Genomic DNA, 208,297 nt, shown 5'->3' with positions numbered 1-208,297 from the left:
TATCAGTTAGCTTTAGCTAAAATATCATTAATTTGGTAATTTCCTACCCAGTTTAAAGTTTTCACCACCGCTCTACAACTTCAAACTGAGGCCTGAATACCTGAGTCTCCTAAAAAACTTTTTACCCAACTACTAGTCATCGCTGTAGTAGCTGGCTTAGTGGAGCCTTTAGTTGCTAAGAATAGATTACTAAAATTTCCTCTGGTTTGCTGTGTCATATTCACTAGATTGCGTAGCCAGAATACTGTATCGATGTATTAGTCAGGAGCAGCCACGAATGTCCAACTAGACTGTTGGTGTGAAGATGAATTAGTTTTCGACCCAAATATGGGTAATTTAAAAAAGGTGCAGGCTTTGCCAAGGAAATGGATTTCAGTATGTGTTTCACTATCGGACTCGAAGCTATTTTTATATCCGATATAGTTTCACAAACGGACGCTATAACAGACTTATGAACTAGAATGGTCCGGTAGGAGAGACCATGAGATAAATACAGATAATCGAGAAATCTAGCTACATTTGCTAATTCGGGTACACGAGAATTAATACTATTTTCTTGACAAAACCTTACTCCTTATTCTAAAAATGAGCCAAGCTTTCAGGTGTAGATTGCTGACTTGGCCTGGCGGTAGCATTATCAGTGTCCACCAGACTGATGCTCAGTTCTCTGAGCTTCACGAGTAGTTTGAGGGCAGGTGATTTCAGGTCTGGCCTCCAAAAGGGCTTCTTGCACTTGGGTACCACTAGTATGTACCGACTTGAGGTTGAGTTGAGGTGGTCCAGCACTCTGGATATCAGACTGAGCGGCGGATACGGCCATGCTAGTCAGTAATGCCAAGATCTGCTGAACGCGTTGTAGAGGCAGGCGTTCGAGTTTTGCTTTGATGGGTGGACGAGCTCACAGCCCACCTGGTATTAAGTGGTCACTAGAGCCCATAGAAGTCTAGAACGTAAATGCGCCAACCAGCTTGAGATATAACATCTAAGGTCTCAGGTATAGTTACAACGGCTGCCCCACTCTTCAAACCGAAATGCACCACTGCTTCACGGCAAAATACCTACTCGCGCGGACTCACGAGAGGTCCTACCGCGAGTTTCAATAAGTCTTGAGTAACATAGTTTGTTATCCATGAGCGGTCCGAGACGCGAACAAGTCTATGTCTGGTGTTTCCCACAGGTTGAATAGCCTAGTGGTTGCTTTTTCTATGAGATAACACTCCGAGCCGCCGCGATTGCGTAAGAGGTGGCCGGCTTCGGTGTTGTACAGTCCCGGCGGTAAGTGGTGAGGGATAAGTACAACTTTGAGGTGGTCTATTAAAGTTAGCAATTTTCCAGTCAGATCTAGCAATTATCGTGACCGGGCTCCTCCCTCGTTCTTTATGTAGGAAAATACTGTTACAAGGGCTCCCCACTGAATGTCCGACGCGTCGGTGATGACGTGGTTCGTGGCCATTCTCTGTGGATGAATCGGTATCCTCTGACTGACTTTCTCTAACCACCAATCCAGCTCTGTACGTACCTCGTCCGAATACTGCTTTGGTAAATGAGGATACCTCCTGAGTTTGTTGCTGTGATACTGCAAGGACTCGGCATAGCAACTTTCCCCGTTGGGTGATGAAAGTCGCAAAGTTGAGATATCCTAAGAGGCTTTGCGCCTGCTTTAGGTTCCAACTGCCAGCAGCAAATCGCACGAGCAAATTCTTGGGCAGGAACTTTGTGTTGGATTTGGTGTCCCATAAGATTCCCAGAAAGTCTATCAAGCTCGTCGGTGTCATAACCGGTCGTTTATATGGGTGGAGGAGTTCACAGCCCACCTGGTGTTAAGTAGTTACTGGAGCCCATAGACATCTACAGCGTAAATGATGCCACCCACCTTGAGATAGTTACTTGAGATTCCAACACGTCTTTTGCTCTTGTAGGCAGACGAGCGTACGGCCGACCTGAAAGTGAGAAGTTACCGTCGCCCATGGACTTCAGCAACGCCAGGGGCAGAGCCAAGCCACTGCCTATTGCTTAATTCTCTCCACAAGCCTCGTTTAAAGAAGGACAGATCATAGCGGTCGGAAAACACCGTGGAGAGAGCTCATTCCATAGCCAGATGGTGCGTGGCAAAAAATACCTCTGGAAACGCACTGTCAATGAACGCAGCGGTTCCAGATAATATGGATGAACTCTGCTCCGATGGCGGAAGGCGTTCTGCCCTGGTGTACAAGCAGATAACCACTAATCGCAGACCCTTCTGGCGAAGTATTTCGGCTATTCAGTTTGTCACTGAAGCAAAAATCCATCCGCGGTGGTGCAGCTAAGCCGAATGGCAGACATGTCATTTGAAGTAGACGACCCTGATAACTGATCCCGAGAAACCTTCTCAATCTGTTGTAAAACTTAGGGACTCGATGATGGAAAAGGTGAAAATGACTTTCATGTACTTGTTCAATGCCTTGAGGTTGAAAATTGTTCGATTCTTTCATTAGTCTTGGGAAGTATGAAAAGAGGAAATATGAAAGACGGTGTCGGGGGTGCGGGTTCTAAAACTCTATTGAATTAAATTTTGTTTAAAGGTATTTGAAAACCTGTTATTAATTTCAATATTACGTTTGGTGGATCGAGTCCAGGTGCTTCGATATAGTCCTAGACATCCGCCTGAAAATGCTGTTGGTAATTTATTTTTATTTCCCGATTTTCGTTCCTCTTTGTACTTGTTCCCCCCTCCCCCCGTTTTTCTTGCTTAGGAATTATTTGGATAGCATCGCTCAGAATATCTGTTTTCGGCCTCTTTAGATATATTGGAATGTGGCCTAGCTCGACATGGCTTTGCATTGGCAGTACAAGCCGAGGGTTCCGGCGATGTGGGCCGGATGCGAGTAGCAGATGGTGCCGTTTTGTAATTTATCAATACCACCAATCTTCTGTATATATGCCAATAATAAGTTGGGGTTAAACATATAATCACAAGATATTTTCTCTAAACGTTCCTGATATATCTATCCTTTAATTTCATTAAGAGGTACGACATCGTATAACCTCGGCTCGCTTACCGTAAATTATTTGAAGAATATCGTTAGAAACTTTTATAACCGAAATAGTTACCAAATAGCGGTTTCAACTTTTCGTAAATGGCGGAAGTATTAAGCTGAACATCCGCTGAATTTGACCAGTCGGCAAGGTTTGTATGGCAGTATAACGCATTCGTTCTGTGCCAAGATAGCATTAGATAACGCAGCAAAACAACATTGCATTTTTTTTTTTTTTTTTTTTAACCTCTGAATAGCGCACCGCGTTCCAAGTCGGCTAGTCAAATCTTTGCATATCTGGTTATTTTATAGAAACGCTCAAATTTCAAAACCTACCCGCTTCTGGTAACGGACAGTCTGGTGGTGGACGTAAATCGTCGTTGTCTAATTTCGATTAGAAGTTGAAACCAGATCAGACATTATTATTATAAGATGTTGGTATTTGTAAGTGTAAAGGCGGGACCACTGGTGCACGGCCAGCAATAGCATGATTCGAAGTTAAAATATTATTCACATGACTCACCCATTATTGCGATAGTAAGTCAAACCTTTTATTCAGATCTCGCAACCTGTCACGCTTTCGAAGTTTTCTTGCTGGTCCCTCGTTATATTTTCCGACGAACCCGAAGAAATATCCGAAGAAATCGAAGAACTATCCTCACTTAAATTTTACTTTGAAAAGGCGCGATAACCTCGTCACTCATTGTAGAGCCTTGGAAGTTTCACGAAACGGAAGATAATCATAACACTTGTTTGAAACAAACTTTCTACTTCAAATCTCGAAAGTTGCTTATTCTTAAAATATTAACGACTGCACGTGGGAAAAAACGACGCAACAATGACAAATATGGCGGCTTGTCTTTGCTTGTTGGTTCGGTTCCAGACGTTATAGAGGGCGCTGTAGGCGGGACTTAGGAAACGGAAGTAGTCAAATTTAGCGACCTGCAGTGGAAATCATACGATGTACTCTCATAATGGACTTCGGACGTCAAACGGAACACATAATATACTATAAACTCACAAAAGTTTCATTTTTACCCCTCAAAATTTCATTTTACCCAATTTGGGGTAATTTACCCCGGTTCCCCGACCGCTGTTTTATTTATTTATTTTTTTATAACTTCATATACTGGAAAATATAAAAGGCAGACTTAATGCCATAGGCATTCTCTAACAGTCTACCTTAAGGGAGTGCAGAGATGAACCTTAGTTTTAAAGATACGTATCACCATTTAATTGTAATATTTCACTACAACCATCATACTTTTACCTTCAATAGTGTAGTTATTCGTTGATGTGTGTGCTTTAGTTTAATATATTATTATGTTGGTATGACTGCACTTCATTTTTATTTTTATGGCGCCCTGAGAATTTTTTGAGAAACTCTCCACTGCGGCTACCGGTTGGTGTAACGGTTACCGTTACAGAAGAACCTCACTTTGTGAGGCCCGTTCCACATACGCATAGAGACGAACGGGCTATGAAGATGGGTTAAATAAGAGTTCGTAGCGTCTCTCGGACCTGTGCCAGCAGCGCGGCGACGTGGCTCTGCGCGGCGGCGGCACCGCATAACGCGGCGGTATCGCACAACGCGGCGGCAGCGCGGCGAAGCGCGGCGGCACACGGCGCAGCGAGGGCCAGCGCGCGCGACACAGACAGACACGCCTCGAGTCCGTTCAGCTCGGTGTGGTCCACGCGCCACTCCTCCGTCGTGACCTCCTGCACATCGAGGGCTTGTATCTGACGCGCCTCCTGCACCCGGGTTTTGCTGGTGGTAGGACCTCTTGTGAGTCCGCGCGGGTAGGTACCACCACCCTGCCTATTTCTGCCGTGAAGCAGTAATGCGTTTCGGTTTGAAGAGCGGAGCAGCCGTTGTACTATTAAAAGTGCGATCTTACAACTCATGCCTCAAGGTGGGTAGCGGCATTTACGTTGTAGATGGTAACCACTTAACACCTGGTGGGCTGTGAGCTCGTCCACCCATCTAAGCAATAAAAAAAAAACTCGAGGCGGGGCGGTCCCACGACGTGAAGGTAACGGTTCTCGCAGCAAATGCAAATTTCTCTTGACAATTCACAATTCGTATTTGACAAACGAAATTCGACCTTAACGACTGATACCTTAAGATCTAGATTCAGAGAACTACGCTAGCGTGAGGCCACGGCCCCGGCGTTCGGTTTGAAGTGGACTGCGGGGTGTTGGGGGAAGGGGCGGGCAGGGGTCCGTAGTTGCTCTTGTTTAGCACTTTCCTCGGACGTGGGCTTCAGTTTCTGCTTTTTAGCGCCAATTTTATATCACCAGATTATATTATCTATATATATAAAATGAATTGCTGTTCGTTAGTCTCGTTAAAACTCGAGAACGGTTGGACCGATTTGGCTAATTTTGGTCTTGAATTATTTGTGGAAGTCCAGAGAAGGTTTAAAAGGTGGATAAATATGAAAATGCTCGGAATTAGATAAGTTTTTCCTTTGATGTGTCCCCCGTCGGACGGATTCCTTTTGTTTGTTTTAAGTTTATTTTATACAAAAGCTTAGGTCTTTTATTTATCGATTGGTTCACTACGAAGTCTGCCGGGTTAGCTATTAATACATAATAATGCCTTCAAAAGACTGAATTGAATTATATTCTTAACTATATAAAAGACGTAATAGAAAAGCGAATTTAAGCTTAAGTCATTAAGGTCGAAATTCAATCGTTGGGCGGACACGGATATCGGTAAATAAGTAAATGTCAATTTCACCTCGCACTCATGGGGTTCGAGCAGGTCGAAATGCAGCGGGTTGTCGGAGAGGGTCCGCAGGAGAGGCCGGGTGCGGACGGATCCCCCGGAGGACGCGGCGGCGGGGGCGGCCCCCGTGTCCGCGGGGACCTGGCGGCGCACGCACCGCCGGCTCTGCGTGAGAACATCACTGGTGGTAAGACCTCTTGTGAGTCCGCGCGGGTAGGTACCATCATCCCGCCTATTTTTACCGTAAAGCAGAAGGGTGGGGCAGCCGTTGTAACTATACTGAGACCTTAGAACTTATATCTCAAGGTGGGTGGTGCATTTACGTTGGAGATGTCTATGGGCTCCAGTAACCGCTTAACACCAGGCGGGCTGTGAGCTCGTCCACCCAAATGAGCAATAACAAAAGGTATATTTGATGGGATAGACCGCGTGGCTCCGAGTGGACGAGTGCTCTGACAGCGACATCACACCTATTGTTTACTTGGGAAGTGGTCTGATGAGTTACACAAGAATTATGACGTCACCGTCCACTACCACGTTGTTACCAGCTTCCTAGACGGCTCTTATTAAACGGACTGGGGCTGGGGGACCGAGGAAGGTCAGATGACAATTAGATGCTATTGTTTGTGATTATTTAAAACAATTTTTTTTTGACCATTGTTTAAATGTTTGGGCGAGCTCACAGCCCACCTGGTGTTAAGTGGTTACTAGATACCCATAGACATCCACAACGTTAATGTGCCACCCGCCTTGAAATATAAGCTCTAAGGTCTCAGTATAGTTACAACGGCTGCTTTACCCTTCAAACGGCAGAAATAGGCAGGGCGGTGGTGGTACCTACCCGCGCTGACTCACAAGACGTCCTACCACAAGTAAGAAAAACGAGGAATTTTAATAATAGTAAAATCGATTTCTGAAATTGCTCATTCGGTGATGGTATCGTGACCAGCTCGCGTGGGGCAACCAGTAGACCCCCACGAGTGAGTACCACACACCAGTCCGTTACCACCGCGAACCACTTCTGCGTTGGAAGAAGACATCGACCCTGCAAATAGCGGACAGACACTCACCCATTTCGGTTTTATCGGAAGTTCGTATCTTTTTTCGGGGTCCATCAGATTCGACAGAGCTTTCTCGTCGAAAAGCGTCACGTAAGCTTTGGGCTGCTTCCAGCGGCACAAGGCCGCCGTCAAGCACTTGTAGGCGGCCACGTAGAACGCTCTGGAAATAAATAGCTTCGTGAAGTCGTCGTGGCCTGAAGGATAAGTCGTCCGGTGCATTCGTGTGTAGCGATGCACCGATGTTCGAATCCCACAAGCGGGTAGCAGTTTTTCTAATGAAATACGTACTCAACAAATGCTCACGATTGACTTCCACGGTGAAGGAATAACATCGTGTAATAAAAATGAAACCCGCAAAATCATCATTTGCGTAATTACTGGTGGTAGGACCTCTTGTGAGTCCACACGGGTACGTACCACCACCCTGCCTATTTCTGCCGTGAAGCAGTAATGCGTTTCGGTTTGAAGGGTGGGGCAGCCGTTATAACCATACTGAGAACTTAGAACTTATATCTCAAAGTGAGTGGCGCGTTTACGTTGTAGATGTCTATGGGCTCCAGTAACCACTTAACACCAGGTGGGCTATGAGCTCGTCTACCCAACTAAGCAATGACAAAAAAAAAACGAATGAGTGAGGTGATATTGAATTGGTGCGCCCCCCGGTCCCCCACCTGCACGCCCCTCTCAGCCCGCCCCCGGCCCCCTCGGGACACGTCACGGCGTCCCTGAGCGTGACACACAGCTTGCACGCACGTCGCACCAGCATCCAGGACTCTGGGCTTGCCATGCGGCTGTGGAGTACCGAGCTGGACGCCTCCAGTGACTGCCGGGGTAGCTGGAAACGGTACGAGTGATCAGAAGTTGGGTCGTCCGGGCCTGTTGGGTACGACGTGTTCTTTCCAATGTGGTCGTGTGTTATTACATATTTTTTGTCACTTTAAAAAAAAAACAGGCTCTATTCTTAGGAGGATTGTTTTATTAGTCGAAGGGATGTTATGTGTTGGATTGTTTTAGAAGAACACTTTTATTTACTATTGATTTCTCCACTGTTTAATGGATGTTATTATACATATAAACCTTCCTCTTCAATTACTCTATCTATTAAAAAAAACCGCATCAAAATCCGTTGCGTAGTTTTAAAGATTTAAGCATACGTAGGGACAGAGAAAGCGACTTTGTTTTATACTATGTAGTGATAAGAAGACATGTTTTTATATTGTAGTGGTCCCGCAATAGTCGAAATTCAACTATAATTAATTGAAACTATAAGTTTGAACATTAATATGGTTCTATTGTCGAAGACTATTATACTTCTATAATCACAGATTTCACCAAGAATACCTACACTTCAATTCACATAAATAAATAATATTAAATACAAACAATCTTAATCTATTTTCAGAGTGGGAAATTTCATACACCTCCGTCCGCGCAATTTTCGTAAAAAGGGCTACACAGTTTTTGCTTCACGTATTAATATATAGATTTCCGTAGTTACTGGGGATAGCACACGTTGTGAGCCTACACTGGTAGGTACTACCACCCTACTTATTTCTACCGCAAAGCAGTAATGCGTTCTGTTTTGAAGGGTGGGGAATTTGTTATAGAATTTAAGACTGAGACCTGTAGTCTCAAAGTAACATTAGCGTTGCGATGTCCATGGGCCACAGCGACCGGGCTGCGAGTTCATCTGTCTATGAAATAAAAATGTCGATATTCCATCTCAAATAGACAAGTATCTCGCGACACCAACCCCCCTCCCCCCCAACCGTCCCCACCGTCCACCGAAGCTCACCTTCTCAAAAGCCACCGCCAGCACGCTCAAAGCTCTCGTGTAGTTGACGACGCCCTGTTCGTACGCTAATGCGTTGCTCGCCGCCCGACCGGTCATTAACATGTCAATTAACATGTTAACTTTGTTCGACAGGAATTCTTCCAGACGTTTGGCGGGAGTGTGTCTGTTAACAAAACAACCGATCGATCGATTACATCGGTGTGAGCACATCATGGCCTCTCTGATGGTGAGTGGATATCATCTGCCAGGGTCTAAGCGCTACTTATCGCTGTCGATTAGGAGCAGGTTATATGTTAGAGAGAGGGAGGAACGGAGACAGGGAGAAAGAGGGAGAGGGTGGAAGAGAGGGAGGGAGAGAGACAGGGAAAAAGAGAGGGAGGGACAGAAGGAGGGAGGGTGACAGGGAGAAAGAGGCAGAGGGCGGGAGAGAGAGAGAGGGAGACATGGAGAAAGACGAGGGGCATACGAGCAGACAAGAGGCATAATGTGACGCGGCGGTCATAATCTACTTCAATGCTATAAAAAGTCAAATTATCGCTCAAATACGCACAATCAAACTCAAATAGGCAGTTCTTATTTCAAAGACGCCGGTAGCTGTACCCACCGCAGCAGAGGCACGAGCATCCTCTCGCAGACGCCCGTCGACAGCCCCGTCCACGTCCACGCGTATATTGTTTCGTGCACAGTGACGTCACGGTGCTTGGCGACGGCCGCCATGCACGAGTCGATGGCCTCGTCCCACCAGCCCTTAGTGTCGTCGCCTGTCGCGAAACCGAATGTCGTGAGTCAGTTCTGATGACTGCGGCCCCCATCAAATTTAAAAGTATATCTTTTGAATATAATAATAATAATAATAATTTATTTATTTCTCTCTTAAACGGCCGTCTGGTGTAGTGGTAAGTGACATGGTCACTACACAAGAGGGTCGCGGGTTCGAATCCCGCCAAGGAAAGATATTTGTATGATAAATATAATAATGCCTTTTCCAGGGTTATGGATGTATATTAAATATACGTATGTGTATAATAAAAATCTTACATTTATTTCCGTTATCTGGTACCTGTAACACAAGTTCTTTTCGAACTTACCACGGGACCAGTTAACGTGGCGTGATTAAAAAAAAAAGGTATAGTACAAATACAAATGGAAATCAACCTTATAATTTATTTTGTTAAGTTATTTTGTTTGAAATTAGCTTTTGAAAGAGCTGAAGTCTGTACTAGGTTCAAAGACCTGTATTACTGATCTCCAGGCTCCCCTCCTCCTTCTTAAGATAGATTATATAGATAGAATATGCAAATTAAATTCGAAAATATCAATTTTAATTATTGCGTATTGTAATTGTGCATTGCAATTGTAATTTTTTATAATTCAATATATAATTATGTATTTCATTGTTTTTATTGTTGTTATTGTAGTTATTAATTTAAGCTCTGACAGTGCTTGGTCGGTCTGATGCTGGTGAGCACGTCCCTCCGCAGATGCCGGCGGAAGATCAGCGCCGCAGTACCGATTGTCTCGGTACTGTTAGGCATTGCTAAGCCGGTAACCGTTTTCAAGCCTTGTTATTTTTCTTTTAATATTTGTTGTAAATTTATGTTTGGAATAAATGTTTAATATTATTATTATCTCGGGCCGGGTTCGTGGAGTGACAGGCACGTGTACCGGCAGCTAGAGCGGCGACGGTCCGCAGCAGGGTGGGGTCGCCGCAGTGCGCCGCCCCCAGCAGCGCCCGCAGCGCCGGCCCCCGCCCCCGCGCCGCCTCCCGCAGCCGGGGACCCACCACGCCAGAGAAACTGCTATAGGCGGCGCTGCGCACACATATCGCACATTTACTGGTGGTAGGACCTCTTGTGAGTCCGCACGGGTAGGTACCACTGCTTATTTAAGCAGTAATGCGTTTCGGTTTGGAGGGTGGGGCAGCCGTTCTAACTATACTGAGACCTTAAACTTATGTCTCAAGGTGGGTGGCGCATTTACGTTGTAGATGTCTATGGGCTCCAGTAACCACTTAACACCAGGTGGGCTGTGAGCTCGTCCACCCATACAAGAAATAAAAAAATTAAAAAACACAAATTGTAATGAGGCACATTGAGAAATGGATGAGTCGTGAGCGACCTTCAAGTGTGAACAAGCGTTCAATATTAGAAACTAGCTTTTGCCCGCGATTTCGTCCGCGTGGATATAATTCACAAATAATGCTTTATTTTAGAACAAATTTGGTCAGCATAAAAAACGTTATAGTGAGCCAACCTTAACATATTATAGACATATGCTGTCGCGGACTTTTTTTAGACTTTTATCTGTCATAAATTATTTTAGCGAAACTTTAACCGTTTCCGCAGCGCACGCAGCGGAAGCTCTCAAGAAAGAAAATAACCCCATTTTGCAACATTCTATATTGGTGCTCCGTTTGTATTGGTCTTAGCGTAATGTTATATAGCCTATAGCCTTCCTCGATAAATGGGCTATCTAACATTGAAACATTTTTTCAAATCGGCCCTGTAGTTCCTGCGATTGCCGCGTTCAAACAAACAAACTCTTCAGCTTTATAATATTAGTTTAGATAAGCACAGTGGCTAGCCTCTTTAGAAACATCTTCTTTTTCTTCACCTTATCCCACTAGGTGGGGTCGGCAGAGCTAATTTTTCTCTTCCATTCTCCTCTATCAGCCGTCATCTCAACACTCACTCCTCTCTCTTTCATTTCGTCACTCACACACTCCATCCATGTCTTCTTCGGTCGACCTCTTCCCCCTCTACCTTGCACTACCGTCTCCATACATCTCCTAGTCACATGCGTCTCCTTTCTACGCGTCACATGTCCATACCACGCTAACCGTCCACTAACAGTAAAGAATGGAAATGGACAACCTAAAAAAAACCCTCACCTATATTCCTCGCCGGCGGGCAAGGCTCCGACGAGACATATCCTCTGAGTGATCTCCCCCTCCATCAGGGTTTTGACTCCCCACGCGACGGGGGGCGAGGTGGGAGGCGGGGGGACGGGGAAGCGAGACAGACTGACAAGCAGCGCTTGCTTCTTGCTAAACTCAGTCTGCTGTTCGTATACAGGCCACAGCTGACAAACAAAAACAAAACTTACTGGTGTACTATACTGGTGGTAGGACCTCTTGTGAGTTCGCGCGGGTAGGTACCACCGCCCTGCCTATTCCTGCTGTGAAGCAGTAATGTGCAAATAATGCAGAAGCAGTTTGAAGGGTGGGGCAGCCGTTGAAACAATACTGAGACCTTAGAACTCATATTTCAAGGTGGGTGTCGCATTTACATTGTAGATGTCTATAGGCTCGAGTAACCACTTAACAACAGGTGGGCTGTGAACTCGTGCACCCATTAAAGCAAAAAAAAACCAACCTATGTCTATATGTAAATTAAACCATAATCCAAACGAAACAAAAACCGTACGAATTGAAATAATTTCCAAATAAACTGGTGGGAATTTACCGAGGTTACGGTGGAAATATTCGGAAGAGCCCGAGAAGCGACCTCAAGCTCTTGAACAGTATGATTGAGACTTCGACCTCAGGCATCATGATGAGCACTTAGCATCAAAAGGTCACAAGCTATCGCCTATCTATTACAACAACACAGAAGCTCCTAGCTGAGACGGAAAATGTCTGCTTTCTCACTCACCCCATCGACCAGATTTAGCACGTCCCCACGCCATCTCTCAGGACATCTCATCCTGACGTAACAATCCACTACGTCATCCAACAGGGAATACGCACTTGTGACGTCACCGTCTAATAACACAGACGGCGACTTCACCAGGAATCCGAAAAATACCTTAACATGTCTCCTACAGAGGTCCCTCCCATCACCTCCCGATATCAATCTCTTTATATCATCACGACTTGAAGCTTTAAGAGACGCAGACAGAGCGCTGCTAATGTATTCCAAATCGGATTTCTTTGGCGTCACCTTCATAATCGAATCTGGCCATGTTTTTATTAAATCACTCCTCAATTCGAAAACCATCAACATTATATTTAGTGATTTTATCACGGCCTTATGTTCGTCCAGCAGTTTATTTTCTTCTAAACTGGTAGTTATCTCATTTATTGGCAACACTGAGAACCAAACGTCGAAGGCGTTTGTCAATAACGGCGGTAATTCCCCTAATAGGTCTTTGTAAGTCTGCAGGCAATTCACTATCGACCTATTGACCGTTATTATAAGGTTCGGTTTTAATTTCTCCACCAATCCGGCCAATAGTTCTACCGATTTCTGAAAGTGTAGAGATATATTATGGGTATATATTAGTTGTTTGTTTGTTCACTGCTTCGATGGACAGTAATAAAAGGTGAAGGACTGTATGTTATATTATATTAGTTTATTTTACTGAGATATTAACAATGACAATGCGGGCGCTGGACCTCTCGTTACGCATTATAATTTGCATAATTACTGGTGGTAGGACTTCTTGTGAGTCCGCGCGAGTAGGTACCGTCGCCCTGCCTATCTCTGCCGTGAAGCAGTATGCGTTTCGGTTTTCAAGGTGGGACAGTCGTTGTATTGTAGAACTGGGACTTAGAACTGAGGTCTCAAGGTGGCGGTTTCCCTAAGCCACTTGACAACAGGTGGACAGTCATTACGTTTTATCTTGTTTGAAGGGTGGGGCAGCCGTTGTAACTATACTTGAGACCTTAAACTTTTATATCTCAAGGTTGGTGGCGCATTTACCTTGTAGTTGTTTTTGGGCTACTGTAACCACTTAACACCAGGTGGGCTATGAGCTCGTCCACCCAACTAAGCAATAAAAAAAAATCTTAATCAATAATCCCTTGTAGGCGAATGATACCCTGCCCCACTTTTTACTAAAACTGTCTAGTAAGTAAGCTAAGCGGGGCAGGGTGTCATCCCCCTACAGCCTTATCAATCAATAAAATAGCATAAAAAAAACGAATGGACTGTTCTGGGGCAGTAGTGTCATAGGTATTGTTAAGGGATTGCTAATTGCATCAGAGCTTACATGCTCCTGACTTCGTCGGATCTAGCCGACTGGCTTTTAGCACCATCATATACCAACTATACATAAAAGAATAAACGTGGTAATAAGGCATTCCATTTCCCTTACCTCCCTCCTGATCTCCATGTAGGTTCCAGCGAAGTCCGTCAGGACACGGAGGGTGGCCGCGACTGAGAACGGGTCCTCCAAATCCTCCACCTCCAGATCCAGTAGACCGTTCCCCTCCAGCAGCCTCAAATCGAAATCGGACTCAAAACGAAAAGCCGATTTCAATTCGCACAGCAACACCATCTTCCTGGCAACACTGGCCGCATCGATCCCAAGAAAAATGGCGGAGTCTAATTTTTTTTCACTGGCAACGACTTTGATGAAGTCGACCGCTGTCCTGACAGTTGTCTCGTGGCGCGCGAAGTCTACGTCAGACTTGGGGTGGGTGAGGTGGCGCATCATCTCCTGGATCATGCCAACGGTAGTGGCGGGATCGTACATAGCCGCCGCCCGTACAAAAGCGTGCGTGGCCGCTAGCAGCGCTGGGCCTCCCCCCACAGCCCCGCACATGCCCGGCAGCAGGGCGGGTAGCGCGGCCCGCAATGGGGCATGCGTGGGGTCCGCGGCCCGCAACACCGCTAGCGAGACGTCCAGCCCGGCCTGTCGCGTCAGCGCTGAAAACAAATTGTAGGTACTCTTTTTTATTGCTTAGATAGGTGGACGAGCTTACAGCCCACCTGGTGTTAAGTGGTCACTGGAGACCCATAGACATCTACAAAGTAAATGCGCCACCCACCTTTGAAATACAAGGTCTCAGTACAACGGCTGCTCCGCCCTTGAAACGGAAACGCATTACTGCTCCACGGCAGAAATAGGCGGGGCGGTTGTATCAAGAAGTCCTACAACCAGTAATTACGCAAATTATAATTTTGCGGGTTTGATTTTTATTACACGATGTTATTCCTTCATCGTGGAAGTCAATCGTGAACATTTGTTAAGTACGTGTTTCATTAGAAAAATTGGTACCCGCCTGCGGGATTGGAGCACCGGTGCATTGCTATATACGAATGCACCGGACGTCTTATCCTTTAGGCCGCGACGACTTTAAAATTTTTATTCAATTTATTTATCCCCCCCCCCCCCCCCCCACGCGCTATGAAATAGCTTACCGTTCTTATCCCGCAGCATCAGTAAGGCCTGAGCGGCTACGGGCTCCACGGCCTGCTGGTGGCGAGGGTCCGACAAGAGTCTCTCCAGGACGTCAGACAGCAGACCTCTGACCCCCGGAGACCTCTCGCAGGCGATGTACTGCGAAACACCATCATGTAAGACACTCGTAGAAGAGGGAGGTTTTCAGGGTCCTAGTGTGAAATACTAGTCCTAGAAGAAGAAGTGTGACGCTTTATTATTAGAAAGTACTTGTTAAAAAAAACGCGGATATAACTTACGGGCAGCAGCTCAACGGTAACGTTGGACAGTTTCAGAGCTTGCAACACTGGCAGCGCGTCCGCGGCGGCGCTGGCAACACTGGCGTGACACCACGCCGCGCACACGCGACACGCGCGCTCCGCCTGCCGCACCGGGTCTGCAACGTGCCACACGCGCGGTTGAGCTCGCGGACACCTGACCCCCCCCCGATGGGGTATAGACGTTCTACTGGTGGTAGGACCTCTTGTGAGTCCGCGCGGGTGGGTACCGCCACCCTGCCTATTTCTGTCATGAAGCAGTAAAGCGTTTCGGTTTGAAGGGTGGGGCAGCCGTTGTAACTATACTTGAGACATTAGAACTTGTATCTCAAGGTGGGTGGCGCATTTAAGTTGTGAATGTCTATGGGCTCCAGTAACCACTTAACACCAGGTGGGCTGTGAGCTCGTCCACTAATCTAAGCAATAAAAAAAAAACGTTTACGTCTTAATGTAAACGGTGACGGACGTGACAATTAAATACTCACTACCGGCGCAGATGACGGTAAGTAGCGTTCGCAGTATATCCGGATCGCCGCTTCTGATCGCGTGCTCCAACATCTCGTCCAGCTTGATCTGAAATAGAATCTAACTGAAGCGCCATCTAGTGGGCAGCGGGAGAATTGAGTTGGAGCATCAGCGCCTTCCGAGATAGAAGATATGCAGATGCACTACTAAATCAATCAGCTAAACAGTTTGTAGAGCTGCTGGTGGTTGGAGAAGTTTGTCGAGAAGCAGTAACGCGTTCGGTTTGAAGAAGGAGAGAGCACTAATAATTTACATGTGGTATGGTATGTATTATTGCTTAGATGGGTGGACGAGCTCACAGCCCACCTATTGTTATAGTGGTTACTGGAGCCCATAGACATCTACAATGTAAATGCGCCACCCACCTTGAGATATAAGTTCTAAGGTCTCAGTATAGTCACAACGGCTGCCCCGCCCTTCAAACCGAAACGCGTCATCTTACGTATCATTATTAATGTACGTAAAGTTGGGCTCGAAGGAACAACTTTACCTTATACGTGACACCTTCGTCCAAATACTTGAGGTCGAGCGTGAGGTTGTCCTTCAAGAGGACAGAACTGGCCTCAGACGCGCTCGATTCAGACACATTACCGAATTTACCTGAAAAAGGCAATTAGAACTTTAAAGTATATTAATGATGAAAATATGATTACCGACAAAATCTGTAAATGTACTTTTCTATGGTCTTTGATCAAGGCTTGGACGTGTCCTCATATCTGATCCGGACCACTGGGATGTCTTGACGGATCCTCCGAATCCCCTCCGGTGTTTTAGGTTCTTCAAGCACCGGTCATCATCCTCGTCGAATTTGGCAGCGAGCGAACTAACCCCCAGACACAGCCCACTGAGTTTCTCGCCGGATCTTCTCAGTGGGTCGCGATTTCGATCCTGTGGTAGATTCAGCGAAGCACTGCTCTTGCTAGGGCTAGTGTTGGCAAACTCTCTCAGGTTGAGCCCGTGAGCTCACCTCCCATCAGAGCGTGGCTGTAATAGCCCCATACTCTACAAGCCCTACGTGTATTTACCTAGAAAGAAGAATATCTCCCGCTTAAGGTTCCTGGCTTCTTTCCCGGTCAAGTCTTTGCGGTTGTATAGGTCCTCGATGCCCGCTATTACCTGGATCCAAAGATACATACGTCACATCTGGGTCACGAGAAAAGAAGGAGGGGTCTGGAGGGTAAAGCGACATCTGACGTTTAGTTTAGAAAATGTAGATTTTTTAAATTTTCAGTGTAATTTTAATTCAAGCTCGGATAATAAGTTCGGTTGTTTTATTAATACGCTTTTATTAGCTTCAGACGTATGTATGTTTGTATGTAAGGGAATCTTTGAACATGATTTTGAGCCGCTTCAAAACGTCGGATTAACTCGAAATTTGGTATATTTATTAAGGACCGATGACAATTCAATATTAAAAAAAAAATGAAATTCAACTAAAAATTGAGAAATAAATAATAGTTAAAAAAAACTAACAATATACGCTTTTATAGAAAATCCAACTAAAAAATAGAAAATAAATTTTGATAAATTTGAATTAAAAATAATTAAGTAAAAATGATTTTTTTTTTTTAATCTTGGGGTGCTTGGTTTCAGTAGTTATAAATATTTTATGAACAGATATGAGTAGAAGGGTTATTTTGATAATATCCTTTGTTGTTCCATTTTTTAGTTGGTTTTTCTATAAAAGCGTATTTTGTTAGTTTTTCTAGAGTATTATTTATTGTTCTGCCACATGTTGTTACGCGGTCCTTGTCAAGTTTTTTTTATGAGAGCTTTTTCCCTGGGATGCCTCCCCGCGCGACCGTTGGATTGAGCCTACTGTTGAGTCGAACGTAGCCTCCCAGTAAATGCAGTGGACTCTAGCATCCATGACGTCACTATCCCGCCTGGACTTATCCATCGAGTCCACAACCAGTGGCCGCAAGCGAGACGGCGGATTTTATACTGTCCTCACTCCAACATGTTAGGTAAATATTTCTATTTTTTTATAGTGTGGCAACCCATGCCTTGCGATGCGAATGTTGCCAGTTTAAATAGATTTTCGTTAATTTATAAATCGTTTGTTGAATGGAAAGCGAAATGAAGCGAAGTTATCTTGGTAATAACAGTTCAATGGTGCGTAACCGTTGGTGCAGTTACGTGAATTTCGACTTTAAGCCGTTAGAGATAAGACACAATATTGAATACTTAGCACCGAGTAATTTTACCACGCTAACACACTTACCTTCGAAGTTTCTTTGCTGTTCAAAAGATCAATGTCTTTCATCAACAGATGCTGACATTTCTTCAAAGCGGTCAAGTAACTATCCACTTCCACGTCGGATCTCGAGAAGATGATCTGAAAATGTATTATAAGCTTCACGAGGGGACGCACAGGCTTCGATTGTAGCGTTAAGTCGGTACGAGCAACGCCATCTGTTGTCGAACAGCAGAAACCGATATAAAAAAATCACTACATAGTACAAACAAAGTCGCTTTCTCTGTCCTTATATCTGTCTGTCCCTATGTATGCTTAAACCTTTAAAACTACGCAACGGATTTTGATGCGGTTTTTTTAATAGATAGAGTAATTGAAGAGGAAGGTTTGTATGTATAATAACATCCATTAAATAGTGGAAAAATCAATAATAAATTACAGTTTCCGAAGCGAAGCCAGGGCGGGTCGCTAGTGTAATACTATGTGGAACACTCTAGAAGTGTTCATGAGCTTAGTGAGAATTTTTTAACTTCAGCTACTGGTGGAAGCCCCTCTTGTGAGTCCACACGGTTAGGTACCACCGCCCTGTCGATTTCTGCCGTGAAGCAGTAACGCGCTACGGTTTGAAGGGCGGGGCAGCCGTTGTACGTATATTGAGACCTTAGAACTTTGTCTCAAAGTGGGTGGCGCATTTACGTTGGAGATGTCTATAGGCTCCAGTAACCACTTACCATCAAGTGGGTCGAGAGCTCGTTCACCTATATAAGCTATAAAAAAAGCTTCCCTTCGTTTGCCGCTAGGGGCGCTGTTCCAACTCCATACAAATTTGAGTTAGCTTTTACGCTATCGAGAACAGATGGCGTTACACTTCTTCAACGTTCCCGATAGTACTAGTTGCTTTGGTATTCGTTTCTGCTCTTTGACGGCAGATGGCGTTATACGTGCTGGCATAATATCAGAAACCAATAAACATTACATGAACTAAATAAAAAAAACTAATCGAAGTATGAATTTACTTTGTACTTTGTGAGCGAGTGTGAGTATCTATGAGTGTGAGTATGTGTGAGTGTGAGTATGTGTGAGTGTGAGTATGTGTGCGTGTGAGTATGTGTGAGTGTGAGTATGTGTGAGTGTGAGTATATATAAGTGTGTGTGTATGGGTGCGAGTGTGTATGAGTGTGAGTGAGTGAGCGCGTGTGTGAGTGTAAGCGTGTGTGTGTGAGCGTGTGTGTGTGAGCGTGTGTGTGTGAGCGTGTGTGTGCTTTTCTATTGATGTACCTGTAGGGATGTCAATATGTTTCGCACGTCTCCAAGGTCGTCCGGAGACTGTATAAACGCCAAACAGCATTCGCAAAGCAGGGCCTCGTCCGCGCAACTGTCCAAGGACAGCATCTGCAAGGTGACGCACGCGGTTCAAATCTGACGAAGTATTCGTGATCTCGTGACCTCCCTGAGCCCCCCAAAGTCTGGTAGTTCCTGAGCGCTATGGTTTATCAGTCAATAGATTCCGGCTGATCCGTGATCCCATGTCATCACTCAAACACCGCTTTTCTTTTAGTAGTTTTGTTGTGCCAAACCTTGATCTGATGACGTGACGCATGCTCAATTGTCATCATCAATCATCGTCCCTGATATCAGCCTTCCTCGCAGCATACCAAGCTATCAACACATTCAGTCTCCTAACCTCACTTGCACCAGACATCCCAAGGTACTTCTCACACTTGCTTACCTCATAGTCTAGATCCAGGCCGGCGGCGTGGCGGAGCAGGTGTCTGCCGGCCGCCACGGTGCAGGCCTGGGGCTGGCAGCGCCGCATGGTCTCACGCAGCAGCGGGAGGGCGGCTGCGCACGCGTCCCGGGTGTAGCCCTCGGGGGACTGGAAGCTCAGCACCAAGGAGACCAGCTTGAAGAGGAACTGGAGTTGCTCTGGTAGACTCTGAAGAAAGAACATATTAGTTTCCCGTTAACATACAAAAGATTTCAACTATCCCGCTGCCTACCATCAGCGAGACGATAATAACAATAATAGCAACAAGACCGAAATGGACCTCATGCATGCGACAGAAATAGACAAAATGATCTCAATACGCTAATCAACAACTCTTCGAATAAAACCAAGGTCCAAAGGAGTCCTCTGCCCTGATCAGGAGTGTCCCGGCCATACATGGCGCCACCTTTCCCGGAACACAAGGTCCGTCTCAATTGTATTTTGGGAGATTTAACGACAAAGGCAAGATCTTCCACCGAGCGGGTGTTATTGCTCGGTAGACCAATGGTCCGAATGTTGTTTTTTTTTTTTTTTTTCCTACCTAAGCTGATAGCCTTGAGAGGCTATGTCAGCGTAACCCTAACTTTAGTAGGTGAGCTCACGGGGCTCAAACCTGACGATGTTGCTAACACGAACCCTAGCAAGAGTCGTGCTTCGCAGAATCTACCACCGGATCGGAAACGCGACCCACTGAGAAGATCCGGCGAGAAACTCAGTGGGCTGTGTCTGAGAGTTAATTTACTCGTCGAGCCCTTCGTCGCAAGCGACGGGTTCGACGAGAACGGTGACCGGTGCTTGAGGTACCTAAAAGCACCGTTAGTGGATCGGGAGGATCCGAAATGACGTGTTTTGGGCGACGTCGACTGCTTTCCATTCTGTCCGCAGGATCGGGAATGTAGTTACCGGCGGCAACGATGAGAGGGTTCTCGTGTCGTGCCGCTTTATCGAAGTGGCGCATGGACGCCGACTGCAGATACTTACTGATGGACTCTAAGTCCAGGTCGTCATGGAGGTCGACATTCCTGACGAACCACGGGGCTCCGACGGCTATCCTGCAAAAACGGGATTGGATTATTTGAAATGATTTTAAGTGTATGCGGGCCGCGTGAGCGAACACTACACTTGCATAGGTCATGACGGGGCGTATGCAAGTTTTGTAGAGTGTCACCTTATTTCTAAGGGACATTTTACTTCGCCTACATATCATCGGGTAGAGACGTCCTAGAATGAAGGCGGCACGGTCGCGTACCGTCTTAATGTGGGAGCGGAATGTCATCCTACTGTCGAGGGTGACGCCTAAGTATTTGACCTTCGGGGCCCACGGTATGGGCTGGTCGAACATCGTGATTGGGCGAACGGCGGGGTGTCCGATTGTTGTTGTTCGGAACTTGTATATATGCAAGTTTATCTTGAAAATGTCGTAAGCGAGATTCAGGTATCTGTCAATTATCTTGCGTTGTATGATGGCTACCCGCCACAGTATCGTAAAGTGTACACGACGGGTCACCTTGAGAAGGCTATGGGCCCCGGTGACTACCTACTCCAGGATGAGCCATGACCCCGTCCACCAGTCTACGCAGTAAGCGAAGACTAACCTCGCTATAATCATCCAGAAACGTCTCAACCACCCACAGAACATAGTCCATGAAGTCGTTGAATACGTGTCTGCTGCCTTCCACCGCCCTCGGGTCCTGTCCGTCGGAGTCGAGCAGCTGTCTCCAGAGCGGCAAGTACCGGTCAAAGCTGGCGCCGTCCACACATGATTCCGTTATCAGCAGATTTATTGAGGCCTGTAAAATGATACTTGCTTAGAGCAAAACGAAACCATCTTGCTCCTGGCCTGGTGGCTGTCTCCACTCCGACAAAGCTCTCTCCATCCTGGACTACACTGGACTAACTATACTGAGACCTTAGAACTTATATCTCAAGCTGGGTGGTGCATTTACGTTTGTAGTTGTCTATGGGCTCCAATAACAACTCAATACCAGGTGGGCTGCGAACCCGTTTGCCCATGTAAGCAATAAAAAAAAAATAACGTGGCTAATTCATCCTCACGGTTCTGACCGAATCATCAATCCAGGTTACTCTGTGTCTCCATTTGTACATTTCCAATGTCCCGCTCCCGCTGACCACTCACCACTAGTTAACCACGACCAGAGCTAGGAGAAGCAGGGTTCCCTCAGGGTGAGAAACAATTTCAGAGCCGATAGAACCAAGCTGGAGTTACAATTTGTTTATCTCTTCCAGTTTTCCTTGTATGCCGACCTGATGGTGGTTAGATAAGTGGTTATCGTCGCCCATGGACGTCAGGCAATGCCAGGGTAAGAGCCAAGCCACTGCCCACCGCTGAGTATTCTTCGCAAGCCTTATTTGGAGAAGGATTGTTACTGGTGGTAGGACTTCTTGTGAGTCCACGCGGGTAGGCATCACCACCCTGCTTATTTCAGCCGTAAAGTTTCGGTTTGAAGGTACTGAGACCTTACAACATATGTCTCAAGATGGGTGGCGCATTTACGTTGGAGATGACTATGGGCTATAGTAAGTACTTTACACCAGGTGTGGGCTGTAAGTTCGTCCACCCATCTAAGCTATAAAAAAAGAAGGACATGTTATATCGGCCAGGAAACACCGTGGAGGCTGTGGTAGAGGGGAGTTAATCTAAAGTCAGATGGTACTGGGAACGCACTATCTACCTTCCTGATCTGGTCCGGAGCACGCGCGAGAGGGTAGACGATAATTTCCTTAATCTTCTTAGCTGGAAGACTGTGGAAGTTCAGGATGGCGGCCTGCAGAAGCCGGTCGCTGTTCGGCAGCGCGGCGTCGATGCAGTACGAGACCTGGGACCAGGGTCTTCAGTCATAAACCGCGCCAATAAAGAAACGAATCTAAAATGGCGGCGGCGTTCGTGCGCTCTCACTCTAAGCTATTGCTGCCTTTTTTTAAAGGGATTTCGTGACCTGGTAACTAAGACATTTAAGTCATCTGTTATTTTAATTTATATTCATATTTTTATGAAAAATGATATTATGGAGTTAAATGAAATGAAATGAGATGATATGGGATGAAATATAATCCTTTGGAGGATCCCCAGAAATTACGTCCAGCGGCTTTGTTGTATTTTCCCACATTTGTGCACTTTCACAGAGATTAAACAGCAGTTAATAATCCACCGTTATTACACGTTTAAACATGAAGAAACACTAAATAGACAAAATAAAACAAATGACACAAATTCACTCCTCCCGTTCCCGCCAAAAAAAAATCTTAGTACATTGAGATGGCGCTCCTTACTCTACCGTCCCTAACGTAAAATAACTTATTAGAATTGTCAAAAACAATATAAATTAATACAACAATAACAATAAAACTAAAACAATAACAATAAATATAAAAAATTCCAAATTAAACAGTAAAAGTACATAATATTCATTACTAAATATATAGCGTGTGGATGCACCGTACGATGAATACGTTGTAGGCCTGATGGGCGAGACGTCCGGTGTACCAGTCATTAGAGGGGACCATGTTTTCAAATTCCTCATCAACATTCCTTTTTTTGATAAAACTGTCAATTTTGCGTGATATTCGTGACTGGTGTATCTGGATGGTGAGGCCCCACAGCACGCAGCGCTGTTGAGACTGCGACCTCATGTCTCAATGGATGGCGGCGTCTATGAGTCCCGGTAAGCACTCGACTCGACATCAGTAAAATATTGTTAATGTGTGGGTAGGTTATCGCCGCTTATGAGAAGAACTACTAGACTTTTTGGCGGGAACGCGAGGAGTGAAGTTGTGTGATTTGTTTTATTTTGTCTATTTAGTGTTTCTTCAGGTTTAAATGTGTAGTAACTGTGGTTTATTAACTGATTAATATCTGTGAAAGTGCACAAATGTGGGAAAATGAAACAAAGCCGCTGGACGTAACTTCTCGGGATCCTCCAAAAAGTCCACTGAAAAATTTTTAGTAAATTACCACCATTTTACTAAGATTATATTTCATCCCATATCATCTCATTTCATTTAATTTCATCCCAGTTGATTAATGTCTCAAATTAATCATTTTCATGTCATTTCACTCCATATTATCATTTTTCATAAAAATAAGAATATAAATTAAAATAAGACATGAATTAAAGGTCTGAGTTACCAGGTCATAAAATCACTTAAAAAAAAAGAAAAAGTACTAAACAGTTGCCAACATCTCGTGAGCACCGCTAATGATTCCAAATTTAAATATATAATAGTTTAAAAAAACTAAGCGTATTTTGTTCATTTTTTTTAAACTATTATTTAGTTCTCAATTTTTAGTTGAATTTCAAATATATTTTTTTAATATTAAATTGTCATCGGTCCTTAAAAGTATACCAAATTTCGAGTTAATCCGACGTTTTGAAGGGGGTCAAAATCATGTTCAAAGATTCCGTTACAAACATACACACGTCTGAAGCTAATAAAAGCGTATTAAAAATAGCTTCGGACCCTGTCATTGTCATTGCCTGATTCGTGACCAGACCGCGTCACTAAACCGGACCGACCTGCGAAGCGACGTGGTCCCCGGCCCTCAGGCTGCACTCCACCTGCAGCACATCCTCGTGCTGGATGGGAGCCGCGCCCCCGAGCAACGTGTAGACGCTCCAGACGCGGAGCGCCACGTACCGGGTCTCTGGGACGTGCAGACGCGGCGCCACCTCCGCTTGCAGAACGTTCTGGAATACAGTTCTCTTGCAATGTGCGGCCGGCCGGTGTCCCTACTTACCTTGACTTCCTGCTGAATCTCCTCAGTGGTACAGACACAATTTATTGGTGGTAGGACTAGTTACAACGGCTGTCCCACCCTTCAACCCGAAACGCATTACTGCTTCACGACAGAAATATGCAGGGTGGTGGTACCTACCCGCGCGGACTCACAAGAGGTCCTACCACCAGTCTAAAAAGGCATTTCAATTTAACATTATTATTTATTTTCATTATTATTAGGGAGTCCAATGCTCATATAAATATTATCCTATCCATTAAGCACTTGTATTTTCTACATGGACACCAAGTTTCAAGTCAATCGGATGCATGGTACAGTAGTTATAACGGAACCTCTGTAAAAACCACTGTAGATTTATATATTAGTATAGATTTTTCTGCCCCTTAGCGGACAGCGGGATTTCGAAACTTCCACCACGACATACACTGACCTCGATTCTCTTTAAATCATCCTTCATCAGTTCGAAGATCAGTCTGTAGACTTTTAATACTGCGTCAGTCCCGGTCGGAACGTGGGCCCACAGCTTCATCCTTAGCGTTGGGTCTTCGGCGAGCGATTCCAGGAAGAGGTCCGTGTGCTCTTCCAATATGGCCAGGACCACTGTTCAAAACTTTCATGTTACGTCTTCAGATCTCACTAGACGATGACCGGTGTTTTTTTTTTGATAAATTGTATTTTTTAGAAATTATATTTAAATAAGAATTACATCTTTATATGAATACGTGAAGCAAAAACTTTGTATCCCTTTTTACGAAAATTGCGCGGACGGAGGAGTATGAATTTTTCCACACTTATAGAGAATATAGAGAAGAAGTGCACAATGCTAATATTTTTTTAAAACAATACATAAAAGATACATTAAATCAATAAAGAAAACATTACACACACTACCATGTATTTGACACACACACATATACTCTTTGTTTATTGTCAAAATTTTGTTATTGCTTAAAGTCTGTAGTCAAATTGAGAATAGGTTAGTATTTTTATCTTTAATATTACGAGCCTTTGTCTATAGTGTAAATCTTGGCGAAATCTGTAACATTAGGACCATAATAATGTCCAAACTTATAAATTCAATTAATTATAGTCGAATTTCGACTACTGCGGGACTACTAGTATTGATAAAATGATGAAATATTTCAAGATCGTTTAGGCATTTTTAAGTGAACTAAGTGAAGTCAAAAAGATACAAACACTCATTGGCTTCGGGTTGCTTAACAACGATATCTTGTTGTGTCTTTAAAGCAGTTAGTTGCTCTCAATTAAGAAATATAGTATTACTAGCTGACCCGGCAAACGTTGTTTTGCCATATATGCGCCATCTATTGATTACTTACTCAACCCAGTCGAAAGGTATCGACATCTGTTAGAATCATTTGGAGTTAACAGATAATTGTGACTGTCAAATAATAACAGACAAATAATTAGCAATAAATTAAAATTGCGACTATAATTTGAGATTTAAACTATCCTATCTCTCAAGTTGGATCGAACTGCACATGGTGTGCGAATTTTATTATAATCGGTTAAGTGGTTTAGGAGTTCATTGAGGACAAACATTGTGACACGAGATTTATATATATAGTATTATTATTCGCCAATAGATGTCGGGAAGAGTCATAAAGTTGATTATCGATAAAGTTGATTAGTCGTATCAACTCGACGCTAGCATGGTGAGTTTGGCTGAAGATGGTGACTGCAGATTTGGCATAGCGGATAGAAGACATGCATCAGATATTGAAGATGAGATCCTTTCATCAAAACTGCTGTTGGTGGTCAAAACCAGGTGACTGTGAGCTCGTTCATCCATCATTCTCCTGCCCTTCTCCCAGTCACTTGGGGTCGGCGCAACATGTTTTCTCCTTCCATACTCCTCTATCATACACCATTTCTTCGCTCACTCCCCTCTTAAACATATCGTCTTTCACGCAATCCATCCATTTCTTCTTAGGTCTACCTCTTCCTCTATATCCTTCCACGCTCATGGTTAACATTCTCTTACCAACCTCATTTTCATTCCGTCTCATCACATGTCCATACCATCCCAAACGCGCACTCGTCAGCTTCTCTGTCAGAGGTGCCACTCTCAGACTTCCTCTAACATATTCATTCCGTATTCTATCCATTCTCGTTACTCCACACATCCATCGCAACATTCGCATCTCTGCTACATGCAATCGCCTTTCCACCTATCTACATCCACACACACACACACACACACACACTGAAGGTAACACTAACACTAACACAGGTAACCACTTAGCACCAGGCGAACCTTGAGTTCCTCCACTCATCTAAGAAATAAAAAAATAATAAAAAAAAGCAGACGTCCATAAAGAACGGCGACAACTTACCATTAGGTGGGCCGTATGCTCGTCTGCCTATATAGACAATACTTAGTTACGAGTAGGTGAACATGCCCTGTTGATAATTATGTAATGTATTCATGAATAAGACCCTATTGGCTTTTCTCACCTTGAGATATAAGTTCTGAGCTCTCAAGTATAGTTACAACGGCTGCCCCATCCTTCAAACCGAAACGCATTACTGCTTCACGGCAGGAATAGGCAGTGTGGTGGTACCTAGCCGCGCGGACTCACAAGAGGTCCTACCACCAGTAAAGGCTTCTGTAGTACTATGAAATGCCTATCTTCAAACGTGGTCTGCAGAGTCCTCAGGATCAGAAGGCAGCTCCTGCTCCAGACAGGTCCATGAAACCGTTTACTTTTTCATGACTTTCCCACCGCCAGCGGGAAACGTGTCCCATTACCACAAATCCTAAAGAAATCCACACACAGCCACTAACCTTCCTTGCACTTGGTCATGTCCAGATATCCGACCAGATCCTGGTAAAACTGGGCCAGTTCAACCATCGGTAGCTGGCTCCCGTAGTATTTGAATAGACCCAGGATACCTTGAAGGTATGCTGAGGTTACCGTGTCCTGGAATACGCAATTATACTCTATTGTACTACTAATATCTTTTACTGGTGGTAGGACCTCTTGAGAGTCGCACGGGTAGGTACCACCACCCCGCCTATTTCTGCCGTGAAACAGTAATGCGTTTCGGTTTGAAGGGTGGGGCAGCCGTTGTAACTATACTTGAGACCTTAGAACTTATGTCTCAAGGTGGGTGGCGCATTTACGTCGTAGATGTTTAAGGGCTCCAGTAACCACTTAACACCAGGTGGGTTGTGAGCTCGTCCACCCATCTAAGCAATCAATAAATAAAACATTGAAAAAAATATAGGGTAGTTCGCAAAATATTCAAATATTGACGTATTGAATGAAGTATTTGAAATGCGGGAATATAAGAAGAATATAATATATTGTATGTTGTGTGTGTGTGTTTTTTTCCTACCAATTCGCTGGTAGCCTATGTGGCGGGTAGCCATCATACAACACAAGATATTTGACAGATGCCTGAATCTCGCTTACGACATTTTCAAGATAAGCTTGCATATATACAAGTTCCGAACACCTACATTCGAACCGTCGGTCTACCGAGCAAATATCACCCGCTCGGTGGAAGATTTTCCCTTTCGTCGTTCAGCCTCCCAAAGCCTAAGTATTATTCCGTGTAGCTGGAAGGGTAGGTGAGCTCACGGGCTCGACCTGAGAGAATTTGCTAACACTAGCCCCTAGCTAGAGCAGTGCTTCGCAGAATCTACCACCGGATCGGAAACGCGACCCACTGAGAAGATCCGGCGACAAACTCAGTGGGTGTGTGTGTGTGCGTGAGTCTATGTACTGTTACTTACAGTCTTTTTATTGTTCTCAAGTAAATTAAGAAACAAGCGCCATATTTTGTTGTATTCATTCGAAAGGTATGCTGGATGGTATTCGCACAGCGTACCTGCAATTAATGATATACCTATAGTTTCATGCTAAAAAAATTTGTATATATAATTTTTGTTTTAATTCTTTGATCAGGGATTCCAATAATATTTTGGGCAAAAGGCTGTTTCACCAAAAAGGTTTCATCTAGTTCTTTGAAGTAATAACTTCTTTTAGGGTAAACCGCTTCGTTACGTAACGCGTTAGGGTGCCAATCTATCTAGCGTCCCTTTCGGCAGCGGTGCTGAGAACGCATGTAACTCCCAACTATTTATGTATCTTTTTCAATTTATGTCACAATTTTTCTTACATTATAAGCTTTTCTCAAGATAAACAATTTCACTGAAATGCGAATGTCATTATTTGACATGCGATATTTTAAATCTTGCACTGCATTAAAATTTGCATGTCAAATAATGACAAAGCATATACGCTCCTTTGAACTTATGTAATAACTCATTATCACTATGCTTAGCGAATAAATGATTTCTTTCTTTTTTTCTTTCAATATTAAATAGTTCAATTTAGATTAGTTTAAGTTATCACTTAAGTCTGTGGTCCCGAGATGCAGTTTTTTTTTCAATATAAAATAAATAGCAATTTAAATGGTTTTACAGTTCATAAATATCTCATCAAAAAATTTAATAAAATTAATTGTACAAATAATTTAGTAAGTTTCAGGTGTGATTAATAATTATTAATACAAATTAAGTTAAAGTACTTTAATAGGCAAATATATAAAAACAAGTATTTAAAAAAATATATTAAGTACACTTAACAAAAATTAGTCTAATAGGTAACAGGTAACTATTGCACCGCCGAGTCAATCATGAATGTATGGACCTGGTGTACTTGAATATACATATTTCATGCCGGTTAATTTCTGAACTTACCAATCAGCATGGCTAAAGGAGCTCTGCAAATGCTTGCAGATTCCAGTTCAGCTATGAACTTCTCAGCCTGCCCGGCCACCACCGGAGACATCTTGCATAACGCCCGCATACAGTTTATTGCATTGGTACGGATCATGGCATCGTACTGCATCAGACAGACCTGTTAAGATAAATATGATGAAGGAAAATTAAAATCAACAACGTTAAATTGGAGAAAATCATCCATTTTTTTAAGCTATTGCATAGATTTTATCGCGGGCCTTGAGCGCGGCTTGAGAGCGGAATCATGAAATTCCGTAACGAAAAAAACCTTCCACCCCTCACTACGCCTACTATGTAGCTCGCGTTCAACACATTCACACGTTGCGCTTGTGTAGTGTTTAAAGTAAGAAGTCTAAACACCGATCTATATACTATCAAAATATGTGATATAATTTCGTGGGTAACACGATAGCGCGATTCAGCTTTTGCGTCAAGTGCCATCTATCGGCGACAAACAGAATTGTAATATAGAAAATTATATCACACTAGCGGACCCGGCGAGCTTTGTTCCGCCACACTGTTTGTTTCAAACACATCAACCGGTCAACTTCAAAATTTAACCATAGAACGTTTAGCTGTCAGTTGCGTTTTGTTATTCCATATCAGTTGCGTTTTGTTATACCACGTTTTATGTCACGTCCCACGGGAATGTGAGGAATGTATCCTATGTCCTTCTCCTGGTTCTAAGCTACCTCCTCACCAATTTTCAGCCAAATCAGTTCAGCCGTTCTTGAGTTATAAATGGTGTAACTAACACGACTTTCTTTTATATATATAGATTACAATGCGTTGGGCGTGCCATTTTCTATCGCTTAGTCGAAGAATTTTATTACTACTCCTACTACTCATTCAGTGATTGGAGTGGCATTAAAAATAAACTAGCTAAACCGTTGATTCTGGGCGAATGAGAGTTAGAACTAGCATCCAAAGGCGTCTCTATCCCACGTAGCGCCCTCTAGTGAGTGCGCGGTCAAAATGGAATATACACAATGTAGCAGATTCATTGAAAGTTAGCCCACTGAGTTCCTCGCCGGATCTTATTTTATTGTTGTTTTAAAATTAAATTGTTATTGTCGATTTATAATTGCATAAGTTGATAAAAAATGCTATATAATAATATATGCAATAGCTTTACCGCGGCAGTCTCCGAGTGCCACACGTTTTTTTTTATCTATACTAATATATAAATCTACAGTGGCTTTTACGGATGTTCCGTTATAACTACTGAACCATTCATACGATTGACTTGAAACTTGGTATCCATGTAGAAAATACATGTACTTAATGGATAGGCTAATATTTATATGACTGTTGGACTCCCTACACCAGTTGCGGGGGCGTTAATGATGATAATCTTTGTGGGGGTGAGAAATATTAATGTTAATTTTAAATGCCCAGCGAAGCGGACGGGTACAGCTAGTTGCTTATATGGGTGGAAGAGCTCACAGACCACCTGGTGTTAAGCGGTTACTGGAGCCCATAGACATCTACAACCATGCGCCACCCCCTTTGAGATGTGGGTTCTAAGGTCTCAGTATAGTTACAACGACTGCCCCGCCCTTCAAACCGAAACGCATTACTGCTTCACGGCAAAAACAGGCAGGGCGGTGGTACCTACCCGCGCGGACTCACAAGACGTCCTACCACCATTTACAGTTATTATACAGACAGACATGCATACAGACTGATTCAGTGTACCCTAGGCAGTACCCCTCTGACTGTTGCGCTGAGGGTCATAGGTTCGATTCCCACATCAGGCAATAATACGTGGCACGAACAGGTTTGTTTGTTAATTAAAAAAAAGTATATCAACTGTGGAATGCTCTGCCGGATGCAGTGAGAAGTACTCCAACTTTTGGAGTGGGTGGCGCATTTACGGTGTAGATGTCTATGGGCTCCAGTAACCACTTAACACCAGGTGGGCTGTGAGCTCGTCCATCCACGTAAGCAATAAAAAAAAATGCTTAAAAAGAATGGTGAAGGAACACTACTTATCTGCTTAGTGCTGTTTGTTTGCATCATTATCATTTATCATTTCCATACTGTTGATTTATTATGTGTATGTAAGTATATTAGTATGTATTGTATGTAAGTATATATATATTGGTATATAAATCAGTTAGTTATATATTTCATATTATATGTAAACGGTATATATCTGTTTATTGTATGTATATATTTTCAAGAATTTCTGTAAATGAAACGGTTGTTTGGAAGAGATCTCTTTTAGCGATTAGACTGCCTATCGTACAAATGTATCTGCTTTTTGACCGATTTTTTAATGTACATTGTGTTTTGGCGTGCAATCAAGTTTATTCTCTCTCTCTCTATATAACTAGTCAGGTCATAAGTATTGTCACACAGTAAAAACTTTTCTTTTAGAATGCTGGCCTCAAAAAAGTTTATTGATTTCGAATTTCGAATTGTTCATGAAAATAAAAATGTATATATACTTTTAGAATTTTACTCATTTTTAAATATGGAGTGGACGCTTAAAGAAGACCGTGTTGCAGTTATTGCGTTGCATCGTTGCGGTTACGCGCCAATTCAATTTTTTAACATACTGAAAAATTTGAATATAACCAAAAGATTCGTTTATCGTACCATCAAACGATACAATGAAGACTCTAGTGTAGATGACAGGTCAAGAAGTGGTCGCCCTCGGTCTGTTAGGATTCCAGCAGTGATAAAAGCTGTGAAGGCGTGAATTCAAAGAAATCCCAAACGTAAGCAGAAACTGTTGGCCCTTCAGATGGGGTTAAGCAGAACCACGGTGAAAAGGGTGTTAAATGAAGACTTAGGGCTTCGGGCATATCGAAGAATAACAGGACATCGTTTGAATGCTCGTCTAATGGACCTGAGACTGAAGAGATGTCGCGCTTTGTTGAAGCGGTACGCGGGAAAAAAATATCGGTAATTCTTTTTTCGGATGAAAAAATTTTTACCGTAGAAGAGAGCTACAACAAACAAAATGATAAGGTGTACGCACACAGTAGTGAAGAAGCGAGCAACCGTATTCCGCGTGTCCAACGAGGTCATTTTCCATCCTCGTTCATGGTATGGTTGGGAGTTTCTTATTGGGGCTTAACAGAGGTACATTTTTGTGAGAAAGGTGTAAAAACGAATGCAGTTGTGTATCAAAATACAGTCCTGACGAACCTTGTGGAACCTGTTTTTCATACCATGTTCAATAACAGGCACTGGGTATTCCAACAAGATTCGGCGCCAGCTCATAGAGCGAAGAGCACACAAGACTGGCTGGCGGCGCGTGAAATCGACTTCATCCGGCACGAAGACTGGCCCTCCTCCAGTCCAGATTTGAATCCGTTAGATTACAAGATATGGCAACACTTGGAGGAAAAGGCGTGCTCAAAGCCTCATCCCAATTTGGAGTCACTCAAGACATCCTTGATTAAGGCAGCCGCCGATATTGACATGGACCTCGTTCGTGCTGCGATAGACGACTGGCCGCGCAGATTGAAGGCCTGTATTCAAAATCACGGAGGTCATTTTGAATAAACTTTAGTGTCATAATGTTTTGTTATTTATGTTTGAATCTATGTTTTGTTAAGTTCATTTTGGTATATGAATGGTTACATAATGAATAAACTTGTTTCAATTATTTTACATTGAACATGTGACAGAATTTATGACCTGACTAGGTATATATAATATCTATGTCAGTCTCTGGTATCCATAGCACCAATCAGGGAGCCTGTGAGTTATTGCCAGTTATTTATTATTTATTTATTTTACTTATACATTCAACTGACGTTGAGTACATCCTGGAATAGATGGTCTCCAAAGTCTTCACACTTGGGCAGCACCTCTGCCAACAGTTTGAAGCTAGCCACAATGCAGCTCCTCCAAGATTCATCCTGCTCTGAGCACACGATCTTCAGCAAACACACTGGCTCACATAGGAGCGTTTGAACTATCCATTCTGATGACAAAATTGAAAAGAAATCAAGACATTATTATTTTGTGATTTTTAGTGATGGCAGATATACAACTTGGAACGTCTGATGGTCACTGGAAAAGTAGAAGGAAAATGTCCTAGAGGCCAGAGCTCCAAACGTTGGTCTGACCAGATCTTTGAGCAAACCAGCGGACCACTTAGCACTGCACTACACCAGGCAAATGACCGGAACCGATGGAGGCTGGCAGTCGACAAGCTGAAACGGAGTCACGATCCTCAGCAATGAGGGAGCGATGGAGAAGAAGAAGAAGAAGAAGAAGAAGAAGAAGAAGATAGATGATGGAATCATCCGTTTTGAATAATTTTTATTGCAATAGACAAACAGACAGATGAGCTATAAGCTTATACACCTATGTATGCAACAAAAATAACATTTTAAACTAATCATACTTATGAAGACTTTTACCGTTATAATATCTTAGTACATTGTGCATTTGTTTATTATTCTTGTATGTAACTGAATTTTCATGAGGTTTTCTTCAATTTTAGTCAATTTTGTGTGTTTAAGCATCATATAAGAATCCATCGATCCCTTACTGCAATAAACGTTTATGAATTGGCTCACTAACTGATATAAATAGTTAAGGACTGGTATGATCTTGAAGAACTATAGCCAAAAAATTTTTTAGTTATTCTTTTTACCAATTTCAAAACCGGCCAAATCTTCTTTAAACACCGCCTCAGCTGTCTGCAGAGCCTTCCGGAACCCATTTGCTGATTTTGAGTATTCTTGAACTAATAATTCCCACTGATCCATTATACCTAAGGACAAATACTTCTGTGATGCAAATGGTAGTAAACTTTTATTCTTTATATGAACAAATATTTTACTTGAGGCATGGAGTCCTGTGAGCCTGCACCACCCTGCCTATTTTTGGCTGTAAAGCGGTAATGTGTTTTGTTTAATAATGACTTGGACAGCCGTTGTACTGTAAAAATTGTGACTTGGAACTCATAGGTGGGTAGTGGCATTTGCATTAATGTTATCTATGAGCTCTGGTACCTAATTAACCAATAATAAGCCAAAAACCGAAGCTATAAAGATGGCCTAGGACAGAAAGAGATGGAAAGACATCGTGCATCAGGTGATCAGCGCTTCAAGCTACACACAACCTTCAGCAATAGAGACCGATTAAGGAGTGAACCACTTAACACTAGGTGGACAATGAGGTGCTCCACTGGCCTAAGCAATAAAAAAACAAGTCACAGCCTGCCTTTTGTCAAGTGGTTTCCATTGCGGCAACACAATTTTAATTTCACATTTGAAATATCAGACTTATTTCCTTTGTAAATGCAATGACATTGTTGGGATTCTATAAATATGAATGCTTAGCAGCAGAAATTGGTGGTATAGTGGTACCTTGTGTGGGTCCGTCATTCTATTTAATCACTACATAGTATAGAACAAAGTCGCTTTTTCTGTCTATCCCTATATATGCTCAAATCTTTAAAACTATGCAACAGATTTTGATGGCGTTTTTTTTAATAGATAGAGATAGAGTGATTGAAGAGGAAGATTTATATGTATAATAACATCCATTAAATAGTGGATAAATCAATAATAAAGTACAGTTTCCGAAGCGAAGCGAGGGCGGGTCGCTAGTTTGATTTTATTTTATGAAAATTTTCATGTTTGCTACTATGGACCATATTATGCTTGTCTGTATACCGGGGCAATAAAAATAAATATAAATTAAAACAAAATTGTATTTGATAAATAAATGATAATAAAATTGTAATTTTAAACGTTTTGAGTCAGTTTATTTTTACGCCGTCACAGAAGTCAAAATAAACAGAAAATATTTTTAAAATTAACTGTATTCTCTTATCACCTTTAGTATTATTATGTAGCTAGATTATTGTGGTTTTAATCAAAAGAGTTCCGGAAATATGTAAGGAGATATTTTTAAAATATACATACTATATTTGTATTCACCATCAGTTCAAGTTGTTTGTATTAAAAACAGGGATTTTCGTCACTGCTTGGAACTTTTACACAGTTTAAATGACAGATAAATCTATTGAGTTTGATTATTGCAATCAACAGCTACTTTTATAAGTTTAATGTCGCCTCAAATTTGAAAATTATCAATATAACAACAAACATGTTTAAACTTGTTTATTATAATTTGACATTGACAGCACAGCTGACAAAAATTATCCAATGAATTTACGAGAAGATATGGCTCTTCCAGTACATAAAGACTTTTATCTCTACAGTATTCATATTTTGTTTGTGGAGTTAAATATAATTGCGACGTTGAATGCTACAATTAACTATAGCATTCATTTTGAGAATCGAGTAAAACAAAATAATACATTTGAGGCTTTATATTAATGACATTCATGCTAGCTAAACATTCAACCTTTTTTTTATGAAATGCTTGAGCTATCCGGCACAAGATGGCAGTATTTTTTTTTGTACTTTTTTCATATATACTAAGCAGTCAAACAACTATGCCCACGTCCTTACGGATCCATCAGATCCAATAACCTTTGCATTAGATGCCTTCAGCTCTAATACTAGGGGCAGGCTTAGGGACCCCGGTAACCGTACTCGTCGAACTCGACAAAGAGGTCGACGTGCAACCTAACCCATGCATCAGCCCGCTGAGTTTCTCGCCGGATCTTCTCAGCGGGTCGCGATTCCGATCCGGTAGTAGATTCATTCGGGAAACAATTGCTCTTGAGTTGTTAGGTCTCCTGTCGGAGGCGCTCGGGCAGTTGTTAGCAAATCCCACCCCTCTTGGCTGAGCCTTTGCTCGCCCACCTGTCCTGGTGAAACTGGAAAGGCCTTCGGGCCACCAGTAAACTTTCAATCATAAAAAAAAAAAAAAACAACTATGCTAAACAGTTTCATTTGACGTGCTTAATCTTTTAATCTCAATTGTATTGAACAAATCGATGAACCGATCAGCTCAATTGCGGAAAACCATCTCAAAAACATTACGATGTTGTGAGGAACGCGATGGACTGGTTTCGATTATTGTGTTTTAAGACCATCCCATGAAGAATTGGATGCGAATGTTGCGTACTGATGACACTGGTACGTATAAATACTTCAGAAATGCGCATGGCGATGGTCTACTAACACCTAGCCTAAAATATACAGTACTGCCCGTACTTACAACTATTTTTTAATTTAATGGTTTTCAATTGACGACTTTATATAATTCCTTCAACGCGGTAGTCAATCGCGAACGACATATGACATGAACGCACCGTTTGCTACAACTTTGTTCTGATACTTTTTATGTCCTTTGAAAAGCAAGCACATGAATCAATAGATGGTCCATGGTCGCCGATGTTGGAGAACATCAGCAAAGTCATAGGCAAAACGAAGCTTATCGCTTAGAAGTTTATAGACGTCGCATCGTTTCATTCAAGAAGACATATTATCGTGGCGTTTGAAACGTGCCAGCGTTCGAAGTTATTACGCGACGACTATTGCATTATCTGTGGGCTTTGATAGCCACTTTTTACTAGTGTTACGCACTGGAGTTCGGGATAAATAAAAATTATACCGGAGTACTATTTAAAACCGCGTTCAACACTTAAAACACTCAACAAATACTTTAAAACTCTCAATTCGCTTTAGGTGATCCGTTCGCTGTTTCGGTTCGAGTAGTTCCGATTACTAGCTGCTGCGTGTCATCACTGCAACGCTTTTATAGCCGATACCACATCCCTAGAATTATCGAGAATATTCCACACATCTTTAGTATTGTGTTTCCGCTATCTGACAATAAATGGCGTTGTACTTCTCGAGCGTTCTAGGTCCTTTGATATTCATTCGACTATTCCGCGATAGATGGCGTTACTCTTACCGGCGTAACAATAGCAACTGCGGTCGCGTGTTCTCGTGTAGAAAACAAAAAAAACCTATTAAACACAAATTATATTTTTATGTAAACTAGATAAATCATACTGCGTTTTCGTCATTATTAATACCAGTTTTATCCAAGATTACGATTACTATGGACTCCGATCACCACTTCGGACCATTTTGCACTTAAAATCATTCATCCGCTTAAGCAATAAAACAAACTAAAGGTGTACTACCTATTTTTTCGAATTATCATCAAAATCTGAACTGTGTTCAAAATTTTAAAATTGATGATATTGAAATGGTTTAATATATATTTTTTAATAATATTAGGTGTTAAACGAAAATCGCACGGTGCGTTCATTAGCGGTCCCCTCTCCAAACTCAACATTGATATTGCGAGCTGTTTCTGCAGCGTTAGTTCCGCGTCGGAACTGTTATTCAAAAATCACTCAAATTTTCGAAGTATCCGCCTTTCTTGTCTAAGCTGAATAAAAAAAAAACTGAAAGTGGATAATCGAATGTTACACGTTTTTAAAAAGAAGAACTTCATAGGTACCATGACATGGGGTAAATTGGGATCCTGGGGTAAATTGGGACAAACCTGCGGAAGATTCTCAAAGTGCCTGTAGCACGGAATCTACCTAATTTTGTTTATGTTAATATTTATCAATGTATAGAAGAAAAACCAAGTTAACTATGGAAGTACTAAATATGAGTTAAGTTGGTCCCAAAAATTCGTCAAATTAAATTGAAAATAGTGGTTGAAAAGTGCGTTTTAAAACAGCTTAAATAACTTTTAAAAAAAGTAATATTATCGTTGTTTTTTCAATAAGATCACAGTTTATATAAGTTTTTAATACACCTGGAAATACTACAACAAACGGTAAGTTGCAATATTCTTATTTTAAATACAATATTTCGGCAAATTAAAAAATGGATATTTTTTCCTTTCTTTTTGGGGAAAATTGGGACGTATGTGGGGTAATTTGGAACGAGACTGGAAAAATTAGGGACGAGAAAACACAAAATTGGAACGCCAAAAGACAAAATAGGGATGGCTTGTTAGGGTTGTCACTGATATCTTATAATAGATTTTTTAGCCTATACTATCACTCAATTGCGTGATGTAAAGAAGGTTAATGTGTTTATCAGTTAGTTTATGTAAGTACTATAGGTAAATGAAAAGTATATATATAATTACATTTTTTCGCGACATTTACCTTGTAATATCTGCCCGGTCGTATGTCCTTTATAGCAATAAAATAAAATTAAAAATTAAAAAGAACTCAAACGAATTAAAACTTTTGTTATTTCAGAATCTATTCACGCGTCGAATCATGATTTTTTTAACATTCACAACGCACAGACAAATAAAAACAGGCCTCAGATTTTAAATGTAACATTAATTAAAAATCCGAGATATCTAGGTTCCAATTATGAGTGAGTGAATTAATTGAGTTTAGTTATTTAGCTTAGAAAGAATTTCTTTTATTTTTGTTATTATAGGCAGTAATCAGATAAATCTGCTTTTTTATCTTATTCACCTGATATCTTACTCTTGCTCAAAGATTATTTTGAAAATGTTGATTAAATAATTATATTATTGCATTTCCAGTCCTTTTGTTTTCTATTTTTTAATCTATTTTATGATTTTGTTTCAGAGTTGTGATTTAGGAAATTAAATAATAATTTTCTAAAATATAACATGCACATACTTTTTTTGATCATTGTATTGTTGATTATCATTCACGTCACATCGCTTCGGAATAGAAACCAGCTTAATTTACACTATGTTGTGTATTATGCTTAAATTATGGATTGTATTCATCATTTCGGTCCATATAAATAACTAGCGACCCGCCCTCGCTTCGCTTCGGAAACATTAAAACACACATGAAACTACAAAAATAAAATAAAAAAAAATTAAAAAAAAGTAGCCTATGTTCATCAGGGACAATGTCGGCTTCTAATGGAAAAATAATTTTTCAAATCGGTCCAGTAGTTTCGGAGCCTATTCGAAACAAACAAACAAACAAACCTTTCCTCTTTATAATATTATTATAGTATAGATAGTATGGCACCTACCTACCTACCTATATATCGCAGTACCGCGAACTGACAACCCTTACAAATATCCCAATTTAACCCTTACCCGTGTCAATTTACCCCGAATGCGGGGTAAATTGGGATGGCCATTATTTTTCCGATTATTTCTTTAAATTGAATAATTAAAATAATGTAACGGTTTTTATCACCTAGGTACGTTCAAGACTCAACTTATTTTTTTGGTTGAGCAGTGACTATTTAATTGGAACTATGTTAAAATTCAATCTGAAGTTCGATTTTGTCCCTATTTACCCCATTTTACGGTACCATTTGAAAAAAGTTTCACTCAAAAATCTCAAACCATGAAGGTTCTATGTTAATTCTAACCTATTATAATAAAACGGCAATTTCATACTTTAACCTCTATTATTTCAATGATTCTAGGTAGGTAAGCATGCATGGACGTATGGACAGGTTTCTGAAATAAGTTTTTTATTTTTTTATTTCTTAGATGGGTGGACGAGCTCACAGCCCACCTGGTGTTAAGTGGTTACTGGAGCTCATAGACATCCACAACGTAAATGCACCGCCCACCTTGATATATAAGTTCTAAGGTCTCAAGTAAATTACAACGGCTGCCCCACCCTTCAAACCGAAACGCATTACTGCTTCACGGCAGAAATAGGCAGGGTGGTGGTACCCACCCGTGCGGACTCACAAGAGGTCCTACCACCAGTAATTACGCAAATTAAAATTTTTTCGGGTTTGATTTTTTTATTACACGATGTTATTCCTTCACCGTGGAACTCAATCGTGAACATTTGTTGAGTACGTATTTAATTATAAAAATTGGTACCCGCCTGAGATTCGGACACCGGGTGCATCGCTCAACACGAGTGCACCGGACGTCTTATTCCTTAGGCCACGACGACGATTTTAATTTTATTTCATTAAAGATGTAGTCGAAGTGAATTAAAAATGCATATTAATGTCGCTTCACCTAGAAAAAGCTTTGAGGTAGCACACATAAAAACAGTCTAATTAAGAACTCTCTCGTTTTTTAAAGACGGTTAAAAAAACGCTGCGTGCAATAGACAGATTCTCGGCTCTCTAGGAGTGATTGATCGGAAAAAGTGGAAGTGGGCCGGCCACATATGCCGTCGCACTGATAATCGGTGGGGCACAAAAGTACTGGAATGGAGACCTCGTACTGGACGTCGTACCGTGGGCAGACTGCCAACGAAGTGGAACGATGACCTGGTCAAAGTAGTTAGTAGGGATTGGATGAGAAAGGCAAGAGACCGAAGAGAATGGTGTGCATTCGAGGAGACCTACGCTCAGCATTGGGATGACACTAGTTGAAGACGAAGAGGAAGAAGAAGGAGTCAAAGTCACGTTTGCAGGTCAGACTTTGATGTGATGGGGACAAGGTACATTTCGTGAGGCCTTCTTCTTCTTTCCCAACATGCATTGGGTAACTTGACAGTTACTATTCCATGCATTGTTCGCTATAAATTCCCTTTGTTTTGTCGCAATCATCTCGAAAATGGCCGATGTAAGTAACGTACAGCCAGCAGTAAATTTTTATTAGTATTTTTCGTCAGCAACGTTTGACGTTCGTTATATTTGCTTCCATTTTATTTTTCATCACGTTCACAGCATATTATCATTAATATTAAATGACGTAATTTGTGCGAATCACAATTACCGCCACCTGCAAAACAAAAATGGATATCTTTTTGACATAACTAACGTTTTATCGTCCATTTTGTTTTTATATTTCACAAGATGGCGTGTCATTCGTCACGGCCGTTTTCGCGCCATTCCGGCCGACGCGGAGCCAATAAAATTTGAATAATATTCCTTTGCGTTTGACAGTGATGTAGTGTCAGTCATTTGTGAAAATATTGCGTGAAAAATAGGCACTTTATAAATGTATTTTGGTTGACGTTTTGCAATATTAAACTCTAAGTTAATATTTTGTTTAATGAATTCAGAGCAAGCAAGTCACGTGGATAGGAAAGGTTTGATTGACAGAGTGATTAAATTTGTATTGGGTACATAATTGATGCATCTTTAGAATTTCAGTCGTGTTTACTGTAATTTGATACAAGTAAGTGATTCTAGTGAAGACATGTTTGAAGTCGTCGTCGCCTAAACCGTGGATTAAACTCTTTCTGTGTCGGTGTTCAAATCGCGCAGAGAGATATCAATTATTGAAATTTTTTCTTTTTTGTCTCATCGTTGGTTGGTACCCTAAAGGGTTATTCTAGCTACGCGCAGAAAGGTAGGTGCGCTCACGGGCTTAACCTGAGAGAGTTTGCTGACACTACTGATACACTGACTTTGGTAGGCAGCGGCTTGGCTCTGCCCCTGGCATTGCTGAAGTCCTTGGGCGACGGTAACCACTCACCATCAGGTGGGCCGTATGCTCGTATGCCTACAAGGGCAATAAAAAAAAAAACAAAATAGTAAGAGCTTCGCTGAATCAACCACCGGTGACCCGCTAAGAAGATTGTTTTACTGGTGGTATGACCTCTAGTGAGTCCGCGCGGGTAGGTACCAATCACCGCCCTGCCTATTTCTGCCGTGAAGCAGTAATGCGTTTCGGTTTGAAAGGCGGCGCAGCCGTTGTAACTATACTTGAGACTTTAGAACTTATATCTCAAGGTGGGTGGCGCATTTACGTCGTAGATGTTTATGGGCTCCAGTAACCACTTAACATTAGGTGGGCTGTGAGCTCGTCCAAACAACTAAGCAATAAAAAAAAATGTACCTGCTATCTCTTGCAGGTATTAAAGGCAGGACATTGCTAGCTAGCTTACTATTGCAATGAGTAAACGTAATGAGTCACTGTCATCGTCGAAGACATACACTAAGTAAATGTGACGTTCACTAAATTACATCATTTAAGTACATAATTATGTTATTAGAAGCTTTCTCGTATCTATATATTAATACGTGAAGCAAAAACTTTGTATCCCTTTTTACGAAAATTGCGCGGACGGAGGAGTATGAAATTTTCCACACTTATAGAGAATATAGAGAAGAAGTGCACAATGATAATATTTTGTTTAAATAATGCATAAAAGATACATTAAATAAATAAAGAAAACATTACACACACTACAGACCATGTATTTGACGCACACACGCAAGCATACTAGTTATTTTCAAACTTTTGTTCTTGACGTCTGTTGTCAAATTGAGATAGATTAAATATTGTTTGTCTTTGTTAATATTTTTTATAGTGTAGTCTTGGCGAAATTTGTGATTATAGAAGTATAAAATACAATCATAATAGTGTACAAACTTACAATTCCAATTAATTATAGTCGAATTTCGACTACTGTGGGACCTCTAGTAATTTTTAATAACACCAACTGACATTAGAGCTCATTCACTCGACAAAGTTATAAAAGAATATAATATATGAAAATATTCCTGTAATGTTTTATTGTAATAACTAGCGACCCGCCCTCGCTTCGCTTCGGAAACATTAAATTTTATTACTGATAGCTGAGTCCCGCGATGTTACCCGCGGTTATTGTCGTACCGCGGGTGATTCCGCGGGGTGAAGCTAGTCTAAAATAAGGCTAAGTTACTCCTTATATCATCAGCTACCTATTAGTGAAAGTCTCGTCAAAATTGGTTCAGTCGTTCCAGAGATTCGCCGGAACAAACAAACAGACAGACAGACAAAAATTTAAAATAATGTTATTTTGGTGTAGGTATGTACCGTATATATATTCATATGCATATTGTAAAATTCGTTATGTAAAAGCGGTTATTTCAATATTACAAACAGACACACTAATTTTATTTATATGTATAGATTAACGATTATACGTACATACAATAATTACATAGATAATAAACGCCCAGACAAAGAGCAAACAAATCTGTTTATCACACGAATGTTTGCTCGATACGAGAATCGAACCCACGACCCTTGGCGCAATAATCAGTGGCGCTTATTACTGCATCAGCGAATCAGTCAAGTGTAAACGCTTTTTTTCCCTACCTAAGCTGATTGTCTAGAGACCATATCAGACCATATCAGCTTAACCATAACTAGTAGGTGAGCTCACGTGGCTCAAACCTGACAATGTTGCTAACAGAACCCTAGCAAGAGCCGTGCTACCTACCACCGGATCGGAAACGCGACCCACTGAGAAGATCCGGCGAGAAACTCAGTGGGCTGTGTCTATGGGTTAATTTACTCGTCGAACGAACGATGACCGGTGCTTGGGGTACATGAAAGCACCGTTAATGGATCGGGAGGATCCGTAATAACGTGTTTAGGGCGACGTCGACTGTTTACCATTTGGTCCGCATCGCCTATGTAGTTTCTGGCAGCCACGATGAGAGGATTCTCATGTCGTGCCGCTTTATCGAAGTGGGTGTAAACGCACGCGGTTGGCGATGCAACGTGCTCTATCACCCAACATGAGACCGAGCATTGAGGCCTCTATTGTACCTATAGCAATCTGTAAACTTTCTTTAGAACTATATTGTATGAATTATCTTTAGAACTTATTTATTTTGAACTATATGTATTATTTTTTTTGTATTTCGCGACTTGAAGTTTTTTGTTTTTTATATAGCCTAGATAGGTCACGATAGGACGAGCTCACGGCTCACCTGGTGTTAAGTTGTTACTGGAGCCCATATACATCTCCAACTTAAATGCCGCCATCCACCTTGAGACATGAGTTATAAGGCCTCAGTCTTAACAGTACAACGGCTGCCCCACCCTTCAAACCGCCGGTCATTGTTCTCTTCGAACCCGTCGCTTGCGACGAAGGACTCAACGAGTAAATTAACCCACAGACAACCGAAACGCATTACTGCTTCACGGCAGAAATAGGCGGGGTGGTGGTCTGCGGAGGGACTTCGGTTTCCTCTGTATTTTGTACCGTATGTTCCATGGGGAGTGCTCTGAGGAATTGTTCGAGATGATACCGTCATCTCGTTTTTACCATCGCACCGCCCGCCACCGGAGTAGAGTTCATCCATACTACCTGGAGCCGCTGCGGTCATCCAAAGTGCGTTTCCAGAGATCTTTTTTGCCACGTACCATCCGGCTATGGAATGAGCTCCCCTCCACGGTGTTTCCCGAGCGCTATGACATGTCCTTCTTGAAACGAGGCTTGTGGAGAGTATTAAGCGGTAGGCAGCGGCTTGGCTCTGCTCCTGGCATTGCTGAAGTCCATGGGCGACGGTAACCACTCACCATCAGGTGGGCCGTATGCTCGTCTGCCTACAAGGGCAATAAAAATAAAATAAAAACCTACCCGTGCGGTACAAGACTTCCTACCACCAGTGAATACGTAATATATTTCAATAAAATTGATGGGTTGACAATAGAAAAAGCTAGATTAAGCCCTAGTAGTTGTAATTTCGTTTTTTCATAATTTAAGTTTAACAATTCCAACTTTTTTCAATTGCGCTAAACGTATAGATGAACTTACGGCCTCTCTGATGTTAAGTCGTGATTATCGCCGCCCACCTTGACACAGACGGATCTTTCAAGACCTCTTCCACTAGACGGGTATTGGAAGTAATCGTCAAATTCTGACGACTACTCAATAAAGCTTTTGAGAAGAAGGTATATATTTCCTGTCTGCCCTACAACAAGCTGTCGTGAAGATCGATATAACTAGTTTATTAGCCGGCTTGCCGTGTCCCTGTGTGCGTATTCCCTTACGTGTAAAATGACGCCCTGTGAAAGCTTCGGCCGGGTGTGTGTGAATACAGGTATTGTCCGGTGTTGTAGGTTATAAAAAATCCCAGGATTCATTGGAATTTCGATATTTGAAAGATAAAATGATAAATAGTCAAAGATCGGGCCAGCTTTGTCGTTGATTTTATGACCGGATCAGATATGGTATTTTTGTGCCTATGTCTTGTGCGAAAAATACAGAGGCCATTTAAATGTGGCTTTGGAACTTCGCAGCGTATGGCCATGGTAGGTCAGTTAGGTAGATTGACCAAATCAGGCCTGTAACGGCACGCAATGGACTGTTCAGATCAGGGTTGCTACGGATCGGCCTGCACATGAGCACCAGATGCGCAGTGGGCAGGAGGAGTAGTGCTGGATTATGAAACTCGCCACTGATCAGATCATGGATACGACCACTCTGCCAAGAGGCCGACGGTTTAACGGCCGTCTGGTGTAGTGGTAAGTTACATGGTCACTACACAAGGGGGTCGCGGGTTCGAATCCCGCCAAGGGAAGATATTTGTATGATAAATATAAATGGATTAATATAATAATATAATAAAAATCTTACATTTATTTCCGTTATCTGGTACCTGTAACACAAGTTCTTTACGAACTTAGCACGGGACCAGTTAACGTGGCGTGACTGTTAGTAAATATTTATTTATATTTAAAAAAAAAAAAGAGTGTACAGGATTGCTTTAGCTATGCTCCTGGTTTTGTCGATGTCCCTGGATAATAGTGACAACCAACCGTAATTTGAGCTGCATTCGATAACGAAACGAGAATAGTAGGTTACATACTAACAGAGCTTTGGGAGTAGCTTTATGCTTCCGGCAATATCAACCCTGAATCTTACAAGACTGTTTTTCCTCAATTACAGTATATTCATTCAATTCAAGCGCCGATTGCTCGTTGACTAATGACTAGTGGCAATTGTTAATGACATGATAATTAGAATTTGATTACAAAACAGTTTTATTCATCAATCAGGTTTTTTGTCACAGATTTAATTATAGGAACTACCTCAAATTACTATTCAAGTATTTCCTTTGTTATTTTAAGTCTTAGATGTGGTCATAACCTTAGAAATTAGTTTATACGGATAAGTCTAATAGTAGCACTTGTGACCGAGAAAATTAATAATGGAAGGTTTTCATGGTACGGGCGTGAAATTGCATAAGCGAAGTAAGGATGATTATGTGACCAAAAAGACCTTGGATGTGAAAAGAGACGGTAATGCGAGAAGGCTACATCCTAAAAGGTCTTGGATAGGCTGTGTGAACGAGGGTGAGTTAAGGGTGTGATGCAGAGTTGGCGTATGATAAGCCTGAATAAGTTATAGGAATAGCACATGCTGCACCGCCTTTTCATAGTGAAGAAGAAGATTGGTTCAAAAGCGTCAGTTTTGATTTGGACTTACAGAAATCAACACATCCCTCCCTTTGAAACACGATATCGAAGCCCGATTGTATGACTTTCCATCTCTTCGACCACGTCATGACCAGTAATAGATTTATTAGATTATGTGGTAATATCGTGTACGATCTCTCAGGTTTAGCCTATGAGCTCACCTACCCGTCCAGGCTTAGCCGGAATAGCGAGAATAAAACCACATTCTTGGTGAATAGCTGCCTAAATATAATTGTGAATATGTTAACAATTGACTCCATCGCGTCGTTGTCGGTTCCAATACCAGAGGAGAAAGGCTAAAGATTGCATGGACTTGACCTTCCCAAGCGTAAAAAGTTAACATCAAGCACCAGGCGGCGGTGAAATGTCCCGACTTCTGCCAAGAATGCAGATAGGGCTAATATACTACCAGCCCCAAGGACTTAAATACCTTTGAAATAAGTGGAATCGCCAGCCCGCAATGACCAGCTTGTCGTTTTAATACCAACAATGTTAATGTGAATACATATTAACAATACCAGTTGCCTCGCAGTTTTCATTTCCGAGTTTGACGTCCATTGAAAATAGGGAGACTGTTTGGGGAATTTGAAAATTCTAGTCTCACAACACTTGCCCAAATAGCGCGGGGCAAAACAGAATTCTTCGGTCAGGTCACATCAGTACGCGTTATTCCGTTGCATTGAGAGCACGTCGTTTCGATCGTGATTGTTGATCATTAAAATTGTTCGTACAAAACATTCGCTTCGGTCGTGTGTTATTTGTGTACTGTGCATAATAAATATTCGCAGTGTATCATTTCAAATAGTTCATCCTGAAGGTAAGTTACGTATTGTATTACTACGACCAGGTCGACAATAATATACTATTCTTCACACCTGTGTGTTTTCACTTAAAAACGTATTTAACATTGTCTATTTTTGTTTATTTAAACCATTTTCTACGTGAACTCTTGATGTATGTTATGTTTTAAGCGTTCAAAAGACAATGGATTCTGTAATTTTGTAAGCATTCGTAGTGAAGGGCGCGTGTAGCCCGCATAATCCGGTATATAACTCGCTTTTGTAGTCATATAACTACTGGCGGTTATAACATTACCAAACATACCTTTATTAACAATAGGGAACGCAGTTTGCACGCTATTTCGATTACTTTCCTGGAACACGATAATCTTCTTTTTTTTCACCTTATCCCACTAACTGGGGTCGGCACAGCAAATTTTTCTTTTCTATCATCCGTCAGCTCAACACTCACTCCTCTCTCTCTGATATCGTCATTCACACACTCCACCCATGTCTTCTTCGGTCGACCTCTTCCCCCTTTACTTAACATCAGGTGGGCCGAGAGCTCGTCCACCTGACTGAGCAGTAAAAAAAATCTCCCTGCTTTTATTAGCCAATCTAATGAACGATTAAAAAATCATTATCATTTGTTCGAGGTTTTTAGCCGGTTAGTAGGCATACCTAAGTCGTCGTGGCCTAAGGGATAAGACGTCCGGTGCCTATGTAGCGATGCATCGGTGTTCGAATCCCGCAGGCTGGTACCAATTTTTCTAATGTAATACGTACTTAACAAATTTTCACGATTGACTTCCACGGTGAAGGAATAACATCGTGTGATAAAAATCAAATCCGCAAAATTATAATTTGCGTAATTACTGGTGGTAGGATCTCTTGTGAGTCCGCGCGGGTAGGTACCACCACCCTGCCTATTTCTGCCGTGAAGCAGTAATGCGTTTCGGTTTGAAGGGCGGGGTAGCCGTTGTAACTATACTTGAGACCTTAGAACTTATATCTCAAGGTGGGTGGCGGCACTTACGTTGTAGATGTCTATGGGCTCCGGCTAACCGCTTAACACCAGGTCGGCTGTGAGCTCGTCCACCCGACTGAGCAATGAAAATAAATCTCGCTGCTTTTATTAGCCAATCTAATGAACGATTAAAAAATCATTATCATTTGTTCGAGATTTTTAGCAGGTTATTAGGCGTATCTAATATATCTAATTATAGTTTGATCATCGCTCATTGACACGTTAGAAAAATGTCCTGAAATCTTCGACAATTACGCTCGAAGTTTTAGTTGTATAGATACATAGATACTGAACGAGCTAATAAAATTGTTTTAAAAAGCACAAAGGGCAGTCTTTTCGGCTAAAAAGATCTCTTCCAGACCGATAGAGCGAAAATAAGAACCGAGCGAGAGAGAGCTTAGTTGACTTGGCTTGAAGTTATTATATTATACTAGTGGTGGCCCAGTAGTCGAAACTCGACTATATTTTTTATTTTAAATTATAAGTTTGAACATTATTATGGTTCTATTGTCAAAGACTTTACTTCTATAATCACAGATTTCGCTAAGGCTATTGTACTATAGACAAATAAAGAAAAACAATATTGATATATTCTCAACTTGACCATAGACTTTAACAATAAACAAAATAGTAGGTATCTGTGTGCGTATTAAATACATGGTTGTATGTGTAATGTTTTCTCTATTGGTTTAATGTATTATTATGAATTATTTAAAAAAAAAAAATTAGCATTATGCACTCCTTCTCTATATTCTCTATAAGTGTGGAAAATTTCACACTCCTCCATCCGCGCAATTTTCGTAAAAAGAGGTACAAAGTTTTTGCTTCACGTATTAATATATAGATTACTAGCGACCCGCCTTCGCTTCGCTTCGAGAACTGTCATTTATTATTGATCTTATTGAATGATCTTTTATACAAATCTGGTACTGACAGTAACAAACACAATAATAAAAGAACTTAACAAAGCAATACATCTAAACTTTCCTCTTCTTATGTTTTGGCGATAATGACAATAATGAAATTTAAACAAAATATGCTGTTACGGGCTTTTTTCTAGGACTATTTAAGATAAACATTTCCATTTTACATTATTACTGGTGGTAGGACCTCTTGTGAGTCCGCGTGGGTACGTACACCACCCTGCCTATTTCTGCCGTGAAGCAGTAATGCGTTTCGGTTTGAAGGGCGGGGCAGCCGTTGTAACTATACTGAAACCTTAGACCTCATACCTCAAGGTGGGTAGCGCATTTACGTTGTAGATGTCTATGGGCTCTAGTAACCACTTAACACCAGGTGGGCTGTGAGCTCGTCCACCCATCTAAGCAATAAAAAAAAGACGACCACTCCGCCAGGAGTGTACGACTGAGCAGAAAAAAAATTCGAATATAGCCACCGGTAATCGAACCGCGAATTGATTTGTAAGTTTTCCTACCATTCCTTCTCAAATATTAACCCTTCCCTCAAAAAAAAATGTATTGTTAAACGTGGGAATATCAATATTACGTTCGTTAATCAAACACGGATAACATATTTATTGATAACGCGTATATATTTTATCGTTTTTACAAGTTTCTGGCCGTGAAATTAATAATAACTAGAGGTCCCGCAGTAGTCGAAATTCGACTATAATTAATTGGAATTTGTACACTATTATGATTGTATTTTATACTTCTATAATCACAAATTTCGCCAAGGCTACACTACAAAAAAAAAAAAATAAAGACAAACAATATTTAATCTATTCTCAATTTGACTACAGACGTCAAGAACAAAAGTTTGACAATAAATAGTATGCATGCGTGTGTGCGTCAAATACATGATATGTAGTGTGTGGAGTGTTTTCTTTATTGATTTAATTTATCTTTTATGCATTATTTAAAAAAAAATATTTGCATTGTGTACTTCTTCTCTATATTCTCTATAAGTGTAGAAAATTTCATACTCCTCCGTCCGCGCAATTTTCGTAAAAAGGGATACAAAGTTTTTGCTTCACGTATTAATATATAGATAATAATAATAATAATTTATTTTTTTCTCTCTTAAAGGTATAGTACAAATACAAATGGAAATTAACCTTATAATTTATTTTGTAAGCCGACCTGAAGTTTGTACTAGGTTCAAAGACCTGTATTACTGATCTCCAGGCTCCCTCCTTCTTAAGATAGATTAGGTTAGGTTAAGCCGTGAACAATTGCTGGGGACCAGTGTTGAGAGATTATTTGGTGTTATCAGAGATATAAGTTCTAAGGTCTCAGTATAGTTACAACGGCTAGTTACCCGTCAAACCAAAACGCATTACTGCTTGACGGCAGAAACAGTCAGGGCGGTGGTACCTACCCGTGCGGACTCACAAGAGGTCCTACTACTACGTTATAGTGAGCCAACCTTAACATATAGACATAAGTTGTCCCGGACTTTTTTTTAGATCTTTTAAAGGGGAACAATTCTGTCATACATTATTTTAGCGAAACTTTAACCGTTTCTGCAGCGCACGCAGCGGAAGCTCTCAAAATGAAAAAAAACCTGAGTTTGAAACATTCTTTATTGGTGCTCCGCTTGTATTGGTCTTTGCGTGATGTTATATAGCCTATAGCCTTCGTCAATAAATGGGCTATCTAACACTGTAAGAATTTTTCAAATCGGCCCTGTAGCTCCTGAAATTAGTGCGTTCAAACAAACAAGTTCTTCAGCTTTATAATATTAGTACCTATAGAAGATTAAATCAAGCTAAGGAATGACTTCAACGATGCGAAATAGATTCGAGCAAACACACTCGTCTTCCAGTTGGAATTGTCTCCTGTGCTGTCTTTACAGGAGACAGTTTGTGATAAGAACTTGTCTCTCGAATTAAAAACATTATCAACGAAACCACTGACGTAGCTCTGTGGCGCCGGATCTTGTCAGTGGGTCGCGTTTCCGATCCGGTGGTAAATTTTGCGAAGCACGGCTCTTGCTAGGGTTCGTGTTAGCAACGTCGTCAGGTTTGAGCCCCGTGAGCTCACCAACTAGTTAAGGTTACGCTGAAACGATATCTCAAGACCATTTGCTTAGGTAGGAAAAAAAAGCTCTGTGGTACCGTTGTCAGAATTAGAAATTATTAGACCTGTCAAACAAATTGCTGACAACAGTGATCTCGCTCACCATTAGGTCTGTATGCTCACCCCGCACTCTCTCTAGGCAGAGACACCTCATATGAGGTTCGGCCTTCTGCCCAAAAAAAGGGTCGTAAGCTCATCTGCCAACTGTTGTTTTTATTTTATTTTTATTGCTGTTGTAATTAAAAAAAAACATTTTGGCTTTCCCTTCTTTTAGTAGCCTGACTGCTGTTCAGGCTTCACATTGATGGGTGAACTCACGGAGCTCAATCTGATGGATCCGTAAGGACGTGGAAATACCTATTACAATTGTAATTAACACAAAGCATGAAGTTTCTCGCCGGATGTTTTCAGTGGATCGCGATTAGTAGATGTAGTAGTAGACTCATGGTAGATTCAGCGAAGCACTGCTCTTGCTAGGGCCAGTGTTATAGCAAATTCTCTCAGATTGAACCCGTAAGCTCACCTTCCAAAGTCACTCACCACTGCACTCACCAGAGTAGCTTATATAGCCCCTTAGGCTACCACTAATAAGATAGGCAAAAAAACTTATAACATAATATAGTCAAGTACTCAATATTCTGGTTAATGTACCGAAAATAATATTGTACTTATGCGTACGTAAGTGTATTTACTTAGTATCCCAAAACCTTGAAACGATAATCCTATTACAGTAATGACCGAGCTCTCTCCCAAACTATACGCGGCTCACGGCATTGTCCGCTTTTAAGACCACCAAAATAGTCTCATAGTCAAGTCGCTTGTTTAGTTAATGCGAGCTTAAAGTGTTCATGCCTATATAAATTCGCTTTGAAGAACATTACAGAGTATATTGAACATATGTGTGCTTATTGCGAGTTTTTAACTTCTCGATCGCGTTAAAGTTAAATCAAATTTGTATGAAATTGGTACAGCGCTACTAGCGGCAAGCGAAGGGAAAATGTTCCAACTCTATACAAATTTGAATTAACTTTGACGCGATCGAGAACGTTAAAAAACTCGCATTAAACACACTGATATCTGGTAACGCACTGCTGATGGTCGTATTGGGTCTGGGTGACACAGACAAAGTTCTGTCGACTAAAAGGGCCATTGCCACATCTAGATCTGGAAGCGCATCGCCAGGAAGGCAATCCTCAAAAACATGGCAACTTAACGAAAACATCTGCGTATACATCGTTAGCGCAATCACGACCAGTCTGGCAAGATCGTCCGACTAAGAAGAAGAAAACATCTAGGCAGAAAGACTTTAATCTATTTGCAAGAAGTTGAAAAAGAGAGAAGAAATAGAGAGATACATTAATGGCTCTTAAACTGAACGAGACATTAATAACATTAATAGAAGAAGTCGTCGTGGCCTAAAGGATAAGACGTCCGGTGCATTCGTGCGTAGCGATGCAACGATGTTCGAATCCCGCAGGCGGGTACCAATTTTTCTAATGAACCACGTACTTAGCAAACGTTCACGATTGACTTCCACAGTGAAGGAATAGCAATTGCGTAATTACTGGTGGTAGGACGTCTTGTAAGTCCGCACGGGTAGGTACCACCATCCTGGCTATTTCAGCCGTGAAGCAGTAATGCGTTTCGGTTTGAAGGTTAAAAAGTGAGACCTTAGAACTCATGTCTCCAGGTGGATAGTAGCATTTACGTTATAGATGTCTATGGGCTCCAGTAACCATTTAACACCAGGTGGGCTGTGAGCTCGTCCACCTATCTAAGCAATAAAAAAAAGTCTTGTGAGTTCGCACGGGTAGGTACCACCACCCTGCTTATTTCTGCCGTGAAGTAGTAATGCTTTTCGGTTTTAAGGATGGGGCAGTCGTTGTACTGTTGAGAAACTGAGAGCTTAGAACTCATATCTCAAGGTGGGTGGCGGCATTTACGTTGTAGATGTCTGTGGGCTCCGGTAACCACTTAACATCAGACCGGCCGTGGGCTCGTCGTAAACAATAAGCAATAAATAAAAATAATAGTATACAGATAAGCGCGTTTAATTAAATAAACCCTACATGGAAGGTCTTTATTGGATACACCGACGTGATAATAATATGAACACGAAATTAATATGCAAAGTTATATCTACTACACAAAACTCTTAATGCATTGAGTTTGTCGCCGGATTTTCTCAGTGGGTCGTGATTCCAGTCCGGTGGTGGATTCTATGAAGAACTGCTCTTGGTAGTGTTAGCAAGTTTCTCAGGTTGAGCCCGTGAGCTCACCTACCCGTCTGCAAGAAGCTGAAATAGCTTATAGGTTAATAGGTAAGGAAAAAATCTTATTGCGGCTTTAAGCTGTAGTGAAGAAATTATTGTTGTCCAAGAGTGTAATGATCTCTGGAAACGCGTTAACTCATCATCTCTGCCCAACCTCAACTAAAATACAAGCGTAATTATATAAGCTTACATCGACAAAACAAACAATCCGATCAGACGCGACTCTAATTATACGGCTAGCGACTAGACGGAATAGAGATGGGATTGTGTCGATAGAAAATTATTTTTTAGTTTCATAAAGGAAATTTATTTATCAACTTGCGATAAGAGATTTTATACGCGTTCTAGTATGTTGTAAGTTTTTTTTTATTGCTTAGATGGGTCGACGTGCTCACAGCCCACCTAGTGTTAAGTGCCTATTAGAGCCCTTAGACATCTACAACGTAAATGCGCCACCCACCTTGAGATATAAGTTTCCATCTAAAAGTTTGCATGTGCCGTCTGTTCGCTAATTAGTTTTATCCGCTTCTTCTTCTTTAGTCAAAGATCTACCCATTTTCGTTTCATCCAAATTCTTTACAATCAATGACAGTCAAATATAATATTAAAATGTCTCTAACTTCAAATTGAGCCGTAGGCAGGATAAAAACTACATTTTATGGCTTAACCCTTCGACTGCCGTGAAGATCACCGGTGTCCTACGCGGCGCATTCAAGTAATTATGTCGATATCTATCTTCGTTCTTCTTACTAAGGCGCCGGAATATCTAGTAGACTCTTTGAAAGACGAATACGAAGATACTGAGAATGAATGTATTTCTAAGATACTGTAACGGACGTGACGTCAGCTGCCATGCCCTGCCGCCAGCCATGTCGCCAAGCCATGTTAACACGCCCCCTTCCGCCATTGCCACTAGCCAAAGCCAACGAAGGGGGGATAGTGTTAAAAAAAAAGCCATGCCGGCCATTTCTACCTGCTTTCTGCTTTCTCGCACAAATAAAAAAACTTGTCGTTGCGCTGCTGGTTTTTATTGTCACATCATTTGCAACAATACCTAAAAGTTTAAAACTGAAAATAACAAACAAAAGAAGGCAAAATTAGGCAATCCAGGCGCTTAGTAACAATACGACAGGATCTTTTTTCTTATTTTTTTTTTATTGCTTAGATGGGTGGACGAGCTCACAGCCCACCTCGTGTTAAGTGGTTACGGAGCCCATAGACATCTACGACGCAAATGCGCCACCCACCTTGAGGTATAAGCTCTAAGGACTCAAGTATAGTTACAACGGCTGCTTCAAACCGAAACGCATTACCGCTTCACGGCCGAAATAGCCAAGGTGGTGTATACCTACCCGTGTGGACTCACAAGAAGTCCTACCGCCAGTAATTACGCAATTTATAATTTTGCGGGTTTTGATTTTTATTACACGATGTTATTCCTTTACAGTGGAAGTCTATCGTGAACATTTGTTAAGTACGTATTTCATTAGAACAGTTGGTACCCGCCTGCGGGATTCGAACATAATTGCATCGCTAGATACAGATGCACCGGACGTCTTATCCTTTAGGCCATGACGACTTCAAAATCACTTCAGTGCGCCGCATAGGGCACAGGTGACCTACGTAGCAGTCAAAGGATTAACCTCACCCCTTTTTTGTTAATGTCTTGACACCAATTTTCATCATTCGAACACTCCACAGTTTCCGTGATCATTGTCGACTGGAGTAATAACGAAATTGAAAGTATAGAACCGACATTAAACTGTAAGATTAGTTTCAATTGCATTATGAAATGATGGAATCCCGGATATATGATCCGCGTGCCTTTAATAGCCTGGACATTGGACACTTTAATGCCGGACCACCTTACAGGGTAGCCATTTATTATTTACAGTACTGGAAAACCTTTATTTATGATATGAATAAAACCTTAATGACGCGAGAGACCACACTAATAATCGCGTAGGCGGTATACTCTATATATAGTTCAATAAGACCGGGCCAATATTTTATTAAGTTGAATACGTTCGATGGAACACATTTCGGACACAGCAGGACACGAATCAATTATCATAAAACAAAATGAGCAATTTGTATATAATACTAGCGATCCCTCTGTAGTCGAAATTCGACTATATTTCTTTATTATAATTTAATCTATTCTCAATTCGACAACAGACGCCAAGAACAAAAGTTTGACAATAAATAGTATGCATGCGTGTGTGCGTTAAATAAATGGTATGTAGTCTGTGTAATGTTTTCTTTATTGATTTAATGTATCTTTTATGCATAATTTAATAAAAAAATTAGCATTGTGCACTTCTTCTCTATATTCTCTATAAGTGTGGAAAATGTCATACTCCTCCGTCCGCGCAATTTTCGTAAAAGGGATACAAAGTTTTTGCTTCACGTATTAATATATAGATTATATTAATCTAAATATGTGTGTTTTTTTCTGTGGCCCACAATGAGTGAGAGAGCTCACGGACTTTTTGGCGGGAACGCGAGGAGTGAAGCTGTGTGATTTGTTTTACTTTGTCTATTTAGTGTTTCTTCATGTTTAAATGTGTAATAACGGTGGTTTATTAACTCTTTAATATCTGTGAAAGTGCACAAATGTGGGAAAATGAAACAGAGCCGCTGGATGTAATTTCCCGGGAACCTCCAAAAAGTCCACTAAAAAAGTCTCAGTAAATGACCACACCAATTTACTGAGGTTATATTTCATACCATATCATCTCATTTCACTTCATATTATAATTTTTCATAAAAATAAGAATATTTATTAAAATAAGACTTGCCCTAAAGGTCTTAGTTACCAGGTCATAAAATCCCTAAAAAAAAAGAGCAAGCTCACGGTCTACCTGATGTTAAGCGGATACCGGATTATTTAGAGATCATCATCGGACTTACTAAAGTTTCCATTCCATCCTTCGATCTATGCGTGACTGGTTTGCGACAGAAGCAAGTATGATTATGGAACATGGTCAGTCCAGATGAGACATTCCAAATTCCAGGTGATGATTCGTTAACGCGTGCGAGGTAAATATTTTATAAGAAGAACATGCTTACGGGGTTCGAACACCGGTCGTCTTATCAGTTAGACCACAAAGATTTTTGTTTTACATGTTAAAGTCTTTGGGCACCAATTGTCCCGTAGAAAGTATAAAGTCATTATTTACTCACCTTATCGCTCCTGAGCAATGATTGTAAATACCCACACGGGTGTGATAATGTAGCCTATTATTTCGTTAATTAACACAACTGTTATTAACAAACTTTAGTCATTTTACCTTTTTTTAAAGGACGTTAGCAATTAAAAGGAATATGGAACCTGTAAAATAAAACGTCAGCAACAATATAATGATAATAAACCCACTGAGTTTCTCGCCGGATCTTCTCAGTGGGTCGCGTTTCCGATCCGGTGGTAGATTCTGCGAAGTACTGCTCTTGCTAGGGTCAGTGTTAGCAACACTCCGGTTTGAGCCCCGTAAGCTCAACTACTAGTTAAGGTTACGCTGAAATAGCCTCTCAAGGCTATCAGCTTAGGTAAGCAAAAAATATTCTCACTAATGCAATTCTTATTTCAATGGTACTACACTTCGGGATTAAGCAGTACCTTTGAGTGCATACCATAATTTTTTGGACATTTCATTGGCAAAATGACGTAATACAATGCCTTGTCGTACAGGGCAAAGTAGAAGACACCAGACCACGTGGAAGGTTGCTCATGCGATGGACCGACCAAGTCAAGTGGGCAGTAACTACTTAACACTAGGTGGCCATCTAGTGTTAAGTAGTTACCGGAGCCCATAGACATCTACAACGCAAATGCCGCCACCCACCTTGAGATATGAGTTCTAAGGCCTCAGTATAGTTACAACGGCTGCCCCATCTTTCAAACCGAAACGCATTACTGCTTCACGGCAGAAATAGGCCGGGCGATGGTACCTACCCCTGCAGATTCACAAGATGTCTAGTAATTAGGCGAATTATAAATGATGCGGTTTCGATTTTTATTACACGATGTTATGCCTCCACCGTGGAAGTCAATCGTGAACATTTTTTAAGTACGTATTTCATTAGAAAAATTGGTACCCGCCTGCGGGATTCGAACACCGGTGCATCGCTACCTACGAATGCACCGGACGTCTTATCCTTCAGGCCATGACTGCTTCAGATTATATTCGGCTTATTTATTTATTATAAATCATCGATAGCAGCCCGTCACTAGCTGGAGTGTTGCGAAATGTATTCGGCTGCGAGGTGCCGATAACCTGTTCAAATAGAGATGCGCTTGCATCCAATCTACATAACATTACCGATGTTTCCCCCTCACTGAGTTATGCATTGCAAATTTCCTCTCAAAATGTAAAGTGTTTGTATGTTTCTGATGCGCTTTTCTCTTAGATTCGGAAATATCTTGCCGCGTTGAAATAACATCGAAGGCTTATTCGGTAAGCTGTGACTTGACTTTAGTGTCCGCGTTGCTGATGTCAATGATGTTGCTGATGTGCTGATTTTAAACTATAGATTTAAGACTTCTGTCTCATATTTCTGGTGTCTGACAGTATTCACCTAGGGGCGTCTCTGGGTTTTCACAAAAAACCTGCATTGCACGGGTGAGTATCCACTCTACCCATTTCTGCGCTTTTAAACTATAGATTTAAGACTCATCTATACTATAATGTATACTAATATATAAATCTACAGTGGTTTTTATGGATGTTCCGTTATAACTACTGAACCATGCATCCGATTGACTTGAAACTTGTTATCCATGTAGAAAATACTGAACTCCCTACACCAGTTTCGGGGGCATTAATGATGAGAATCTTTGTGGGGGTGAGAAATAATAATGTTAATTTTAAATGCCCAGCGAAGCGGACGGGTACAGCTAGTATCTCATATTTCTGGTGTCTGGCACTATTCACCTAGGGACGTCTCTGGGATTTCGCAAAAAAACATGCATTGTAGACGTAGATAATACGGTCTGTATAGGTTTTTATCAGCGAAGGGGTTGAATCACAGCTTGTCTCTTTAAAGAAGAAAGCCAGAAATATAAACCACAACAGGGTTGGCCAACTTGATTAGAACTAAGATCTACTGTTTACTGACGTAACAATCTACAATCTACTAATGAAATTTCTTGAAATTTAGTTAAACAATGTAGTTCAGTATACAAATTCTTTCACAATTTGTCATTCACTCAAACTCATTTCTTTCTGGTGGTAGGACCTCTTGTAAGTCCGCGCGGGTAGGTACCAAGAGCGAACACGTCAGAGCATATTTTAACTATACTTGAGACCTTAGAATTTATATCTCAAGGTGGGTGGCGCATTTACGTTGTAGATGTCTATGGGCTCCAGTAACCACTTAACAACAGGTGGGCTGCGAGCTCGTCCACCCATCTAAACAATATAAAAAAATTAAGGAAATAAGTATTATATTTTCTTTTATTGAAAAGATTAACTTATAGCTAAAATTATATATTAAAAGAGAACTATTCTTATTATAAAAATATTAAGTTTAAGTTCTATTCGAGTTATAAAGATAATAAAACTGGAGGTTTCGCAACAACCCACGGTCTTTCGGTAACGTGCGAACTTATTGTGGTACACTTCATTCACGGTTGTTTGCATATAAGAGTTAGTGTATTGCGCAAACGAACGCTCTGAGATCGTGGTCAATGAATGATAAAAAATGTTATTTTTTGTACGTTATTACAAAGTTAAGTCGCACACTGTGTGCATTACTAATAAAAATCTTACGTTATGGACGTTTTTTCCCGGTTAGGGTACCCCTCCGCCTCGTCCCATAAGCATCGTTCCAATAAAAATTGAAATTCCAAGTACTGTGATATCCCTGTCTAGCGTCATTACTGAAATGTCTTCGTCGGCAAAAAAATTTATTAAAATGGCGTTTTGAAGGCCGGCCCTATCTTCGCGACGCAGAGTGCAGAATTTGACGGCTATGATAAAATATGGCGATTTTTATATAAAAAATAGTCGCCCCAGAGGGAAAGTCGGATACGCTGACTGAATTTAAACACAGATATAGACGAGGTCTTTTATAAGGTAAATACGAGAAATGGACCCAAATACATATATTTTTTTATTGCTCAGATGGTTGGATGAGCTCACAGATCATCTGGTGTTAAGTGGTTACTGGAGCCCATAGACGTCTACAACGTAAATGCCGCCACTCATCTTGAGATATAAGTCCTAAGGTCTCAGTGTAGTTACAAGGACTGCCCCACCCTTCAAACCGAAACACATTACTGCTTCACGGCAGAAATAGGCAGGGTGGTGGTACCTACCCGCGCGGACTCACAAGAGGTTCTACCACCAGTAATTACGCAAATTAACACACACACACACACACACAAACAAGTGGAATATTGACAACTCTAAAATTTTATATTATTTTTTTCTTAGTTATTGTTATATTTCTCTCTCTCGCTTTTCCTTGGATTAGTTTTAATTCGAGTTCATTAATGTTTTAGATTATGATATAAACTTTTTTTTATGTATCTATACTTTGCATCGCGTGTACTTCTGCCAAGCACTGCTCTTGCTAGGGTTAGTGTTAGCAACGTCGTCAGGTTTGAGCCCCGTAAGCTCACTTACCCGTCAGCGCGTAGCTGAAATAGTCCCATAAGCTACCAGCGAATAGTTAGGGGAAAAGAAAATTGGAAATTCTTCGAGCGCTGTGTATTCCTGTAATTGAGGGGAAGTGAACGTGCTAAGAAACATTCGTTAGTTTCATAACAGTACACGTGCTGTGTCTATCTTTTTTTTAGTAATTTTTTATTGTTTAGATGGGTGGACGAGCTCACAGCCCACCTGGTGTTAAGTGGTTACTGGAGCCCATAGACATCTACAACGTAAATGCGCCACCCACCTTGAGATATAAGTTCTAAGGTCTCAAGTATAGTTAAAATAAGCTCTGACGTGTTCGCTCTTCATAATACCAAATATGTATTGTGTGACCGCTTTCAGTGCTTGGTGGGAGCTTTTTAACGTTCTCGATAGCGTAAAAGTTAACTCAAACTTGTATGGAGTTGGAACAGCGCCCCTAGAGGCAAACGTAAGCAAACATTCCAACTCCATACAAATTTGAGTTAACTTATACGCGATCGAGAAGTTAAACTCGCACTAAGCACACTGATACACGATGGAATGGTGGTATACAGAAAGAAACCAGCACTCGAACTGCCACACGGCGTTAATGCGTGTATCACGTTCTTTATTGGCTCTTCCCATGAATAGTGCTGTGAGAATTGTCGATAAAAAAATATCGATAACATTTATCTTTAAATTAAAAAATTCGATCAAATCATTAAAAATTAAATAAAATAATCATAAAAATTGTCATGCGCTTCCGAGGTAATGTTTTTCTTTTTACTATCTTAATGAGATAAGATCTTTAAAAAAATACGTGTGGCACTCGGGGCCTGCCGCGGTAAAGCTATTGCATTGCTATTGCATTTTTTATCAACTTATGCATTTATAATTAGACAATAGTAATTTAATATTAAAACAATAATAAAATAAGACCACTCTACATTTATAAAAATTAATAAAAGCAAAACATTAACCGTCCCCTTCACACTCATAAACTGGACCGCGCGAGAGAGAGATGGACAGACTTTTCATGATGCGCATGCAGTGCGGCGTCACACCGCGCGCTTATCCAGAAACACTACACAAGCGCAACGTGTGAATGTGTTGAACGCGAGCTACATGGTAGGCTTAGTGGGGGGGAGTTAGTTTTATTTTCGTTACGGAATTTCTTGATTCGGTCGCCGCGCTCAACGCCCGCGATAAAAAGCAAAAGCTTAAAAGAACTATAATAGAAAACCGCTGAATCGCTTAAAACTGTAGTCTCAAAATTAACTGATTTTCATTAAAAATGTCACGCGCCATTATAATTAGTATAACGCCACGTTTTAATGCTAATTTTAATTAAGATCGGGTAACACCGGATGGAGTGTCGTGTGTCATGGCCGACGTCAACTCATTCTCTTGTTGACAACACGCATGCGGAGGTCATTCAGAAACTAAATCACTAATTATCATTGTAATCCCTTATTGTTTAAGCAGTTTAACTGCCCGTGTAGTTAAAATAGTGTAAAATCAACACTCCAGTGTACATATTTCAACGTTACCTAAGGTTCAACGTCCACTAAGGACTCTTGACCTGACGAGTTCACGAAGCGACATCCGTGTATCACAGTCCGGCTTCTGAAAATATGGACATCACTATTACAGTATAAATACAGTAATGAAAGTCTCTATCTAAACATTTCTTAAGTGAACCGAACATAACAGATTTGTCAAAACTAAGTCTGGACCTACTGTATTCATTTACGCCTTTCCGTAATTTGGTCATTTAGTTTTAAAACTAATTTAAATAATAAAAATGTGGCTTGACAGAAATGTTAAGTGTGGGTAATGTCATACTCCTCCGTCCGCGCAATTTTCATAAAAAGTCGTACAAAGTTTTTGCTTCACGTATTAATATATACTCGTATATATGACGGCGCCAGAGATGGCTGAGCGGCGCGTCCTGGAAGGCGATGCTCGACTTCTGCGAGTCCACCATCTCGCAGAAGGAGACGGCGGAGCGAGAGAGGGAGAGCTCTTCCCTTTCCGCACCGATCCGTCGCCGTCGAGCCGGGGGCCGGAGGCGGGAATACGCCCGTACGTCCCGGCCCCTGTAGGTAGCGGCCTCCCCCCTGGTGAAGGTCAAGGGTCGACCTGAGGGGGTGAGGTCGATTCGCCTCGAAGGCTCAGTCGGCTGGGCGTCCTTGGGGTGAGCCGCGCCGTCTGGTTGTAGTGTTGACCGCGGTAGCCCCCCTACCTCATCCGGGTTCTGACCTCGGAGGGGATCGGACGTCGGGTGTAAGAGTGCAGGGGAGTCGTTTAGTGGGTGGGCCCTAAAATCCTTGGGCCCGCGGTCTGCTCCCAACAGATCGTAGAGTCTCACATACCCTGCGCGCCCCTTTTGCGCGGGGACCTCGTAGGAGGTTCGGCCCTCTACCCGAAAAAAAAAAAGTTCGGTCATCATTCGTATTTGAGCTTGAACTGAGTTTATTGCAATAAAAGTTAATAAAACCTTTTGTATAATTATTGAAACTGTCAACAAATAATTTGCACAATCACAGGGTAAATCGACAGTTTCGTTCAGATTAACTGACACACTGAGATCCATGAAGCCATGAACATGAGAACTGTTAAGGAAGAGATAAGGTTGACAGGGACTAAGTACAGAACTCGGCTGGAAAACCACCCAAATACCCTAGCTAATGAGTTGACAAAAGTCAGTTACATTAAACGACTGAAACGTCATGATATACAGGGAGTTGGTGACAGATAGTGATTAATGAGGAGTCTCCTGGTGAGGAGCCTCTTCGACGCGATGGCACACGCAACGGATCTGCTCATAGTCCAGGACTGATCGCAGATAGGCACATAAAAGAAAAAAAAAAAAAAAAAAAAGATTAACTGACTGACTGGGCCGACTCTTTTTTTCCCCCTACCTATGCTGATAGCCTTGAGAGTCTATTTCAGCTTCTCCTTGACGTGGAGGTAAGCTCACGGGGTTCTAACCGGGAGTGTTGCTAACACTAGTCCTAGCAAGAGCAGTGCTTGGCAGAATCTACCACCGGATCGGAAACGCGACCCACTGAGAAGATCCGGCGAGAAACTCAGTGGGCTATGTCTATGGGTTAACCGATTTTATCCAAATTATATGTTATTTTGTAAAAATGTAGGGTAGACCCTACATTAACATTAAGCAAAGTAAAATCTAACAAACATTTGTTTACATTTTTAAAGTCATAGCGAATCCTTTTTTCAGACCATACCTAAGCGGCAGTGTGACGTAATCGATGCGAGTTGCAAACTTATAGCTTGGTCGAGCTGTGTATGCGCGTGTGTGTCAAATGCATGGCAGTGTACGTCATATTTTTTTTTTATTGATTTAATGTAAAAATGTAGGGTAGACCGTACAAAAATGTAGGGTAGACCCTACAATTTATCAGTTAAAATTATAATCAAAACAATATTTTAATATTACTTAAGTCGTTATCGACGACATATAGATTGGTCAATTGCATCGACACATTTCCCGTCTCTAATGCGTTATTGACACATCGATCGCGGTCGAGGGCCACTAGCGCTGTGTGCACACTGCGTGATTGTCTCCACACAGATGGCCGCCTCGCTATCTTCATCCCAGCTAATTACAGGGCAAATAGATTTCCGGTTAGAGAGATAATGTTGTTCTGGTGGTTAGGCTTATTGAGGGCCTGATAAGTTCCTACGGCCACTTACTGCTTCGAAGGAAAAGCGTTCCATTTGCAAGCTGTTTGTTTCGTTGTTGTGGGTTACATAATTACGATGATAATATTCCAATAAAACCCTGGGTCGTGTGCCAAGTTCTAAACAACTTTAGAGCCTTAGGGGTACCAAACAATAACTCGATCTGCCGTCTTCCATTTGAAGCCGCTTCCTTCAGAAGTCCTATGATACTGCGACAAATAATACGAACAAACAAATTTAAATATTTTTTTAGATACAAGCTCAGGAATCTACGTCGAACTTCCAATGTCGGACTCGATCGGTTATCGACAAAATAACATCGACAAATATTGACCGACACATGTCACGTCCCTAGTCGACAAATATTGACACGATCGGACGTCGCATCTGTCAACATGACAGATTACGTCCAGTTTCGGGTTGGAGAAGTTTTTGAAGACGCTTACATAGCTTTTGACTCGTTGATTTTTAAGTTTTTTTTTATCGATCTTGATAGTTGGACGAGTCATGCGGCGTTAACTCGGAGACTTCACCGTCCGAGAGTGCTTATCGTCGCCCATGGACTTCAGCAACGCCAGGGGCCTATGTCACTCGGGAATAATGTAGCTTCCAAACAGTGAAAGAATTTTTCAAATTGGTTCTGTAGTTTCGGAGCCTATTCAATACAAACAAAAAAACAAATCTTTCCTCTTTATAATATTATAGTATAGATTAGGTTCCTTGGAGTTTTAAAATATTGACGTCAGCGTCGCTGACGCTATTCTCTTCGTCATTATCATTGCCTTCCATAGTGACAGTAATTAAAACTTACTTTTTCAAACAATTCATTTTGTTGAAATTCAAACGTTGGCTTGTGACACATTTATCTTTCTTCTCACGTGACTTCAGAGCTAGCTTTTTTTTCTAACTTAAGCTAATAGCCTTGAGAGGCTATTTCAGCGTAACCTTAACTGGTAGGTGAGCTCACGGGGCTCAAACCTGACGACGTTGCTGACACTAGCAAGAGCAGTGCTTCGCAGAATCTACCACCGGATCGGAAACGCGACCCACTGAGAAGATATGGCAAGAAACTCGGGCTGTGTCTGTGGGTTCATTTACTCGTCGAGCCTTTCGTCACAAGCGACGGGTTCGTCGAGAACGGTGACCAGTGCTTAGGGTACCTAAAAGCACCGTTAATGGATCAGGAGGAAGCCAGGGGCATAGCCAAGCCACTGCTTACCATTAAAGTAGGTCCGATAGTAGTATGAAAAGTAGTTAAGTCGTCGTGGCCTAAAAGATAAGACGTCCGGTGCATTCGTTGTTGCGATGCACCGGTGTTCGAATCCCGCAGGCGGGTACCAATTTTTCGAATGAAATACGTACTCAACAAATGTTCACGATTGACTTCCACGGTGAAGGAATAACATCGTGTAATAAAAATCAAACCCGCAAAATTATAATTTGCGTAATCACCGGTGGTAGGACCTCTTGGGAGTCCGCACGGGTAGGTACCACCACCCCGCCTATTTCCGCCGTGAAGCAGGAATGCGTTTCGGTTCGAAGGGTGGGGTAGCCGTTGTAACTATACTGAGACCTTAGAACTTATATCTCGAGGTGGGTGGCGCATTTACGTTGTAGATGTCTATGGGCTCCAGTAACCACTTAACATCAGGTGGGCTGTGAGCTCGTCCATCCATCTAAGCAATAAAAAAAAAAAAAGCTGTAAGGTCTCAGTATAGTTACAACGGCCGCCCCACCCTTCAAACCGAAACGCATTACTGCTTCACGGCAGAAACAGGCAGGGCGGTGGTACCTACCCGCGCGGACTCACAACAGGTCCTACCACTAGTAAAAAGTCTTCTGACATTGTACCTTATATAGACGATGCGTAACTAAATATCGTGATCATTTATTGTTTGTTTATCCTTAAGTGTACTAAGTGCGCGGTCCGGACACGTGCTCAGGAGTGCTGATCGAAATATTACGTTCAGTTAGGGGGGCCTATTTATAGACCATTAAAGATAATCAACAGATTGTGTTGAGACGAGGAAACCAAAGAACTTAATCTTCAAATGGGAAGTGCATTTTGAGAGTTCAGCTCACTGAGTCCAGCTCTATCAGTCTTCTGAGGACTGTGGCGCTTTGAGCTTGTAAGGCCTTCAAATCTCGCAGACATGTAACAGCTATTATTGTGGAAATATGTATGAACGAATAGCGCAGTGTATCGAAAATGGAACTCGCAATGAAAAATGCAAAAAAAAAAAAATGGAACGCTTTTTTCTTGTGGTAGAACGCCTTATGAGTCCGCACGGGTTGGTACCACGGCCCTGTCTGTTTCTGCCGGGAAGCAGGAATGCGTTTCGGTTTAAAAGGCGGATTACTGTTACAACTGAGACCGTAGAACTCATATCTCCAGGTGGGTGGCGGCATTTATGTTGTAGTTGTCTATGGGTTCCAGTAACCACTTAACACTAAATGCATCATGAGTTCGTCTACCCAACGAGCAATAAAAATAATTGTAAATAGACATGCTTTAACAAAAACAGACTTCAAATAGAAAAAAAAAGATATTCCAAAACAAATAAATATATACACTAAAAACAATAATCATCGAAATCGGTTGGCGTGATATTGAGTTATTGAGTTATTCATCTATTTGTCGCGCACGTACTTAATGCAAATTTAAGACTTATATGGTTTCTCATGGATACCACTATCAGAACTGGACTAAATTGAAGTGGGACCACACGGGAAGCGTGAGCTTTCTAATAAAAAAAGAATCATCAAAATCGATTCACCCAGTCAAAAGTTATGAGGTAACAAACATAAGAAAAGATACAGTCGAATTGAGAACCTCCTCTTTTTCTGAAGTCGGTTAAAAATGTAATTTTCCTAATTATTGGGAACCAGCATGAACAAGTCATACGGCATCCGTCCAGTGTCGCTTTTTGAAAGACGGTATAGCAGTTACAAAATATAATTAAGTCTTCGATTTCGTGTCTCAAGGTGAATGGCACCGTTTATTGAGCCCACGGACCTCAGCACCGACTCCCATCACTGTCATCCGCCGATCCACGACAGTCAGATGTCCTCTAATAACCCATAAAATACATGGTTATCAATCTTCACGCGATTATCGCGTTGATGGCACGCGCTGTCATCTCGAGTGATTGATTGCCTCCAGTAAAGGATGCTCTGAAGTCATTAGACGTGTGGCTCGCATAGATAGATCCGTCTTGAGCATTCCAGCCAAGAATCCGTAGAACAACCGAAATATTTACAGTTACAAAACGGTAGAGTACAACCAACATGGAACAAATATTGGAGCTTAAGAGATATAATCAAGAGTAACCTGCTAGACTAAGTGCTTTTCAGGATATTATCAAAATAACCCTTCTACTCATATCTGTTCATAGAATATTTATAACTACTGATACCGTGCATCCCACGCTTTTTTTTTTTACAATAAAAACATCTTTTCTTACACTATTTTTAATTCAAATTTAATAAAATTTATTTTCTTTTTATTAATTGGATTTTCTATAAAGGCTTTGTTAGTTTTTTTAAACTATTATTTATTTTTCATTTTTTAATTGTATTTCAATTTTTTTTAATTTTCTTTTTAAATATTGAAGTGTCATCGGTCCTTAATAAGTATACCAAATTTCAAGTTAATCCGACGTTTTGAAGGGGGTCAAAATCATGTTCATAGATTCCGTTACATACATACGTCTGAAGCTAATAAAAGCGTATTAAAATGGAAATGGGCTGGACATGTAGCACGCCTTCAGGACCAGGGATGAACACTAGGAACAGAAAGAGGAGAAGACCATATACTGGATGGGAAGACGATATAAAGAAAGTAGCAACTACAAACTGGGTTAAAATTGGGTACTCTAGAGAAGATTGGCTAACCTTGAAGGTGGCCCTTACCCGAGGAGGGGTTCTGGCATATTTTTTTTTGTTGCTTCAATTGGTGGACGAGCTCACAGCCCACCTGGTGTTAAGTGGTTACTGGAGCCCATAGACATCTACAACGTAAATACGCCACCCACCTTGAGATATAAGCTGTAAGCTCTCAGTATAGTTACAACGGCTACCCCGCCCTTCAAACCGAAACGCATTACTGCTTCACGGCAGATATAGGCGGGGTGTTGGTACCTACCCGCGCGGACTCACAACAGGTCCTACCACCAGTAGACTTTTGGCATTGCATAAACGGATGCTTGAACGGTTACTGTCGCTCTTGGACATCAGCAATGCCAGCTGCCGATCTGACTCATATAACCATTAGAAATGAATTCGTTTCTTACAGGAGGATACGTCTTTTTATTTATTTTCCATATTTTCCTCTCATAAATCCGACTTTTAAATCAATCGTCGCGTTCACATGCGACGCGACCGTTGACGTATTTATGTCCGTCCAAATATAACGGAAGCTTATTTCCGAATCGCAAAGGAATAATAAATAATTTTAATGAACTATTCCGTTTCATTCATGAAACACAAAAATGTTATTCTTGGCGAGGCGATACCCCGGTGTTGATCAAAAACACACCGATCCAGTCACGGAGAAAAGTGTTTTTTTTTTTAAGTGATTTTATGACCTGGTAACTAAGACCTTTAATCATGTCTTATTTTAATTTATATTCTTATTTTTATGAAAAATGATAATATGGAGTGAAATGAAATGAAGATGATTAATTTGAGACATTAATCAACTGGGATGAAATTAAATGAAATGAGATGATATGGGATGAAATATAATCTTAGTAAAATGGTGGTCATTTACTAAAATTTTTTCAGTGGACTTTATGGAGGATCCCGAGAAGTTGCGTCCAGCGGCTTTGTTTCATTTTCCCACATTTGTGCACTTTCACAGATATTAATCAGTTTATAAACCACCGTTATTACACATTTAAACCTGAAGAAACACTAAATAGACAAAATAAAACAAATCATACAACTTCACTCCTCGCGTTCCCGCCAAAAAAGTCTGTGTTTTTTTATTATTATTTTTTTCGAAATACCCGCGGTACCTATTGAAGTGAAACTTCCTTATCGGCGTTGGAAAAAAATTTACCGTCACATTTTTCGGTTACGCGTCACATTTTTCCGTTACGCGCCATCTGTTTTGTATTCATGTCTATGATAATAAAATCCTTTTGTTTAAACTTTATCTAATTTAACTTTTTTGTATTCATGTCTATGATAATAAAATCCTTTTGTTTAAACTTTATCTAATTTAACTTTATTTAACCAATTTCTAGAAAGTTGCATGTAGATCATTTTTCGAAAAATAAGGCCATAAATAAGTTTCACTTCTTACGTGTGTACACTAGTACACGCACACATTTTTTTTTTTATTAATACGTGAAGCAAAAACTTTGTAGCCCCTTTTTACGAAAAATGCGCGGACGGAGGAGTACGGAATTACCCACACTTATAGAGAATATAGAGAAAGAGTGCAGAATGTCAATATTTAAAAAAAAATATGCATAAAAATACATTAAATCAATAAAAAAAACATTACACACACTACCGTGTATTTGACACAACGCATACCTACTCTTTGTTTATTGTCAAACTTTTGTAAAGTCTGTGGTCAAATTGAGAATAGATTAAAATTGTTTGGCGAACACTGTGATAACAGAAGTCTTGTATAACTAATAGTCTTTGACAATAGAACCAATATAATGTTAAAGTTTATAATTTCTAGTAATTATAGTCGAATTTCGGCTACTGGGGGACCACTAGTATATGTAAAAGTCCTTCTTTCCATTATATCCTTCTTGAAACGAAGCTTGTGGAGAGTACTTAAAGGTAGGCAGCGGCTTGGTTCTGCCCTTGGCATTGCTGAAGTCCATGGACGACGGTAACCACTTAACATCAGGTGGGTGGTATGCTCGTCTGCCTAATTGGACAATAAAAAATATAAAGAACATTTCTTTTTAGCTTAGATGGGTGGATAACTTTTTTTTGTTTCCTACCTATGCTGATAGCCTTGAGAGGCTATTTCAGCTTCGTCCTAACATGTAGGTGAGCTCATGGGGCTCAAAACGGAGTGTTGCTAACACTGGCCCTAGCAAGAGCAATGCATCGCAGAATCTACCACCGGATCGGAAACGCGACCCACTGAGAAGATCCGGCGAGAAACTCAGTGGGCTGTGTCTATGGGTTAATTCACTCGTCGAGCCGTTCGTATGGCCCATCTGCTGTCAAGTGTTTAGCAGGGCCCATAGACATCTACAATGTAAATACCGCCACCCACCTTGAAATACGTTGTATGATCTCAGTTTTAACGCTAAAGGTATCTTCAGCGATGATCGATTGACTTATATCAAGCCGGCGCGTGCCTGAACACTCATAACTCGCTACCGTCACTGGCGCATAAGGTATTTATTCTGAGAATGCATTTCATATGATGTGCGTACGTACAATTGAACCGGGGTTCAACTCGATCTTAGTAACGAAGCGAACGTGGACCACATCTAACTAATGCTGGTGTCAATAACATTTTTAACCGGTATAAATAAAACATATTTAGTAAGTCATCGTGGCCTAACGGATAAGACGTCCAGTGCATTCGTGTTGAGCGATGCAGCGGTGTTCGAATCTCAGGCGGATACCAATTTTTATAATGAAATACGTACTCAACAAATGTTCACGATTGATTTCCACGGTGAAGGAATAATAAATAAATAAAGCACCAATAAAGAATGTTTCAAAATCGGACTTTTTCCCTTTCGAGAGCTTCCACTGCGTGCGCTGCGGAAACGGTTAAAGTTTCGCTAAAATAATATATGACAGAATTGTTCCCCTTTAAAATATCTAAAAAAAAGTCCGCGACAGCATATGTCTATATGTTAAGGCTCACCATAACGTATTTTATGGTAACCAAATTTGTTTTAAAATAAAGCATTATTTGTGAACTATTCCACGCGGACGAAGTCGCGGGCAAAAGCTAGTAAATTATAAAATACCCTTTAAGAAACTGTTCGGAACGTCTGCATTGTAATCCGACCCCGCCCTGATATGATCAGCGAAGCGAACGGACCGACGTTACTTTTTTTTATTCTTATTAAGGCACACCAAATGTTTTTGTGTTATGAAACACTAATGACAGGTGGAATTCGGTCGACTGCCAATTGTTAGGACGTAAGGGGATTATTTTAAGTGCTCACAACGCTCTGGGGAGGTTTTCAATTTTGCGGCCCATAAAGTAACGCTTTCATGAATTTAAATTTTCTCTAATTATCCAAATTTTTTTGTATTTAGGCATGTTCAGGATAAAAAATACTTCATCACAATCAAGCCAATCACTTTTTTATTGATAATCTATACTAATATATAAATCTACAGTGGTTTTTACGGATGTTACGTTATAACTACTGAACTATTCATACGATTGACTTGAAACTTGGTATCCATGTAGAAAATACATATACTTAATAGATAGGCTAATATTTATATGACTGTTGGACTCCCTACACCAGTTGCGGGGGCGTTAATGATGAGAATCTTTGTGGGGATGAGAAATAAGAATGTTAATTTCAAATGCCCAGCGAAGCGGACGTACAGCTAGTATTATATAATATTCATTTATATTTTTCATTTTACGCATTTGATAACGCCAACACGGATGCCAATTTAAATAGGAACTTTTTTAAAAAGCTTAGAAGTCGTACTTCTTTTGTTTTTAATAATGTTCTAATATCCAGTTAGTTTTCCTTTATCTATATATTAATACGTGAAGCAAAAATTTTGTATCCCTTTTTACGAAAATTGCCCGGACGGAGGAGTATGAAATTTTCCACGCTTATAGAGAATATAGAGAAGAAGTGCACAATGCTAATATTTTGTTTAAATAATGCATAAAAGATACATTAAATCAATAAAGAAAACATTACACACACTACATACCATGAATTTGACGCACACACGCATGCATACTATTTATTGTCAAACTTTTGTTCTTGACGTCTGTTGTCAAATTGAGAATAGATTAAATATTGTTTGTCTTTGTTATTATTTTTTATAGTTTATTATAGAAGTATAAAATACAATCATAATAGTGTACAAACTTACAATTTCAATTAATTATAGTCGAATTTCGGCTACTTCGGGACCTCTAGTTATAGTATAATATACTGATTAAATAAAATTGTCGAATTTCAACACGCATTACTGGAAAAATAGCAAACAAGTTAGACTTTGAATTTCGAACCAGTGATACGAATGAGATTTGGGGTAGTTTTTAATGCATAACTCCTGATTGAACACTGTTTACGAATATATAGTTATAAGACCACGTGCCTGTTGTCATGACAACAAATTTACTGTACTCTTTTATTTAATTATTACATGGGTGGACGAGCTCACAGCCCACCTGGTGTTAAGTGGTTACTGGAGCCCATCTCTACAACGTAAATGCGCCACCCACCTTGAGATATAAGTTCTAAGGTCTCAGTACAGTTACAACGGCTGCCCCACCCTTCAAGCCGAAACGCATTACTGCTTCATGGCAGAAATAGGCAGGGCGATGGTACCTACCAGCTCACAAGTGGTCCTACCACCAGTAATACCACTTATAATTACGGTAACGTTAAGCTCATGAGAATTAAATCGAATAACTCGCTTTTGGCCCCAAATTTTAAAATCTCTGGCTGAGCGGTTGTAGGCTTCCATAGACAACGTTAACGTCACTGCTTACCCATAGACACGGCATCGAAGTCAAGCCGTAACGCAGATCCGCGTTGGAAACCCACAAGATGGTGGTGGCGATTGCGCTTACAACGCGCCCCGCCATCAGCCACGGCTCCATTCCTTTACCACGGTGGTAGTGGTTGGCCGCGTGATCACTTCACATCTGGTCTGTAGGGTAGTACACCTAACGTAATAAAAAATCATTCGTGGTCACATGTAACAGTTACCGACGACAAATATTGTATAAATATATCTATATATTAATAGGTGAAGCAAAAACTTTGTAGCCCTTTTTACGACAATTGCGCGGACGGAGGAGTATGAAATTTCACACACTTATAGAGAATATAGAGAAGGAGTGCAGAATGTTAATATTTTTTTAATTTTGCTTAAAAACACATTAAATCAATAAATAAAACATTACACACACTACCATGTATTTGACACACACACACACACACACACGTATATATACTTTTGTTTATGTCAAACTTTAGTTATTGTTTAGTCTGTGGCCAAATTGAGAATAGATTAATATTGTTTGTCTTTAATATTATTTGTCTATAGTGTAGCCTTGGCGAAATCGGTGTTTATAAAGGTATAATAATTTATATTCTTTGACAATAGAATTGTACGGTTTGCACATACCTAAATAATACGTGGACACGCCGTGCGTCGTCATTGTGGTGTCAGGTTATTTAATTATATTCTTAGAGCAGTGCACTTAGCAACACGCACTCGTTAAGACGTTACCATCTGTGCTTAACCGACATAATAAAGGTGCTCAAACAACATACTAACTCTTCGGAACTCAACAAAACTTCCCCTTGGAACCCAACATCTTTTTTGGTCCTTCGAGCTTATTCTCGCATGTTTTTGTGTCTCTTACAACAGTGGCGAATCGGTTCGGCTGGCCTCTCACAAGCGAGAATCCCCAGCTGCATTGAGACAAGGGCGCACACACTGGGTAAGAGTGCATAAACATAGTGAGATTTGGATACGACCAATTTATCAAAATTGGATCTTCGTGTCGTGAACTACGCCTAGCTGTACTTGTCACCGTCAACTACGTGCCGAGTTTGGTGAGCTATCACATTATTTCATAACATCAACATGGATAAACTTGAACTTCAATCAACTTGTTTCGAGAATATCAAGACTTTGTGTACAAACTACCGCAAAGATTCTTCGTCTCGAAAAACTGAAGAGTACCTCAACATACGTTTGTCATCTTTGGAAGAACAGTGGAGAGACTTCGAGGCGAGAAATGCCTTATTACTACTGGAACTGGAAGACAAAACTATACATTATTTCTCTGAAGACGTTTACAACAAAACTAAAGAAATGTATCTAGCAACAAAAACAGACATAAATAACAGACTTAAATACTTGAAACAGCAAAAACATAGTGTGAATTTTGATTTAAGTGACATTTCTGTTGACTACACTCAAGACTGCGAGGACGGAAAATCTGAAAAAATACAACAACTTTTAAATAAACAAGAATGCAATTTTAATGCGATTTGTCATGCATTGTCTAAAATTGACATCATTAGAACTAGTGAAAAGTGGGAGCTGGAAGATAATTTTAACATTTTAAAATCGAAGTGGGAGTCCATCGACAAACTGCACTGGGAAATTGACTTTCAGCTGAAGGGGTCTAACGATCACTATTACCGGATGTACTCAGATATGGAAGAAAAATATGATGAATTGAGAAAACAACTTCAATCTAAAATTTGGTCGAATGCACACTATCAGCAGTCGACACCGAGAATGGAATTACCTGATTTTTACGGAAACTACAGTAAGTGGATCTCTTTTAAGGACCTGTTTCTCGAAACCATCCATAACAACCCAACAATTAACAAAGCGCAAAAAATGAAACACCTGAAAACCAAATTGAAGGGGGAAGCAGAAAGTCTGGTACAGCATTTATCCGTCTGTGCTGAAAACTACAACTCCTGCTGGGATATTTTAGTGCAACGGTATGATAATCGCCGCCTACAATTTTCATCGTTTTTCAACACAATGATGAGTCTCCCTGTTATACATCAACCCGACGCTAACAATCTCAAGAAAATGCATGACGTCATTAAGGAATGCATGAACGGCATAGCTAACATCGGGCTGGATACGACAACGTGGGATCCAATGATCGTGCATTTAATGTTACCAAAATTAGATTCAACAACTTTAAATGATTATATGAACGAAATCCGCGATCACAGAGAATTACAAAACTTGCAAGATTTTTTATATTTTTTGGAGTGCAAGTTTATGGCATATGAAACTGCAAAATCAACAAAATCTGTAAAAAATACCACTTCCGAATATACATCTCATTGGAAACCGGCTAACAACAAACAACCTGTAAAAAAATTTACATATGACTCTAAGAAAACTTATAACTATCACGCTACTTATGGAAAATGCCCGAATTGTAATGGAAATCATGTTTTAATGCAATGTGCTAAATTTATTAACATGGATACTGCACAGCGAAACCACACTGTTGCGAAATTGAAACTCTGCAAAAATTGTCTCTATAGCCACAATAACGAAGAATGTAAATCAGCGAAAACGTGTAAGGAGTGTAACATGAAACATCATACCATGTTGCACAACGTGAACTGGAAAATTCCAGCGAATGGTAAGAATAACTTTGGACAACAAGCCTCCTCTTCTCAGCAACAAGCTTCGAATCACTTATCATCGGATAAAACTGAAATTTTACTAACTACAACTCTACTGAAAATAAAGGCTTATGATGGCACTTATGTAAAACTTAGGGCCCTCTTGGATCAGGGCTCGCAAGTAAACTTAATAACAGAAAATGCCGCTCAGGTATTACGCCTGCCGAGGAAAAGGTTCGCTGCTACCATCTCGGGGGTTGGTTCAGTATCTGGTGATTGCAGGGGTCAACTAAACTTATCTTGTAAATCAATAAACTCTGAATACGACTTCGAAATACAAGCACTTATAATGAAAAAACTTACAAATAACTTACCGAATGCTACTTTCGAAAAATCGAACTGGCCTCATTTGGAAAACTTAAAGCTGGCTGATCCTGACTTCAACATCTCTCGCCCCATCGACTTACTACTGGGTGCCGATGTTTATTCAGATATTATACTCAATGGAGTTTTGAAAGGAAGCTGTCAATCCCCTGTGGCACAACAGACACATCTAGGATGGATCCTATGTGGGAAAATGAAAACGTTTAATTGCCACGTGACCTTGGTGAACTTTGATGAATTAACAAAGTACTGGGAGAGCGAAGAAATACAAAATTCTGAAGATATTTCCAAGGACGATCAGTGTGAACAATTTTATTCGGAAACAGTACAACGTGCTCCCGACGGAAAATATATTGTGAAGATGCCACTCCGCCCTGACCTTAAAGAAAAATTAGGTTCATCGAGACCCATCGCTGTCTCACAATTTTTACAACTGGAAAAACGGCTCGCTAAAAATAAAAAACTTTCAACTATGTACAAAGAATTTATCAGAGAATATGCGGACCTGGGCCACATGAAACTGTCGCCTCATATAACATCCACCGACTGCTACTTACCACATCACGGTGTTTTGAAAGAGAGCTCTACAACAACCAAACTGAGAGTAGTCTTTAATGCATCTCAAAAAACATCGAGTGGTCACAGTTTAAACAGCCTTTTGGAAAAGGGCCCCAACCTTCAAAAGGACATTCAGTCGCTTATTTTGAAGTGGAGAACATACAAGTTTGCCTTTACTGCTGACATTGAAAAAATGTATCGTTGTGTGTGGATAAATGATGATCAGCAACACCTACAAAAAATTATCTGGCGAGATTCACCAGAACAACCTTTACAAGAATATAAACTTTGTACGGTGACCTACGGTACCAAACCCGCTCCTTGGCTAGCCTTACGTACACTCAAACAACTCGCCATTGACGAAGGTCATAAGTACCCCACTGCAGCTGCAGAGGTCCTGGAGAACCACTTCTTCGTAGATGACCTTGTGAGTGGTGAAAGGTCATTCGAAACCGCCAAGGAGTTACAGCGGTCCCTAATCGATTTACTAAAGGGTGCGGGGATGAATTTACGCAAATGGTCCAGCAACTATCCAACTTTATTAGAAGACTTACCTAAAGAGCAAATTTCAACAACAAACAGCTTCGATTTCAAAATTGATGAAACATCAAAAACGTTGGGACTTACCTGGAACACTAACAGCGACACATTTCACTTAAAATGGCCTGTGAAGCAAAGTACTAAACAACTAACAAAAAGACTATTACTGTCTGAAATTTCTAAGTTTTATGATCCGTTGGGATGGCTGTCTCCGGTGACCATTACTGCAAAATTACTATTTCAAAAAGTCTGGACTCTAAACATTGATTGGGACGATGAAATTCCCCAAAATATTGAGAAAGAATGGCAAAAACTAAAAATAGAATTGCCTTTCATTCGTAACATAACTTTGAAACGATGGATTGGCGAAACAAAACAAGATATAGAATTACTGGGTTTCTGTGATGCAAGCGAGAAAGCTTACGCTTGTGTTATATACAGTCGCGTGACAAATTCCAACGAAGTTCCAGTAATTACGCTACTTGTATCCCGCACACGGGTGGCTCCTATAGCACAAAAAACCACGCTGCCGAGGCTCGAACTGTGTGGCGCCTTACTGTTGGCTAAACTCATGGAAAAAACTCAGAAGGCTTTATCGGAATACAATCTGAAAATTCAAGCATGGTGTGACTCGCAAGTAGTTCTCGCGTGGCTCCAAGGGGACACTACTAAAAGAGAGGCCTACATATCCAATCGAGTTACAAAAATCAAACGCATTATACCTACCACACAATGGCGTTACATTAAGTCAGAGCATAACCCTGCCGACTGTGCATCGAGAGGCATGCTACCAAGTAAACTAATTACCTTCGATTTATGGTTTCAAGGTCCTGCATTTTTGAAGAAAATTGAAACAGATGAGACTGCAAATTACAAAACATACCATACAAACATTAGCTGCAAAGAAAAAGAAAATCAAGAGACTTCGTCAAATCACGAAAAGGATAATTGGATAACAACCTTGTTAAATAAATGCAGTTCATTAACAAAACTTTTCCGAGTTACTGCTTGGATATTACGTTGCATAACAAACATGAGCGCTAAAAGGAAATCTGAGGCCCCGTATCTGACTACTACCGAACTAACTGCAGCAAGAAAAATTATTATCAAACACATACAACAAATACAATTCAATCAAGAATATAAACAACTTTTGAAAAACGAAAATGTGTCGAAAAGGAGCGCAATTATGAAGCTGAACCCCTACTTAGACGAAGATAAGATAATTCGCGTGGGCGGCCGCCTCCAAAACTCAAACTTACCTGCGGAAATGAAAAACCCAATTATCATACCACATAAAGGTCGATTAACGCAACTTTTGATTGAATATTCCCATTTAACTACACTGCATGGAGGAGCTCGGCTAACGCTGACTTACATACGACAGCGATATTGGATCGTCGGAGGCAACAGGGCTGTCAAAACTCAACTACGAAAATGTGTGCGCTGCCACCGTTTCACACAAACCGACAACCATCAACTGATGAGTAATCTTCCGCAACAGAGAGTAACCCCATGTCGACCCTTTACATTTACAGGGGTTGACTACTCTGGTTACATCGAACTGAAAATAAACAAAGGTAGAGGCGTTAAAACTTCTAAGGGATACATTGCAATATTCATATGTATGGCTACCAAAGCCGTACATATTGAACTTGTTTCCGATCTCGGCACTGAAACATTCATAGCAGCTTTTCAACGACTATGCGCAAGGCGTGGTACCCCTAAACATATGTACTCAGATTGTGGAACTAATTTCATCGGCGCGGCAAAAGTGCTAGGTCAGGAATTCAAAAACTTCAAACAAATCATGACACCCGAATTTTTTGATGAATTAGCTAAACTGGAAGTCGAATGGCATTTTAACGCCCCTGCCTGGCCGAGCGCGGGCGGTTTGTGGGAAGCCGCCGTCAAATCCATGAAACGACATTTACGACGAGTGCTAGGTGACCAGAAACTCACCTACGAGGAGATGTCAACGCTACTAACAAAAATAGAAGCCTGCTTAAACTCGAGGCCCTTGTGTCCTCTTACTGAAGATCCAGAAGAATTTTACAACTGTTTAACACCCGGCCATTTCATCACTGGCGGCGCGATAATGACGTTACCATTATCAGATTACACTGACGTTCACATTGGCGTACGTCGTCGATGGCAACTTGTAGAACAAATGTTACAACAATATTGGAAAAATTGGTCCAACGAGTACCTAACACAACTGCAAACTCGGAGTAAATGGAACAAACCTACGAAAAATATCAACGTCGGCGATATCGTATTGGTTAAGGACAACAACTTACCTCCTGGAAAATGGGCCCTAGGGCGGGTGCTCGAAACTCATCCAGGTTCTGACGGATATGTCCGAGTTACGACCATCAAAACTCGAACAGGAGTAACCAAACGTCCCGTAACAAAACTATCACCTCTACCGTTGGCCTCTGAAATCGAAAACCAAGGAGATCCCACAACTAAGGAGGAACAAAGGTCAAATTTTGAAAGCAAAAACAAAAAAGGCAGAAATTAATTATCGAGTCTTTTACTTACGATGCTGACAATGTTTACATTTATATCTGGATCATATGGGTCCGCGCTATTAAGAGCTCAAATTACTAGCTTAGAACGCGAGCGCCTTATCTACTACGACGCAATCAGTAAAATTCAAATGGTACACAATGAATGGACTTTAATTATGTATTACAACATTAAAACGTACTGGGAAGGAACTCGTCGCACCGAAAACTATTTTCTTTTTGAAATGCATATTATATACCACTTGTATCTAATGAAGATTTTAACTTATACAGGGCGATACCATTGCCTGTGAAAAACAATGAAAGCTACGCATATATGCGAACTTCATCGAAATATATCGCAGTAAACTTGGAGAAAAATATATATATTTCGCTAAATGAAGATGATCTTAAGAGCTGTCTCCAACAACGTTCAGATAAAATTATATGCAAAACAAATAAACCTATTTTTGACATGCATAGCAACGGAGCTCCATGCGAAGCGAAACTGCTGTCACATCAAAACCTCGAGCCCTGTGACGTCGAGAACGCGTCATGCAAGGACGCGTGGCTTGAGTTACATGCATCGAACAAGTGGCTCGTCATATGCTGCGATACGTGTACTTTACGCACCATATGCAACAGTGACGTGTCCTCACACACCATGACGTCATCGGGGATAGTATCGCTGCCACAAGGATGTGTACTTCAGTCTAATGACTTAACGATATATGCGCATAATCGTTATAACAGCCGTGTGAAGTTAGATTATGAAATCGCAAGTACAACGTTGGACAATTCAGTAAACAAAATAGTAAATTTAACATACAACTACACTCCGAATCTGTTCCAGTCTACAGCACGTGAAACAAAAATTATCACTAAAGAGATTGCTGAGCAAAAGGAGCAGGAAAAACACTTTCCGTCGACCATCATATCAGCGCATGACATACATCAGTATGTCATTACATACTTATTATTAGTAGCAGCTCTGGTTATTGGTCTCGTGTGGGTTGTGAGGAAACATTCCCACTGCTTAAGGAAAAAGAAGAGCCATCCACTTGCACCCACTGAAGATATCGAACTTCAAACATTTCACCTGCGGCACGACCGACGAGATGATGGTGTTCAAGCCCAAGTCGCGCCACCACCGAAGCCAGCCCGAAGCGTAAACACCAGTGGAACCAACTTTGCCTTTAGTTTTGATTAAGTTAAATTTTAAGTAATTTTGTTGTGAAATGTCATTTTATACATATTTTTACTTTTACCTTTACATTTTTAACTTTTATATTTTTTACATTTTTATTTAAGCTTACGAACTATTTCATTTATTGTTAATCGATTGTTTCTTGCTCTTTTGGGTTGCCAAGATGTACGGTTTGCACATACCTAAATAATACGTGGACACGCCGTGCGTCGTCATTGTGGTGTCAGGTTATTTAATTATATTCTTAGAGCAGTGCACTTAGCAACACGCACTCGTTAAGACGTTACCATCTGTGCTTAACCGACATAATAAAGGTGCTCAAACAACATACTAACTCTTCGGAACTCAACAAAACTTCCCCTTGGGCCCCAACAAGAATCGTAATAATGTTCAAACTTATAATTTCAATTACTTATAGTCGAATTTCAACTACTTTTTTTTTTCCGGGCCGAGGTCGAACCTCCCACGAGGTCCCCGCTCATAAGGGGCGCGCGGGGTATGTGAGAGTTAACGATCTGCAGGTGTTGAGAGCAGATCGCGGGCCCAAGGATTTTAAGGCCGACCCACTAAACGACTCCCCTGCACTCTTACACCCGACGTCCGATCCTCTCCGAGGTCAGAACCCGGATGAGGTAGGGGGGGTTACCGCGGTCAACACTACAACCAGACGGCGCGGCTCACCCCAAGGACACCCAGCCGACGGAGCCTTCGAGGCGAATCGAAGGCTCTGAAACGTCGGCCGTCTCGGTACGGCAGCCCGTCAGGCCGCCCAGACGGTGAAGCTGGTGTCCCGGAATACCCCGCTGGACCAGAACCAGCCTGCCGGGTCGGGACGCTGGTTGACGAATTTCAACCATTGGGGGACCACTAGTATATAAAACAATGCAACACATAACATCCCTTCGACTACTAAAACAATCCTCCTAAGAATAGATTTTTTTTTTAAGTGACAAAAAATATGTAATAACACACGACCACATTGGAAAGAACAAAAAATTGGGAAATATGAGTAAAGAAATTAAAAAAAAAACTTATACTATATCGGTATCTGTAACCGCAGGATTGGGGTCTAATTATGTGCCGCGTTAACGTTTGCTATTGGCTTCCTGGGCGATAGGAATTTTCACTGTGATATCTATACTAATATATAAATCTACAGTGGTTTTTACGGATGTTCCGTTATAACTACTGAACCATGCATCCGATTGACTTGAAACTTGGTATCCATGTAGAAAATACATGCACTTAATGGATAGGCTAATATGAGTGTTGGACTCCCTACACCAATTGGGGGCGTTAATGATGAGAATCTTTGTGGGTGTGAGAAATAATTATGATAATTTTAAATGGCTAGCGAAGCGGACGGGTACAGCTAGATATTATATATTGCTTGCTATGTGACTGAATAAAATAGATTCAAGTTCACAGCACCCGCAATAAAACGGCTTCTGCACATTCAGATATTACATTTACTACTTGTGGTAGGACGTCTTGTGAGTCCGCACGAGAAGGTACCACCGCCCTGCCTATTTCTGCCGTGAAGCAGTTATGCGTTTCGGTTTGAAGGGTGGGGCAGCCGTTGTATTGTTAAACTGAGACCTTAGAACTTATATCTCAAGGTATGTGGCGGCATTTACGTTGTAGCTGTCTATGGGCTCCAGTAAGCGCTTAACGCTAGGTAAACCGTTAGTTCGTTCACCTATCTAAGCAATAAAAAAAGAGAGGTGCTGTGTTGTCTCCGTTTAAATTAGTACCATTACTCTGCCTTTATCAAGCCGAAATCAAGAATTATTTCGTTTTAAAAAATACAGTCTTTATTTCACATAACGCAAAGAGAGCGACGGATGTCCTGATGTCCATGGGCTCTTATATTTTAGCCATTTAATTCCAGTTAAATATATATATAAAAAAAGGCGCGCTTAAAACTTGGTGAACGTGAAAGAAGTGAAACTTCTTTTGCGGTGGGCAGTAATGTGGTTTTCTACATTTTTAATCCTTAAGTCAAATTCCTCTTGTAATAGGGAATGCTGTGTATCAGAGAAACGTCCCAGGTCGCTTTGTCCTTTCCCTCTCCACGGTCGAGTGGTTCGCGAGACGCTCTGTCTATTTTCTCCCTCTCGCTCTCCCTAAATTGTATCTTTTCTCTCTAGCCATAACGAGTCTGTCGCGAGTTAAATTTTGCTCTCAACGCTCTTAGAGAAGTTTTACTTCAAAAATTGGTTTGTTTCAAAACGACCCCGGATGACGATCCGCTATGACATATTTAATTATGACGTGCGAAAATGGATCGCGTTACTTAATCAGTCCTTTTATTTGGGAGTCATCTATCAACCGGCGCCCGACTTAGGGCCGAAAGCACATTAAAAGCGACCATTTTTATTTAGTGTTAATATACTATATCTATAATTGTGTTTTAGGATGTTTTTTTAAAATGATGGATTACTGGTGGCCTGGAGGCCTCTACAGTTTCACCAGGATAGGTGAGCGAGCAAAGACTCAGCAAGGAGGGGTGGGATTTGCTAACAGCTACGCGAGCGCCTCCAAAGGAGACCTAACAACTCAAGGGCAGCTGCTTCGCGAATGAATCTACTAACGGATCGGAACCGCAACACGCTGAGAAGATCCGCCGAGAAACTCAGCGAGCTGATGTCCATAGGCAACGGTAACTACTCACCATCAGATGGGCCGTTTGCTCGTCTACCTACAAAGAAGAACCCTGCCGTGCGTATGGAATAGTCCTTTGACTACCAGTCTATAGGTAGGGGAAAAAAACTACGCAATTTACTTATGAGCATTAAGATATGTCTAACGAGAGGAGAACCCTGACCTGGTCCATGCTGCTGGTTCCCTGGTATGCGTTGCTAAGCAACACCATCGTATCTTAAGGAAGCCGATGGCAGACGTTCGCCGTGTGCTCCATATGGGCTGGGAGCCATACCCTGGTCCCGTATATTATGGCTGCGATCCTCCATGGAAACAGGAAAGTCGTGAGCTGTATTGTAACGATATTTCGTTTGCTCATACGCATGAGAGGGTCATTTATGTTTGATCTTTCGCAACCCTTCACGGTAGCTTGCGTAGTGAAAAGGGTGACCATCATTTGGGAATTATGTTTTTTTTGCTGATTATGATTTTTTTTATTGATTATATGTGTGGACGAGTTCACATCCCACCTAGTGATAAGTGGCTACTGGAGCCCATAGACATCTACAACGTAAAGCGCCGCCCACCTTGAGATATAAGTTCGAAGGTTTCAGAATAGTTACAGAAGTCAATTGTGAACATTTGTCGAGTACGTATTTCAACAGTACGTATTACAAAAGTAATAAGATGAAACGTTAGATGATAGATAGAGTTCGCGTTTGGGATGGTATGGACATGTGGTGAGACGAAATGAAAATGAGGTTGGTAAGAGAGTGTTAACTATGAATTTTTTTTTGGTGGTCAGGAGGTAATCGCCGGACTTGCGGGGTATGTCAGAGTCGAACTGACTAAAACCTCCTACAGAACTCATGAAAAGGCAAAGGGGGAAAGTGAAGCGTTTAGTGCGGAGCACATCTCTCCCATCACCCTCCCCCTCTTGAAGCCGGACTAGCGGTCGTCGGCGCCACGACCACCAGCCCTCTCGGTCGGCAGACTGTCCGAAGCCCGCCTAGATGGCGCCGGTTAGAGTGGGTTACCCTACGGAATACCCCGCTGGGCCAGAACCAGCGTGGGTCGAGGATTGCCGACCTTCCATCACCCGGATGCTCTTGCGTAAAACGCGTGCAGAGCAGCTTGCACGTCGTCTTCTTAGGCCCCCCTCGCCGGTCCCCTGACCGACATGTGAGGGGGACCCGAAACACTTAGAGAACCAGGGCTTGGACGAAGAGGTAGACCTAAGAAGAAATGGATGGATTGCGTGAAAGATGATATGTGTAAGAGGGGAGTGAGCGAAGAAATGGTATATGATAGATGAGTGTGGAAGGACATGTTGCGCCGATCCCAGGTGACTGGGAGAAGGGCAAGATAATGATGATGATTCGATAGCTTCGCTAACGGATTAAGAGCTCCAAGCAACCCTAGTTATTATCCATGCATTTCTATATGATATTATCAGTGAATATAAAATGAATTTAATAATTAAATAAAACCCGTTAACGTCTCGATACAAATAAGCTTACTGGCAGCTTTTAAGCACGCGCTAATTATGTTAACGTACAAACTGAAAAGCCTCTGTTTCCCTTGGGAATTCTGTTTCGTAAGCTTTTTAAGCTCGCTTCGAGACAAGTCTTATCTTTAAGTGCTTTACTGCTTTGAAGGCAAAACGAGCTCACAGCCCACCTGATGTTAAGTGGTCACCGGAGCCCATCTATAACGTAACACATCTATGACATAAATGCCGCCACCCACCTTGAGATATGAGTTCTAAGGTCTCAAGTATAGTTACAACGGCTGCCCCACCCTTCAAACCGAAACGCAGTACTGCTTTACAAAAGTGATAGCCGTGAGTGGTAGCCTCGCGGCTAAATTGAGCGGGATTGTGGCACTCATCTGTGGTAGTCTCACAATAAATCGCTAGTAAATGCTAGTCAGTCATCACAGTACGATCAGAAAACGCTGCTGTCCACGCTCCGGTCAAACTCTTGCTCGCCTCCGGACACTCAGAGATGGGGCCCAATAAGAGATATGCTATGATACCTTTAGAAAAAAAATTAAGAGTTCTTATTACCATGTAACTAAGACCTTTAGGTCTAGTCTTATTTTAATTTATTGTCTTATCTGTATGAAAAATGATAATATGGAGTGAAATGAACAAGAATTTTAGACATTAATCAACTATGATGAAATTAAATTAAATGAGATGATATGGGATGAAATATAATGGTGGTCGTTTACTGAGATTTTTTCAGTGGACTTTTTGGAGGATCCCGAGAAGTTACGTCCAGCGGCTTTATTTCATTTTCCCACATTTGTGCACTTTCACAGATATTAAAGTCTTAATAAACACCGTTATTACACATTTAAACCCGAAGAAACACTAAATAGAAAATAAAACAAATCACACAACTTCACTCCTCGCGTTCCCGCCAAAAAGTCCGCCTTTAGAAATGATTTATTACCATCCAATGATACCATACAATGATTATCACAGATAACAGGTACCTACTGTACGCAATTGACAACATTCATTCCCACGTAGCGATATAATCTATGTTCGAGGAAAAGCCCGCCAAAATTAAAACGTCAAAATCTGTTAAAAAAAGTTGTATTGTCAAATTATTGTACAATCTATTTATCAATATGTGATGCAAAAACTTTGTAGCCCTTTTTACGAAAATCGCACGGATGGAGGAGTATGAAATTTCTCACACTTATAAAGAATATAGAGAAGGAGTGCAGAAGGCATTTTTTTTTTTAATTATGTATAAAAAATATATTAAATCGTTCGTCAATCTGTGAATTATTTTTAAATATTAGGGATCACATATAAATAAATAAAGTTATCCAAATTCGATAAATCCATTGCTGTCGTGTGTCGTACTGTCAGTTCAGGGGAACGCACAAGTGAATTACAATTAGCCGGCGGACATGCCGATCGGGCGCTTCGCCATTGTATTAGCGAGTACAGTCGCCGACAAAATGTTTTAAACAATTTAAAAAAAAAAAACACTACCTCTTTGGTGCAGAAGTTAGCAGCGTCCCTGACTGTTGCACCAAGGGTCGCGGGTTCGATTCCCGCATCGGAGAACAGATTTGTTTGCTCTACGTCTGGGTGCTTATGTACTAGTGACCCGCCCTTGCTTCGCTTCGAAAAACTGTAATTTATAATTGATCTTATTAAATTCTTTATCTTCATCTTTCATAATAGCGCACACTCATAGTCTAGTAGACTAAAGTCATAACTATTCAAATATTTGTTCAAATTATATCATCTCAAAGACAAAATTTATCTACTTTGAATACCAGATTCGATAAAAGTATTTGTATTATCTATACTTAATATTATAAAGCTAAAGGGTTTGTTTGACTGAACGCGCTAATCTCAGGAAATACTGGTCCGATTTGAAAAATTATTTCAGTATTAGATAGGCCATTTATTGAGGAATGCTATAGGCTATATAACATCACGACTAAGACTAGTACAAGCGGAACACTAATAAAGAATGTTTCAAAATCAGGTTTTTTTTTCTTCCTTTTGAGAGCTTCCGCTGCGTGCGCTGCAGAAACGGTTAAAGTTTCGCTAAAATAATATATGACAGAATTTTTACCCTTTAAAAGATCTAAAAAAAAGTCCGCGACAGCATATGTCTATAATTATGTTAAGGTTGGCTCACTATAACGTTTTTTATGCTAACCAAATTTGTTCTAAAATAAAGCATTATTTGTGAACTATTTATTCCACGCGGACGAAGTCGCGGGCAAAAGCTAGTTTTGATATAAAGATCAATTTGTTACTACCAAATATGCGTTGGAAATAAATTATAAATTTTTCATTGTATTTGTGGTTCACTATTTTTGCCGTGGGCACAACACTAGCCAGATGGTCAGATCTGGTCAAGGAAGCGGTTGGTGGTAGTGTATACCATGCGGTCCATGCCACTCATGATCGAACACTGTGAAGGATGGTCACATGTGGTCACGATCCTCAGCAGTGAGGGAACGATGAAGAAGAGAGAAAAAGAGAGATTTTTGCGATAAGGGCGCGAGCTTTTTTGTAGTAATATTTAAGATAAAAAAATTCATTATACATTGTATACCTGCGTGTAACTCCAACGGTTTTGGCGTGCACGCCAGAATGGCTCGTCGTGGCCTAAAGGATAAGAGGTCCGGTGCATTCGTATGTAGCGATGCACCGGTGTTCGAATCCCGCCTGCGGGTACCAATTTCCCTAATGAAATACATACTTAACAAATGTTCACGATTGACTTCCACGGTGAAGGTATAACATCATGTTATAAAAATCAAACCTCCAAAATTATAATTTGCCTTGTTACTGGTGGTAGAATCTCTTGTGTCTTTCAAAACAAATCTTTCTGATTAGCATTGACGATTTTGTCTCAATATTTGACGGTATGTGGTTCTGACAACAGCTGGATTTAGCTACTATTCATTTAGCATTTAGCGTTTAGCTAATATTCATCGACACGTTTCAGGGTAAGTATCAACCCCTGGGGTGACAACACGCGCGACCTAAATCACAATCGACCCTCATTCGTGGCTATGAGCATCTGTTTTTTTCTCACGCATAAAATGTCTATTAGTTCGAACTAAGTCTAATTATCTATACATATAAATAAAATCGGAGTGTCTGTTTGTAATATTGAAATATCCGCTTTTTATTACATGCATATGAATATATGTACGGTACATACACCAAAATAACATTTTTTACAATTTTTTTCTGTCTGTTTGTCTGTATGTCTGTTTGTTTGGGTTAATCTCTGGAACGGCTGGACCGATTTTGACGAGACTTTCACTGATAGGTAGCTGATGATATAATGAGTAGCTTAGGCTACTTTTTTTAGACTAGCTTCGCCCCGCGGCATCACCCGCGGTACAACAACCGGGGTTGCAATCGCGGGTAACATCGCGGAACTCAGCTATCAATAATAAAATTTAATGTTTCCGAAGCGAAGCGAAGCGAAGGCGGGTTGCTAGTCTATACTAATATTATAAAGAGGAAAGATTTGTTTGTTTGTTTCGAATAGGCTCCGAAACTACTGGACCGATTTGAAAAATTCTTTTTCCATTAGAAGCCGACATTGTCCCTGATGAACATAGGCTACTTTTTTTTATTTTTTTTAATTTTTTTTTTTTTGTTTCCTGTGTGTTTTAATGTTTCCGAAGCGAAGCGAGGGCGGGTCGCTAGTTTTAAATAAAACTTCAATATGTAGGTTGCTCTGTACAACAAACGATATTTTTGGACTCTATTTTATATAAGTTCAGGAAAAGTTACGGCAGGTTGTAAGTAGGTCCCGGCAGGCTGGTTCTGGCCCAGCGGGGTATCACGGAACACCAGCGGCATCGCCCGGGCGGCCTGGTAGGGCCGCCGTACCGCGGAGACCGACGTCGTTGGTCGTCGACTATCGCCTCGATGATCCGTCGGTCGGGCGTCCTCGGGGTGGCGCCGCGTGTCTGGTTGTAGTGTTGACCGCGGGAACCCCCCTACTCTGACCGGGTTCTGACCCCGGACGGAGATCGGACGTCGGGTGTAAGAATGCAGGGGAGTCGTTTAGTGGGTGGGCCCTAAAATCCTTGGGCCCGCGATCTGCTCTCAACACCTGCAGATCGTTGAGTCTCACATACGCATAAGGGGCGCGCGGGGACCTCGTAGGAGGTTCGGCCCCGACCCGAGAAAAAAAAAAGAGGTAGTTGTAGGTTACAGGTGTTGTAATTATTTTCTATATCTAATCGCTGGTAGCCTTAGGACTATTCCAGCTCCATAGGTGAGCTCACGGGCTCAATTCAGTCAATCAGATTTCAATGATGGGAATAGAATTACCACGCCTAATTCGTGACGAGATAATAGCGGTAGTATCGGGAGAGTGTTGTAAATAGCATCAGATGCGTCTCGCTCTCCAAGGCTAAGATTGAAAGAATTGAGTTCTCAATAAGACTTTTCTCTGCGCTTATACGACATCCGCGCGTGTCTCCCGTCTATCTCACTTACAGGCCCCTCGTAACAAGTTTGCAAATTGCATATCCTCTGTCTATACCAGTTCGAAACGATATGTAGCGATATATCTCTCGGAATTACCAATATACTGTCACTGTGCGCAGCCCACTGAGTTTCTCGCCGGATCTTCTCAGTGGGTCGCGTTTCCGATCCGGTGGTAGATTCTGCGAAGCTCTGCTCTTGCTAGAGTTAATGTTAGCAACGTCTTCAGGTTAGAGCCTCGTGAGCTCACCTACACTTTAGGGCGAAGCTAAAATAGCCTCACGAGGCTATCAGCATAGGTAAGGGGAAAAAAAGGAAAAAAAAGATACGGTGATAGATTTCGCGAAGCGCTGCTCTTTCTATGGCTAGTGTTAGCAACGTCCTCAGGTTAGAGCCCCGTGAGTTCACCTACTCGCTCGGTGATGCTGGCATAGCCTCTCAAGTCTATCAGTTTAGATAGGACAAAAAAAAACTGTGCATTTATACAAAACGAGATGAATTGTCAATGAATTTAGATTACTCGATGGCAGATGAGGTTATGTGAGTGCGGAAGCCGATAATGGTCACGGCGTGATTGCGTGCACCAACCTTGGGACATGAGGTCGAAGTTTCGTTTGAATTGTATTTTTTTTATTGCTTAGATCGGTGGACGAGCTCACGGTCCACCTGGTGTTAAGTGGTTACGGGAGCCCATAGACATCTACAACGTAAATGCGCCAACCACCTTGAGATATAAGGACGGAAGATTCTAAAGTCTCAGTATAGTTACAACGACTGCCCCACCCTTCAAACCGAAACGCATTACTGCTTCACGGTATAATTATGTAGGGTGGTGGTACCTACCCACGCGGACTCACAAGACGTCCTACCACCAGTAAATACAGTAAATATACGGACAGAGTGCTTTCAAAGCGTAATGCAATACTGCATCGCCGTAAAATGCGCATATGGACACCTATTTTTAAAAGTGACATGAAATGGAATTGAATGAAGCGTTTTAAGTCAAGACCGTAGGTGTGAATTGGGAAAAAAGTGGTGGTAATCGACTCTAAGTTCAATGGACTTTTCTGGAAGCCTCGTTCGGCGACTCTAGTTGCATTTCCCTCCATTTATGCACTCTACGCACACGCGATACTTCTAGCAGGTGCGGACAAAGAAAACTATGTCCCTCCCGCTGATACGAATCGACAATTTCGGGTGTTTCGTACAACAACAACAACACGTTGTATATAGGTACTAAGTTACAAAAAAATATATAAAAAAATGCGTTTGCTTAGGCAACTTAAAGCCGATAAAATTTCACATATAATGTTATATTATGTAATTGATATAATATTTAAATGAAACTAAACTAAAATTACAATTTATCAGAATCGATAAAAAAAAAAACAAAGCGAATAACAATAAATAATAATTGTAAATAGACATGCTTTAACAAAAACCGACTTCAAATAGAAAAAAAAAGATATTCCAAACCAAATTAATATACACTAAAAACAATAAACTAAATTATTTTTTATTGCTTAGATGGGTGGACGAGCTCACGGTCCACATGGTGTTAAGTGGTTACCGGAGCCCATGGACATCGACAACGTAAATGCCACCCACCTCGAGACCTGAGTTCTAAGGTCACACTTTTAACAGTCCAACGGCTGCCCCACCCTTCAAACCGGAACGCATCACTGCTTCACAGCAGAAATGGGCAGGGCGGTGGTACCTACCCGTGCAGACTCACAAGACGTCCTAACACCGGTGATATTGTTATCTTCATGTTACTTTAGCGCGTCTGTGTTGATTATACTCGGTGTGTTGCGCTTTTGCTACGACACCGGCCCTCAGAGCGCAAGTCCCGTGAGAACTTCGCACTTCGCCTGCTCATTGCATTCCACGTGAATGATTCCGTGAGTGGGTACCTATTTTAATTAAATCAGATAATTGTTTCGGCATAAAAACGGGCAGGTTTTGTTAGTAGTTCATTATTAAATTCTCTAGTAGAGTTAGGGTCGGATATGGTACCTATCCTCTCTCGGTCTCTTGCGTATGATTTTAGTTTTTCGGACACTATGCTCTGCCTATTTCTGCCGTGAAGCAGTAATACGTTTCGGTTTGAAAGGCGGGGCAGCCGTTGAAACTATACTGAGACCTTAGAACTCATATCTCACTCAAGGTGAGTGGTGGCATTTACGTTGTAGATGCCTATGGACTCCGGCGACGACTGAACATCAGCTGTAAGTTCGTCCACCCAACTTATTCTATTTCTTCACCTTATGCCACTAGGTGGGGTCGGCACGGCGATTTTTTTATTCCAATCTCTTCTATCAGCCGTCATCTCAACACTCACTCCTCTCTCTCTCTCATATCGTCATTCACACACTCCATCCATGTCTTCTTCGGTCGACCTCTTTCGCTAACTAAGCAATAAATAAAAACCACTTGCTACACAGAAATTACTCAAATTCATTGTCACTTAAACGATTGTGTGGCCATCTTGAAACCCACACACAGACGCACGTCAAACAACTGTATTTTCTATGACACTTCACACTTTAGAATTTGAAACCAGAATACGCTTGTTCGAGGGTTGAAATAAAAAAGGCATTGTTTTTGGTCTGCGACCCAAAAGTGCGAAGCGCGAGTCGGCTTCAATTGAAACGGTTCCGATGGGTTTTTTTTTCTTTTTTATTGCTTAGATGGGTGGACGAGCTCACAGCCCACCTGGTGTTAAGTGGTTACTGGAGCCCATACACATCTACAACGTAAATGTGCTACCCATCTTGAGATATAAGTTCTAAGGTCTCGGTATAGATACAACGGCTGCTGCCCCACCCTTCAAACCGAAACGCGTTACTGCTTCACGGCAAAAATAGGCAGGGTGGTAGTACCTACCCGTGCGGACTCACAAGAGGTCCTACCACCAGTAAAACCGGTATTTACTGGTATTACGAGGTATTGTAAACTCGTACGGGCCGGTACCACTATTCTATCAATTACTCTATTATACTAGCTTATTACTCGTTTACTATTGGACTGTATTTTGCACGCATAGGTACTATCATCCTGCGTATTCTTGCCGCGAACCACTTATGCGTTCAGGCTTGTAGATATACACATCTATTAAACAATGCAATCGGCACAGATTGGGCCGGCACGTTGCATAGGACGGTGGACTCATCCTCCAATAGAAGCAATAAAACATCAACAAATAATAAAAACAATGAATCGTAAGCGGTCGCCAACTGTGACCAACACAAAGATCAGTCGCACCTTCACTGTTATAAACGAACAATAGTGGATCCTTGTCCTTAAACATCCAGGAGCAGTTACTGATGTAAAAAATTGACTATACTTTATGATCTTAAGAGTATATTTAACGTTAACAATGGAGCTCAAAGCGCGCCCGAAGTCTGCGTCGAAACAAAGCCAACAATCCAATACGAAATTTAGGGCAGAATTTATATAAAATTGACACAATTATTGGTGTATCAATGATGATTCTTTTTTTATCAATTCTATGGTAACTTCGAGGGATTATACTAGATTCGCCGAATTAGTTGGAGAGCGCACGGAGCCCAAACCTGACGACGTTGCTAACACTAGCCCTAGCAAGAGCAGTGCTTCACAGAAGAATCTACCACCGGATCGGAAACGCGACCCACTGAGAAGATCCGGCGAGAAACTCAGTGGACTTATAGCATTGTCTCTGACGGGGTTATATAACTATAGTATAATTGGTAACAAGAATTGAGCTGAAATTGTTGCTATTACCGAGAAACTAGCCGCAATCGCTCATGAACTCTCTATTACTGATGATAAGACCTCTTGTGAGTCCGCACGGGTAGGTACCACCACCCTGTCAATTTCTGCCGTGAAGCAATGCGTTTCGGCTTAAAGGATGAGGCAGCCGTTGTAACTATACTGAGACCTTAGAACTCTTGTCTCAAGATGATGCCTATGAGCTCTTGTAACCACTAACACCAGGTGGGCTTTGAGCTCGTCAAATGATCTAAGTAATAATAAATAAATGAACATGGAAGTATAGTTAAACCGCTGCCTACAGGTGCTAGATAATCTGTTTTCTTCATTTATTTATAATTTCAAATTTTTACAATAAAAATGTACTACATTATTTTTCGATAAAGTTCTTAAAATGAAAAATAGAAAGCGCCGTCCAATTCTAAGCGGTCAAGGTTGTAATGTCGTTTATCATTTTGACATGATCATTAAACACGAGTTAAAATTCCTGTAGACACGTCTTAATTGAAATACGTCAAAAACACGCACTAACTTCGATTAGTTCAATTAATGACCAGCAAAATATTTATCAACGCGAAACGAACCAGACAAAGCAAAATAACAATTTAAACCAAAAAAGCTGCCGCTTTCTCCTTTCAGAAACACAAACCGATAATTTAAAAAATAAAATCTGTAGGTTTCCTTACTATACTTCATGACATGTGGAGCATTAAGACACTTTGAACAGGATCCTGCATCCGTAATGACTGAGAAGCTATCAGTGGCGGATTAAAGGTCCAGAGCCCCTAGGCAATCACTTTATCGGCGCCCTTGTACCGGCCAAGAATAATACTATAAAGTTTAACTACTTGTTTTTGCCATTACGATGACTTTGTATCATCAAACCCTAGACCTTAGTAGACCAGGAAATTTAGTTCAGGCATTTAGTTCTTAATCGTCGATATGTTAATTTCTTTATTTATTTAAAAATTCTGAGCTCGCGCGCCCCTAGTAACTGCACGCCCCTAGGCACGTGCCTAGTTTGCTTTACGGATAATCCGCCTCTGGGAGCTATCTTCTTTCTCTAGCCCTTTATACCACACCACGTGGAGTCAGCGCAGAATTTCCTCTAATCATTTTATGCAGAGATTTGGCTTTTGAGTTTGGATCTATTTATTTATTTATTTTATTAGGCTCACAATACACATCACAAGCTAAATATACATAAAAAACACAAATAAAAAGAAACAAAATCTGGCTTGCAACATAAGTTATGTGCGCACGACAAAACATCGATCGATCCTCATACAAAGCTTTCGCACCTAGGGGGCACGTGGGGTATGTGAGACTTGACGACTTCCAGCTGTTGGGACCAGACTGCGGGCCCAAGGAGGTTTTAAGGGGCCTAGGGTCCTATCTATAAAAAGCGTTCACTTCCACTCTCTCGTCTGACGTCCTATACGTCAGAAGCCGGGCAAAGTGGGGGAGGCGACTGGCCACGTGTTTGACCTCAACCCTAGAGCTATATTTCCATATAAATATTGCGACCTGCCATAGGAAGAGACTTTTTTGTTTCTTTAAGAATTAAGGAGCTATTAAGGAACATATTATATACAGATTCAATTCCCGTTTATTGCCTTGCGTTCGCAGCTCTAAATCTATATATATAAAAATAAATTACTGTTCGTTAGTCTCGCTAAAACTCGAGAACGGCTGGACCGATTTGGCTAATTTTGATCTTAAATTATTTGTGAAAGTCCAGAAAAGGTTTAAAAGGTAGATAAATATGAAAATGCTCGGAATTGAAAAAAAATAAAAATTTTGTTTTTCCTTTGATGTGTTCTCCGTCAGACGGATTCCTTTTGTTTGTTTTAAGTTTATTTTATACAAAAGTTTAGGTCTTTAATTTATCGATTGAGGCACTAAGTGGTCTGCCGGGTCAGCTAGTCAATATATGTTTTTGAACAAAACTTGCTTAATTTAATTATGACTAAGTTTCTTACCGACAAGTGAGCCTGCTAAGGAATGGTAGTCCACGTGCGGGAGGACCTGTGATACTTAATCGGAGGAACGCGAGAACGTAGAATATGAGGTCGCCTCAATAGTTTTGTTCTAACTGTAGCTTATTGAGGTCCAAATTTTGCAATATTGGCGGCGTACTGAGAAAGGGCATTTACAGGACTATTGGAGACCAGCTCAGAGTTCTGTTCGTGATCACGCCACATCTTTCTCTTCAAATTAGCTCAATCCTAGCCAAGTAAGGCAGCGGCTTGGGTCTGCTCCTGGCATTGCTGAAGTCCATGGGCGACGGTAACCACTCACCATCAGATGGGCTGTATACTCGTCTGCCTACAAGGACAATAAAAAAAGCGTCCGAAAACAGTTTGCCTTTTGTCAACGCCGCCATTTTGTTTTTATAAATTACATTAAATTTTCTCTTTTACCGCTCGTTCTAGTATTAGAAACAATATTAATATCGGTTACATAGTTTAAAAGAGCTACATAGAATAAATAATATAGTATAAAAAAACTAAAAAAATACACTTTTGTAGAAAATCCAACTAAAAGCGTATTAAAAATAGATAAGAACGGACAGCGACTTTTTTACTATTTGGAAATTAAACACTATGGCTAATAAGTCTGGTGGCCAATGGCCGTAAACAAATTATAAAAGAAAACTTCAACAACTATAACGATCTGTCAGCGTTACGTCTTGATAATTCGTGCCTCTAATTAAAACGTCAAGGTTTTTGTGTGACGTCAACTGAACCCCGAGAACGTATTTAAATGCATAACGGACAAAAGAACAGTCTGGTGTTGCGACACCGCTCTAAAACTATCGGAATCGATAACGAATGTCAGCCCTTTATCGATAAAATTAAATCGAATATGGTTTTTTTTAGAATCGATATAAAATCAAATATGTAGATAGTTATACAAATACAAAGAAGCTTGGCATTAGCGTGTAAGTGTGCAATGGTTTTACTGGAATGGGAAGGTATCTTTAGTCGTTGGAAATTTTACGTGTCGTTATTGCGATTCGCCGGCACGATAGGGTTAAATTGTCAGTCGAAGCGATGAAAATCAAAAACACCAATGACCCCATACTGAAGTTTTCTCATGATTTTGGGTCAGGACATCGAGACCTCAATAACATTTTGCATCATACAATGGCGATACTCAAGCGTAAGTCACAGAACACCTTATCGCAAGTTTGAAGCTAGGATGTGACCTCAAAAATCCTATGAAGAACTTTAACTAACTCGCAACAAATTCTGTCTGTAGATACTGTGAGGTGGAGAAAGAAACTCTGTGCTTAAGGCAGCTGAAAAAATACTGAATTCGGGTCACGACAAATATATCTTTTCAGTAGTCTCAAAGTATCCGCGTGAATCGCAGACTAACAGTCTGACCGCCCTTGGATGTCAGTAATATTAACCAGAGTGTGATCTCGCGTGTGATTCTGCGCAGCACTGCTCTTGTTAGGACTAGTGTTAGCAACGTGAGGTTAGAGCCCCGTGAGCTTACCTAATCGCTTGGTTAAGCTGGCATCACCCCTCAGTACCAGCATAGGCAGGAAGAAAAAAGTCATATCTTAATATCATAAAAATTACCTAAATGCATTAAGTAATAGTATTTACGGCTTACACTTATATGGACCATGACCCCATAAACTATGGAGGAACATTTCGTAAATTAATACTCTGAATCGATTCATCGCCTGTCTCTTCACTATTCATAGTATTAAAGTTTGAAAACATCACAAAAGGGCGTATGACAGCTCAATTCATTTATTTCTATTTGAAAGAAAAAAAAATTCAATATGGCCGCTAATCCGCTGCATTCAACACGTAACACGTTGGATAAATAATTTGGACTATATATTTTTTTGTGTGTGTGTTTGTGTTGTAGTAGCTAAATGTATAACATTAATTTGTTTAACGAGTAGGTTTTTTTATTTTATTTAACGTAATTAAAACCGACAGATATAAATCTCATAACTATATTCTGAATCATACAGGTCGGAAATTTTCGCGGGAAGGCGAGAAGCGAGGCTATATTTATGTAAATGGATTTTGTTTTGTTAATTTTGACATACTTTCAGGCGTACAGCTTAAAGATTAAAGTTTGCCGTATAACTAATAGTAAAAATAATAGACAAAATTTAGACCTGAACCACGAGACTACCGCCATGTTGATTCGCCAAGACTGCACTATAGACAAATAATATTAATCTATTTTCAATTTGACCACAGACTTTAAACAATAACAAAAGTTTGACAGTAAACGAAGAGTATATATGTATATGTGTGTGTGTTAAATACATGGTAGTGTGTGTAATTTTTTATTTATTGATTTAATGTATTTTTTTTTTGCATAATTTAAAAATAAAATTAACATTCTGCACTCCTTCTGTATATTCTCTACAAGTGTGTGAAATTTCATACTCTTCCGTCCGCGCAATTTTCGTAAAAAGCGTTACAAAGTTTTTGCTTCACGTATTACATATATTATATAGATATCCTCTCCCCGGCTCCCCAGATACGTGAAAGAAACGAATTCTTTAATCAAATCGTACACGAGAACATGGATAGCATTTCGCAACAAAATATCACTGTTCTCTGACCGGCACAAATGCATTATAAGTCGTAACGATAAAATGCACTTAGAAAAGTTTAAGATTGTATAACGCCTAATCTATAGTCAGGATTTTGGGGATGTAATTTAACTTGCAGTTACTTGCAAACGTTTAACGGAGCCGGTGGGTTGTGATATTCCAATACAATAATGTCATCCAAAACATCAGTGTTTTGGTGTCTGTCTATAATACAGTTCATTAGATGACGCTCAAACAAAAATTAATTATTACTTCGAAGTCTTTTTCACACACCAGACATTAGTTTACTGATGGTAGGAAGGCTTGTGAGTCCGCACAGGCTGTTACCACCACCCTGTCTATTTCTGCCGTGAAGCAGAAATGAGTTTCGGTTTTAAGGGTGGGGCAGCCTTGTACTGTAATAACTGAGACCTTAGAACTCATATCCTAAAGTGGGTGACGGCATTTGCGCTGTAGATGTCTACGGGCTTCGGTAACACCAGGCGGGCCGTGAACTAGTCCATCTATCTAAGCAATAAAAGGGTAATAAAAAAGACACGCGTCACTTCAGGTGTGATTGTGATGTATCTGACACTTTGACGGACGCAATGAAAGGATTCAGACAAATCTTGTCAAAATAAAACAAGAATCAGGATTTCTAATGGTTTTGGAACCTCTGCACGTTTTGTCCCGTGCGTTCCATGGATAGTGATTAGAGGATCCTGTTGTCCCATTTTCATCATCACATCATCCGCCACCCAAAGGCGTCTCTAGCCCGTGTGCATCATTACCCTAGTGCTCTCTAATAAGCGCGCACTCAAAATGCAATAGGTACAAATCTAAGGGTCAGTCTAGGTATGTAGGTCTAAGGCTTATTGAAAGAGCCGAGGTCGGTGCCTCCTGTCCCCGCTGTACCCCCCATCCTGCATCATGGAGCTGCCTCTAGAGCAAACCCAAGCTCCTCCCATAACCTAGATTCGCGAGTTCTCCCATAGAAAATATCCAGATGTCGTGCTTGCCAAGTACCACGTAACTCTGGAACTAACACCCCTTTCACAGTGCTTGTGAGTCCGCACGGGTAGGTACCACTTCCCTGCCTATTTCAGCCGTGAAGCAGTAATGCGTTTCGGTTTGAAGGGTGGGGCAGCCGTTGTAACTATACTGAGACCTTAGAACTTATATCTCAAGGTGCGTGGCGCATTTACGTTGTAGATGTCTATGGGCTCCAGTTACCACTTAACACCAGGTGGGCTGTGAGCTCGTCCACTCATCTAAGCAATAAAAAAAAAAAAGCTTACCGGGCGCTATAGCGAAACGATGTTTAAAAGAGCTTTGCGGTATGCATCAGCTTGAATGTGTTCATTTAATCCAGTATTCATAAGCTGTCAACATCAGAATAATAGAAAAATAAATAATAGTTTAAAAAAACTAACAAAATACGCTTTTATAGAAAATCCATCTAAAAAATAGAAAAATAGAAAATGGTATCAGTAATTATAAATATTTTATGAACAGATATGAGTAGAATGATTATCTTGATAATATCTTGAGAAGCACCCCACGCTTTTTTTTTTACAATAAAATAATTTTTTCTTACTCTATTTTTAATTCATATTTATTAAAATTTATTTTCTATTTTTTAGTTGAATTTCAATATTTTTTTTAATATTGAATTGTCATCGGTCCTTTATACGTATACCAAATTTCGAGTTAATCCGACGTTTTGAAAGGGGACCAAAATCATGTTCAAAGATTCCATCACATACATACGTCTGAAGCTAATAAAAGCGTATGATATATTTTGCAGGGTTTTATCAATATAAAGATCGTTTAGATCTCCGCTATGGCTCTCGACACGTGGAATTTGCTCACTTACTTTATTTTACGCTTTGGTTTACCTTCGAAGGCAGAAGGGTCACCTGCGCTCACGAGATACCACGTAGATACTGTAGCTCAGACGACGTGCTCCGTACGCGAAAGTAGCGGCCTATAGATGCGGCTCGGCCTTTATCAGCTGCTCTAATGGACCGTGCGCTTACGAAGCAGAAAACAAAATATGATTGATTTTAAGTGGTTCCCGTTTTGTGATCTCAGCATTACAAAGTTCGGTTCGCATTTGGTATCATACGAAACGCAGCCCTGGGTCGACCAACGGGGCAAATGGCATCTGAGGTTTATTTTAACGCACCTTGCCGTGAAGCAGTAATGCGTTTCGGTTTGAATGGCGCATTTACGTTGTGGATGTCTATGGGTTCCAGTAACCACTCAACACCAGGTGGGCTGTGAGCTCGTTCACCCATCTAAGCAATAAAAAATCGCATCGACGCCGACTGCAGATACTTACTGATGGACTCTAAGGCCAGGTCGTCATGGAGGTCGACGTTCCTGACGAACCACGGAGCTCCGACGGCTATCCTGCAAAAACGGGATTGAATTACTTGGAATGATTTTAAGTTAGTGCGGGCCGCGTGAGCGAACACTACACTCGCATAGGTCATGACGGGGCGTATGCAAGTTTTGTAGAGTGTCACCTTATTTCTAAGGGACAATTTACTTCGCCTACATATCATCGGGTAGAGGGCTACTGACGTTATCACGTCAAACTATCGTCCGTAAACCAACCTTACAGACAACTAATATTGTTTTTTTTTAATTCCCCGTCGCCTGCACGCTAGAGTTGACAGTAAGAATGCTCTCAACCCGTCCAGGGTTCAATGTAACTATAACAATTGCTCCTCCCGGCCCGTAACTCAATTCCAATGACGCACAATTGATCTCAAGCGACCTTCCACTCGACGCGTTTATTGAGTTCAAATTATGTTCACGCTTTGTTTAGCTGCGGAGTACCGGCAGGGTACTTGAACATATATTAATTTCGCGTTGATGCGAGGGCTTTTTCGAGCGAACCCAAATTTGTATGAAACTAGCTGACCTGGCAGACTTCGTAGTGCCTCAATCGATAAATAAAAGACCTAAACTTTTGTATAAAATAAACTTAAAACAAAGAAAAGGAATCCGTCCGCCACGGGACACATCAAAGGAAAAACAAAATTGTTATCTTTATTTAATTCCGAGCATTTTCATATCTATCTACGTTTGAAACCTTCTCTGGACTTCCACAAATAATTCAAGACCAAAATTAGACAAATCGGTCCAGCCGTTCTCGAGTTTTAGCGAGATTAACGAACAGCAATTCATTTTTATATAACTAGTCAGGTCATAAGTATTGTCACACAGTAAAAACTTTTCTTTTAGAATGCTGGCCACAAAAAAGTTTATTGAATTCGAATTTCGAATTGTTCATGAAAATAAAAAATGTATACTTTTAGAATTTTACTCATTTTTAAATATGGAGTGGACGCTTAAAGAAGACCGTGTTGCAGTTATTGCGTTGCATCGTTGCGGTTACGCGCCAATTCAAATTTTTAACATACTGAAAATTTTTAATATAACCAAAAGATTCGTTTATCGTACCATCAAACGATATAATGAAGACTCTAGTGTAGATGACAGGTCAAGAAGTGGTCGCCCTCGGTCTGTTAGGACTCCAGCAGTGATAAAAGCTGTGAAGGCGCGAATTCAAAGAAATCCCAAACCTAAGCAGAAACTGTTGGCCCTTCAGATGGGGTTAAGCAGAACCACGGTGAAAAGGGTGTTAAATGAAGACTTAGGGCTTCGGGCATATCGAAGAAAAACAGGACATCGTTTGAATGCTCGTCTAATGGACCTGAGACTGAAGAGATGCCGCGCTTTGTTGAAGCGGTACGCGGGAAAAAAATATCGGGAAATTCTTTTTTCGGATGAAAAATTTTTTACCGTAGAACAGAGCTACAACAAACAAAATGATAAGGTGTACGCACACATTAGTGAAGAAGCGAGCAACCGTATTCCGCGTGTCCAACGAGGTCATTTTCCATCCTCGCTCATGGTATGGTTGGGAGTTTCTTATTGGGGCTTAACAGAGGTACATTTTTGTGAGAAAGGTGTAAAAACGAATGCAGTTGTGTATCAAAATACAGTCCTGACGAACCTTGTGGAACCTGTTTCTCATACCATGTTCAATAACAGGCACTGGGTATTCCAACAAGATTCGGCGCCAGCTCATAGAGCGAAGAGCACACAAGACTGGGTGGCGGCGCGTGAAATCGACTTCATCCGGCACGAAGACTGGCCCTCCTCCAGTCCAGATTTGAATCCGTTAGACTACAAGATATGGCAACACTTGGAGGAAAAGGCGTGCTCAAAGCCTCATCTCAATTTGGAGTCACTCAAGACATCCTTGATTAAGGCAGCCGCCGATATTGACATGGACCTCGTTCGTGCTGCGATAGACGACTGGCCGCGCAGATTGAAAGCCTGTATTCAAAATCACGGAGGTCATTTTGAACTTTAGTGTTATAAGAATCTATGTTTTGTTAAGTTCATTTTGGTATATGAATGGTTAGATAATGAATAAACTTGTTTCAATTATTTTACATTAAACATGTGACAGAATTTATGACCTGACTAGGTATAATAGATTCTTTTGATTGAATGGAAAATCTTTATAATTAATACATAAGCAAAAACTTTGTACCCCTTTTTACGAAAATTGCGTGGACGGAGGAAGTAAATAATTTCCCACTCTTATAGAGAATATAGAGAAGGAGTGCAGAATGTTAATATTTTTTTGTTAATTATGCTTAAAAAATACATTAAATCAATTAATAAAAACATAACACACACTATCATGTATTTAACACAACACGCATGCGTACTATTTGTTTATTGTCAAACTTTTCTTATTGCTTATAGTCTGTGGTCAAATTGGTAATAGATTAAATATTGTTTGTCTTTATTAAAATTTGTCCAAAATATAGGTAGAATAATAACAGCCCATCAGTACACTTGTATAATTAATTATGTATGACGGAGTGGCTGGTTCCTTGGGGTTTTAAAATACCGACGTCAGTGTCGCTGACGCTATTCTTGTCCACGTTATCATTGCCTTCCCTAGAGACAATAATTAAAATTTATTTTTTCAAACAATTCATTTTGTTGAAATTCAAGTGTACAACAATAACAACAGAGAGCTCCGCATCGTTCGAATGCTCGAGTCAGAATGTGTTGGGCGTTTTTTTTGTCCTACATATTCTAGTAGCCTCGAGGGGTTATTCTAGATTCACTGAACTAGTAGGTGAACTCACGAGGCTCACCTGAAGACGTTACTAATACTAACCCTAGCAAGAGCCGTGCTTCGCAGAATCTACCACCGGATCGGAAATGCGCCCCACTGAGAAGATCCGGCGAGAAACTCAATGGGCTGCGTCTATGAGTTAATTCAAGAACGATGATCGGTGCTTGGGATACCTAAAAGCGCCGTTAATGGATCGGGAGGATCCGTAATGACGTGTTTAGGGCGACGTCGACTGTTACCATTCGGACAAATATTTTGTTTGTATGGAAACTAGCGACATCTTGTAGCGCATGCCTCTAAACTTATAGGTTGTTAAAGTTAAGGCATTTAATTACTGTATAACTAAACATAGTAAATAAAAAACTAATAAATCATACAGATCTTTATTTGTTATAATTGACTAAATTTTATCAATTTGTGGTTTCTGAAAATTTACAAAATTCTTCATTAAAAATAAAATATAGGATAGGTAATATGTTACTGCCATCTACAGGAGCAATGAGGAACTGATCGAAGTGAAGCCATCTAGTGGCCGAAGCCCGTAAACATTATTGTTGAGTGCTTGAGTTGCTTATCTATAACTAATTTAGGTATATTATCTATGAGTAAGCGGTTCTACTCAAACAATACGTTTTAATTCGAATTGAGACAGCCCCAAAACTATCCATGAGTTCCACCACCACTTGACACCAGCTCGGCTATCGAAGGAGCTCCTTTGCTAGTGACTTATCTTGTGCTTTTTGTCTGCAGCAACATGACTTAGAGCAGACACGATGAAGGTCCTACTCCTCTTGGCTCTGAGCTGGGCGACCGCCGCGGCCACCTGCCCATGGGCTTGCTCCTGCAGACCACCGGCGGCTGACTGCGCGCACAGAGGACTCCTGCATGTACCGAAGCGCTTGCCTCCGGATTCGCATAGACTGTGAGTATTCATTGAACTCGTCAGATCATTGCGTTGTACTGTTAAAACTGAGATCTTACTACTCAGATCTTGGGGTAGGTGGCGGCATTTATGTTTTTTTTTTTAGATTGATGGACGAGCACACAGTCACAGCCCACCTGGTGTTTAGTGGCTACTGGAGCCCATAGACATCTACGCAACGTAAATGCGCCACCCACCTTGAGATATAAGTTCTAAGGTCTCAGTATAGTTACAACGGCTACCCCACCCTTCAAACCGAAATGCATTACTGCTTCACGGCAGAAATAGGCGGGGTGGTGGTACCTACCCGTGCGGACTCACAAATGGTCCTACCACCAGTAAAGTATTCATTGAACTCGACAGATAATTGATGATCTTACAATTCAGCTCTCGGAGTGGTTGGCGGCATTTTCTTTGTATATGTCTATTGGCTCCAGCTACCACTAAACAAAATTGGTCACGATCATCGGGGAAAGAGCAAAGGCTAGTCTTTTTCCTGTCGTCATCACATTTAAAAAACATCAGACAGTATACGGATTTCTTAATCAGCTCCACAATATTCTAAAATTACATTCTAATAAATCAGACGCCATATTATTAATGCAAACTGAGAAAAATCTCAAAGGCTTATTGGAAACAGCACCAAAGGATTATTCCTTAAAATCAACAACATTATTTTGACAGTTTTGACAGATGTCAAAAAATACGGCATTGGTGGTGGGACGTCTTGTGAGTCCGCACGGGTAGGTACCATCACCCAGCCTATTTCTGCCGTGAAACAGTAATGTGTTCCGTTTTGAGTGGCGCTTGGCAGCCGTTGTACTGTAAAAACTGAGACCTTAGAACTCATGTGGCCAGGTAGGTGGCGGTTATGTTGTAGATTTTTATGGGCTCCGGTAGCCACTTACCACTCTGGTGCGCCGTGAGCTCGTCCTCTCATCTAAGCAACATTAAATTGTAGCAGCCCGTGGAATCGCAAAGTGAATCTCCCGGCGGGAACTTAAATCTCAATTGCATGGTATTGTTACGGCGGTAAGAGTAACGCCATCTGCCGCCGAATAGTCGAACGAATATCGAAGGATCTAGTAGCACCTAGAACGTTCGAGAAGTACAATGCCATCTATTGTCAGATAGCGGAAACACACATCGAAAGTACTCGACTTATGAGGAATGTTCTCGACGATTCTAGGGATGTCGTATCAACTATAAAAGCGTTGCAGACATGGCACGCAGTCAGTCAGTAATCGGAACTACTCGAAGCGAAACAGCGAACGGATCACCTGAAGCGAAGCGGAAGAAGCGAATTGAGAATTTTAAAGTGTTTGTGAAGTGTTCTAAGTGCTAATACCGTATTAACTTGTAATTCGGTAGAATTTTTTTATCCCGAACCCCAGCGCGTAACAGTATAAAGGGTGCTACAAACCATGACCATACGACTCCTTCACAGTAGAAACGACCCGGATAGAGGCACTTACCCGGGTGGGCTCGGGATACGCTTTAAGCTCATTAAAACTTATAGGCCTCCATACGCGGTATTTTCTTGCGCAACCCCCATCATTTGGGGGACAGTAAAGGTCTTATGAGGTTTCGTATTACCCGCGAGACAGTTCTCAAAGTCGTTTCCCGAGCGACCCATAAAGATTCACATATCTTCACGCTTCATGACCTGTATTAAGGTGAATAAACACCCCCCGAAATATTTGGTGAAAATGTTTTTGTTAAGTAATTCGTAATATCAATTCTTCTTCATCAGCTGTATTTGAGTCGACTATTATCAAAGGCGGCAATCTGACTTTTGGACAATGATTGGTAAATCAGAAAAACGAATTATTGACTTTGTATTCCATTGGCAGTCACAAAACTCTTCGGAACGACATCTTAGATAAATAACAGGTTAACTATTAACCTTTATTTAATGCAGCTTTTGAACCGTATTCTTTGAAGGAGACGATTATATTCAAATAAATCTGTATTGACATATCAATAAAAAAATTTTGTCCAAATGTACAGATTGCCACCTTTGATAATAGACGACTCATTTGTCGTACTATTTTGTGTACATATGCCCCTCAATAATAACACAATATAAATAACTAGCTGTACCTGTCCGCTTCGCTGGGCATTTAAAATTAACATTATTATTTCTCACCCCCACAAAGATTATCATCATTAACGTCCCTTAACTGGTGTAGGGAGTCCAACACTCATATAAATATTAGCCTATCCATTAAGTACATGTATATTCTATATTGATATCAAGTTTCAAGTCACCTTGATACACGGTTCGGTAGTTATAACGGAACATCCGTAAAAACCACTGTAGATTTATATATTAATATAGATAATGCAGGCGAAGGGCTTGACGAGCGAATTAACCCACAGACACAGCCCACTGAGTTTCTCGCCGAATCTTCTCAGTGGGTCGGGTTTCCGATCCGGTGGTAGATTCTGCGAAGCACGGCTCTTGCTAGGGCCAGTGTTAGCAACACGCCGGTTTGAGCCCCGTGAGCTCACCTACACGTCAAGGAGAAGCTGAAATAGCCTCTCAAGGCTATCAGCATAGGTAGCAAAAAAAATGCATTCCTGAATGCATCGTCTTTATGTAAAGACGATTTATTGTTAAAACGCGACAGAACAGAATTGGCTTGAGTATAGCGGAAACACACACGTCGTTTGTACTATTTCTTTTCTATAATAATATTATAAAGAGGAAAGATTTATTTGTTTATTTGTTTCGAATAGGCTCCGAAACTACTGGACCGATTTGAAAAATTCTTTTTCCATTAGAAGCCGACATTGTCCCTGATGAACATAGGCTACTTTTTTTTTTATTTTTTTTTATTTTATTTTTTTGGTTTCATGTGAGTTTTAATGTTTCCGAAGCGAAGCGAGGGCGGGTCGCTAGTATAAAATAAACTCAGTGTCAGTCACAGTTTCCTTTTTAATACGCTTTTATTATCTTCAGACGTATGTATGTTAGTATGTAACGGAATCTTTGAACATGATTTTGACCCCCTTCAAAACGTCGGGTTAACTCAAAATTAATATTATATATATAATAATTCAATATAAAATTAAAATATAAAAATTAAAATATAAATATAAAAATTGAAATTCAATTAAAAAATTAATAAATAATAAAATAATAATAAATAAATAATAGTTTAAAAATACAAAAAAAAATACGCTTTTATAGAAAAATCCAGGGTATTATCAAAATAACCCTTCTTCTCATATCTGCTCATAAAATTATAACTATTGATACCATGCACCCCGCGCTTTTTTACAATAAAATCATTTTTTCTTACACTATTTTTAATTCAAATTTATTTTCTATTTTTTATTTGGATTTTCTATAAAAGCGTATTTTTTTTTAGTTTTTTTAAACTATTATTTATTTTAAAAGAGCTCCTAGACCCACCCGCGACAGTACCACCAGAATTTTCGCTGCCTCACCAACTAGCAGACCAGAACAGCAAGACTCTACCCCAACCATGGGATTTCCAAAACACTCTCTTTCCTTATACGTAAACATGTCTTGGCTAAATTATTCAATAGAAACTTATACGTAATGTTCCATTATGGTAATTAATCGTGGACTGTATATTTTTTTGTATGAAATGTTTATTGAACCTTTACAAAGTAACGACTTAATATAATAAAACCATAAAATTGATGAGTTGCTTTTGGCGGCTCGATTTGAAAGAGAGTTTGGTGCCATGGCGGACGTCGCTCGCTGACATTTTTCATTTTCAATTTGCAATTGTAGATGTCTATGAGCTCCAGTTAGCACTTAACACCAGGTGGGCTGTGACCACGTCCACCCACCTAAGCAAAAAAAACAAACTGAAAACCTAGTATGGTAAAAAAAAAAAAAATAACACTCATATAATAAATCGAACTAGCTATTATTTATCTACTAGCTGTAATTTTTCTTTTTATCCTAACGATAAAAATCAGGATGTTAGAGCGAAGATACAAAACGCGTTGAGCAATGCACCGGTTTTCGAATCCCGCAGGCGGGTACCAATTTTTCTAATGAAATACGTACTTAACAAATTTTCATGATTGACTTCCACGGTAAAGAAATAACATCGTGTAATAAAAATCGAAGCCGCAAAATTATAATTTGCGTAATTACTGGTGGTAGGACCTCTTGTGAGTCCGCGCGGGTAGGTACCACCGCCCCGCCTATTTCTGCCGTGAAGCAGTAATGCGTTTCGGTTTGAAGGGTGTGGCAGCCGTTGTAACTATACTTGAGACCTTAGAACTTATATCTCAAGGTGGGCACATTTACGTCGTAGATGTCTATGGGCTTCAGTAACCACTTTACACCAGGTAGGCTGTGAGCTCGTCGTGATAGCACGGCGAATCCTAATTCGCGGCCGTATGACCGTGCGCGATTCGGTCACGGCTATTTAAAGACGAAATCGCAGAGAACGGTAAACGTTGTTCAAGCTGAAACGTCGCCTTAATAACACGTCGGGTGCGGGAAACTATTCTCACTGACTAATTACTCACGAGAACAAATTACAGAAGTTTCAGAAACTAATCTAGAACAATTTAAAAGCAGTTGAGCACTAACTCCGCGCGGAGCGGCGTCGCGTTGTGTACAGACGACGCCAAAACTTCTTTTTTGAAAGTTAATATTTAATTCAACTACATCAGTCTGAGAGTTACACTGCTGTTGTCTTAAGGGTGCTTAGAGTTTTCCTTGAGGTTTGAGGCTGCAGTTATGAGGGCCCAGTGATAGATTTAGGCCCGTGAGGTCCAGACCTGGAGGAGCATGGTTAGAGGGACGACGAAATTTTTGGCAAATTATTTCAGAGGTGAAAGAAATATTAAAGACAGTCCCCTCTGAAAATGAATTCAAATTAATTTTTATATTATATTATAAATGAATATAAAAAATTGATTAAATGTTTTTTCTAGATTTATTTACTCTGATCTAATTTATTTCTAAAATTATTCCTACATTTCATTTCAAAACGAACTGATAGAGTATCTTGGGATCTGGTATTTTGTTTGACTCGGGCTTTAAATTTTTTTTCTATTGCTTATATGGTTGGACGAACTCACCCACTTAATGTTAAGTGGTTACCGTAGCCCATAGACATCTGAAACGTAAATGCCACAATCTACCTTGATATTTGAGTTCTAAGGTCTCAGTTGTAACAGTACAACGGCTGCCCCGCCCTTCAAACCGAAACGCATTCCTGCTTCACGGTAGAAATAGGCATCTTCGCGATAAGAGGATCCCGGATGTCAGCTAAGCACCATGAATGGTCGACTCTTAACTCACACCAAGATTGAAACGTAACAATAATAAAACTAAATAAATAAAAGGGCAAAAATCTCGCCCGGTCATTCGGCCCCAAAATTGGGATTCTCTGTGTTATGGGTACCAGAGACTGACATACATACTGCTACGCAGGTAAGAGTAACGCCATCTATCGCCGAATAGCCGAACGAGTATCGAAGGATCTAGTAGCATCTAGAATGATCGAGAAGTACAACGCCATCTCAACTCACATAGAAGGTACTCGACTTGTGAGGAATATTCTCGATGATTCTAGGGATGTCGTATCGACTATAAAAGCTTTGCAGAGATGGCACGAAGTCAGTCAGTAATTGGAACTACTCGAAGCGAAACAGCGAACGGATCACCTGAAGCGAAGCGGAAGAGGCGAATTGAGAATTTTAAAGTGTTCTAAGTGTTGAATACAGTTTTTAGTCGTACCTTGATAGAATATTTAATAATCCCAAACCCCACGGCGTAACAATACTTATATATGTTTAAATATATACATAGATAGATAATAAGCACCCAGATGAAGAGCAAACCAACCTGTTTATCACACGAATACTTACGCGATGCGGGAATCGAACCCACGACCCTCGGCACAACAATCAGGACAGCTAACTAATGGTCAACCGAGTCAAGCTTTGGAATGAGCTCCCATCCACGGTGTTTCCCGAGCGCTATGACATATCCTTCTTCAAACGGCTTGTAAAGAGTACTTAACGGTAGGCAGCGGTTTGGCTCTGCCCCTGGCATTGCTGAAGTCCATGGGCGACGCTAACCACTCGCCATCAGGTGGATTGTATGCTTGTCTGGCTACACGAACAATAAAAAAAGTGCCGTGAATACCGATGAAAGTACTAAGTTAAGTGTTAGACTTAGTGTTAGAAGTCAAAATCAAAAAATCAAATCAAAAAAAGTTTTATTTAACATAAATGAAAGTACATACTTGTTGAACGTCAAAAGAATTAGCCTCCGTCCTGAGAAGAATTGGCAAGAAACTCAGCGGGCATGTCTTTTTTTTTTTTTTTGAAATATTAGATTTTTATTTTAATTTTAAATATTACTTTTTTTTAAATATTCATATTACAATAAGTATGTATGTTTATATGTATAGTAATGTATGTTTGTATCCTAAAAATAACTTGGAATTTCAATCAGCACGTGCTCACGAAACCCGATCTTACTTACGTTAAATTTAAACGAGTTAATGCCGTAAATGACCTACAATATTTTAGAAATAAATATTTATAGAAAAACTAGCTGCGCCCGCGGTTTCGCCCGCAACAAAATGCATTTTTTTTAAAACGTAATGGTGTCATGGACGATTCAGAGAACTAACTACGTAAGATAATTTTAAGAGGACATACATACTCTTCATTCATATATAAATATATATATGCCGCAGAATATCGACAACATCTTCATTATTGCTTGACATAGTAGGAGTATGGTGGGTAGTCACGTAAAGAGATTGCGGAGCATGAAACAATGACAGTTCCGAGACATATTTACTCTTCCTAAGTCAGACAACGAATGTGCCTCTACTCCACCCGAGCGATGACACCTCGACTCTGCACCACCCGAAGTTAGCCGATGTTTGACGAGTAGTTGCGACTCGCATCCACTAGGTGGCGCGCTTTCGCTTCGTTTGTCGCGTCCAAAAGCGACATGTACATATACATATATTTATTTATTTATTACGCACACATTACAAGCTAAAAAGATACACAAAAACAAACCAGTCGTGGTGGTGGTAGTACTGGTGGTAGGACCTCTTGTGAGTCCGCACGGGTAGGTGCCCGCCCACCACCCCTCCTATTTCTGCCGTGAACCAGTAATGCGTTTCGGTTTGAAGGCTGGGGTAGCCGTTGTAACTATACTGAGACCTTAGAACTTATATCTCGAGGTGGGTGGCGTATTTACGTTGTAGATGTTTATGGGCTCCAGTAACCACTTAACACTAGGCTGTGAGCTCGTCCATCCACATAAGCAGTAAAAAAAATACAATAAAAAAAATAAAAGTGGCTTGCATCATAATAAGCTATATGCGCACGACTAAGCAAGACAAATGTGCTGAGTGTATACACAACGGTCATAGAAATAAATAAATATGTATGTATACATAATAATATCCTACAAATCTATATCAATTCGACCTATGGTTCAAAATATAAATAATAATAAATAATTACTAACAATCACGCCACGTAATTTTTTATTATACTCATATACATATATTTAATATACATCCATAACCCTGGAAAAGACATTTTATATTTATCATACAAACATCTTCCCTTGGCGGGATTCGAACCCGCGAACCCCTCGTGTAGTGACCATGTCACTTACCACTACACCAGACGGCCGTTAAAATAATATGAGATGAACACTTTCGTTCGCATCTGTACACGAACGCGATGCACTCGAGAAGTTTTAACTACCCTCCCCTTCGCAGTTCCACATTGCGTTGCTTCCACGATAATTGAATTTGAATGTAATTAATTCCGCTTCGAGATCTTTGATATCGTTTCAGTTTTCACACATCGTCATGATAATAATAATAAATATTTTTATTTATACGTAATACATTCATTTCGTGAAATAATGTGGTTCGTTAAATTACATATATATACAGATTTGACTGTCACGAACAAAAATAAATAATAGTTTAAAAAAACTAACAAAATACGCTTTTATAGAAAATCCAAATAAAAAATAGAAAAAAAAAAGCGTGGGGTGCTTTTCAGGATATTATCAAAATAACCCTTCTACTCATATCTGTTCATAAAATATTTATAACTGCTGATGCCATGCACCCCACGCTTTTTTTTTATAATAAAATCATTTTTTCTTACACTATTTTTAATTCAAATTTATTAAAATTTATTTTCTATTTTTTAGTTGGATTTTCTGTAAAAGCGTATTTTGTTAGTTTTTTTTTTAACTATTATTTATTTTTCATTTTTTAGTAGAATTTCAATTTTTTTATTCTTTATTCTATTTTTTTTTATTTGTCATCGGTTCTTAATAAGTACATCAAATTTCGAGCTAATCCGACGTTTTGAAGTGAGTCGAAATCATGTTCAAAGATTCCGTTACATACTAACATACTTAACATACATACGTCTGAAGCTAATAAAAGCGTATTAAAAAACAAACCTTCCTTCTTAACCTTCCACCTTAAATCTTCCTTTTCTCTGTCATTCTCTTTCTTACCGTTCTCTCTCACTCACATCTTGACGCTCCATTCACATTCACAGTATTCCACACTCTTTCCATACGTTCCATTCTTAGCAATCCTACATAAATATGGTTTCAAAACAATACTATAACAATATTAAGACTAAGAGTGTTCACGTAAACAAACATAGTTTAAAAAAACAAAACTGTTTCTATCCACCGATTCCTATGTTTTGTCTGTAGTAGTGTAGTATAGGACTAGAGGCTAGATGTAGGTCGGATCTGTGTCTGTTTGTGTACGAGAAGAGCTCGGGATCAGTTCAGAGCTGCAGAGGACTGTGTCTGTAGTAGTGTAGTACAGAACTAGAGGCTAGATGTAGGTCGGATCTGTGTCTGTTTGTGTACGAGAAGAGCTCGGGATCAGTTCAGAGCTGCAGAGGACTGTGTCTGTAGTAGTGTAGTACAGAACTAGAGGCTAGATGTAGGTCGGATCTGTGTCTGTTTGCGTACGAAAAGAGCTCGGGATCATTACAGAGTACATTCTAATTGCTATACAACAAATCATAACAGAATAAATAATAATCTGTGAGCTATCAAACGAAATTAAAGCGACCGCTTCGTATCTCAAATTACTGCAAATGACACGCTAGTGGTGGGACAGCGTCGATGTAATTTAATATATCGATACTTTTTAAATTCGCACTAAGTTCGTTCTCGGGTAAAGTAACGACTTTTTAAAGCGATATTTATTAATATAAATGAATTTGCAACAAGTGTAATGACTTATTATTACAAGAGGAGAATCGCTATTTGGTTTAATACGCGACATTTATCTTTGTAATTAAAAGGTGCGTTTTATTTGGTGTTAGCATCAACAGTTCGATGTTTTTAATTGAACTTCAATTAAGTTTACTCCATTTAAAAAGCTAAAGAAGATTTTTTGTTATGATATTTTTTCCAAATATTAAACTTTAAATGGGTCTTCTGTAAATATCTAAAAATGTCGTTTAAACCGAATGGCCTTACATCCGTCGATTTCATTTCAAACCATCGCTTCTCTACGACAATTATAATAGCATTGTTAAAAAATTAAATGTAGTTAATCAATGTATCCGTATCCATGTATCTGAGTGACTGAATCTTCTAAAATAACATAATCTTCATCACATTCTGGACGTCTGATGAACTTGATAATGTGACAAGTGTCTTTTTTTCCTACCTAAGCTGATGATCTAGAGAGACCATATCAACGTAACTTTAACTATTATAGTAGGTGAGCTCACGGGGCTCAAACCTGACGACGTTGCTAACACTGGCCCTAGCAAGAGCAGCGCTTCGCAGAATCTACCACCGTATCGGAAACGCGACTCACTGGGAAGATCCCGTGAGAAACTCAGTGGGCTGTGTCTGTGGGTTAATTTACTCGCCGAGCCTTCGTCGCAAGCGACGACCAGAATTGACAGGTGTCCAAGACCAATGATAAACACAATTATTTAATTACAATGAGTGAAAACCCTAACGTGATACAGCTGTACAGAAGATATCACCTTTGTTTTTTGTGTTAGTTTTATTTTATTTTATTAAGGACTTTTTTTTTTGTTTCAAACTATGTTTATAGTTAATTTGCATTTAGATTATTTGATACTGTATAGTCGATTTTGAATCGACTTCCTGACGAGATACTCGAAATTTTGATCATACCTCGAGGAAGCTTGGAGGAACGGGAAGAAGATTATCAGTTCGTTCTCTGCATTTGGCTTTGTTATAGAAGAATTTAGTGTGTAGCCGTAGAATTTTGTAATCGACTCAAGTTACTGGTGGTAGGACCTCTTGTGAGTCCGCACGGGTAGGTACCACCACCCCGCCTATTTCTGCCGTGAAGCAGTAATGCGTTTCGGTTTGAAGGGTGGGGCAGCCGTTGTAACTATACTGAGACCTTAGAACTTATATCTCAACTCAAGGTGGGTGGCGCATTTACGTTGTAGATGTCTATGGGCTCCGGTAACCACTTAACACCGGGTGGGCTGTGAGCTAATCCACCCATCTAAGCAATAAAAAAATAAAAATATATATCGATAATCGATATACTTGTCTATCGAATTAGTCCCAACACTAACGCGGCCATGTTTGTTAATCCAGCAATTACGGACAGCCAATTAAAAGTTTTGAACATTTCGGCGATTACCAGACGAGGGAGGCGCCGTGAGAACTCGGCGTAGCCGCTTTCAAAATACCTTCGGGTACGTGAGCACACGTCAGTGGCATGAACGGAACTGACGATTGTAAGTGTGCCCCTCGCGCGAACAACACTCGACAAATCCTTGATCAATGATGGAGATCTTTGTCGGCGTAACGCCAGGGTTTTCAGTCTAGGGTTGCCAGACGTATTTTTTTTATTGCTTAGATGGGTTGACGAGCTCACAGCCCACCTGACGTTAAGTGGTTTCTGGAGCTCATAGACATCTACAACGTAAATGCGCCACCCACCTTGAGATTTAAGTTCTAAGGTCTCAGTATAATTACAACGGCTGCTCCACCCGTCAAACCGAAACGCATTACTACTTCACGGCAGAAATAGGCAGGGTGGTGGTGCCTACCCGTGCGGACTCACAAGAGGTCCTACCACCATTTCCTGGGACAGCCCGTATTGTATGCTTAGTTTTAAATGTCCCGGTGGGACTGACTCTGTCCCTTATACGAACCGCACGATTATAATTGTATTGATTTTTGTAAATACGTTAAAACCGATAAAAATTTGTTAAAACTGATTTGCTCCCCGGAGAAAATATAAAAAAAAAAGATAATGTCACTATATAATTTTGTCTTTTATTTGTCCCGGGTGAAATAAAAATTAAATTTCAATATTGCAATAATTGTTACGTTATAATAGCTCTTGTAAAACAGAATATTAAAAAAAAAAGACATGCCCGCTGAGTTTCTTGCCAGTTTTTCTCAGGACGGAGGCTAGTTTTTATGAATTGGCGATTGTTCTTTTTGACGTTCAACAAGTATGTACTTTCATTTATGTCGAATAAAATTTTTGATTTGATTTGAAAAAAACTAAATTCCCGTATTTGTTTGCCTATTTAAGCATTTGCCCGTTATAGGCTGAAAAAAAATCTGGCAACCCTAGTTTTCACACATGAAAAGTGTAACAAATAAAATAGAATACTAACTTTAAGTCGTCGTGGCCTAAAGGATAAGGCGTCCGGTGCATTCGTGTTGAGCGATGCACCAGTGTTCGAATCTCAGGCGGGTACCAATTTTTCAATGAAATACATACCCAACAAATGTTCACGATTGACTTCCACTTTGAAGGAATAACATCGTATAATAAAAATCAAACCCGCAAAATTATAATTTGCGTAATTACTGATGGTAGGACCTCTTGTGAGTACGCACGGGTAGGTACCACCACCCCGCCTATTTCTGCCGTGAAGCAGTAATACGTTTCGGTTTGAAGGGTGGGGTAGTCGATGTAACTATACTGAGACCTTAGAACTTATATCTCAAGGTGAATGGCGCATTTACGTTGTAAATGTCTATGGGCTCCAGTAACCACTTAACACCAGGTGGGCTATGAGCTCGTCCACCCACCTAAGCAATAAAAAAAAGTGAGTTATTATCACCAGCTAAGAGTATGAGTCTACATCTGCACCTGTAGTGCGACTATCTCAGACGTCACAAATACATAAAATATTGACCTAAATAACGTTTTATTGGTACCATTATTACAATTTAGGTTTTATGGTACGCACACAAAGCGACATGACGTCCACAGTACTAAAAGTCTTTTAGAAATGTCTTGTATTTTATTTGACAAGCTGATTACGGCCGTGTTTGTATTTTCGATGTTGCCATTCTCACGCATGGCTTGGAGTCTCCGGGTCTGCGGAGGGACTTCGGTTGTCTCTGTATTTTGTACCGTATGTTCAATGGGGAGTGCTCTAAAGAATTGCAAAAAAATCCTTTGAGCCCGCGAGCTCAGCTACTGCTGTGCAGTTGGACTAGCCCCTTAAGCTACCAACGATTAGGTCCTCCTCCTTCAGTCGACTGCTCATTGCTGAGCATCATGATGCGCCCGCCTGTGACCTATTTTTGTAATTTGTAGCCACTTATGTCGGTCAGTGGCACAGTGAAGTGCGTGGCTCAGTCTTATATGTCCAGATACTCGGACATTTGGTCACTCCATCTTTTTCGGCTCCGACCTCTGGATCGTCTTCCATCCACTTTACCCGACTTTTTTTTTTGCCCTTGTAGGCAGACGAGCTTACGGCCCACCTGATGGTGAGTGGTTACCGTCGTCCATGAACTTCAGCAATGCCAGGGCAGAGCCAAGCCGCTGCCTACCGCTTAATACTCTCCACAAGCCTCTTTTGAAGAAGGACATGTCATAGCGCTCGGGAAACACCGTGGAGGGGAGCTCACTCCATATCCGGATGGTACGTGGCAAAAAAGACCTCTGGAAACGCACTGTGGATGAACGCAGTGGCTCCAGGTAGTATGGATGAACTCTACTCTGGTGGCGAGAGGTGCGATGGTAAAAACGAGACGTTGGCATCATCTCGAACAATTCCTCAGAGCACTATATCGTCACTATAAATCTCTCCAGGTTGTCAGAGGGTTTTCTTGCTATATGACCGAAATATTGGAGCACTCTATGTAGGCATTTGGTGGATAGCCTCTGGTCAACTTTTAGCTCGTTGAGGATGGAAGCGTTCGTCCGGAAAGCCGTCCCACGATTAGGTAGGGAAATCAATTACGACATCTTCATCAACCCAACCACCACCCAATGCTGAGTGTAAGTAGGTCTCTTCAAATGCGTCACATTCTTTTCGGTCTCTTGCCTTTCACATCCAGTCCCTACCAGCCACTTTGACCAGGTCATCCAATATGAGGTCTCCGCTCCGGTACATTTGTGACCCAATTATATGTCCATCTTTAAATAAGGTTTAAAAGTATCCTTTTCAGTTGACATCGGCTCTTTCCAACCTCCATTATGACCACTTGCAGATGCTCCGTACGGTCAACTTTGTTGCGGTTCCCTTTGATTACTGTGATGTAATCAAAATTTACCCAAATCTCTAACACAGCTCTAATTACATGCTCAAAGCCAAACTCGTATTCAGAATTCATGCTTACGAACAAAAAATAAATTTTCCACTGAATTTCACTTCTAAACGTTATACGCTCTGCCCAACCTTCCAGTTCATACATGTACTAATAAAACATTTACAGCCAATGTTTCTTGGCGAGTGATCATTAATGGTAAAGGACCTGTATTCGAAGAATTGACATTATCAATATATTAATACATAGCAAAACTTTGTAGCCCTTTTTACGAAAATTGCGCGGACGGAGGAGTATGAAATTTCACACACTTATCGAAAATGTAGAAAAGGAGTGCAGAATGTTAATATTTTTTCTAACTATGCATAAAAATACATTATGTATGTAAATCAATTTAAAAAAATTACGCACACACATTAGATGGGTGGACGAGCTCACAGCTCACCTGGTGCTAAGTGGTTACTGGAGCCCATAGACATTTACAACGTAAATGCGCCACCCACCTTGAGATATAAACTCCACCTTGAGATATAGCTACAACGGCTGCCCCACCCTTCAAACCGAAACGCATTACTGCTTCACGGCAGAAATAGACAGGGTGGTGGTACCTGCCCGCGCGGACTCAGAAGTGTTTTTGTTAGTACATATTTTTTCCAAATTTTACAATTTAAATGGCTTGTGAAGTTGCAAAAATGTCAATTGAACCAAATGGCCTTTCAACCATCGATATAGTGATTTAGACCTCATGTCTCAAGGTGTCATTCGCGTTGTGATGCCCATGGACTCCGGAACACCAACTGGACCAACTTTGCCCAGCTATGTAATAAAAAAGTATAACTTCTCTGTTGAGTTTTCGCGTTGCTAATCAATAAGTTTTCTTTTGTTCCAGAGACCTTCAGGGTAACAATATCAGCATAGTCTTTCAGAGCGACTTCCAGAACATCAAGGAGCTTAAAGTTTTGTGAGTCAAGCTTTACTAACTATTATGACACTTTTGTTACTCAAAGCTTTTACTGGGGCCGCCCAGATTTCCGCCCGCTTTTCAGAATGGTATGGGCCATATTTCGGACCACATTAAAAGCGTTGCAGGCCTAACTATCATCAAGTGGCCACCGAAGCCTGTAGACTGGGCCCAGGATCGAGTCAGTCCGGAGGGGGGGGGACGGCTTTGGGGCGGAAATACCCGGATGCGTGATCCGCGTGAGCTCTTATATTTTTATATTTTTCCTACCTAAGCTGCGAGCCTTGAGAGGCTATTTCAGCGTAACCTTAACTAGTAGGTGAGCTCACGGGGCTCAAACCTGACGACGCTGCTAAAACGAACCCTAGCAAGAGCCGTGCTTCGCAGAATCTACCACCGGAGCGCAAACGCGACCCACTGAGAAGATCCGGCGAGAAACTCAGTGGGCTGTGGGTTAACGAGTGAGCTCACAACACGTCAAATATGTCTTTCCTTGCAGACAGCTGTCGGAGAACCAGATTCACACGATTGAGAGAGACGCCTTCCTCGAGCTGACGTCACTTGAACGATTGTAAGTAGAAGCCAAAAGATGTGAAGCGAAAGAGATGTGGAAATTATTGGCGTTTGCGCAACCAATTAGAGAGAAAGAGAGGGAGAGAATGACGGACATAACCACGTAACTATTGCATTTTAGAATCATTATAATATGAAAATCATGGTTGAAGATTAAGGAAAGCAATTATTATTTTATTAATTTAAATGCTCAACTCACGGCGCTAAGAATATATTGAAAAAAACTGCCACTCAGAAAGCAACACCCTGTATTGATAATATTAAGTAGCCACCTTGACGTGCTTCGAATTGACACTGTCAAATTCGAATCAATCGCCGAACTGTGACAGCTGTCAATACAAACGCCGAAGATGTGGAGGGTAGAAGTAAGGAGCGCCATCTTGTATAGGGGACAAGTTGATAAAATGTCCGCGCGTGTCAGCTCGTTGTTGTTGGGAGACTCACCGACATAGCGCTAGTGTAGGCAAGGCAAACTATATGAATATAGCAGTTTTAAGCATATTTTTCGTGAGTTTTGTAGTTAAAAAAAAAAACAGTATTTAAAATCTCTAATATTTCTTTTTATTACTATTCACGTAGGAAGTGTTTATTTCCTTCATAATTTAGTATCTTACTCTAATAGTTTTTAGCGCTGTCTTTAATTCCACTAGCTACTGTGGCGCCATCATAATTGCCTTCATCTCAGAGGACATTTTTTAATACACTGAGATGTTACTTCTTACCTCTACTCTCCATAGTCAAAGACAGTCTGATCGAGCCAGAGATGACTTCATTAAATATTGAATTCATTCGAGTGTCGTTTCTTGAGCGTGTCCAATTGAAGAATGAGTTCTAGTTTTACAAATTTAAGGGCCTTAATACAGACAGAGACAGAGCAAAATACTCAATTAACAAACAATTGATTCGGCATTGTTTGTATTCTCTCTAACATTCAGCATCCAACAAACACTGGATTTGTGTTTAGCCTAGATCGCGCTGTGCTATCGCACGGGACACGACTATGTTTTAATTACCAAAAACAAAAGCACAAAAACTCGTATTGATTGTGTGACTTATAGTCAAAATGTTGCTTGTTGTTAAATTGTATCGGTAATAATTTTATCAGCTCGAAATCAAAGTCGACATTTGACAACCCTGATTTGGTAATTAAAAAAATAGCCGTTAAGAACTTTCGCAGCGATTTTGGAGGGACAGAAGCCGCTGCCTCGCAGGGTCGCCACGACCGCCTCATTTTCAGGTCATCACACGGATTTTATTTATTGCAGGAGAATGAATAATAACGCCCTGGGATCTTTAGCGGACGGCCTCTTTATAAGACTAAGGCACCTACAGAGATTGTGAGTTGTACCTTACCCGACGGTGTGGCCCAATGACTCCCCGAGCTTTTCAAATATTAAAAACGGTGCTTCTCCCTACAGCTTCATGTGGTTACTGTCTAGTTCCTCGGTTGAGAACTCGGAATTTCTTGGTGACTAAACATACGCATGCTTGGTTTCCTACCGTGGCACTGTCTAAAAAAAATGGCCGCAACTTTGAGTTTCAAAATCGTCTAAATCTACATTAAGTAATTGTATAAACCAAAAAAAAAAGTTTAAAAACAACTAACAAAATACGCTTTTATAGAAAATCCAACTAAAAAATAGAAAATAAATATTAATATATTTGAATTAAAAATAGTGTAAGAAAAAATGATTTTATTGTAAAATAAAAGCGTGGGGTGCTTTTCAGGATATTATCAAAATAACCCTTCTACTCATATCTGTTCATAAAATATTTATAACTACTGATACCATGCACCCCACGCTTTTTTCATTTTTTCTTACACTATTTTTAATTAAAAGTTATTTCCTATTTTTTAGTTGGATTTTCTACAAAAGCGTATTTTTTTAGTTTTTTTAAACTATTATTTATTTTTCATTTTTTAGTTGAGTTTCAAATTTTTTCAATTATTTTTTTAAATATTGATTTGTCATCGGTCCTTAATAAGTATACCAAATTTCGAGTTAATCCGACGTTTTGAAGGGGGTCAAAATCATGTTCAAAGATTCCGTTACATACTAACATACATACGTTTGAAGCTAATAAAAGCGTAATAAAAACGTGTTTAGAATTAAAAATACTTAACGACGAGAACAGAATTAGGAATAGTTTATTTCTATATAATTAATAAATAAATAAGTGATTTACCAGATACCCTCAAAATTTCGGACGCATTGTCAGGCCTATGCGTTTTACAATGACGGCTGGTGAATAGCCCATAAACTCATTCGCGATATAACGGTTAGACTGCGCCTTATGATCCTAAATGTCAAACAGAGGTCTCGAGAGTCGGGATACGACCACGCAGTGTACTACAAACAAACGTTACGATTTTCGCCAAAAGAAAGACAACTGTGTCTCTCAAAGTCTAATCGACTATCGCCCCACCGAAGTCATCATCATTCAGTGTAGGCAGCGGCTTGGCTCTGCCTCTGGCATTGCTGAAGTCCATGGGCGACGGTAACCACTCACCATCAGGTGGGCCGTACGCTCGTCTGCCTACACGGCAATAAAAAAAAATTAAGAAATCTCCTGCACTTCTCCCAGTCACTTGGGGTCGGCGCAACATGTTATCTCTTTCCATACTCCTCTATCATATACTTCCTTCTAACACATATCGTCTTTCACGCAATCCATCCATTTCTTCTTAGGTCTACCTCTTCCTCTAGATCCTTCCACATTCATAGTTAACACTCTCTTACCAACGTCATTTTCATTTCGTCTCATCACATGTCCATACCATCTCAAACGCGCACTTCTCACACTCTCACTTCTTCTCTGTCACAGGTGCCACTTTCAGACTTCCTCTAACATATTCATTCCGTATTTTATCCATTCTCGTTACACCACACATCCATGGCAACATTCGCATTTCTGCTGCATGCAATCGCCCCACCGAAGTATGCTATAGCATTGTTTGAACATTTTGATGACAATAATCATACAATGTTCTCTGGTAATAATCGCAAATAGAGTTAGTAAAATACCAAACCGATATTTAAAAAAAAGCAACTATGAACACGCTATTAACATTTTAGATCAACCGTACTAATAGTTTAAGAGCTAATTTGAAAGCCAGATTGTGTAATTACTTCTATTTTTAACCGACTTCAAAAAAGTAGAAGTTCCTCAATTCGACTGTATGTTTTGTTTTTTATGTTTGTTACCTCATAACTTTTGACTGGGTGAATCGATTTTTGATAATTATTTTTTTATTAAATAATATAAATAAATATAAATATTTTACTAACAATCACGCCACGTTAACTGGTCCCGTGATAAGTTCGTAAAGAACTTGTGTTACAGGTACCAGATATCGGAAATAAATGCAAGATTTTTATTATACACATACATATATTTAATATACATCCATAACCCTGGAAAATACATTAGAAAGCCGACGCTTTCCGTGTGGTCCCATTTCAATTTAGTTCAGTTCTGATAATGGTATCCATGAGAAAACCATATAAGTCTTAAATTTGCATTAAGTACGTGCGCGACAAATATATGAATAACTCAATAACTCAATATCAAGCCAACCGATTTCGGTGATTATTGTTTTTAGTATAAATTAATTTGTTTTGGAATATCTTTTTTTTAATATTTGAAGTCGGTTTTTGTTAAAGCATGTCTATTTACAATTATTATTATTACGGTTTAATCTTGCGCTTTTATTGTCATCATATATTTCTCCTACCTATTTGCTGGTAGTCTAAGGAGTTATTCTAGTTACGGGTAGGTGAGCTCACGGGATCAACCAGAGAGAACTTGATAACACTAGCCCAAGAGCAGTGCTTCGCAGAATCTACCACCGGATCGGAATCGCGACCCACTGAGAAGATCCGGCGAGAGACTCAGTGGGTTGTGTGTAGGATGATATATTTTTTTTTATTGCTTAGATGGTTGGACGAGCTCACAGCCCACCTGGTGTGAAGTGGTTACTGGAGCCCATAGACATCCACAACGTAAATGCGCCACCCACCTTGAGATGTAAGTTCTAAGGTCTCAGTATAGTTACAACGGCTGCCCCACCCTTCAAACCGAAACGTGTTACTACTTCACGGCAGAAATAGGCAAAGCGGTAGTGGCTACCCGTGTGGACTCACAAGAGGTCTTACCAGCAATAAGTAATTAATAGGAAGGTCGGGGAAATTTGATAAAGGGCTGTTCAAAACATGCATTGCTCCTCGAAGACCTTAGACTTAGACCTTAGCTGCGTCTCCTAATAGCATAGTCACTACTCAAGAACCATTTGGTTCAGCGGCCATTTGTTCCACCAGCCACTTTTCTGCTAAATATTCATATCAAATACGGTCTTTAGAATGGTGAAACTCTTAACGTTTGCTTTGGACCAGACCTGCACTTTCCGCTCCGTGATCTGGTGCTCGTATTTCGGATACCCTCGGCAGTAAAACTAAGCTAAAAACAATTACGATAATACTATGAGATTCCGTTGCTCTCATCGAGGAAAGATGTATAACAACGCTTGTAAATAATTCAATGGGTGTTAGCAAGGTATTGTCTAATCGATACTCTAGTGCTAGATCCGATTAAGGGTAAATGTGTCCTTGCATTTTATGGTGGAGTGCTAGATTTTTGGCCAGATCTACAGTAACCTTAGTCACGCTAGTACCTCCAGATATGCTACACTAGACTCTTGGAGTAGGCACCAAATATTTATTTGTTTTTGTCATTTCCCTCATCCCTTCAAAGCGGGTCTCCTTATTTTTCCATCTAAATCTGCCTACACATCTCTGAAAGCAATTAATGTCCTAAATCCTAGGCTTTGCTGTTGAAGTGGGTTGAGTAGTTAGGCGCTCGTATCTGTAAGACGGAATTTTTATTGCATTAATTCGTATGACATGATATTATTAGTCGTCGTGGCCTAAAGGATAAGATGTTCGGTGCATTCGTATGTAGCGATGCACCGGTGTTCGAATCCCGCAGGCGGGTACCAATTTTTCTAATGAAATACGTACTCAATAAATGTTCACGATTGACTTCCACGGTGAAGGAATAACATCGTGTAATAAAAATCAAAGCCGCAAAATTATAATTTGCCTAATTACTGGTGGTAGGACCTCTTGTGAGTGCACACGGGTAGGTACCACCACCCTGCCTATTTCTGCCGTGAAGCAGTAACGCGTTTCGGTTTGAAGGATGAGGCAGCCGTTGTAACTATACGTGAGACCTTAGAACTTATATCTCAAGGTGGTTGGCGCATTTACGTTATAGATGTATATGGGCTCCAGTAACCACTTAACACCAGGTGGGCTCTGAGCTCGTACACCCATCTAAGCAATAAAAAAAGAACATCAGAGTGTGAAAACCGCCATGCACCTTGAGGACTAAGACTAAATCTGATTACATTCTTAATTGTAAGAAAATACCTTCACTTGGCATTACTAAAAACGCTTATTTCGAGCACTGTTTCACTGCTTCGCCTCAGATAGATGGAGCAGTGGCACATGCCAGCAAAAAGGTGGTTAAGTTATCCTCAACTGAGCTGACGTCGAGGAATTTCTAAGGGAGAACGGTCGCCAATGACTCACACGATGAGAATCCTCACAGCGCCCAAACTCGAACTCCACGTCTTGATCAGCGGAAGCAACGATATTTCGTAACAACAATATTAAACGCCTAATTCAATGGGCGCTACGTGATGTCTCCGCTAGGGACGGGATCGAGTCGACACGTATTATCGTTTCATGCGACTGAATCGAATCTATTCATTGAACATATCTTTGTATTGGACATGATCCTGTTTTATTGGTGCGAAGCGTGCTCCGGCAAGGACTCGCCGATTCGGGATTTAGCACGTGTGTATTTTTTTACAGTAACAGATATATTTATATATCAGCCTTTCCCAAAGTGGGCGATAACGCCCCCTAGTGGGCGCTGTAGGCCTAAAGGGGGGCCGCCAAAGAGACCCTGAAAAAAAAGGGGGCATTGTGTAGAGACTTGGGAGGCGATTTGTAATTTCATCTAGGAGAACTCTTAGACACTGACTGAGCTCTCGCTATAGTGGTTTTAAGAACGCGAAAAAATGGGGGCGATATAAACGAATTTATTCTCAAAGTAGGCAGTAGACAAAATAAGTCTGGGCACCCCTGCTATATATTAATACGTGAAGCAAAAACTTTGTACCCTTTTTTACGAAAATTGCGCGGACGGAGGAGTATGAAATTTCCCACACTTATTGAGAATATAGAGAAAGACTGCAGAATGTTAATACATTTTTTAAATTGTGCATAAAAAATACACGAAATCATTAAAAAAAAAAACATTACACACACTACCGTGTGTATTTGACACATATGTACATGCAAATACCACCTGGTGTTAAGTGGTTACTGGCCCACTGGCGGAGCTCACAAGCTCGTCCACCTATTTAAGCAATAAAAAAAAAAACAATTAACAACATCGAAGTGTTGACGCTGATATCAAATAAAACGGACCTTTAATTACAAAGATAAATGTCGCTTATACAAAAATAGCTATTATAAAAATCATTATAAAAATAACAAAGTAATTCACTAACGGAATCATACGAATAACGAAATCTATATCTATACTCTATACTAATATTACAAAGAGGAAAGATTTGTTTGTTTGTTTGTTTGTTTCGAATAGGCTCCGAAACTACAGGACCGATTTGAAAAATTCTTTTTCCATTAGAAGCCGACATTGTCCCTGATGAACATAGGCTACTTTTTTATTTTTTTTTTATTTTTTTTTTTGGTTTCATGTGTGTTTTAATGTTTCCGAAGGGCGGGCGAAAGGCGAGGGCGGGTCGCTAGTTAAATATAAACTTATCTTTTTTAATTGACTGATTTTCGTGATTACCAAAATAATATTACGAACTATAATGTAATTAAAATTATTAAAGGACTTTTTTTTTATCGATATATCTACAGATATTTATCGCGTATCGCCCCTCCCTAGTGTTGTGGCCGAATCTTGTTCCTATCACTAGACATGATGTATGACCATGTGAAAGGACGATCTTCCTATTGCGCACACATCTCTAATCATTAAGGCCCTTGATTGTCGGTCAACAGAGGTGGGGCACTGTAGCTTAAATTCAAAAAATATATATATATTTTTTTTATTGCTTTCGATAGGCAGACGAGCTTACGGCTCATCTGATGGGAAATGATAACCGTCGCCCATAGACATCCAAACTACATCAGTGACTCAGATGCGCTGCCTATCCTGGCCTGGATGGGCAGCCTTATGTACGTTACACCGGCTATCCTGTCCTTCAGACCGGAACACAGTATTACTGTTTTGCGGCAGAAATAGACAGGACGGTGGTACCAACCCGGGCGGGCTTCTACACAGAACCCTACCACCAGTAAAATTATTTAAAATTATTACCAGTATTTATAATATCGAGGGTTGAATCGCTATTTAGTTCAAGCTATATTTCGTTTAATAATAAAATTATTTCTAACTAGCTGACCCGACAGACTTCGTAGTGCCTCAAACGGTAAATAAAATACTTAAACTTTTGTACAAAATAGACTTAAAACAAACAGAAGGAATCCGTCCGACGGGGGACACATTAAAGGAAAAACAAAATTGTTATTTTTATTTAATTCCGAGCATTTTCATATTTATCTACATTTTAAACCTGCTGTGGACTTCCACAAATAATTCAAGACCAAAATTAGCCAAATCGGTCCAGCCGTTCTCGAGTTTTAGCGAACAGCAATTCATTTTTATATACATTATAGATGAAATACGTACTCAACAAATGTTCACGATTGATTTCCACGGTGAAGATTTAACATCGTGTAATAAAAATGAAACCCGCAAAATTATAATTTGCATAATTACTGGTGGTAGGCCCTCTTGTGAGTCCGAGCGGGTAGCTACCACCACCCTGCCTATTTCTGCCGTGAAGCATTAATGCGTTTCGGTTTGAAGGGCGGGGCAGCCGTTGTAACTATACTGAGATCTTAGAACTTTATCTCAAGGCGGGTGGCGCATTTACGTCGTAGATGTCTATGGTATCCAGTAACCACTTAACACCAGGTGGACTGTGAGCTCATCCACCCATCTAGGAAATAAAAAAAATTACATTTAAAAAAAATATACATATACAAACGCATCATATTGTTTTGTAGGTCACGCTATTTACATACCACCGTCTATATTATGAATAAAAGCTTGTGAAACCAAGCGGAAACAATGAAAGCGTTCCTTTTGGAAGCTCTTCGGAAGCTCGCACGCTTGGCCGAGCTTCAAAGGGAGCTTTATAGCGGTACAAAAGTACTTTTGATTTAAACAATAGTATTTTTATCAGCTTACACCATGAGGCGATGTAAACGCAAGATCTTTTGAGGTCAGTGTCTCAACGAGGACCCAAAGGCCTAAATTTTATTGGGTGTAGCGCCATTCGATATAGACTTAAGTCTGAGCATAGCATACACAAAGAACGATTACCCACTAATGACGTCATGCCTTGTGATCCGTGTAAAAGTACACCATGAAAAAGTTAACAATAGGAATATTTAACAAGTATCAATATAAAGGTTTTTAACTCCAAATTCAATTTTGTAAGCATCAAATTCAATATCTGTTTTGAGGTTAGAATTTTCTTTTATTCTTTTAAAATAAAAAAAAATTAAAAGCCCAAAAAAAGAAGAAAACGCAATGAAAATATATGTCATAATTGACATAATAAGAATAATTATCTACAAGTAAACAAAATCATTCAACCATTCAACCAAAATTTAATTACATGTTTAACAAATTTAATTTGATATTTACAAAATTTAATTTGAAATTAATAAAATTGATTTTAATTTTTTATTGCTTAGGTAGGTGGATGAGCTCACAGCCCACCTGGTGTTAAGTAGTTACCGAAGCCCGTAGACATCTACAATGTATATGTTGCCACCCACCTCGAGACAAGATTTCTAAGATCTCAGTTTTACAATACAACGGCTGCCCCACCCTTCAAACCGAAACGCATTACTGCTCACGGCAGAAATAGGTAGGCGCGGACTCACAAGACGTCCTACCACCTGTAATTACGCAAATTCTAATTTTGCGGATAAGATTTTTACTACACGATGTTATTCCTTCACCCTGGCAGTCAATCGTGAACATTTATTAAGTACGTATTTCATTGGAGGAATTGGTACCCGCCTGCGGGATTCGAACACCGGTGCATCGCTACACACGAATGCACCGGACGTCTTATCCTTTAGGCCACGACGACCCGCGCCACTGCTAATCCAGCGAATCAGAAGCCTTGGAGAGAACCCCTTCCTAAACAGAACAATAGGTTCATTTTCTATACGAAAAATACGAAATGCGAATAAAATAGCATATTTAAGATGGTAAACTGAGCAAATTCTAATAAAGTTGAGCCGAAATGCCCCCCGGGAAGGCCCTTGGGACCAGAGGCATCGCACTCACAAAGGGCACTGCAATATTAAAGGGAGGGAGTGCGTTTTCTTAGATCCTAGGGCTGTCCCAACGCGATATTTTTTTTTTTTTTTTTTGCCCTTATAGGCAGACGATCATACAGCCCATCTGATGGTGAGTGGTTACCTTCGCCCATGGACGTCAGCAAATCCAAGGGCATACTACACATTTCTCGAAGAAAGGTTTCGATATTCCCGTTTTGTATTGTCGTAAATGAGCGCACAAGCTCACGGCCCGCCTAGCGTTAAGCGGTTATAAGAGCGGATAGCAGAGCGGGGCAGCCGTTGTACTGTTAAAAGTGAGACCTTAGTACTCGTATCTCAAGGTAGGTGGTGTTATTTACGTTGTAGATGTCCATAGGCTCCGGTAACCACTTAACGTCATATGGGCCGTGAGCTCGTCCAACCATCGAAGCAATAAAAAAAAAATTAATCTGATAGTGTAAATTATTTATTATGGCTATTATCTACATATTTCTAAGTCAGAAAACTAACCGTCTGGCAGCCCTACGTTATTATTTTCACAGCTACTCCCTTCAGGGTTTCGCTCGGAAAATGCCATTGTATAACGTTTCTTTCTAGTTCACTGACAAGCGGAACGATAGGATTCACTAACCGATAGGAAGCCCTACCATCGCCCGGTCATTTCTGCGGGAGAGCTCACGTGCCAAGTTCTAGAATTATTGATCCTCAACTTTTAGAGCTTTGTACGGATTGGTCTTAAATCATTTTCTATTTGAAAGTAATCATATCGGGTGACCGGTTTGGTAGTAAGGACATTGAGAAGTCTTCCACCGATCTGATTAGATTGCTCGGTGGACTCATTGGCCCATTGGCCATTTCTATACCTTTTATAATTTGCACTCGTCGTGGCCTCTTACCAATTTTTCTAATGAAATACGTACGTGTAATAAAAATCAAACATGCAAAATTATAATTTGCATAATTACTGGTAGTAGGACGTCTTGTGAGTCCGCACGGGTAGGTACCGCCACCCTGCCTATCCCTGCCGTGAAGCAGTAATGCGTTTCGGTTTGAAGGGCGGGGCAGCCGTTGTTCTACTAAAACGGAGACCTTAGAACTAATGTCCCCTGTTAGCTTCGATAACCCCTTAATAGCGGCTCGTCCTCCCAATAAAGCAATAACAAACAATAAAAATCTATTGTTACGCCGTTAAGAGTAACGCCATCTATCGCCGAATAGTCGAATCGAATATCGAAGGATCTAATAGCCTAGATCTAGTAGACCTAGAACGCTCGAGAAGTGCAACGCCATCTATGGTCAAATAGCGGAAACACAATACTCGAAATGTGTGGAATGTTCTCGACGATTCTAGGGATGTCGTCTCTACTATTTATTTATTTATCGTATGGCATTCGTTTACACAGCGTGGTTATAATTTAAATTTACAGTTTGTGAAATAATCTATAGCTGCTTCTGTTACATTTTTGAGATCTTCCACTTGGCCTGCGAATCTCGTTAGTGGGCATTCCATGACAATGTGGCGTATAGTTTGTTCTGGGCATCCGCATTCACAGCTTTCGTTTTCCGTCCAGCCCCATCTCTGCCGCAGTTAGTTACAGTGACCAACTCCCGTTCTCAGGTGGTTAAGCATGCACCAGATTGGGCGTTTTTCTTTGAAACCAGGTGGGCGGGAGGGTGGATTCAGCTCGAACAGTTCAGGTGGGATACATCTGGCTGACCATTCTTTAACCCAGGCCTCGTTTGTGTTCCAATTGGAGTGTGGTTGGTACTATAAAAGCGTCGCACAGATGGCACACAGTCAGTCAGTAATCGGAACTACTCGAAGCGAAACAGCGAACAGATCACCTCAAGCGAATTGAGAGTTTTAAAGTGTTTGTTGAGTGTTTTAATTGTTCTAAGTGTTGAATACAGTTATTAAGTTGTACTCCGGTAGAAATTTTATTTATCCCGAACCCCAGCGCGCCTGTGTCATGTTGTTGTTCGAAGTACACCTCTACACGTGCTTATGAAAGACCCTAGTGAAGAATGAAGTAGTAGCGGTAGGCAGCGGTTTAGCTCTGCTTCTGGCATTGCTGAGGTCCATGGGCGACGGCAACCACTCACAATCAGGTGGACCGTATGCTCGTCTGCTTACTAGGGCCTAAAAAAAGCCACAATTGAAGACGTTTCAGAGCCTTCGATTCGCCTCGAAGACTCCGTCGGCCGAGCGTCCTTGGGGTGAGCTGCGCTGTCTGGTTGCAGTGTTGACCGCGTTAACCCACCTATCCGGGTACTGACCTCCGAGGGGATCGGACGCTTGGGCGAAGAGTATAGGGGAGTCGTTTAGTGGGTAGTATCCTAAAATTCCTTGGCCCCGCGGTCTGCTCCCAACACCTCGCAGATCGTCAAGCCCCACATACCCCACACGCCCCCTAGGCGCGGGGACCTCGAAGGAGGTTCGGCCCCCGGCCCGAAAACAAAAAAAAAGGGCGAAGTGCCCGCACGGGAAGGCACCGCTATCCGGCGATCTCCTGCCGCCACGCTACACGTTTCAATCTAAGACGTAATATGTTCACAAACAGGAAAGCCATCAAAGCACTCCAATATTAAATTTCATTTCTCTAACAACCCGAAAGCTCCCCCTGAGCTTTATGTTTACGACTATCGCTCTACACGCGAAAGCTTTTGTTTGAATATGCGTTCTGGGAACTGATGACTTCTTGTTTGAAAGAAAGTTGGAGAAATAAGCTACGTTTTTTATTCCACGAAATTCTTTTTTTTTAATAATGTTCTCGAATTTGTTGATGCGTCTCGCGCGCCCCCTGCCTTCGTTTGATGGTATTAAGCGAAACATTTTCGTGAATAGAAGATAGCTGAAGAAGTTTTCAAAGCTTTCACAGTACCAACAAATATAGTTTTTAAATGATATTATTAGCCTGTGATATTCGTTAGGTACCGCAAGTACCAGTCACCGTTCACGTCGCAAGCGACGCGTTCGACGAAGGGTTCGACAAGCGAATTAACCCACAGACACAGCCCACTGAGTTTCTCGTCGGATCTTCTCAGTGGGTCGCGCTTCCGATCCGGTGGTAGATTCTGCGAAGCACTGCTCTTGCTAGGGCCAGTGTTAGCAATACTCCGGCTTGAGCCCCGTGAGCTCACCTATAGGTACGAAAAAAAAACGGTGAAAGTAATCGACAAAAACAAAAGATTCTCGTTTATTCTTGGTAGTGTCTTTGTAGCTGCATTAGTAAATATTTCAGGTAACCCCATCAACACGCTAACGATGGCGATTTCAAACAATAAATACTGTTACAGCTATAATAAATAAATGAAATTATAAAGAAATATGTACTCATTTTCAATAAAATCGATAATGATGCGCCCTAACTAACTAGAAAGACGTCGGCACCGGATGACGTTCAGACATCGACTGAGGAGCCTCGCCGGAAACTAAGCCGCCATCTTGCCGGAAGCGCCCGCCGCTTAATGAGATCCTTTGATGTCGAGAAACTTTGCAATTTCGAATATCGTACTTCACTGAGAATTGAAACTGAACATTCCTGGTTTAATAATTTTAAAATTTGTACCCGCAGCTGTTAACAGACAAAAGAAATCTAGAAAGAGACACACAGAGGGCGTGAGAGAGAGAGAGAGAGTATGCTCTATGGCACACTAGCACACAGTTAACACTAAGGCGGTCAACAGCCGGATATAATTGTACAATAGACGATAGTATCGCTCAAACCAATCTCTTCTAGACAACCATTTTCATCTTGAGAAATAGAGAAAAAATACAGCGGCATTTTGCGGTTTGCTAATATTAAAAAATTATCAAAATGAAATAGACCAAACCATAGAAAGAGTTCTTAATAATAATAAAAAATAGCTTAAAAAAACTAACAAAATACGTTTTTATAGAAAATCCAACTAAAAAATAGAAAATAAATTTTAATAAATTTGAATTAAAAATAGTGTAAGAAAAAATGATTTTAATGTAAAAAAGCGTGGGGTGCTTTTCAGGATATTATCAAAATAACCCTTCTACTCATATCTGTTCATAAAATATTTATAACTACTGATACCATGCATCCCACGCCAAAGATTCAGCTACATACATACGTCTCAAGCTTAGAAAAGCGTATTAAAAACATGTATAGCCTGTATCATTATCACCAGTGTCTGTCCATTGGTGGATGTTGGCCTCGCCTATGGTCCGCCACAATAAACGGTCCACCAGCCAGGGGGACACTCAACACTGCGCTTATCTCTCCATGGTCTCCAATCCAGAACGCGTCTACTCCATCAGCCATGTGTCTACGACACGTATGTCCGGCTCATTACCACTTAGGCTTGCTAACCTTTAGGACTATGTCAGTTACTTTGGTTCTTCGGCGGATTTCCTCATTACTGATTCGATCCATCAAAAATACTGACGTTGAGCAGATTTGGGCTAAAGAACCAGTGTGCTCAGTGCGATTTTTTAACTTCTCAATCACGTAAAAGTTAACTCAAATTTGTATGGAGTTGGAGCAGCGCCCCTAGCGGCAAACTAAGGGAAGCTGTTCCTACAATACAAATTAGAGTTAACTTTTACGCTATCGAGAACGTTAAAAAACTCGCACTAAGCACACTGACCTACATGCCAAGTTCACGTTTCAGCTATCGTTAAACTATGTAAATTACTGTGCAATTTTCGGACGCCATTTCGTGGCGCCCTACAAGATGGCGTCGTCTCAGGTTGCGCCATTACCGGCGTCACTCCGCTCTCATTAGTCTAAGTAATTGTCGTTTTAGAGGCGAGTCGCGACCTCCATAGTGAATATTCAGAATTAATGTAATAATATCTCGTAATACCCGAGCTTAAGTGTCTTTGGTTAGAGCTTAATATCTTATTGCAAAAGAGGTTCGTTCTGATTAGAGCTTCGGTGTGAACGTGTGTGACGAAGATTCCGGTATAGATTACCAATTAAAAGCTCATAAAGTAAAACAGCCGTCTGTATGGCGGCAGAGATAGGTTGGACGGTAGTCCTACCTGTGCGAACTGTGAATAATGAAATACCAGAATGAATTCCACAGAAAAATTAGGGGGAAAAGTTTGTTGTAATAGTCAGCTACTCTGGATCAACCACTGCTCACTGTATGAGAACTTAAAGACCTGTGGCGGTAACTGTCATAGAACAGAAGATATTTTCCTGAATCGCACTTGCGACATTTTCATGATAAGTTCACATATATTCAACTTCCGAACATTCGGACGGTCGGTCTTCCGAGCCATTTAGCTCGTTCAGTGAAAGATATTCTCAATGTCGTATACCTCTAAAGACCCATAACTTTTATACAGTGGAGAGGCAAAAGTCCTATTTTGCTCGGTGGTTTTTATCGGTAGACTGGTGGACCAGCTCACGGCGCATTTGGTTTTAGTTAGTTACCGGAGTTCATAGGCATCAACAACGTTAATGCTGTCACCCACGTCGAGACATGAGTTCTAAGTGTCAGTTTTATAGCAAAACGCCAGCCGCGCCCTTACCTGCAAAATTACCTAACATTACCCTCCAGTGCGAGATCCACAAGACCTTCTACCACCAGTAAATGGTTTTTTCATTATCCCTTCCAACTAAACATTACTCTAATCTAATTACCTACCTGGCTTGCAGCCAAAGGGTGGTTATCGTTTTAAACACTTCTGAATAATGTGATCTCAAAGTGAGCGATTGAAGCACTGTGATTAGGGAACCATTAACGAGTGTCAGCCGGTCTACTCATACCCTGATGAAGAGAGAGACCATTCTCGGCTTGAGACCTTATAACATTCTCGTTCTGGGATCCTGGTATCTTATAATGTAGCTTCATGCGTGGAGTTCCATTGATCCCAGATCAATGGAACTCCTCTGCCTCTGGCATTCCACTGTGTGTTCCAGTGCATGAATGGCTGAAGTTGCGGTTATTTAGCATGGTTGTGGTCTTAAACCCGATGAAACGATAAAGCGATATTAGAAAGAGACAAACGTATACACGTATAGCAGTTCGCCTGCCAAAGAATGCGATAGAATACTTCTGAAGCTTTTGCTCCAACTATCCGAAGTTCACACACGGCTTATAGTTTCACTGCCCTTTTGGTGATAAGTGATTGTCAAAACCTAGTCCGATGTGAATGTTGAGGTTTCCCATCTTAAAGTTTTGAGGTCAAAGTCTTAATTATATTGGGTAAAGATGTAGCAAACTTTATACCTTGCGCTCCGCGGTAAAAATAGGCAGAACAGTGGTACCTACCTGACCTACCCATATTACGTCCTGCCACTATAAAAAAAAAACGTACTTATCGGAAACTGGGATCCCGAATGCTAGCAATCATTTTTTTATTCCGTGGACGAATTGGCCAAATCGCCTTCTCGCTCGTAATTTTATGTCAAGTGACGAAAAAACCCGCCATTTGCATTTTGACGCGAATTTTACGACAAGATGGCGTCGAATGCCGAAACCCGGTTTGACTGGCGAAAGCGTTTTAGGAAACAATAGTACCTATGTGAAGAGTGCTGAGGGACTTAAAGAGCTTTCGGGGAACGAACTTTTAGAGTGAGACTTTCAAAGCTAATTTCATGTTTTGTGCAACCGTCCATTAGTATTCTGTGTTTAATATTTTTACTTGGTGGTAGGACCTCTTGTGAATCCGCGCGGGTAGGCTACCACCACCTTGCCTATTTCTGCCGTGAAGCAGTAATGCGTTTCGGTTTGAAGGCTGGGGCAGCCGTTCTAACTATACTGAGACCTTAGAACTTATATCTCAATGTGAGTGGCGCATTTACGTTGTACATGTCTATGGGCTCACGTAACCACTTAACACCACGTCCACCTAAGCTAATCTAAGCAATAAAAAAAATAAAAAAGTTAATCGAAGGTCTAACATATTTTAAGATACCCAAAGGTCCACTTACCTAATACTCCGAAATCGGAAACAGGTATTTCCATCGCAGAATTCAACAATCGGGCCATTCACCAGATCCTTTCAAAGGCACGCAACTATGCCGAGAAGTATGCCGAAATAGGGCGAGATCTATTACGGCTGAATAATTGATAGGAACTTCGAATTGAGGGCCGTCTGGGACTTACAAACATGGACGTGCAAAATAACACAAACGCTTCGAATGTGGCAATTTTATTTTAGAACAACACATCAGTATTTGGCTGATATTTAGCCAATAAATCTGTGTGCTTAGTGCGAGTTTTTTAACGTTCTCGATAGCGTAAAAGTTGACTCAATTTTGTATGGAGTTGGAATAGTGCTGCCCTAGTGGAAAACAAAGGGAAGCTCTTAGTTAATGTAGAAATTGTAACGAAGGGGACTACTAGGACCACTTTTTTCTATAAAAGAAAATTAAATCAGATCAATAATAAATTACAAATCCCGAAGCGAAGCGAGAGCGCGTGGCTAGTCTCTTTATAACTCCTTAATGATACCGCAATGAAGAAACTATGGAATAACAAGATCTAATAAAATTAAGCTGCCAAAATCTATTTATTGTCGCATTTATTGGTGTCAACGTTAATGATGAGCCTTGATAAACCGCAAGATAGTGGAACATAAGCTTCTGAACAATACAATTAACATTTCAACCGTATGACTGGGTTTTGGCATTTTAATATATACAAGAGGTCCCGCAGTAGTCGAAATTCGACTATAATTAATTGGAATTGTCAGTTTGTACACTATTATGATTGTATTTTATACTTATATACTTCTATAATCACAAATTTCGCCAAGACTACACTATAAAAAATATTAACAAAGACAAACAATATTTAATCTATTCTCAATTTGACAACATACGCCAAGAACCAAAATTGACAATAAATAGTATGCATGCGTGTGTGCGTCAAATACATGGTATGTAGTGTGTGTAATGTTTTCTTTATTGAAGTGAAACTTCCTTATCGGCGTTGAAAAAAAATTTACCGTCACATTTTTCGGTTACGCGTCACATTTTTCCGTTACGCGCCATCTTTTTGAAGTGAAACTTCCTTATCGGCGTTGGAAAAAAATTTACCGTCACATTTTTCGGTTACGCGTCACATTTTTCCGTTACGCGCCATCTTTTTTGTATTCATGTCTATGATAATAAAATCCTTTTGTTTAAACTTTATCTAATTTAACTTTATTTAACCAATTTCTAGAAAGTTGCATGTAGATCATTTTTCGAAAAATAAGTTTCACTTCTTACGTGTGTACACTAGTACACGCACACATTTTTTTTTTGTATTCATGTCTATGATAATAAAATCCTTTTGTTTAAACTTTATCTAATTTAACTTTTTGAAGTGAAACTTCCTTATCGGCGTTGGAAAAAAATTTACCGTCACATTTTTCGGTTACGCGTCACATTTTTCCGTTACGCGCCATCTTTTTGAAGTGAAACTTCCTTATCGGCGTTGGAAAAAAATTTACCGTCACATTTTTCGGTTACGCGTCACATTTTTCCGTTACGCGCCATCTTTTTTGTATTCATGTCTATGATAATAAAATCCTTTTGTTTAAACTTTATCTAATTTAACTTTATTTAACCAATTTCTAGAAAGTTGCATGTAGATCATTTTTCGAAAAATAAGTTTCACTTCTTACGTGTGTACACTAGTACACGCACACATTTTTTTGTATTCATGTCTATGATAATAAAATCCTTTTGTTTAAACTTTATCTAATTTAACTTTATTTAACCAATTTCTAGAAAGTTGCATGTAGATCATTTTTCGAAAAATAAGGCCATAAACAAGTTTCACTTCTTACGTGTGTACACTAGTACACGCACACATTTTTTTGATTTAATGTATCTTTTATGCATTATTTAAAAAAAATATTAGCATTGTGCACTTCTTCTCTATATTCTCTATAAGTGTGCAGTGTTTCATACTCCTCCGTCCGCGCAATTTTCGTAAAAAGGGATACCTACAAAGTTTTTGCTTCACGTATTAATATATACATGTGGTTTGTTATTTGTCCCTCGCATTCGCGGGATATTTTACTCTGATCATATAAAAGTCAAACACACCAATTCAACAACAGTTATAACATTGTACACATTATATATATTATATACTAAAAAGAGTAAACAACGCTAAGCACTACAGGATATGAATTGAAACTAAAATTACGTTTTTAAATTCAACTTAAATCGACGCGCGCGAATCTCGTTGCATGACGTCACGGGACACCTGCGCGTTCGGGAACTCCGATCGCATCCGATGACGCCCGAGTGAGACTGAGTGTTGCACGCTACATAGTAATATACTGGTGCTCCCCCGTAGTCGAAGTTTGACCAAAATTCGGTTATAATTAATTGAAACTATAGGCTTGTACACTATTATGATTCTATTGTCAAAGACTATTCATTTATTGTATAATACTTCTATTATCACAGATTTCGCCAAGTCTTCACTTTAGACAAATATTAATAAAGACAAACAATATTTAATCTATTCTCAATTTGATCACAGACTTTAAGAAAAGTTTGACAATAAACAAATAGTATGCATGCGAGTGTGTGTCAAATACATGGTAGTGTGTGTAATGTTTTTGACGTGACAACTTCTTATTTATAATTCGATAGAGCCGGCTGCACGCACGAAAAAACATGACTCATATGGCGTTACCTCGCTCTGAGGCGTTCCATTTAAGGCTTGAAGTGCAAGCGAGAGCGCGCAACGAGCGACAAAGAGGCACAATCGGCCTCCGCGTTCGGCAGCATTCGACATCTGTCTCTCTCCTACTTAAGTGAGCGATGCATCCACGTGGACAGCTGCTATACAATAATACAATTCAAAGCACATTCATACTTGTAAAAAAACTATGTAATAGTGATTTCCATTTACCTCTTTCTCTATATCGATACAAAATATCTATCAAACAAATAGAATTAAAATTTTCTTTTGAAAAATGAAACCATTCTATCAGTATTTTCTTAAGACGTTGTCGCGTTCAACTATCGTCAGTAAACTGACTTTACAGACAACGGATTTTTTTTTATTGATTTAATGTATTTTTTACGCATAATTTAAAAGTAATATTAACATTCTGCACTCTTTCTCTTTATTCTCTATAAGTGTGGGAAATTTCATACTCCTCCGTCCGCGCAATTTTCGTTAAAAGGGGGTACAAAGTTTTTGCTTCACTTATTCATATATTGATTTCACTGCATATTCGCTGGTAGTCTAAGGAGACATTACAGTTCACGGACTGGCAGATGAGCTCACGTGCTCAACCTGAGAGCATTAGCTAACACTAGCCCTAGCAAGAGCAATCCTTCGCAGATTCTACCACCGGATCGCGACCCACTGAGAGAATCCAGTGAGAAACTCAGTGGATTTTTCCATCACGGAACACGTATCTAACTCTTTTTTTTATTGCTTAGGCTGGTGGCTGAGCTCACATCCCACCTGGTGTTAAGTGGTTACTGGAGCCCATAGACATCTACAACGTAAATGCGCCACCCACCTTGAGATATAAGTTCTAAGGTATCAGTATAGTTACAACGGCTGCCCCGCCCTTCAAACCGAAACGTATTACTGCTTCACGGCAGAAATAGGCAGAGTGGTGGTACCTACCAGAGTGGACTCACAAGAGGTCCTAAAACCAGTAATTACGCAAATTATAATTTTGCGGGTTTGATTTTTATTACACGATGTTATTCCTTCACCGTAGAAGTCAATCGTGAACATTTGTTGAGTACGTATTTCATTAGAAAAATTTGGTACCCGCCTGAGATTCGAACACCGGTGCATCGCTCAACACGAGTGCACCGGACGTCTTATCCGTTAGGCCACGACGACTTCAAAATAATAATAATAAATAAGTAAATAACAAGCAACGTTTATACCGCATCCAAAGTTTCGTGGCTCGATGAAGCTAGGTGATTTGAATACGAAACGCTCTGTAAATATTTGATCCACTGAATTTAATATCAAAAGCGCTCAAGTTATTGCCGTAACCATCTTCAGTAATACCTGATTTATCAACAGCCAACTTATATTTCTGAAATTAAGATTAACGTTAAGAAATTATTGCATCATAACTTTAAAGTCGGTTTTTTTTTACGATTTGATGTCCTTATAACGAGACCTTTAAGTCAAGTTTTATATTTTCTTCTTGCATTCTGGTATAATATGGAAAATTATATGAATTATATGAAACGAAATGTGATGACGTTGATTAATTTGAAATTGAGAAAAAAAGTCCGAGTAAAATTGTGGTTTTATATTCCCGGATCTGTGCAACTTTTTTTCCTACCTATTTGCTTGTAGCCTGCGGGACTATTTAAGCTACGCGTGGATGGGTAGGTAAGCTGACGAGATCAACCTTAAAGGAATTCTGCCATGAAGTAGTCATGCGTTTCGGTTTGAAGGGCGGGACAGCCGTTGTAACTATTTTATTTTATTTTTTATTTTATTTTATTTTATTAGGAAGACAAACAGTGAACTTAAACTATATAAACTCTAAACTTACAACTAAACACCATTTAAATGTCTCCGCATTTAAATAACTATAAACGATTGTGGCGTCGCATCGCCTAGAATTAAATAATTAACGTAAAACGTAAAACAAAAACAAAAATAAAACAGTTTGAGAAAAGAAAAAAAAAAACAGAAAAACGTAGTAAATAGAAAATAATTAATTAAATATTTGCATTCAACCATCGACTGACTAATGTTCTCCTAATACTCTTAGTAGAAGTGTTGAAAATGTCCAGTTCAGGGAAGTCAGCTAGAGCATTGAAACTGCTAGCAGCTCTTATAAAGAATGCATTACGTCTGTAATTTGTACCACCACGAGGTACTCCGAGACGAGATGATTGACGGCTCTCGCGCATTATGGGTCTCGGGGGCACCCTTAAACATAACAACGATAGAAGATAAGACGAGTCCACCTCAGACTGAGCTATTTTGCTATAAAGAACAATATCAGCTATCCTACGTCTTTCCTCCAGTGGAAGTATGTGATGCCTTCTACATCTCGTCTCGTAGTCGGGATCATACACTTTAGTTTTAAATTGAAGAAACCTCATGAATTTGGTCTGTATGGTCTCCAATCTATTTATATAAATTTTATATCGCGGATTCCACACCTGCGAACAATACTCTAGGATACTGCGCACATATGCACAGTACAGCACCTTAAAAATTTTAGCACTAGTAAATTGCGCACCAAGCCGCTTGATAAAACCTAATGATATATAGGCTCTTTTCACTATATTGTCTATATGCTTCTCATAAGACAGTTTCCTATCATGTGTTACCCCCAAATCGCAAAATTCATCTACATTTGCCAGATTGGTTCCTATAAGCTGATATGTGAACTTAACAGGTGTAGTCTTATGTGTGAAGGTCATGGCAAAACACTTCGAAACGTTGAGGTCTAATTTATTAAGATGACAATATTCCTCGAGCCTTAAAAGATCCTCCTGTATCATCTGACAATCATTGGAAGAGTTAACTTTTCTATAAACTTTCATGTCATCCGCATACAAGAGGAAGTCCGAAGACCGAAAACATGTACCTATATCATTTATAAAAATATTAAACATCAACGGGCCGAGCAGAGACCCTTGAGGAACACCAGAAGGGATCCCTCCCCAGGAAGAAGCATGTCCGTTGACCACAACCTTTTGTGATCTATTTTCAACATAAGAAGAAAACCACCTGAAGAGACTACCATGAATTCCAGCATTAAAGAGCTTTTGTAGCAGAATCGTGTGATCGATGCGGTCGAATGCCTTACTAAAATCAGTAAAGACAGCATCAACTTGACCACCAGAATCCATATTACGTGTGAGATATTCCGTGAAGGTAACTAAGTTAGTGGTAGTCGATCTATTCTTCAAGAAACCATGTTGTTGCGCTATGAAGGTAGGTTTTAAAAAAGCGTACAACTGTGAATACACAACTCGTTCAAACAGTTTAGCAAATAAGCACAATTTGGATATAGGCCTATAATTTTTTATATTTTCTTTATTGCCTTTTTTGTGAACAGGTGTTATGAACGCAGATTTCCAGATCACAGGTACGATTCCTTCATGAATTGACCTACGGTAAAGTATGACCAATGGTGCAACCAAGTTCTCAGAACACCTAACTATGAATAGGGGTGGAATCCTATCAGGACCTGCTGCTTTTGACAGATCTAAAGCCTTTAGCAGTTTCAAAATCTCAGCCGGACAAATTTCAATACTGGATATGCAGTCAGAGTGTGCAATGTCTGTATTAACACCCAGAAGCTGGTCAGCAGTACTGTGATCAGCCGTAGCAGTATTAAGGAAATTTGATTGGAAGTATTCACAAAAAAGATTACAGATAACGTCCCCAGAGTCAGTTGTTTGTCCTTCGTATGTGAGAGTAGAAGGAAGGTTATTTGCGCTACCTTTGTTAGTTTTAACAAATCTCCAGAAGAACTTAGGATCCTTTAAGATAGAACTTTCGACCGACGCGATATAAGCTCTATAACAATCATCTTCCAATATTTTAGCTCTCTTACGGAGGAGAGAAAAGGTTTCATAATCGTCAGTATTGCTGTATTTCTGGTATTTTTTCAAAAACTTGTATTTTTCCTTCAAAACTTTTTTTAACGGGGATGTGTACCAGGGTGGGAACAAACTAGGAACATAATACTTTCGAGGAACGTGCTTATCGATTACCTCATATAAGATCTTATAAAAATTATCGAGGGCCTCGTCAATGGAAAAATTTAGTAAAAAGCTGTCCCAGTCTATATCCGCTAGTGACGAGTTAATAGACTCAAAATTTCCAGAGTGGAAGCAATACTTTGACCTAGGTTGAACTATTAACTGTTTTATATCAGTTAAAGACAGAAATATATTCAACGATTTATGATGAACATCCTCCTTCACTAAAGGGTCGTCACAAGCACTGATTTCAAGCTTTGAGTTCGATAAAACCCAATCAAGTACCCTATTATTAGTATTATAAAAGTAATTAAATTGATAGAAATTACATTCTGCCAATACATCAAAAAAGTAGATTTGCGCATTCCCACTAATGCCCTGTGGCTGTGTAAAATCTTCGTCAGTGTCAAAAGACCATTTGATATCTCTCATATTAAAATCACCGGTAACTATAAATGTATCATTAGGGCATGAGTCCATTGCTAGAGAGAGTTTGTCTGTAAAGTTGGTTAGCTGAGAATTGAAGTTGTAGCCAAGTTTTTCATCACATAAATAGAGGGAACAAAAATGTATATTTACAACACCACGACTTTTAGTATTGAATGTCACCGTAACCCATATATCCTCGGCAGAAGACGACCATTCCGGGCGGCGCGACGCCGTAAGATCGCGTCGTATCGCTATCAGTACGCCTCCACCATACAATTCATTTGTAGCTATATAATTTCTATCCCGTCTAAACACAATGTACCTATCATCGAACAGCTCACAGTCACCAATACTATCCATTAACCAAGTTTCCGTGATTAAGATAACATCATAGTTATTAAGTAGGACATTTCTTTTAAAATCAATTGTTTTGGTACGTAACCCTCTAGTGTTTTGATAATAAATACTAAGCTTTACATTAGCCATTTGATAAGAATTTTGATACAATAGCTGAAATAAATCGAAATAAGCAATTTTAAATGTAATATTATAAACAATAATAAAGAATAATATAAATTGATTTTAATAAACGTACCAAGACAATCATTTTCACGAACAAAGTAATTCAGCAACACAAAACGATATTGTAGAAATAGTAAATACTCAAATCCTAAAAGTAATACATTTAACAAATAAAATTTAATTTTAATATTGTAAGAATAGGGTAGTAAAAAAAACTTACATGGCATCGCACACGATCGCTCGAGCACGATCGGTTCACACTTATCAAGCGATAATCGGCGGAACCGAAGTAGCAAAACGCAAGCGATAATGTGCACTATGACATGGCTAAGCGACGTAATGCATAACGATAAACGTATGAATATAGCTGAACTTACGTACCTGAACTGGATGCACACTTCGTAGTAATAAAAATATAGGTAATAATAATGCGCGAGGTTGCATGCGGCTCTCAAACTTTTAACAGTTGACTTCTTATTAGAGCAAACTTTAAAGAATAATGAAAAGAAAATAAATTTTGTGTGATAAAAAATACTTAATAAAAAGAAATATTGATTATTATTCAGGTTATCTTATTCAAATCCCTTTCCTCTTTTATAAAAAATATCGGGGATGTATCTGATTTGCGGGCCATTATTTTACAATGTTTTACCCAAATATATTGGAAATTATTATCCTTCGCGAGCGACTTTGCTTTGTTTAATAATGTTTTATTACGCTGCGTCAAATGGTCGTTCAGATAAAATTTTCCCTCTCCTCGTATACCCAAGTCCGAGAGACTGTTCTTCTTAATTTTACGAGCTAAAGCGATAAGTTCCTCCTTACGATACCTATTGTTGAACGCAACAATAATAGATTTTTCAGCCTTCAGCACACGAGTTGGGATACGTGCAATGTAATTAATTTCCTCTTTCTTAATGGAAGTATTATAAAGTTGGCCGATACAGCTGACGACATCATATAGATTTTCACCCTTCTTTTCCGGTATACCACGGATCTCCACGTTATTCGCACGGGCCCACTGGTCCCGGTCCTGTAGCTCATTGTTCAACCTGGTAATTTCGTCACGAAGAGCAGGAACCTCACTGCCGATCTTTTCAACTGTACATATCCTAGAGCCCAAGTCCTGCACCGTGTTCGAGAGATCACCAGTGAGTTGATATGCCAGCTCGAGGGAATTCTTGAGATCGCCTATTTCAGCCTTGATGCTCCTGATGTCTTCCACCACCGTTGCTAACGGAGCCAGTCGAGATAGGATTTGACTAAGTTGTTCCTGTATTGAGTCCTGGGGCCCTTTACACTTCAGGCACCGCCAGGTATTTTTCCGTTCACCTAATCTGCGATAGCCGGATTATACTGATACCTTAGAACTTATATCTCGAGGTGGGTGGCGCATTTACATTGTAGATGTCTATGGGCTCCAGTAACCACTTAACACCAGGTTGGCTGTGAGCTTGTCCACCCATCTAAGCAATAAAAAATAAATAAAAATTGGCAAAGCGTCGTATGATCCTGCACGGATAGCCACTACCACTCTGCCGATTTTGGCTGTGACGGGTCGCAGTATTTAAGAACTGGGACTTAGGACACTCGTCTCAATGTGGGTGGCGGCATTCACGTTTTTGATGTCTATGGACTACAATAACCACTTAATACGTGAGCTAAGACACACGTCTAAGAATAAAGAAAAAAACCAATACGGGCGTACCACGAAAATCTTTGCTGTACTTAATTTTAGTACATTTTTCTATATCGCGCTTATTAGGTACGATGTATTTCCTTGAATAAATTGATACCCACCTACTGGATCTGGACTGTCGCATCGTTACGAATGCACCGGACGTCTTATCAGTCAGGCCACTGCAGCTTAATGTTATGTCACTAACCAATTCCATTCGAGGGGTTTCTAATCACGCAATTTTGTAAATAAACCAAGCTAGTAAAGCCTGCTGTAATTAGCTAACCTACATTTAGAAAGAACGCTGGGTCCTTGTAGAACGCGTGCTAAACAGAACATCGAAGCGTCGGCTATAAGAAACAACCCTTAACTTTCCACTTCATCAGTTAACCCCCACGTCCGAATATGTAAACGAACATTTTAGTGCTTATAAAACTTAATTAATACGTGTGTACCGTAATTTCTGCAAGCCAATTGCTCGTAAATTGGACAGAGGTGTTTAATGAAAAGTACTTTTACCGAGTCTAATTTAATTCACTATATCATTTCAGATGCTTAGAATAAAGGACGAACGTGATCAGAGATTGAAAAGAATGAACTGTAAAAATATCTTAAATCGTATCTACGACTCACGATAATCAAAGAAGATACAAATACCTTAGTACTTTTCGCTAATTTCTCCACAAAGTTTAATCGTTTTTCGAAAGCCCCACATTTATACTCTGGAACTTCTCAAAGTAATTCGAAGCGTAGTTCTTGATAACCAACCCTTGCTAAATTTCAACTTCACCCCAATTCATCCAGCCCTTCTGTAGTACAGCGTAAATGTTTTGTAACGGCATCACGTTGTCGCAAAAGACCTCCACTGCTGGCCATCTCCCAAGGCTTAACACAAAGTCCAGTCCTGCGCTACTGACCTCCATTTTAACCATAGCTTTTCGGAGCTCTATCTATTTCTATTCGACGCCCACATACCATGATCTGGCAACTAAAATATCGGACCATAAAAGGCCTAATCGGCTCCAAATCGATACCAATCCGTTTTATGTCACTTTAGTTTGGTAATTCTTCTTATAACGCTTGGGTGTTCCAATGTCCTTTTCCATCTCCCGTTAAGGCAAATTGTGAGCGAACACATCTTTCAACGGTACATTGTTTCTTTCCAAATTAATTTTCCCTTCTATTCTTAGAACTGTTTAGTTATTAACCCCTCGCATTTCGTTATTAAATGTTTACACTGTTGAACCGCCCCTGTGCTCAGAGATATTTAATCCAACTAATTTTCGTTGTAAATCTTCATGTATAACTTCATCAATAAAATTTTATTGAGGCGTGTATCCTGTTAAATAAGTTATGTCATCTTTTCGCTTTAAAAGTGTATGTACAATTTCCAAAAATATTCGAAATTATAAATTTTAAAGGTTTAACATGCGATATTAAAAAATATCGCATGTTAAACCTTTAAAACACTCTCCTGTAAAATTAGTAAGTTTTGGGATTATATAGCAGCAGCGCATACACAGTTTTAATGCGAGAAGACGATTATAAGAGAATTTGAAATCATTGTTCGTATAGCGTTGATTCCTTGCGACTGCGCGATTTTAGCAGAATAACACGCCAAATCGCTTTTAACTTGGAACCGTTATTGGAGTGGGTAGTTTATTTTTATTTTTTATGCCAAAATTAACAAGAACCGATGCTATCTATCAGAGATCTGAGCCGAAACGAGTTGACAGCGATCAGTCGCCGCACGTTCCGAGGATTGACCGCTCTGAAGAGTCTACACCTCGACGGGAACCAGCTGAAATGCATCGACGAGAAAGCTCTGGAGAACTTGAAAAGCCTGGAAGTTCTGTGAGTGAGCTTCTTCATATTTCACAGGTTATAAGATTAGGAAATGACGACGGCTTTTTTCCCTACCTATGCTAATAGCCTAGAGAGGCTATATCAGCTTCACCCTAACGTGTAGGTGAGCTCACGGGGCTCAAACCGAAGTGTAGCTAACACTGGCCCTAGCAAGAGCAGTGCTTCGCAGAATCTACCACCGGATCGGAAACGCGACCCACTGAGAAGATCCGGCAAGGAACTCAATGGGCTGTGTCTGTGGGTTAATTTACTCATCGAGCCCTTCGTCGCAAGCAATGGGTTCGTCGAGAAAGATGATGATGGTCACCAGCCAATGGAAGTCAATAAACATCAAATTTCGTGCGCCCGCTTTATTACATGAGGAAGTAAAGTTAACTATCATCTTAACAATTGTCGTCAGGACTTTAAATAACAACAACCTAACGTATTTGTCGTTGGAGCCGGTCACCGTCTCGCGACTGAGCACGCTGCGGCTGAGCGACAATCCGGTTGTCTGCGACTGTCGCGTCGCAAGACTGTCCACAGCTGTCCGGTCTGCTGGGATCATGGGCGTCGGCGCGAGGTGAGTGGACCACAGATTGGTAAACGTCTAAATTGTTACTGAAGTATCGATTGTGTGGTGTACTTTTAGAAGAGCGTCCTCATCTCTTCGTATAAGTGTCGTAAAGACGACTTTTGCCTTTATTAGTAGACTAGCTTTTGCCCGCGACTCCGTCCGCGTGAAATAGTTACTTTGGCATAACGCCAAATTTTATCCCCACTTCATTTACGTAGAAAGTGAAAATATTTTTGAATTATAGAATGTTAAGGTGCTATTTAAAGCCCTATTTTGAAACATTATTTATTGGTGCTCCACTTGTATTGGCCTTACCGTGATGTTATATAGCCTATAGCCTTTAATTAGAATTATTCAAATCGGACTAGTAGTTCCTGAGATTAGCGCGTTCAAACAAACAAACTCTTCAGCTTTATAATATTAGTATAGATGATCACTACGCTGACCACTTGATGGAGAGTGGTTAGTGTGTGACGTCAGCAATTCGCATGGCATAGCTAAGCCGTTGTCTGAACAAAAGGACCTCATTAACTGGCAGTTGACCGGAAAATTCCCGGGTTTTGAACAATGTCCGATTACGTTTCTTTATTGCATTAATGGGTCGAGTTTTCACTGCCCACCCTTATAACACAAAGAGAATTCTACCCTTAGACGGAGATGTCAACGTTGTCCCACCCTTCAAATCGGAAGGATTGTAGTACCCTCCACTAGTTAAACTTCCTTCATATTTAGGGTTTGGTTTTTGCTGCCCGATTTTATTTCTCATAGATGTTGTGCGTACAATATAAACCTATTTACGGGATTTGAATACTTACAGAATCGCAACTCTCTATACAAGTGCACTGGGGGCCGAAACTGGTGGTAGGATCTCTTGTGAGTCCGCACGGGTAGGTACCACCACCCTGCCTATTTCTGCCGTGAAGCAGTAATGCGTTTCGGTTTGAAGGGTGGAGCAGCCGTTGTAACTATACTTGAGACCTTAGAACTTATATCTCAAGGTGGGTGGCGCGTTTACGTTGTAGATGTCTATGGGCTCCAGTAACCATGTAACACCAGATGGGCCGTGAGCTCGTCCAGCCATCTAAGCAATAAAAAAAAACCTTCAGTCCACGAGGACTTCTAAGAAACATCACCATAGAAATAACGCAATTTGAAAGGTCTTTTTGCACGTTTTCCAGGTGTCAAGCTCCTGCAGCTCTACGTGGCTCGTTGCTGACCGACTTAGAGCCTCACGAACTCATCTGCAGTGGTAAGTTGGTATAGGCATCTCATGTTCTTTACGTGGCATATCAAACTGACAGGTTCAGAGAAGTAGCAAGGATAGTCCTCCCACGAGGTGGATCGAGGACCTATTGAAAGTCTCGGTTATCCTCAGGATGCAGGCAGCACGGGGCCGGTCGTTTTGGTGAGGCTTGGGGAGGTCTATGTTCAACAGTGGACGTCTAATAGACACAGTGTTGTATATTCCCGAACATAATACCCATATAACAGAAAATGCCTACGTTGGTACTGGTGGTAGTCCTACCTTTTGGTACTAGTGGTGGTAGTAGTGGTCCTGCGGGTGGTGTCCACCACCACGCTGCCTATTTCTGCCTTGGAACAGTAATGCGTTTAGGTTTGAAGAATGAGGCAGCCATTGTACTGTTATAAGTGAGAACTTAGAACTCATGTCTCAAGGTGGGTGGTGACATTTACGTTGTTGATGTCTATGGACGCCAGTAATCACTTTACACCAAGTGGCCGTGAGCTCATCCATCATAAGATAAAAAAACAAGTTAGTAGAAACAGCAAAGTAAACATAGCATTCGTTTGTGATCTCCAAAGCTGGATCGATTCATGACTTTGTCAAAGGGAAATTTGACTGTGTCTATGCATTTTTTGTTTCACTCACATAATGTGTTCAGTGGATTCGAACCAATGGAATTATAATCAGAGTTCATCTTCAGAAGGTTCATAATTTTAATAATTAATAAGCTATAATAAAAATGTACCAAGCACATGGCAAATCAGAGCAGTAGATATGTGTCGTTGGGCATAAAATATTTTCAGCTCTTTCATTATAAGGAGAAGAAACTAGAGAATATTTTTGTATTGACAAAAAGCCACCCTCACGTGGCGACGGTCAGCTTATGATGGCTACATTTTTGAAGTCGTCGTAACCTAAAGGATAAGACGTCCGGTGCATTAGTGTTGAGCGATCCAAAGGTGTTCGAACCCCGCAAGCGGGTGCCAATTTTTCTAATGAAATACGTACTTAATAAATGTTTACGATTGACTTCCACGGTGAAGGAATAACATCGCGTAATAAAAATCAAACCCGCAAAATTTATAATTTGCGTAATTACTGGTGGCAGGACGTCTTGTGAGTCCGCGCTGGTAGGTACTACTGCCCTGCCTATTTCTGCCGTGAAGCAGTAATGCGTTTCGGTTTGAAGGGCGGGGCAACCGTTGTAACTATACTAAGACTGAACTTGTATCTCAAGGTGGGTTGGGCCAATAAAAAAAAATATGCATCTTTCAATAATCACTCAATCATTAGATGAGCCGTAATCCAAGTAGACCAATAACAAAAGCGCTTAATCTTGTCCTCTACTATTCTGCGTCATCTTTTATTGACAGGACCTACAACAGCTTCGTCTGGTGAATGCTCAGCGGAGCCCCGCTGCCCGCCACCCTGTCGCTGCACTCCTGAGGGTATAGTGGACTGCAGGGAGAAGATGCTCTCAGAGCTGCCACCTACTATACCTCACAGAGCTACGGAGATGTAAGAATCAATTGTCCCTACTGGAGCGGTTGTCCACATTCCCAATGATCTTTGTTTTCACGTACTTACTCTCAAATGAAGTTCCCTTCACAGTATTTTTCACTACGCCATAAATGCTTCTTCGAACCAGATAATCAGGGTTCCATGGCAATTTAGTTTTTATAATCGGCGGTCAGGTTTAGTGACGTAAGCAATTAATATGAAAAAAATTATTGAAAAAATTAAAATTCAACTAAAAATCAAAAATAAATAATAATATAAAAAAACTAATAAAATACGCTTTTATACAAAATCCAACAAAAAATTAGAAAATAAATTTTAATAAATTTGAATTAAAAATAGTGTAAGAAGAAATGATTTTATTGTAAAAAAGCGTGTTTTTTTAAACTATTATTTAGTTTGGATTTATTAGTTGATATTAAAAAAATATTTTTTTTTTAATATATATTTTTTATATTGAGTTGTCATCGGTCCTTAATAAGTATACCAAATTTCGAGTTAATCCGACGTTTTGAAGGGGGTCAAAATCATGTTCAAAGATTCCGTTACAAACATACATACGTCTGCAGCTAATAAAAGCGGATTAAAAAGGGAATTGAGAGTTGTTTAAAAAAACTACCTGCCAATCACATGTAATTGAAGTACCATAAGAGATATGCATACGCAAGTCAAATTCAAAAGTTTTGTCACGCAACAAAAATTTAAAATGTTCGTTAGTGTTGCCAGCACAAAGTTTCCGCAGCATCGGATTGTCTGTGCCCTGACATTGTCTTTATTTATGACTAGCGACCCGCCCTCGCTTCGCTTCGGAAACATTAAAACACACATGAAAACAAAAAATAAAAAAAAAATAAAAAAAAGTAGCCTATGTTCATCAGAGACAATGTCGGCTTCTAATGGAAAAAGAATTTTTCAAATCGGTCCAGTAGTTTCGGAGTCTATTCGAAAAAAACAAACAAACAAATCTTTCCTCTTTATAATATTAGTATAGACAGTCACGATAACCACATACTAAACCAGGTTATGGTTCACACAGAACAGAGTGGGGATGTTTCTTTTTTGCATCAAGGACTACATCTGCTTAATTACCCAATTTAACAACAATTTGATAAGTTCTTCAAGCCCATCATCGACCTTATCGAACTTAAAGCTTTGTCATAGTGACTGCTGAACTTAAACAAGTCAATAAAGAAGACTTGTCGACCTCTTGTGAGTTCGCACAGGTAGGTACCACCACCTCGCCGTTTAGCAGTAATGCGTTTCGGTTTGAAGGGTGGGGTAGCCGTTGTAAATATATTGAGACCTTAGATCTTATACCTCAAGGTGGGTGGCGCATTTACGTTATAGATGTCTATGGGCTCCAGTAACCACTCAACACCAGGTGGGCTGTGAGCTCGTCCGCCCATCTAAGCAATAAATAAAAAATATTACAAAATTAAAATGGTGTATTTTTGTATTTACCCCCTTTCTCTACCCTCAGCCTGTCTCCCACTTAGCTACCTATTTAAGTCACAAAACCTTTGCGGTGACACAAAGCCGAGCGAGCTACTGATGATGAAAGCTGCTTCTGTCTCTTTTCAGTCGCTTGGAACAGAATGAGATAACCGAAGTCGGCAGCGGCGCCTTCTCATCCATAAAGAGGGTGACCAGGATCGACCTGTCCAACAACAAGATCGCCAAAATCTCAGCGGACACATTCCAAGGACTCGTACATTTAACCTCACTGTGAGTGCTCCGATAAAGATCCTTGGAATCTGCAAAACTGGACGTCTTGACAACAGTACTAACACAACGAAAACAAATGAAGCTAGCGTCAGAAAGCTACTTCGATAAGGCGTCATGATAATCGCCTTATCATTGCCGCCGCTGACTACACCCCGAATCCTGATCATGCAGGAGCCAGTCACCGTCGACGCCCTAGACACGTCCTTACGGATCCATCAGATCCAATAACTCTTGCATTAGACGCCTTCAGTTCTAACACTAGGTGCCAGCTTAGGGACCCCGGTAACCGTACTCGTCGAACTCGACAAAGAGGTCGACGTGGAACCTAACCTGAACATCAGTCCGCTGAGTTTCTCCCCGGATCTTCTCAGCGGGTCGCGATGCCAATCCGGTAGTAAATTCATTCGCGAAGCAGCTGCTCTTGAGTTGTTGGGTCTCCTTGGAGGCGCTCGGGTAGCTGTTAGCAAATCCCACCCCTCCTGGCTGAGCTTTTGCTCGCCCACCTGTCCTGGTGAAACTGGAAAGGCACCAGTAATCCTTCAATCGTAAAAAAAAAGCTAACATACACCAACATTCGTCCAACACTCGAAATTCCACCCTAATAACTAATGCCTGAAGACTTAGATTAATTTTATGCATCAAATTTTCTCGTTTGTTTGATATTGACGCTTTAAAAATGAAGATACAGATATAGTGGACTGAAAAAAGTATGATCGCCTATCAAACTCACTAGACATTTTACAATAAATATATATTGTAAGGACAATAATAATTTGTCTTTACCGATTTATAGAACAGTAAACCAAGTTTTACAAACATGATAGTACTGTAATGTTAAACTATTTCACAGAGTCTTGTACGGAAATAAAATAAAGGATTTGCCGTCGGGAGTATTCCACGGGCTGGGATCGCTCCAATTATTGTAAGTTTCACATAATTCACAGGTCTTAAAAACTGCACAATTGTGTTTTTATAATACGTCCTTTGTCTATGCTGAGGGCGTTAAGGATTATCGACCCAAAGAGGAGGATCTAGTAAGCGTGCGCTTGAAATGTAATAAGTTTTTTTTATTTTTTATTGCTTGGTTGGGTGGACGAGCTCATGGCCCACCTGGTCTTAACTGATTACCGGAGCCCATAGACACCTACAACGTAAATGCCGCCACCCACTTTGAGATATGAGTTCTAAGGTCTTAAGTATGGTTACAACGGCTGCTCCACCCTTCAAACCGAAACACATTACTGCTTTACGGTAGAAATAGGCAGAGTGGTGGTACTAACCCGTATGGACTCACAAGAGGTCCTACCATCAGTAATTACGCAAATGATAATTTTTTCGGGCTTGATTTATATTAACTACACGATGTTATCCCTTCACCGTGGAAGTCAATCTTGAACACTTGTTAACTACGTATTTCATTAGAAAAATTGGTACCCGCCTGCGGGATTCGAACACCGGTGCATCGCTATACACGAATGCACCGGACGTTTTATCCTTTAGGCCAAGACGACTACAAATGTAACAGTACCATTGAGAGTGCCAAGACCGGTGTCCCCTGTTGGGCCTCATATCCTGTACCCCCTAAAGGCACCTCTGACATCATCATCATCATTCTTCTGCCCTTCTCCCAGTCACCTGGGATCGGCGCAACATGTTTTCTCCTTCCATACTACTCTATCATATACCATTCCTCCGCTCACTTTCTTATTACACATATCGACTTTCACGCAATCCATTTTTTTTCTGAGGTCTGCCTTCCTCAAAAGCCTTCCACATTCATAGTTAAAACTCTCTTACCAACCTCATTCTCATTTCGTTTCATCACATGTCCATACCATCCCAAATGCGTGTTTCTCAACCTTCTCTGTCACATGTGCCACTTTCTAAAGCCGCCTCTGATTTCTTAATTACAGACTGCTGAACTCGAATGAGATTACGTGCGTCAAAAAGGACACGTTCCGTGATTTAGAGAATCTAAAATTACTGTGAGTGCATTTTCAATTTTGAACACCCTGTACATAAACTTGGTTCGCTACCACGAAAGTCGATTTCAACTCACTGCTCGTTGTCGCGTCGATGTGAAACTATGCGGGCATGTTTTTTTTTCATTGCCCTTGTAGACAGACTAGCATACGGCCCACCTGATGGTGAGTGGTTACCGTCGCCCATGGACTTCAGCAATGCCAGGGGCAGAGCCAAGCCGCTGCCTACAGTACAGTACAGTACAGACGGAAACAAAAGAATATTGCACAACGCGATGTTCTGATGATGGGAGGCTGATAACTCTTCAACGGCTATTTGTTTTTATTTATTGATTCGATGTTTGGTCCTTAAGACCACTTAAGGACCAATCGGATCCAATAACCATATCGGAAGTCATAGTCATCAAGAACCTAAATGCCGTCACACACTTGGAGACATGAATTCTAAGGTCTCAGGCTATACAGTATTATGGCTGCCCCACCCTTCAAACGGAAACGCATTACTGCTTCACGGCAGAAATAGGCAAGGTGGTGGTACCTACCCGTGTGGAATCACAAGACTCCCTACCACCACTAGCAAACTAAGCCCACAGACCTCACTTGAATCTCAACATGCCCGTTGAGACATAAGGCCATAATGTGGACGAGTTTATGGTCCACCTGGTGTTAATTGGTAACCGGAGCCCATAGACATCTAGAACGTAAATACCGCCACCCACCTCGGAACACGAGTTGTAAGTACTCAGTTTTAACAATAGAACGGTTGCCCCACGCTTCAAAGGACGTTCTCTCAAGCCTTCGAACTGATATCAAAAAGAGCATGTTTTATTTATATCATATATTGAAGTTTTCAATGTGTAAACATGTTTTTCCAGGTCTTTATACGACAACAATATACGATCACTGCCGAATGGTACCTTCGATGCTTTGACGGGAATCCAGACCTTGTGAGTATTCATCAGGAAAATGGTCAATTGATAAACCCGTTCTTTCTTACGTAAGGTATCACGATGGAAGGATGTATTAACGAAGCAGCTACCTTTGAATTGTTGAATCCTTTTCTCGTGACGATCTTTTTTTTATTGCATAGTTGGGTAGACGAGCCCATAGACATCTACAACGAAAATGCCGCCATCTAAGGTCTCAGTATAGTTACAACGGCTGCCCCACCCTTCAAATCGAAAGGCATTACTGCTTCACGACAGAAATAGGCAGGGTGCTGGTACCTTCCCGAGCGGACTCACGGGATGTCTTACCATCAGTGATCTTAATAGCAATAATAAATAGTTAAATACAATTTGTCGAACTTGAGAAGGGTCTCCGTCTGCCACCATATCTTCGTTCAATCTTTGTGGGCCCGACATCTCAAGCGAATAAGGACCCCGTGCATCAGCTAATCGACAACAAACCAGGAACCACTGGTAGTACCAGCTTCGCAAGACCTCAATTCGATCAGATATGAACATACAAAAGTTTGGCACTGTAATATTCACCTTGTGCCCCAGGCATTTAGGTCGGAATCCGTTCGTATGCGACTGTTCCCTCCGCTGGCTGGCTGCCTACTTGCGCAAGAATCCCATCGAGACGTCTGGTGCCAAGTGTGACTCTCCGAAGCGCATGAACAAAAAGCGAATCGACGCTCTCAGGGAAGAGAACTTCAAATGCAAGCGTGAGTTGCCATCGTAGTTTTTTTTTGAAGTGAAACTTCTTTAGGCGCCTTAGGGTAAAATTTTTACAGATACGTCACGCAGGTATGCAACGGAAGTGTCGAAAAATTTTAATACAGCGCCATCTATGAGATTTTTTAATACTAACGCGCGTATGAAACCTCTTGTAGTGAATTTCAATTTAGGATTATACGACATTTAGGATAATTGTATTTTAATTTATGAAGATTTCACTTCTAACACGTGTGAATTGCACACATGTTATTTTTTTTTATTGCTTAGATGTGTGGACGAACTCACAGCCCACCTGGTGTTAAGTGGTTACTGGAGCCCATAGACATCTACGATGTAAATGCGCCACCCACCTTGAGATAAGTTCTAAGGCCTCAAGTATAGTTACAACGGCTGCCCCACCCTTCAAACCGAAACGCATTACTGCTTCACGGCAGAAATAGGCGAGGTGGTGGTACCTACTCGCGCAGACTCACAAAAGGTCCTACGACCAGTAAAAAAAAAGGTCCTACCACCAGTTGCTAGGGTAGTGCCACACGCTCCGTGCTCTTAAAGATAAATCTTCGGTTGCTTCTAATTTTTTATTGCCCTGTTAGGCAGACGAGTAGACGGTCTACCTGATGAGTGGTTACCGTTGCCCATGGACTTCAGCAACGCAGAATCGCAGAGCCAAGCCGCTGCCTACCCGACCGACTGTGCGTGATTTGTTCCTAGTTGTTATATGGTTACGCACTGAGGGTTCGGGATAAATAAAATTTCACCAAAGTACAACTAAAAATTGTATTCAACACTTAAAACACTCAACAAACAATTTAAAACTCTCAATTCGCTTCTTCCGCTTCGCTTGAGGTGATCAGTTCGCTGTTTCGCTTCGAGTAATTCCGATTACTGACTGACTGACTGCGTGCCATCCCTGCAACGCTTTTACATCCGATACCTCATCCCTAGAATTATCGAGAATATTCCACACCTCTCTAGTAGCAGTTTCCGCTATGTGACAATAGATGGCGTTGTAATTCTCGAGCGTACTAGATCCTTCGATATTCGTTCGACTATTCGGCGATAGATGGCGCTACTCTTACCGGCGTAGCAGTATTTATTATACACGTGCGTGATCCCGGTCCAGCGGGTGAGGGCGCGGGGGAAGCGGCGGCATGCGGGGGCGCGGCGTGGTGCCCGGCAGCGTGCACGTGCGAGGCGGCGGCGCTGCGGTCGCTGTCCGTGCGTTGTGAGCGCGCCGGCCTTCGCGACCTGCCCCGGGACCTACCCCTCAATACCAGGCTGCTGTGAGTATGCTCTTCTTTTTCCTACCTATGCTGATAGCCTTGAGAGGCTATTTCAGCTTCTCCTTGACGTGTAGGCGAGCTCACGGGGCTCTAACCGGGAGTGTTGCTAACACGGGTCCTAGCAAGAGCAGTGCCTCGCAGAATCTACTACTGGATCGGAAACGCGACCCACTAAGAAGATCCGGCGAGAAACTCAGTGAGCTGGGTCTATGGGTTATTTATTCGTATGTTCACGGGGACAGCGCCCCATAGACACAGCCCACTGATTTTCACGCTTTTTACAGTACAACGACTGTCCCACCCTTCAAACCTAAAGTAGTCAATAAACTACAAATAAAATAAATTCCCGCCCTCGCCAAGGATTTTCAAGAGAAATGAATAAGTACAGATAAATATCAGCTTATGATCCTGTAGACCGTATGGTAAACAGTCGACGTCGCCCTAAACACGTCATTCCGGATCCATCCGATCTATTAACGATGCTTTTAGGTACCTCAAGTACCTGCCACCGTCCTCGCCAAAGCCGTCGCTTGCGACGAAGGACTCGTCGAATAAATTAACTTACAGACACAGCCCACTGAGTTTCTCACCGGATCTTCTCACTGGGTCGCGCTTCCCATCCGATAATAGACTCTGCGAAGCACTGCTCTTGCTAGGGTTAGCGTTAGCAATCTCTTAGGTTGAACCCGTGAGCTCACCTACCCGTCCACGCTTAGCTACAATAGCTCCTTAGACTACCAGCGAAGAGGTAGAGGAAAATAGAAAAACAAAAGAGCTCTGCGATCGCTGGGACCGGCACATATTCTTTAACTGCAATATAGTTGATTGTACCCGCGACAATCTACGCAATTATCGATGAGAGAGCGTCTTCTCAGCTCGTACAGGCAAAGACCACACTGCATTTCTGCAGATAAATAGCATTGGGGCAGCCGTATACCATAAAACTGACTTAACACCACACAGGCTTTAGGCCCGTTCATAGAATCTTCGAAAATCAATTGATATATCCGACATACTCTACTGGTGGTAGGACCTATAGTGAGTCCGCGCGGGTAGGTACCACCACTGCCGTGAAGCAGTAATGCGTTTCGGTTTGAAGGGTGGGGCAGCCGTTGTAACCATACTCAAGACCTTAGAGCTTATATCTCAGGGTGGGTGGCGCATTTACGTTGTAGATGTCTATGGGCTCCAGTAACCACTTAACACCGGGTGGGCTGTGAGCTCGTCCACCCATTTAAGCAATAAAAAAAAGGCCCGTGTCACCCAAAGACCTCTCTGATGTAGTGAGTGCCGGACAAGTTGCGCCATTAGCCGGTAGCGGCCACGCGTCACGCAATACTGACACTGTTGCAAATGTTCACAGAATGATGTCGGACAATAATTTGGGACAGATAAAGTCTGACGGACTCTTCGGGAGGCTGCCGGACCTCACCAAACTGGACTTCAGGAACAACGGTAGGCAGTGGGCAGTAATCCCAACACAAATCTATATCAAATATACTCAATAACTTAATCTCCGAGCCATATTTTTAATACGCTTTTATTAGCTTCCGACGTATGTATATTATGTTAGTATGTAACGGTATTTTTGAACATGATTTTGACCCCATTCAAAACGTCGGATTAACTCGAAATCTGGTATACTTATTAAGGACCGATGACAATTCAAAATAAAAAAAAAGTTGAAATTATTTTTAATTTAAATTTATTTTCTATTTTTTAGTTGAATTTTCTATAAAAGCGTATTTTGTTAGTTTTTTGAAACTATTATTTATTTTCTCTGAAATTTCAACGATGGTATGATATTATATAAATTGCGAAGTAACATGACTAAAGGAAGGCAAGGGATCAGATGGGAAGATGAGATAAAGCTGACAACCAGCCCTAAGTGGAGAAGGGCTGCTTAAGATAGACAACAAAAATTAAATCATCAGCCCTAAAAGTTCAGGACAAGGGGCCCATTTATTAAACATTACATGCGCACTAATACCATACAATATCCTTTTCGAATAATGGCTTAGGCTGGAGCACACAATAACCAACTATGACTTTATATTTTCATTTATTTTGCATCAATCATTTCATTACTTGAACAACTGCTTTCGACGATTTCGTATTCAAACCATCCATCATCAATCCATCTTACGACTTCCAGCGTTTTATGAACATTGTTAAGCCCATCTTACGACTTCCAGTACGACCGTTTTATGAATATTGTTAAGCCCATCTTACGACTTCCAGTGCAAGCGTTTTATGAACACTGATAAGCCCATGTTACGACTTCCAGTACGACCGTTTTTTGAACATTGTTAAGCCCATCTTACGACTTCCAGTAAGACCGTTTTATGAACATTGTTAAGCCCATCTTACGACTTCCAGTACGACCGTTTTATGAACATTGTTAAACCCATCTTACGGCTTCCAGTACGACTGTTTTATGAACATTGTTAAGCCCATCTTACGACTTCCAGTACGACCGTTTTATGAACATTGTTAAGCCAATCTTACGACTTCCAGTAAGACCGTTTTATGAACATTGTTAAGCCCATCTTACGACTTCCAGTGCGAGCGTTTTATGAACACTGATAAGCCCATTTTACGACTTCCAGTACGACCGTTTTATGAACATTGTTAAGCCCATCTTACTACTTCCAGTACGACCGTTTTATGACCATTGTTAAGCCCATCTTACGACTTCCGGTACGAGTGTTCTATGAACATTGTTAAGTTGCTATCTGTACATATTGGAAACGTGTTTACTAGGCATATCGGTCATTGAGGACAACGCGTTTGACGGCGCCGCCAACATCCAGGAGATGCTGCTGGATGGGAATCTGCTGCAGACCGTCACCGACAAAATGTTCTTCGGACTCCACAGTCTTAATGTCCTGTGAGTATCGCGAGGAGTCCTCAGAGTCCGCAGAGGAGCTTGTGCGTCCACAGCGCCTATCAAGAGATCGCCAAACTTCGTCAAGCCCTGGAATTAACGGATCACGGCCCACCTAATGTTAAGTGGTTACTGGATGCCAAAGACATCTACAACGTAAATGCGTCACCCACTTTGAGATATAAGTTCTAAGGTCTCAAGTATAGCTACAACGAATACTCCACCCTTCATACCGAAACGCATTACTGCTTCACGGCAGAAATAGGCGAGGTGGTGGTACCTACCCGTGAGGACTCACAAGACGTCCTACCACCAGTAGTTACGCAAATTATTATTTTGCGGGTTTGATTTTTATTGCACGAAGTTATTCCTTCACCGTGGAAGTCAATCGTGAACATTTGTTGAGTACGTATCTCATTAGAACGATTGGTACCCGCCTGCGAGATTCGAACACCGGTGCATCGCTACATACGAACGCACCGGACGTCTTATCCTTTAGGCAACGACGAATTCAAAATACAACGGCTACCTCGCCCTTCAAATCGATACGCATTACTGCTTCACGGCAGAAATAGGCAGGGCGGTGGTACCTACCCGCGCGGACTTACAAGAGGTCCTACCACCAGTTACGGCAACAGTTTAATGACGGTATTTCTTCATATTGCAGATCATTAACGCATAACAAGATTAAATGCATCACACCGGGCGCATTTGACCATCTCACCACGCTCTCAACACTGTAAGTAGCTTAGTCTGGTCTTTGTGTGGAATTTATCTTAATTTGTTCACCTTAACCATATTTAACAGTTGACAGTAGAAAACTGTTTGGTTTTTAATACGCTTTTATTAGCTTCATAAGTATGTTAGTATGTAGGTAACGGAATCTTTGACTGTGATTTTACTTTGATTCCCTTCCAAACGTCGGATTAACTCGAAATTTTCTGCACTTATCAAGGAGCGATGATAATTCAATATTAAAACAAAATGTAAAAATTGAAATTCAACTAAGAAATGAAAAATAAATAATAGTTAAAAAAAACTAACAAAATACGCTTTTATAGAAAATCCAACAAAAAAATAGAAAATAAATTTTATATTACTTAATATAATATTTGAAAAAATAGCTAAAGCAATAACTAAATATGTTTCCATAATCAAAATCATATAAGTAGATACATATAAGTAGAAAGTGAACAGAGAAGAGAAATTTAGAAATTTAAGTTACAAAAAAACAAAAGCAACCCAATACGCACATATTATTTTGTACATCAACTTATAACTATAAAACTATAATAATCATCGGACTACTAAATCACCTTATAAATATTTTAAAATAGCTTTTCTATATGCTACAAGTGACAAGCAAAAGATTAGTCAGCATTAGAGAACTTAGCATCATACAACCTACAAGATCTACGGACAAAAGAGTTAGAAGCATATTTCGTTCGAGCCGTGGACATGTGGAAGGTCTGTTTAGAACGCGCGGAAATACGACTACATTTAAATGAAAATTTGGAAAGAAGATAGCTAGAATCAATCTCAATTATTTATTATCACAATGATAATCCTTCTACTCATATCTGTCAATAAAATATTTGTAACTATTGAAACGATGCACCTCGCGCTTTCCTAACAGACTTCAAAAAAGGAGGGGGTTCTCAATTCGACTGTATATTTTTTTTTTGTTTGTTACAGCATAACTTTTGACTGGGTGCATCGATTTTGATAATTTTTTTTTAATAGAAAGCTGACGTTTTCCTTGTGGTCCCATTTCAATTAGTCCAGTTCTGATAATTGTAGTCTTCCAACAACAACTCGCTGTTTTCAGACGGACACTTCATCAACTTGTCCCCTATACAAGATGGCGCTTACCCTCTACCCTCCATAGCTCATCTGTCATTTTGACATGTGTCACTTCTGTCATCCTTCAGTGAGCTGTCATCGAACCCGCTGTCGTGCACCTGTCACATGTCGTGGCTGGCACAGTGGCTGCGATCGCGGCGTTTGTCGACGACAGCCACGTGTGGCTACCCGGCTGCGCTCAGAGACGCCAGCATCCACCACCTCGAGCCGGCTGACTTTAAATGCACCCGTTAGTGTAATCTATTAATCAAAAATGTTTCCAGGACACTCCTTCGAGAAAATTCCAGCGGCTCTTCAACATAACATATTTTGTTGGCCTTATAGGCAGACGAGCATACGGCCCACTTGAAGGTGAGTGGTTACTGTCGCCCAAATTCTCAGTAAATTTATGGTTATTTACTGAAATTTCAGTAGATTTTTTGAAAGATACTGTCAATTTAAAAGTCACATTCTGGATAAACAATTGGAATAAAGATTCTTTCGTTCATAATTAATTCTCTTTCATGATGTTTTTTGTACAACAACATATGAGATATGTAGAATTGGAAACGTGGCACGTAAAATAAAATTATTCCACTGTTGCTCAAACCCGGAGTGTCGCTAACACTGGCACTAACAGGACAGTGCTTCGCAGAATTTACTACCGGATCGGAAACGCGAGCCACTGAGAAGATCCAGCGAGAAACTCTCTGTCATTCTCTATTCCCTTTCTTACCGTTCTCTTACACACATCTTTACGCGTTCCACACTCATTCCATAAGTTCTATTCTTACCAATCCTACAGTAATAGCACGATAACTTTGTAATAACATAGAGCTTCGTAGCTTAACGCAAGACATTCATAAGTTACAAAGTGCTTAAAGATCAGTTCCGCCATTATGTTCTCTTCCAGCCGAGGACAAAGGTTGTCTGTCGCCTGAGTATTGCCCGGCTCAGTGCTCGTGCACCGGGACCGTGGTCCGGTGTTCCCGGGCGAAGCTCACCTCTCTGCCAGCCAACATCCCCAAGCAAACAACCGAGCTGTGAGTATTGAATTATTTATTAATACGCTTTTATTAGCTTCAGACGTTTTGATGTTTGTAAAGGAATCTTTGAACATGATTTAAACCCCCTTCAAAACGTCGGATTAACTCGTAATTTGGTATACTTATTAAGGACCGATGACAATACAATATTTAAAAAAAAATTGAAATTAAAAAAAAAAATTGAAATTCAATTAAAAACAGAAAAATAAATAATGGTTTAAAAAACTAACAAAATGCGCTTTTAACTAAAAAATATAATTTTTTTTTTAATAAATTTGAATTAAAAATAGTGTAAGAAAAGTTTTGAAGTCGTCGTGGCCTAACGGATAAGACGTCCGGTGCATTCGTGTTGAGCGATGCACCGGTGTTCGAATCCCGCAGGCGGGTACCAATTTTTGTAATGAAATACGTACTCAACAAATGTTCACGATTGGCTTCCACAGTGAAGGAATAACATCGTGTAATAAAAATGAAACTCGCAAAATTATAATTTGCGTAATTACTGGTGGTAGGACCTCTTGTGAGTCCGCACGGGTAGGTACCACCGCCCTGCCTATGTCTGCCGTGAAGCAATAATGCGTTTCGGTTTGAAGGGTGGGGCAGCCGTTGCAACTCTACTGAGACCTTAGAACTCATATCTCGAGGAAGGTGGAGGCATTTACGTTGTAGATGTCTATGGGTTCCAGTAATCACTTAACACCAGGTGGACCGTGAGCTCGTCCACTCAACAAGCAATAAAATAAAACGACAGTAGTGCCTACCTCATAACTATCCGCATCACGTCGTGAGACCAGCACGGTACCTTCAGACCCCTCGTTACAGATACCTAGAGTCGAACGAGCTTACGTCGATCCCGCCGGATCAAATCCGCCACCTCACGCAGCTGACCCGGCTGGACCTGTCCAACAATAAGATCAGCGTTCTCGGCAACAACACCTTCGAGGGCCTCACCAAGCTGTCCACGCTCATCGTCAGCTACAACAGGCTGAGATGTGTCCAGGTTAGAGGGGTCCGCCCACACAGATCCGGGTATACCCGTATGCGATGTATTACTTGAGACCTTCGAACTTATATCTCAAGGTGGGTGGCGCATTTACGTTGTAGATGTCTATGGGCTCCAGTAACCACTTAACACTAGGTGGGTTGTGAGCTCGTCCACCCATCTAAGCAATAAAAAAAAATCTCGTTATTGTATCGGTAAATAAAGTGAAAGTGGCACCTGTAACAGAGAAGCTGAGAAGGCTCGAAGAGTAAACTAACCCCACAGACACAGCCCACTGAGTTTCTCACCGGATCTTCTCAGTGGGTCGCGTTTCCGATCCGGTGGTAGATTCTGCGAAGCACTGCTCTTGCTAGGGCCAGTGTTAGCATCACCCCGGTTTGAGCCCCGTGAGCTCACCTACACGTCAAGGAGAAGCTAAAATAGCCTCTCAAGGCTATCAGCATAGGTAGGAAAAAAAAAGGACATTCTGAACTGCGTGGAAGAAAAGATGGCGTCCGTCCAGTTTCGTTTTATGACATATAGATGGCGCTGTTTTAAATTATTTTTCTTTCAGAGGGACGCCCTGAAGGGTCTGAGTCAGCTGCGGGTGTTGTCCCTTCACGGCAACAACATATCGCTGCTCGCGGACGGCGTCTTCAGGGACCTGGAGTCCATATCGCATGTGTGAGTACCTGCCCCCGGGAGGGGCCTGCGGAGGGACCACCAGCATCAGACCGATCATTGCTTATGCAGCGGTTTTTACCAGGAACCACATCCACCAGCGCGGGGTCTCTTGGGACACAAATCGACTTCCCATAACGTCATTTCGGCAGCGCTGCATGTCTTCCGTCGATGAGGCTGTCATTTGCCTCAATGGCGACTGTTTTTCTAGCATTGCCGATATCCAACCGCTTTATTGGTAGTAAGTTTCCCATAGATATCACAACGTGAGTATCTGAAGTCGTCGTGGCCCAAAGGATAAGACGTCCGGTGCATTCGTATCTAGCGATGCACCGATGTTCGGATCCCGCAGGCGGGTACCAATTTTTCTAATGAAATACGTACTTAACAATTGTTCATGATTGACTTCCGCGGTGAAGGAATAACATCGTGTAATAAAAATCAAACACGCAAAATTATAATTTACGTAATTACTGGTGGTAGGACCTCTTGTGAGTCCGCACGGGTAGGTACCACCGCCCCGCCTATTTCTGCCGTGAAGCAGTAATGCGTTTCGGTTTGAAGGGTGGGGCAGCCGTTGTAACTATACTGAGACCTTAAAACTTATATCTCAAGGTGTGTGGCGCATTTATGTTGTAGATGTCTATGGGCTACAGTAACCACTTAATATCAGGTGGGCTGTGAGCTCGTCCACCCATCTAAGCAATAAAAAAAAAGAGTATCCAATACGAGATAGGAAGTCCAAGATCCAACTGAACAATGGCTGTCTCCTCCAACCGCGCGGGTAGGTACCACCACCCTGCCTATTTCTGTCGTGAAGCTTTTCGGTTTGAAGGGTGGGGCAGCCGTTGTAAGTATACTGAGATCTTAGAATTTCTAATGGTCTATGGGCTCCAGAAACCACTTAATAGCAGGTGGGCTGTGAACTCGTCCACCCATCTTAGCAATAAATTACCAGTACCATTCATTGTACCGCGGTGGAAATAAGCAGGACGGTGATACTACCCGCTAAACGCCCTACCACCAGCCCCCTACAGATGTAATGTGGTCCCTCAGAGCGCTGGGCTCCAACCCCCTGTACTGCGACTGCCACTCCCGCTGGCTGTCAGAGTGGGTGCAGAGCGCGGGGGAGTTCGTGGAGGCCGGCATAGCGAGGTGCGCTGAGCCTCCCGCCATGAAGGACAAACTGCTTCTAAGCACTGCCTCTTCTGCTTTTGTATGCACAGGTACGTATCAACATGTCAGGGTTGCGAAGCCATATTGCATTGTACACTACCATTGCACGGTTGAAACAGTACGCATATGGTACTGTTACGCGCTGGAGTTCAGGCTAAATAGAAATTCTACCGAAGTGCAAATTAAAACTCTTATTTAACTTAAAACACTTAACGGACACTTTAAAATTCTCAATTTCGCTTCGCTTCAGGTGATGCGTTCGCTGTTTCGCTTCGAGAAGTTCCGATTACTGACTGACTGCGTGGCATCTGAGCAAAGCTTTTATAGTCGATACGACATCCCTAGAATTATCGAGAAAATTCTGCACAAGTCGAGTAGCTTCGATGTGTGTTTCCGCTATCTGACAATAGATGGCGTTGTACCTCTCGACGTTACTATTTCCTTTGATATTCGTTTCGGCTATTCAGCGACAGATGGCGTTACTCTTACCGGCGTAGCAGTACTAGGACAGTCAAATTGCATCTCCGAACCAGACGTCGTGGCTTGGCACAGATGTAGTCGTTATTACGAATCCTCCCGATTGACTCTCTGTGTTTTTAGGCATTCCAATTCCATTGGAAGAGTTTGACGTACAACTTAAGCCGGATCTTATCAGTGGGTCGCCATTCCGGTCCGGTGGTAGCTTGTTAGGGCCGACACTAGCCACGGCTAAGCCTCGTCAGCTCTCGCCTATCAATGATCGTGAAGCCAGAATAGATCCTCGAGGCTTCTAGTAGTTAGACTGGCCAAAAAAGTGCTGGTTTCCAAGTTAACCGTATTCAGGAAATAACTTCTGGAAGCATCTACCTTTACTTGACGCCACAAGAGTATTGCGGCAGAAATGAACGCAAACTAAACTGAAGAAATCGCCTTTAGCGATAAGACCGCGTCTTGCACAGACTATATATTGGAATTTGGCAGTGTTTCAATAAAACTCTAATTAGATTTCTTATAAAGGACACAATGAAAATATATTTGCTCTCAAGCCACATCAGAATACATTAGCACAGGTTGCACAGATAACACACATCAATTTGAATAATCTGTACCAAAACGTTTACAAATACTTTTATGATCTACTATATAAATTTATTTCCCCTCCATTCTTTCCAATGTAAATTACCATATGTTTTGGTGAACCATAAAGTCTAGTCTAGTCTAACCCTTACGTGTGACCCTTTAGGCAACCCGCCGGCGGAGATCATATCGAAATGCGACCGCTGCTACAGCAACCCCTGCCTGAACGGGGGGAAGTGCCTCCCCGGCGCCGGGGGAGGGTTCGAGTGCGTCTGCGCCCGCGGTTACCATGGCAACGCGTGTCAATTCCAAATAGACGCCTGCTACGGGTCGCCGTGCGCCAACGGACAATGCCAAGTCTTGGAAGAGGGCAGGTTCCAGTAGGTATCACCAATTTGTATTGCCAAACAGGAGGGTCGAATATTATGACTTGGTTTTCAGGAATAATATGATCACCACTTCCTTTGTCGTATTACTCTTGTTAGAGCGGTCGTGGTCGTCATTCAGTAACATTGTTGTGGGCGGATGTTATGCGCCTCACGAGCAATCGCTAGTTCTCCCGGTCTGTGGTGAGGCTGCTGGTACACTCATGCAAACGACCGCCAGTTGCCGACTTGATTTGCCGGTCTATCGCATGGGCACCCTTCCTTCCCTCCCAATTCCACTATGAATCAAACATTCCGTTTTGAAATAAGGCCTCTACACTTTTACATTACTCCTTGTCTATGGAGTCCTTTAATAATTGAAGACTAAGTGTTGATGGTGAGCTCATCGGCCCATGCAGTGCTATCAAACCACCAGACCCGTATATCCCGCAGCTGCTCCTGCCAGCCGGGCTACACGGGGCTGCGGTGCGAGGTCAACGTGGACGACTGCCTTGGGAACCGGTGCCAGAATAACGCGACCTGCGTGGACCTCCTCGAGGGGTACATCTGCAAGTGCTCTCCAGGGTTCATGGGTGAGTCAGCAATATTGATGGTGCTTTTATTATCAACTACAGAAATGACACTATGACTGGTGGTAGGACCTCTTGTGAGTCCGCGCGGGTGGGTACCACCACCCAGCCTATTTCTGCCGTGCAGCAGTAATGCGTTTCGGTTTGAAGAGTGGGGGGGCAGCCGTTGTACTGTTAAAAGTAAGACCTTACAACTCATGTCTCTAGGTGGATGGCGCTTTTACATTGTAGATATCTATGGGCTCCTGTAACCACTTAACGCCAGGTGGGCTGGGAGCTCGTTCACTTAACTAAACAATAAAAAAGTATTGATGGCGCTTTTATTTATCAACTAGAGAAACGACGATAACAGAAAACCTTTTTTGCCGCCAACCACCTTGAGATATAAGTTCTAAGGTCTCAGTATAGTTACAACGGCTGCCCCACCACAAGGCCTCACAATACCCAGTATTGAAAAAGCTCGTAACCCAGTGCCCTTGTTAACAGGAGAATTCTGCGAGACGAAGATACCGTTCTGCACGGCGGAGTTCAACCCGTGCGCCAACGGGGCCGCGTGCACCGACCACCGCAGCCACTACACCTGCAGCTGCCCCAAGGGCTACTCCGGACAGAACTGCACCGTCAACGCGGACGACTGCATCAACCACATGTGCCAGGTCGGTCCACCACCACCGCCTAAAGCCTAAACTCCTCCCTGTAATACTTGGTGTATAAGCAGGCAACATCACAACCATACTATACCACTGTCTCGGATTAATTAAATAAATAAATACTTACTAACAATCACGCTACGTTAACTGGTCTCGTGCTAAGTTCAAACAGCTTGTGTTACAGGTACCAACCAGATAACGGAAATAAATGTAACATTTTTCTTATACACATACATATATTTAATATACATCTATAACCCTGGAAAAGACATTTTATACTTATATTTATCATATAAATATCTTCCCTCGGCGGGATTCGGAATCCGTGACCCCCTTGTGTAGAGACCATGTCACTTACCACTACACCAGACGGCCGTTTGTGTAATTGGATGTCGTCGCGGCCTAATCAGTAGGACGCTCAGTATACTCGTATCGAGCGAAGTAACTGGATTTCTTTTGGAAGTAGTGCTACGATAGACTAATCAGGGTTAGGAAAGTGAATAAAGGATTTATTCGCGAAGCAGCTGCTCTTGTTGGGTCTCCTGTGGAGATGCTCGGGCAGCTGTTAGCAAATACCACCCCTCCTGGCCGAGTCTTTGCTCGCCCAGCTGTTCTGGTGAAACCGGAAAGGCCTACGAGTCCCCAGTAATCGATCAATCTTGAAAACAGTGAATAAAAATAGCATGCTTTTAACAATTTTAACGAGCTGTAACCTATTTTTTTAATTACCCTTGTAGGCAGTTAAAAGGATAAGACGTCCGGTGCATTAGTATGTAGCGATGCACCGGCGTTCGAATCCTGCAGGCGGGAACCAATTTTTCTAATGAAATACGTACTCAACAAATGTTCACGATTGACTTCCACGGTGAAGGAATAACATCGTGTAATAAAAAAATCAAACCCGCAAAAATTATAATTTGCGTAATTACTGGTGGTAGGACCTCTTGTGAGTCCGCGCGGGTGGGTACCACCACCCCGCCTACTTCTGCCGTGAAGCAGTAATGCATTTCGGTTTGAAGGGTGGGGTAGCCGTTGTAACTATACTGAGACGTTAGAACTTATATCTCAAGGTGGGTGGCGCATTTACGTTGTAGATGTCGTATAGATGTTGTAGATGTGTATGGGTAACCACTTGGCACCAGGTGGGCTGTGAGCTCGTCCAACCATCTAAGCAATAAAAAAAAGGTAGACGAGCATACGGCCCACCTGATGGTGAGTGGTTACCGTCGCCCATGGACTTCAGCAATGCCAGGGGCAGAGCTAAGCCGCTGCCTACCTTTTCCTATATTTAATTTTTGTTCGTTTTATTAATTTTCCCGCCTTAAGACATTCCCGACTTTATTTGCATTGCACAGCGACCGACCCGACTTTCGAAGTGGAACTCATGATCGGCTTTTAATTCATATTTAAAAATATGAAAACATTGTTAGAGCATCACAACAATAAATTCGATTCCTACATTAAGATCACATAAATTATAAATGATTTTCGTTTCTCAACTTTATGGCTCCGTGTACTGACATGTCAGTGTCGTTGGCACAGAACGGCGCGACGTGCGTGGACGGGCTGGAGGAGTATCGGTGCGCATGCGCGGCGGGGTACGCCGGGCGGTACTGCGAAGCGGCGCCCCACGCCGCGCTCGGCACCTCGCCCTGCGCCCACCACGACTGCCTGCATGGGGTCTGCTACCTGCCGCCACCGCGACCCTTGCAGGTGAGACCGCCTTCTGTACCCTGGGAGTCTCTGCACCACACGGACGTGAAACCTTGTAGGTACACGACAAGGAAACATCTTCCACAAAGCGGGTGATATTGCTCGGTAGTCTGGAGAGGCTATTTCAGCGTAACCTAACTAGTAGGTGGAGCTCACGGGGCTCAAACCTGACGACGATGCTAACACGAACCCTAGCAAGAGCCGTATATCGCAGAATGTACCACCGGATCGGAAACGCGACCCACTGAGAAAATCCGGCGAGAAGCTCTGTGGGCTGTGTCTGTGGGTTAATTTACTCGTCGAGCCCTTCGTCGCAAGCGACGGGTCAATGAGAATCGGTGCTTGGGATACCTAAAAGCACCGTTAGTGAGGGAGGATCCGAAATGACGTGCTTAGGGCGACGTCGACTGTTTACCATTCTATCCGCAGAATCGGGAATGTAGTTACCGGCGGCCACGATGAGAGGGTTCTCATGTCGTGCCGCTTTATCGAAGTGGGCGAATGTTGTTGTTCGGAACTTGTATATATGCAAGCTTATCTTGGAAATGTCGTAAGCGAGATTCAGGCATGTCAAATATCTTGTGTTGTATGATGGCTACCGCTACAACCTCATAGTATCCGGGGATACGACACACGCGGTCACCGACTCGCCTCGGGACCCCTGCTCCACGGGAACCCGGACACCGATATACATACATACTTGTACACTCAAATATACAGATATATGTTAAACACTCGTACAAAGAGCATACATATACGTAACACGAATGTTTGCTCGATGTTTTTATTTATTTATATCGTAGGTGGGTGTACGAGCTCACAGCCCGCCCAGTTTTTAGTGGTTACTAGAGCCATAGACGACGGCTGCCACACGCGTTACTACTTCACGGCAGAAATAGGCAGGCTGGTTGTACCTACCCATCTGGATTCACATTACGTCCACATTTGAACATGCTAACTGGATTAAGCCATAAAAGCAATTTTCATCATCATGATCTCAACCTATAGCTGTCCACTGTTGAACATAGGCCTTTTCAATCGATCTCCAGTGCGACCGGTCCATTTCCGCCAGCATCCAACCTGGAAATTTGTTTTAACCGTGCCTAAGAGTCGCAACAACCAAAGGACACTTTAAGGACTGTCAATTAACTTTGTTCCTTCCTCATTAGGACGACATCATCATGGAGGAGCATCCGCTGATCTCGCAACCTAACGATTACCTCTGCAAGTGCGCTCCGGGATACTCGGGTAAATATCCTTCTGAGCCAAGGCTTACCAAACTATTTCGGGCAAAGACCGCTTTTCAATACCTAAGACCCCTATAGCCAAATTACTTTAAACATCCTATCCGACTAGCTGAGTTTTTTTTAAGAGTGAGAGATTTGCTAACGTCTGCCCTGAGGCCTCCGAAGAAGACAGCTCAATGATACAAACTTGGGCTTATCGACTTATTGAGCTTTTTAAAAGCACAACAACGATGCACTTTCCACTGAAATATCAGTCGTCCTTACAACAAGTCGGTACACGTCATCATAGTCGGTTGCTCTTGGCAGAGCAGTCGTGGTCATGTGGAATTCTTGTTTATTAAAGCCTTGACAGATGTTTTCCATCATTTGCGAACTTATGCTTGGCGCACGCACACGTTAAGTGGGGTTTCAGTAAGGTCTTTCACCAGATCAGTCCAGCGCATGGGGATTCGTCCACGAGATCTCTTACCATTGACCCGAATCTGAACAACAAATAACGCATCTTATACAGTAGCTTGAAGGTCTCAAATGAGAAGTTGTAAAGAAGATTAATAGTTTCTGAGTTGATAGAGAATTAATAGTTTTCGCATGAGTCTCCGTTTTGGGCCAACAGAAAGTAAAGTGACCGTCCTCTTAGGTTTTTTTTTAGTGCTTAGTTGGGTGGACGAGCTAATGACCCACCTAATGTTAAAGTTACCGGAGCCCATAGACATCTACAATGTAAATTCTGCTACACAACTTGATACATGAGTTCTAAGCTCTCAGTTTTTACAGTACAACGGTTGCCCCGCCCTTCCAACCGAAACGCATTACTGTTTCACGGCAAAAATAGCCAAAAAGACGGTGTCTACCCGCAGGGTTCAAACTGCGCCATAACGACGCCATATTAACCATGTTCTTTCTGCTTAAGTTCGTCAACTTCTTCCGTCTAATTCCTATCTTGAATATCGATTAAGCCTAATCTATATAAATATACTAATATACTTTACTGGTGGTAGGACCTCTTGTAAGTCCGCACGGGTAAGTACCACCACCCCGCCTATTTTTACCGAGAAGCGGTAATGCGTTTCGGTTTGAAGGGCGGGGCAGCCGTTGTAACTATACTGAGACCTTAGAACTTATATCTCAAGGTGAGTGAAGCATTTACGTTGTAGATGTCCACCCATCGAAGCAATAAAAAATAAAATTTGCTCAATTCTTACTAGTAAACTGACAGCAAGGTTTTTTCATAAGTATTGGTTTTCATTCAGGCCGGCTCTGCGAATATCTCACATCCCTGACCTTCAACCACAACGATTCCCTGGTGGAGTTGGAGCCGTTAAGGACAATGCCGCAAGCCAACGTCACGTTGGGTAAGTAATTCACCAGAACAGTGGCTGTGGAGGCATTCTTATTGAAGATATGGTAGCTAGGACTGAATCTGGCCATCAGACTGACAGCCCTGACTTGGGACTGCCGATTGTGCGGCAGTTAATGACAGTGTCAAATAATAATAATAATAATAAAAGCCAAAAGCCCGTATATACAGTCAGTGGCGGGTTAAAGTTACAGAGCGCCCTAGGCAATCACTTTATCGGCGCCCCTGTACCGGCCATAAATGGCCATCATAATACTATAAATTTTAACTAGTTGTTTTTGCAATTACGATGGCGTATTATCAAACTCTAGACTTTAGTAGAGGACCCTTGTAGTTACGCTAATGCGCTAATGTAATATGACGTTATAACTGTGAAGAAATCAAAAGGGACGACAGAAGATTTAGATTATAGAACAGCATTTAGTTTTTAATCGTCGATATGTTATTTTCTTTATTTATTTAAAAATTCTGATCTCGCGCGCCCCTTGTAACTACGCGGCCCTAGGCACATGTCTAGTTTGCCTTACGGATAATCCGCCTCTGTATACAGTACTACCGGCTCTGTCAACAGACTGAACTGAGAAAGATGAAACCTAAGAACATAAATAATAATAATAATAATTTATTTATTTCTCTCTTAAAGGTGTAGTACAAATACAAATGGAAATTAACCCTATAATTTATTTTGTAAGCCTTTGAAAGAGCTGAAGTCTGTACTAGGTTCAAAGACCTAACTAACTAACTAATCACTACATAGTATAAAACAAAGTCGCTTTCTCTGTCCCTATATCTGTCTGTCCCTATGTATGCTTAAATCTTTAAAACTACGCAACGGATTTTGATGCGGTTTTTTTGTGGCGCGCGTATGGATCCAACAAACTTCTTTAAGCCATACGTTTACTCAAAGACGATTCCACTACAGTCTTCAGCACCAAGCAGCATCACGGCGTGCTCATGTACTTCGGTGAGAACGAGCATCTGGCTGTGGAGTTGTTCAATGGGAGGATCAGAGTCAGCTACGACGTCGGCAACCATCCCACCTCTACCATGTACAGGTAAGTCTAGCAAACGCGAGTTCTAGGGTATTCTCATCTCAGATGAAGAGTATACCTTGTGTCGTCATTTAGGTCTTGTCAGAACAGCATCATGGGTTTCATAAGGCGGCTTAGGGAGCCATCTGATAATTATACCAGCGGACGAAGACTATAACTGGTCATCATGGTGGTAGGAACCATCGTCCTGCCTATTTCGGCCGCAAAAATATTATATGTTGGATTGTACTGTTTGTTTCCCAAATAAATAAACAAATAAATAAAAAGCAATCGTGTTTGGCGATTAGAAGAATCAAACAGACGGTTCTTAGTGGTATTTTGTATGTAATGTAAAAATCCAAATTGGTTTTTTTTTTTGCTTAGATGGGTGGACGAGCTCACGGCCCACCTGGTGTCGAATGTTTACCGGAGCCCGTAGACATGTACAACGTAAATGCCGCCACCCATACACGAGTTCTAAGGTCTCACTTTTAACAGTACAACGGCTGCCTCGCCCTTCAAACCGAAACGCATTACTGCTTCACGGCAGAAATAAGCAAGGCGGTGATACCTACCCGCGCGGACTCACAAGACGTTCCAATTAAATTTAAAAGACTTTTAAGAGTGCGTATTGTGAATTCATCTCGCCATCCCTTTCGCACACCAGCGTTACGGCAACGCGTGACGTAGTGACATTACGCGCATTATTTTAATGACGTCATTACCGGCACGTCCAGTATCTATATATCTACGTGAGTCTTACGACGTAGCGTGACGTCACAAGCTGACCGTGCACGCGTCAAGAAGAGAGGCTGACACCAGCTAACTCGTATACCGATTGCAGCTTTGAAATGGTGTCAGACGGAAGTTACCACAAAGCGGAGCTTTTGGCGATCAAGAAAAACTTTACCCTCAAAGTCGACGACGGACCCGCCAGATCCATCATCAACGAAGGTAGGCGATCGGGATAAAACACGAACGAGACTTTTGGGGGAAAAGAGCCATAAATGTATTTTACATTTTTTAGGGGTGTTTTTTTTATCTGTGACATTGTTAGCTAAGTGTATTATTTCATTAAAGTAATGAACATTTTCCAAATAAGATATGACCTAAAGGTCTCTGTTACCAGATCATAAAATAAAATAAAAAGTGAATTTTATATTTCTTAAAATTGTTCATTGTAGTGTTATTCAATTATTCTTACTTTAATAATTTCAACATGTCTATAGCACTCTCGATTCCTACTGAGTTTCTCGCCGGATCTTCTCAGTGGGTCGCGTTTCCGATCCGGCGGTAGATTCTGCGAAGCACTACTCTTGCTAGGGGCAGTATTAGCAATCTCTTAGGTTGAGCCCGTGAGCTCTCCTACCCGTCCGCGTGAAATTGGAATAGCCCTGTAGGCTACCAGCGATTAGGTAAAGAAAAAGAAAGCACCTGTAATTGAGGTGACATCTGTCATGTACATAATGTCAATTTGTCAATGTTTTGTATTGATCGCTTTGTTATTGCAACTAAATAAATAAAACTTTTTGGCGGGAACGCGAGGGGTGAAGTTGTGTGATTTGTTTTATTTTGTCTATTTAGTGTTTCTTCAGGTTTAAATGTGTAATAACGGTGGTTTATTAACTGTTTAGTATCTGTGAAAGTGCACAAATGTGGGTAAATTAAACCAAACCGCTGGACGTAACTTCTCGGGATCCTCCAAAAAACCCACTGAATAAATCTCAGTAAATGACCGGCATTTGACTAAGATTATATTCCACCCCATATCATCTCATCTCTTCTCATTTCGTTTAATTTCACTTCATATTAACATTTTTCATATATCAAAAACAATATTAAAATAGGACTTAACCTAAAGGTCTTAGTTCCCTATGAGGAGGCAGTCTCCTCCCGGTGATGGTCACGGGGCGACCTAAGGGGGTTGAGACTGCGCCGCACGCTACCGTCACTCTAGCGCGCTGGCACCAGGAGGACGGGACGCCGCGTCGGCGGCTGCGGACTGCGATGCGGTCCGCATTTTCGTCGTCGCTGTCGTCGCCGAACATACTGTTGAAGAGCAACCCGGTCGGCGGTGTATCGCGTTCTGACCCGGCAGGCTGGTTCTGGCCCAGCGGGGTATCTCGGAACACCAGCGGCACCGCCCGGGCGGCCTGGTGGGGCCGCCGTACCGCGGAGACTGATGTCGTTGGTCGTCGACTATCGCCTCGACGACCCGTCGGTCGGGCGTCCTCGGGGTGGCGCCGCGTGTCTGGTTGTAGTGTTGACCGCGGGAACCCCCCTACTCTGAACGGATTCTGACCCCGGACGGAGATCGGACGTCGGGTGTAAGAGTGCAGGGGAGTCGTTTAGTGGGTGGGCCCTAAAATCCTTGGGCCCGCGATCTGCTCTCAACACCTGCAGATCGTTGAGTCTCACATACCCCGCGCGCCCCCTAGGCGCGGGGACCTCGTAGGAGGTTCGGCCCCCGGACCGAGAAAAAAAAAAAAAAAAAAAAAAGTCTTAGTTCCCAGACCATAAAATGCCTTAAAAAAATGTAAAAGTGCGTTAAACCCAAAAATATTACTTTCGTCACGACATCGACAAAGCGATGTGGCTGCAACTACTGGACAACGGATTGAAGCTTGGGGGTAGGGGGTTTGTCAAGCGTCCTTGTTGTTGGCTGAGTATCATTTTACTTCGTTCAATGAGGTTGGGATTTCAAAGTGCTCGTGGTTTTCAGACTTGCATGTTTACCAAGAGGCCTTTGCAATTAGTGTTAAGCCCACCGGTTTGAGCTATCTGATCTCTGGGTCTTACTGTTGACCACAGCTGGATAAAATGCGTATTTAGTGTTACAATAATATTTTTTAACGCCAATTTTAACGGTTTAATTGCGGCGCCTCGTCCTTATTTCGATTGATTTTATCTGTTTTGCAAAAATCATAACATAAATTTAATTTAGTATAAGAAAGATTAACAGATTATGGACCGAGATTTTTTTGCGATTTTTGCCAAAAGTAATTAAATGCATGTGGATAAAGAATTACTCAAGCTACTCCTCCTTTTAGTTCTTTGATTATTCAATTATATTGTCGAATAGTCCCCCTTCAATATGTTATAGCCACTAGCCTAGATGAGCCATGGGGGTCCCGCGTTTCTCACATATTCAATAGAAAATTTGCGGTCAGAGTTATTCTAGGCAGGTGAGTTGCGGCGGTCCCAAGGGCCCGTTTATTTTGTTTTGGCATAGTCATAGTAACCACACACAGGGACCGCTTCGGTCTTTAACTTGTTAAAACGGAATATCCGCTGTGGATCCATTAAGAGAAAGTGACGAAAAAATGTATTTTCAGGCAGCAAGGAATTCTTGAGACTAGAGAGACCGATGTACCTCGGAGGAGTGCCGCAGGAGGTCGCCAAGGAGGCTTTCTCGAAATGGCATCTGCGGAACATAACCAGCTTTAAAGGTCTGAATCATCACTATCCTGCTTAATTCTGTCGCGAAGCAGCAATGGTCGTATTTTCAAACACAGACAGTTATTTATGTCTCAATTGGGGTAGTATTTACGTGGTGATGTCTATGGGCTTCCGTGACCAGCAAACTGGAAACTTGTTGAAGCATCTGGGCAAACAATACAAATTTAATTTTCATGTGTGCTGTTGCTTATGGACATCAGGGCAGTAGGAACGCGATCAAGCTGAAATATAAATATCCAACATCAGACGGTCTCTCAGGAGTATTATTGAGAACAGCTATTTAATTGGCGATATTTTTTTATTGCTTAGATAGATGGACGAACTCATAACCAACCTGTTGTTAAGTGGTTACTGGAGCCCTTAGACATCTACGACGTAAATGCACCACCCACCTTGAGATATAAGTTCTAAGGTCGCAAGTATAGTTACAACGGCTGCCTTTCAAACCGAAACGCATTACTGCTTCACGGCAGAAATAGGCGGGATGGTGGTACATACCCGCGCGTCCGCGCGTCACAACACGTCCTACCACCAGTAATTACGCAAATTATAATTTTGCGGGTTTGACATCTTTCACCGTGGAAGTCAATCGTGAACATTTGTTAAGTACGTATTTCATAAGAAAAATTGGTACCAGCCTGCGGGATTCGAACACCGGTGCATCGTTACAACACGAATGCACCGGACGTCTTATCCTTAAGGCCGCTACGACTTCGATATTCTCTAATGTGACTTGCTTGTTTTCCATATCAGGTTGTTTGAAAGAGGCCTGGATCAACCACAAGCGAGTGGACTTCGTGAACGCTGTCCGGGTACAGCGCACAACCCCGGGATGCGGAGACGACGACGCGCCAGCCCCCTCCGTCATCAGCGGCGTCCAGGACGACACCACCCACGAGGAGGTCACTGCTTACCGTCTAATGTTTCGTTTTTTTATTGCCTAGATGGGTGGACGAGCTCACAACCCATCTGATGTTAAGTTTCTGGAGCCCATCGACATCTACGACGTAAATGCGCCACCCACCTTGAGATATAAGTTCTAAGGTCTCAAGTATAGTTACAACGGCTGCCCCACCCTTCAAACCGAAACGCATTACTGCTTCACGGCAGAAATAGGCGGGGCAGTGGTACCTACCCGCGCGGACTCACAAGAGGTCCTACCACCAGTGCCTGTCTGCCGGAGGTTGCAATAGCTCGTTGTGTGACAGGACCCGTGCGTGCCGAACCCGTGCGCGCGGGGGGGGCGGTGCGTGCAGCGGGCCCGCGGACACTACTCCTGCCGCTGCCCCCCGGGGACCGCCGGCCCCCAGTGCGAGCTCCGCGCCAGCATCCGTGAGTACCGACCGGGGGGACAACCTCGAGCCACCCTTGTGACTTCCTCAACGTGTATTCTATCTGATTAGTATGTGTGCGTGTACGCATACAGGGTATTTCAACAAATATAGGACAGTGTGTTAATAGCGTATCCCTCGTATCTAACAGTGGCGACGTGACTTAGAAATACAAATCCAGAAGAATTGATGGCATGTTTCCCCGCCACGGTCATTTAAATCATATCGAAGCTACGCCGCTCTGGTGTTCGGTGGTTACAGCGTGAATACTACCCAGCTTCAGCGGTAGTCAGCGGCTGGGCTCTGCCCCTGGCATTGCTGAAGTCCATGGGCGAGGGTAACCACCAATACCGTCTTCACCATAAGGGCACACGGGGCCCGTGACCAGGGCCTCCAATCTCAGGGGGCCCCGAAGAACGACAATTTCTCTCACACATTTTTATTATTATTCTCAAAACATTTTTGTCGGGCACATTACACTTTTTTTGCAAATCAGTAATCTTATCAGAAGGTATTTAAAAGGCATATACCACGCCATTATATCGATGACTGCGCCCATTCCTACTGTACTAATGTGAAGGGTAGAGGTAAGAAGGACCGTCTCTATGTGTAAAAAAGTGTCCGTTAAAATCTGCTAAATAAGAGTGGCGCTACAGTAGCAACCTGGTAAATTTTTTTAAATGTGCTGAAAAGTATTTTATTTAAAGCTGATAAGAAAATGCAATCCATGTCTCCACGTTTTACCACAGCAATAATTTTAGATTCATCATCATCATCATCATCATCATCAGCCTTTATCTGCCCACTGCTGGACATAGGCCTTCCCCAATGCCTTCCACATAATGCGGTCCTCCGCCTTCCGCATCCAACGACTTCCCGCCGTGCGCACTAAGTCGTCAGTCCACCTGGTTGGAGGACGCCCCACGCTCCTTATACCCATCCGTGGCCTCCATTCGAGGACTTTTAGATTACATTGACGAAATTAGTTTGGAAACCGTTATCGTAATCGTAACCAAAAAAACAGCAGCATTCTAATATTGCAAGTATATTTGAGCAGTCATAGTTTCGTATTGCATCAGGTGGCGCCCCAGTGATAACGCAAGCCAAGCTCCCCGCCAGGAGGACCGGGTTCAGCAACGTCCAGGCTTCTCCAGGTATTTATGACTCCAAACGTGACAACAGGAATTAGACGACCTCAATACTTGTTCATCTGGTTGTTCTCGACAGACATATGCCAGGAGAAGTTGTGAGCCCTTGGAACTTCCTCGACCACACTCAATCAGTTACTTAGGTAGGCAGGTACCAACACTCTGCCTGTTTCTGCCGTGAAGCAGTAATGCGTTTCGGTTTGAAGGGCGGGGCAGCCGTTGTAACTATACTGAGACCTTAGAACTCATGTCTTAAGTTGGCATTTTCGTCGTTAGTGCCTATGGCTTCTGTAACCACTTACCACAAGAAGATCCGTGTGATCGTTCGACCCGTCAATAAAAAGAACACACCCGAATTACGAATATAGTTTTCGAGGAGTACTCCGTCGAGGTGAGGTCGAGGTGGTTTAGAGGTAATTTCCGAATACAAGGGTCAACTTAATGTTTATGATGACCCTGTCTGTTTGTTGTCAGCTGCACCTCCTCATAAGCAAGAGGTCCCGGCGGAGCCCTCGGCACCGAGCGCTACCCCACCGCCGTGCAAGAAGGTAAACCACATAACACATTCTTTTATTTACCCTTGTGTTATTAAATTTATGGTAACTTATCCAAGAAATTGCTGATCGGCGCGCCTGGTAGTTTCCCTTCTTGATCTTGACGCAGACACTCCGGGTCTCGGGAAAACCAAAAATCGCTAATAGTGATTATCCTAGTAAGGATAACGGATCAAACTGATTAAAATATTGAATTGTCATCGGTCCTTAACAAGTATGTCAAACTTCGAGTCAATCCGACGTTTTTAAGGGGTCAAAATCATGTTCAAACATTCCGTTACATACCAACATACGTATGAAGCTAATAAAAGTGTATTAGTAAAAACATAAGGTACCGTAAAATGGGGGGAATCGGGACACTTTTTAAGTTCGACATTGATTTTTATAGTTTTTTTTTGTAGTTATAGCAATAAAACAGAGATCATAATGGTTCCGGAGGCTTACATGTTTATTTTCGATGCGTAATTATACATAGTTCACTACAAAATATACACAGAAACTTAAAAAAACTAGCTTGACCCGATTCACCTTGACTTTGGGGTGAATCAGGTTACGTATGGGGACAATAGAGTTTTATATTTAATCGATAGAGCTGGCACTATTTAGTTGTTAGGTAGGTACCTAATTTTAGGTGATTATCTTTTTAATATATTTAATGAGTTACAAAACTTTTATGACTAAATCAAACTATTTAATATTCTTAAACACTAAATAAAAGTCATTTTCAGTACAACAAAGTTAAATCTCTAACGACCCCACAAAAGTACTGTGACATCCCAGATTTGTCCCTATTCTAACTCTAGTCTCTATTCCCCCCAATCTACTGTATTCAAATTTGCTGGGTCCGACTTGCGATATGAGCGTGCGCGGTATATTAGCAGTAGTGCGTTGTCATGCCGAGGTGCTCATCTTCCAGGAGCCAACCCGGGAGTTCGTGACGGAGGGCGCGTGTCGCAGCCGCCGCGCCGTACGGGGGGCGAGGTGTGTCGCCAGGACGGACCGGTGAGTCTGTACTTCGGGGCCACAGAGCCATCAAATTAGGATCCTGAGTGCTATGGGTACCATCATAATCGGGGAATGATGCCCTACTTCCAGTCACTTGGGGTCGGCGCAACATGTTTTCTCCTTCCATACTCCTCTATCATATACAATTTCTTCGCTCACTACCCTCTTACACATATCGTCTTTCGCGCAATCTATGTATTTGGGTACCGGAGACTGATAAACTTTATATAAGTAAGCATAAATATATACACATATCGTCTTCTCGCATTAAAACTGCATAATCTCAAAACTTACTAATTTTACAGGAGAGTGTTTAACATGTAATATTTTTAATATTTTAATCATATTTGCAACATTTATTTTTAATTTTTTACCAGTTACATTATTTGTCTTTTAAAGACAGTAAGATAAAATTATTTATTAATTTTGTTAATAGTAGTAAAAATGGGGTAAACTAAAAAACAAAAAGCTAAAACTATAATACGATCTTTTGACAGTATTTATGAGAAAAATACTGGTAATACCAAATGATTCCCCATATTAACTCAATTTCGAATATTTTTGGAAATTGTACACTTTGAATGCTAAAAGGCGATGTCATCTTTCGCGCAATCTATTTGGGTACCGGAGGCTGATAAACTTTATATAAGTGAGCTTAAATATATACACATATAGATAATGAGCACCCAGACGAAGAACAAACAAATCTGCTCATCGTACGAATGTTTGTCCGATGCGGGAATCGAACCCACGGCCCTTGACGCAACAATCAGGACAGCTAACTCCTGCACCACCTACTTAGTCTAGCTACACCTTCTAACCACGATCCTCTTCAGCACCATACACACATGTTTTCATAAGCACAACATAGATCAGTTGCGCAATTGTAGAAGATTGCACAAAGTGGGAATGAGTTGCTCGCTCCGGGCATTTCAATATTGCAATAATTGTTACGTTATGATACCTACTCATTGTAAAAATGAATATTTAAAAAAATATCTAATATTAAAAAAAAAAGACCTGCCCGCTGAGTTCCTTGCCAATTCTTCTCAGGACGGAGGCTAGTTTTTTGTGAATTGGCGGTAGTTCTTTTTGACGTTCAACAAGTGTGTACTTTCATTTTATGTTGAATTTTTTTTTTTTATTTGATTTGATTTGATTTGTAATATTACACTGGTGGTAGGACCTATTGTGAGTCAGCGCGGATAGGTACCACCACCCCGCCTATTTCTGCCGTGAAGCAGTAATGCGTTTCGGCTTGAAGGATGGGGCAGCCGTTGTAATTATACTGAGATCTTAGAACTTATATCTCAAGGTGGGTGGCGCATTTACGTTGTAAATGTCTATGGGCTCCAGTAACTACTTAACACCAGGTGGGCTGTGAGCTCGTCCACCCAACTAAGCAATAAAAAAAATTGTATTTCAGAGGGGAGAGGCCTTCGGGCGCCTGTGGTAGGGGCAGCTGCTGTGCCCCGAGGAAAACCAAGAAAAGGAAGGTATGTATGGCTGATCCAGGCATATATAAAAATAGGCATAAAAATAATATATCATACTATAACCCTATGGTAAGAATGGTCAGGCAGTAAAATGATTTGGCTAAATCTCGCGGTAACCTTGATATCTTTGAACCTAGACTCAGGGTATTTGTCAGATGTGTGAAGGATATCGTATTTAACAATGGCTAGTTATCAATATTTGTAATTTCAATTGTGTTTTCAATATCCAAAGCTATGCAAATTAATGTGGTTTTACTGAGTGACATACTATTTAGATTGCAATCCAGATTAGATCTAGGTACTGCTTGTTTTATGATATGAGTCCACACGGGTAGATTCCACCACCCTGCCTATTTCTGCCGTGAAGCAGTAATGCGTTTCGGTTCGAAGGGTGGGACAGCCGTTGTAACTATACTGAGACCTCAGAACTTATATCTGAAGGTGGTTGGCGCATTTATGTTGTAGATGTCTATAGGCTCTAGTAACCACTTAACATCAGGTGGGCTGTGAGCTCGTCCACCCATCTATGGAATAAATAAAAAATAACAAAAAAATTCGGTTGCTATTTAAGCTTGTTTGGAAAGTGAAACTTCTTTAGGCGGGTTGAGAGTAAAATTTGACTCGCGACAGATTCGTTACGGCTGGAGAGAAAAGATACAATTTAGGAAGAGCGAGAGTGAGAAAATAGATAGAACGTCTCGCGAACCACTCGACCGTGGAGTGAGGGAGAAAGCGATCTAGGTCGTTTTTCTTATACACAGCGTACCCTATTACAATAGACATTTAATTTAATGATGAAAAATGTAGCACAATACTACACACCGCATAAGAAGTTACACTTCTTTCACGTGCACCTTTTTTTCGTTTTGAAACCACAATATATATGTTTGTATGTATATTTTTTGTGCTCGGCAGGTCCGTCTGGTGTGCTCCGACGGCACCAGATACACCAAAGACATAGAGATAGTACGCAAGTGCGCGTGCGGCAAGAAATGCAACCGTAACAATCCCTTCCAGCACTGAAGACTCTGCGATCCCATCCGCGAACCAGCCTAAGATATCTAAGGAAGGGCATTCACGACGCGACAAGTCACGTGACTTGTTGGACGATTTCTGCCGCGCGATAGGCATTTCCGCTTATCGTATTTATCGATACGTGAATTTTTATGTGCAGTATTATTTTTTAGCATTCGCTTTCGGATGTGTCGTTCAGATTTTGATATTTTTTTTGTTTAATTAATGAAGTTTCTTTTGTCGTATTCTAGCCTGTTCGGACAAGATGGCGCCCGACCACAGAGTAAATACAAACGCAGTGATCCTATTTGTATCAGTGTAAATGTTTTCACTCCATTCAGAGATTTCGTTACAGTGCTTGTCAGTAATAACATTGAATACGAAACTCCAAGATTAAATTAATTGACAGACTGAGAAGCATAGAAACTATCTAAAGACATGGAGTTCTGAGCGCCACATCCGACGCTAATATTAATTTTTTGCATCGAACTTAAGTTTAAAGTACAAATTAATGGATACACAATAATAAATGAGGCTATCAATCGTCACACCTGCAATATTGTTCTCAAATAAACCACAGACAAGAACACACACTCTCACCGCTAGATGGCAGTAGGTGTATTTTGAGTAGACATTAACAAAATTGTAGGTGATACCCTATTTACATTTATAATTCTACCAACGATAACAATTTTTGCGATTATTAGTTTAAAAAGAATACTTTTAATTTCTCTTAATACAGAAGGCCTAAGTAATGGATAACAGATTAATATATGTTAAGTTGTTTCATGATTATTAGCGTATTGAACGTGCTAGTGGCTAATACTAATTACGCAGTACATTTGTACATTCCATCGCTACCCATGGTCGTATATCTTTTACAGCGGATAAGTAGACACTTTTCATTGCCCAAAATAAAATGTCTCAAAATTGCTTAGATAAATTCGACGCCACCCATCCACCGTAAATGTCAAATAATATCATTCAACATTGGCATTCAATTAATCAATTCTTTAAGAACACATTCAACATTGGCTGATTGTGGACGCTATGACCACGTCGGTTTTAGGCAACGCTTCTGAAAACTTCGACTTGTGCTTTGCCATTGTGAAGATACCAAAATTCCTGGTCACACTATATCGAGCGTGAACGAAGCGCGTGTGAGGTATCTTAAAGCACAAGCTCTCTGTGAAGTACCACTCTGAGGAGTAACGACGTTTTAAAAGCTAATTTCGCTTGACCGTGCACCATAATGCTGATACCGAACTCCGCCCAAGATATCCACCATCACCACCACCACTCCGGTACTCCGACGCGACATTCTTTACAGCGAGCATGGCTATACACCTGTCTCCGATGGATTGGATTGAACTAGATACCATTGACTATATTAGAGACATGAAATTATTTTGATGCTAATGTTAAGTGATTACCAGAGCCTATAGCTACCCATTTTAAGATATGATTTCGGTATCAGTTTTGTAATACAACGCCTATCTTGCCCTTCAAACTGGAACGCATTACTGCTTCACAGTAAAAATAGGCAGAGTGGTGGTACCTGCTCTTGCGTGTTCAAAAGATTCCCATATCACTAACTTATTCCAATAAATAATTTTAGTAATTCACACTTAGGTAGTCTGCAGTCTGTACTATAAAATAAAATACTAAAATAAAATACGCTATTCATTACTCAAACCCTAAAATGCCACCAGAACAATTCTTGCCTTGATAAAACTATTGAGACAAAATCAAATTATTATACTTAATTTGTTCATTTAAAATTAACTAGTTTGTAGGTATTTGATGATTTTCAAAATAAGATTGAGATGAATAAATAAAGAAAAAAATTTATTATTTATTATTATTCGTTGCTATTTCGCTTCGTGTATGTAAATTATAATAAAAAAAATTGTTTAAGATTTATAATAATATATTATTGTAAGTTTATAGCATTCCGTATTTATTGTTTCTACGTAAATTTGTAGGAGGATTTCTACTGAAACGGTAGAGTTTCGATATATTGGTAACACTAGAACAACGCATTTAACGACCTAAACTAACTTAACATTAGATATTTTGTAATCAGTATTAAATATATTGTTAATCGTAGTAATATAAATACAATTTAACCCGTTAAGAGTCTGAATTTAGAGAGATAGCTTATAGTCTTGTACTCATGAAACTAGACTTATTGCCATTGACAATGACAGTGGCGTTTGCTTTTAGCTGTTAATTTACATATCGTTCTTTTAACTATGTATTGTTGACACCAAGAACTCCTCCCAAGAGCTATTAATTGTTATAAAAATACATCAATATTTATCTTATCACTGTGGAAGGTAGAATTAGAAAAGGATCTGACGAACTTCGGATAATCCCTTCATTATTTCACATGAAAGTGGCGTTTTTGGATCAACTTTTAATTAACATCACAATCGTTTTGGCGGTAAAAATTATTATGCCACAGACTATATCCCTCTCAACCTGCAGTGCGTTCCGGCTCACGCATCATAAAAAAGGTGCGCTATTTATATATATTATATATTTTATAGTTATTAAACGGCACAGATCATTAATCCAAAGCACAACAACAACAATCTATTAATATCCAAAATGTCGCTGGTACATTATCAGGCTTGCTATGAACTGTGCAGTTGACACAGTGAAGTGTGGCGACTAAATGTATTCTACACTGTAGCTTAAAGTTTTATTTTAAAATCTCAAACGAAATATTATTATATATTTTAAGGCGCTTAGTTCGAATTGACATTTAAACGATACAAAGTCGCCCTCTTACTGTATTTCCAGATTTAAACGTATTGACAACCGGGGTCATTGCTCCTTAATCTCCCGCCATTATTTAGATTTTAGACACAAAAATACTATTATCAGAAATCTCAAAACGCTTGAAGGAAGCTACACGTGATGCTAAAGCTGGCTGGTACTTTGCACAGAGAGTGACTCTGGCTATCCTACGAGGTAACACAGCCAGTATTTTGGAAACTGTGCCCCCCTCAAGCGTATTGGAAGATTTGTTCTACTTTATGAATTGATTTATGTTAAATCATTATTATTAATGTAAAAAATAAAAGAATAAATACTCTATAATAACTGAATTCTACCCCGAAGTAATTTACCAACAATTTTTGCACCGTTTCTTCTTTTGTGAACAACGAGAAGCTATTTTTGCAGAAACTATGTTCAACGCTAAGATTCATTTGGCTCTATGGGTTTAATTGTATATTAAAATTAATTATTTGTAAATCAATCGAATATATTATTAGCGGGAATAATCTATTCGAAATTTGTAAAACTGCCATGCCAATATTGCCATAACCAACACGTATTGTATTTACTATTTATAGAAACTTTTGGTAGCTTTTTTTGTATTTTTGGTAACATCGAGCGTTAAAAGGAGTAGCTTTTTAAGATGGTATTTCAACAACTTCACTGGGGGAGAGCATGGAGCTAATTACTAAATTTAACATTGTTATTATATTAATGAAATACACCTATTAGTTAAGACTCCAAGGATGCCATTTACTCAACGTTAATTATTAACCTAACATAGTTTGGTCGGAATCAGATGAGCGCTGCTATTGCATTTGTTATTGAAATAAATTATACACAAAATATACATTCCAATAAGATATTTATTTGACCGACCGACTTAAAAAAGACAGGCAATTCACAATTCAAGTGTTCTTATTGTGTGTTACCTGAATTCTATGTAATTAAACCGATCTTGATTTTAATTTATTTTTTTTAAAACTGGCGCTTCTAATGTTGCTCTAATAGTTTCTGAGTTTCAAATTTGTTGCATGTTTAATTGACTCCGACTACATCGATGTTGTCATTCTATTCAGCCGCCATTCGTTCGCCGCTAGGGGCGCTGTTCTAACTCCATACAGATTTGAGTTAACTTTCATGCGATCGAGAAGTTAAAAAACTTGCACTAAGCACTCGGAAGTCAGTTTTACTTTTTTTTTAAATATTAATCAGGCATTAAAATTGTTCGCCGTCTATATCTTAGTACCACCTTACTTCAATCTAGATAATGATTTATTTTGATTCGAAGACACCGCTGTCATGTAAGATAATTGAGATTTCGACTCTTGAGACAGGGCCATGAAGTTGGCGTCAGGTCCGTGGACTCCTTTGGCTAATTAAACGCGATTAACTGATAACTCGCTCACTGCTAAAGTCGATGGAATGCCGTTTAAAAGCTTTCTCCCATCGCCGCATCCTAAACATTTATTAAGCTTTAAGTTGAATAATGACTAATTTAGGTTAGCACCCTTAAATATAGAACTGTGTAATAATATTAGTTTAATTTATTTATTTATGTACTCGAAAAAATAAATTGGCAACATTTGAAAATCGCTAAAGTTTTATAGATCTATTACGATACAATAACTCGTATGATAAGGCGTCAAACATTGTTTAAATTTTTTTTTCTGAGAAATGGCTTCTCGTACATTTGCCACAGCAAGCGCAATAATTAGTTCTTAAAGGCCGTTTTCCAATTACAGCACAAGAGCGCATTATGTGGCATAATGCTCAACTAAGCTTCAGCATAATTTGGCATTGTGCGTCACTGAGTCGCATTATGCTCTGTAATTAACCATTACTTAATGGTAGTTTTCTAATTACTGACCAATTTTTCTCAATCGTGTTAAATGAAGTTACAGTTGTCGCCTACGTCGGTTTTCAATACGAGGCATTTTAATAATATTTTTTGGTGAAGCAGTGTACTAAAAAGATCACATGCATGTTTTAGTGTTAATTAGATGTAGGTACGCACGTATAACTAGGCTGTATGGTTAGAAGTCTGAGCGAATATGAATACTTGAAATTAGCCTGTGAATCTGATGTAGACTTGTAACAATTGAACTGATTTGTTAAGACAACGATAATAATTATTACTATTGAAATTTTTCTGTCTTTCAACAAAAGTGACAAAGTCTACGTTATAATTATAACAAAATGAATTTATCCCGAATTCGTTTATATCTCGATATACATAAAACAGTATATACATAGATATGTTGAGATACCGCTATTTTTAATAGTGTTTACTTTCCAATGCAGTAAAGCCACTCCATTTGAAAAATTTCACATTAATGAAAGAATACCATGTACGCGGAATATATTTAATTAAAATAAGTACACAAATAATGAATTAAACTAATAATTTTATAGGACTTAATCGATTAATCGTATTGTAAAATTGATTTACGTGTATATCGATAATCGCATTCGCTTTTTTGATATAATTATAATTATTGCCTCAAAAACTTTATAATTTATTGATGTAATAAAATGATGTTAGATAATATAGTGTTTCATTTTATCAACATTTCGTTTTCCCCTTCAATAATCCCCTCGCGTGAGTCCGCACGGGTAGGTACCACCACCTCGCCTATTTCTGCCGTGAAGCAGTAATGCGTTTCGGTTTGAAGAGTGGGGCAGCCGTTGTAACTATACTGAGAAACCCATAGATACAGCCCACTGAGTTTCTCGCCGGAACTTCTCAGTGGGTCGCGTTTCTGATCCGGTGGTAGATTCTGCGAAGCACTGCTCTTGCTAGGGTCAAACGATTTTTGAGGTAAACTTGTATTTAATTACCAATATTTTTAATCACATTTATATGACCATATTTGTTCACAAACTTCATTTCCTGATTTATTGAAACTTTAGTATATGGAGGGTAGAAGTAAGGAGCACCGTCTCAGTGTATTAAAAAGCGTCTGCTAAACGAGTGCAAATATTTAATAAACAGTATGTAAACAGCTCCTTTACTACCACACCTCACTTCAACCCAGCACCCCACTATATTCATATCATTTCCACTTACTACTTACTACACCACCGCTATTTCAGTGAGTAATAAGTTGTTGTTGGATACTTATTCAACTTATTTCCTACCAGCGACCCGTCCTCGCTTCGTTTCGGAAACTGTAATTTATTATTGATTTCTCCACTATTTAATGGATGTTATTATACATATAAACGTTCCTCTTCAATCACTCTATTTAAAAAAAGCGCATCAAAATCCGTTGCGTAGTTTTAAAGAATTAAGCATACATAGGGACAGAGAAAGCGACTTTGTTTTATACTATTGTTACGCGCTAGGGTTCGGGATAAATAAAATTTCACTAAAGTACAACTGAAAAACTGTATTCAACACTTAAAACACTTACTAAACACTTCACAACACTCAACAAACACCTTAAAACTCTCAATTGGCTTTTTCCGCTTCGCTTCAGGTGATCCTTTCGCTGTATCGCTTCGAGTAGTTCCGATTACTGACTGACTGCGTGCCATCCCTACAACGCTTATAGTCGATACATCATCCCTAGAATTATCGAGAATATTCCACACATCTCTAGTATTGTGTTTCCGCTATCTGTCAATAGAAGGCGTTGTAATTCTCGCGCATTCTGGAACCTGTGATATTCGTTCGACTATTCGGCGATAGATGGCGTTACTCTTATCGGCATAACACTATGTAGTGATCCAAAGTGATGCTTTTGACCTCTACCTCTACCTCTGACCTCTTCGTAAAATTAATTATTTTAATACAATTCGCGAGATGAGTTACTAACATTTAAAATAAAATTTAGGCTTATACTATATGTATTAGCATTTACAAAACGCAAAACTGTCAAACAGCTGGTAAACATAACCTCTTAAAATTAAACAATTTTAAAAACATTAATTAAAAAAAACACAATAAAAACTAAATTTCATATCACAATGAGATATTTATCTCGTATATTTCAACCAGTTATAACAATACCAAAGAATGCTAAGATAAAGAACACGGAAATAACATGTAAAAGTCAGAAGGTAAGTTTATTTTTTAATTTGAAATTTTCACGAAAAAAGCGGTTTTTTTTTCAGACCGACTATCCTAAAACTCCTATTATTACAATATATTTATCATTGTTCTTACTAGCCAATATAAGCTAACGAATAAACCTTTTGTCATCAATTACTTTATAAACTAATTGAATCTAGTTATTTTTTATTTCCCATCAATTTCCTTATTTTAAACTATTTTAATGAATGAGCCCATAGACACGAACATCTCAGCTTCATCTTCAAACATCATGAGATCGAAGATTCAATTTACTTCCCAACCTTCATTTTTTTTTTTTTTTTTTTTCCTACCTAAGCTGATAGCCCTAGCGGCTATATCAGCGTAGCCCTAACTTTAGTAGGTGAGCTCACGGGGCTCAAACCTGACGATGTTGCTAACACGAACCCTAGCAAGAGTCGTGCTTCGCAGAATCTACCACCGGATCGGAAACGCGACCCACTGAGAAGATCCGGCGAGAAACTCAGTGGGCTGTGTCTGAGAGTTAATTTACTCGTCGAGCCCTTCGTCGCAAGCGACGGGTTCGACGAGAACGGTGACCGGTGCTTGAATTACCTAAAAGCACCGTTAGTGGATCGGGCGTAACCTTCAAAGATGTATTAAAATGGTGGTATTAATAATACACATAATTTGTAAAATGGCCTATTATGAGAAATTTGTATTGCTAGATTATATTATGTTAGTTCTTCATCGTGGAAGTATTTCTTGAATATGTATTAACTACTTCTGTAAAACAATATAATAATATGACATATGGGATTTGTATACTAGCAACATAAAGTCACAAATGATTTTCTTCTCCTTAGTCGCATATTTCATTGCTGAAGTTCTTGTCCTTAAAGGCCAAATGATTTTATGACTTTCTTAATCTCATGACATATCTCATCTGTCCCATATTTAAACGCTATAAAAAAAGCGTCATTTCACGTTCTGTTCCACAGTATAAACAAAATTTTGTTACTTTTTGTGTAAAAAAGTCAATTTAATTGCTTATTACAGAAACATTTACAATGCACATTAATTACAACAAATTTACTATGTGAATATATTAAAATAATAAAATATATTTCGGTAAAAACATGATATAAAATTTAACAAAATACACGCTTACCCTGAATGGAATGTGAAACGTCAAATGTAAAACCTCCCTTGACGATTTTTCTAATATTTACGGAAACTTTAAAAATTTTTATCTCGTAAACCGTGAGTCTCCGCAACTTGAAATTTTGCAAAAAGCTTTTTATTTATAAGTACTATCTACAAAAATATTGTGAACTTCCAAATCGACGGAACCAAAAGGAAAGTTTAGCCATAATAGTTTCCTAAAATAATTTCCATGCCTTTGCCTTTTTATTGCTCATGAGTGAACAAGCTCACGGCCTACTAGGTGTTACTATTTGCCGTAGTCTATAGACTCCAACAAGATAATTGCTGCCACTCACCTCAGGACATAAGTTCTAAGTCTCAGTACTATAGAAGTACATTGACTGCACCATTCTCAAACTGAAATACATGATTACTTCAGTAATGAAGATAATAATACCTGTAATTACAGCTGTTACTAGAATGTGGTTTAGTCCGCCCAACTACGTCTGGCTTCTTCACTCTTCTCCCCTTGGCACGTAGAGCACTGGATAAACTTGAGAACCTCATTAAAACCTGCATAGAATCTTCTGGAGCGCAAAGATTGTCATTGCCGGCTCTCACGTCAGCGGGGCTGTGGGCGAAGACTGGCCGCCTGGAGAATGCTGCTGCAGAGCTATTGACCCTGGAAGATAGACACAACAAAAAATATCTGTTGGCTCCGGTATGATTTTTTAAGAATCTCTTAAGCAATATGTTATATTTATTTTGACCGAGATTCGGTAAAGTTGATCTGTGGTAAGCTAAAAAGGCAGAGCCAAGCTTAAATTTAAGTAAATATATGGTATCCCTTTAGGTTAGCACAGCCCTTAGAAACCCAAATGTTGATGCTACATCTTTGAAACGCTAAATCGCAGTCTCACACACTTTGAAATAAAAATAAGCTTTGCTTCCAATCAATATAAGATTTAAGAGGGTCGTCTGGTCATTGATCTCTGCCCTTCGCTTACGAAATTTAGAGTTACTCTAAATAGCTTAACAATTCAATATTGATTTTCATATCACATTTTTACTGTATTGTAACTGCATCTATATATTATTATTATTATGTGTGTGTGATCTTTGAACATTTTAAACACAGACTACAACATCAGATTATTTGATTTTTTCCTTCACAAGTATCAAGGCTCTGTGACGAATCATAAAGTTTATTATTAGTAATATCCTAACTTGCATCAGCAAGCTGAGGTCAGACGGCCGATGGGACAGAAAGATCCTCGAGTGGAGATCACGTACTGACAAGCGCAGTCTGGGACAGCCACATACCATATGGACCGACGACCTGGTGAAAATCGCTGGATCACGTTGGATACAGGTGTCAACAAAACGGCCGCACTGGACATCAGTTGGAGAGGTCTATGTTCAGCAGTGGACAGGCTGAGATGATGATGATGATTACTCTGACTAGGAATACGAAGACGATAAAAAGCAGTGTTTTTTTTTATTACTTAAATGGGTGGACGAGCTCACAGCCCACCTGGTATTAAGTGTTTACTGGAGCCCATAGACATCTACAACGTAAATGCGCCACCCACCTTCTAAGGTCTCAATATAGTTACAACGGCTGCCCCACCCTTGAAACCGAAACGCATTACTGCTTCACGGCAGAAATAGGCAGGGTGGTGGTACCTACCCTCGCGGACTCACAAGAGGTCCTACCGTAAGTAAGTGTTTCAATTTGGCATCACGATTTATGCCTGTGTCTTTTTTAGGTTGTCTTTCAACTATTTTTTTTCTTTATGTTTCTTTCTATTGTATCCTTGCAGACATACGAAGAGGCAATCGCGGAGTTATTGTCAGACCTCAAGCCGATCTCATACAAGCAACTACCGATTATATTATATCAGGTAAAATTAAACTGTTCTTAGTGATTTAATCTATATCTATACTAAGATATAAATCTACAGTGGTTTTTACGGATGTTCCGTTATAACTACTGAACCGTGCATCCGATTGACTTAAAACTTGATATCCATGTAAAAAATACATGTACTTAAGGATAGGCTCACATATATAGCTATCTGACAATAGATGGCGTTGTACTTCTCGAGCGTTCTAGGTGCAGCTGGATCCTTCGATATTCGTTCGACTATTCGGCGATAGATGGCGTCGCTCTTACCGGCGTAACAATATCGTTTTGTGATTCTCCTCTTCAATCCGTGTCCACCCAATGCTGAATTTATATCTCCTCGAATGCACACCATTCTCTTCGGTCTCTTGCTTTTCTCATCTAATCTCTACCGACTACTTTGACCAGGTCATCGGTCCACCTCGTTGACTGTCTGCCCACGTTACGACGTCCAGTACGAGGTCTCCACTCCAGTACTTTTGCGCCCCACCGATTGTCAGGGCGACGGCATATCGTCTTCTCGCACTAAAACTGTACTAAATGATGACCGAGCTTTGCTCGGTTTTTTTTTGATAACGCCATCTTGTTGTGTCTTTAAAGCGGTCAGTTGCCCTCAATTAAGAAAAATAGTATTATTATTCGCCAATAGATGTCGGGAAGAGTTGATTATTGAAAACACGAATAAAACAACATTTTCTGAAAATAAATCGTAGCTAGATCGATTTATCGCCCCCGAAATCCCAGTATACTAAATTTTATGAAAATCGTTGGAGCCGTCTCCGAGATTCAGATTATATACATATATATTAATATACAAGAATTGCTCGTTTAAAGGTATAAGATAATCTCAAAACTTACTAATTTTAAAGAAGAGTGCTTTAAAGGTTTAACATGTGATATTTTTAATAGTTATCCATCTTTGCAACGTTTATTTTTTATTTTTTACCAGTTACATTATCTGTCTTTTAAAGTAAGATAAAATTATGTATTAATTTCTTTAATATTTAGTAGTCAAAACATAGGTAACCAAAAAAAAAAACTTAGAAAAATACTGGTGATACCAAATGATTCCGCATGTTAACAAAATTTCGTATATTTTTGTGAAATTGTACACTTTTAATGCGAAAAGACGACTTTTTTTTTATTGCTTAGATGGGTGGACGAGCTCACAGCCCACCTGGTGTTAAGTGGTTACTGAAGCCGATAGACATCTACAACGTAAATGCGCCACCCACCTTGAGATATAAGTTCTAAGGTCTCAAGTATAGTTACAACGGCTGCCCCACCCTTCACGACAGAAATAGGCGGGGCGGTGGTACCTACCCGCGCGGACTCACAAGAGGTCCTACCACCAGTAAAACTTTTCACCACGCCCACTTTTGTGATTATAGATTAGCAATAAATACAGGGACGAATTGCGGCCGAAACACGGGCTGCTCAGGGCGAGGGAGTTCTCGATGCTGGACGCGTACGGAGCGCACGCCTCCTCGGACTGCGCCCTTCAGGTCTACGGACGGATGGCAACCGCCTACGAGCATCTATTCCGCGCCCTACACTTGAAAGTGCACAAAGGTGATTGAGTTGACTGGCAGCGTAGCCACATCATCGTCAGGCGATTGTAGCGGTTGCTGATACCAGCAGATTGAAGAGTTACCAAACAGATTTTACTAGTGGTAGGGCGTCTTACGAGTCCACACGGGTAGGTACCTTGCATATTTCTGCCGTGAAGCAGTTATGCCTTTCGGTTTGAAGGGCGGGGCAGACGTTGTAACTATACCTTACCTTAGAACTCATATCTCAAGGTGGGTGGCGGCATTTACGTTGTAGATGTCTATGGGTTCGGGTAACTATTTAACACCAGGTGGGCTGTGAGATCTTCCACCCATGTAAGCAAAAAAAAAACGGATAGGGAACGTTTAACCTAAAGCCCTTACTGGTAGCTGCCTGCGACTTACTTCATATCGACCCTTGAAAGGCAAACGTGACTAAGCGAAAATGCGTGAACTTTACAGAAGACTAATTTAAAGTTGAAATACCTGAAAAAAAATCTATTTTAACGAATCTAGCTGTTGGATTGAAATGCTTTTAATAGACCTAGAAATATATATATCTTTTTGCGCATCGAATAAGGTTATTCCCTATCATTTATGTATAAAGCAGTTATTGTCGCTTAGTCACGTTTGCCTTTCAAGCGTCGATATGAGCTTCTCCATAGACGGAATTCTTTTTTATTATTACCCTTGTAGGCAGACGAGCATACGGCTCACCTGATGGTGAGTGGTTACCGTCGCCCATGGACTTTAGCAATGTCAGGGGCAGAGCCAAGCCGCTGCCTACCGAAAAGGTCAGAAAGGTCATAGGAGTTGTAAAAGCTCAAAGCTTGCTTCCAGTGGAAGCTCCGTCGGGCGATATGGGCGGAAGCTTCTCGCACGAGTGGCAGCTCGCGGCGACCTCGGGCGAAGACCAGATAAAAGTCTGCCCGTCCTGCTCGCACGCGGCGCTCTTGAACGATGAGGGAACGAGATGCCAGAGCTGTGGGAAAGACGCGGAAATCTTGCAAAGTATAGAGGTGGCTTGTTAGATTGTATCTTCCCTAACTATACACTTTATTTATTTAACATCATATGTAAAGAGTAAGCTAATAAAACAAATAATAGTCGGTGATATAAATTGGCGGCCTTATCGCTGAAAGCGATCTCTTCCAGGCAACCTTGCAAGGAGAGGAATAACCGAACCGGACGGTGCTATATCTTAATAAACTTACATAAAAATATATATGTACTTATATAATACACATGTGAAAAATAAATACAATATAAGATAGACTTACATACGATTAAATACAAATAAATACTAAAAATATGCAAGTAAATACCAAATAAGTAGCAACTTGTACAGTTATATCGTAGGAGCCATATTATTGTGCAAGGTAGTGCGATTTTCGTCTGAACTTGAAAATTTCCGGCGAGGACGATTGTTTGATGCTTAAGGGTAGTGCATTCCATAAGCGGACTGCTTCAACCATAAAGGAATGGCCATAACATGACGTCCCGTGAGCCGAAAAATTCCTTAGTAATGAATAGGCGGTAAACCCCCTACCCTGCCAGGGTTCGGTGTCAGAGTCGCCTGGGCGAGGGCGCAAGGGGTTTTTCAAGGGGTGGTAGTCCCACATACAAGACGCGTGTCCTCGGTGGGGGGACTCGCAGGGAGTTTTCGACCCCCGGCCCAAAAAAGAAAGAGTGCAATTGTGGATTCGTCTTCAGAATTTACGTTTTTTTTTAATGCTTAGATGGGTGGACGATCTCCCAGCCCACCTGGTGTTAAGCGGCTACTGGAGCCCATAGACATCTAAGACGTAAATGTGCCACCGACCATTGATATATAAGTTCTAAGGTCTCAGTATAGTTACAACGGCTGCCCTACCCTTCAAACCGAAACGCATTACTGCTTCACGTCAGAAATAGGCGGGGTGGTGGTACCTACCCGTGCTGTCTCACAGGAGGTCCTGCCACCAGTAAAATTATTTAACGATGACAATGTTTTTGTTATTGCTTTCGACATGAAGTTCAAATCTTAATTATATAGTACGCGCGTTCTTCACAATATGTCAGTACAAGTTGAAGTGTTTTAGGAGTCCCGCCTCAAGCCAGGGTCTCTGAGTGAGGGCTCGAATGAATCTGTGCACGGGAAGACTTGACTAGTTATTGTGGGGAAATACTTTAACATGGGTCGTAGATACATGACGGATTTAGGGTCAGTCAATGGGAGTTAACTGGCTATAAAAGCCCATAGACAACAAAACGAGGTCAACATTTTTTTTATCGTTTAGATGGGTGGACGAACTCAGCCCACCTAAGTTTAAGTGGTTACCGGAGCCCATAGACATCTACAACGTAAATGCCACCACCCACCTTGAGACATGAGTTGCAAGGTCTCACTTTTAACAGTACAACGGCTGTCCCGCCCTTCAAACCGAATTACAACTTCACGGCAGAAATAGGTAGGGTGCTACCTACCAGTGCGGACTCACAAGACGTCCCACCACCAGTTCGTTACGAACCCCTAATCATCATGGGCCTCTGCTGCTTCTGTTTGAGTGTGGAACATTCAGAGGTAGATTATCGAAGCGCCTTGTGTCACTGTCAGGTTGGCCACACGTTCATCCTGGGCACGAAGTACAGTGAGGCTCTGGAGGCGACGTACTGCCCCCCCTCGGGGCCCCCCCTGCCCATCATCATGTCGTGTTACGGCATCGGCATCACAAGGTTTCGCAAGTTTCTTTAAATCTTTGCAGTGGCTTCTAAACAGAATCTTGGTAGGCAGCGGCTTGGCTCTGCCCCTGGCATTGCTGATGTCCATGAGCGACGGTAACCGCTCACTATCAGGTGGGCCGTATGCTCGTCTGCCTACAAAGACAATAAAAAAATATAAAAAAGGTCCATACAGCTGCTTCTCAACACAATGGCTTACTTAAATGAAAACCCTTCCATTTTTTTTGAATGGCGCCATGTTGCAGTTTGTGATACTTGTCACCGTAATACAACACGTTTTCTCGAAGGTTATTGGCGGCGAGCTTAGAAGCTTTATCAACCGAGAAAGCTCTGCGTTGGCCGAAAGCTATAGCCCCGTACTCGGCAATCATCATTGGGCCCAAGGTAATTAATTATATCTGAATAAATTTTTTATGCCATTAATTATGCCAAGAAATGTTTGTAATATTAATTCCATTAACCATTATGCCTAAACATGATATAAGATCGCCACAAAGCTACTGCTAGTGACACGGCCACTATATGAGGTTATTGAATATTCGACCTCACGTGTCAAGACTGTTTGGGATCTCGCAGCAACATGTATGAGCTGTAATAATCAGTTCAAACCTCGGACATCATCTAAAATTGAAAATTGCGCACTTTTACTGGTGGTAGGACGTCTTATGAGTCCGCGCGGGTGGGTACCACCACCCCTGCCTGTTTCTGCCGTGAAGCAGTAATGCGTTTCGGTTTGAAGGGCGGGGCAGCCGTTGTAACTATACTGAGACATTAGAACTTATATCTCAAGGTGGGTGGCGCATTTACGTTGTAGATGTCTATGGACTTCTGTAACCACTTAACACCAGGAGGGCTATGAGCTCGTCCATCCATCCAAGCAATAAAAAAATAGGTGTGCTATGACGTCATTTGTGGCCAAAGGCATCCACTTAGCCACTTATGACGTCACGCGTTGGTGTTTACCTTGACCTGATGATTATCAAATTTGATTTAATTATTTAAATTTGTAAACGATATTAGATGCTTGTTTTTATTTAACCAGTGCTCTCCCAACGAAATTCGACCTTATTCACTGAATGTTCAAGGTTTAGTTTCGTTTTGATTTATTAACCGACTTCAAAAAAGGAAGAGGTTCTCAATTCGACTGTATTTTTTTTTTATGTTACCTCATAACTTTTGACTGGGTGAATCGATTTTTATGATTCTGTTTTTATTAGAAAGCTGACGCTGCCCGTGTTGTCCCATTTCAATTTAGTCCAGTTCTGATAATGGTATCCATGAGAAAACCATATAAGTCTTAAATTTGCATTAAGTACGTGCGCGACAAATAGATGCTAGGGGGTTGATTGCTTCCCGCTTCCGTAGGTTTAACCCGCGATTCCCTACAAGTAACCCCTGGGTGGTGCAAAACGGGAGCCGAATACATAATCGGTGGTAGGACTTGTCCGACTGGCTGGCGACCACCCTCCAACTAGAGTCCGCCGCCAAATAGCCTAGCTGTGTTCCGGCGTGTGGGTTGGAGAGCCAGTGTTATTCCTACCCTTTCCTCTTCCTTGTTGGGGGTGAATCTTGGCGATACCTGGAACATGCGGAGCAGACGTGCGTGTGAGCTCGCGGGACGTGATTGTTTGACGGGGGTATAGGGAGACCCAGTGAAACGGTGTTCGCCGCCGCCCGCCGGTCAGTTGGGGACCTGAACCCGGGTGTCACTACTAAACTCCGCCCCGGGAAGCTGTCCCGCCAACCGGTGTAAAATCCTGTCGTGCGGTCGTCGTGCCGGAGTCGGAGACCGGAGTGGATCCCGGCGATCGCACGCAGGGTGGACTGGGGGCCCTTCCATGCCCTGCGTCAGTCGCTCACGCAACCCGTGGTCGAGCACGTACTGTGCTCCGCGCTTTATTCAGGTATTGTCACGATTTCGCCTCGAACATCCTACCCCGCCCAATCCCACTCTCCAAATAAAAAAATATATAAAAAAATGAAAGTTCGAAAAAGGAAAAGGGTTTTGTCGGCGACTCCCCATTCCACATTTAATGTGGATTTCAGCAATGTAAGGGGTCTACATAGCAACCTCGACGCCGTACACCACCATCTTGAGACGGCGCAGCCTGCCCTTCTTTTTCTGACGGAGACGCAGATATCTGCTCCGGATGATACTTCGTACCTTAAATACCCCGGCTACGTATTGGAGCACAACTTCCTGCGTAAAGCCGGGGTGTGTGTATTCGTCCGGGCTGATGTCTGTTGTCGCCGTCTACGAAGCCTCGAACAACGGGACCTGTCCCTCTTGTGGCTGCGCGTAGATCACGGGGGCTGTACCCGAGTCTACGCGTGCCTGTACAGGTCCCACAGCAGTGATGCAGGTTCAGCTCTGATAGAGCATGTGCAAGAGGGGACTAACCGCGTGCTTGAGCAGTACCCATCTGCGGAGGTGGTGGTTCTTGGAGACTTTAACGCTCATCACCAAGAGTGGTTGGGGTCCAGAACCACTGACCTCCCGGGTCGGACTGCCTACGATTTCGCCTTGGCCTACGGCCTCTCCCAGCTGGTGACACAGCCCACCCGTGTCCCAGATATTGAGGGGCACGAGCCTTCTCTGTTGGACCTTCTGCTGACCACCGATCCAGCCGGATACAGTGTGGTGGTCGACGCTCCACTTGGATCGTCTGATCACTGCCTTATCCGTGCTGCCACACCACTCTCTCGTCCTAGTCGTCGAACGACGACCAGGTATCGAAGAGTTTGGCAGTATTTGTCAGCAGATTGGGATGGATTGCGTGAGTTTTACGCATCCTACCCATGGGGGCGGTTCTGCTTTTCCTCTGCTGATCCTGACGTCTGTGCGGACCGTCTTAAAGACGTGGTGCTCCAGGGGATGGAATTGTTTATTCCCTCCTCTGAAGTGCCCGTTGGGGGTCGCAGCAGACCCTGGTATAACAATGCCAGCAGGGATGCTGCACACCTCAAGCGGTCCGCATACGTTGCATGGGATGATGCTAGGAGACGTCGGGATCCTAACATCTCAGAGGAAAGGCGGAAATATAACGCCGCTTCCAGGTCCTACAAGAAGGTTATTGCCAGGGCGAAATCGGAGCACGTTGCTAGAATTGGCGAGCGACTGAAGAGCTATCCCTCTGGGAGCCGTGCTTTTTGGTCGCTCGCCAAAGCTGCAGAAGGAAACTTTTGCAGGTCTAGTCTCCCACCACTACGCAAGTCCGATGACAGTCTGGCCCATAGTGCGAAAGAGAAGGCTGACCTTCTGGTCAAACTCTTCGCCTCGAACTCGACTGTGGACGACGGGGGTGCCACACCACCGAACATCCTCCGGTGTGATAGTTCCCTGCCGGAGATCTGCTTTACACAGTGTGCAGTCAGGCGGGAACTCCGACTCCTGGACGTCCATAAGTCGAGCGGGCCAGACGGCATCCCTGCAGTGGTTCTGAAAACGTGCGCCCCTGAGCTGACGCCTGCGCTAACGCGTTTGTATCGCCTCTCTTATTGCGCTAACAGGGTTCCGTCTTCATGGAAGACTGCCCACGTCCACCCTATCCCCAAGAAGGGTGACCGGTCGGACCCATCGAGCTACAGGCCTATCGCGATAACTTCCTTGCTTTCCAAGGTGATGGAGCGAATAATTAATATACAACTCCTGAAGTATCTGGAGGATCGCCAGCTGATCAGTGACAGACAGTACGGTTTCCGTCACGGTCGCTCAGCTGGCGATCTTCTTGTATACCTTACTCACAGGTGGGCTGAAGCCTTGGAGAGCAAGGGCGAGGCTCTTGCTGTGAGCCTTGATATTGCGAAGGCCTTCGACAGGGTCTGGCATAGGGCTTCTGTCGAAGCTACCATCTTACGGAATCCCCGAGGGTCTCTGCAAGTGGATCGCTAGCTTTTTGGATGGGCGGAGCATCACGGTCGTTGTAGACGGTGACTGTTCTGATACCATGACCATTAACGCTGGCGTTCCACAAGGTTCGGTGCTCTCCCCCACGCTTTTCATCCTGTATATCAATGACATGCTGTCTATTGATGGCATGCATTGCTATGCGGATGACAGCACGGGGGATGCGCGATATATCGGCCATCAGAGTCTCTCTCGGAGCGTGGTGCAAGAGAGACGATCAAAACTTCTGTCTGAAGTGGAGAACTCTCTGGGGCGAGTCTCCAAATGGGGTGAATTGAACTTGGTTCAATTCAACCCGTTAAAGACACAAGTTTGCGCGTTCACTGCGAAGAAGGACCCCTTTGTCATGGCGCCGCAATTCCAAGGAGTATCCCTGCAACCTTCCGAGAGTATTGGGATACTTGGGGTCGACATTTCGAGCGATGTCCAGTTTCGGAGTCATTTGGAAGGCAAAGCCAAGTTGGCGTCCAAAATGCTGGGAGTCCTCAACAGAGCGAAGCGGTACTTCACGCCTGGACAAAGGCTTTTGCTTTATAAAGCACAAGTCCGGCCTCGCGTGGAGTACTGCTCCCATCTCTGGGCCGGGGCTCCCAAATACCAGCTTCTTCCATTTGACTCCATACAGAGGAGGGCCGTTCGGATTGTCGATAATCCCGGTCTCACGGATCGTTTGGAACCTCTGGGTCTGCGGAGGGACTTCGGTTCCCTCTGTATTTTGTACCGTATGTTCCATGGGGAGTGCTCTGAGGAATTGTTCGAGATGATACCGGCATCTCGTTTTTACCATCGCACCGCCCGCCACCGGAGTAGAGTTCATCCATACTACCTGGAGCCACTGCGGTCATCCACAGTGCGTTTCCAGAGGTGTTTTTTGCCACGTACCATCCGGCTATGGAATGAGCTCCCCTCCACGGTGTTTCCCGAGCGCTATGACATGTCCTTCTTCAAACGAGGCTTGTGGAGAGTATTAAGCGGTAGGCAGCGGCTTGGCTCTGCCCCTGGCATTGCTGAAGTCCATGGGCGACGGTAACCACTCACCATCAGGTGGGCCGTATGCTCGTCTGCCTACAAGGGCAATAAAAAAAAAAAAAAAAAAAAAAAAAAAAAAAAAAAAAAAAAAAAAAAAAAAAAAAACTCAATAACTCGATATCACGCCAACCGATTTCGATGATTATTGTTTTTAGTGTATATTCATGTGTTTTGGAATATCGTTTTTTTTTTCTATTTGAAGTCGGTTTTTGTTAAAGCATGTCTATTTACAATTATTTAAACAAATCCAAAAACAACAAGTCGGTTAACGGACGATAGTGTTACGTGATAGGGTCAGTAGCTATTCGAACTGCTAGCTGTGACGTCACGCGAAAAGAGAGATGAATGTGTCACAAGTCAACGCTTGGGCCGATCGTGCCTCTCTATCGCTTGTTCCGCGCTCTCGCCCGCACGCTCAAGCTCAGGCGGAACGTGACACTTTTCCGTGCGTGCAGCCGGTCTTTATTGATTTAAGGAATAACATGGTGTAATAAAAATCAAATCTGCAAAACTATAATTTGCGTAATTACTGGTAGTAGGACGTCTTGTCAGTCCGCGCGGGTAGGTACCACTACCCTGCCTATTTCTGCCGTGAAGCAGTAATGCGTTTCGGTTTGAAGGGTGGGGCAGCCGTTGTAACTATACTTGAGACCTTAGAACTTATATTTCAAGGTGGATGGCGCATTTACATTGTGGATGTCTATGGGCTCTAGTACCACTTAACACCAGGTGGGCTGTGAGCTCGTCCACCCATCTAAGAAATAAAAAAATAAATAAAAACCTGCCTATTTATGCCTAGTATACAATTGATACTACATCCTCAGAGTGGTTGGCATTCGCTCTGTGATGACCATGGGCTCTAGTAACCACTTAACGGCGTTTGAGCCGTAAGCTTGTTCACCCATTGGGGTCTGAAATTTTCAGGAAGGCTCCAAAGAATGGAATGATCACGGCATGGACCAGGTTAAGTTGGTCTACGATGCTTTGAATAGTGTACCGGCTCTGAGGTCCGATGTGCTGGTCGACGACCGCCACGGCCTCACCATCGGAAAGAGACTGCTCATGGCTGATAAGTGAGTGAATTTGACATTTTCAACCCAATCTGACTAACAATAGTGTAGTTAGCGTTCCTGATTGTCGCGGCAAGGGTCGCAGGTTCGATTCCCAGATCGGGCCAACATTCGTGGGATGAACAGGTTTGTTTCTTCTTCGTCTGGTTATTTATTATGTATATATTTAAACGTATGTAAGGACTTTTTAAAAAACTAAATTCCCGTATTTCTTGCCTATTTAAGCATTTCCCTATTATAGGCTGAAAAAAAATCTCGCAACCCTAGTTAGCGAAGTTATGTTAGCTATGTATGGATATGGAAATTTGATGTTCGTTCACAGAATGGGATATCCGATAGTAATAGCGTGCGGTAAAGAATCAAGCAGTAATCCCCCGAGATACGAAGTGACCATCGACGGCGCCACGCAGCTGTGCACTGCACAGGAGCTGGTGCAGATCCTGTCTGATAAATATGCGCACTTGGAATATTGTACATAAAAATATTTTTATTAAAAAATACAACTGTTTTATTTTAACTTACCTTTTTTATGAATAACTAGCTGACCCGGCACAGACTTCGTAGTGCCTCAATCGATAAATAAAAGACCTAAACTTTATTTAGTTCCGAGAATTTTCATATTTATCTACCTTTTAAACCTTCTCTGGAATTCGACAAATAATTCAAGACCAAAATTAGCCAAATCGGTCGAGCCGTTCTCGAGTTTTAACGAGACTAACGAACAGCAATTCATTTTTATATATATAGATAATAATAATAATATATTTCTCTCTTAAAGGTATAGTACAAATACAAATGGAAATTAACCTTTTAATTTATTTTCTAAGCCTTTGAAAGAGCTGAAGTCTGCACTAGGTTCAAAGACCTGTATTATTGATCTCCAGGCTCCCTCCTTATTAAGATAGATAAGTCGTGAATGCTGCTGACTAGTGTTGAGAGATCATTAGGTGTTATCATTTAAGAGGGTCATTATGCATGTGAGTGTGTATGTGTGTATATATGTATATGTGGGCGTGTGCATGTTGTATTGTGTATGTGTGAGTATCTGCATCTATGTGGGTTTATTATTACTCTTACATAGGTATGACTAGCCTGCCTCAAATAGCCTGAGACTGAAAATGCCGGCGCATTCATCATCATTCTTTGATCATTCATTCACCGTCCAGGCGGTTCGATTGTGGAATGCTCTGCCGGATGCAGTGAGAAGTGCTCAAACTTTAAACTGTTTTAAAAGAATGGTGAAGGAACACTACTTATCTTCTTAGTGCTGTTTGTTTGCATCATCATTTATTATTTCCATACTGTTGATGTATTATGTGTATGTAAGTAGGTATATTAGTATGTATTGTATGTAAGTATATATATTGGTATATAATAATAAGTATATATTTCATATTATATGTAAACGGTATATATTTTGTTTATTGTATGTATATATTTTCTATAATGTATTATCTATAGTACACCGCAACATACCTGCTATATTTTTTTATATTTTCCAGAATTTCTATAAATTAAACGGTTGTCTGGAAGAGATCGCTTTTACCGCCTATTGTACAAATTTATCTGTTTTTTGAATGTAAATTGTGTTTTGGTGTGCAATAAAGTGTATTCTCTCTCTATTCTCTCTCTCTCTCTCTATGACTAATTAATTGATTACTTGGGCTCAAAAACAAAAAAAAACAGATTACTTTACAGTCTGGAGTGAGTTGACCCTCGAACGGAGGATTAGTGGTAGCCCGGCAGCCTCTCCGGTTTCACCAGGACAGTTGGGCGAGCAAAGGCTCAGCCAGGGGGGGTGGAATTTGCTAACAGTTGACCGAGCGTCTCCGAAGGAGACCTAACAACTCAAGAGTAACTGCTTCGCGAATTAATTCACTACCGGATCGGAATCGCGACCCGCTGAGAATGACAAGCTTATGGCGCTGTTTATAAAATCCTTCCACCTCCTACTGTGGCCCCACCTAATTGACTCTCTTTCAGGGGACACATTTTAATACACTTAACTGGCGTTCCTAAATTCTACTCTTTATAACAGAGAGTGCGCTCCTCAGTTTTACCTCCATAAATAAATTACATTCATTTGACATTCGAGTAGACATTTCGGTGTTTTTGACACATAACCTCGAAAACTATCCAACCGACGATAATTATGTTACGCACTTTCTCTTATTTTATTGTTGATTTCCAAACGGAAGTTTGTTGAAAATGGCTTTTTGTTTTCGACATGGATCTCTGCGATTACCATGATAATTGCACTGTCGGACGTCAGCTCACATTCATCTAGTCTTTCTGACTAGAATATTCTGTGCTGTTTTTTATATATTGTACCAAAAACACGTCAATAATAATGATATAAATAATCTAAACACGGTTTTGTTGATCCTGTTGTATTTTTTTTTTTTTTTATTGCTTAGATGGGTGAACGAGCTCACAGCCCACCTGGTGTTAAGTGGTTACTGGAGCCCATAGACAACTACAACGTAAATGCGCCACCCACCTTGAGATATAAGTTCTAAGGTCTCAGTATAGTTACAACGGCTACCCCACCCTTCAAACCGAAACGCATTACTGCTTCACGGCAGAAATAGGCGGGGCGGTGGTACCTACCCGTGCGGACTCACAATAGGTCCTACCACCAGTGAAAGTTACTGCCTTACTACCATTACCAACCTCAACCAGTGATAATGGTCATGTTACGCTCTACTGGGACCGATCGATTAACATGGATAGGTATATTGTTGCCAAAAAGCAAGACATTGTGATAATAGATTGGTTTGCGCGTCGAGCAGTGTTGGTTGATGTCACTATTCCTCATGACGAGAACCTCGTGAAGGCAGAAAAGGATAATAATAATAATAAAGCCATTAATCCAAATCTCGATTTATAACAACTAGCGACCCGCCCTCGCTTCGCTTCGGAAACTGTAATTTATTATTAATTTCTCCACTATTTAATGGATGTTATTATACATATGAACCTTCCTCTTCAATCACTCTATCTATTAAAAAAAACCGCATCAAAATCCGTTGCGTAGTTTTAAAGATTTAAGCATACATAGGGATATAGGGACAGAGAAAGCGACTTTGTTTTATACTATGTAGTGATGTTTGTTAGTAAGTTGTAGCTTAAAATTAAAAAGGTTACTTATAATTAATTAATTATTTATATAACACAATGTTTGTTTAGTAAGTTGTAGATTAAATTTTTAAAGGTTACTTATAATTAATTAATTATTTAATATAAGTACTATTTATGAGATCTGGACCCCTATTTGGGCAAAGGCCTCCTCCATCCTTTTCCATTACTCTTGAAGGATACTTTATTATAATATTTAGACCTGGCACCATCAGACTACCGCTATGTGGCATGTTGATTCAACCATCATTGTTCCAATAGTTGTGTCGGTACACGGCTTAATCGCGAATAATTACGACCATCGTCTTAAGAAGCTTTGGTTATCCAGCTGCATTCGGGGTCTGGTGAAGAAAGCAGTTGATCTTGATACGGCGCGTATAAAAAGAATGACCCCTATCATTATCATCAGCCTTTATCTGCCCACTGCTGGACATAGACCTTCTCCAATGCCTTCCACATAATGCGGTCCTCCGCCTTCCGCATCCAACGACTTCCCACCGTGCGCACTAAGTCGTCATTCCACCTGATTGGAGGACGCCCCAAGCTCCAATGACCAATCCAATGACCCATCAAAAAAACTAAAATTTACTGGTGGTAGGACCTCTTGGAGTCCGCACGGGTAGGTACAACCACCCTGCCTATTTCTGCCGTGAAGCAGTAATGCGTTTCGGTTTGAAGGGCGGGGAAACCGTTGTAACTATACTTGAAACCTTAGAACTTATATCTCATGGTGGGTGGCGCATTTACGTCTTAGATGTCTATGGGTTCCAGTAACCACTTAACACCAAGTGGGCTGTGAGCTCGTCCACTCATCAAAGCAATAAAAAAAACCTACAGACTTCTACTGTTTCCAAAACTTGGACAATTTCTTGGCATAATAAATCTAAAGTCGCTTTTTTTTTCCCCTACCTAAGCCTTAAGAGGCTATTTCAGCGTAACCTTAACTAGTAGGTGAGCTCACGGGGCTCAAACCTGACGACGTTGCTAACACTGACCCTAGCAAGAGCCGTGCTTCGCAGAATTTACCACCGGTTCGGAAACGCGACCCACTAAGAAAATCCGGCGAGAAACTCAGTTGGCTCCATAGGTATTATCAATACTATAAACCCTATTAGTAAGCATATAAATTAAAACAGTCACAGATTTAAAAATAATATCAATGTAATATACACCGGACTACCTATTACAATTATTTACAATTATTATTACACAGACGGCAATCATGATCTCACTGTCACAATTTATCCGCATTGTTGGAGGCGCTTCTAAACAATATTTAAACCGGTAATATGTATGTACTATTAACATTACTATATAAGATCATTAACCAACGCCGGTGAATGACCTTGAATGTCGCAAGCATACGGTTCTAACGAAACACTGTAGTGTAACCGTTACTGGTGGTAGGAGGTCTTGTAAGTCCGCGCGGGTAGGTACCTGTTTATAGGACACTGGCAATCTTCTATATATTAATACGTGAAGCAAAAACTTTGTATCCCTTTTTACGAAAGTTGCGCGGACAGAGGAGTATGAAATTTTCCACACTTAAAGAGAATATAGAGAAGAAGTGCACAATGCTAATATTTTTTTTGTTAAATAATGCATAAAATATACATTAAATCAATAAAGAAAACATTACACACACTACATACCATGTATTTGACGCACACTGGCATGCATACTATTTATTGTCAAACTTTTGTTTTTGACGTCTGTGGTCAAATTGAGAATAGATTAAATATTGCTTGTCTTTATTAATATTTTTTATAGAGAAGCCTTGGTGAAATTTGTGATTATCTATACTAATATTATAAAGAGGAAAGAATTGTTTGTTTGTTTGTTTCGAATAGGCTCCGAAACTACTGGACCGATTTGTAAAATTCTTTTTCCATTAAAAGCCGACATTGTCCCTGATGAACATAGGCAACTTTTTTTATAATTTTTTTGATTTTTTTTGTTTGTTTCATGTGTGTTTTAATGTTTCCGAAGCGAAGCGAGGGCGGGTCGCTAGTAGAAGTATAAAATACAATCATAATAGTGTACAAACTTACAATTTCAATTAATTATAGTCGAATTTCGAGTACTGCGGTACCTCTAGTACTGATAAAAATGTAACGTTCAACATGGATGCTGAAGAAAATTAAAATCAGTGATATATGTATTCAAACATAATTTAATTAAAATAATAACAAGGACTGAAACATCCAACAGACAGTACCATCGCCCTACCTATTTCTGCCGTGAAGCAGTGATGCGTTTCGGATTGAAAGGCGGGGCAGCCGTAAAAAAATTGTAAAAAAAATTGAATAAATTGAAATTCAACTAAAAAATTAAAAATAAATAATAGTTTAAAAAACTAACAAAATATGCTTTTATAGAAAACCCAACTAAAGAATAGAAAATAAATTTTAATAAATTTGAATTAAAAATAGTGTAAGAAAAAATTATTTTATTGTAAAAAAAGCGTGGGGTGCATGGTATCCGTAGTTGACCCGGCAGGCTGGTTCTGGTCCAGCGGGGTATTCCGGGACACCAGCGGCACCGTCTGGGCGGCCCGATTGGCTGCCGTACCGAGACGGCCGACGTTTCAGAGCCTTCG

At 41.1% G+C, this 208,297-nt stretch overlaps 3 protein-coding genes across 5 annotated transcripts in view; 2 read left to right on the top strand and 1 right to left on the bottom strand.

The window, feature by feature from the left end:
- The window catches only part of LOC105841651 (uncharacterized), a 69,839-nt gene extending 34,859 nt beyond the window's left edge, over positions 1-34,980 (bottom strand). The window contains exons 1-28 of the mRNA XM_062675759.1: positions 34,965-34,980; positions 33,686-33,805; positions 32,838-33,007; positions 29,023-29,182; positions 28,054-28,148; positions 27,100-27,235; positions 24,721-24,890; positions 24,070-24,240; positions 22,228-22,371; positions 21,130-21,324; positions 19,496-19,702; positions 19,045-19,158; positions 17,794-17,907; positions 16,595-16,685; positions 16,060-16,169; positions 15,530-15,617; positions 15,027-15,163; positions 14,748-14,886; positions 13,699-14,252; positions 12,255-12,848; positions 11,492-11,682; positions 10,267-10,412; positions 9,206-9,362; positions 8,602-8,764; positions 7,478-7,641; positions 6,816-6,966; positions 5,758-5,910; positions 4,536-4,766 (exon numbers count right to left, since the gene is read on the bottom strand). Coding sequence (XP_062531743.1) covers positions 4,536-4,766; positions 5,758-5,910; positions 6,816-6,966; positions 7,478-7,641; positions 8,602-8,764; positions 9,206-9,362; positions 10,267-10,412; positions 11,492-11,682; positions 12,255-12,848; positions 13,699-14,252; positions 14,748-14,886; positions 15,027-15,163; positions 15,530-15,617; positions 16,060-16,169; positions 16,595-16,685; positions 17,794-17,907; positions 19,045-19,158; positions 19,496-19,702; positions 21,130-21,324; positions 22,228-22,371; positions 24,070-24,240; positions 24,721-24,890; positions 27,100-27,235; positions 28,054-28,148; positions 29,023-29,182; positions 32,838-33,007; positions 33,686-33,800 — 4,860 coding nt within the window. The 5' untranslated portion in view covers positions 33,801-33,805; positions 34,965-34,980. The remainder of the gene's footprint in view (positions 1-4,535; positions 4,767-5,757; positions 5,911-6,815; positions 6,967-7,477; positions 7,642-8,601; positions 8,765-9,205; positions 9,363-10,266; positions 10,413-11,491; positions 11,683-12,254; positions 12,849-13,698; positions 14,253-14,747; positions 14,887-15,026; positions 15,164-15,529; positions 15,618-16,059; positions 16,170-16,594; positions 16,686-17,793; positions 17,908-19,044; positions 19,159-19,495; positions 19,703-21,129; positions 21,325-22,227; positions 22,372-24,069; positions 24,241-24,720; positions 24,891-27,099; positions 27,236-28,053; positions 28,149-29,022; positions 29,183-32,837; positions 33,008-33,685; positions 33,806-34,964) is intronic.
- An 11,729-nt stretch (positions 34,981-46,709) lies between these two features.
- Positions 46,710-187,744, top strand: LOC101736444 (protein slit). Of its 2 annotated transcripts, XM_038019689.2 has the most exons (39): positions 46,715-46,873; positions 102,921-103,092; positions 117,537-117,608; positions 118,108-118,179; positions 119,447-119,518; positions 145,631-145,774; positions 146,187-146,348; positions 147,521-147,591; positions 148,962-149,106; positions 150,688-150,831; positions 151,682-151,753; positions 152,745-152,816; positions 153,689-153,760; positions 154,319-154,482; positions 155,619-155,778; positions 157,142-157,233; positions 158,542-158,668; positions 159,333-159,404; positions 160,597-160,757; positions 161,421-161,550; positions 162,376-162,553; positions 163,110-163,219; positions 164,273-164,442; positions 165,615-165,828; positions 166,267-166,406; positions 166,890-167,059; positions 168,596-168,766; positions 169,936-170,014; positions 171,264-171,365; positions 172,293-172,425; positions 173,246-173,355; positions 175,737-175,850; positions 176,614-176,762; positions 177,069-177,192; positions 178,271-178,345; positions 178,814-178,887; positions 179,810-179,895; positions 181,325-181,394; positions 182,310-187,744. In XM_038019689.2, the coding sequence occupies exons 2-39, from the start codon at positions 102,944-102,946 to the stop codon at positions 182,415-182,417; spliced, it is 4,530 nt and encodes a 1,509-aa protein (XP_037875617.1). In that variant the 5' UTR covers positions 46,715-46,873; positions 102,921-102,943; the 3' UTR covers positions 182,418-187,744. The 2 variants fall into 2 exon arrangements, with proteins under 2 accessions (XP_037875618.1, XP_037875617.1); XM_038019690.2 differs by lacking the exon at positions 119,447-119,518 and having other exon boundaries at positions 46,710-46,873.
- Positions 187,745-188,915: 1,171 nt separating this feature from the next.
- LOC101736571 (probable proline--tRNA ligase, mitochondrial) lies at positions 188,916-203,079 on the top strand. Of its 2 annotated transcripts, none has more exons than XM_004926308.5 (9): positions 188,916-189,260; positions 190,847-191,098; positions 192,201-192,281; positions 193,675-193,855; positions 194,674-194,852; positions 196,430-196,548; positions 196,842-196,938; positions 202,415-202,563; positions 202,883-203,079. In XM_004926308.5, the coding sequence occupies exons 1-9, from the start codon at positions 189,168-189,170 to the stop codon at positions 203,037-203,039; spliced, it is 1,308 nt and encodes a 435-aa protein (XP_004926365.3). In that variant the 5' UTR covers positions 188,916-189,167; the 3' UTR covers positions 203,040-203,079. The 2 variants fall into 2 exon arrangements, with proteins under 2 accessions (XP_004926365.3, XP_062531746.1); XM_062675762.1 differs by lacking the exon at positions 188,916-189,260 and adding an exon at positions 189,573-189,898.
- Positions 203,080-208,297: the final 5,218 nt, after the last annotated feature.

Source organism: Bombyx mori, chromosome 24 (assembly GCF_030269925.1).
Source record: "Bombyx mori chromosome 24, ASM3026992v2".
In the NCBI taxonomy this organism is placed as follows: Eukaryota; Metazoa; Arthropoda; class Insecta; order Lepidoptera; family Bombycidae; genus Bombyx; species Bombyx mori.
This window is presented reverse-complemented; position numbering and strand designations above follow the sequence as displayed.

Bases quoted from the DNA above. Each gene is read 5' to 3' on its own strand.
- LOC101736444 (XM_038019689.2), top strand. From the start codon at position 102,944: ATGAAGGTCCTACTCCTCTTGGCTCTGAGCTGGGCGACCGCCGCGGCC. The intron at 158,669-159,332 runs GTGAGTATCGCG...TTCATATTGCAG, and splicing joins CTCCACAGTCTTAATGTCCT to ATCATTAACGCATAACAAGA. The intron at 167,060-168,595 runs GTCGGTCCACCA...TCGTTGGCACAG, and splicing joins GCATCAACCACATGTGCCAG to AACGGCGCGACGTGCGTGGA.
- LOC101736571 (XM_004926308.5), top strand. From the start codon at position 189,168: ATGAGATATTTATCTCGTATATTTCAACCAGTTATAACAATACCAAAG. The intron at 193,856-194,673 runs GTGATTGAGTTG...GCTTGCTTCCAG, and splicing joins ACACTTGAAAGTGCACAAAG to TGGAAGCTCCGTCGGGCGAT. The intron at 194,853-196,429 runs GTGGCTTGTTAG...TGTCACTGTCAG, and splicing joins AAATCTTGCAAAGTATAGAG to GTTGGCCACACGTTCATCCT.